The 288358-nt window shown below is 39.8% G+C and overlaps 8 protein-coding genes across 16 annotated transcripts; 3 read left to right on the top strand and 5 right to left on the bottom strand.

Moving 5' to 3' along the window:
- Positions 1-1789: 1789 nt before the first annotated feature.
- Positions 1790-46381, bottom strand: LOC101466350 (retinal-specific phospholipid-transporting ATPase ABCA4). Of its 2 annotated transcripts, XM_004555287.3 has the most exons (50): positions 46257-46381; positions 44881-44993; positions 44561-44654; positions 44233-44374; positions 43995-44134; positions 43218-43345; positions 42847-43044; positions 38365-38454; positions 35740-35977; positions 34703-34842; positions 33964-34080; positions 31949-32146; positions 30289-30494; positions 28225-28401; positions 27199-27421; positions 26263-26484; positions 25546-25750; positions 25358-25450; positions 24698-24895; positions 24046-24223; positions 23578-23709; positions 23305-23444; positions 23085-23222; positions 22535-22716; positions 22232-22337; positions 19460-19665; positions 18870-18924; positions 18550-18609; positions 15610-15770; positions 15220-15344; positions 15016-15114; positions 13839-14120; positions 13575-13607; positions 13334-13439; positions 13169-13243; positions 12713-12882; positions 11041-11218; positions 10803-10918; positions 10454-10601; positions 7782-7905; positions 6866-6995; positions 6606-6726; positions 5848-5910; positions 5462-5568; positions 4654-4795; positions 4232-4366; positions 3840-3943; positions 3548-3640; positions 3158-3407; positions 1790-2700 (listed from the first exon to the last, which is right to left on the bottom strand). In XM_004555287.3, the coding sequence occupies exons 2-50, from the start codon at positions 44944-44946 to the stop codon at positions 2584-2586; spliced, it is 6951 nt and encodes a 2316-aa protein (XP_004555344.3). In that variant the 5' UTR covers positions 44947-44993; positions 46257-46381; the 3' UTR covers positions 1790-2583. The 2 variants fall into 2 exon arrangements, with proteins under 2 accessions (XP_004555344.3, XP_004555345.3); XM_004555288.3 differs by lacking the exon at positions 18550-18609.
- A 658-nt stretch (positions 46382-47039) lies between these two features.
- LOC101465668 (rho GTPase-activating protein 29) lies at positions 47040-79797 on the bottom strand. 3 transcript variants are annotated; one of them, XM_004555284.3, is made up of 22 exons: positions 79610-79797; positions 78599-78990; positions 64105-64248; positions 59997-60096; positions 59609-59681; positions 59297-59357; positions 58550-58699; positions 57886-57950; positions 57667-57777; positions 57394-57474; positions 56887-57054; positions 56615-56752; positions 54735-54922; positions 53231-53397; positions 52593-52727; positions 52120-52218; positions 51353-51516; positions 51037-51225; positions 50712-50849; positions 50217-50452; positions 49363-49663; positions 47040-49008 (listed from the first exon to the last, which is right to left on the bottom strand). In XM_004555284.3, exons 2-22 carry the CDS (start codon positions 78897-78899, stop codon positions 47749-47751), a joined length of 4269 nt encoding a protein of 1422 aa, XP_004555341.3. In that variant the 5' UTR covers positions 78900-78990; positions 79610-79797; the 3' UTR covers positions 47040-47748. The 3 variants fall into 3 exon arrangements, with proteins under 3 accessions (XP_004555341.3, XP_004555342.3, XP_004555343.3); XM_004555285.4 differs by lacking the exons at positions 64105-64248; positions 78599-78990; positions 79610-79797 and adding an exon at positions 61009-61316; XM_004555286.5 differs by lacking the exons at positions 64105-64248; positions 78599-78990; positions 79610-79797 and adding an exon at positions 60560-60899.
- Positions 79798-80585: 788 nt separating this feature from the next.
- LOC101465379 (activin receptor type-2B) lies at positions 80586-93210 on the bottom strand. Its single transcript, XM_004555283.5, has 11 exons — positions 92707-93210; positions 89117-89324; positions 87167-87282; positions 86623-86774; positions 86302-86445; positions 85994-86137; positions 85154-85302; positions 84832-84946; positions 84539-84677; positions 84169-84299; positions 80586-83880 (listed from the first exon to the last, which is right to left on the bottom strand). The coding sequence occupies exons 1-11, from the start codon at positions 92756-92758 to the stop codon at positions 83686-83688; spliced, it is 1545 nt and encodes a 514-aa protein (XP_004555340.1). The 5' UTR covers positions 92759-93210; the 3' UTR covers positions 80586-83685.
- A 2310-nt stretch (positions 93211-95520) lies between these two features.
- LOC101465094 (gamma-crystallin N-A) lies at positions 95521-98100 on the bottom strand. Its single transcript, XM_004555282.3, has 4 exons — positions 97998-98100; positions 97551-97799; positions 96945-97090; positions 95521-95836 (listed from the first exon to the last, which is right to left on the bottom strand). The coding sequence occupies exons 1-4, from the start codon at positions 98016-98018 to the stop codon at positions 95701-95703; spliced, it is 552 nt and encodes a 183-aa protein (XP_004555339.1). The 5' UTR covers positions 98019-98100; the 3' UTR covers positions 95521-95700.
- A 1052-nt stretch (positions 98101-99152) lies between these two features.
- On the top strand, positions 99153-100609 carry ly97.3 (lymphocyte antigen 97, tandem duplicate 3). The gene is made up of 4 exons (XM_012920201.4): positions 99153-99278; positions 99662-99731; positions 99973-100095; positions 100313-100609. Exons 1-4 carry the CDS (start codon positions 99174-99176, stop codon positions 100417-100419), a joined length of 405 nt encoding a protein of 134 aa, XP_012775655.2. The 5' UTR covers positions 99153-99173; the 3' UTR covers positions 100420-100609.
- Positions 100610-101484: 875 nt separating this feature from the next.
- Positions 101485-110224, bottom strand: rheb (Ras homolog, mTORC1 binding). Its single transcript, XM_004555281.3, has 8 exons — positions 109925-110224; positions 109083-109154; positions 105971-106038; positions 105772-105854; positions 105611-105667; positions 105462-105509; positions 104975-105056; positions 101485-102287 (listed from the first exon to the last, which is right to left on the bottom strand). The coding sequence occupies exons 1-8, from the start codon at positions 109974-109976 to the stop codon at positions 102195-102197; spliced, it is 555 nt and encodes a 184-aa protein (XP_004555338.1). The 5' UTR covers positions 109977-110224; the 3' UTR covers positions 101485-102194.
- Positions 110225-119897: 9673 nt separating this feature from the next.
- LOC101464236 (uncharacterized) lies at positions 119898-121594 on the top strand. Its single transcript, XM_004555280.4, has one exon. It carries the CDS (start codon positions 120191-120193, stop codon positions 121088-121090), a length of 900 nt encoding a protein of 299 aa, XP_004555337.2. The 5' UTR covers positions 119898-120190; the 3' UTR covers positions 121091-121594.
- A 4751-nt stretch (positions 121595-126345) lies between these two features.
- Positions 126346-284772, top strand: LOC101487566 (protein tyrosine phosphatase receptor type M). Of its 6 annotated transcripts, none has more exons than XM_076876440.1 (34): positions 126346-126768; positions 163669-163791; positions 175036-175310; positions 178750-178828; positions 180613-180728; positions 182142-182316; positions 188221-188514; positions 205975-206283; positions 208554-208663; positions 214554-214755; positions 217304-217406; positions 227174-227447; positions 230306-230342; positions 231099-231173; positions 232612-232747; positions 233990-234019; positions 242734-243041; positions 245401-245481; positions 246127-246153; positions 249249-249442; positions 253534-253621; positions 254496-254572; positions 259792-259828; positions 268935-269032; positions 271312-271428; positions 272194-272348; positions 273621-273756; positions 275763-275906; positions 276243-276416; positions 277282-277413; positions 280146-280271; positions 281587-281750; positions 281939-282074; positions 283831-284772. In XM_076876440.1, exons 1-34 carry the CDS (start codon positions 126696-126698, stop codon positions 283882-283884), a joined length of 4659 nt encoding a protein of 1552 aa, XP_076732555.1. In that variant the 5' UTR covers positions 126346-126695; the 3' UTR covers positions 283885-284772. The 6 variants fall into 6 exon arrangements, with proteins under 6 accessions (XP_076732555.1, XP_076732556.1, XP_012775682.1 ...); XM_076876441.1 differs by having other exon boundaries at positions 275757-275906; positions 280158-280271; XM_012920228.4 differs by having other exon boundaries at positions 275757-275906.
- Positions 284773-288358: the final 3586 nt, after the last annotated feature.

The raw sequence follows: 288358 nt of genomic DNA, 5'->3' as shown, positions 1-288358 counted from the left end.
CGGTGGCATACACGGTATGTGATTATGGATATGGTTGTGGAAATATGCAAGACATAAATTTAACTATTCTACCACTACTATTCCAATGTAAGTAATAGATATCTATAAGTATAGACATAAAGAAGTAAAATGTAACATGTACATAAGTATTCACAGCCTTTGCTCAGTACTTCCTTGAAGCACCTTTGGTACCAATTACTGCCTCAAGTCTTTTTGAGTGTGATGCTACGAGCTTGGCATTCCTATTTTTGGGCATTTTCTCCCATTCTTCTTTACAGAACCTCATGAACTCCATCAAGTTTGATGGGTGGCTTTGGTACACAGCCATTATCAGATCTGTCCAGAGAGTCGTGCTGAAGTTACTCCTTTGTTATCTTGGCTGGGTGTTTAGAGTCATTGTCCTGTTTGAAGATGAACCTTTGTCCCAGTTCAAGGTCCTGAGCACTCTGCACTTTCATCAAGAATATATCTGTATGTTGCTACATTCATCTTTGCCTTGAGCCTAACTAAGGGCTTTCAACCCCAATCGCTCAGCCTTAGTTCTGGGAAGAGTCCTGGTGGTTCCAAAATGTGGTTCCGTGTAAAGATGATGGAGGCCACTGTATCCTTCTGCAGATCTGTACGTCAAAATAATCTTGTCTCTGATGTACAGACAATTGTCTGTAGACAGTATTGAACTTCATGGCCTGGTTTGTGCTTTGACATGCACTGTGAACTATCTTATGTCGACAGATATGTGCTTTTCTAAATTTTGTCAAGTCACCTGACTTTCCCACAGGTGTACTCCAATCAGGTTGTAGGAACATCTGACAGATGATCATTTGTCATTTTATGTCTTTTATTTGTAATATCCGTCCATACATCCAGTCAGGGTTGCAGGGGGGGCTGGAGCAGATCTCAGCTACCATAGGGTGAAAGGCAGAGTACACCATGGACAGGTTGCCAGTCTGCTGCAGGGCTAACACAGAGACATTTGCACTCGAATCCACACCTATGGACAATTTAGAATCACCAATTAACCTAACCCCACTAGGTGCATGTCTTTAGACTGCAAACACAGGGAGAATCTGCAAACTGCACACACAAAGGCCCCGGCCAGATGGTGGATTTTAACCCAGGATTTTCTTACTGTGAGACAGTACTAACCATCGTACTGTATTTGCAAGAATTTCAAGCAAACTTTTTTTTCCCCACTTTGTCATTATGGGCTATTGTATGTAGAATTTTGAAGTGAAAAATGAATTGAATCCATTTTGGAATAAGGCTATAACATCATAAAATGTGGAACAAGTAAAGTGCTGTGAATACTTTCTGGACGCACTGTTGATGCATGACTTGTTTGCTCTCCCACAGCGTGCTACTCATGCTCATCAGCCTCATCCAGATGAGCATATGGGCAGAGAGTGAGCATCAGATCCCCACCAGAGAATTCATTAGCAGCCTTGAAATTGCACAGTGCCATCATCCTTCTGTTTCTTTGAGGTAGCCAATGGAATTCAGACTTATGGGCAGCCTGAGGCAATGACACCACCACTCACTGAAGGAGAACAGTAATTGGACTATGTGTCAGAAAAATCCAGGTTGTGACAAGCCACTCAGCACAGTGTCGCCTTGGCCCCCGATGCAAAGCCGTCTCGTAGCCACTGACTCAACTGATCTGCGTAGTTGCTTCCTTAGCTTTAGAATGGAGGTCAGTGGAGTCACTGTAGGTCAGCAATGTGAAAAGCCTTTCAGTTCCTCTTTTTGAGCATCCCACCATAACACCAAGGAGCTTTGAAAGAAGCACGGGAAGGCTGAAATATTTAATAGGAAATACAGCACTTCACATTTACATTACACCACACTTCATATATAGCTCATGAAACTCCTTTATTTGTGACTGATGGAAGTGCGAATCAGCTAGAAGGGACTGCACAGAGCATGTGGAAAGCATGTTAAACAGATGTCAGTTGCAAAATAGATTCCCTCTTCAGCCTTGCTATGCTTCTTTATACGTTTTTTTTTTCCAAGAGGAAAACATTGTGCTATTTGACAAAGCACGTAGATGTAAAAGACAGCAGAAAATAGTAATAAAATTACAACAAAAAAATACTGACAAGAACAGAATCAATCGTAAACATGTTTTGCATTTAGACAGTTCAACAATACATAGCATGAGTCTTCATTTAAATATTATATATAAAAGTGACAGGTGTTCATTATAATAGACAATAAAAATAATGCTTAACAGGGTATTTGTTAGTGTATTCATTAAACATACAATATGTACACTTTTATACAAGTCAGTCAGTCTAAGCAGAAAAAACTCAATTTTTTCCAGAAGAATCTTTTGTTTAGCTTGAAGTTTAAAGTAATTCGGAAAGTGTCAGGTCAAAGCAATGTGTCAGACATTATTGATTTTTAAAAGTTATATAAGATGACTCTCCACTTGCAGACAAGAGCTTGTCAAGTTTGACTGTAGCTCGAGAAGCAAACTCTTCCACAGGTCAGTTTGGCAGGGAGCTGGTCACATTCACCTCTACTCTAAAAAAAAAAACAGCTTACTGCCCTGCGGAGTAACACCTCTATATTTGCATGACTTTTTCATGTTTTCCTCTTAACCGGTGAGACCTTGATGTCTTTTCTTCCACCTGCCGTTCGTCTGTGTAGCGTTAACTCCTCGTCCTCTCCAGCCTGTTGCTTAGCAAAGTTGACAAACACCTGAAAAACCGAAAGTGCGCCAACATTTTAATGCAAGTGATAAATTATAATGCATAGGATTGAATCATAATTTATTTATATCCAGCTCTACATAAGTGATATTTAAATGTCAGGCTTACAACAGCAGTTATTAGCAGATTATGAATATATTTATCAACAACTATAATCTCTCCTATGGAGGGGAAGATGTGTGTACACAGATGGTGTTTAAATAAACCATGCTATTATATGAAATATGTTTTCATAAGAGTTCTAGCTGTTCATGGTAAAACTCCATTACATGCATAATATGTTTAGTTATTTATGTACTCTTTATAAATGACAAAAATTGCAACCTAAAGATTGAATATTTTCATCTATGACAAAAACTGACAGTTATTGCCTCCTTGTCATGGGACAAATACCCTTCCGTTTTATTAACACAGTGTCATTTCTCATTGTTGTATGTCATCCAAACCTGATCCAGTGTTGTCTGGGAAACAGAGTAGTCTTCGATGCTGAGCCTGTCTTTATTGGCCACCACCAGCTGAAATATCCTCGCTAGGGAGGATGAGGCGATCTCGTACTGCAGCGTGTTGTAGTGCTTCTCCCGCTGAACGCAGCCAGGGAAACTGGTCTCCATAAAGCTCTCGACAGGCTCCAGCTCTGGGGACAAGCCTGCTTTAGCTGGCTTGATTTTCATCGTGACCACGTAGCCATCACCAAATCTAAATGAAGGAAACAGCATCAAAACATTCAACATGTTTCCTTATGTGCTCTTATCATTAGTTGATATTAGCTAGAAAATGCCACTGTGACTAAATGACCACTTATATATTTAAATAGTAACAGTCAAAATATGTCTTACTTGTATTTGAGATGCTGAATGGTACCCAGACACTTGAAGGTTCCATTGACCATGATGGCCAGTCGAGTGCACAGAGCCTCACACTCCTCCATGCTGGTAAAAAAACAACAAAAATCCATCTTTATTTTTACTGCTGCTGTTTCATGTTTGAGCAATGCATCATCATTTCATGGACCTCTGTGGCGAAATCAAGTGAATGCAAATGTAGCCATGATTTCATCAACAGTTAACCGTTTGGTCAGCTGGTGCAGCAAATGTGTCCAGAGGATTTTAATTTCATTATTAGGCGAACCTGTGTGACGTTAGCACCACGGCCCTGCCATCCCGAATCACACTCATGATGGCATTCCACAGGAAGCGTCGAGAGTGGGGATCCATCCCTGTCGTGGGTTCGTCCTAAATGCACAGAGCCAGAAACAGCCAACTTGAATGTCTGAGCACATAATTCCATGCAAACAGAGACCAAAACCTTTTCTTTATCAGCATATGGCAAAGATCTCAGATTTATGCCAATTTGAACTGATCTGCACAGTTGCTTGCCAGTGTATAAAACATTCGAGGCCAGGCTTGACTGAACCCATATGGCTTCCCATCTGGATTCATAGAGCATTTCATTGATAAATCCCTGCATAAAAATTTAAAATGCTCATGAGCTCATGAGCTTTTCGTCACTGGCTAACTCACCAGCAGCACCAGGGCCGGGCAACCAATCATTGCAATAGCTGTGGAGAGTTTGCGTTTGTTGCCTCCACTGTAAGTCCCCGCACAGCGGCCTGCATATTCTGACAGACCCAGCTTCTGAATGCCCCACTCTGCAACCTAGATGGAGAAAAAGATTCATCTTTAGTGGCTACTTGAATCCAAAACAGTGATCTTTTATAATGGACAACCCACCCGTTAAGATAGCATTTCATAAAATATCATAAAATGCATGAGCAAAATTAGTACAGAAAAGAAGAATGGGCAAATATTTAAAAAAAGAGAACAAAACCATTATGAACAAAGCAGATTTCTACTGCTTTGCTGAACTAAAGTGTCACTGGACTAGCCGAGTGAAAAACATCCTTAGCCTGTTCGATATGTAAAGCAGCTGGAGTCCAACTCACTCTGGGGATCTCTGACTCGGGCACCCCTCTGAGACGAGCGTAAAGGTAGAGATGTTCCCTGCCAGTAAGAAGCTCATCGATGGCATCAAACTGAGGGCAGTAGCCCATGTTCTGGTGCACATCCAGAATCTCTGTCAAGATGCTACAAAACAGGACAAACAATGCAATTCAGTGCAGTGGGCTGACGGAGCACCTAACATGGTAGGAATAACAAAACATCAATCAATTCCAGAAGGGACAGATTATTTAAGAAAGCTATCTGAAGAAGCTCAGAAGCTGATTCCTCTCAATAGAAAGGGACTAAAACATTGCTTACCTAATCTTCTTGTCAAGTGTATTTAATTTAATGCCCATATTTGTCAGACAATAATTACTATCATTTGACACATCGGTGCTTCACATTCTTTGAATCCCTAGATTTTTGTTCAAAGACATTTTCCACTTAACTGAGCAGGTATTCTGAGGGGAAAACTGTGAATTTTCAAATAACTGGCATGAAACTCCTTGACAAAATGAGAATTTAGACTTTGAAATCTAATTGTTATTCAAGCCCTCCTAGGCTGCGTTTTTTCCCCTGTGTGTTAACACATTACCTGTGTTAACACACAGGTAATGTCAGGTTGACCTTCCCGTATTCAAACTGTCTTATTCAGTGAACTGTTTCTGGTTTTCACTCATCTGGAACTGTGTGCAGGATAAACTAAGAGCAAAGTTTTCTATTTTTTGAATAAATTCCATCCGATGCAGGCCTGAACAGATTTTGTGTTCTGTTATCCAGGGACCATTTTTTTGAATAAACTTTATGTACCTGTAACCAGCCACAGAAGCCTCTCCAGAGGTGACATCAGTGTCACCAGTTAGCATTTTGAAGGTTGTCGTCTTCCCAGCTCCATTTACTCCCAAGAGACCAAAGCACTAACAGGAAAAAACGCAAACAGGCTTATGAATGCACTTAAATAAACTCCCATTTATATAGAATGAAACTCATATTCCATCACATTCGATCAAGCTTGATTAGACTAACTAGAAGAGATAAATATAGAACTGCAAATTGCGAGGCGTGTTACCATGCCGCTGTAATGCTCTAATGCCAAATCAGTTTGTCAGTTTATTTGAAGAGATGCAGAAAGAGAAAACTGACAGCAAATAGAAAAGAGTAGTAGGTCTCAATATAAATGTCCTCAGTGACTTTACCTCTCCTGCAGGGACTCCCACACAAATCCGGTCCACAGCTGCCCTCTTCCTGCCCACATACGTCTGTGCAGAGAAGGCAGGGAGACATTTAAGTTGTGTAGTGCTGCTCGAACAATAAGAATTTATGTTTAAAAAAGGTGGTGGATTTTTTGGGAAAATAGTTAAATTCATGTTTAGCACTGCATTAAGTTTGCTATCCAGTATTTATAAAGAAAAGTTCTATGATTCTGGTATCGGGAAAGCACTCTCGCGTTACTTGAGACACAAACAAAAATAAAACAACTCCCACCTTCTTTCCTGCTCCGTCTCCATAGAGGGATTTACTTATGTTATTTATGGGCTGTTTTGCATTATAATCTGAATTTCACAACTTTTATTTCTTTTTCAGATACTTGCATGATGAGACCTGTAGCTGGTAGAAACATTGCTAATGAAATTAAAGGGAGCTGTAATTCCAATGTGTGGCGACCTTTTCTGTATTCAGTACTTATCCCACTGGAGTTTTTCTGAATGTTCCCACGAATACTAACCTTTAGTGCCTTCCCCTCTGTTTTTAATTTTTCATTTAACTGGATGCTGATGTGAATACAAATGAAAGGATGTCTGGAAATAAATTTAATTCTGAAGCTGAAAATGAAATTAACAAAACTGGCCTGGAAGAAACCTTGAAACTTCTATTTCATACAGTCTTATAATCCAAAATGCGCAATGAAATATCACAATAAATATGAAATTAGTCGTTTGATTAAAATGTATACCTTAGAGAGGTCCCTGATCTGCAGAATGTCAGCCTTGTTCCCTCCATCGTAAATCCTCTGCCTCTCTGCTGCAACATCATCATCCTCATCTTGTGCAGGACTCTGCTTGTAGTCTGACAACCTGGGAGATTTGGAAAAAAATCATCAGCACTGAAGCTTCTAGTGCAAAAGAGCTCCTCTGCTCTAAATTCTAACCCTATGGTTAAGTTACTGTTGTTTATTTAAATTTTAAGCTAGTGTGCTTTTAGCTGTGTTCTTACCAGTGGTCCAGGAAGAATCTGTACTGGATCAGAAGATTAAGAATAAAATAAACAAAGCCTTCCACTGCCATGAAAGAAATATTTTTTCCCACAAAGTCCCATCGGAAAGGGTCCAATGTGTAATCTTCACCTGGAAACAGACGAGGTCCAAACTCAAACTTTACTACAATTTTCAGTGAGTGAAAGGGTAATTTATGCATAGACAGTACAGATGGTACAACACTACGCTTAATCTAGCCTAGAAGATCTACATGTCATGGTCCTGGATCGGTGACCCAGCGTTTTGTTGTTGTTATTGTTATTATTATTATTATTATTATTATTATCTCATGTTTGGGGGTATTCTGATTATGTATTTGGGGTTGGATGTTTCAGTTCTTTGGTTACGGTTTATGCTCCCAGTCAGTTTCGTGTTCTTTGTTCCGTCAGTGTATACTTCCTGTTTTACTTTGTAGATCCATGTGTGACTTCACTGTGTTCAGCTTGTGTCTTCCTATCATTATGTGAATTAGGATCAGCTGTGCTTCCCTCCTATGGTCATGTCATCTGTGTAACTCTGTGTCTCTCTGCCTGGTTCATCACTCCGTGTTCTTATGGTTTCAGGTTAGTTCTTTGGTTTTCCCCAGTTTAGCTTTTGTTAACTCCCCATTCTGCTCTTCCTGTTTTTGCCACTTTGTCACTCGTGTAAATAGTTCACTCGCATCACATTCTATGCCTGCATCTTGGGTCCTCCTTCTCAACACCACACGTCTGCTACCCCAGCCATGACACTACAGTGTGGTATTAAGAGTACAAACTACTAGAAACTATGAGAACCCAAATTAGCAATTTTGTAAAAGTTTGCTTGAATATTTTCACAAATCACACAGTATGAAATTTTATCAGCTAAAATGATGGATAGGTACACAGTACATACCAAAGCGGGCATACACATCAGTAACAGCCTGGTTCATGGCCATGTCTATCAGCCCCCGTCCCAGGCAGAAGTGAGGGAACACCAGCAGGACTTTCTTCAGCCCCTCATTGAACACGAGCAAAGACTGGCCACACAAAAAAAGTTACCTCAAACATCTAAATATAAAAATATATCACATAATTGCAACATCTTTTCTAAAAAATTTTGAAATGCATCAGATGTTCTAAGAATGAACAGCTCATATACATGACCAGGAAATGCAAATATTCTACTTTGGTTTTGAGGGAAAGTTGAGGACCTAAAATATATTCATCCACTTATCCAGGTCATGGGGGCAGAACTGTCCAGGCCTCCCTCTCCTCAGTCATCTCCTCCAGCTTTTCAAGCCAAGAGACATCTCTCTAGCATGTCCTGTGTCTATTCTAGGTTCTCCTCCCAAAACACCTCATATAAGTGATAATCAGCTGACATTTCACCCTCTTTTCACCTGAGTTCACACAACATACAGCCAGAGATTGATGATTACAAAATCGATCATCTATCCTGGTTTCAAGTGCACTTCCGAACAGTGGAATCTACAGATGGGGTACAAAGAAGGCCCAATAAGGTCCACAAGCTAAGGTCTGGCTGCCACTCTTCCAGGCCGAGGTTCTGGTATCCATAGTCCAGGTGAGGTTCATTTGTTTCTTTTTTCTGTCTTTCTAGGGGTTGTCTGAATTGCTAGGTCTGCGCCTGGACCAATTTAACTTGGGAGACATAACCAGGGGCTCCCAAATCAAATTGGTATAAACATAGTTTCTCCTTGTTAAACTTTAAAAAGTTGCTGAAATTTTCTTCAAAGTAGACCCACCACCCAGTCATGCTTGACACTGGAGCAGATGTCTTTTCTTATGTTAATTGCACATTTGATATAAGAACAGCCTTCCTCAGCTGTTTCCTATTTTTCTCCCAAAGAACAAGACTCTAGAAATTAAGAAAGCGATACTTCTTTTCAGCTGAAATAAAACCTCTTTCTTTCCAGTGATCATTTTTATGTCTTGCTTCGCCTACACAGATAAGTCTAAAATATAGCAATTAATTTTTTAATGGGTTTTAAATGTATTCATGTATAAAGCAAACAGTTTTTTCACCATAGAAATGCACAAATTCTCTGAAATCCTTGGAAATATCAGGCAACAAAAATATAGCCCATTTGACCTTCAGCTTCTCTCATGACTCATATGTCATGAGAGAAGCTGTGTACAGATGTGCATTGGACAGAACCATCTGGAGGGAAGGACAATCTCCATTTTCTTTTTCTTTTTTTTTGAGCAGGCAGTCACCTGTCACGATGAGAGCACATCTGCACATATGTGCCCTTTCCCTCCAACTTCAGTTTCCTTCTGCTTCTCTTTTTCCTTTATTTTCCACTTGCCAGCATAGGTGTTGGCAGTTGTTGTGGTCGACTTACATGTTCACACCAAACTGTCAATCAGGAGTCTAAAAGCCCTGCAGTTATTAGTTATCCCCTGCCCTGCAGACCAGCAGCTTAACTTCCCTCATGCTTCCCCAGCTGTGCCAAACAATTGATCAGCTTTTGTGTAAGCACCTACTATATAGCTGTTTTATAAAAGAGAAATTCCACTTAACTGCTTCAGTGTAAGGTTTCTAGTGCTCTGCATGCCAGCTGACTGTCACATTGTCCTGACTTAGTATAGATCTGCACCTAATGTGATGAGTAACACCTGTGCTTTCCTGCTATGCTAAAAAGCCATATACTCTCCAACAGCACTCCCCTGACTCTAATCCTAATTCTGATCATTCTGTCCCTGTTGGTAAACATCAGCTGCCATGTGTTCAAATCCTTTGGGGGCAGGAATGTATTCAAAAAATATGGTTAAAAACATATTTTACTCATTCAGCCATCAGGGAGCAAGAATAAAATGACCATAATATTCACTCAGTCATATTACAATACATATAATAATATTATATAGTAGATATTATGACACCATAATATTGCTGTATTATAATATTTTAGAATATAAACAGTCACTGTTACAAAATACTGTTTGGTGACAGTTTTATCACTGTATTGTTTTATGAAAAAGCTTTTGTGTGAGTTTAATAAGGAACATTTGTGTTCTCATGTCTTTCTGCACTCATGTGTTGGTCTGTTCTTGCTCTTCTATTTATCTCCTTTCCCACTGAAGAATTCTGATCCAATCTTACTTCCAATTTTCAAACTCAAATCACCTCAGTCTTTGATCCCCAATCAAACCATCACCTGCCGTTTCATCCAACTCATCCTCCAGTGTCTAGACTTTACAGGTCTTGTCCTATCTTCTTCATTCAGAATCCTGTTTTGCTACTTCATCAAACCACCATCTATTAACTTTTCATGAATTATTCAGTTTATTTCACAAAAATTATATTCTTTGCTTTCAAATGTTCTCTCACTATTGTAAAAACATTTGTAATGTTTTATAAATGTATGCGATTCAGCTGTGGCTGCTTCATTCCAAAAGTAATAGCACTGAAAATGTTGCCCTGTAGTTACTGGTGAAGCTGAACTGGAATGTGAGTATAACTGTGCAAATGCAAAACATAATGTAAGATGTAATGATTAATTCAAATAAGCATTAAGTGCAGTGAAATGTTAGAAGGCTACATGGTTTTTAATCAGTACATACCCGATTGTTTTCAAACAGCTCCAGGATGAAAGTGATGGCACTGCTGTTGATGCCTATGAACAGGTTGATGCAGGACAGAGACACATATGCTGTACTCGGGATGTTGAATATATAGGACAAGGGATACATCATGGGTGTCACTGACCACCTAAAGGCAAGAGATTAAAAGACAAAAACCAACATATTTTTAAAAATTCTCAATTTAAAATATTTTTTTCTTTGTTTGTACTTTTAATTTTAACTTTTCTATTAACTTTTTGTCAATTATTTAGTTATTCGGTTATTGTCTTGTTATACCATAGCAACAGAACAACAAAACCGAACCAAATTAAAGTAAACAACAGCTTACCCATAGAGCAAAAGGAGTGCTATTAGTGCTGGCAGGTTGGATGGTGATGTGTAACACTTTTTGTCAAAAGTCATGAAAATGCCAACTACCATTGCAGAGCTGAGAGTGTAGTTCATCTAGATAAACATGAAGAGTGATTAAGAAGACAGAAATCCAATATTATGAAAAATAGCTCTGATATAGGATATATTAACATACAGTTATTACATTTCACTTAAGCCAGTCTAGCTTCACTTACCATGTCCCAAAAGAAGTTGGACACCCAGTAAACTACAGGGCTGACCCCACTGACGAACTGCAGGTGCTTGGCTTTGGTCACGCGCTCCTGTATGAGGTAGAGGACGAAGCTAGCAGGGATGAAGGACATGGCGAAAATAACACAGATTGCCACCACGGCGTCGACTGAAGTGGTCAGCCTGATGGAGGAAGCAGATGAAGTCAGTTCTATATATTCTGGGGTTTGTTATTAAGAGACTAAAAACAATGCTGAATCCATGCTAAGTCACAAATGGTTTGAGGCTTTAGGTTTTCTCTGAATTATTAATGAGATAATTAAAAATAAAAGCATTTTTTGGCCATAAATATATCTCTATAGTACTGTGCCAAAGTCTTGAGCCACACCACATTTCTCCTTTTTTCTGGAGAAGTGGAGGATGATTTTTGAATCTTTGGGATTCAACTTATTGGTGCAACAATATGTTTTCATGTCTGTCAAACTCTGTTTTCTTTGGCATTTTTACAGATTGAACTAAAGAAATGGGAACAAATGATGTGTTTTTGTGACAGGCTGCTGGTAACAAAGTGCTAAAAGATACAACTTAAAATTGGTTCTTTGCCAGTTTGTCTGTTATGTGTAAACACAACAATATTCTTTCATCCCTTGAATAAGGTGCATTTTTTATGATCGAATGTTTCATAAGTCAGTGTTAAGTGGTTAAAAAATATATTCCTCTAAAATAGTCAGTTACAAAGTCTGAACTGAAAATGACTGAAAACGAAAATCTTTCAAAGGCCGTCAGAAAGCTTCAGAACGCATTGCTCAAGATCACTTTTAAAAGAACTTCTGGCTCATTGGAAACAAAAAATAAAGAAATGAAAGGTGGCTTGAAACCTTTCACCAGTACTTGAACTTATTAGATATGTTAAGCCTACAGAAAAGACAACCCATGTATATTAAGCTAAATCCAAATAATGTGATAATTCACAGCTTAACATTAGAAACACACATAGTAACTTGCGCCTTTAGCTTCTGATTGTTCAGTTTCTTTTCATAATAAGAGAAAAATGATAGAACAAAATAAAATTCTGGTCTGTACATATGCATTTTTGCAGTGTCCATCACAACACCTGAGCGCTGGACTTCAAAGACTATACGGAAAAAGGTGGATTCAAAATCACTTGTGATTTTTGAAGTCCTATTCTGAAAATATGGACTTGAGCATGTTGGCTTTCACCATGCTGAAACAAGACGTGATGAGTAAGAAGTGAATTTGACGGAGCCTGCCCCTAATCACATCCTGATTTAACGTCCAATTTAAACTAATGTGACTAAATTAAATGGCATCATAATTTATAAAATGAAAATGAAATTTGATAAATAAGAAACTGAGACATTAAAGCCACCAGGAAAATGTTTATAGTCACTAGGAAGTAGTAAATCAAGTGAAAAGCGGGGTCATTAAATATGGTATGTATAATAATATGCTGTATGTGCTAGTCATATATAGGCAATCAGTCTTCTTTTTGCATTTCACTTTGTGGATCATTGGAAAAGATTATAGGTTTAAGGCACTTCCCCACAGATTTCTACCTATGTCCATCTTTTATACCCTCTATGGTTGATTTACAGACTACACAAACACATACATTTAAACACAGCTAAAAAAGAAAAAACTACAGTTATTACTCACACAGTGACTTCAGAAAGCTGCTCTTTAGTGAGGTTTAGTGGGTGGTTGATGGCAGTGATCCCAAACTCTACAGGGTTGGCATTTGTGGGTAGGAAGGCTCGCAGAATAGCATTATTAGCCACATTGATGAAGGCCACCATGGCATGCCAGCCTTTGTTATTATACCACACCTGGCAGAGAAGAACAGAACTAATTGAGCACATCTCGCAACTGTGTGATCAGCCTGTTACACAACATAGAGGATCTCCAAATGTAGTCTTCAGAATAAATTTACAAGTGGAAAACATTTAAGCTAACTTACAGGAATCAATCAATGACATGACAGACAATCAGAAAGTGAAAGGTTTGTAAAACACAAGCAAAGTATTAGACTGTCAAACTGCTTGCGTTTACAGTCATTTGTGCCACTTTGCTATTTGTGGAAAAACCCACTCTTCTATCGAGCTGCACACCTACCTTTATATTGAATTCACTTTCCATATATCGTAAGAAAGTGCCAATGTCCCTCAGGGCAAGTCTGCTATAGTAACCCTGCAGACAGCAGTTCATTATTATTAATTTTTATTGACTTATTTCAAACTTGCACACTCGATCTGTAAATCATAACACAAGAATAATCACCCCAGTGATGTTGAGCATCCGTCCCAGCTGATGAAAAACGTTCCAGATGTCTTTAGGGTCCACATCCAGGATGGGGAGTTGCCCTCCAACTGACAAACCTCCATATCTGAGGACAGAAGATATCCACTCACATCACAGTTCCTAACATCAGCATGTCTTTAACACATTGCTGTGTCGTTGTAACAAACGACAAAACAAAAATGGGGAAAGAAAATATTAAATAAAGAAATAAAATTGTTACCTTTGTTCATTCACCCAGTACTTGCTCTTCAAACTGTGAAAAGAAATGTAGTTTTCATTAAGGAGAATGATCATTAATATTTGCTATTTGCCTTTCTTTTTTTTTAGCTCTTTGTTTTTCTTTTGCCTTAGACCTTTTCTCCTTTTAATTTCCTTTAGGACATATTTTCCAGCTCTGTGAGGGTTTTTAACACACTTGTATTTCTTCTTTAAATCCACCTGGTTTTACCTTTTGAGTACAGTTTACAACTACATTCAAACTCACCTAGTTCTAATAAGACTGGGGTAGGTTTTGACCAAGTAGTCAGAGATGTTCCTGTCAGTCAGATCCAGCATTGTGTCTTCCGTTGGCTCCAGTCGCTGGCGAGGGGGCAGACCTCCTGCACCATCTGGACAGATGGGCATCATGGTCAGTTTGTTACTTGTGCTGCACTGGCAGGAAGGTGATGGGTTTCTCTGGTTCCATGCAGGACTTTGTAAGATGTTGCTAACCGCTGGGGAGACATCAGGATACTCCCACTCTGGGGTCCTGTTACTGCAGGGAACTCTGGAGGGAGAGGAGTGAAGAAATTAAACTGCAAAGGTAAAATCACTCATGCGGTAAAGCTACTATCTATGCACTGTATATACTTAGTTGTAGTTTTAACCATCCACTGTATATAATTCAGCCACTGGATTATTCTTTTTTAATGAAGCTTTTTTTGCTTTTTGCAGTTCTCCAATAAATAATTTAAATGAAGTTAAAGCAAGAGTTCAATAAGGTTTTTTTGCTGCCCTAAATTCTTCATTATTTCATTTTTGTCAAAAGTCTAAATTTTAATTTTGCAGCTCTTGTCCACTTTACTTATGCTCTCCAAAACTTTCCTGCTTTTTGAATTCATTGTAATATCTCACTGTGCCTTTCATCCCTCCTCCTCCCTACACCCAGCTCATTCGGACTGTCCTTGGAGTCTCATCCGAAGTCTCCATCAGCCATCTGCTCACTCTATTTCAACGCCAGCAGCATCTAGAGATTGAGTGGTCTAGTCACTACCTCCCACCTTTATTCGGGACTCCCCTGTATAATGCTACTTGTTATTGTACTGAAAAAAAAAGTTCTGTTCTCACTGCTTTTGCTTTTTTTTTTCCTTCCAAACTTCTTGGAGCTGACTGTTATGACTTTGAGTCTTTTGGATTAATAACTCAAAACGGAAGTATGAAGCTTAAAATTAAAGTATTTGACAACAAATTTGAATATTATTTTTTTTAAATGAGTTTAATGTTATTCCAGATCCAGATTCTGCAGATTTGCTTCTATTAAAAAAAATACATATGGATACAGTTTAAAGATGTGTTTGTTTGACTATACCGTTTCCTGGCATTGTATGAGCCCTAAGAAAATAGACATCAGTGCTCTAAGATGTAGCAGAAGGAGTGTTGTTATCTCTAGTCATAATGCTCACCCTAGGGGTTCTCCTTCCATGCATCGCGTGCCCAGGCCTGGTGGCTTTAGCAAGCGCTCTATAAAGTGTTTCATTTTGGGGTCATATGGCCTCTCATTGCTAATACAGTGATGAAAAAATACAAAGAAGAAAATTAAATTGGAGAAAAAAGCAAATATCTATCATCCAACATGTTACTGAAAGATTTATCTAAAGCCTTCACACCTGAAGAAGGTGAACTGCTGTCCGTACATCCAGGGGCTCAGAGTGAGACTGGGATATTCTCCAAAAGGAGGGACAATCATGGTGAAGATCAGTGCTATCAAGACAAAACTGGCAGGAAGGACGATCTGGAATCAGACAGTCACAAGCATAATAACAACAGTTTAGAAAATGTTTTGCAAAATAAGCAGGCACTTTTGCAGATACATCCAAACAAATTTGGCTCAAAAAATGTTCTCAGTAAACACACTGTATCTGTTAAAACCGTCAAATTCATTCAAATAGGTCTCTCAAGAAACTCACACCAGTCTATTTAGTTTATATGCTCCACACAATGCAACCACAAAGCCATTTCACTCATCACGTCATTCCCATGTTTATGAGATCCTGTACCTGTGCCAAAAAGTCTTTCTGGCTTCGTGTGGCATGGTGGAACCTCTTTACCAGCAGAGCATGGAACTGTTTCAGGACCAGAAATCCACCTTTCACCTGCCTGGAGCCCTTTCCTGCACTGCTGTCCGATGACTGGTTGGTGGGGTTCACTCCATTATGTTCTGTGTTCAACAAGAAAACAGTAAGCAGCACTAAAACCATATCTACAGAAAACAAAGCATTTTAGATGAACTGCATAATCTGCATGTGGGAACAGGCTGTGAATGAGTGTTACTACTAAAATCCACTGAGCAAGGCATCTAAAGTATTCTGAGGATTATGAATATATTTTCTGAATACCACAAATGCATGAATGCGAGTAAATATATGAATCTGATGCAGCACTATAAATAGAAAAGAGCATATAAGCAGCAAAAACAGACACTAAATTCTAACTAAGGCAGCCTGTACCTGGGCCACTCAAGCTGAGTGAGGCTTAACACAAAAGGATTTAAATGGTCACAGAAAACATGTTCTGTGCTCGAATAGTACTTTTTTGCATACTTGTCACACTTAGATGTTTCAAATCATGAAACTAATTTTAATATCAGACGAAGAATAAATAATAAATGATCAATTATTAATTTCTTGTTGAATCAAGAATACACTTGACAAAGTGAAGTTGGTTGAAAGATTTTAAAAAACAACACAACTGGGACTCCAGTGAACCACAGTGAGCACCATTATGTGCAAATTGAGTGAACTGTGGTGCACTTTCCCAGGAGTGGCCAGCCTACCAAAGAAATTGCAAGAACTTCGGGCCTCACTTGTTTCAGAGTTCATGATTTAACAATAAGAACGAGACTGGGCAAAAATGGCATCTACTGAAAAGCTGCAGCGTGAAAACCGCTGCTGACCAAAAAAGAACAAAAAGGCTGATCTAATACCAAAAAATATCTTGATGGTCTCCAAGCGTTTTGTCTGTGGACACACCAGACAAAAGCTGAACTTTTTTGAGGGTTTTCATGGCGGCTTTGCTACTTCAGGACCTGGATGACCTGACATAATTGATGAAACCACGAATTATGCTCTCTACAAGAAAATGTTCAAGTAGACTGTATGGCCATCAGTTTGTCCCCTGAGGTTGAAGCACATGTTAGTTGTGCAGCAGGACAACGATCCAAAAGAGCACCAGCAAATCCATCATTGAATGGTTCAGGTAATAAAAATAAAGGTATTCTATGTAAATTTGATTGAGATTCTTTGCATAATCTTAAAGTTGATGCTCAAAACCATCCCAATGAGATGAATTCAAACAGTTCTGCAACAACGTCCAGGCCAAAATGCCTCCAAAGTGATGTGAAAGACTCATTGCCAGTTATTGCAAACACTTGAATGCAGGGGTGACACAAATGGTTATTAGGTCAGGGGGCAATTATTTTTTCACATAGGGCTAGGTAGGTTTGGATAGTTTATATCCCTTAATACATAAAATCATCATTTAAAAACTGCATTTCATATTTAATTGGGTTGTCTTTATATTAAAAATTGTTCGGTGGTCTGAAATATTTAACTGTGACAAATATGCAGTAAAATAAGAAATCAGAACGCAGGACAAAAAGAATTCACAGCAGTGTATAACAGTTGTCATCATTTTCTAATTTGATTTACCTCAGGGTTATCATGTCAGGTGGACTAAAACCCTTTATCATCAACATTTTTCATTTCATTTTCAGGTGAATTCATCTCATAATGTTTCTAATCTGCTTTGAATTTATTATGTTTCTCATTATAATCAGTTACTTGTATCCCCCGTCCATAGCAACTAGGATACTAGTTCAACATTCTGTCTACTATTTCGCTGTTTTAGACTAATTTTCTTGTAAATCAATAACTAACAGATTATTCTGTACTCTCAGGAAACAATTCCAACTTTTGTACAAGCTTTTATCTTTCCATGTCCAAATATTGTTGTTTAAAAAAAACTGTTAGCCATACTTTCATTAGTAATTTTAGCATGTTTCATCTCTTCCTCAACTAAGACTTGTAGTTGTTAAGCCGCAGTCTATGAATTAGCCATACTATTTATTAATAGTTTAGTTAGCCATACTTTTGAAACCGAAGGGATCGCTATGTGGTTCTAAATCTCTCTGAGCTATTATAAACAGTAAGATGGAGATGGATGTAAGCTAAATTAGCAGCATGTTCACTCGTCGCACAACTTCCTTGTTCGGACCCCCTGTGACTTCACTAACCAATCAGAAGCCAGGAATTCCTATCCTCAGGTAAATTCAACACATAAATATTATTGCTTTGAAAGTGCATACATAAAGAATCAAATATGTAAACATGTAAATATCAAATATAAATGGAAGTGGGTATATAATTATCTCTGAAAACCTCATCTAACCCATGTAGAATTTATTTCTACACTTTACAATTTTTCTACACCTGTCAAAGAGGTCATGTAAATAGTTAGACTTCTACTCCAACATATATGTGCACTTGGAAAAAAGAAAAACTGCTGTTCTCATGAAAATATCATAAACTGAAATCTTTCTGGGTCTATGAATTCAATTCATAGATAATATGTATGAAATTTTCAGTGTTGACTAAAGTACCCAGTCACTTTTACATTTTAATCGTGTATGCATTCCCTTTGGCTGTTATTTTTACTGCTTACCCATTACCTAACTTTTTGAGGTCACTTCTTTAATTAATGGTTATAGTACCCCTAGCTACTGGAAAGGTACTCTCTGGGGTACTTGCTTCCCTGGTTGGGATAAATGCCTTTCAGAGTGTTATAAATAACTGTCCTTATGTGAAAAGTCCCACATAAAAAGTTAGGAATAAAATATTTAATCGATGAAAGAAAAAAAAGATCTGATTGGCCCAGGTTCAGTGACAAAAAACAGCATTTATATTGCCAGAGTTCAGTCTAATGGCTCTTAACGCTCTGACCTTCATCTCCCTCTATGCCAACATTGCAGCCATTTTTTCTCCCTTGTAACATCCACTGTTCTAGAAGTAGGACACATAAGTGAAACAAAAAACACACACATATGCACACAAACTAGAGGGTTAAAAAAAGACAAATGAAGCACCACACCACACTTGAAATCTAAACAAGTACTTTGGCTGCTTTTATAGTCACAGTTGTATAATCTACTTCGAGGATACGCAACACTAACAGCCTAATAAAAACAGCTGTGAGACTGGGCAAAGGGTCAGAAATTCAATTCCAGCAAAAGGCCATGGAGAATATCAGTGGTGGTATTTACCAGGAGTGGTGGCATTATTCGCAGCTTCTCCGTCTGCAGTGACCTTTATGAATATCTGCAGAGAGAGAAAAAGAACTTCCTTAACTTTCAAAACTTTTCATTCATGTAGTATAAGTTCATCCTTTATGTTCTGAATATATTGTACCCTTTTTTCTTTTTTAATTTTTAACTGACAAATCCCTAGAACTGTGTGCAGGTAGAAAGCAACAGCAGAAAAGAGAAAAGAAGAAAAGATGCAGGATCCAAGTCTAATAAAGACATTAGCTGAAATCTTATAGCACTTGGTCTTTAAAAAAAAACTTTACAGATGTATTAATATAGTTAAAATGCTGCAGAGGCATGTCATGTTTAAAAGTACACAATTTTTCTAATCCATCCAATGAAAACAAATGTTGACCTTTTCAGAGCTTTTAAAAGTACTAATAAGGGCAAAAAACAAACTTCTCTTACAATGTCTGGCTCTTTATTTCATTTATCAGAATTTTCAAACGGGGTTTATCAAAATTCAAACTTTCCAAAATTTAATATAAATACATATTCTGAAGACTCTTAAGCTATCCACAGTATCAACAAACAACAGACATCCGTACCTCCTCTAGTGATGTATCAGAGATGCCAAAGCTGCTTAGACCCATATCAGCAAGTGTCTCCTCCAGCTCCCTAAACAGGCTAGCATAGGCCCGATGTTTAAACCCTTTACTGGGGAGCAAATAGGTCAACTCCTGTCCAATCATCTCAATCAGCCTGGCCTCAGGGACATGGTGGTGGATAAGACTTGTGATGCTGTCTATATCCCCTGGAAAGAGGACAGAAATTCACATATAAATGAGCTACTTAGGAACAAAGTGTTCCCAAAATAGCAGAAACCAACACAAGGACAAAGGAACAAAAACTGCTTGAGATGCAAAAAAAACAAAAAAAACAAAAAACAAAAAATTTTATTCAAGCACAAAAACGCATAAGCAAATTTACACTTCACCAGCTTCACGGGGTTGCATCTTAAGTACGTGTCCTCAGGCAGAACAGTAATAGCAAGCTCATGGGTCAATATGACCATTAAATTGGGAATGTGAAAAAAAATTGTCTGTTTATGTTCTGTTTTACAACTTTGATAAGTGGGCCAGTGATGCAAATTTCAACAAGTCCATACTGAAATGTATAAACAACTCAGCAGGTTGCACACACACGTGCTCCTCTGCTACACTTGTGAGGGCGCTCACTTACAAAAGAAAAAACGTATTATTATTATGACATTATATTATTATTATTATCGTTATTATTGTTATCATTATTATCATTACTACTACATTTTTATTAGGCAGGGCTCTATTGTAAAAGGCTGATGCTATGCACCAGGAGTTTCACTGTACGATACATTTATTATTTACACCTATTCAACTGCTTATTAACAGAAATGCCAGTAGTGCATTTAAGCATATATAATTAGCATACAGGCATGGTTGAGACGACCTTCTAGAATGCAAACCAAGCATCAAAAGGGGGAAGAAATGTGATTTAATTGACTTTGATTGTGGCATCATTGTTGGTGCTAGACAAGCTGCTCTGAGACAGAATCTTAGACACAGCTGCTCTACTGGGATTTTCCCGCACAACCATCTCTAGGATTTACAGAGGATGATCAGAAAAAGAGAAAATATCCAGTGAACAACAGTTCTCTGTGTGAAAATGCCTTTTTTGTTTTCAGACATCAGCCGGGAAATGGTCAGACTGCTTTAAGCTGAAGGAAGACAACAGTCAATCAAATAAACACTTGTTACAACCAAGGTAGAAGACAATCTCTGCAGGATGCAGAACAGCTTGAACCTGCTGAGCTACAGCTACAGAAGATATTTTCTTGACACACTTCGGAACCCTTTTAGTACTAAGTTACATAATTAGTTACTGCCTATTTAACCATATCATGAAGAGAGCAAAGTAAAATTCCTTGTCTGTGCGCACAAACTTGTGCAACTAAAAATTATTGTGGCACCATAGCCTACTCGAGCATTGTTGCTGACCATGTCACAAAGCTCAGATCATCTCCAACTGCACTCACATGACCGCCGCAGCCATCAGAGCTCAAACCAGTAGAGCACCTTTGGGATTTGGTGGAATGAGACATTCACATTATAGATGTGCAACCAGTAAATCTACTGCAACTGTGTGGTGCTATTACCTCAATATGGACCAACCCAATCCATCCCAGTACTAGCCAGGTATGCCTAATAAAGTGAGTGAGTGTATGTAAGTCATCTGAATACTGATGACTCCATCGCTGCCAGGATTATAATTATAATCACAGACAGTTCAAACATTTATTATCTCAATTGCCTTTGGCTTTGTTTCTTATATATAACAACACCACAAGCCTAGAGTCAAAAAATTATTCTTCATTCTCTCAGTAAACATAAAGCAATAATTTTGAATAAAATACCTCTGACATACATAAAGGCTGGTTTATTCAAATAATTAATGCATACCAATCAAGTAAACTTCATTTTACCAGATTCTATTAACTCTAACATTTGACATTGTTCTCATGTAACAAAATATATGGAAATTTACATATAATTACATTTTTGAAGGCAGTATTTTGGGCATTTTTTTTTTTTTTGATAGTAATAGTAATAATACCCTTGTCCACATTCATTAAGCATCACTTATATGACTCCACTCATAGATACAGATATTGAGTTAATAACACACATATGATAATATCAGCACCAGTTACTTTATGGCTAACAGTTCAACATTGTGTTGATAGTTGGACCGTGTGGATCTGGTCTTTATCAGTTTAGCTGATTGCCTTTAAACTCTATTTACCAGTTGCCCAGTTGCTGCTAATGATAACATAAGTCAGAGCTAGCATGATAGATGAAAAGTGTAAAAGAGTCGCATATATTCTAGTGTTAAATGGGCCAAGTGGGTAAAAGAGGGTAAAACCATAGCTGAACCAAGCAGAGTCCTGAGAGTCTTGAGAAACTGGGGCTTTGCTTTAAGCCCAATGCACCAATTTTAAAATGTGCTACCTCTAATGTTGCTCTTAGCCAATATTATTGTTACAGTGACTTCTCTGATATCCAGTGTGGTAGCCGCACCCTTATCCTCGTCCTTACCCTAAAACAAAACTTAACTTGAACTTGAAAACCGAGTTCTACTTTCCAAAACACACCTTGAAGAAGAAAGAGCGAGCCAAAATCCTTTCGTTTTCCAAAACTGTCTTCCAAAATCTACATTTTGTGTAAACTTTGTCTTCAGTGGAACAGAAAAACAAGAGAACATAGACAGACGCAAAAACAAACCAACTCCTGAGGCATTGCTCATGAGGAGGAAGATTAAAGGGATATACGATATCCACTTACCATCCAAAACTCTGTCTAGGTGCTGAAACTGATTCTGAGACTCATCTTTATATCTGGTGCAGATGGAACAGGAACACGAACAGTCTGAGGCACAGTCGCAGTTATTCTGACAAAAATAGAAAATAACACCTTGAACAATGCAAAAGAAGAAAAAGAGGATTTTCTGACTAAAAAGTGAGCAGACAAAAATCACGTATTCTCTTGCATATGTCTGTGGTAGAAACAGATTTGTTTTCTGTGCAGAAACCTGCTGAGATGAGAAGCATTACAGATGGTTGATTAAGCACAAAAGTTCATCCTCACCTCCTTCTTCCTGAGGTCCTTTATCCTCCGTACAAGCGTCAAATAGAAACCAACTCCAAAACAGTTTTTGAGGAATAGGGGGGACCCGCAGCAGTGCAGCTGCCCTTTGGAGATGATGGCGATGCGGTCGCTCAACAGGTCGGCCTCATCCATGTGATGAGTGGACAGGATCACAGTGCGGCCTGCACAAGGAGCGAGCTTTTATCAAAATCTTGGCTTGTTGTACATGAACAAAGTAGTGTGTGATACCAAAGCTTTTCAGTGCTTTTACAGCGGATGCAGAATTTATTGGTTTTATGACTAAAATTCTGTCTTTTGTTGTAGCCACCCAGTTGAATTTTCCCCTTTTGATCAGTTCTCTACAAAATCCAAGTGCCTCAGGGGAGCTGTACAGCTTCAAAAGACTTTCTTTCATTCTTCAGTAAATTCTGGAACAGTGAAAAGTCAACTTGAGGATAAAAAACACCTTTTAAGAGTTACAAAATGAAGTTACTGAGAGAGTTAAAGTGTGGACCAGACCATTAAATGTGACTTTACAGACAGCTTTTACCAGTTCTGTATTTCAGTAAGAGGTCCCAAATGGATCGTCTGGAGTAGGGGTCCACTCCTGAGGTGGGCTCGTCTAAGATGACGACCTTTGACCCTCCGACAAACGCCATAGCCACCGACAATTTCCTCTGCATGCCGCCTTTAATGTGAATAGAACAGATGTTTAAAAGAGATTTTTTTCTCCTTCTTTCTCTCACACACAAAGAGAAACAAGCAATGACCTGAGAGGTTCTGAGCCTCATCATCTCTCTTGTGAGGCAGCCCAAGGTCCACAAGCATGTCCTCGACCTCCCTTTCTGCCTCCGCCTGGGTCCGACCTTTCAGCAGTGAATAGAACAAGATGTGCTCTTCTACTGTAAGACTGGTACAAAACACAGCAGCAGTAAGTGAGACGTTTCTGTAAGAAGGCTGATTGTGAATGATTGAATAACTTAAAAGTTACTAATATTGTTGTTGGTTGTTTAGTTGATTAAATTACCTAAAATAGAACTTACTGGTTAAAGAGGATGTTGTGTTGAGGACACATCCCCATTGACGTGCGTATAATGTCTATGTCAGTTCTAATGTCTCTCCCATTAATATAGGCTGTGCCAGATGTGGGAGGATAGAGCCCGGTCAGGATGGACCTGCAAAAACCAGAAACAGAGCATCATAAACAGGTGTTACCAACCTTTAAGTAGCTATCAAAATTCAGTTTGAATCTAAACCAAACAGAAAGTTCTGAGTAGATCATTTTTAAAGACTTTTTAAAGACGATTGTCAAGTTTTAATGAAATACCCTTGCAGGGAGCTTCCAAAATGCATAGAGGCTTCTGTGAAAGCCATTCAAATCTGAAATGTTGCTGAATCATTGCCGCTCAGACACACTACATGAATTCCCTTTACATCTTTTCAGTGTGTGTTTTTTTAAAAATCAGTGTACTTTCTATAAGAAACACTCATACAACAACATTTCAGTTTACATTGTCGTGGTTTTTCCAGCCCCATTGTGCCCCAGGAAGGATGTGATCTGCCCATCATAGAAATTAATGTTGAGGCAGTTGACAGCTGGACGAGAGCATCCATCAAAGACTTTCACCAGATCCTGAATTTGCACCCCCATGACAAGGCCTACTGGGTCAGGCTCAAAGAACGGCTGGTCTGCATGCAAAAAGAGATTGAAAATATTATCAAAACATGACAGAAATAACACAGTATCTCTCAACGTTTATTTTAATTTGATGGAATTCTTTCTGAAAGAAAGTTTCTGAGAGCACTTAGAGGAAAGAGAGTTTTTAGTCTGATTTCTCAGTATTTTACCTACCTAATACTATTTTCCCTTCCTTTCACTAACCTGACTGAGGCCTTGTCCCAGCAGTTTCCCTAATAACAATATAATTACAGCTTCTAATCAGCACAAATTTGTCATTTTCCGTTTTCCCCTGTGTTTTTCCAGTCTGCTGCAGGATTTGCATGTTTCCACCAGGTGCCCCCAGAGAGTTCCTCACATGCAGTGTGGCATCTCTCTCCAACTGTGTCATTATCTAGTATGCCTTCTCCTTGTTTAGTCTGTGAAGTGTAGTCAAAGTTACTGTTTCAGCATTCTGAGCTTTTCTTCTGTATTTGTGTCATCACCTTCATTTCCCGAGTCCTGGCCGTCCTCCTGGTTTGGCGCTTCTTCTTGCTGTTTCAGCAGTTCCCTCTGTCTCTCCCGCTGCTCCCTCTTACTTTGGTGTTTGCAGATTTTCCTGCTGGCTGAGCCGTTACAGGTGTTTGTCTCTGGTCTGCTCTCGATATCCTTCTCTTGGTTTTCTGGTTCAGGTTTCTCAGGAACTATAAGGAATAGACAGTACATCAGCTTACTAGCATGCTTTTTGATCAAAGTTTTACCAGGCCTATAATTAAAAATCATCACCATGAAAGCGTGAGTTTCATATTGATTTTTACTCTCCAGTTAAAAAGAAAGAAGAAAGAAAGCACCTAATCTTTTCTTTGTTCAAATAATACACTGCTTTGTTGACCCATCATATGGTTATAAGGACAGTTACTCAAAGTGCAGACACCCTATTATCTGTCTTTTACTAAGCTTTAGATTTTACTTCCAGCTCTGACACTGATGGGATGGGCTGGATGAGCCTTAACTTCACCTTATATTGACATTCAATGGAACAACAACACTATTCCTCTGGTAATAATTTGCCCTTCTAGCCGCAATTTTAAACATAAAGAATAAAGGTAGAAATTCATTTCTTTGACTCCTGTTTTAGTCATAGTGCTGCTCTGTTGTTGACTAACCTCTGTCTGCCGTTTCTGTGTGTGAGGGTTTAGGTCTTTGCCAGTAGGAGGGCTGGAACGGGAAGTAGAATGGCCGACCAATGCCATACTGTCCTAATGGGCAGACACAAATAGTTTGATTTTATTAGTAATAAGCTCATACTATCAATTAATTGCTAAAATACTGTAGAATATAAAGTAAGCCCAACCTGGGAAAACATTATCCAGATACCAGGCCAGGATACCATAGAGGACAGCATCAAAAATCATCATGAGGATGGAGGTGAGAAAGGAGTAAGTGTCTTTCTCCAAGGGGCTGGTCTTAATGTTGTTCCACTGCAGGCCCAAACCCTGCTCCTCATACCGTGACAGGTACTCTGTCCCGAAGCCAAAGGCCACAGGTGACAACAAGCTCTGAAAAACATGAGGGGTAAAAAAAAAACAGGATGATCACTCGTTTCATTTGTTGCTAAATATCTGTGTGTAGGCATGAAAGTCAGCTGGGTTAAATTTGCTAATGTTTACCATGAGATTTACTTAAATACAGCGCTTAACTAATTTATTAGACTCGTCATAAAACATGACAGCACAAATATTTTTGAAATCTGTTAAAAACTTGTTTAAAACTTAAAATTTTATTGTTATTTATGATGCAAAACGACTGAATTCATAGAAATTAATCAAGCATTCAACCGCTAAAACAATTCTTTCTGTTCAGAAATGGAAGTAAATAAGAGTAATTTGACATATTTATAAAAAATACACCATATACTGTTGGATTACCCAGTATATGCAGGGGGAACTATAGTATAAACTATACATTAGTAGTTTAATGAATGTGTTAAGCACTGTAAATCATATTTACTATGCTTGAAAAGCATAACTTCAGGTCTGATTTTGTACTTTAAACAAAAAAATAAACATACTGCAGCCAGTTTCATGCTCTTGGTGATGCGGTCTTGCCAGGCAAAGCACAGGATGTGAGGTAGGTAGAGGGTGAAATAAATGATGCCACTGCAGGCTGCTGCCAGGTTGGCCTTGTTGAAGAACACGCTCATCAGAAAACACTGCATGATGGTGGCCAGAGTGAAAGTCATCAGAAAGAAGAAGACAAGGATCGGGTCGCTGTAATGCAACACTTTGCCACCCTGAGATTAAAAAGGAGATATATATAGAGCATGACTATCTCTGCAGCGAGTTTTACTTTCACATTTAAACATGCACATTTAGGGTTTAAAAAAAGGTAGAGAGAGGAAAAACACATAAAATATATATGTGTGTGTGTGTGTGTGTGTGTGTGTGTGTGTGTGTGTGTGTGTGTGTGTGTGTGTGTGTGTGTGTGTGTGTGTGTGTGTGTGTGTTAATATGATCCACAAGAGGGCAGCATTAAACCCTGTGAAACATGAACCCTCCGAAACAACCTTTTGGTGTGGCAACCTTTACTATTCAAAAGAGACATATTTAGCAATTTTTCCATCTGTGTGGAGCCACAAAGTATTTTTGGGCCCTATAATTAAGGTCACAGTAATTAAACCTCTCAAGCATAAATTAGTTTATACGAGGATTTGGTATTTAACTGGTTTTTGCATTTTTATTACATTAATAACATGTTAACTGAGTTCAAGAACTAAATAACAAATCTACTATCAAATAAGTTTACTTCAAAACAAAGTAATGTGCCATGCAGGCCACTTTGTGCTGAGGAATCAAATTAAAACTGCTTTGATAGCAAATATAACATATAGGCCCAAGGGTCAAGCTGCAGGTTTGAATAAACATGCTCTTAAGAGCTGACAAAACACCCTCAGTCTTACTTTCAGCTTTTTTTCACCTTTTCTCACCAGCTCTTTGTGTTTTCTTACCATGACAATAGAGGTCAGCAGTACTGTGCTCGCAGTCATCATGAGGAAACTGTCGATGAACCACGTGTACCAAATGACTCCATTGCTGACCCCCATGGCTTTGAGGGTCTCTTTAAGACGGAGCTCCTTTTCCAGCACGATGCTCTTCACTGTCATGGACACAGAGTAGATCCAGGCCAGCACCATGAATATTGGGAAGCAGCGGTTCAGTGTGATCATGAAGCTAGAGTGGAAGTAGGAGAGAGGAAGGAATTAGGATTACACTGATTCTGTGATCTCTCAGCACAGAATGCATTAATCTCAATTTTAGTCAGACAAAAGAGCAGCACGTATTTCCAAAAAAAGGCTGTATTCTAGAGAGGAAATTCAGTGTAGTGTAGTACGCCTACTAGAAATTTTCACACATTTGGTTCCTCCATTGATAATAACTAGAATAGCACTAATACAGACTGCAATAAACAGCAATACCCAACTCTACGTTCAAACAAGAGCCACCAAGATGAATGGCATGAAAGCAACAGCAGATTTTTTAAATTTACCTTTTTACTGTCCTTGGCTTAGCTTTCAACAAACCAGCACTCAAGTTGGCTGATTAGTCTGAAAATGTTTAATTCATAATGTGAGTTTTCATTCTCATTCTACTGTATGTCTGAGTCGGCTTGACTGGGCTTTGAAACCTACTGAAATTCAGTTACAAAACCTGTCCACACAGAAAGAAATTAAGCAGTTAATCACCGAGTTGGACAGTTATTCAACGCATCTATTAATAAATTAAAGCTTCATCTTAACTATACACCAATTTAGGTTAAATTGAATCAGTTGCATGGACAGTATATGCAGGAGCATCATTTTTATTCTGCAATTAATTGTATATTATTCTATTAATAATAGGTTTTGCAGCCCTCTAAAGCACTGTTACACTTTCTGATGTGCAGCAAGTGCTTTATCTATTTCTTTTTAAAGCTTTCTTAATGAAAAGACATATTGTGAAATATGCTGCAGGACTGCAGTGACTGGTAAACTCACAGGTCATCTACGTAGCATGGATATGGCATCTGCTGGACGTAGACCCCGAGTGGCCAGTCGTTGCCTGTGTGAATTTTAATGATGCCGTGTTCAATCATATCCTGCAGGTAAGCAAAACCTCCCCAGATGTATCTCTGGTCCTCCATGGGGTCTGCTCTAGGACCAGGATCCCAGTACCTGAGAGAGAGAACACAGAAGAATGAAAGATGTCCAGATCTACGCGATTATGGTGTTTGTCATCACATCAGAATAATATATAAGTTGTTGTAGTTGTATTAAATAATCCCGGCCACAATCTCCACTGATTTTCTTTCCACCATAAATTATCCTAAAGCCAAAGTCTTTAACGCTGTGCACACTGATTTTACTTAAGCGGATAAGTCTGACTCAAAGCTCTTTTACAATCTGATTATTCAATTGTATAGCGGCAGGAGTCCCACTGCTTCCATTACAGCCTGCTGGTGTGCTGCAAACAGCTAAATCTGCTTGTTCACCCCGGGGGATATTGACATACTGTCTGCTTATGAAAAAGAGATCAAAGAGAAAGGGGAAATGCATGTAAGAGCTACACATGGTTGGATGAAAGGGCAGGTATGGAACAGCCAAAAACCTTTGGAAGACAGCGAGAGAAGCTTTTCCTCTGGGGAATGTCACAAATCCATATAAATTGCCTCATTAAAGTGGCAGTAACAAGATTTTAAAAAAATCTAGGACCAAGCTGACAGGGATATTTAGTGCTTTAAATGATATTGGTTTTGATTTTAAAATGATATTGATGGATCTAATCAATTTTATTTCTACTTTTAATTAAGTACAATTAAAGCCCATGAATGGCTTTTGTTATTTGCCAAAGATGTTTATTATAATTGCGAGCTCTTTGTTTGGTCCCAAGATAAATTAATTTAAACAGTAAAGAGGAAGTTTTTCAGATATTTTTGGCATCGAAAAAATAAATAATTACTCCAATGAAACAAAAGCATCAAAAACATGGGTTAGACTGCAAGGACGCTTTACTTTTTCACATGTTATGCTCAAAACTGTATTTTCTTTAAACTACTGCACAGCAGGAAAAACTGTCACACAAATCTAAATATTCAGACACTTTATTCAGCTTGTTGCTAAAGCACCTTCGGCTTTGAAGCAGGGTTTCCTTGCTATGACACAGTGATTCCTTGGCTCACGACTTTCTGTCATTCTTTGAAAATCCTCTTAGTTTTTGAGGGACATTTTCAGGTCTCTCCAACAACCTACTCAGGGACATTCACAGAGCTGTCCCCAAACCACTCCGGTATTGGATTTATGTGTCTTTAGTGTAATTATTCTATTTGGAGGTGAACCTTCAACCCACCTTGAGGTCTTGAGCCCAGTGGAGTTTGTTTTCATTTAAAGCACAGAGATGGAAGATGTCTCTGTGCTTTGCTCCATTAGCTCAATTCCCTCAACCCTAACCATTCTCCCTGTGTTGGCTCTAAAAAGAAAATCCCACCCCTGCATCATGCTCACCATAGTGCACTGTTTGGGGTGCTTTCTCCAGACACGGTGCTTAGAATTGATGTCAGACAGTCTAATCTTGGTTTAATCAGACCAAATCACCTAATTTCTACTTTCTGACAGTCCTTTAGAAGAACTTTTGTAAACTACACGCAGGTTTTCACTTTGTAAGAGTTGCTCACCCAGTTGCTTAGTTTGATCATATAGTCACCCTCTTGAATCCAAACCTTTTCAGTTTAAGAATTATAGAGGTCACTCAATGTGCTCTTGGGAATATTAAATGCAGCAAAGCCTGGGCTACATTTCAAGGTCTGTCGACTGAATGTTTCTTTTTCTTCCATCCTTGTAATCAGTTTAAAGAATTTTCATAATTGTGGAGGGGGACTGAGTGCAAATTGATCACAAAAGAACATCTAATTTGAACACTTTTAGCTTGTCAGTGCAATATAAAAAAATGTGAAAAGCTTCAGGGATTTGGATACTTTCTGAGTGCAGTGGTTAAGGTACAACAAAAGCTGTCATTTAGCTTTATTTTAGGGGGTTACAAATGTTGAGTAGTCATTCATTACTGACCTGTCTTTGATCTTGTTGGTACGCTCCACCGCATCAATATCCATGCGGATCTTGTACTTGACATGCGGCGGAACACTTGTGGTCCAGGGATACAGGTCCATGAAGACCACGCCAGCCCAGAACTTGTTCTCCTCCAGCAGGTGCAAAGCCTCATGGATCATCTGGGACTCGTCTGTGTAGGCCACAAACTTATCCAGACTAACGCACTGCAGACAGAGAAACATGGAGGAGGATGTGGATTTGTGTTCATAAGAAGCAGTGAAACAGGGCGATGATTTAGCATTTAGCAAGTATAAATATTTATGTTTTCATGTATGTGTAGTTACTGATGCCTTTTAAGCAGTGGTGTTGTTCAATGTGCTGACAGAAGAAAAAATATATAACCCTTTCTTCTATAACATCTAAATCGATGTAACAGTATGCAAGTGCATGTACGATTCTAATTAGATTATGCATTAGATTAGATGCTGAACACTATAACTACCATGAAATACTGGAAGCAACTCGTGTTTCCTTATTTTCTAAGCATCTATTTTCTGAGCTGAATCCTAAATCATTGTTGTTGTTTTTATGGGTTTTTCAGTGGAGTAATCTGGCCACATGGGAAAATGTGAGCCAATATATTCATGGTGCAGTGGCAAACATAGGCATGTTCATATATGCAAGCAGGAAAGCAAAATCCATTTAATGTACACACACTAATCGCAACTCTCATTTTCTCACACACACTTGCTATATTTATTTACCACGTGTGTAATTACCATGTGAAACTCCCACTATGTACACCATAGATACAGCTCTCTAACCCCACTCTCACACTCCCATGTAGACCGTGTCTAATGTCCTCATTCACATTACTGTACAATACCCCCAGAGCACTCAAAGACAGACAAGAGATCACTTCCCATTCATCTTTATGTGAACACACAGTCACTACACAATGATGTTCTCTCAGAGATGGGCTGAGAAGAAGGAGCCTCACTGATACACATGTTCCAATAGGATGCCAGTGTGAGAAACATACCCCTGACAGAGTAAGAGGACCTCATGCTAACTACAGCAGTTATCCTATGGCCCAGTGATTACTGACAGCTATATCTAATTTGCTAAATCCCCCTGGATTGTTTGTGGAGCTCTGAAGGGTCTTGGCACTAAACTAGGAGACAAAGCGTAGATTGAGGTGCCTGCAATGATAGGGCTCTTTCCAAAATCCAAACCCTACCCCCTTTTAATCAGACACAAGAAGAGAGAGAAGGCGTGAAGGATGGATAGAGTGATTTGCCCTCTTTTATGTAGCAAGCACAGGAGTTTGTTTGAATGAAGTGCTGTACACTAAAAAAGCACTGGGTTTTGAGGGGGGTGACTCATTCCCATCTACTCTCTACTTTATCACTGAATGTACAATGGAAACAAGGGAAGGGGGTGACAGCAAACATGTTCTTGCCACCTTTCAGGCTGCTGTATGGAAGAGCTGTGCTAAGTGGTTGTGCCCTGTGTCAAAAAGCCTGGCACAGTCTCCAGGAAGAAGACCTGGGAGACAGACGCTCTTGTCTGTAGAATTTAGACAAAGCCTACCAAAAAGGCCAAATGCCTTGTCATAGGAATGTGCAAAATTGAGGAAAAAAGTAGGGAGACACAGAAATAGAGACAGGTTACTAACCTCTCCATACTGGTTGAACATGTGTATGAGCTGGTCGGTGATGTTAAAAATGTTCCTCCAGTCAAAGTTTGGCATGCCCGCCTCTCTCTCTCGCTCTGGTCCATTATAGAGGAAGTTGAGAATGTCTTTTGTGGTAAATTCAGTTCCCACCAGACTGTTGTCCATGAAATGCATCACCGTTGGGTTCCTCAGTGTATCCTTCAGTGAGAGAGATTAGAGTTACTGTGCATAATAGAAATACAGTACAATACATGCTCATGTAGAAGAAAATGTTTGATTCAGGTGGCTACATAGTAGAGTAAGGAGTAAAATTTAACATTTTCAAGGTTGTGCTGACCAACCTTATGTTAGAGGCCATAAATATGAATCTCTAAATATCAGGAGTAATTAACTGGGAACAAATTATCTATGCTAGGTAGACATGGACATAATGTGGGTGGACATAATATTCAACTAGCTAGTGCTTTTAAATGTATCTGGGGGGGCGGTTAAATAATACTAGTTATAGAAAGACTTTAAATTTGCTTTACTAGGTTTGAGGTTGCTGACTGACAGCACACACATAACCACAAACCACTCAGTCACAGAACTGAATCAGATGGTTGAGTGGATTATTCAGTACCTGACAGGTGGAAACTAACACAGGCAGCTGTAGCTGGTAGTCATCTATGAAATATCACCTGTTAATTCAAGTCACTGAACTCATCCATGTTTGGGGTCCCTTCAGGAGCATTTTTAATGCAAATGTCTGTCTTGCAGTGGGGTTAGGTTAATTGGTGATTCTAAATTGCCCATAGGTGTGAATGTAAGTGTGAATGGTTGTCTGTCTCTCTATGTTAGCCCTGCGACAGACTGATGACCTGTCCAGGGTGTACCCTGCCTCTCGCCCTATGGTAGCTGGTATAGGCTCAAGCCCCCATCATGCAGCTGTGGAAGATTTTTTGGCCGCACATCTATGTTGTGAATCTGCTGTTCAACTAAATCCCAAAGGTGCTCGACTAGATTAAGTTCTCGTGTCTCCGGATGGCATTTGAGTACAGTGAAGCAACTGTCTTGTTCAAAAAAACAGTTTGAGATGATTTGAGCTTTGTGACATAGTCAGCAACAATACTCAGGTAGGCTGTGGTGTTTAATTGATGGTCATTTAGTAATAAGGAGCCCAACATGTGTCAAGAAAATATCTCTCACACAATTACATCACCACCAGGAATCTGAAATGTTACGAGGAAAGATGTTGTTTATGCCAATTCTGACCCTACCATCTGAATCTCACAGCATTCATCAGAACAATCAGATCAGGCAACATTTTCCCAATCTTCAATTATAATGTTGGTGAGCCTCAAATTGTTGCCTCAGTTTCCTGTTCTCAGCTGACAGGAGTGGCACCCAGTGTGGTCTTCTGCTGCTGTAACCCATCTGCTTCATGGATTGTGCAATTATAGATGCTGTTTTGCAAAATGTATTATTTGAGTTACTGTTGGTTTCCTATTTGATTGAAGTAGTCAACACAGCATTTTCACCCAGAAATGCTGTAAACACTAGAGATGGTTATGTGTGAAGATCCTGGTGAATCAGCAGTTTCTAAAACACTCCACAGTTAAATACTACTCTTCTTCAATCTGATGCTCAGTTTCTACTTCAGCAGGTTGTCATGACCATGTCGGCATGCCTAAATGCATCAAGTTGCTGCGATGTGTTTGGCTGATTAAATATTTCCAATTACAAACAGCTGAGCAGGAGTACTAATAAAGATGCCAGTATCAGCAGTGTATATATATATATATGGATGCAGCTTCCTAAAAAGCCTGCTAGCATTAGCTGCTTTTTTTTTTGTTTTTTTTACTTTATTTTATTATCCAAGTAATGAAATGAAGGGCTCAAAATAGGATTTCACAAACTAATGGGTGGATTCACAGTGGCTGTGTCCATCTCTTTATATAATGTCAGTGGTAGTAAGGAGAGTTGATGTGCAAATGTGCATTAAATTACTGTGCAGGAATGTGCAGTAATCATACCCTGATCATGTTCATCTGAACGCTGTTTTGGAAGAAAGCCCAGAGTTGAGGTCCCACCTCTTCCCAGGCCTTGGCCATATTTTGGAGCCTCTCTAGCTCCTCAAAGGTTGTGTTGGCCTGGACAAACACAAATACACACATCCTATGAAAGTTGAAAAATATTTCCAGAGTAGTACAACAAAAGCATATTTAACACACAGCGGTCGCGTTCTGTGCTAAATACACTGTCAATAATGAGTTTGGTGGAAGTGTCAGTTGTTAAAGGATAGTGTCAGTTAAAAAAAAAAAAAAAGGAGAGATCAAAAAAGTCCACTAACACTTTATCTAAGGTTTAAGCTGCAACATACAGCGGATAACAATGGAATGTTACATTATGTAATTTGGCTACATTCAAAACGCCGCTCAAAACTCTCGAAACCCCACTCTGTTTTGTGTCAGGAGGATTAAAAGAGACATAACAGATCTGTTTTTCCTTCCACTGCCGCGCCCCCACACTTACACTGAATTCTCTCCCTCCTCTTCCCATCCCTCACATTGCATCACATTACCCCTCACCCCCATCACCGCCACCATCCCTTTGCTTTCCTCTGCTTCTTTAGTCAGCTCATTCCAAAGGTGGGTGGTTGGTTTGTATGCATCTACACTGATACTGAGTGTTGAAAGAATCGCAGAAGTGGGGCAAAAGTGAGTTGGAAAAGGGAGAGAGGTGATGGGTCAGGCTGGAGGTGGTCTCACTCACACTCTTTAATATCTTGCGGGCTGCGGGGGAGTCGGGGGTGTAAAGGATCTTTCCCATCAGCAGGGGCTTGACTGAATTCCACACAATTTTCGTGACAGGGTTGGACTCCAGGGTCTGCATCAGGGCATTGCAGAAGGGAGCTAGGGGTAGGGAAAGATGAAGAGAATGAGAAACAAATGGTATTCATATATAATAATTTTTCCTTATGGCCTCCATAAGTCTCAAGCATTCAGACGTAATAAATGATCAACTAAAGAATCTTAATATTAAAAAAAAATAGCCAATCAGAGCATATCAGCCAACCTTCTGGAACAAATTTTGCCTTTTGAGGCAAACTCTGTCCAAATGATAACTGAGTGATCTAAACATCTTTCTTTATGCTTGTGAAATTAGTTCTGTCCCACCTTCTCATGCTAATGAAAGCAAACGACATGTAACAAATACACAATAAGCATAGGTAAAGACTGCATTTGCATAAATAGAAATAAATACGTGAAGTAAGAAGGTGTGTTTTTCTAATATTTAACTATATCTGACTGGTATTTTTTTCTTAAGTCACACTTTAATTACAGCACATTTATTTCTTGCTTCATGTTGAATGAAACTATATGATGAAAAGCACTGAACGAGTGAAACTGAATGGCCGTTGTAGTATTTTCTTTCCAGGTCAACCAGTCACTTCCAATCTAAACTTTTCATTCCAAATGAAAGAGAGGTGTTTGCAGGTTGTGTAAGCGTGAAAATGTATAACTCTGTGACATTTGGACAATCTGAATGTCACAGCAGGCATCAGAGCTGTGACATTTTCATAAGTATGTGTTGTGATGCAAACTTGTGATATTTTTTACTCGTTGTTTTAGATTTCAAAAAAGTCATACTATAACTACTTGTGGTGTCTGCAAAACACTATCATATATAGCGCTATCATATACAGCAGGTACAGGTATATTTCTGTTTCTGTGATTTTTATCTGTAACAAGTACAGTCTTAATACTATATTTGAGTAGAGTATTTTTTAAAAATCCCTCTTTACTTACTGGTAGTATCATCATAGGCATAGTTGTGGTTTTTGGTGCCATTGACCCCCAGAAACACCTTATAATTGTTGTCTTCATACCAGTTGAAAGACAGGACCCTAGAGCCCCCACCCTCAGGATATCCACAGAAGAGACTTGACACGCTGGACATCAACTGGGTGAAAGAGGAAGGACCCCCAGTTTGGAACAGGGAGGACACTGCCTTCATGAGCTCCTGAGAGCTCTCCTGCTGCATCATCTGCGCAAGACAGAGAGGCCCAGTTAAACTTTTAAACAATCCGATAGTCTGCAGCCATGAGGCTGTATCTATACAGCAGTGCTTCAATATTAGCATGCTAACATGGTCACAGTGAACACACTCTGCAATTAGCACTAATCACAAAATGCAAAATACAAAAAAGGTGAGCCCAAATCAAACAGAAATTGGATTTTACTGGTGGAAAGGTCAACAAAGCAGAGCACATCCTAAAAAGTGAGTTCCCTGTACACACAGAGAAAATGAGATACTGGTAACACTTTACATGAAGTAAAATATGTGTAAACTATAAAATCAAATTCAAATTCAAATTTTATTTGTCACGTACACAGTCATACACAGTACGATATGTAGTGAACATGATTAATAGCTTATATTTACAAGTTGGTTACTCGGATAACACAAGTCGGGAAATAGGATTTACTATCGTCAGAATAAACTAGGATTTAAAGCACCTTTAACCTATAAACTAGAGTTCAATCACCTCTGTCTAATATACAGTACACACCCCTAACACCAAATGGTTTATATGCTGTATCTCAAACCCTGACTGGCTGTTAGTTTTTAAGTTTTATATATTTTTTTGTCTGGCGTGTCTGTTGATCATTGCTGAGAAGTACGACCAAACATTTTCTGGCCTACAGCAGGATGAGTAACTATTAGGTATTGCTGGAAAGTGTAAACAATCCATTTTGAGTTATTTGACCTTCATCAGATAATTATACACAGATCAGGGATATTTATGTTTGTCATACTCATTCATGCCCTGTGAATTTTTAAGTATAAACGGTCACAAGAAAACAATAGCTTAAAGATAAGCAAAGAAGTTGGACAGAGCTGAGCTGCAAGGTGGATTAAATATCCTCCTATTGAGAGAACAAAAATAGCTTCAACCAGGAGAGCAATTCTCCCTGCTACATGTAATTTCCTCTGTGAAGATAATGAAGGAGGCCATCAATAATTGTATTGCATGTTGCTCCTACATGTTGGTAGGACTGAGTTCCTCCAGGAGCGTTTTGGTTCAAATCATATTTGGATTTATTAGCACGGGTCATCACTGATTTGGCTCCAGAGGTGAGTGATGAAAATGGCTCTTTGATCGTTTATGACTCCTACTCAAAGCTACCTTTTACATGTGGACACGCGCGGACATAAGCATGCTACAACACACCCCTCATGTCTGTCGCGCTCACTCCCTCTTCCTCTGTTTCCTTATGTATTATTTCTCGCACAGAAACATCCACACACACACTGAACTGAAAGGAAGAAGAGGTGGGTAATGAGAGCTTTTGGCTCGCCTTTCTGTCACCACGGTGATACGAAGGTCCCACCTACAGGATGTGTCACCTCAAAAGAATGTCCCTCTTTTCCTCCCTCCCTCTACCTCCCACCCTCCTCTCTCTTTCTCTCTCACCCCTGGCTAAGGTGATGATGGGATACGCTCTCCCTTGGGACAAACCGTGAACGTGCCTAAACACACATCTCAGTCACAGTGATTTGTGTGTATGTGTTGCCTGATAAACACATTATTCTACTCTATTGTGTTACAATGCTGTTTTATACTGTTTGTGCTTTTTGTTATATATAAACCAATGCATCCCATTTCATTATGTTCTACCGTATTTGTTCTAGTCGACTCTCTTAGTTTTATTCTATTTTAGTCTAATATTTTAGATGTGTAATAACGTATCAGTGTTTCTGTGTGGCTGTGACTTGTTGACAACATGTCAGCATACTATGTCTCCTTCTTCTGACTTTAATTGAATAGTGATAGTTCTTGAAAGCTGATTTTATTATTTTTTATCATCCATTTTCTTTTTACTTTTTCAGTTATTTGTTCATTGTTTGATCTGTTGTACCAAGTGTGAAATAAATAAATAAATGAAATGAAATGAAAATTATCTTCTCATTCATACATTTTTTTCTTTCATTTGCACAAGTGTGTGTATATGTGTTTACATTTCCATTCCACGTGTGTTCTTCTTGTAGAAAAAAAATGTAATCTACAGTATCTACTGTATTCTCTTCAACCCTGTTCTATTCCATTGTAGTTAGTGTTTCAGATCCATTCATTTATAATGCATGTGCATGCATATACATTACATGTATGCAGATACACAACAGGCATATTTTTAGCTCACAAAGCACTTGCAAAAATGTATTTTTTAACACATACTGTACATGTAACCCTCACAGTATTGAGCACATCATTCAGCTTCTTCTGGGAGCGATTCTTGAACGGGGAGCAACGGAAGAGGCGAGTTTCCTGCATGACTAAAAATACTAGTGCCTTTGATACTGAGGGCTTGAGAAGAAGAAGAGACTCAAGGAGCAGAAGAGAAGGGATGGATGACATTTGGACTACTTACATCTTGGATCTTCGCTGATGTTGCCTTAAAAGCCTGGCCCCAGAAATGCAGGTCAATGCCCACGGAGCTTCTGTCCAAAACCTGAGGCATCTAGGGGGGAACAAAACAGGAGATCTATTAAAGTAAAATGAGATTATTACAGATAAAGGGGGATTTAAACACAACTGGTCCTTTGTTCTTTTATGTTATAACCATTACTGCTCTTTTTAAATCATATAATATCTCAGCTTGTGACTTGTAAATTCATATCTGGTCACAAGTGATTTCCAGGAAACTTCCAGGAATTTGAAGCAATACACTACTGGGCAAAACCACATCAAACGCACAGAAAATGCCATATTTTTTTTAACCTGTGCTAAACTTGAGATCCACCAATTGTTTGATGTGGAACTACGTATTATAACTCCCCTACGCATCCTTCAGTGGCATTATCTTCTTGAGAAACCATTAACAGTAGGTGTTAGGAAATGACTGGTCAGGGCAGGAGTGCTGAGGGTAAGGAAACCAGGAGTGCCAAGACAAACACACACACACATGAGATATCCTTCTTCTCGCATTCTTCGTGCCTGAATTTCAATGAACGAAGGAAGGAGGGAGGCAGTATGGTGAGGGGGATAGAGAGAAAGCAAGGGAGTGGGAAGGGAGGGCACTGAAAAGTTGATGCAAGAAGGGAGTCAAGAGTGTAATGATGGGAGGACAGCTGCTATGAGACCAAGGTCAATGTGGTAATGGGCATGATGTGCGATGGAGTTAACGAGTTAAATTAAGAGATCAGATTTCCCACACATAAACTGTCTATCCATCCATTCTCTTATGCTTATCCTTGTCAGGGTCGTGGGGGGGCTGGAGACTATTCCAGTTACCATAGGGCAAAAGGGGGAATTTAAGGTTCTAGGTCAGATTTTTCATCTCTAAGATATTTGACAACATACATCTCTCAAGTCTAAATATAGGGTAGTCTCTAATTGACCCTAATTTGCAAGCTATTTATAGCAACTTCTTCACTATTCCAAGGATTTTCTTTTAAAAAAATGGTAATTAAAGCCATAGCAACACTGTGAAGATGCACTATTTGTCAGGTTTTTAGCAACCATATAAACCAGGTTTGCTAGAAGCTATGTTGACTCAAAATATATGTATGAGAAGTGGCATCCTGTCTTACAGAATACCACAGAGTCTGCAGGCAGGCTCTAAGCCCATTAAAGAAACAGGCCAAGAAGGATAATGCCATGTAAACTCCCTCAGCCAATCACCTGACTCACCCAGGCTGAACAACACAGACATATGATAAAGAGAGAGTACAACATTTACAGCTGGACATGCAGTGAAATGGAGTTTTGGACATTGATATCATATAAATACGATGCAATTTATAAGATGGAAGAGTATGGACAGAATGACTAATTTGATTGTCAATTACAGTGTCAGTTACATATATTCCAATAGCCAGGTTTCCTGTCTCAACAAACAAATCTTTTGTTACACGTTAGGAAAAAGATTTTTCCTATTGCGTAAGCTAACACTAGTTATACACTGTTAGCTGTTTAATAATGTAAAAAAAAGTTCAGGTGCATTTTGTATATGCGAAACTTATCATTTCAGATGAGCGTGAGAGTCCCTGCTGTTGTTTTGTGGATCTTATACTCTTTGTTTCACTATTTGTGTGTGCGTGCAGAACAAGGAGACAAGGGACAAAAATGAAGATAACATTTCTTGAGTTGAGGATAACTTGCTCAAATAATCACAGGTGAATACAAGTGTTATTAAAAAAGAAAGGGTCTGTTTTAGTCCCAATATGCTTTTAAGATAATCGAACATTTCTAAAGAGAGCCAGTGCCTAAAATAAAACCAGCAAACACTTCTACAGACTCCCCTGCTAGAGCCAGCTACTGGGCCTCACGTGCAGCACTGATATCTATGCAAACCTCGACATACATGTACAGTTTCTACAGAGAAGATTTACTGGTATTGTAGCACTTTTGAAGCTTTTGGAGGACAGTACCAATTCAGCTCAGTTCAATTCAATTCTGGTTTATTTAGATAGCACCACATTTGAACAACAGTCCCCTCAAGGCCATTTATAGAATAAGGTAACAACTGTACAGTATTCTGGAGAAAGCGCCAACAACCAGCCCCCTGTGAGCAAGTGCTTTGCAGCAGTGGAAAGAAAAAAAATACTGCCTTCTAACGAGAAGAAAGCTCTGGCAGAACCAGAGTCAAGGAAGTGCAGCCATATGCCACAACCCGCTGGCGGGGGAGAAAGAGAAGAGACGGGCAAAACACACACTAAGGGAGAGAGTAGACAAAAATGTAATGACATGCTGCAGTGGTATACAAACACATGGTGAGTAAGAAGAAATGAGTGGGGAAGTAGTCAGTGTATCACATGAAGTCTTGCAGTTGTCTGAGCTTACAGCAGCATAGATAAGGAATGGTTCAGAGACACCTATTCCAGCCCTAACTGTAAGCTTTATCAAAAGGGATCCTAACCCTAATCTTAAAACTAGAAAGTGTGTCTGTCTCCTAAATCCAAAGTGGGAGATGGTACCATGCGAGACAGGGCTGATAGCTCTCCCTCTACTTTTGGAAACTCTAAGAGCCACAAGTAAGCCTGCAGTCTGAGAGTGAAGTGCTCTGTTGCAATCAAATGGTACAATGAGGTCCTTCATATATGATGAGCCCTGATTATTCAGAGCTTTGTATGTGAGGAGAAGGATTTCAGATTAAATTGTGGATTCATTATGAAACCAGTAAAGAGACGCTAATATGAGAGAAATGTGATCTCTGTATGAAGTATGATCTGTTAGTACTCTTTGGATAAACTTGAGTATTTGCTGGGAACATTTAGAACAAATTCATAAAAATAAATGACAATAGTCCAAATTACAATAATCCAGCCTAGACCTAATAAATGCATGAACTATTTTTTTTTATCACTCTAAGATGGGATGTTTCTAATTTAAGAGATATTGCAAGCAGTCCTGCTTTCTTTCACATGTGTTTAATGTCCACACTATCCAACATATCCTGGTCAAAACTGCCTCCAAGAGCTCTCACACTTTTGCTGGAGGCCAGTGTAATGCCATCAAGGGTATATGTCTGGTTAGACACCAGGTAAGATCCATTATTTTTATATAATAACTTTGTTTTGTCTTAAAAAGATTCCCAGTGTTTAGCTAATTGATTTGTGTCACCTGGCTTCACTGAGAAATGAAGCTGGGTATCATCTGTAAACCAATGAAAATGAACACAGTGGTACTTGATATTGTTATTGCCTAAGGAAACCATGTACTGTATAATGTAAAAAGTATTGGTGCCAGCACAGAACCCTGTGGCACTCCATGACTAAATGCCAGATGTGAAGACTTTCCATCTTCCACTACATCAATTTTACTGATCCCGCAGCTAATATTAAAAAGTCCATATAATAGGTTTGTAGATGAGTGACTGTCTGGTCTGCACCGACTAAATCCAGGTTTGAGCTGTATTTATTGGCCAAAATTTAATGAATTCTCTCTGAAAACGTCTTGCAGTGAATATGCCTGAAACAGTCGGAAAATACACAGCAGTGTGTGTCTCTAAAACTGTGTAGGACAATTTTGCCTGAGTTTGTGTTATGGTCTTGGGTCAGTGACCCAGGGTTTTGGAATTTGTATTACTATTATTATGATTACTATTGTTCTTGGGTTTATTTATGGCTATGACTTCTAGTGTTATGGTTTCTGTTTTGTACTTCCAGCACTCAAGTTCTTCTCTGTTCTGCAAATTCTAGTTCTTAGGTTTACCTCCTCTTGTTGCTGCATTTCTATGTGTTTTGTTTACACTTCCCTGTTGTGTCATTATGGGTAATTGTGTCAGCTGTTTTCCAATGTGTGTTCACTTTCCCAATTACCCTCCAGTGTACTTAGGTCTCGTGTTTCTTACTGTTAGCTGTCTGGTTGTCTGCTTATGTTCTCTCCCAAAATCACAGCCAAAGTAAAGGTCATAGTTTGACATCTCAGTTTGAGTCAAGTCACTGTTCAGTTTCGTTCCTGTAATCAATCAGCAGCTAAATAAACGGTCCGCTATTGGTTCGCATCTCAGCTCAGTTTCCCTCTGTGTCTGCGTTTGGATCCACACCTCTCTCTCTCTCGCCGCACGATTTGCCTCCAGAAATTGTGACAGTTTGGACCCACATTTATCGCTTCAGGTTTAAACTGTGAAGCTACCAGACTTTGATAGATTAAAGTGCTTACAAATATTAAATAATATATAATATAAATATGTACACGACTTAATGCATTAATACATCCTGACATTCCAAAGCAGAGTAAATATGCAAAATCAATACAGTAACACAAGAGATGCTCATCGATATCCACCAGTCTTTCAATAGAGAGCAGTGCGTGGATGTGGGAACCAACATCTGCAGTTAGACATACTAGATCATCACCTAGTGATATGAATGATGCACCACTGTATAAGTTAAAACAAGCTACTAACCAGCTTAAAGATCTTGAAGAAGTCCAGATTAGCATACAGGACATCCTCTATCCTCTGGAGCCTTTGCTGGCTCAGGGCACACATAGCATTGCGGACCCCATGCAGTCCCATGCGAGTGGGGAAGAACAGGAAACGCTCCAAGAGGGCCTGACCACATGCTATGTCTTTCAGCTGCAGGTCTGGGACTCCAAATGCAAACTGCAAAACAGCATCAAAATATTTGTATTCATATTCAGTAAGTTACTATAATGTATATAATGTCTTTTTAGACAAGTGCAATTGCCACAATCCAGGTAAAGCATGGTTTTAATTTTGATTCTCTGCAAAAATTCATCATTAACCTCTGCAAAAATCTTTCTAAAAAGATGTACCTGTTCAAGTCGTATTTGTGCATTGACAAGTTGATAAACTATAGACTCCGAGAGCCCGGCATCTCTTAACAGGAAGGCTGTGAGAACTTCATCATCCTTCAAAATATCCTCCACCTTCAGCCCGCGACCTAAACGGAAAATCATGAACAGAGATAGCGAAAGGTCAAAATCAGCAAAAAATAACTTTGACCCACTGCGCTGAGGAAATGATTCACAGCAGAAAAGATTGACACAGATTTTCAGAGAAAACGCAGTGAGGAAGGGTGTTTATGCACATTTCCTTGCCAAAAACTAAAGCTAATTTCTTAGGAAGAAATACTGAGAACACATTTCGGGTATGCCTTTGGGCCTAGTCATAAAAAACGGCATGTGACTCAGCACCATAATGTGCAAATTACCCAGGATTAAAAGGCCAAAGTGAAAAATAGTGAAGGGAAGTTTATAAACCACCATGGAGGAATTCTTTTTGTGTAGATGTCATGTACGTACTTTTTAAAGCAAGTGGCAAAATCTACAATAAAAGATATTTTTAAAGCCTGCATCCATGCAGCACTGAAAATGTATAACGTAATTTACAGAAATTGGACAAAATAAATAAATATTTTTATAGCTACTGTTTTCTGTTTATGTTAGGTTAAGAATTAATGTCTCTTAAAAGGAAAATTATTAGCACCTTTGGGTTCACATCTGTCCAGAAACCTTGTTCTCAATAGTCATTTTTTTGTCAGCTTATTAATAAAAACGTCTACTGGCCACTTTCCTCTTTTTTGACTTCACCTGAGACTGCAGACGGATTGTTGCGTAAAGTTTCCATGAAGTTTGAGAATGATGACATTTCATGCCAAAGCCTGCCAAGCTGTTGGACCTCCGTGTCATTGAGCAGAAGCTTTTGGATGTTGGTGTAGAATCGCGCCAATCTGGAATAACCCCCCCAAAAAACACACAAAAAAACAACATTTTTTTATAAGGTTAAAAGTGGTTTTTACCAAGTTTAAAAGAGCTGAGTTATGCTTACACCGAGTTATTATAATTGGAAACAACGCCTGGGGATTCTCCTCGGGTTGGATATCTAAAGCAGGGATTGTTGACGTTGCAGAAGATGCCCTGAATCCAAGGGAGAATCCCTGTAGAGGGCAGCGCCTTGTTGGGGAAATGACCTAAAGAAACACAGACTACGTTAGAGGCAATGTGAGAGGTTGTGATTTGATGTTAACAGAACTGTGAAAGGGTAAAGGGATACTATTTTTACAAGGAAAGAAAGGAATTTCAGCAAATACAATTTTGTCTTTTTCTTTTCTTTTCTAATTTGAAAACTTGATGCATAATTGGCGAATTCTTCTTACACTCATGTTGTTGGTACAGTGGATTGGCTTTCCTCAGCCACACCAAACCAATGAATAGCAACACTGGCCAGAAGATCTCCACCAGGAAGCGGATCTGGATAGACAGATGTGATGCAGTCATACACCGTGAAGTATGAGAACAACAGAAACACAACCAAAACAATTGCCATAGGGTTTGAACATTAATATATATACATATATTATACATATATATATGTATGTATATTAATGTTCAAACCCTATGGTAATTGTTTTGGTTGTGTTTCTGTCGTTCTCATACTATTTATTTATATATATACAATATATATAAAAAGTGTTACCTTCTGTCTCTTTCGAAGAGTCCAGTTTTTCCACAGTAACAGGCTGACTTGAGAGCCAGTCTTCATTGCTCTGCAGCTCAACCCCTGGAAGGGGTCATCAGACTTTAATAAACCTGTAGATAACATAACTCCATTAGTGATGACATTTACTACAGCTATTTCGAAGACACGAGACAAACTAGATCAAATTATTGGAGTTCAGAAAGACCCATATGTGGATCTAGCCCTAAGAGCACGTCTTGTCTTGGGCTGGATTTTGTCTTGTGCTCATTTCATATCAGACTTATATTTGAACTGGTTTATGAGAGGTTTTACTACAACTGCAGATAATTAATTCACAAAACACACAGAACCCTGACAGGCTCCGCAAAACCACTGAACCTCTATTAATTAATGCAAAAGGACAAATTTTACCTGCAGTGGCAATGGGTGATGTTATTAACTACCATATGTGTTAACAGACACGGTTACAGGATGTATTTACATGACTTTGTGCGTGTATACAAATAAAGCTTTATACTTGCAATTTGAACCTACTCTCATGCAGATGTATTCCAAAGGCAAATTAATTTTCAGGGAGATGTTAAGGGGAAAATGCCAGTGACATATACAGGATATGTGCAGATGGTGCTTCAGAAAATCTCGGACATGAAGAGTAATTTGCTCAGTGCAACGTGTCCAACAGATTACCTCAGAGCGCATGAACACCTGTCTGGAAAACAGGGGATGCTGTAAGACTGAAACAGGAGAGTAAAAGCTATCATTATGTATGTGACATCTCTGGATGTAATTTTGGGGGGTTTTGTGCTTTCTGCTCTCATCTTTGGGAAAAAAAGCTGAAAAAAAGAAGAAAAAAAACCCTGGCATAAATCACTTTAAAAGGCACTGGTCTGTCATGTCCCACCAGAACAGCTTTAATGTACCTAGGCACCTTTCTATGTCTCTATTGGTCAGAGTGAACACCATTGCAATTATTGCATTGATAGTCCCTCATTTGCTGTGGTGATGGTGGAGAAAACACCCTAACACACCGCTCCAATATCTCCCACAGGTGTACGAACTGGCTAAGCTTCCCTCAAGTATAACCAGTGGCCATGACACCCTTCACTGAGTCTGAAGTCTTATTTTGTTTGTTGTTAAATTTGTCATTTACCTTTATGCAAGTTAGAAAAATAGTCATTTTGGAATATGGGGGCAGTTCTGATACAGTTTGGGTCCACTCATCCCTTTAAAGAAAGGTCACAGCAAATCAATACCAAGATGTTCTGAGTGAATCTAAAAGCCAAACAGTAATTAGCAGCCATATCTCTTTGTTACACGATCTTCCAAACAACTTAGTCAACAACAAGCTTAAACAAGTAAATATAGATCCTTACCTGTTATGGAATGATAGAAAAGTAGAACGACATCTAGAGAAACAGGTTCACCGACAAGCTGAAGTATTGGGAAAAAATTAAGCAAGGTAAGAGATCCGTGTGCCTTCTAGCTGCCCACTCCCTCTCCTCTGCCTGCAGGTCAGCAGCACTCCTAATCTGATTGCTCTAATCTCCCAGCTCAACATGGGCAAGCAGAAAAAACACAACCGTCATCCATTTTGAGGCAGAATTAAGGGGATACCTACGGAAGAGGAAAGGAGGAATCCAGGTGGAGAGATGTTTCATCCTATACTGGAGATGTGTTTCATCACGGCGGCAACCAGTGTGCTTTTAGAAAGATAAAGGAGCAAGATTTACCTGCACAGTCACTGCACATCACTCTGGAAGAAAGCCTTTCAGCTAAGCACCTCCATAATAAATCAGTTTGGACCGAGTGACACAGGAGCTGATCAGACTCAGAGACAAGGGGGTTTGTTTCAGTTCTGAAATGACTCATTGTTTTGAGCAGCTCGACAAGGTGGAGTAGGTGACATGGGAAATTAGGTGAAGGGAATCTGAAATCTTGACGGTATCACATTAAAGCTACTGTGTAGAGATAAAAAAGAAGAAAAAAGTGAGTACCCTTATAAGTAAGAGGGAAAACTGAAACAGACACACACCAAATTAATATAGCATAAAGCAATAAATTTAAAACAACCTTTCAAATATAACCTTGATTCTCCAGGGCGCTGAACAGAAATCTACAAACAAAACAACAACAACAAAACTCAATCTCAAACAGAGTCATTTCAAATGTTTAATTTGCAGCAGGAACTGTTGCGTGTCATTCGTCTTCCGTATAGTCACAAAAATGTGAATAAACACAACCTTTGTGACAGACATGGAATATGCATCAATGAATATAAAAATGTACAAAGATACAAATGATTTACATGCTGAGAAAAGATGTACCAATCACAGGCTATGAACACATTAAAAGATGTAAATGTTGACTTCTTTATCAGTAAGAACCCTCATGCTTGAAGTACTTACATCTATACCTAGTGGAATAAGAGTTAAACTAATTTTTGAAAATGAAAGGAACCCCAGAATCTGAACCTGGATTATTAAGTGCAGTGTGTAAAATATATTTCTGTATAAATCAAATATTCAAGAAGAAATGTGATAGGCTTAAAGTTCGTTTCAGACAGAAATTGATTTGTTGCCAGTTTTCTTTGTCATACATTTAATCTATTTATTTATTTAAAAATGTGGCAATAAACGATTGTGTTGGCATCGACATTTTGAGCGCTTAAACCAGCTGCTGTTGACTTAGACATATGAAAGAATATATTAGCACTTTTATAACACTTTTATGGTTTATTTTCACAGGTCGACATTTCCTTCCATGCTCAGCTTGATGATAAAAATCTTTTCCCCAGCATTCACTGTGATAAAGTAATATTTACAGATATCATATGAGTTTTTTTGTTTGTTTCTCCTTTTTTTGGTGTCAGACAAAATGAGCCTCTCTGTGTTCGAGCTCCTGCAGCCGCCGGGGTCGCAGTCTTTGGTAAACAGGTTTATTCTCACTAGGGCTAAGGTCGTCAGGGCTGCTAGGGGGAGGAGACTGAGGGGGTGACATGGGAGCAGAGGTTGAGACCCCAGAGTCTATGGCACTGTCAGTGGAGTCCTGAGTCTGGAGTGGCGTCTGTGTGGGGCTTTTAAGGACAGGGGACGGACACGCTGCTTCAACAGGGCTGTTGGGGAAAGACGATGAGGTGGTGGTGGTGGTAGTAGCAGGTGATGTGGTAATGATGGTGATGTTGGTGGTGGGTGACAAAGTAATGGTAGTGGAGATGATGGTGGGGGTGGATGATAAGCTGGTGGTGGTGGCGGTAGTTAAAGTAGTATTCCAGTTTGGGAGTGTTGTAGCACGGCCGTTGTTGGAAACAGGGGGCTTGTAGAAAGTTCCAGAAGGAGGGTGCAGAGTCCTCGGTGCCCTGAGTGTTAGTGGAAGGTTTGGTGAGCTGCTAGACTCGCGGAGTGAACTCTGAGTGTCATTTTCCCTTTTGGAGGTCCAAACAGACTTGAGTGACGATGTGTAAAGGTTACTGGAGAATACGGTGCTAACGCTACTCGTCGTTGGAACCACAGACGCAGTTGTTGGGGTTGCAACATTGCTAACAGGTATCGTTGCCTTTACAGGCTGCACTCCAGAACTGGCAGATGGTAGGTTGGCCATTATCATAGCAGTCCTGGGTGTAACATCATAGTGCTTGTACTTCTTGTCCCACGTCCTCCTCTGAGTGTCAATAAAAGGAGTAATGTAGTAGGTACTAACCCTGGATGAGCCACTTTGCCGAGCCCTCTCTGGCTCTGGCATCTCCTGTATAGTTTCAGCAATGGTCTCCCGCTTAACAGAGCCTGAATCAACAACATCGCTGGTGTTTCGATTATTCCTCTCGCCGATTTGAGCTGGTGCGGGCAGGCGTTCCAGTGGCATGCTGACTGGTCGAGACGCTTGTCTGGCGCGCTGGTGGCGCAGCTGTACCTTTGGTGCCATGGTGGTGACAGAGGAGACGATGGTGCTGGGACGACCAAACACTAAGGTTGATCTCTGAACATCTCCTCCACTAGAAGCCTGGACCCCGTTGACTCTGTCCAATGTCGAGACCCCTATTTTGTGTTTTCCTGGTCGGACCTCCTGCACCTCACCCATGATGTGAGATGATGGGATGACAGATGAGTATCTTTTGTAGATTTTGGTGCTCTGAAACGATATAAACAGATTACAATAAACTAAACTGTATCTACATGTAACAAAAACACCTGAAACCTAGAGGAGGGAGAATTTTTTGTTTACTGTTTTGTATAGATGAGTTGTTTTTTTTTTTTTTAAATTGTGCCATAGAGTAATTTCTATTAAAAAAAATAAAAAAAATACTGAATCTTTTTGATTACATTAATATACTGTATTAAAGTTGATTTTATTAACACTGAACTGTTGGGAAAGATCATTTTAAAGGCACATATGGCCTCTTTTCACTTGACTGGTTACACCCTAATCACAGCATAAACAAAATGACTCAAATTTGGTTTTATGATTGCCTTAATCCCTCCTCACCTCTTTGATGTCAGTCAGGGAGGTTGAGTGTCTGCTAAGCTGTCGAATCTTCTCCTGCGGGGTAAGTCTGGGGGAGGCCTGGCCAGCGCTGCTTGTGTCAGAACTAGGTAGGAAAGATGCATCAAAGACTGTCTGAAAGTGTTTCACCAGCTGCTCCACCATCAGTGCCTGGTAGGGGTAATCCACCAGGGAGGACAGAGACACCTCTGCATCTGTATGCTGTGGCTTCACCAGTGTGGGGCCAAAGATGATGCCAAGGTTGCTCGCAGTCATCTTGTTCTCTTCGGCCTGTTCTGAGACTCTGTGGGAGTCAAAGAGTGATAACAGTTTTCATTTGAAAAAGACATCTTTCTAGGTATGGTTCAAGTATTGCTGTATCTGTTTAATGAAACACAACAAAATGAAACATAAAGCGACATTCTGTAGAGCAGCATCGGTCCCTTTATTGATCTGGATAACAAGATGTGATAATAGTTTTCAGCGAATCACCTTTGACACTGAGAATCTGAAACAACTACCAAAACCTCAACAATCATCTACATGCCAATTGCATGTTTCTGTCATGCCGTGGTCTAAAAGTCCTGCAAATCAAGTAAGAACATCAACTAAGTTAAATTAAAGTATATATATATTCTATTTAGAGTTTTATTAATGGTGGTGTAAATTTAAAGTTGCGTGTAATGAGATCGACAGAGAACTAATTTTGTGTTAGTAAGCCTGCTACTTCTGCTATGCTACAGAGAAGTCTCTGCTTCCCTTTCTGTTATGAGGAACTACACATATTATTCTAATTATGAGGAACAGACTGAATTTACACTCTGAAATAACTCGGGGTTTTGGTTTTCAGCCTTTACCTGTGTAGATGTGCGATCAGGTAGCGCAGAGTCCTGTAGTTGGCTGGGGGCAGCTGGCGGAAGAGATCTCTGATCTTAAAAATGACTCTGTTCAGCTGCATACTCGGCCCAGTCTTCTCTCTTGGCTGGTTGTTTTGAGCTTTATTATCAGCCTCTTCCACTATCACCCTCTGGCACTCTTTTGCCAAACCGATGACATCATTGTAGAATCGATAATGGATCAGTGGCTCTGGTAACTGAGTAAAACAACCAAAGTGTTTTGAGTTTCTTGTAGTGGAAAATATCAATATGCTATTAAAGTCATTTTACATGTACCCAAAAAACTAAATCCAAATGAAAGAAGCACAATAAAGTAAGGGTAAAATCTAAATGATCGACTTAACATTAACTTAACAATACTTCAGATCATAACAGCCTTTAAACATAAACAACCTTTAACTTAAGTGGCATGCTAATTCTCAATAACCTCCCAACAAGTAAGAATTTCAGGCCCACCTGTCTAAGATAGAGCTTGAGAACATTGCTGATGTCGTGAGGGGAGAGATCAGACAGCTCAACCAAGTCCTTCCCATTTTCAAACGCCTGACAGAGCTTCTCAACGCGTGATTTGGCACCATTCACACGATAAATGCCCTGTGAGATGTACACAGACCAATGCATTTTTTAATGTAACTCATAATCACAGAAAATACTTGATACATAAGTCAATGGTATTGTATTTAAGGTCACACATGAACTTTTATAGCTTTAAAACTGCAACACAATAAGAGATGAGGTAGTAAAAGTAACCATCCCTGCATCACAGGGAAAAAAGACTTACCTTGATGTTGAGGGCTCGACTCTCAATCTCAGAAGTGCACTTCTTGATTATAAAGGGGATACCATCTGGACTGTTTTTTGCTGCTTGGGCAAAATCAATACCAAACAGTTGTAGCCTGCCTTGTAGCTTTTTATGACCACACTGGATGGCGAGTGTCTCCAAACACTTCTTATGGCAGGCCAAGGAGCACTGTAAAAGACAAATGAAGCGACAGTATAATTAACTTGTGTCTTCCCTGCAGAATTGCAAAATACACTGATCCTTTATAAACACCTAATACACAAGACAATTATCACGATGAGCATATTTACTGTACCTCTTCACATTCAGCTCCATGGAAAACGACCAGACTATCACATTCTCTGCATTTAGACGGGGCTCGAAGTTTTCTTAGCTTATGGGTTTGAGCAGCTTTGGACATCTGAGCATTTCGGAAAGGACCAGGAGAACTGGAGGTCTCTGTCACCATCTCTGCCAGACCTAAAAAACAGAACCGCTGATGAGGAAAGGAACTAACTCGACAAGTGACATCATTCAGAGTTATTATTAGAAGGGAAGCTGGCATTTACTTCAAAGCAAAAAAAAACAAAAACCTAAATTGTAAGAGAATTACACTATCTTCTAGTTAGCATAATTATTTTAAAATCTGCTATTATGGTGGCTTTTTATAGTTAAATGGGCTTTCTAACCATGCACACTGAAAAATAGGTCAAATAGCTCATTGGCTGTTTAATTTCACAGTAAGAACACAATGACTGGATGAGGTCAACACAGATACAGGAAGTGTTAGCTGAAACTATCAGCCAAAACTAACACGACCTCTATCTGTGCAGTGCCACTGAGTATAAAAACATTTGATCTAAGCAAAAACCACCACAGATTTGGACTAGCAGAACACCGCCATGTGTAATACATGATAAAGAATTGTGCAATGGTCGCTAACTATTTCTCCATCCCTTTCTAGACTTCCTTGTCACAAAAAGGTATACAATGATTACCTTTCTATCCTCCTGAGCAGAAGGGTACACAGAGAGCATACAGTGACAGGAACAAAACACACCCACAATTACAAACATATCTCACCATTGTCTGAGGGGGATGGTGCCTCTCTGTCATCCAGATCGTCAGCAGAAGACATGGTCCCAGTGGAAGGAGTTCTGGGCAAACGGCGCTTAAAGTCGCCTGAACAAATGTGTACCAAAATGCTCAGTTACTATATGAAAATGTAGTTTTACCACACAAGAGCAAAATCAGGGACACTAGATAAAAACATAAGCTATACCATGCACGAGTAGATTTACTGCTGAATATTTCACAAGATAAAGTGAACAGATCACAGTAAAAGCCATATCTGTTCATCTTCTCAGATCACTTAGACTGTGTCCAATATGATAAAAGTTTTATTTTACTGTCTCGTATATTCATATTTTTTTAACCAGATCCTCAAATACTCATTTCCCTGCCTAATGTGATCATTTTCAGTTACTACTGGTCAAACACTCACAAGACCTTTATAATGAATTTATGAGACGTTTTAAAATTTAAAGTCCTCTTACCTGGACTGGCAGTGGGGGAGTCCATGGACCTTGACTCACTGCTGCCTCCAGCACTTTCTGAGTCACTGCACATCCCACCCTGGCTCCCCTGACTACTTGAGCCCCATGCTCTCAGTGGGGTCTGGTTTCTTAGAGCTGCAAAAGCACACACAGACCCACAGTCACACACAAACAGAATAACAACAGAAAATAAAGCTACATGGCAACCGCTCGTGAAGCGACATTTGTAGTGTCAGTTTTAGTTATTTTCAGAAACAAGCAGTTTACACAGATATTCCAGACTTATGGTGATTAAGCAACACACAACCCAAACTGTTTTGACTCTAGTCAAGAGAACATTTCCATGACTCAGAACACAGGGTAAGTCCCTGAGAGGTTCATATAAAGACATTCAACCTCCAGCAACAGTGCCAATCATTCTTAGCTTGTTTCTAAAATTGTGCAGTTTCTAAAATAGTACATAGCTATGTTGGATAAAGGTTTATTTTAAGACTCCTCTTTATAGCACTAATGTGACACCAAGGGGGAATTTCTGTGAATTTTCTTGTACAGACACAGACAACAACCATTCTTTTTGACCATTATACTTTCAAAGTGCATCAGCAAGTTAAATAAACTTAACATGTGTTTGAATGTACCTTGTATGTCTGTGCTGCTGCTGGACCTGTGCTCACTGATCTTTGCAGGCCGATGTATGGTACTGTCCGTTTCCTCTCCGCTCAACACGTCACAAGAGGTGGTGGATGCCTGTGACAGGTTGCCGTGGGAGGAATGATAGCTGCCCACTGACCTTTTGCTGCCAAATCTGAGAAATAAAGTTGGTATTTAAGGCTTTCAATTAGAACTTTGATTATGACTAATTGTTTTGTTTTGTTTTTAAACCCTATTGCCCTATTCAGCATTATTACATTTCAGTGTGTATCTGTCGCATTTGGACAGGACTGCTGACTCAACCCTTACTTCACCTGGCGCATAGGTTTTTTGCTTTTCTGGCTCAGAAGAGAATTCCTTTGATATGTTTTTAATGCATTTAAATACAAGATTCAAGCACACTTTTATCATGCGTATACAGTCTCAGCAATATTTAGTTAGTCCAACAACTGAAAAGAATTAAGAGATCTGGCAGGGCTTTTGTAATTGCACAGCTATAAATACATGTTGATAAAAGTCATACAATTTTTGTGTGTGTGTGCGTTATGTGTAATTATCAAGGCTTTTTTTCAGAAGTAACTTGTGCTCTGGTAAAAACTGAAAGACAACATTAAGGAACAGAAACTGAAATTAGGCCCAGGAGCAGACGGCTACGACACATAATGTCACGTTAAAAATGCCTTTAGAGAAATGGAAGCACAAACGTAGCTAAGTACTAAGTTCACATTCCAGACAGACAGCTATTTTAGTCTGTAGCAACATCTGTAATTTACTAATAATAAGTAATGTACCAGCATCATTAATTGTTCTATTAACTTAGTGTGCATTATTTTCTTTGTAATAATGAGCATTTATCTTATTCAGACAAACTATATAGAGTGTTGGGACTCCTCCAAACCAGAGCCATACTCTCACGCTCGCAATCTTCCCTCCTGCATTCAGCCCGAGCCACAGATATTTCCTGAGGAAGGGCAAGAAATTCAACGCGCATTCTGTCTCTCCTAGTTTCTTTCTCTCGCTCCAACTCTGACTCACTGTTAACCTTTGCTGAAAGAAGAACTGAGAAACTTCCAAAGGGGTGTGAGCGACAGCAAAAGGTACTTTCAAAATCAGCCGTCCAAAAATGAAGCTTCAGCTACAATGACCAAAAAATGCAACACAACTAATACTTGTGAGTCTACTTACAGACAGTCTGTGTCAACTCAATTAAATCCAATGATCACATATTATGGCAACATGTACAACATTCTGCTGAATTATGGCAAATTTTAAACTGCAATAAAGTATCACAAAAAAGTATAACAAGCAGGTCCTTCTTAAAAGTACTTGTACAAAGCTAGGAAGTTTTGATTTTAAAAACATTAGTTTCATGTTATGCATAATCATTTCAAAGCCATTTTTATTATAAGCTTCCCTCTTAGCGGACCAATAAATCATTAAAAAGTTTTAAAAAATTCTAGGATATGAGTTTGCATTCATAGTCCTTCATACCTTGTATTTTCAGAGGAGATGGAGTCGGAGTGAAGATGCTCTTTAGGGAGATTTTTGGACAGGTTACGCACAAACTCTGCATAGCATTCGCCTGGCTCATACAACTTGGCATTCTCACACAGGGCCTGGTAGTGTGCAGGAAGTGACACGGTCTGTGTCTGCTGCATTTGAAACCAGTTCACTGTCACCTGAAACCAAAAAAAACAAAAAGAAATTTAAACTGGATGAGTCAGCAAATGACACATAAAGAAAGAGAGCCAAAACAACTGTAAACAGTTTTAAAAAAAAGCTATCCAAATCTACATGGCACTATGTGAAAAAGTAATTTTGCCTTGTTAAATCATAAATGAATTGTGATTAACCAGAATTTTTGCAAAGCTGAGTTTTTAAAAGCCACACACAGAGCTGATTACTGCCAGACTGCGAAATCCATAAATCACTTATTTAGAACCTGTGTGACAAAAAGAGATCACGCCACAATCTAAAGAAACTTAAATAAGAGATGGTAAACCAAGTCACTGGCATCTATCAGTCTATATCAAATACACAGCCATTTCTAATCATTTGAGACTCAGGTGAACCATAATCCATTATCCACAAACAGAGAAAACTTGGAACTGTGGTGAACTTTCCCAGTGAGTGGCTGGTCAACCATATTACTCGAAGAGTAATCAACAACCCATCCATGAGAGTTTCGATTCTGACCAAAAAGAACATAGAGGCTCGTCTCACATTTGTCCAAAAGCATCTTGATGGTAATCAAGACTTTTGGGAAAATATTAAGTTGAAACAACAACATAAACCAATAGTCAAACATAGTGCTAGTATGGTGGTCTGGGGCTACTTTGCTGCTTCAGGACCTGGACATATTTCCATAACTGATAGAACCTTGAACTGTCTACCAGAAAATCCTGAAGGAGAACGTCCAGCCATCAGTTTGTGTGCTCCAAAACACTCCATCAGGTCCACCTCTGAATGGCTCAAAAAAGCCAAAGTGAAGGATTTGGAGTGGCCTAGCCGAAGACTTAAATTTGATTGAGATGCTTCGGCATGATATTAAACAAGCCATTCATACTCCAAAACCTTCCAATATGTTTGAATTAAAAAAATTCTGCAACAATGAGTGAGCCAAAATTCCTCCAAGACGATGTGAAAGATTCATTGCCAGTTGTCGCAAATGCTATTAGGTTTAGGGAGCAATTAGTTCTTCAAATAGGGCCAAGTAAGTTTGGATAGCAATTTTCTATTAATAAATTTTTTTTTAAAAACTGCATTTTTTATTTAATGAGATGATCTTTGGGTCTAATACTAAAATCTGTTTGATGATCTGAAACATTTAACTGTGACAATTATGCAAACAGACAAATCAGGAAGGGGTCAAATACTTTTTCATGGCACTGTAATGATTACGATCATACTTGGACTCATAGTCCAAATAAGAAAACAGCCAAACACTGACTAAACATATATAGAGCAAGCTTTTACTATTTGAGACCTTTCTGAAATTTGAATTGATTACCCAGTACTGTGGTCACAGTCCATATTTCAACCCTCCTCTAAAATGTATATAAAATAATCTTTTAATTCATAATTCTTTTTAACCCCAAACTAAAGAAGGGCAGTATATAATACAGATATCAGTTATATAGTATTCAAGCTACTTCTATTTTCAGTTATTATGGAGAAACATTGTGAAATGAAATCACACAGAAAGAAACAGAACTCCAGCTTTTGTGAAGGTTTGTCAGTTAAACTGAAAGTGATAACATATTTAAGTTTTACAGTTTCATTTTGTGGTCTACATATAAGATATACGCTTTTTTTAAAACAGTGATTGTACAGTCTGAATTACTCTTTCAGAAATATAAACTGCTTCTCACAGCTTTTAGTGTGAGGTCACACTGGAAGATCATTTCTCGGATCTGAGTCAGGATAGTGCTCTTCGCATTAGCCAGATCCATTTTCCTGCTCCCTGCGTCAGCTATGCAGTTCTCGTACTGGCCCTGGGCCTCCTCCGCCTACCCAAAACAATGGACAGAGAATAGCATAAGGACAGAGAAGAAATGCGCACAGAAAAATTACTGTCCATACCAAATAATGCCACAAAATATTGACACCAGTTACTTTTTCTGTTTTCATTTCTCCCGCCCACCTTTTGTAAAGCCTCCTCTTCTAGCTTTCTCTTCTTCTCCAGCTGTTTGTTCCCAGCATTAGACTGATCCTCCTGAGAGCGACTTGCTGCTGACTGGGCTTTTTGGTATTCCTCCCTCCTCTGGGTCTTCAGTACCCGTGCCTTTCGCAAGGTTGCATCTGCCTCTTGCTGCCAAAGCCACACAGATCAGCCACAAAGACCATGTGATTAAAATGTGGCATATGTGTTCAAAAGTTATCATAAATTTAATCAGATACGTTTGGCGGACGATCAGCTTTGCATTTGAAAAGGCACACCGAAGTTCGTTTGTTGCCATTGTCTAGAAAATTTGACATTTTTCTATAATAGAAACACCACCTCAGTCACTGATGACTAATCTCCTGGCAGGTTGATAACATTGCAACATGTTCTGTGGAAAGCTCACCAGTCTGTAACACTACAGTGGAGCTCTTCTACTTAGCTACGAGTAATTATCAAACAACATCTACACAGTGATTCTGTAAATACCATTTTCTTCTGCTCCCTCTGCCACTGCTCCTTGATTTCTTTCCTCAGCTTATCCAGTTCATTTTTGCGAGCCACAAGAGGCTGAGAAGAAATGAAAGTCAACAATTACACTTCAGTATTACTTGTTAATAAAAACGAGGCAAAGAACACACAATTTATAAACTAATGTACTTTTACAGATTATTTTATGCAATGAAATAACCCAACAGATGTTCTTTGTTAGGGACAAGATAAAGTGGTGAAGGGCCATAATTTACTTCTCGTTACTCTTACCTGCATGAATTTATTGGTCTGAAGAGTCATGGAGGTTTGAATAAGCAGCTGGTTGTACTCCATGTCTTTCTTGAATGCAGAAACGTAGAGGTCACTGAATGGCATGTAGTCCTTCAACAAACAAAAAATATGTATACATGAGTCTTTGGGGTTACTGTATAAGACCTAACAACCAGCCAATATAATCAATATTGCTTTAAAGCGTGGCTACTGAGTTACCTTTTGACTGGCCAGTGTTTTTGCAGACTCAGCCATTTTGACGTAGCTTTTAGCATTCTCAATATCTGAAAAATTGAGAATTAGTTAAGACTGCTTAATAAGAAATGACTCAACAAAAACATATTTACATACAGTTCATAAATAGATAATACTTTATTAAACCTTAAGGAAATTCTGTATGAAGTATTAAAGCCTCTAGAACCCTAGTCAATTTGTAGCCCTCTACTGCCTTACTTTTTGTTAATGTAATTGTCTAATATATAATAAAGAATGGCCTATTGACAATAAGGCGTGGTAGAAATTATTTTTTGAATTACTTAAATGTACAAATAATTTTGAGCAAAACATTAAAATGATTTTAATCATTGAGAAGTCTAAATGGAAAGAGTTTTTCTTCTGAAATCTAGCTTTCCCCTGAGTGTGAGGAAGACAAATAATATTGTAAATATAACAGCAGAAACAGTTTTCCAAAAACTCCTCTAGCTTTGTCCATGGGTCAGTTATATACTTTACTGTTAACTCTATTTATCTGCCTTTTGCAGTGCAGATGGTGTGGACTTATACTGGCAGCATTTTCTTTCTGGAAAAAAAAATCTAATCTAATGTCCTAAGCCCTGTGCAGTAATCCATTGTTTCCAACCTAATAAACTGTCAGTAGTCTCACCCATGGCTAGCCGTTTTTCCATCCAGGCCAGAAGATCTTTGATGTACTTGGAGCAGGTCTTGGCATAGAGTAGGGCGGACTCAACTCCACTGTCATTCTTCAGCAAGGTCAAGTCAACTTCCTCCTCTCGTGGCTGTGGCACTTCTGAGCCTGTAAAGTCAACAGAAGAGAAATCCACATGTTTAGTAGTATGACTAAAATATCTCAATGCTGGATTGATGGAACTCACTTTTACTATCCAGCAGACGTGTGTGTGTGTGGGAGGTAAATGAAGGGGGAAGAAAAACAACGAGGTCAGCGGCATTGTCAGTGTAGGTCGATATGAAAGGACTAGGCATCTTTTAAAATAGTCTAAGAGCAGCGTTTTCTTTTTACAACCTTTTCTAGCTACTCGGAATCTGATTCAACACAAATCCCATGTGTTTCCCATCCCACACAGAACTACTCTTTAACAGGCAAGGAATGTCAGATATGTGGACGGAGAGGGAAAAATGAGGATGTAGTATGAAAAGGGCAGCAGAAATAACAGGGGTGGAAGCAGAGGTTTTAAGGCGGGTCTACCTCAGGCACTCAAGAGTCCAAACACTAAATCACTCTGCTAACACACAAACTGACACTTCAGGCTGCTCTGACAGCAACAATTAAATGCTTGGTAAGGAAGCCATTAATAGCTCTTACATATCAGGGTGATGTTTTATTTTATATTCATTGCGCAGAGATAAATGATGAAACGTGAACAACACTTACCCACAAGCTCCCTTTTCTCTGAAACATATCCCTCGGGATCCACAGAGAGGTTGTCAGAAGACTGTGAAAAAGACATTTCAGATTATAAGGAGGGAACAGCAGACATACAATCAAAGTCAGACATCAGAGGCAGCTGGGATTTCAACAACCCAATTAAATACAGAAAGCAAGTCTTTGAGGCTTTTTTACTTGGGGGCGGGGTAAAATTGCTGCTTTAAGTGCACCCCTTTGAAAACTGTCACCGTCAAAACAAAGCTTTAGAAAAGATATATGGAAACTGTGCAAGCTGGGAAAAGGAAGATAGTGTCTCACCCTGCTTCTGTTTTTCTGGGCGATCCCCAACCCTGGGCTGCTGTCCACATCTCCCATAAGGAAGTCAGAAACTCTAAAGGTATATATAATTGTGTACATATATACATATATGTCAGAATCCAGTTTAAAAGAGAAGCATGTAAACGCCTGTGGTCAAAAATGCAATCTATTCAATAACAAAGCAACTCTGACAGATAGTATTTACACCAAAAACACAGAACAAAGCCCAAACCTGCTATTCAAAACACATGACAGAGACAATTATAGCTTCACAAGACCAATAAGTTGCTGTCTTGAGCTCTAAAGTCAGCCCAACTTTCCTGACAACAACACAAAAAGTAATAAAATCCAGTATTGGTTAAAAAAAGTAAACAAGCATTGTACTCACACATTGCCGAATGTGAATGCCAAAGTGTCAATGGATGTGTGTATCTCGGCAAATATAACTTTTTTATTCTCTGGGTTCACGGTTGTGGAGAAGTTAACAGCTGTGGAGAGTGACATACAGGAACTCTGGTCAAACAAAATGGAATTACAAACCAGCTTTTGTATACACAATCAATCAACAATAGCACTGATACAACTGAATCTGTATGTGGCTAGATGACAAGTTCATAGCCTCCAAAGCAAAAAACAAATGCCAAACAGATCAAATGAGTGACCTGTGAAAAAATTCTAAAATTAGTATTAAAAAAGCAACAATGGCAAGCACATTTGTTCTTGTTTTACCCGTGTAAGCCTCTAAGATCATAGTTAGGCTTTTGCAGGAAGTGTTTACGCCTCTATAAGTTTAAGTGGCTTCAAGTAAGTGCTGACATACTTGAGGATGTATAAAAAGTCAGTAACACAAGGTCAAGAGGTTTAATAGAAATGTTACAAGAACAGCTTAAAAACCGTGTTAAGAGTAGAAGCAGCCAAACGCAATGACGTGCAGCCTGCATATCTCCCTACCCAATCAAAATGTCTTCCTGGAGCAGGTTCAAAAGTCTTCAGAGGTTGATATTCAAAGAATTTACAAAAACAATTAAAGAAATTCTTCCTCCATTTAAAGGTGTTAATATCCCTGGGGCCATCTTCCAACGCTGATCATTCACAAAAAATAATCAAACTACACACATGCACACAATCTCATTCCTTCCTTTGTGATCTGGTAACAGCAAAATGTCCTTTGACTCTAGAAATCCATCCAAGACTGAAAAATCTTCGATAAAATGTACACAGAACTTTCTTTCTCATAAAACACTTAACTCAGCAAGAACACGCTTGCAGAAAATAATCAGGACAGCTAAAGGCACAGTCAGTGAAATCTGACTGAGCTGAGTACTTCCTGTCTGCCCCACAACAGGAAACACTCACACAGCTTGAGTTCTATGACATGTAGCGATATATTCAACACTTACCTTTTCTCCTTGCCGCCTCAGTTGTCTAGCAACTGGGACCAAAAATCTCTAAACAGATCTCGTTTCGAGAACACTTTCTATATTTTGTGCTTTCATTTTCTCATCGTGAGTAATCTCCATCCATGCCAGTTGTAAAAGCATAAACTATTAAGTCCCAGCTTATAAAGAAGCACAGAAAAGTCACGGCATCCTGGCTTGAAGAGGCAACCCCACTTTCCAGGGAGACACTCGAGGACACCAAAAAGAGAGGAGGTGTGGTGCGAACCTCCCTGCCGTGCACCTCACTGGCCCTGAATGCTAGCGTACAACTCAGCGCGGAGTTCTTCCTCAGGACATCCTGTGGGTCCTTTAACAATGATTCCAGAGCTCAGCCCCCCTTGTCATGACTGAAATATGGAAACTGCATCATTCAAGTGCAGGACCCATTGTTTTCTCATGGTTTAGCTGTAAGTAGGAACATTAGCTCAGGAAAAAGTATGCTAAAGCTGGTGTATCATTCTGACTTTAGATGTCTCAATGTTTCTATTGGAAGCACATCACCAACGTTACTTGGCTCTATTACTAGGTAAAACTAAAACAACAACTGTGTTTAAATCCCCCAAAAAACCCAGAATCCATTATCAGTAAATAACACACTTTCCTAAAATCAATTTAATCATTCTACAATAAGGAGCACAGGGACATAAGATCGCCTTTGTCACGAACACACAAGACTGACTCCTTTAGACAAACACACTCTTTCAGCTGTAAGCATATTTATAGACAAAGGGGAGCAGAAAGCGAGGAAAGAATTTCAATAAGCTGAGGAAGTCAACACTTTTATTGCAATGCCCTGCAGTTTTCAGTAGTGGGAGGGGAAAAGGAACACATAGACGAAATGTGACCAGGAAAGAACGCTTGACTTGGTTTGTTCTGAGCCAATGAAAGTCTGTGAAAAAGATTTTTATCTTTGTGACGACACACAAAGACACAGGCTAAAAGTTGAACTGGAGCACAACATGTTTCTGACATTGTCAAGTTTTCGACACAGCGTCAAATTAAGAAAAACAATAGTAAGAGCATGAGCAGATCATATCACACATGAAACAGGTTAGACAACCATGTGTTTGAAGAAGAAAGGAGGAATTTTTTTTTGGCAGCTGTCCCAGTGCTCCAGGTGCCATGACCAAGCTTCAAAGAGGAACATGGGCGAAGAGATGACACGGTCTGAAGACAGTGAGGCACACAAGGCCTGTTATCATCCAGACCTTTGACTCTTCATCTGATGTCTAACTGATTCATCCCTCTTTCAACCTCTCCTTTTCGATCCTCTGGCTAGCAGCCTGTGTCAGTATTGTGTTACCTACTGGCCATTAGGGACAGTTCATCCAGGGAGAGTGTTGACATAAGGCACCCCCTTGTGGACAGGCAAACTCCAAACTCAACTACATATGAACGCACTGGCTTTAATGCAACACTCTATAGCAGAGCTTTACACATAAGGATCAACACCACACTGCCATGTACAGAATGACACAAGCCTGACATCAGACAGAAGTGTTGATTTTATTTTCATTTTCAATCTTACACTACATGCCCTGGTTTCCACGTGTCAGCATGCTGGTTTTGCCAGGGTTTTCAGAGAGAAGTGGAGCAATGTAGTTCCCCATGGGCCTCCATCTCTTGTTAAGCAGCCAAAGCAGGTGGGTCAACAATAAATAATTAAATAAATAAGTGGACCATTGCAATTTAAAAAATAACTCTGTCACAGCACGTAGCTTTTAAACCACATTAATCTCAGCAGTGGCATTAACTGGAGAACTGTTAGTCCAACCACAACTAAGCAATGCCTTTTCTAAAGAAAGAAACTGTTGTCTCCAAGTACCAAATGACTCAATGAACTTGGTTAAGGTCTTGATTCATGCGTACTCTTGTCCAGTTTTAGTTTTACTGAATACTTAAAAATAGTTAAGGTTTTTAAAATTCAAAAATTCATCCATTCTCTTCCGCTTGTCTTCATCAGGGTTGTGGGAAAAGTGGATCCAATCCCAGCTACCATAGGGAGAGCCAGGACGTGAAAAATATTTTGAGAAATATTTTTCTAATTAGGGATCCACCCAACTTAGCTCATATCAGGGTATGGATATGAATTTCACACTAGTGCTTACTTTCTCTTCACTTCAGTTCTACTTCATCTTTCTTTTAGAAAATTTCTGATATTTAAAATATAGCTATAGCTTTTAGAATATATAACTGACAGCACATATTCTAAAATTTAAAATTACATCAACGAAGTCATTTAATGTTTTAATCAATCTGATATGTATAATTTACTCTCTAACTGAGATAAAAGAAAAAAAATAGATTTTTTGCAGCTATTCAGAATCTTTGTGCTGCATAAATATGTCTAAACTAAGCTGGTGTAATTCTTTGTCCTTATGACTCATGCCATCAGTAAAGATCAGTCTTCACAGTGCCTATAATTTCTTTGGCTAATCTGTCTATTTTGTTTCCCTTTTGTATTCTCATCATTGTCAAAGCAACACTCAGGCTACAAACAGGCATTCTTGAGTGTTTTTAAGGATTAGGTCACAACACAAATATTGAGATAAGCCAGGTGACCTGTCAGACATCCAGACACCTTACAACACAGGTAAAAACAAAGAACAAATGCGACTGTAAAGATCGACAATCAGTTCTGTTGAAGGCTTCCACATTAGCTGAAATATGTATATATCTATCTTGAGTTCAAATCAAGAGAAGAACTACACTTGCAGTGGATCTCAATTCCAGCAGATTAACCTCTCAGTTGAGCTTCCCTTTGTTTGTGTTCATTTGTGAGACAGGAAATGGATCTGTTGCTTAAGGAATAACAACTTCTTACAGTGTGAGCTTTTAGCAACATTTCTCCAAGCCGACCCTAACCAAACAGAGATCAGTGTAATATTCCAGCACCGTATTTGCCACACCGATCTGAGAGACTGACGTAGACCCATATGCTGACATCAGTGTTACAATCGTGAGATTCCACGCATCTATATTTGACCATCATCTGGGTGCCAGTGTGCAAGTTCAACTGTGTGTCTCATCCATGCATACTAGCGAGAAACTACTCACCTTTGACCTTAGCAATAACTGTGCCAGCTGCTCCCAGAATGTCAGAAGAGTTGAGCGTCTGGTGTTTGCCAATGACAATTTTGAGGATGCGAACTAATTCCGCCAAACGTTGCTGCACCACCTCCTGAAGACCTTCCAAATTCTCTGAGGGAAAAAAAAGGAGAACACATGAAAGTATTGAGAACATAACAAGACGAATCACACATTTTCATCTATTAGTCAAAATGAGCACCATTACACTGCATTTTAAAGTTAGTTATGTCACGTTAATTCTTGGCATTCCTTTGTCAGTGTCACAAACAATACTTCACAAATATTTTTAAAATATTTTTGGAAACTATGAAGAGTCCGTCATGTTCTGAAAAACTGCATAAAAACCCAAAAGCTACATCTTAGACTCTACAGGCCTCAGTTAGCATATTAAATTCATCACAGCACAATTAGAAAAAGACTGAACAAGTATGACCTGTTTGGAAGAGTTGACAGGCGGAAAGGTTCCTTCATTATTACATGAAGGAACCTTTTAAAAAAACAAAAAACAAGCGCGTCCATGCTCACAGGTGTACACACGGGTGATCACACCCACAAACTACACCCTTTTTGGCTCCTACCTCAAAGCACACTGTGTTCTGTTGATCTTATGTGCTGCACAATAATGTTTAACATTTAGTATTTACTGTCATATTCCCATATATCATTGTGATGTTGTTTATTCTATTACTCTTGTTCTCTACTGCTTGCTTTCTTTTTTCTTTCTCAGCAGGTGATCCAGGTGATTGATATATGCATTTTTTTTTCTCTGCCCGTTCTGTTGGTTTTTGTCTTTTGCCCTTCTCCCCCGTCCCTCTTCTCAGCTGTTTCTCTTTCCCTCTTTCTTTCTCCCCTTCTTTCCCCCAGTCAAGTCTGTCCCGTATTCAGTAAGTGAAAATAAAATAAACAATAAAAGGTGAATCAAATAGACCATTACGGCAAGGCTGGGATGGTCAGTTTGGTAAAGTAAATCCGTTGGGCATCTTTCTTTGCCTTTAGACAACAATTCTGATGGCAAAGAGCCAAACGGGACAGGCCAAAAAAAAAAAAAAAGAGTTGACAGGCGGAAGCCTCTTCACTCTAAAAAGAATATGGCAGCACCGCTCACGAATGCAAAGTTGCATCTGAACAAAACCACAAGCTTTCTGGAACGATTTCCTTTGGACAGATGAGACCATACCGCAATGTTCAGCAGAAACCAACCACAGCATATCAACACAAACGCCCCATACTAACTGTCAAGCATGGTAGTGGAGGGGCTTGTTTTGCAAGCACTGATCTGACCATGAACTCCTCTATGTACAAAGTAGTGTTGCTATGATGCCATTTTCAATACTATAGGGAAAATTTTAATGAAAAAATAAAAAGAAGCTTTTAAAGAAGCTTTTAAAAGAAAAATAAAGATTACAATACTGGTGTAATTTTTTTTTCCTGATCAATAGATTTAGTAAGATAGAAATCAAGGAGAAGGAATGAAAGCAGAAGCAAGGATTAAATGGAGGAATCCGAAGAAGGAAGAATGTTTTCCAGAGTCCAGGGAAGAAGTTGATACAGGCTCTGTGTGGTAGGGAGGAGTTACCAGATGACTGGGAAAGGACCGCTGAAATGGTGAGGGAAACGACCACAAAGGTATCTTGTGTATCCTCTGGATTTCTTAAGGAAAGACAGAAAACTGGGTGGTGGAATGTGGAAGGGAAGGAAAATATTCAAAGGAATGCAAAGAAATAGTGTGAAAGTCAAGTTTATGGCAAAAGCAGACAGGAGTACTGGGAGCCTAGGTGTGGCAAAGCAAAAGGCTTATAGCGAATTATATGTAAAGCTGGACACGGAAGGAGAAAATGACTTTTATCAATTAGTGAGGCAGAGAGACTGAAACGCAGAGCTGGATTAATAGATAGAATAGATAGATGATTAATAGAGAGATGGAAATTTACTGACAAGTGAAGAATGTGTTCAGAAGATTTGAAGAAGTCAAGGATGATGAAAATGAAAGAAAGAGGGACAGTTAGTCAATCAGGAGGCGCAGAGGATTAGCAAGGAGGAAGTAAAGGTAGCTATGAAGACGATGAAAAGTGGAAAACTGGTTGGCCCAGATAACATGCCTGTGGAGTTATGCAGATGAGTAGGAGAGAAGTGATTATTGAGCAGCAGTATACTGTAGCTTCATGCTGAGAAACAGCAATACAAATGTGATGTTTGCTTTGAGAGTGTTGTGGGGAGAAATATAGATAAGATCAGAAGGGAAGCATGTCAGAGAAGCATGTAGGACACATATTAGGACAGCAAGACAGCAGTGAGGTGTTCGGTAGCAGTGACAGATGGATTCAAAGTGAGGGTGTGATGATATCATAGATTCGCTTTGACGTCCTTCTTGTTTGCAAAGGCGATGCTGAAAAATGAGGTCAGTTTGGAGTCTCCATGGTATCTGTGGACTACAATGGGTGCTATACACTGGGAGACACAGGATGAAAGTCTGTAGAACCAGGACAGAATAGATAGTGTGTAAATGAGAGGGAGGCAGGTGGAAAGGCAAAGATGCAAGAACTAGAGGCAGTGAAGGTAGATGAGTTTAAATACGTGCAGTCAACCATCCACAAGAGAGATAAAGAAGAGAGTGACGCAAGCCTGAAGAGTATACAAGAAGGTGAGAGCTGGTATGATGTATGGTTTGGACACTATGGTACTGACAAAAAGATATGACGCTGAGCTGGAGGTGGCAGAGTTAAATAAATGCTGGGATTTTAGTTAGGAGTAAAAAGGAGGGGCAAGATTAAAAATGTGTATATCAGTGTGACAGGTCAGGTTGAGCTTTTTTAAGACAAACTAAGTGGAATAAGGTTGAGATGGGTTGGAAATGTGCAATAGAAGGTTAGTGGATATACTGGACAAAGGATGGAACTGCCAGAGAGGAAGTGCTACTTAGTGCCACCACTAATGCCATTGTTTTGTTAATTCGCCACAGCTGCTACCTGCTATCTTACTTATAACCTACAACTAATGTGGCAATCTGATAACTGCTAATAGCTAAATGTCTAATGTTAAGGTGTGCACTGGTCAGATTACCATTTAAGATAACTGCTTAATACTTGGATGCTGTCAAAACAGGAACTTTGAGATGCTTTGCCCAGTATTCATGTGCTCAGCTGCAAGTTACGGGAAAGGGCTTTATTTCTGTCTGCTCATGCTGGGTAAAGCTGTGTGTCAGCTGGAGGAGGCAAAGATGGGACTGTTTTTTATCTATACTGTTGTAAATGAATATCTAATCTGATAACAATTTTTAATATCTGAGTATAACTTTTTTATATGATACCTATGGTACAAATAAAACTATGCATAAACAATTTGTTCTGCAAATATGGGTTGTGTTGTTGTTCATCTGATGTTGTATTTATTGAGGGTGATAAGGACTAGATTTTTTTTATTATGTCCTGACGTATAAAACCTTAGAAGGTGTGCTTTCTTTTTCACATAACTGTACGTTGTGTAACTTTTTTTTTTAATCAGTGTCTATAGCTGTGTCTCTACCAGTTTAAAGGTGGAAAACAGAAGCTTGTGGTTGTGACAGCAATGATCTCGGTTGCATGAAACTGCTGTGATGCAAGCTGTTTTCTGCTTCCTCCAGGCAGAGTGACAACACGTACAACGGAAGAGGTGTATGTTGTAAACAGGTTAATCTGTCTCAGTCACAACTTTAATATTCATATACATGGAGAGATGATGAATCCTGAAATGATGACGTGTTTTTTGTGTGTTTTTGTAGTCAGAAGTGAGCCAAAAATCCATCTATAGTTTCTGTCATTATTTCAGTCCTGATGGACAGGTAAATCTAATATTTATTATTAGTTATTAGTTATTAGGAATGGTTAGTGCAACAGTACTGGGAAGGACTTTGTGCTCCATACAATCTGTAAAATGAATACAAGTCATAGGGCTCTTTCTGTGGACAAGGATGTAGAAATGAAATTTCTACACAGTGTTAGCAACATAGAATGTTTTGTTTAAGGGGGATTCTGCAAGATATTTTGAATGCCAGTAAAGTTACCCAAGATGACGACATGAAAAAAAATGTGCAAAATGCAATCTGATTACTCCTGTACTTTCTTTTCTTTATGTTATCACACTGCATCAGTGTATCACTGCTATGAAAGGTATCTCTTTCCTGTAAAACCACGCAAAGCCGAAGAACAGTTTTGCGTATCTAACCAAGAATTTTTCTACCCGCAGATTGTCTTCTTTCTAATTCCATAGCTGCTCTGATTTTTTTCATTTCTACATCATTCCAAGTGGTCGTAGACAGGGATTTAACAGACAGCTGAGCACTTTGGGAAAAATAGAAGTCAGCATGAAAAACAATAAATCATGTGACACAAAGAACCTATGCACACAACACAGCAACTACAGGAGAGGAGTCCTGCTCTGATCCAACCTAATCACCAGAAGCCCTGTAAGCTTCACCACACAATAGGTGAATTCATGTTTAACTCACTGTTTTGGAAGAAGCAGGGGCACCGACTGAGAAAAGAAACTCATCTGTTCTTCATCAAAGCTACACTAGCAGTCAGGAGGGTGAGGCGAGACAAAATTTATTGGAAATTTAAAAGGAATTAGAGAGGGAGTGAAAAAGAAAGTCTGGGAGTGGTTTTGTTGCACTTCCTACTCTTTTTTAAACACACACACACACCAATCCAACTGGCTGGTGTAAAAAATGTAAAAAGGACCATTTGAAATTTTGACATCTCACCATCTGTGACATTTAACTAATGACTGGAAAAACAGACATTGAATTTAATTAAAAGAAATTCAAAGAGACTAAGGAAGAAGAATGGCAAGGTTAGGTTAGTAACAACAAGACCTGTTTTTTTTATCATTCACAAAATATAAATGGCTTAACAACATGGTCCATCTTGCCCCTGCCCAAAGGTTCCACCCAAGGATTAACAAAAAGGTGTCCATTACAGCAGGTGGTTCACTTGGTCATTTCCCCCAAGGTGCAAGGCCCTGACCTTGCAACACAGACTTTGAAGTCCACCTATTGAAGATAGGTCTTCATTAAGCACCCTTTACTTCCTTTTAACCACCCCCAAACCCCCAACCCCCTTCAGGGATTGAGTGGCTAGCTCACTGGCTTTTGAAGATTTTCTTATCAAAGGCATGTGTGAGTCATATATTAGCATATAAGAGCCAGTCCTAATGAGATGCACACCTGAGAATTGTTTTACTTAGCATGACACTAGTGGAACATGACTGAAGGTTCTGTTACAGTATCACAGCAGTAGTGTAGATGAGAATCACCCATTTCCTTTTCCTCTGAAAAGAAAAGAATTTAATTAGACTAATCTATTCTTCAGACCACTATAGGGGGCAAAAATTGTGAGGAAATAACAATCCGGTTGTTCAGTGATGACGCGACGAATCCTACTTCCGGGTCTAAAGTAGTCTGCGTTTAATATGGCTTTTGTGTTGTTAACATGTTTAATGTTATGTATTTTCTTCTATTTGATCTCAAAAAGCTCCTAAAACAGTCAGCGACCACTGTTGACCTCCCTCGGCTTTTATTACCGCTAATCATTTATTTAAGCTCAGTTTTTAAAACCTTACGATGTAACTACAGCCCAGCCCATGCAGCAGTATATGAATGACTAACCTCGTATTGTGGATGGATTATCTCAGTTGTTCTCCTGGCTGAAGTTTGGTCCTTTTACAGCATCCTGCCATGCGATTACATTTGTTCCTGACCACCGAGAACACTCACATTAACTTTTATCGAGTGGAAAAAAAGTTAGCTTGTTTATATTATGCTAACATAGCTGTGTCGCTAGCGGTCACGTAGCACATCATTATATACCAGCTAGCCCAACTTCAGTAACCCTACAAACGTCACTGCTGTTTAGTTTTCTGTCTTCATTTATGCTGGAAGTGATAGCAGAGCTGTACGTTTTAATTTGTTTCCAAAACCCCGCAGTCAGGACATGCTATATTGTATTTAGATAGAAGCTAGCGAGCTAACTCCCTGCTAACTTCTAACTCCGTTAAATGTCATAAATTCCGTTTTCATGGATGCCTGGATGTTAAACTCAATTGTTACACCTGGTAGAGCAGAACGCTGATCATTTTATTAAAGATGAAAGACTTTAGACAGTTTTTCAACTCTCAGTAATCCCATAGTGATCGTTTGATATATGGACCTGCAGCGGAGTTTAGACCCAGACACGGCTAGTGACGTCAGACTGAACAGCCGTGATGTTGTGGCAGCAAGGACAAATGTCCTGAGCCAATCTACAAGATGATACTTGAAGCCAAAAAAGGCATTTTTTCATCCTTTGTTTACTGCTGCACTGCCTGCTGTCAGACATGTGGCACTGTGCAGAGCTAAAACACTACACTGGAATGGCACAAATGTATAAATAGCAGCCAGCAATCTCAATTAATGATAAACATATTGCCAGCGAGCATGAACAAATAAAGACAGCATCTACACTGATGAGAGAAGAGTTTCATGAATCCACTGAAACAACATTTTGCACCACACCTGCGAAACCTGCTGGATTGTTTTGCTGGAATATAAATAGGCAAGCAAAAACAGTTTCCACATTTCAGTCAAGGGTTTGTGAAAAAAAATCTGCATATAAAAATATCAGACATTATACTATTCCATCTGTGCAAAAATACTTAAACTATTTTCTGACCAAGCTACACATACTTTTCCTTTTTTCTGCCAGTATAGTCTGGGCCCAGAGAGGTTACTTAAATTGCAGCTAATTTCCACCCAAAAAATGCAAATAAAAATATAACCAAAAAGACTTTTCAACGTTAGGAACATGAATAAAGCTGCCAAAGCAAGGTCAGTGTTTACCATTGTTGCTTCTTTTTTTATTTTTTTAAATTGTATAAGAGTATCTTTGCTTACTGCAGCATGAGACAAGTCAGAAAGCTGATTAGCAAAAAAAAAAAAGCAGTGGATGAGTGGCTTTGTCACAACAATGGCATCAAAAAGCTTACTGGAAATTCGCTGGTGATTGTGGGGGCCACTCCATTGTTCTGGTAGAGATGACAGGGTTGAGGCATACAGCCAGGCCACATTGTTTAAAGGAAGACCCCCTACCTACCTCAGTGATTCTCAAACCTCCCCTGTCTTTCTTTACAGTGGTGGGATGAGCTGGTGTTGTCCCAACCACACTTAAGGCTTAGTCTACTTCATTTACTTCCTACAAGATCAAGATCTCATTCTCTTTTAGGAAAATATATTTAAACAGAGGAAAATGCAGATACATATGCATAATTAAGACTGCAACCATGAAATAGCTGGTACTGTTGCTTTTAAAATGTCATAAACTGCTAATAAATTAATTAAGCTCTATAACATCATGGCATATTGGGTAGACATGCTTCTAGAATTAGTTCTAAATGTATTGGCCACTTGGATGGTTAAATAATATTCAAACGAACTTGAAACAAATAAAAAGCCAAACCAATAGCTGTTATTGTTTCTTAGTAAAGATAAAGATTTTCCTCAGTGTCCATTATGCTGTGAAAACAAGACCATACTATTGGACTTAATCTGAAAGTCCTTTAACATCTGCAGCCTTTTTTCATCTAATAGATTCTAAATAACATGGTTGAAAAATGCAATGGGTGTAGAGTGAAAAGTGGTAAAGGAATTAATCTAAAACTAGTGACCAGGAAAAGAAGGGCAATAAAAAGTTCTCAAACCACTCATTCAGAATAATCCGCTTCTCTGCTGTCAAATCTCTATGCAGTGTGTTGCAAACACCCACATATATAATGCCATTATATTCCTAAATACTCAAAACATGTGCTCCGGAGTACAATGTCTAAGCAGGTCTGTGGTGACTTAACTTTAACGTCATACAGCAGCTCAAACGTTGGGCCTTTAAATTAATGTTGCCTCGCAGATTATTGTGTGTGTGTGTGTGCGTGTGTGTGTCTGTGCATGCGTGCATGTGTGTGTGTTTGGGAGGTGGGTACCCATTGTGTCTAATAAAGCTCATTGTGAGTGTAGTGGTTGCAGAGACCAATCTAATCCAAATCTTCAGGTGGCCTGACAGAGGTTACAGCCTCTGCTCCCCCCACTGATAACAACAAGCTTTCAACTGGCCTGTCTGGACACGCGATCTGCTCGACATGAAACAAGCCTCAGGATCTCTGGTGGCACAGCGCTGCTTTGGGAAACAGCTGCAGGGCTTTACCAAGACCTTTCGTTCTTTTCTTCAAGAAGGAAAGGTGACACGTTCACACCGCACTGCAGCGGATGATTTTCAGATTTAGTTTCAGATGTATATCTGTGTGCCACATACCAGGTTGATGACACACTGTTCTGATTGGTGAATCAGCCATCAACCCAAATACTCCCCCTCCAACGGCCACTTGTTTGTTTCCGTGTTTCCCACAGATAGAAATAAATAAGCCAAGCAGAGATTATACACAAATGTCTTCAACAGCAAACTGTTAAGCCAGAAAACATCACTGTATCATACTCTGCTGGTATTACTGAGCTGCCTGCAACTTGATATGGAATAGGTGGAATTGTTTTGTCAGGATCCCGTCTCTAAACACTAATTTCCCCTTCTGCCTAAACAAACACAGCATTGCTGGGTGCTGCTCTTTCTTTCCCATGCCTTGTTTGGAGACAAAGTGAGCCCCAGACTTAACAAAGACAGTAAACAGTGGGCAGCCCATAAACATCTACCTGCTCTCGGACTAATAGTGAACTACACTGAGTAAGGTCTGGGCATCACTTCATTACATGTATTCTTGAATTTCTCTGATTAGAGACTTGAATTATTCTTATTATTCTTATTATTATCATTATTATTATTATTGTTAATTTTTGTTATTTGCACCCTTATTCATGTTTATAAAACTCTAAGGAAAATGCCATGCATAATTTCTAAGAGCATAAAGTGACATTTTCGAACTGTCCAAAATCCATGATGATGATTTTTAGAGAAGTGCAGCAAATGCTTGAATTTGAAATATTTATTTATTCATTTATTTATTGTCTGAAGAATGATTCAAGCCAGTTAATGAACTAATAGTGTCATCTTCAAGGCTATTGTTATGATCACAAGAACGATGAATGCCTGGCACTGTTACAGAGGTTTGTGGCACAGGTATGTGATGACCTCACCTAGAGAACTTGGTAGTACAGAAGTGAGAATTAATCTCCACCTACTTGGCTAAATAACACTGTTTGATAAATGTTTGTAGAAACTGTTGTCTTGGGCAAGAGAAATGACTGATGCTTTTAGACATGTAAAACGAATAGACTAAGAACTTGTGGGGACAGGCACAAAGTTTTTGTTGTCTTCCTAAAGTCAGAGCTGGGGAAAAACAACATACAGTAGATGGTTTTGTTCCTCTACAAAAAACAAAACAAAAAAAACCCTTTATAGTTTGGCCTTGGCTCATTCACTGCTGCAAGCCTGTCTCCTGTCCCACAGCTGTAAATTTCAAGAGTCTGACCCAATCAGCAGCAGTAACATCCCCTGCTAGCAGGAGCTCCAGTGCCTAATCTAGCACTCTCCATGACCACTGTCCTACACAAACATCCACAGCCCATAACCATAAATCCCACCCCAGGAAACACACCCCAACCACAAGCTTGCACAAAAACATCCTTCAGCATCACAGGGGAAAGTTACTGCCCAACAATTCTAGCCTTTCTTTCTACTAAGAGCAGCAGGCCATTAAACCATTATGTGGTAGATTTCAGCTTTTCTCTCAATTGAAGGCACCACCTGCAAGTGGCCACTTCAGTTGGCACAGGAGCACTTACGTGTGTGTGTGTGTGTGTGTATGAGTGAGGGAAAAAGGATATTTGTGGAAGCTATTGCTGTTTTTTTCCCCCACAGTGGCTTTATAATCACTAAATAAATAAAAAAATAAAGGTATAGACGTAAAACAAATGACCCTGCTCAGTGATAAAGACAGAACATTTCTGAGAGCCACTGACAAAGTTTTAACCTTTTTTTAACCTCAAGAAAAAACATTATGAGCAGAAAAACATTCAAGAAAAAAAAACTCCTTCTAACTGCTTCTAACGGTCTGCATCAAGTTAAACAAGTCATGCACAACAGTGAACATTTGCTCCTTTAGACAACAACACAGTTACAGGCTGGTACAGTGAGGCACAGAACAATGCAGCTTAACTGGAGTACAGCCAGATCTTATCAGAGTGTCATGATGACACCAACAGTTTTAATAGCTGAACATGGGCTTATGAGTCTAGCTGACTCACAGGCCTATGTTCTGTTCAGTTCTTCCTCATTTAAAGACATTTAAATCCTCTTAAAAAGAACTAGATTGTGTGAAGAACATCATCTTTAGTTTATCTTTGGACAAACTCACTGTACAATGAAAACCATACAATGACTAAATAAGCTCTTAAGCTCATGGTTAGGCTCATGATTTAAGATGTCTAATCTACCATGATGTGCAACTGGATAGGTACTGGTGTGAAATTCTTCTGCACCTGAGGCTAAAACAATAATATAAGAAATACAGACTCTCTTGAGCAAAGAAAACTGTAAGGAAAGAATATTTTGTATCCTGTTCCGATGCATATCTGCTGTTGTCATAAGAGACATTTAAAATTAAAACCTCATCCCGTTAAGCCCCAATATCCCGAACTTACAATGGATACTTCTAAACACACATTCCTAAAATTGTTTTGGCTTGACGAAGGACAAAGTAGTGAGCTCCGTCACCAATTTCAACATTTTGAGGGAAAAAAAGAAAGAAAGAAAAATCAAGAAACAAAAAACAAAAACAGATATTTTAGTGTGAAATTCTAAAAGCAAAAGAAAAGATATGAAATGCTATCAAGCTTGTTGCCCAACATGTGACATTCATTCAGCGAAATACTTCTTTACTCCCTTTAAAGCAGGTTATTATTCTTCCTTTTTTATTATAACTGTAATTTCACGACAAGCTTTGCTATGTACTTTATGAATAGTTACCGTGGCCTCAAATTTAAAGTGTATTTATTTTGCAAGGTTTTTATCATTAATGTGCTTCGCACCTTCCAGTAGTCTATTGAAGGCACTATAGCTACAAGTGAACATTTGTTCAGAAGGAATGCAGAGTATGCAGGAGAGCGGGGGGATGGGAGGGGGACAGCAGCTAGACTGCGTGCAGAGGACTCCTTTTTCATGCTGATTAAAACTATTAACCAAACTGTCTTTTGCAGCTGAATACAGACAAAAATGGAAACGTAACAATGAAGAACCTTCCCCGACACTTTCATTGCATTTTAATGTTGGCCCTGCAGTACTGTGCACTACATTCATACTATTAAATGCTCTAATACTGGCATAAAGGCCATTCATCCTCACCAGATGTGCAGAAATATTCTATCAAAAGGAAATTGACTCAACACTGACAACAATCACATGAAGGGATTATATGTGATTTCACTATATAATTTCTCAACTTTCCTTTTAGCAAAGATTTGGGCTAAACAATATACTGAAATTACATGTTAACATTTCACTACTTACAATTTCAGGCAAATCAACTCTAATGTTAGAGTTCAACAATTACATCAGGATCATAACACCATTATGAGTATTGTGTAGAGGGATAACACAATAAGGTTCATTGATTATAGGCTGTGAGATTGGATAGAGGTAATTTAGGGATAAAAGAAGCATGGGGACAGGGGTCACCGACTCAATCAAAGGTCACTCACCCTCACATGCTTTTCTTAGAGCATATTCTTTGACAGCTTGATTACTGCTAGCTAACCATTCTTGTGAGCATTGTAACTGAAAGCCCACTTATAATACAAAGAGTAAATGTTCACGACAATCTATTTATGGAGAAACATTAGATGTTAAGTTCATGGTGTGTATGTGGGTGGTCTAGCTAACTCAAACTTATGGCCATGGATAGTCTCTGTGGGTTTCCACCAACCAAACATGCTGTGTGCTAATGTGTTGCCTCTTGGAAGTATGGTGTGAGCTCTTAGTGGAAAATTAAGTGTATTCCAAACTAACATTTGCTCTATAAGTGGAAATATGGGACTCTGATGCCTATATGGGATGCCTATTTGCAACAGGAATAAAAGCTTGCAAGATCTCAACAGGTTGCACACCTTTCAGAGAGAGAAAACACACACACACACGCACACACACACACAGAGTGCTCAACAAAACAGAATAACAGAAGAGACGACACACGTTTCGCTAACCTCCTCCACACCTCTCTCAAAACCTTCTTCCTGTCGCTGAGGCTGTATGTCTGTTCATGTAAAGGACACATAGAGCATGCTGCCAATCACACAACAGTAAAACTGTTTCAAACTGAGGCAGAAATTACAGTATACATTCCCCTTTAATAACCCTAATGATTTGAATATTTTAGGATGTAAATTCATGGTTCAGTCATACACACACACACACATATATATATATATATATATATATATATATATATATATATATATATATATATATATATTAAAAAACGATTTCATGAAAATGAAATAGAAACTGCTGTTAATATGTTAACTCCAATCAAATTTAAGACTTAAAGATTTAGATGATAAGATTAGCAATTCATCACCAAGTCAACAAGGGATGCTACAATGTAGTAGACAAACATAGATGATGACCAAGAACCTTTGTGAATGCCTGATGTCTATGCATGTGTTGTGACCCATTGTTTTATAGTCCCCAAACTTTCAACAATATGTATGATTAAACTGATTTAAATGAAAAGCTGAGCCATCTTCCTACACTATAAAGGGCTACTGTAAACCATTCATTCATCCATCTATTTCATTCATTTCATTTAAGAAATGGTCTTAAGACTTTGATTGTAAGATTTATTAAGCTTTAAAGATAGTTTTTAGTTCAAAGTACTATACCTGTTGGATTCATGTTTGCTAGAATTAAAATGAAAGGGCATTGTTTGGTTTTGTCTTTCTTTAAGTCCCCAATCATAGCCTCTACTTAAACTAGAACTATTGACTAAAATGCTTGATTTCTCCTACCATCTTTCGTTACTTTTTGTTGCTTAACTGCTAATTAAAAATGGCTCGTTGTTTACATTTGCATGAGCAGGAAACCACACTGCAGCAACAGCATCTTGCACGCGCTGGTCTGCCATTCTGCTTATGTCAGTGTCTCGGCAATAATAAACACTAATTCAAATGACATTATGGGGTCATACGGTATGATTTCATCCCACCTGATGAATAAGCACTGCTGTTCTTGGGGAGGTAAATACCCCAAATGTTTTTGTGACGGCTCAGAGTAACACTCAGCACGACAAGAACCAAGTCTCTCTCTCTCACACAGAGGTTTCACCCCCTCCCCCAAGACAGAGGAATGGCTAAACAACTCACTCCTTCTTACCAGAGCTACAGTAGTACTCCAGCATATGTGTGTCTTTTAGGAGTACAGTAGGAGATAAGGTTAACATAATCTTACACTTATAATCTGCAATTTAACATTAGTAGTCATCAATTATTAAACTGACAACTTTAAACTTTTAAGTGCTGATTATAAAAAAGCTCTAACAGCCCTTTCACAGCAAGCTACTATCAGTATTTATAATGTGTGAAATAATGAGCATTTGTGTGGGCAGAGTGTTTGTATATGTCTCCAAACAAGTGCCGAGCAATCAAAGCCAAGTGAGAAAAACAGAAAGAATGTAAACCCTGTTTCTGCTCTAATCTCTGCTCGTCCTGTATTCTTCTGTATAAAGTATGTAGTCATGGTGTAGCTGACGTGAGGCTGTTATCACACTAACATGCCACAGGTGGTTTTGGCTGTTATGGTGGCAAACTTTGGGAGGTAATATCACAAATGAAATGCACAGTCTTCCTGGGCACTTTGTTCAGAGTGTTTTACAGTTTCGTGTGCCACTAAATGTTGTGGTTAGTGAAGGTGTGATATAGTAATAGTGATTCCAAAACAAGATATTCACTACAGTCTGCTATAAAAAGGTTTAGGTGTGTGGAATTTGCTATAACTGGCCAAACAAAGAAAACATGATGCCACATAAATTGGTGTTTAGTGGAATTTGCTGGCAGAGAACTTTTAACTATTGGGTTTTAGTTTCTCAGTTCAAAGAGCAAGGATTTTATTTCTAGACCATCGGTCAGCACTGCTGCTTGATTTCAGATACTTAGGTAACTGGAAAAACTAACTTTCCTGCTCTTATTTTTCTTTTCATGCTCTCTCAACTATCACTTGAATGTGACTTAGGATATCAAAGAAATCATAACTGATGGATTAGTACCTGTCAGCAAAGCAGGTACGGTGCTAACAATAGTACGTTATCATAAAATAACCTCAAGAATGTCCTTGAATCTGATGTTAATGGTGCATGCACTACCGCCCAGGGTGCATTTTCTTTCATCATCTGTCATTTTATGGTTCCCTGACCTCCAAAGCCCCCACACAATCCCCCACATTCCAGCTCTACCTGAACTTACCTTTATACTGGAAAGCTTCTTTGAGGTTGTGTAGCACATCAGCAAACAACCGCACATCATTCACCAGCTGCATTACATACTCGACATCCACTCCGGGTGCCCCTATCAGGCGGGAGGTAAGGCCCATGTTGCTCAGAGGGTTTGGGTTCTTTGAACTGCGCCCCATATTCAAGGTCTTACTGGATCCAGCTGATAGAGGCTCTGTAGATGTCTCGGAAAGGTTCTGTGGCAGTCTCTGGGTGTGCTTTGTTCCACCGCCTCCACCACCACTACTGCTGCTGCCGCTGCCCTTCCGTAGCATCCCAGCATTCAGTGCAGCTGCGACCCTTTACTGGGGGTACAGTAGGCCAGCTAACCCCTGAACTCAGCACGCTGCCCTGGTCCGTGGACAGCTGAAAGACAGAGAATGACGCGTGGACTTGATGTCTATCTGTAGATCGGGCTATTATTGTTATTATTTCAATTTACTATATTACAAAAAACTATACAGTGACCACGGAACTCAACCTATATCATTATTATTATGATTATTATATGAGGGGAAATATATATTTAAAAAAAAAACTATTGAGTTTCAGCACGTATAACGTTCATAAAAGTAATGGGGGTTTTTCTCACACTCTTTCATTTCTTTAAATTACTTTTGCTTTTCCACTTTTAGCTAACACTTTTACTTAATTACGTTTTTTGTAAAGTTTTGTAAAGCAACGTTTAGCTCTTAGCTAGTTAAGGTAACGTTAAGTTCTAAAAAAAAACAACAACAGCGTTATCCTTTAGTAACACACATTTTCACACACAAAAAAATATCCCCAAAAAAACAATCCAGTTAAAAGAAGGTTAACACAATGTAAGCTTGCAAGAGACGTTTGAACTCTAGCAACTACTAAAATGGTGCTGGTTCTTTGCATACAGTTTACAGTAAAAAGTGATGCTACTTCCCCGGTAAAAACAGTCGACCTCGGGTCATAAACTGCATTCCTGGCACAGCCAAAATACGCTATCTAATCTCACCTGTTTGGCTCTTTGCTGACATAATGGGAACAATATCCAAATAAAACGTTGCTTATTGAAGACGGAGAAGGCAGCAAAGTATTTCCGTGAGACACGAACAAACTCCAACAAAGGCAAAAAGTTGTCAGCTTTGCCTAACTGTACATCGAGAAGTAGCTGACTATCGGCAACTCTCCAGTCAATCGTAATTTACCAGTCGGCTCGTCACATGACAATCATGACGCGTTTTGATTGGCTAGATTCCTCCGAAGGATAGCTCTGTGATGCCTTCATGTGCTAGCGGACGTTTTATTTTGATACCAAATACAGAAGCGCAAACGGAGGTGGCTTAATTATGTGAGGTATTGTAATGTATCTTTATCGGATACAGGGTACATTTGAGGACACAATAGCCAATCTTTGCCATTCTACTTTGCCTAAAATATGTAATAGCTATCAGGCATATGATCTCATTATAGGAATGAGCTGAAGCCAGATTATACGGATGACTGAATGCGGTAGTGACTTTCTGGCTTTTCCTAGAATCAGATACATGGCAACATTTGGTGACGTTTAACGCTTTGTATTTACTGTTGTATTATAAAATATTGCAAGAGTTACAAATCATGTGAGCGTCCATTTATTAATTTCTTCCACAATTGCCGCAAAAATAACTAAAACGTACGCCAATGATTTAACGGAAAGCGATACCAGCATTCACTGTGAACTCAAGCCAGACTGTACTCTTGAGCTTGAAATGTTGCAAATGAACCAGTTCAAACTAGTAGCACCATTGCTGCCATCTAGTGGATTTATGCAGCCACAAAAAACCCTGAACGGTCTTACAGTCTTTAGGCATAGTGCACGTATTTTTTTCCCCCTTCTACCATTAAATATTCACAGCACTTTTATTTGATTTTAATCTTTTTGTTGTCTCAAGTGACAGACAGTATTGAAAGCAGTGAGAGACATGCAAAGAACTCCATTTACCCAGTAATGGTTAATCAAGATTTGTCTTTATTTTCATATACAAAAGGATGACTATTCTCATCTAGTTTATATTTCTAAGCATTTTGTTTCACAGATAAAATTACCATTCGTACTGTTTTAGTGAAATCATCAACCAACATACACCCCACACACACAGTTCACATAAACAGGGAAAGTCACACAATTCAGTCAAACATCCATCCACACGACAAGAAATGAACAATGTTGACTGTGAACTTTAAAAAACAAAAAAAGATTTCTTTCACGGGATTCACACATGAAAAGGAAGAAAACCTTTACATTTGTCAAATATATATATGTATATATAGATATATACACACGCAATAATTGATACATTTTTTCTTTTCTTTTTGTTGAAGATGAGGCTGACTCCATGTTAGTGTTACTAATGAGGTACTGCATGAGGTAACTGGTTTTTCTGTTCAGAAGAGCTGGGTGTAAGACAGCATTTGGAGGTAACAACAGACCGCAGCAGATATCCCCTACGCGACTGCCGTTTTATTTCTGGCACAATTCGTGAAAGCACCTGGGCCATGCTCAGTTCACATTAAAAATGCAACCGTCAGCATTTCCCCCCCCCAACTTATCAGGAGACTTTAGCGCATCCACGCCGTCAGGACATGGTCCAGGTGTGATGAGATGTAGTTTATTGATCTGCAGAAGAAACCTGCTAAGTCACAGCTGAGTTTAAATGTCTTAAACTATGATAGACTTAGACTATTGCTGTATAATAAATATTGCTGGACCCTCGGACCATGCACATGCCACCGCTCACATGACTCCCAATGGTGCTGCATCATCAGTCGATCAATGTAGGTACAAACACGATGATCTCCAAACACTTTAAAAATGTTAAGTAATTGTTCCATTTCGACTGATATTTTTTTTCTAGTGTCCTTTACCAAAACTGCACATCGGCAAGCATTACAGATCACTGTTAAAAATCACCATCTTTCCACAGCACTAATCAACGTACAACAGATGAGCCTGTGTGTTGTCCAATGTGGCTAAACTAGCACTAAACAAGTCTGAACATCACACCAGCAGGTTAATATTGAGGCAATACTGTTCAAAACAGGAAGCCAAATCACAAAAGGAATCTGTATGTTTTTTTCTGTTTGTTCTTGATAATATACACACTGAGCTCTATAATGCAAAGTGCAACCCACACAGCTTCTGATCCAGAGGGACCGATACCATTATTCACTGAAATTCACTGAAATCAGTAACCGCCACTCTCTACCAAAAGAAAAACAATTATTATGCAGGGCTAGTTATAAAAATTATTTAAATATATAGAGGTGGAACTGAGAAATCTCTTCCATTTCTGCAAAATGAGAACATTAATGCCCTGATTTTGTGTTATTTAAAAAAAAAAAAAAAGAGAGCGCAGAAAAAAAACCCCACCCCAAAAATCACTGAGCAGTGTTCGCCATCTGTGTGTACACCCATATTTACATAAATCTGCCCATCTTCTTTTAGATTTGTAGAGAATTAACACCATGAAAACTGGTCAGACTCCTAAAAAAAACAAAAAAAATCAAATCAAATCTCAATCTCAACAGACAAGAGGCCCAACCAGCAATAAAATATCTCAACTACCAAAAACACAATAAAATACATAACACAATTTGATATACATGTAGAAAAAGCCTGAGGTACTTTTCAGAATATCTGAGGTCAGTCTGTAGGAGTAAGCACCTGACGGCTTACCCAGTCAAAATAAAAAACGCACAAAAACAGAATATTAGCCTCACATTATATCGTGGATAGTAATCACATGTTAGCGTTATATTAACAAAGAATGCATGTACATCTACAAATCCTTGAGTATCCTGGAATAGTCACAGCAGCATAACGGACATTCAATGTATGGTATTCATGTTATGGTACAACTATGGCATTGCATTTGAGACAAAAGGCAACCATTTGAGCTCTCCTTGCATGACATACAGTGACTGAGGTATCTGGGAACTGGTGTCCGACTGAGTCTATTGAACACGCACTCATGGAAATTAAAAAACAGACATGTTGCTTACTCAAGTATGGCCCATGACTCTCACTTTAAAAACTTTCTATCCATCTCACATCATATCAATTTCAGATTCACTCACACACTCACTCACACAGTTCAAATTAAGAATGTGTAACATTGCAACTTCAGACAGCATCCAGCAATGCCCCTGGCACTGGCAAAGGAGTAACTCTGAATTCAAACAAATAAAAAAACTAAAATAAAAATCCAGGAATATGTCCATGATAGCTAGCTCGATAGCTCGGCTCTTAACTTAGAGAAAATGTTCCAAAGAAGCCTACTGAATACCTGAGAGGTAGTTCCCCGAGGACAAGACACTTGCCCCAAATCCAAGTCCAAAATGTCCAATACAGCTCCCATTTAGCTCCCTCCCTTACAATAAAACAGCTGTGCTCCGGTTTTTGTTTTTTGAAACTTTTTTTTTCCGTTTTTCATTTTGAGGAAATCACAGGTTTAAAATAAGGGAGCGCACTCAGAGTTTCAAAATCGAGAAGCTTCAACCCCTGAGGAAGATGTATTTGTTGTCTAACAGTCTCAAAACGGTTCCTCCGAGGTGTGCAGCACGTCGTCTGAGGTTTGGAGCAAAAAGGTTCATTTCATTTGGCCGCAGACGATCAGGACCACGACGCGAAATACGACGATGACAACCCATGAGGTAATTTAAAAAAAAAGAAAAAAAAAAGAAAAAAACAATATAGACTAACACAAAAGAAACACATGAGGTAATGACAACATTTAAGATTTGACACATGGGTGTTATCAGATGTGCCCATCGCATAGCTTATTACTACTTCAACTACAGCAGATGGATGTGTTAGTAGGATCCGACTTGAAACACACACACGCACACACACTTTAAAAAACAGGAAAAAAAAATACCAGTATTGGGATAAAATAGCAGCTGCATTTAAGTTGCTAGATGTATTTTTTTGTTGTTGTTTTTCTTTTGTTTTTTTATATATATGTTTTTTTAAATATTCACGAAAATCTGCTGAGTTTGGGTTTGAAAAATAAAAAGTCAGGAGCTCAGGTGAAAGATGGTGTCACCCGTTCAGGTGCTGGACTCTTTGGGAGGTAGGTCCTCGTTGATGAGAGACGTGACTAAAGAGATGGGGCTGTCTGAGGTAGTGCTGCCTATTGTCCTGGAGATCTGGCCGATGCGCTCCTCGACACAACCTGCAGACAGTCGAGCCTCTGCGTCGTGGTCCCAGCATTCCTCGATGGTCTCACACATGTGGCTCAGCCCCTGTACGCACAAAAGACAAAATATATAAGGATTTTCTTTTTGGCAGTTGCATTTGCTTATTTTTACTAAACTTGTCCATCTTCTGTTCATAATTTTAATATAAAACCCAAATCAGAGAAATCTCTAACTCTATTAATGACCCCAAATTTAAGCCATTCATTTTAAAGTTACAAAGCCACAACAAATTCAAAGAACTTTAACCTCAAATCATTGAGCTCTTCACTAAAAGGATGCACCACTTCCTGGTATTGCTGCTGAAACTGCAGTAGCTATTATGCTGTTACTCACAGGATGCTTGAGCCAGGAGTCCTTGATGACTGGACGCATCTTCTTGTGCACCACCACATCCTGCAGATCCTCCAGGGAGGGATGCTGGCCTATTTCATCCTCAAATGGCAGCATGTACTCGCCAACTGTTCCTACAAAGGGACAGCAAAGCAACAGAGTGGAAAGTGTTACGCAGAAGAAGAAAATACTGCAGTACTTTGACTTCTGAAAATTCAAAACTATTTAAAGAGTAACTTTATCCACATTGCAGCTTTGCCCTTCATTTGCTTTGCAGACAAAACAAAAACGAATCTTTACTGGCCCGGGGTCAAGCAATGTGACCTTTTCACCTATGAATGTGAAGCCACATTCCTTCACCACGTTGACTCACCATCTGTGTCGGAGCAACGGGACACCAGCTCCCACAGCACCAAGCCCATAGCGTACATGTCTATCCTCAGGAAGGAGTCTCGCTGAAAGTTGATGGCTCCCTCCAGCACCTCTGGGGCCATGTAACGCCTCGTACCCACCTAGACGGATAATGAATTTGGGGGTTTTATCCACTTAAGAATAAGCAGAAGGAAACTCCTGCAAACAATTGCATCACAGAGCCAATGCAGACAACCCCCCCCCCCCCCCCCCCCCCCCAAAAAAAAAAAAAACAGTAGTGAAGTTATTACATACCTGTCCATGAGTATCCCCAGGAGGTTTTCCTGGCTCGAATCTTACAGCAAGCCCAAAGTCACCAATGACTGCAGCTAAGTCATCTCGTAGTAACACATTCTTGCTCTTGAAGTCCCTGGGGAATTAATTTCACATTACAATGTCTTAATTAGAGGGAGGTTTAGTCACAGAAGTCAGACAAAGACTGTCATAGTAAAGATATTAAATGAGGTACAACCAGGAGAGGGCAGCAGTAAATTAAGATTTCTGTTCAAATCAAAAGCAACAGTTTAATCTTTAGTGAACTAACGAGAGTTGAGGAAATCCAGGCTGAGTTTCCTACCTGTGTGCAATTGTAGGTTTAGGCCCCTCTCCCTTGTAACTGGGAATGTCCTCGTGAAGGTAAGCCAAACCGCGGGACATGGTCTCTGCTATGTGACACAACTCTGTCCAGGTCACAGTGTTGCCCTTCAGGTGATCTGTCAAGGATCCCTGCTCACACACAAAAGGATTATGAAACAAGGATTAGCAACTGCGCATGAATTCAGGCGTAGGCATAACCGAAAAGCTGTTGCTGAATCCACCAAGGAGCAGGAATTGCTTTCATTTCCATTTGACAACAAATACTGTAGTCTGGGAGAATATAACAGAAACCCAATTTCATACTTCAAAACATCAAAAATAGCAATTTAAACGTTTACCATAAAAAAAAAAAAAAACAATGACACATGCACTGATGCCTCCAACTAACCACGTTTGTATCAATACCAAGAATAAAAAGGTGCTGCAACAATCAGTCCCACTTGTGTTTAGAATTATTGTGTCCTCATATATCAGCATCACTGCAAATGCACAACATCTTGCAATATCTGATATCAAATACAAACGTTTTAAGCTACACGCTTAGAAAAAACAAACCGCCTTAAGTTTAAGCAGCACTGCCTGATCTGTTGCTTTTGGATTTACTGGAACAGCAGATCAGACATATGTGGTGAAATCTTCTTTTTAATAAAGGCTGCGATTCTCTTTTCTTGTTTTGAGGTAAACAGAGAGGCTCGCTCAATATTGGAAAACCTCCAGCGGTACTAGTCGACATAAAAGCCGTATACCTCACCATAAACTTGCTTTGGGGTTGATGTATCGGTCTGTGTGCATTCTGTATGTAGACAGAATATGTTCTCACCCTTTCATGAAACTCTGTGATAAGCCACAGCTCTGTCTCCATGTTGGCTCCGTGCTTCTCTGCAGCGATGTAACGCAAGATATTTTCATGTCTCATCCCCGGAGTCAAGAATATGTCGCGCTCATTTTGCCATGACTGCTTATCCTGTAAACACAAACCAGAGTTATTTTTAGAGCTTGAAGATGCAAAGAAGCATTCTGGAGGTCAAAAACAAAAAGGCGCACATGGAATCTAGAACAAGAAAAAAGGCGTCTCTTCATACACTGAAGCATATGACGTATATTTTTAAGCCAGAATTAATGACATACCTGAACTGGGAAGATCTTAACAGCAACATATTCATTCATTAACTGGGCCTTCCAAACGCAACCAAAGCGCCCCCTAGCTTTGATTTCTAGAAGCTGCAATGGTTTCAGACCCACCAAGGGAGATGGAGGAGCTGGCCCTGGATCCTGAACAGAAAAAATAAAAATAAATAAAAACATCTTATTCTACTGCTGAATCCACCTCAAAACATTAACAATTTCAGTGCTACAAAACACAAAAGTGACAAGCACTCCATCCTTGTCAGGACTACGTTACTGATGGCCTTACAAGTCTCACACTAAGATGAGCATAGCCCGTCTCACCTCGCTCAGGTCTACATGGCCGTAGGGAGGTTTGCGGTGGCGGTACATCCACAAGGCCAGAACGAGGGCCAGGGACAGCACACAGAGAGGCAGCAGGGAGTACACCAGCACATTGAGCAGGGAAGGTACTCGGGGTGGAGGCTGGATTTTCACTGTCAAGGAGGTACAGAATAATTACGGCATGTCAGCTGTATGACACATAAGATATGTTAAGCATCACGTTTGTCCCTCACAGGCTGTGAGAGCTGATTTTAAATTGGCAGGGTAAGAGACTGCCTGACATCAATTCTAAGATGAGAAATTAGTTAACATAGAGATTAATTTTTGTTTTATCCCACTCGATTAAAAAGCCAGAACCAGAAGAATCACACATATACATTCCCAATAATCAAAATCGGTCAGATCCAATAGCCCCTTCTTAAATATGGCGTCATTTATTAATATTAATGAGATTTGTAGTCTCATTGAAATGCAGATTCACTCCTACTAATCACAGTGGGAAAGAAGAGATCTTTACTATCTATACGATGCATTTGCCACTTACCTCGGTTGCCACTGCCAATCAAGTCGGGAAGGTGGGTGAATCGTTCATTGCAGTAGTTGCCCTCGCAGCAGCAGAAGAAGACCTGAGGGTTTTCCTCCATGGAGACGCACTCTTGCCTAAAAACAACAGATGGCGCATCAACGTTACTGTTCTAGACCCAACGGACAAAAACATTTTCTGATATTATTATTGGCTGTTAAAGTTTAGTAGTGTCAGTCTATGGTTTTCATGTATTTGCTGTATATTAACTCTAAGACAACGCAATCTAATAATTGGATCGGATATTGCCACAGATTACCTAATGCACATCTTTGCGTGGTTACTTGTACTGGTATCAACAAATATAAGGCAGGAAAGACTACATTTATAGAGTTTTTGTGTTTAGGGTGGGAAAAAAAATAATTTTTACAGCCAATTTTTCATCTTTTCACTCCTCTTAAGACAGCAGATGTTCCCAATTCCGAGGAATCACAGGATTTCTCACACTTTATGCATCTGCATATTCCTCCCATTAACCATTGACACTAAATGTTCATGTACTCAAAATTCCCCACCTGCTCCATTGCTCTTCAATTACTACAATCATTTAATGGTGCTTTTCACACAGATTAAATTGACCAGCAAATGTATTTTTTTTTCCCAGGTTCTATTGTAATTACCCTCAGCAGCTCACGGGTAAATGAAGATTTCAGCATCTTGTACCTAAACCTACAATTTCTACATATGCCACTCTAGCTTTTAGTCACATGTTGGTAATGCTCAAATTTCACACTAACACTCAGTGAAATAGTCACTTAATTGCCATTTGGCAACTCACAACATCTGCACATTAATCTAGCAAATTATGCCAAAGTATTAGAAAGGATAATAAAAGCCACATAAAATACACATTTTAAAGCACACACACACAGTTGTGTCATGTAGGATCAATTATCGCAGCTCTCGTTTCTCCAGCTCCCCTTTCCATGCCACAAGAGGACCCCCGCTTGTTGGAAAGGCTGTGGATAGCATGTTAATAACTGGAAAGTTTGATTGCGGCACTCAATTCAATGCAGACTTCTGATAAAGACTAGTTTTAAATTCTCCTCCTCACGTACAAAATCCTGAGTGGCCTCGTGTCACAGTATGTATCTGCCATCATCAGGCTGAACTGTGTGCTGCACTGCTCACAGAGGCTATCTGGCTTTTGCACAAATATGTGTAGGCTGCAGAGAACCTTCCCCGACACAAACACCCATACTTGGAAATGATTTGCTAAAAATTACCTGGCATCTGCTTCTTAATATCTATATTTGCCACTGCTCTCACATTTATATCATTCTACAGTGAATGTGTTTTAGGTTTTGCCAACTAATCAAACAAAACAAGCAGTCTGAAGATGAATATCTGTGAGCTTGAATTGGATAAGTGGCTAATATAAATATCTGAATATATCTTATGCTTCATGCACAAGAAAATTGTCTCGGTATACCTGTATGGTTGATTGCCTGACAGCACCTTAAGCAATATGAAACTGGACCACAGTTAATCTCCTTTTCTTGTTATACGTGGTTGCTTTTATGGCATGCAACTGATATTTTCCCATGGTTTCTCTCTGTTATTCACCTTTTAAAACATCACAAGGCTAAATGAAAAAGATCCTTTAAACATTCAAAGAGCATGAGATGGTTGCCTGCTCTGCGAAATCACGAGACCAAAGGGTGAGGTGAAAAAAAGAGATTACTCTTCCATTTATTAAACTAAAGGCAGGCAAAAACATTTTTTAAATTTGTCTTTAACAGTGCAGAGTGAGAGAGGGGCACAAAAAGATGCACTGAACTATATGCAGGTACTGAGGGAACCTTTTCTGTTGTCCTCAATGTCAGTCAGTCGTCAGTCTGGTTGCGAGCCAGGTACATGAAATATAAATGCAAATTCGCAGCAGCGAATGACCTCGCACGGTTATCCGACCTGTCATAGCAGTTGAAGTCATCCAGCCAGCAGCCTTTCTTCACCAGTTTGATAGTCCCTGAGGAGTTGAGCCAGGAGGCATAACAGTGCAGACGCTTGTCCTTTTCCCCCTCGCAACGCTCGAAGCCGCTCTGGTTGGTCCTCTCCGAACGCCAGTTATCGTTGTAGTACACACACTCCCGGGTCTCCGCTTCGCCAAGACTGTACCCTGAGAATGACAGAAAAGTCTCAGTCAGCTCACATCGTAATGAATCGAAACTCAATGGCGGAAGCACAGACATATGGCGCAGGCTCCGCTCCGTGCCACGACGAAACATCGCCGAGCAGAGCCTCCATCGTCACTCTGGCACGTATCCAAGCTTGGGAGCTCTCTGTAGTAAAAAGGGAGTTCCTGTGGGCTAAGAAACTTGTGCTGAATAGAAGTTCGGCATAATCACATTAACTAAGATCTTTTCAGAGAGTAAAAAGTTAAAAAAGAAGAAGGGGAAAATTACAGAATTCAATTAGCTATAAAACAATGATATGCCCTGCTGTGGTAAAGAATCGCAGCATGAATACGTCGGCATTCTTTTTCTATAGATAAAGACTACAGACGCATCTGGAAAGACCGATAAGACATTCTTTGAGAGCTTTGACAGGAAACACTAAAGAAAATAAACTACAGTAATTTTTTTTTTTTTTTTTACAATAGCTGTCAGTCTTCCAGTGGTGAATGATTTAATGAAAAGGCATTATTCTCATTTCTCTTCTTGGATTTCATGTTAGACGTGTGCAGTCAGTTTGTTCCATGATTATTTGGATGGTGACTTACTTTCAGTAATTATGTCTCTTTACCACACCACCATGGATTTGAAAGGAAGCAATCTAGGTGTGACTCAAGTGTGAACTCTAAGATTTTCAGGGGGTTTAATAAAATATTGAACTAACCTTTTATGAATTAAGTTTTGTTTTTGTTTCTAAACACATGGTCTTGATTTTCAAGTAGCTGAACAAACAATTATAACATGCATGGATTCGTTTTTACCAGTACTTGCACAAAACTTCTTTGTACTCATTGAAGTCTGGAATCCATGGACAACACCAAATACTGAGCAGGTTTCCTTCCTTAGATGCTTCATTTGGACTTGACTACAGCCACCTTCAGTTGTAGCTTGTTTGTGGGTATTTTGGCCTTCAGTTTTTATCTTTATTGAAAAGCACACCCAGTTGGGCTGAGATCATGTGAATGAAATCAACATGAATCTTAAGGAGCTTGCTTCTGCAACACATTTCAGCTCACTGTTATTCTGCATTGTGAAACACTACACAATGACTTCCACAGCACAAAGTCACTTGACTGAATTTCAGTGTAAAATGTATTTCTATAGTATATCTATGAACAAACACCAACTCGATTTCACTGGCAGCATGATACGCCCACTATCTCAACCATATTTGACAGATGCCTCCTTCCTCTCCATCCTCTTCTCTTACCATCATTCCAGTAAACGTTTGGCTTTATCCAGAGTTTTGTTCCAAAACTTTCCAGGCTTTTGTTTAAAGCTGGGAAATTTGTCATGGAATTCTCAATGACCTTTCTGTTCTTGAGTCCTACACCCAGCTCAATGTCTGGATGTTGGGAAAAAAAAAAAAAAAATCTTCAAAAACAAAAGAAGTCAAACACTTTAACTGTCACTCATAGTCTTGCATGACTTTTTCCTGTTGCCTAGCGCATCCTTTCTTTCTCGACCCAATTCTCACTCCCACCCACAATTCTTCAAGTTACACCCTGTTGTATTTATTTATTTATTGTCAGCCAAATAATGGGCTCCTTTATTTGCATTAACACCTCTTCGGTTTGTGAATTGAGAGTTCCTCTGAACAGCTATACTATAACTATGGATATCAAAAGTCTTATCAGTTAATTATTGAGTTACTTCTGAGGCTGTGAAAATGTAAAAAATAAATAAATAAATCAAATAAAAATTGTAAATGCAATCACTCTTTTTAAACCCCTTGATTTAAAGCTGAAATTCTAACTCCAGCTGTATCAGATTGCTTCGTTTCAAACTGTGGTGCTGCAAAGAGGCAAATTTTATAAAATATGTATCCCGTGTCCTAATAATTGTTTACCTAACTGGGTTTGTGGCAAACACAAAAGCAGACAACATGGAGTACATGTTAGTCACAATTTAGCTTGGACATCCAGGCCTAATCTTTGTTCAGCGGGGGGGAGGGTTTAAAAAAAAAAAAAAAAAAAAAAAAAAAAAAAAAAAGGTGCCTGTCTCTTTAAATCCCTGCCTATAGGAGCCTGCCCATCCCCCAATATTACCCCCACTAACCCATTACACACACACACACACACACACACACACTCAGAGGCACGCATGCATACATATTGCTGTTCAGCAGCACACAACTGACTTCATTATAAGAAACAGGCAATGCACACAGTGGCCAGAGATCGCAGTCATTATATATAAAAAAAAAAAAGGTTGGAAGTAAGCAAGGTAGCAAAGGATAAAACACACAGCAGCGATGCTCAACGCTTCATTGAACCGAGATGGCATTTCTGATATCTGCGGTCACATGATCCGCGAGGACTTTTACTACAATATCGTTCCCCAACCCCCTCCCTCTGTCACTTACTGAGCTTTTACACCACAACAACATGAATTCCGCAGAAGCAGCTTACTGTACACTGCCAGTCCTAATCTATTAACCATAAAGACATTAGCCACAGTGCTGCTGACACACAAGAGAAAGCTGTGCCTCAATTAAATTTTTATTACAGTTAGAGGAAAAAAAAAACCTAAAGTGGAAATTATTGTTTCAAAGCCCTCTGTTCAGTCACAGACGCGATACCTAGCTTAGGAAGAGGGGTTGCATGCGTTTTGGGACATTAAAAATTATCCATATGGGCTTAAAAACGCTGGCAAAAAAAACGACAAACAAAAGAAAAAAACAACCCTCTTGCTCAATTTCACGTGGTACCAAGTCAAACCCTGTGGAGACTTCAGCAGTGGGAGACAATAACCTCGATTCACGACAAAGACCTGACTTGTGACAACAGCTGCCGTCTCTCCAAATCAAACGCCAACGATTCATACAAATCCTTACAGAGGGAAGAGTGTTTGGAGAAGGTTCTTGTTGAGCCCGTAACCACAAACAAGAGTGCAGACCTGAGAGGTAGCCTATAAGGTTTCAGGATGTTGATGCAGCTGCTGCCTTCTATTCCTGCCACAGCGAAGGAGCAACAGTTTTAAATTTGGATACATGTACAATAAAAAAAATAATAATAAGATATATTCTCCTGTGAAAATACTACGTGTGATTCGAGCGTTTAAATGAGGGAAAATCCCGAGTGTGACATATTTGTCTTTAAGGGGGCTAAACGGAGAAAAGGCGATTATGGTTGTAGAGGGGAAATAAAAATCCCAGCTGAACGAGCTGCCAACAAAGTTTAAACAACTCGCAACCGCGGACTCGTTCGCGGGTCGAAATTTCAAACGCGAACAAATTACTCACACTCCCACGAAAAAAATGAAAATAATCGCGGCGAACTGTTCGACTAAACTGTTGCAAATTCGGGACCAACAACGGCGGCTTACCTGCGCATAAAGTTCCCAGAAGAAGTGAACAAGTCAGCCATGAAAAAGACATGTTCCGCTTTAAATACAGGGCAGAGATTTCCCCCGCTTTCCGTCGCGAACATTAAAACTCAGGTGGCCCAAAACATCAGTCCAGGATCAAAACGACCACAGGCCTCCGGTCCCTCCAGCAGCCTAAACCACCACGGCCACAGCGCGTGTCAATAGCCGCGACGCTGCAACAATGTTGCAAGAAAAGATAGGGGCGATTAATTGACTGCCAGGTTGTTATTCCATTAATAGGTGCTTCATTTCGCGTCGGAAGTGGATCCAAAACCCGAATAGGAAGCCGATAAAACACCCGAGATGGAAGCTCGTTGTTTTTTAAGGTTATTCACTTGAATAGTAGCACCGCTGCGTCGGGAGGTCGGTCGGGGTTTACATGCATGTTACTGATCTGTGTCCAAAATGGCTTCTAAATGGGGAATGGGCTGCAAACAGGGAAACCCGGATGTATAAACACAAAGAGGGGAATTCAGGCAGCCAGCGAGTGACCTTAACGCGACACCGCAGATACACGCCTGAAATGACTTTATTCTTGCTTCCTGTCGATAACTATCACATTTTTTTTTTTTTTTTTTTGTTTTTTACACATATCACGTCAGAAATACAAATGCCGGAGAGAGGTGTGTTTTCCACGTCGGTGTGTGTCCCGAATCGAAGCCGATACAAGACTTGCACTTTCTGCGGTCGGGGTTTGGTTTAAACCCACCACTTCCTTGGTTCTTAACAGACAGCCTCGCATTTAAACCATAATCATAATTATTCCGAGGCTAATTGATTAATGCAACCGAAGGTATAGGTGAGAATGCAATGTGTGTGGACTTTTTCAAAGAATTTTTTTAAATTGAGGATTAATAGCTAATGCTTATGAATGTGAAAGGAAGCTTGTACAAATGCAGAATTATCTCTTTTTGCTGTATGCATAATACACCACGTCGTCCTCTGTGTCAGTGTGACAAATAGCTTTTGCAGCCCCACAAGTACTTAAATAAATTCTGTCTGTATGATCTTTTATGCATAAGTTGCGGTGCTAAAAATAGCTGACCTAATTTGGAATAGCACGTTACCATAAATGCTGTTTAAAATGCGTTCGTTCTAATTACCATCACACAGTATTAAATATAAGATATATAATATGTAGAGCTACCAAGACAGAGCTAACCGTGCTACATAATGTACTGGCAACCTTTATTTTTGTTCTTTTTTTAAAGTGTGTGACAATAATCTCCCAGAGTGTTCAAATCTGATATTCTACTAATAGCTCATGTTAAAATGTTATTGTTTAACACCATCAATTTGTGATCTTACATGTTTTTGTGTCAAAGGATTAGTAAGTTCATTAACTTTCACAGTCAACAGACAGTTGAGAAGTATTTCCCTCATAAGGATTAAAGTTCATTGCTTATCCAGCTTCTCTTTTATGAACTCCCTACTTAAAAGGAAACGTGTGCCTCCATTAGAGCAAGTAGTCAAGGTGTATTAATAGTAAGGTGCATAGATTCCTTCCAAGCATTTAAGGCTCACTTTTTAAAAATTGAGGTCTTTTGTGCAAAATAAATAGTCCCGTCATCACAGAAAATCAACAGTGACATTGTTAAAATGCCATTAAGCCTTCCACAGCGGCCCCTCTACTCTTTCTCCTACTTTGACATTCTGACTAATGGCATGTTGGTGACACTCAGCCAATTTATGCAGCAAATGGCTTAGGAATAGGGTTAGCCATAGGTAATCGCCCTTAAACTAGTCCAATTCAGTGTAACTTAAGACAAAGCATTTCCTCATTAAGCTATCCTGTATTGACCCTGTAACTCAATAGAGGCCAAGAGCGAAACCTTGTAAAGATAAATGTTCTGTTGTCATGACAGTTGGAAGAGAAAGCACATGAGTGCTCATTAAAGGTCCAGCGGCCACAGCCCTGGTGTGACATTTGTAGAAGAATGAGAACATGTGGGAAATGATGCAGTGGCACATTAAAAGCATGAAACTATGAGCTCATAGTGTTACAAAAGACTGTTAATTACATATCCGTTTAAGTATACCAGCCTTTCACCTATTGTGTTGCATTGTAGATGGCATAAAATACATTGGATATGTGATGTGCATTGTCAGATTAAATTACAAGGTTTAAAAAAAAAGAGGTTTATACTGGAAATTGTGTTTCCTGTTCTGTTTTTTTTTTTTTTATTATTGTAGCATACACATCATACAAAGCATGTAGCAGATTAATTTCAGGTGTTAATTATGCCATGATCCTTAGATCACCCTGAGCGGAGTGTCAATACTCCGCAGTAAAATAGATAGATGACACTAGGTGGTAGCAGAGCTCCCAAGTGCAGGCACAGCTGCTTTGCCACCCTGTGCAGAATCTCTCTTTCTCTTTTGATTTATACACTGTATATGTAGGAAGGACACACAGTTTCTCCTGTTCAGTGCTGACTCTGCAGACCATTCACCTGTGTAGGTGCCAAAAGACTGGACATTTTCATTAGAGCGTTTTCTATAGTTGATTATCAGGCAGTAAGTTCTTTTTTTCAAACTATTACAACAATTTAATTGCCCCCCTGGATAAATAAAATTCACATACATCTATTAATCTGCGTGGGAGTGGTATTCAGGATATCCATTAGTTTACGGGAAAGCACAGCACTTAAAGCAATTACCTGAATCATAGCCTGTAGCCATGTCTACAATGAAATGCGATGGTTAAGTTGGGAGCTGCACAAAAAGTGTGCATTAATAGAAGAAAACAATAAATGGAAGTAAGATTGAAGATGCTGTAGGATCACTACTTTATTTGAACCTTTAAATAATTCAGTACAAAAATAAAACAACAAGCAGTGCCAAACATTTTCTTCATCTTTATTATCGCCCCACAGAGCCACGTGTGAGATGACTTGACAGTGTAGTCGATCTATTCCCTGCAGTCACACTGACAGCGATAGTGAGATGGTTTTAAAAGTAGTTTGCAACCCTGCGAATAGACTGGATGTTGGGGTTCTCAGCCTGCCACTCCATGTGGGTGCAGTAGTTTCCTCTTTCCACGACGTACATGCGACCACGGTAGTTAGGCTCCTCGTACAACACCCACCTGTTCAGTAGCAGTGAATAAATAAGAGCTAATGGATCAAACATGTAATAAATTAGTGCAAAGAAAATCAGCTTACTAAACAGTTTCGGGCAGTATTCTAATTTGGTTGATGTTTAAAGATTAAAAACATAAAAACACATTTTCTAATTTGCTTTTGCTGAGATCAGTCGGTGTAGATAGTTTTGCTTGGATTTGCTGAGGCTTCAAGAAGTCTGGTTTTGAGATAGACTCTTTCTAATGTAATACTTGTTGTGTAATGGTGCCTCCAATAAAACACCAACACTGAAGAGACAACTGGCAGCGTATAAGTAGTGGGAGAAACAGACACCCTAATTGGTCTCTATCAAAGGCCCTTTCGCTGACTTTGAACCTCAGAACATTGTTGTTAAAGCCCCAGAATGCCCCACCTCTGAGACTTCAGAATTTTGTTCATGCCACTAACAATATTGACCAATTACATGTGAAGATCCAGTCAAACATTGCTCTTTTTCTGATCCACAGTAAATTCATTTTCTCTCATTTTCTCTCTTTTTAAAGACTGGCATTCAAGATAACTATGTTCACATTTTCTTAAACTTATTTCCCACCTTTACTTTAATATTTATTTTATTTTTCTGTATTTAGTCAGTGTTTTTTAATAAGTAGTCCCTATTAAAATGATGAAAACATCTGTTTTGCTGTTACACTGTTAAAGACTGTAAATTTTTTATGTGTGAGGTTTAATACGGAGCAACACATTGGTCATTGGTCTGGCACCTAGAAAAGTTTGCCCTGCACGTAAGCCAGACTGGACTTTCTCTGAATGCTAGCCTTTGTTTTTCTTTTAACCCAACCTGTCTGCTTTCTACGCCTACAGAAAATTAATACAGATCATATGTATTTGTGCTTACATCTGTTTATGGAACTATCTGCCTTGTTAAGTACAACAAAAGACAAGTGGGAAAATATATTGTGTGAAATGACCTTGTAACAGGTCAGTCGAAAGTGGCCAGTTTCACAAAGGTTTAGTTCATTACTTAAGGATAATGAAGGAAATGTTTTAGGGCATGTCTTATGCGCTCTTCTCTCAGTTAAATCAAAAACTATAAATGGCCTCAAAGATACGTACGCCCCATCTCCATAAACTTTGATAGAGTTGATGCAGTTCTTGGTCAGGCCTCGTGCTTGGAGAAATGGGCAGTCGTCACACAGCTCCACGCACTGGCCAGAGAAGTTGTCCCCCTCGAACAGCTCCATCCTGTAGTGCTCTCCATGCTGGGAGGATAATGACATGCGTGATCGCTGAGTCAACAGTGTTTGACTTCAGCTCTCTGCAAACGACCAAGGCTTTCTCCTTTATGTGACAGAGGCTGTATTGTGGGCACAAAACACTTGCACCTATAGAAATCTAAAGGTTAGAAAATGTGGAGGATGAAATATAAGTGCAGTTCTTTAAGCTGATTACATAAGTATCAGATGTAAAAACTTGAAAGTTTCTTTGATGATGTCTGTTATGCAAAAGTAGATCCAACATTATTACTTTGAACAAACAGAGGCGCACAAATGAGGCCACACATGTGCCCATCTGCCTGTGTTTTTAACCAACCAAATATTTGTCTGTCCCTGGGGTCTCTATCTTTTGCGCGCACACACACACACACACACACACACACACACACACACACACACACACACACACACACACACACACACACACACACACACACACTCTTACCATCCTGATTGGTTTGCAAGATCCCATGTGATCATTGTGGGCATTCCAGCGCTGGAATTCAGGGTACTCTCCATGCTCCAGAATATACTGTTGGCCCTTGAAGTCTGGATGGTCGAAGCAGACGAAGGCCCCGCTCTCCACACGGACAGAGTTCACTCTGTTCATGAACCCTCGGTCCTGGAAGTTGTCACAGTCGCTGCAGATCTCCAGCTTTCTCCCAGTGAAACATTTCCCCTCATAGAAGACAATCTATATTCATAACAACAGTGAGGATTTGAGTATTTCCTCCTAATAAACAGTAAAAATGTTGCATATCAGTTTAGCTAACTGATATGCAAAAAAATCATCTAAGTTTGGACCGGTCATCAAGATGAATGTGATTGTGATTAACTTTTGTTGTGAAACACTGGCCTAAATCTGTGGCTGCATTCTTGTTGTGGTACTCACCTTTCCTGAGTACTGAGACATTTTCCACTGTTGGCTGTTCCAAATTACTCACACAGTATAGGAGTGGACAAATTTGGACTCCCAGATATATATGGACAGCACAGAGTGTGGCGGTATCGCGAGAGAGAAGCAACAAAAGCACAACAATGGGGGGTTTAGATATTTTGCCACATGGGCAGTTTCCCTTACATGTGCCAGTGCTGATATTGGAGTTTGGCTCGGGAGGACGAAACAATAGCGGGAGAGAGATTTTGCTTTGATTGGGCTTTGAGAGTGATGTTATACTGAGGCGGAGGGGGTTGCAGGGTAATATTTGGGCTGTGTCCAGATGAGGGAGGAGATGGGGAGGAAAACAAACACAGAGAGGGAAAGTTAAAGCAGAGGTGAAAGGTTGGCTCAGTGGAAACAATAAATCTGTCATCTTGTTTTGAAGTGCTGATAGAACCTATTTTAAAATGAATATTAATGGCAGGAGTGTGTGCAAAGCAGCTCACGCGTTTTAACCGAACGAATGTTTCCAAGAGTTAGACCAGGCAGTCTATGCATGCTATGCAAGTTATTGCATGGTTGTAAAGCACGTTTGTCACCAGCTTTTCAACTATGAATAGATGTAATTTGATGTGGACATACTGTAGGTAGAAGTGAATGTGCGTAATACTTTGCACTATGTAAGATATCTTAGTTTCATGAGCAGCAGCTCTGAAGGACTTAAAGGCATTTCCTTTCATTGTTTAACAGCAAGTGGCTGTTCCACCCTTTTACTTTCCTTTCATTAGATTTATATCAAGAGCCGATTCATGTCAGGGCCTTGGTAATGTTTTGATTCAAATCAAATTTGGTCAGTACAGGTTAAAGAGCACTTAAACAGAGGTATTACAGGTCACACATGATCCACCTTAAGCAAACACAATGTACGTCTGACTCTTTCTGATTCTTTCTCTCTCTTATTCCCCTGAGGTACAAATGTATCTTATAGAAATAGATATATGAGGTTGAACTGAATGCATACATTGCTATTAGCAATTCTCATGAATTATAGACTGTACAGTGGATAAAAGGTGGACAGCTCGTGCTTAATGAGGGCATCTGAGCATTGGGAAACTATGACCCCTGAACACAGTGTACTCGGATGAGTGCGATGCTAAGTATATAGACTTAAAAGAGCCACAGCACCTAATGGGATGTTACCATGACAGTGCAAAGTATGAAAGGGTTTATATAAAGAGGGAAAGCCGATGTCCTCTCAGTCACTGGGAGAAACCAAGACAGACATACAGCAAGGTATGTATGTGTATATATAAAAGACTTTTTTCAGACAAATGCAGTTTGTCTTTTAGATCTTGTCAGCAGTTTTTTGGGAACATTTTTAATAACATGCATATAACATAGGTAATGATGTAGTTTTGGGATCATATATGATCTGTCAAATTTAAATACTGCATTGGGATATATGGACACATTTATATACAAACTATATAATTAAACTATATATACTCACTCAAGAGTGTGTCACTTTCTAGAGTCTTATATGACCATTAAACAATACTCAGTACAGGGAAAAGTTTAAAATACATGGTAAATGTCATGAATTAAAAGTGCTGGAATTTGATGTTTTGAAAGCACTTTGTGTCCGTGTTATCAAGCCTGTGCTTTATCTTGCATAGGCTGCAATGCTGAACAGAACAATGAAGCTGTTGGTCTTGGCTCTTGCTGTCGCCCTGCTATTTACAGCCGGTGAGTCTGTCACTGATTCTCCACTGTATAAACATAACCTCTGCTGCTGTGCAACAGTGAGCACCATTTTCTTCATTATAAAGTCTTCACTGCAGTGAGCTACAACCTACACAAACCACTCTTTAACATCTAAATTAAAACTTCTAAATCCTTGGTAAATGCTATTTTGTCCCAAAATACATTTCGGCCACATTATGACAGAATTTATTCTGTAATCTTCTTTCTATTTCTTGGTTTTCAGGTGAAGCCCTGGACTGCCACCGCTGTGTCCCAAAAAGGGCTGGAGGTAGCTGTGAACTCACTGTAGAAACATGCAAACCAGAAAAGAATGGGTGCGCTTCCGCCAACTTCCTCAAAGCACCATGTAAGTTCCTCATCTTATATTTATTCCAGTAGGGAAAGGGGCAAAGAGTACAAGAAGCAAATTATGTTATATAAAAAAAGCATGACTTTGATCAACTTTCTAAGGTCACATAGAGCAGAGACACTATTCCTTGTATAATAATGGAGACTGTCGAGTGTATGTGAATTGTGTAAATGTTTAAAAAATGAAACATAACCTTTTCATCTGGCTTTCGTAGATGGCCATTACCAGAAATGCATGGATCTGGACAGCTGCGAAATGTTGAAGATGAACGCCTACATTAATATGAAGTGCTGCAGCGAAGACATGTGCAACACCTTATAAAATTCAACATCAAAGAAAATTACAATTTACTGCAGTCCAGTGTGAGTAAGGCACTTAACCCCCAGTGAATCCTGCAGACTGCAGCTGCTTCGGGGAGAACCCAGGTGTGAACACATTAAAGCAGCTATTTTTAGAAAAATATACTCTGAAGTTCCCTGGACTGAAAAATAAAATACTTTGAAAAAGCGCCTATGCTTGTCCTTATTCTTGCGTTGACACTAAGTTTCTTTTTTTTCTTAAAGAGCCAATTACTAATCCCCAAATAGGCAAATGTTAGAAAATCTCATCATGTTATACTTGCAACAGACTATTATCTGGGTTATTTCTTGTAATAAAAGCTCTTCCAAGTAGTTCAAGGTTTTACTTTAAATACCTCAATTTACTTAAAAACTCTTGTGCTACTATTAAAGGAACAATAGCTCACTGATTATCATTAAATTGGACTTATTATGCTCATATCCAGCTATATATTTGTATTTCTGGACTAAATTAAATGAAACTTCCATGAATACCAGTTCATAGAAATTCTTCTTCTTTTGTAAGAAAGTATTGTAGCCTCCCAGTTCATGTTCTAGCCATAATAAGTTGTTATAGCTCCCTCCCCCATCTCTTTAAGTCAGCCTGCGTTTGATTGGGTACATCTCACAAACAAAAGTTTGAACAGCAGATGGCTGCAACTCCTGTTCTCAGTCAGTGCTGGATACCTTAGATGTGCCTCTAAAGTGTAGTAACTGCTCCCTGGGGGAAAAAAAGAAAAAGTAAGCATGGAATCAGCATTTAGTTATTATACTGCAATGAGGTGGAACAAACCTTTATTACTTTGCACTAAATCATTACATCATTATTCTCCTTGTGCTTGCATCCTGCACCCTTTTCAATTTATTCCATCTTTTACGAAGAAGCACAAAGCATTCAACAAATCAAAACGGCTAAGTACTTCTCTCCTTTTAGCCCAAACATATCAATTATCATTAAAAGGGTGCAAACAAAGAGAAACACCCTGCCTTCCTAGTGGCAAAACTCATTAGCTAACAGCCTCTGCAATAATTCAAAAACACAGCCTGCTTAGATAACCACTTTTCGCTTTAATGATTACAATCAAAAACATTTGTACAACATTTTCAACATTAGAAAATGAATGCAGATTTTTTTTTCTTTTTTTCCTTTTGGCTGACAGTATCTGCTATGAAAACAAACCGAGGGACAGAGAAGTGGGTACGGTGTGTAGATGAAGTAGAAAAAGAGATGCATATGGATGGGACCAAACAGCAGGTGATGTATCAGAAAAAATGACTGTGTTTATCTAACCATTTTCCAGGCATATGCATGGCTGATAGATATGACAATCCTCTTATCTCATTTTATTTAAACAGGGAAGGGGCTAAATGGAAGCTGCATATCGGGAAGCAAAGATTCATTGAGCCACTGCTAACTTAGTTACAGTTGTCATCATTTCCGATATAGGATTTTTCCTGATACATCTGTGATATTCTGTGTTTTGCATCAGTGCCGAGCCCAGAGACGGAGGGGCGGGTTGTGGAAAATGCAAGACAAGGAGCCACCACTTGTCCTTTTCTTTTATCAAACACATGAAGAAAAACAAGGATGACAAAAGGGAATACTGATAAATAACAGTGGAATCAGAGCCATAAATAGACAATATTGGATATTTAGGACCCTGGGGGTGGAGTCAGTTGAGGTGGAGGAGAACTGGCAGCTAGCCTTCAAGTAACGGGATATCCCAGTGCAGTGTCCTGTGTGTTGATTGGGCGGCTCTACATCATGGAGCAGGATGTTTTTCCTGGCTGCACGCCACCATCCATCTTTTCTGCCTCCAGGATCATCCTTCGGAAAACCTCCACGGCCGTCTAAGAGAGCGCCAAACACACACACACACACACACACACACAAAGAATGCTGTCACATGCCTCAGTACACCACGTTTGAATTTGCTCCTCATCCACTGGAGCCTCACAGACTTTAGTCACAACAGAGATCTCATTGTGTTGAAGTTGAGCACTATTGCCTCTAACTTAATTTGAAGCTGGTTAACTGACATCCTGAATATGAACTTTGCTACTCTATGTTGAGAAATATATCCAGCAGCAAACAGAAGGAGGGTTTGTTTTGTATTTCACATGTGGCTAGTTTACTGTTGTCTACTATTAGGGTATGATGGCAAAGCCGGTGGCAAAAACGGTTAGCATCAAAAGAATACCGAATAAACACATTTTTGTCTAGGGAGGATAAACTATTGTTAAAAATACATTAGTGACATTTAGTCTACTTGGAGGGAGGAAACACAGTGCTGACATATTGGTCTACACTGCAATGCAGGGGCCGTGAAAAGTGCCAAATGATAGGTCTCGAAAAGGCAGACTGTGTGGGCGCTTCAAGCACACCTGCTATTTTGGGCTGGCTTAAGTGGAATATAAATCAGAGGTTGATTGTTGACTACTAAATTCACTCTTAGCCAGTCAAATCACTGGGCTCATTGCTGTGAAACAGCTAATGCACAAAGAGCTAAGGGACTCCTGTTGAGGTTTCATATTGGTGTAAAGCAGCACAATCTCACTACTGAAGAATACTACCTGATAACCACATTTTAAAGCACGATTGGGAAAGACAGTAAAGCCCAAAATCCCTCTGATATCAACATATGATCATGCTTATGATGGGTAAAAAGCCTTTAAAGCCACAAAACAAAGTGCTGTAGGGGAGTGTGTGTGCAAAGGGATAAATGTGGCTTGCAGCATAAAAGTGTTTTGAGGGCTCAGTAAGAGCAGAGAAGTGCTATATGAGTACTAGTCCATTTAGCATTTACCATATGGTACTTTTTGAAAAAGAAAGAAGGCAGTGACAGACAGGACTGATGAGCCACTGTGATCCTACATCTCCCACATTAACAGTGCCAGTGCAATACATATCATAAGAGACCCAGTCTGATGTGTGTGCTATTGATTGGACTTTACTCTGAAGCAGGCTATCTGTATGTAATTCAATAAATAGAAAAATAGTGGAAGGTCATGCAGTGGCATTGCAGCTGCAAGACTATAATAAAACAAAGGAGAAGCTTTTCATACTGTATAAAGCAACTATAGGCGACAAGTTATTATCTCCTGGACTGATGTAAATCAGTGCAGACTGCTTTATTTATCTGGTTTCCTGATTTAAAAAAAAAAGACATTTTATGCAGATTTAAATCCAGCTGTATAATATGCCTTTAATCACATTTCAATTCCAATGTCACTTCATACGTTCGATATTTGCTCTTGACAGTAAAGCGACTGCATATCAGAACCAGATCTTCATGGGGTCTCTGCTTTAATGAAGTGGAAGACAAACATAAACATGTCACTATGCATTGTCTCGTTTAAATGAACCTGTCACCTGATTGTGTTTTCAGTTACCAAAAGCCAGCTACCAAGTATAGCTTATGTATGAGGCCTTTTAGCCTGTGGCTTAGTAAAGACTGATTATTAAAGATTAATAAGTACAACTACCATTGAAAAAAATGCTGCAGGTCACAGTTTTGAAGTAAAAAGCAAAGTCAAATGTTAGTTTGAGACTCCAAGTGACACCTTTTATGGTCTTCGATGATGTGTAATACCGTGAGGTAATGGCGTTAAAGGCAAGTTTTCACAAGTTTCACACATCATCATAATGAAGATTACAACTTTACGATCGTTGTCAAGCCAGTCATACCAAACTGCGCTGGATGCTTGACAGAAGAACCATTAAAAAGTGTCGAATAAATGCCAGCCATAACTCAGCTGCTCCACAATTTCTAATTGAAACCAGCTTTATTGTTCTTTTGCAAATCTGTCTTGGTGTTACAAAAACATACCAGGAAGTCCATGATGAGGCTGTCTTCACGTTAGATTACATTTTTTCAGGAGCTCTCACAGGTCTCAAGTCATACTAGGTCACCTCTGATTTTATTAAAGTAACCTAGAGCTTCTATGAGTGGGCAACTCGATGACCTGATTGAAACACAATCCAGCACCAGAAACTTTGTCTCCACTGAGAGAAAATGCAAAGTGTGAAAATGAAGAATCCTGTGGATGTGTACCATCACTGTGCAATGAAAGCAATTCAGTAATTTTCCATCCGCATATCCTTCCATTATATCTACAGGCTTTTGCTCTACAGGGTTAGGCAAGCAGGAGCTGATCTCACTTGACACTGGGTGAGAGGCGTCATATGCAGCGGACAGGTTGCCAAATGATGTCAGGGCTGACATACTAAGACAGGTACATTCATGACTGTGGGCAATTTAAAAGTCATTCAAACTCGAATGTCTTTGTACTGTGGCAGGAAACCTACACAGTCACAGGGAGCATGTGTAAACTTCACACCTTGTTGTCTGTGAAGGTTCTCAGTCATCCAGGTCATCGTAGTCAAAGGAGCTTGCAAAGAAAAGCGTCTGGACTTCTTTAAGTTACTTGAAGACGTTTCACCTCTCATCCGAGAAGCTTCTTCAGTTCTAAAGTCAAATGGTGGAGAGTCCCATTTTTTTCTCCCCCACACTGATAGTTAAATAAGCCTTTCCTACCTGGTTCTCTTTAGCTGAGGACTCCATGAAGGCAGCGTTCCAGGATTCAGCTAATGCTTTGCCCTCTTCACAACTGATTACTCTAAAGAGCGCAAAATCACAGGGATGACAGCAGAGTCAGACCAAAACACAAATACTGTCTTTCAGAATAAAGCCACAGTCTCTGCTTTAAATTTGCCACAGTATTAAATTCCTTAGAAATCTGCTTGTGTATGTTAATCCACTGACTCTGGGTTGTGTACAGTGAAAGCACAATGCTAAACACAGCTTCCTGGCTTAGTGCAAATGGCTTCTGTCTTCATTTGGGACATGTGTGAACTAAATATTAAATACTCAGTATTTCAGTGTGTTTTACAAGAAATTTTCATTTCTGCTAGCAAATAATAAGAAACCAAATATAAATTTCCACACAAACCAAAAAAACGTGACCCATGTGCATACCTATTGTCTCGAGGGATGTACAATTTAGGTGTGTGCTAGCGCTTACCGCTCCATATGTAGGTCATTCTTGTTTCCGACGAGCATAATTGGAACTCTGCATTGAAGGAAAAAGTAAATGCCATGTTGTCATTTATGCATGATTTATGTCATATGACTTGAAATGGCTTTAAGAGCAAAATGAAAAGTTGAACTTACTGAACTTTTCCCACCATGTCCAACAGTTTTTCATGGATAACTTGTACAACTTCAAAGCTGGAAGAAACGGGAAAGTTTATTTGCTTTTCTTCAGTGCACCTCATTATGCAGGACACAGGAGATATTTAGGTTGGTTTTGAGAAGTGGAGGGAATTCTATACCTTTTATTTGATGTAACTGAATAAACCAGTATGTAGCCATTGATATCTATGGAGTAAGTCTGTGGGAAGATTGAGTATTCATCCTGGAAAAGGGATTTGAAGTGAGGGAATTAGCATGTACTGTTACGACACACATTAAAAAAAAAAGAAAAATCAACAAAACCACTGGCAGGTTCATAAACAGCGCATTGAGACATACCTGCCCTGCTGTGTCTACAAGCTGGAGATGGTACTCTTGTCCATTTATTGTGATCATCTTAGTAAATGCTGCAAATACAAGACAACAATGTTTTGTAGATACGACAATACATTTCTTTTCTCTTATACGTATGACAAATATAGCACAGTTGTGCAACTATGCAGTACTATCCAGCTGAGTGTATCTTTATTACTCTCTGCAGGACATACAAGACACAATCCAGTTATAGATTCATCCCAATGAGCACATTCAGGACAGGAATGTCAATAGCCTGGAGATGGGTCATATTATCTACAGCGGGCATGCAATGTCTGCAGCATCTCACTGATAATGCTGGCACTTCATTTTACATTAACCATCCAGGGATTATTTATAGATACAGACAACAGATTTAAGAAGCGTAGGGTGGGACAGCATGTGAGCGAACATGTCAGGGAGAAGAGAAATAGCCTACAGATACAACCTACAATTCAGACTCAAATCTCTGGGGTGGCCGGGATCAGGTTTGTTTTGGAGGTTATGAATAACTGCAAGTTCTCCTGCGCTCCAAAATAGTGCTTTTAAATTGTCTTTAAGAAAAGTTCCCTTTCTTAACTAGAGAAGTCCCGCTGCATGCGAGTCGGAGAGAAACGTTTATCTCAACCAAACGGCACGCCGGCTGATATCTCAAAAGAAAGCTCTCTCTTTCTGGTTGAAAGTGTGGAAAGTGGTGGAATCAGCTGTTGCGGTGTTTAAATGCATTTGCTTAGAAGGAACATCACACCCTGCTGGGTAACAGCAAAGTCTTGCAAATCATTATCTTTCAATCAGAAGTCACTTAGACCATAGAGCTGTCATAATATAGAATTTAGATTTTGAGAACAGATCATACAAGTTTTAAAAATAATTTAAACATAATGTACATTTAGACACATTTAGAAAACGTTTTCTCTCATATTGCACTTTAAGTTCAAAATGTAAAATATAAAGCATAAGCTTTGTAATGTTACCACATTTTTATCACATTGAATTACTGTATTACAGCTGCAGTTAGGGCTGTGCAATATGACCAAAATCTCATATCCCGATATTAAGACATCTATCACCCGATATCGATATAAATCACAAAAATTTAACCTTTTCTGTAAATTCTGTGAATCTCGGGCAGCTCGACTTGTGTGAAGTGTTTCCAGTGGGGCGTCGTGTACCTGGAGTCGAGTATTTTAACTGATGTATGAAACTATACATTTTTAGACATAGGTTGTAACGGCCGCCGTTTTCTTTGTGAGTATTTATTACACGGCGTGCTGCAGGGAAAAGCCTGTTCTAACGTTTGAGTCTAAGGTTTATCTTTTAGCACCTGACGGCTCTTTTTTGCTTCTCATCCGTAAACACTCTGCATCTTTCACGTGATTCAGTTTATTTTGAAAAGTCTCAACAGGATCTTGAGCTTTACTGTGAAAGGTTTATGTGGAACAAGCAGACACGCGGTGGTTTTACCGTCGTTGTTGCTAACGACAACGCATAAAAACAAACGCTTGTCTGTCTGTAGTGTGGTTATATTAAATGTAAGAGAAAAAGAGAACTTTAAGAAATTAATATAGCCACTACAGTGACCATCAAAATAATGAAAAAATATTGCCGTAAACAGTTTATTTTGCGACACCACGAAACAAACGATAGTGTAGAATCAAACGATAGACGTTTTTATATGTCATCGATATATATCGTTATATCGAACAGCCCTAGCTGCAGTGATTCATTAGTAAATTCAATCAAAATTCTGTAAACAACAAACTTGCTTTTTTTCATAACAGGGTCTCTAAACCTTGTTAAAAACCCACAAAGATAAGGTGGAATATACACAGTGCGTACAAATGCATTCCACTTACTGTCATGTGTAGTACTACTACGACTCAAACAGCAGCGATTATAAAGCTACCTTGTGTTTTACGTACAACAGTTGCTGTGTGATATCTGCGTCCATATAAGTGCAGTTTAAAGATCTAATAGAGCCCAACTGATATCGGTCCTGCAGCTATATCGGTGGGAGTCTATGAAATTGGCAAATAGCTAATAAAGGCAAACATGAACTATAATGGCTACAATAATAGCAAATACTTTCCCTTATTAGCTATTTTCTGATATATAGGTATCAAAAGACAATAAATGAACATTTAAAGACTAAAGAAGAAACAGGAGAAACACCCTTCAAGATATGAGTGTTGATGTTGCACATTTTGTCCACTAGAGGGCCCTCTGTGACTTGACTTTTGCCAGCAGGTGTTTGGATACCACAAACAAAGCAAACACTGATCTGAGCAGTCTGACAGAGCAGAAACGGGAAATTCCAGACTAACTGTGACAATAAGACAAGTTTATTTTAATAAGCACTGTCATGTTTTTTTTTAAATAAGGACTCATAAATAATAATACAATTAATAAATGTAAATCTGTTTGTGCTTCACATCTGAAAGAAAAAAATATATATGATGATAGATCTGATTTTTTAAATCACCAAATGTTGAAAATCCTATATTGGTCAAGCTCTAATATTTAATGTTGCATCTGACCAAAAACAGTGGATGTACTCCTGATGTAGTATAATTATAAACCAGTTATGAAAGAAAAACAACTGTCACTCCATGAAATCCTTTGGTGGTTAACTTCTTCTGTCACGAGGTGCTCTGAACAACCTTAAAGCTGGAAAGCGTAAGCTAACACATCCTCATTCCAGCTTTTCAGGTGTGAGAATTGGCTGTAAGCAAATCCGAGTGTGGGGCTGACAGTAAATGACAAATAATGAGGAACACGATGTTCTGACCTTACAGAAGATGCACCAGTAAGGATTTATTCATTGCTGTACGAAGAGCATCTAATGACAAACTGACACATTTGTAGTGCTGGGATGATAAATAAGGATAAACTTGATAGTCAGCTTTGCTGGTACACACTGAGCAGCAATGCTGAGGATAGGATATCACAGAAACAGCTATTTTGGGGCCAATACATGTAGGCTTCACTTACTGATTCACAAGAGAGACAGGGACCTGAGTTGTGTGCCACCTCATGTAAAGAGTTTCCTGGGGGAAACACGGTTTTTGTATGAATTTCAAAAAAAATCCCCACTTACTGTTTTCTATTGTTGGGTCATAGGAATCAACAAACTGGCCTTCCACAAACTGGATGGTTAAAGAGGACTTTCCTGTAAACACAGAGAGGATAGTTAACCTCAGATGGAGGAAGTCAGTGTAGCAATTAAGGGATAACATCTATAGAAGTCATCATTATGATTGTTTTTGTCGAGATCAGTCTCTATGAGTGAATGTAGCCATACAATGATACAAAAAAATACAAATATAAAGCTTAATAACCGTGAACAAGCCTAAATGCGCCACATGAAGCACGTTGTACTATACTGATGAACATGTTTAGAAATCGTCGAGGTTACTACAAAGCAGGGAAACATAAACACATCACGCGTCTCTGTGGGGATATTACAGGGTTGCAGTTGGTGCTGCCTGGGCCTCCAGTCGTGCTATCTGTGTGTGCCATCTTGCCATCCTCAACATCCTTTGCTTTTACACATCACTAAATAAACCGCAAACTAAATGCGTCAAAGCCGTCGATGGTTTTTGCGTGGCATGGCACTGCCTAACATGGCACCGGGGTTAAGGGCTAACGGAAACCTATCAATAAGATCGATTAAAATCTCTCTCTTGCACACGTTATGGGAGGCCTCTTGCGCTGCTACACTCACACCGCAGAGCCACGTCTCACCTGGTGGCGCTCATTCGCCCGCCCTGAGACGCCGCGTGTCAGATGTTACTCCCTATAATTTAAGTCTATTATAGGAGGCGTAAAGCGCTCTCACGCTGGACTTGTACTGGCCTGAAAGGCCGCTAAAAATCTTGGGTCTGCGTCCCACTCGAAGCCGCCTTTCCCCGCTGTACTCAGCTTCCGTTCCATACTCACCTACGGATCTGTACCCGAGGATGGCGATTTTTCGTGATTTCGGCTGCGGCATGTCTCCTTATGGTTATCGCATCTAGTCCTCGGGGTTTACCGCAACCTCCTCCCGGAATGGCATCCAAATTCAAGGGGCGCAGAGAATGGTCATGCAGCTTGCAGATGACAGTGGGAATCCCTCTGCTTTGCTGTGTTTATGTGGATTTTGTTTTTGCGTGAAAGCTTGAAAAAAATGTAATTTCAGGTCATATGAGAAAAGCATGGAGTATCTATACATCTACAATAACTGCGTCACTCCCCTTTGCGAAGTAATGAATTAGTAATTGATCCTGCGCGTTGATTGGCTACACGTAGAACACAGGCGGGGGATGAAGGCGCACGGAAAGCTCCCGTTGGATAAGGCAGCTGTCCGTTAATCAGCGGCACCCGGTTTGGACATTTTCATTGGCTGTGTCAGGCTTCGTGACGTGCTGGGTGGTCGGGCGGGGTGTCATTCATATCTTTAGGGTCAGGAAGGACCGGAACAGGGATGATGGTCCTTACTCATGTAGATGCGCAGAAGGCCGTGTGAAATGAGGCTATAAGGCATCACATGACAATGAAACAGCCTCGACTGCAATCCCACAGATTAGTAGGTTAACATAGATTAATGCTTGGAAATACTGGGGGAGAACATCAATGAAAGGAAAATTATATATGAATAAATGTTTTAATACCATTGAGTAAATTCAGGGCCAGTATTTCCAGATACCAGTGATACCGATACTTTTAATCTATGAAGGCAGCATATGTAGGGGAGAGCCGAGTGTCATGATTTAGGAGATAAATCCTCACCAGTTTGCAAATTCTGAACACATTTTAATGTTCACGAAATCACTGGGATTTTTACTTTCACAATTATTAGTTAACGAAACAAAAACAATAAAGCACAGCTTTGAAACTGGATTTTTGGAGACCTAGATGTACCTGTCTCTAAAGGACTTTGAGTCAACTTTTGTTGTTTAAATGTGCAATAGATTATAAATAAAATAGACAGTCAGCACAAAAAGGTATACTTATGTTTGAGGTATATTTTTCATTTAAAAAACGAACAAAACAACAAAATGAAAAACTGTTCAGTGGGCTACATGCTGAGCTGAGAAGCTGGAAACAAATTCCCCATTCCACTGGCTAATCTAAATAAATATTATACTGCTAATACTGGAATCGATAGTATCAGTACTGGATCTATCACAATCTAACCTCAGAATGTTGTAAATACTGTTAATTTAAGGGTTCTGTGGCATGAACCTTAGACTAGCTGGTGGTCTGCTAAATTTGTTAAGTGCTTTTTAAGCTTGGATAATTCAATGGACAGTGTTGAAAAGTGCAACAAACAAACAAACAAACAAAAAGATTCATACTCAGGTATGTGGACTCGATTGAAAATGACTGAAAAAGCAGCCAACGTCCAAAGAAAAACTTGAAAGACCTTCAGAAAGCCTGGAGACTTATTGCTCAATACCACTTTAAAACACATTACAAGAATATAATATGGAAACAAGACAAAGAATTGAGGGGCCACTAAAGACTTAGACTCATTACTGCAAGTAAAGATTTATTACTACTGTAATAGCGCCTGATGATTTAAAAAGCTGGGCTGCTTTTAAATAAATCCTGCTTCAGTTATCTCAGCATTGGCCACTAGATGTCCACAGAGCATCATTTATAGCTACCTAGGACTCACTGGAGTACTGCAGCCCTATGTGCACAAATAACTGTTTTATATTCCCACTGAAACATCAACTTCCAATTACTGTTTGTTTCCATCTCGTTTTTGCATCACATTTAAAATCACAAACTGCCCTGTTGCTCCACACTATCGAGTCATAAGAAGTCCCTGAACAGTGAGGCACAAGGTGCATAAATCACGCTGCACACATCCGTGATTGTTTGGGCTGATTGCATATTCTATTACAAACGCTAAAATACCCATCTCTTAATATAACTAAAACCTTAAACTAAACCGCAGGCATGCAACAATACCATAGGAACTCAAGCCGCAATTAGTGGGTTAAGTCCATCTGCAGACTGGAATTCAAGGCAGGCGTGGAGAAGGTGGTGGGATAATGAGAGTCCTCTTTGCTTTTAAAGCCGTAATGTTACTCATGTCTGCCAATCATCCCTCGGCACAAACACAAGCAATTCACCCGGTAAAGTTGGATTTTGTGGACAGAGCGCCTAAACATCAGTTTAGAAAGTTCTGGTGGCAGAACTCTTGAAATAATTATATACACTCCCAAAAATAGCAGCACGCAGGCCCAAGCTTATTGCCCTGTGACCGAGGAAATCCCCAGTTTCCCTGTCACGTCCTGGACCATTACTACTTAATCACAGAAATGTCCAACTCCCCGTCAGTAAGACCCAACTGTTTTGCCTCCACACACACACTTCTCAGCAGTAGAGACAAGAAATCACTGGTGTCAGCAATAGGCGATTTGTTCTGCATGACATTGGGTGTCAGAAAATATGGACACACAAATGCCCACTCATACACACGAACACTGTCACTTTCTCTGCCTCTCCCACTCAAACACGCGCACACACACATGCTCAGGAAATTATGATGACCAAAAATAGGTCATACTGTTAATACAGCCATGGTCTATCCAGGGATTTCAGTGTGCTGACATAGACCAACAATAAATACCCCCTGCAAGAACAACAGGTGTCTGACATGATTGTTTCACTTTAATAAAAGGCTTACACGAAGCTCAGACAAATAATACATTGAGCTGTTTTAGAAATGTTGCCCTTTTTATTGCTCCGTCCCATCGAAGTTTCTTTTTTTTCTTCACACCAGCAAATTGTATCACACAGGTCGTGCTCACATCAGCAGGAAGATGTGATCAACGTGCATCTGCTGCATGTGACAGGTAATGTCACAAGACCAGTATTCAAGTCCAGTCTTGGGTGTGGTTTAAAAAAAATGCTTTTTAACTTCTAGTCTCTAATTTCTTTATCTATATGGGAGGTAGTGGGCATGCAGCTGGAGCTCGCGTTTATGAATCCTGGGTTCGTGGCTTCAGCGCCAGCCTCTTTCAACTCGCTGTGAAAAGCACCCCTGGCTCTGTTAGTATGCCAGCCTGAGCACTAGTCAGCCACATCCTCCAGCTGGGTCTGTGCCACCACTGGGCACCTGGACCCTCTCGCAAACCTCATGAAACGGAATGCATATTTAAGTAAGAGGAATGTATTTGTACGGCATATCTCTGCAATAGTCCATAGCTGTGCGATGCCTAAAGGACACCTGGTGCACCTTCATATTGTTCATCTTATTGACATTTTTATCCACCTATTGGATCCAGCTCGGCTTTTTTAGCAGACAGATTCCCACTTCAGGCTGTGCCTCAGCTGTTGGACTGAGTCCAGAGTCACACAGGCCTGAAAGACAGCCATCGTTATCCAACTCTCACAAGGTGTCATTGTAGGGGTCCAATGATTACCATATCAGCACCACATGAAACATTTATGGCTTGCTGGCAGTGATGGTCTGGCAAGCATCCTAATTTCTAGAACAGAGCCTGTCAGATCCTATTGTTTCAAGTTCTGGTGGCGTGAACAGAAAAATCATCAGCCCTGAAACTTCTGTCACTTGCAGTCAAAACAAAAATTCCAATATGAGTTTCTCTATAACACCTGACACACAACCACACACAATAGATGGTTTATTCTAGCTGGCAGTGACATTTCCCCTATTTTATTGTCCTTCTGCTGAACGGCTAAATTGCTCTTTTAACTCAAACATGCGCTACACTTGCTGTCACCGTGACTTCAGGATCAGCCCGATGATCACTGCCAACTGAACTTTTTGTCATTTCTTTTGCACATGATGAAAACTGAGATAAAATAAAAATAGCTAGAATCATCCTAAAGTTGCTATGATCAGCATCTTTTAAAAAAATGCAATAGTTGAAATATATATATGCAAAGAGTTGCTCCAGCAGATGGTTCAGACTCATTCGTTTTAGATGTAGCAGGCAGCTTTTCAGCAAAAAGCACTGATAAAACAAATAAACTGCACCAAATCACTGCCAATATCAGCCGACAGTTGGTTTAAACCCAATTAAAAATCTGAAATGTGTTAGCTACATCCTGCATTTCCCTCCCAGACTGTATCAGATGTGTTCCAAAACAGATATTATAGTAACACTAACTGATTCAGACTTTGCCTTGGCAGTACCTGAGCAAACTCAGCCCATTAACTTCAATTCTTTTCTTTAATTTAATTTTATTGTTAAACAACAATTTCCAAGGACATAGCTCTGACATTTGTTCTTGTTGTAAATGTCTCTTTGCATTTTAATGCCTTGTTAATGTGGATGTTAGATTATTCAGCGTGACCTCTTATGTTATTTTATGAATAATATTGGGTTGGAACATCCAAAAGCAGGATGTAAGAAACTGAGTTAAGAGCAAATTTGAAGGAGATTTATAGTAATAAATGAACAGCATGTGATGTGGCAGGCAGGAAGTTTTGACTCGCCATCTGGTGTTGTAGAGTGATGGGGGCTGGAGGAGCTCAGCCAGAGGTAGAGGCTGAGGCTGGGGTGCTGGAGCAAGGCAAGTGGCTGATGGCCACTGGGTAGCTGGAGACGATTGGCGAGTGGGACAGATAGGATTAATCCACAGTCAGTTGGTTTGGTGAGCTGGAGCGAGGTGAGCTGGTGCACAGCTGAACAGGAAAACCTCAAACAGAGAGCTGAGCAATCTGGCGGAGAGTGGAGTGAAGGGAAGGAAATAAGATGAAGGGGAAATCGGGAAGCAGTACCAGGATCAGAGCAGCAAGCCTGGCCATAATGTTTAAGTTTTACTAGAAATCCTATTAGGACCTTACCCAAAACTTAAAATCCAGTTCGACTATAAATTGTTGATCATCATTTCCCACATTTCTCTTGAGCATGAAGTTTGTGACCAGGTCAAAACCTGTACTTCAAAAAAGCCTTAAAAGTTTATCTCTCTGTGATTTGTGCAGAACTGCATTGACTGTACAGCTGTTCTCGTTTAGCATCCAGTAGCCTATAGCAATGAGCAGGTGAGACCCAGATAGGATGCTCGGCGGTACTTCATCACCCCACTTGTTGTTGTCAAGGCTACAATTGGTTTGTACACCCCATCTGCTGTATCAGCAAAGTCACGACTGATTTGGTCACTCAGGAGCCCAGTTAGCTTTGCTCACTCTGCTTCCCCGTTGATTCCAGCCATCATTACAAATGGTATCTTTACGCAGTGGAGTTAACCCGGATAGTGCTTTCCCATGGGTGCCTTTATTATCTATTCATCATGTTGTCCCAGTTTATCTCAAGATGAATCTGGCTGCTTCACTACATATCTAACTACGGATGCCTGGCATGTGGCCTGAGGTGAGAGATTAGCAGATTACAAGATACACACTAGAGGTGTTTCACTTAGAGTTGATAAGGAAGTGAAAAATATTCTAAAAAGACGCAGAGTGTTTGTGAATTTGTGTTTTAACGCCAGTATTTTTTCAGTATGCTTGAATATGATAACAACACTTTTATTTCCATGCTGACATTTTGCACAACAAGCCAGGGGCAACGTCAGCGTGTCCAATCTGGTAAATAAATGAACATTTGTAACATTTAAATGAAATGTTCTTGGCCTCGTACACAGCCTCCGAGCAGACTTGTTGGACACTCCCTCAAATTTCCTCCCTACTAATTTGCATTGCTTAGTAGATCCTTTGTGTCACCTGGAGGTTCAGGCAGAGCGGTGTTGCAGCCAATTTCCAGATGGCAATTCAAATGTGTGACATATCCTCAATTTTTTAGAAAAATACACAGCCACATCCACAGACTCCATTAGCTGAGGGAGGAAAACATGCACGTGCACAAATGGGAAAGTGGTGGAAAGTGTCCAGTGGTGTGAATATTCACATCTGCACCTGCTGAATAATAGACGATTATCAGCTCAGGTGGCACACCGTGCAGCCCTGCTCGGGTGCTTTCTCCCATTTCGTGGTGCTAATTTTGAAGGTAATAGTCAAAGGGCTTGCGAAATGCATATTTCTTGTCTCTCAGATCTGATCTTGTCTTGTATTCTGTCTTAAGAGCGAGCATATACTTCAGGAGGAGTGCTAGCTTCGAGGAGTAATGTGTCTGCAATATGGGCTCTAAAGAGCCTCGGGTCTTGGTGTGTTCTTACATTTTAACAGGGGAGAAACACCTACAGCAGGTTCTGTGGCAGTGAAACCATATATCATCTGTCATCGCCAGAAGCTTCCACAATAATGAACAAGTAATAATAGTATATATCTTGAACTAGAGTCTCTAAAGGTAGCTCATCCAGAGTCATTATTGTGCCACATAACCAGATGAGCTTTCTCAAATGAGATCATTTTTGTCGCCTTGAGGACTGGAGGGTGTAACTGTTCGCTGAGTGAATAACTCATCCTCATTTGGCGCTAATGGGACTCTGTATTAAGGTGTTGTGTGAATGCAGGAGGAATGGTAAATCCCATTTTCTTGTAATCTAAATCTCAAGCTGTTTCCACACATCTGTTCCTCTGGTGTAGAAAGGACAATTCATTTCGAAGAAAACATGCACGGGATGGAGAAAAGGAACATCTAATGAAGATTCATGCCACACATGATTATGACAGAGTGTTAGGCTACAGTGTGTTAGAGAGAGGTATGTCACGATGACATCTCTGTCAGAGACACAACCATTATTCCCTCTGTCCATCCATCCATCAACCTACCTATCTCGCTTCAGTCCCATCTCCTTCCTCCATCTGTCCATCCGTGTTGGCTTTATTCAGGTATTGAGATGACACAGTTAACCCATAATGAGGGATATGCATATGAAGCCAAGGTTTTTCTGCATATTTGACAGCATGTGTTCTGAGCCCGGTGTTGCCACTCCGGGGATGCGTTTGCACATGGGGGGGAGGGGGGGGGGGGCAATGGTCTGACAGTTACAGCTGAGGTATCATTTTTCATGTAAATAGAGGATGGCAGGATATAGCGATCCTGCTGTGTGTGAAATTAGCCGTGGCACACATATACACAAGATCAGCACTGCAGATTGCCTTAAAAAAACAAAAACGGGGCTATATAAAGACTTTGTTTTTTGTTGCAAGCACACACACACACAAGAAATCTACCAGTCAGCCAGTTTCTACAAAAGTTTCTGTGATGTGGGGGTATTAGAATTTACCAAAACGAAAAAAAGGAAGAAAAATTGCCAAGATGAGACATGCTGCACAAGCAGCTGCCTGAATGGCCAATGCACCTCAACAGCTCTGTTGTCCAATTCAGCAAACAGATGGTTCAACCTGTCATTCATAAGTGCTGATGTAGCCATGCTCAGAGCAGAGCCACCGAGTCCCCAGAGCAGGATATCACTGCTAACTGTCATCCTGGTACTTTGATTACTGGACTGGGAGGAGAATGATGACTAAGGCCGCTGTAAGTCCTGGTCAGACTCTTTAAGGCTGTCAAGGAAAGCGAGTTCATATTTCCCCCATAACATTTATACAACATCTTTATGGTTCACGTTATATATTGTTTAAAATAGATTATACAACATGACAAGATGTCATTTGCTGTATAGCATTCATAAAGAGCAGACAACATTTAGTAAATGTTTAAGGAAATATACTTTCAAGACTTAATTAAACTCACTGGGATGTATCCTGTGAAACATCAAGAACAGCATGCTGGTATAGTAACTATAATGATAATAAAACTATACATGTTAAACTACAGACATGCTTGCAAATTTTTATGGTTTCCAAATCATTTTCATTAAAATTTACTTTATATGTAAATGCATGACAGACAAATATAGCGTTAAAACACCAGCACCACCCTGTGTGCAAACCATCCAGCTAAAGACTTTCAGTTGGAATATGCATGTCTGTCTGACTGTGTGATTTCAACCCATGGGCTGCAATATAAACAAGCTTTTATTAAAAATAAAGCCAAAGCGCTGAAAATAAATAAAACCAGTGCACTCCTATTGCTAACAACGTGCCTAAAGCAGCGGTTCTCCAACTGTTTCTGGCAAGCTTCGCTCATTTTTTATCAGTCGTTTACAAGAAAAACGCTTTCATGCTAAATTTATGTCATGTAGCAATCAGCAAAGCTACATAATTTGTCTTCCCGTTGGTGTGTTTTACTACATAGCCCTGTTAATCCATGAGATGCCCACAACTGAAGTCGCTTACTTACTCATGTATGTATTTATTTACTTTCTGTAAAACACTATTTAGATTTGGAACTTGCACTTAAGGTAGACCTATTAGACTTTTTCCTTATTTCTGTTCTATTTTCTATTTTGGATGTGTATGATGCTTAAGAGAGCACACTCATCTCAGGCACAGCAGCCTCTCCTATCCTCTGTTCAGGCCTTCTGTTTGCGAGGTGCAACTAACTGAAATAACATTAGCTCAAAGGAAGAAGAGCTAAAATGACTTGTTTTAGATTGTGAGTAAACTGAGGGACTGTAGCCAGTACTGGAGTGTCCATGTAGGAGCTTCAAAGGAATATATGATGATGGACCAATCGGCACACTAGTTAATCTGGTCCAAAACTTGGCTACACATCACGCTTTGTGCAGCTGTGACACTGCAGCCTCTGGATGGCAGGTTGGATGGATGCAACCGCCAGAGGAACCAACAGTATAGCTAGAACTAAAGTGTTGCCCTATTCATTTAGTTTTCTCAAGGATAAAAAGCTTGACTAGCCTTGAGTATTAAAATCCCATCTGATTGGCCAAATGTAACATTTGTGTTTGTGCTGCGAACCCTCAACATGTAGTTAAAAGAGCTCTTATTTAAGCATAGAAAGCATTAAAAATGAGAAAATGCATTCTTTGGTGATATCCAAGGTTACCAGATTTTAGGACCTGCCTGCTAAGAAATCCTGACAAAGTATTAAAAATTAGCATTTCATTTAATATTTTGGTAATGTCTGTAATAACTCCACATTAGTTAATGCAAGTTTTTGTTTAATCCCTTGAATTAAAGCTGAGAGTCTATCATCATTTTCAAACTTTAACATTAATCCTTGGTTGCATTGTGTGAAATGTGTCACTACCCTGGAAAATAAATGGACCTAAGTGTATAACGCCTGTCTGTAAGTATAGGTTTGTGCTTAATGGATCATTTACAGTGTATACAATCACCTGAATAAATGAAGCAGCTATTCTGGCATCAAGGTCGAAGTCAAGATAAAAACTGAGATATTATGATATTTGAACTTTAGTTTGACATTTTTAAAGTTTGAGTGGAACAAATAGGTTTAAGAGAGGGCTGCTAGGAAGCAACTAAGACAAACCCTTTAGGGAAAATACACTGGGAACTTTTTACCATGGTGTGTAAGTTGCTGTGGGGTAAGACAAATTCAAAAATTGAAATGTGCTACAGTATATTTTTTCGCATAAAATGATAGACTCCTCCTCAGGGGCCACATGAATGAGATTTTGAATAGCAGCAGAGATTTCTAGGAACATGCTGGAATGTTCCATGTCCCTTTGCACTTGAGATTAAACCAGCACATAACAGAGTTGTTGCTTCATTGAAAGATGACTCAGTGTTTTTGCAGCTGCCAGTTTGAGAAGTTTAAGAAGAAACAGGGGAACATTTACAAAGGTGCGGAGGCCAACACAAGAGAAAAAAAAAATGTTTGGGGACATTGCGATCGATGGTATGCCAAATATCTCACTTATTTTAAATAAAAAATTCTTGCAGAAGATAACAGCTGTAGCTTACAGTATATTAACAAAATAAACATGGTTATGTAACATTTTACAGCGTGTGTAAGCACTGGTATATTTCTGGTGTTAGGTTATGACATCATGGCACTCAGCTCATCTGATTGATCACACACAGAGTCCTATCTCTAGTCCTGCTCTCCTGAAGTGGGTGGGGAGCAGTGTGCTATCTGTGGACTGGAAGAAGTGACAGGACCAGCTGGGGACTGAAATCCAGTCAGAGAGGCAGTTGGTATGGGAAGCTCAGACCATAAGAGTGCTCTGCTACAGCGGCGTGTAACTCAGCTTCGTGAGGAAAAACCTAGACAGGATTCAGTGTAGTTTCTAATATGCATCAGGAATTCTACAAGACCAAGACAGTGTAATAGTGCAAATGATGATGTTCTGCCAGGCTCATTCAAGAACTCCAGAGTTCAATCAGAGGCCAGTATTCTTAGTAAGTGATTTTGCTAATCGCATGCTAACATCTTCTGATAAGTTATAGTCAACAGAGCAATGGGTGGGAAGCAGTCCCGCACTTTGTCCAGCAAGGAGTTGAATGACATGAGTGTGAGCCAACGGAGACAGAGTGCAATTAGAGACGACCAGTCCAGCATGACCTTGGCTGCTGGGAGGATCCGAAGACACACTAGACTGCATTTTGGTTACAGCACCCTAAGTCTAGCCATGCGAGGACTAAATGAAACACCAACTGAACTATGGCAACTCCAAGACCTTCAGAAGCTAAACTTGTCAATGAACTGCCTGCGCTCTTTGCCCTCTTCCCTGGGTGCTCTTGACAATCTGGTGGTTCTAAACTTGTGGGGGAACAACCTGTCCCGCCTTCCACCTGAGATTGGCCTTCTAAAAAAACTGCGTGTGCTCTTCGCCTGTCGCAACCGCCTGAGTGAGGTACCAGAGGAGCTGGGCTCCTGTACCTGTCTGGAGGTGCTCAGTTTGGCCAATAATCAGATCACAGGCCTGCCAAGCAGCTTGGCAGCCATGCGCAATCTCACGAAACTCAATCTCAGCCACAACCACATCGCTCACATTCCCACCTGCGTCTATAGCATGAAGGGTCTGGTCTTCCTCCATCTCGCCTACAACCGCCTGGAGACCATTGCGGACCAGATTCAGGACCTGGTTAATTTAAAAATCCTCATTGTGGAAGGAAATAGCATACACACATTGCCCAAGACTCTGTGCTTCCTGGAGTCTTTAGAACTCCTAAATGTTGACTTCAATGATCTGCAAAGCGTACCAGTGGAAATGTACTTGTTAAGTAAGCTGAGGCGGCTTGCGTGCCACCCGCTCGATAAAGGACTCCATATTGTGCATAACCCCCTTCTCAAACCTATCCAGGAGGTGCTACAAGGAGGACTCAGTGCTCTCTATAACTACCTCAAGCCCACTTGAGAGGGTACTACTGTGCATGTGTGTCTAAAAGAGTGTGCTGTAAGGGGAAGCTGCCACAAATCTGACCCTTGGCATATTGTAGTCACGCTCTGAGTTTGTTGTTACCTCAGACTGTCTGTCAGTGATATCATGATTCAAAGCAACTGCTCAGTAATAGTTTTATAAGTAATCTTTTAATCACTGACAGATTTTCTATTTTTCATGTAATGTTAGGTTATAAATAAACCAACTGTTGTGTCACATCTAAATATTTGTTAAGTAACGGGGTCAGGATGAGTAGTTCAGCTCAAGCAAAAATTCACAGGTCTGCATTTGGGTGCTGATTACTGTTCAGCTGACCTTGTTGGGCTCGCAGCAGTGAAAGACATAGGGCTAAGTTCAGCTCTCTAAGCACAGCTCTCTTTGTTGCATTCAGGTCACAGGGATCAGGTGTGTAAAGTCAGTGGAAAGAACAGCGGAGGGAGCTTAAGATCTGCAAAAGAATAAAACAAAATGCAACAGGGACTTTGTCTCTCATTAAGTGTTGTTCCACTCCATCGGGTCAGAGCAGGGCTGCTAGGGAGCACCAGCTCCTCTGAGGATTCTGGATGCTGTAACACCAACAATTTTAAAAACAGCGACAGAGAAGGGCATACAGTGCATGAAATGTACTCCAAAAACAGAATAAATGTGCACCAAAGTGGGACATATTATTCATTTAATTTCAAATAATTAGAATAAAACATGTAGTGTAATTAAAGTTGAAAGCTATTGGGTAGACTTTTGAGGTTGAACTAATTTGTGTGCATACAAATTACACATTATATTTAAAACAGTAATCACATTAACCATTTGCAAGGTGAAAATGTTAAAGCAAAATGTCCAATACTGTCAGTAGATGTCTTGTGTAAAATTATGTCTGATGCCTCCGGACACTGGACGTTCAGACACATTAAGAACTTTAACAACTCGGTTTTATGAAGTTTCTTTTAGATAGTAATGTGTAATTTGTTTAGTTTTTATATAAAAGTAACAGTATGTCTGGACTGTACATGTATAGTTAAATGCTGAAGTTTGGCTCAACCATTTAATTGTGTAAAAGAATAAATAAATTTGACTTAATGTAACCATTTTACAAAAACCTTTAAAGATTACTTCAATATTGGAATGATAACACAAGCATCAGCAGTTCATTATCAATGCAATATTGGTCAAATCACTGATTCTGATTCTGATCACTGCAAACCCAAAGCATCATCTGTGAACATGTACACTCTCTTCTCACTCCTGTGTTGTCATAATTGTGTAGATGAGGATTTATTTTGAAAGGTTAATTATTTATTCTGATGAAGCCTTCTGTTTTTCAAAATAAGACTTGCTTTTTCACCCATGATGGGGAAAGCTGAGGTTTAGTATGCCTTCAGCTCTCCAACAGCCAGCAGCAAATGTCTTGTCATGAAATGACCTCGTTCTTAGTGCCGCAACAGAACACCGTTACGATGCGATGAGTTTGATTAAGTGTATTTATGCAAATGCATAGACCAGCTTTTAAAAGGTCACATTTAACCAAAGTGAAGATTAAAAGTGGAGTAGACAAGAGAGAAAAGCGACCTCTGTTGGTATATACCTGTTACTACACCAGTCAAAGAGTTTGCTGGAATAGCAAAGAGATTCACTCTTTCTCTCTCTCTCTCTCTCTCTCTCTCTCGCTGAGCAATGCACACACACACACACACACACACACACACACATGCATTCATGATAGATGAACCCCTCTTGAATAAGTCTTTGTCCTAGATAGTGATCATGGGACATGCTGTCAAATGAAGTACCTATAAAGATATGGCTTTAATGTGAGTCAGATGACCTGAATTCAGGTTTTGTGTGTTACTGTTACTATTCCGGTGACAATACATTATACTGTCGCATTGTCTGCTTGTGTCACTTATTCAACATCAAGTGAACATACATAGAAACATTTCTCCTCAGTAAGTAATAGATAAAAGTCTTATTTTACATCAGTAAAGTCTGGGCTCCACTGATGTAATGCAAGTAACCTCGCGTGTATTGTTAAATAAAGCACAAAACTACACTAGAAAGCAGCACGAGAACAAATTAATGTGATCCTTTCCTGTTTCGCAATCAACCTCAGTGCAGTCAGCGGTGCAAACTAGTGGTCAGATGTACACCAGGGATTACCCATAACTATAGTTACCAGGCTTTGAAAGGATTTGCTGATCCTGTTTAATTGCTATGTGCTCCAATAACTTTGCTTTTTAATGAGACACTCTGCACGACACAACAACTGAACACAGACTGACACCGGCGGTCTTCATTCAAATGTGTTTTGCATTCATAAGCCAAAGCTCAGAAAACAGTTTAGCATCACTAGCAGCCAGGGACTTCCCACAGTGAAGGACAGCTAATCAATCTCGTATTGAGCTTTTGACAATCACGGCACGGGATAATCGCGGGGGAATTAAATGACAAAACCACTGTTGTCTGGCAGCCACATGAGGAGAGACTTAGTAAGTCTTTCTTTAGTGTGCAGTTTAAGTTCTAAGATTTATTCAGTCATACTGAGTGCCCTCACATGGGGTGAGGTGATTGGCATTTATTGACAACGCATTAGACTGCCACTTATGTCAATTACAAAGTGTCATTTAGCTCATCATTCTTATATTCAGCTGGTGTAAACTGTCCCTGCAGGAAGAGATGTGAAGGAGAATAGATTAGAGGAAGGACAACAGGTGGCTATCCATGACAAAATGCCAATATCACCTACTTGGTAACTCAGCATGTTGTTCAGAAATCAGCAGCACTGAGTTACTGTCATATGACAGCAGTCTATGAGGCCTAAACATAGAATCAAAGGGAACCTGGTCTGGCATCAATTTCGGAGGCATTTCCATCCTTCAATCAGTGCAATATCACAGCTTTTTGTGTCTTGATTTGAGAGTGTGATGAAAGAAAGATTGCGAAAGGTTACGGGAAAAAACAGGCATGCAACCAGGTACAGGATTTTTAGTGATGAACTCGAATGTGTTTCACTGCTCAAAAAGTGTGATGCTGACTATGAACCGATTTAGTGTAAGAAAACTGATCTGACTAAGAAATGTGTACGTGTCTAGTCAGAGGTAACGCTGGAACAGAGTACCAGTGAATGTCGATAACAGGTTGGTCATAGTTAGTCAAGTGTAATTCAAATTTCTTTATAAGCACTTAAACAAACAGGAGATATCAAAACAGAGATAAACCGATGTAGACGAGATCACAGGTAGGAAATAAAATAAAAGGTGAACGATAAAATATCAAATAAAAAATTCAAGTGTGAAGTGTGACTTTAAAAAACCTGATTATAATAAAAAAGTGAAAAGCATAAAAAGCTTTATTAAAAAGGATCAAATCGAGCTAAAACAACTTCTCAGCTCTTTAAATAATGCAGTTAAAGGTACTGAGATAAAGGCAAAAAATGGATAAATGATTGAAATAGATAAAAGTAATGGAAGCATTATTTAACAGACACATTTGGGACCTGGCTGGTGGTGTTACTCAGTTTTAGTTTGTTACAGCTGTAGGGATAGCTCAGACAAAAGAAGCCACTGAAGTGGGATGGGATATATTTGTTGAACACGACATAAGACTGTGTCTGTGGTGAACCACTGCAACACACCCCTCGAAGACACACAAACCCACTCAGACTCACGCTCACGCCGTGCATGTGTAAGCACAAACAATGATGTTATCCATTCTCTCCTCTATCCAATCACAGGACTTCACATTCTCACATATTCCCATGACGGCTCTGCTGGTAATCATGCATTCCTGGCGGCATAACTGTTACAGCCAAAACAATACCAAAACACCACAAAGAGACATGTGGCATTTCTATGAAATGCTTCAGCCATTGTTTGTGTGCTTACCTAGAAAAACAACAACTGGAACCATATATCCTTGACAGCAGGGGGTCATTTTGAAACTAAATGTAGATCCATGTCAATCTGGCTGCATTTTAATTAGCCGTGAAAACTGCTGGTACAAGTGAAATGGCCATGTGTGTTTATGCATGCAAAAACAATAAGGGGATGACATTGGTTGACTTTGTCATTAGCTGATCTTCATCCCACTGTTTGATATAGCAGGGGAAATATCCCAGGGTTGTTTGTACTTGCTGTCTCGGATAAATCTAATTTTAAACAAATATTTGCATATATTAAAACAGAGCATCACTACTGATTCATCGAAGCTGGAAAAATGTGGGCGACGGAGCAGCCGTGGTTTTCCTGGTCAAATAATGGAGCGCTTTTTGAATGTCAGCTTTGCTCTAACAGGATCGATGCATTTGGTCAAAAAGGACACACAAGGTGAACTGTGATGAGAGTCTAGATGGGAGAAGTTATAATAAATGAATGCATTAAGGTGTCAAGTTCAACATGCCTTCTGTGAGGATTGGTTTGTTGTAGTCCCAACTAAGTTTGCACATGTTCTGCAACCGGCATGTCTGCAGTATGATAGGAAGCATTGAGCATATATAATATGTATGGGGATGGACTAAATATTCCATATTTATGCAGGTAAAAACATCTCACTACACTTATGAAAAGTTTAATCACATCATGACGTTCATCAGCAAATGACATTTGCCTAGTTGTTCTGGAAATAGAGACGTTCAAATGTCAAAGAACTTTAAAAAAAAAAAAAGGAGTGCTGGGTGGAAGTGAATTATTTTATGATTCACTTCCACTTATTTTACTCGTTTTTCAGCTTAAAGACACTGCTTCACCAACCTTACTGCGTGTCTAATTTTATGAACATTCTCCATAAAAATGGCTTTAAATCACACGAATGCAACAGTCTTTCTTACAGATCACAGATAGAAGGGCATTCTGTTATAAAATCCTAGCCACAAGAGGCCTAATTAGAAGTTATAATTGTAGGGTAACTTCATTGTATCTGATAACCGACTGATTTAATATATTCTATACATATTTCTGTGGGAAAACGGTGTGACATATGTGACATATGACTTTGTTTCCAATATTCTGCTTATAAAATGTTCAAGGTTAGTTTTTGACAAAGGTCTTATCGTGTCAGTATTTAGCTGTGTTATTAAATATAACATATTTATCCATCAGTCCGTCTATTATCTTGAATAAGTAATTAAAAAACAATTAGAAAATCAGGCTAGTATTAACATGGCTAACTACCCCAAAGTATCACACTAAACTAACTTCAGTCTTCGCAGCTGTTCCAAATAAACCAATAAGAGGCACAGTCGGAGGTGAGAGGAGGGGACATCCTCGTCTGTCCTCTCACTCACACGTGCCCTCTACTGGCCAGACAGCGCGCACACAGCCGCTGCTCTCCTGGAGCTGCCGGACCACTCAATCCAGGCGTAATTCAGGAATCAGGACTCACTCACACATTCCTCCTTCAAGTGTGGAGCAAGCCGGCAAGGAGCAGCCGTGTCGGCGACAGCCTCCACTCACTCCGCTAAGAGCACGCGAAGGGACTTTAGATTCCCCACTCCTTAAAGTATAGGTGTAGGATTCAAGTTCCAGTAAAGAAAGAAGAGTTGCCAGTTAACCCCTCGGCTGGGGGTTAACGCGACGACGGCGGTGTCGACATGGATAAAGTTATCAATTGCTTGTTTGCTGCATTAACCCTGCTGTTGTCCGCTCGAGGGGAAGTTTTTAAAGGTAAGGACGATTACCTGGAAATGTTTTTCAGGTGCCGAACACATGCTTGGTCTTTAATTGTGCCACAGCCGGGGCACGAAGTAGAACTGATATGCGGGTAAAATGAGTTCAAGCACTATTTTGTGTCATAGTTTAGTTGCAGTTTGAAGCCTGTTGTGTGTCTTTACGATTTTAAATCGAGGATAAGCTTGAGCTTGGAAGTAATGCTATATGAGAGTGGCATTATATCAGACAAGTGAGCTTGGCACACAAATACTCCGTTTTTGTACAATAAACAGAACGTCACCGTTTATAGCGGAAACACTTCTATAGAAGCAGTAGTTGTTCTCACCATCCCCGGTGCTTGTGTGCGCAATGAGCCGGTGCGCCACGGAGCCACTCCGCTGCATTCGGTGGGAGAATTTACTAAACCACAAGTTAAAGGAGTTCAGTGTTTGTGTTTAACTCGAGCTTGAGAAGTTGTTGTCTAACGTGATTAACCTCAAAGGGATTCGCGCACTACAAGTGTCACCTTGCGCTGTTGGTACGGCAAAGCGTTAAGCTAAACGAGACCTTCTGTGGTCGTTTGACCGTCAGTTTAATGTGAACTTCAATTAAAATGCCAAAGTGTCCATCTAGACGTAAGTCACACTCAGTACAATGTGCGGTTTCGTGTCCAAAAGACTTACTGTGGGTAACAGTTTGTGCGTAAAGCACCCTTTCTTGCCAAGCTCATTTAGCGGTTTGCAGCCTATACGCGCAATTAAACTTCTGTGCATAGCGTCAAAGTCCATACACCTCTACTGCAGGTCATATAGAGAGTTTTGTCACGTTTTCTGTGCGTTCCTTTGCTTTCCTACACGCTAAAGGAAATGATCTGCACTTAACAGCACTGTGCGCGCCACACGTCTCCTTTCTAAACGACATGCGCTGCAGAAACGAACAGTTTAAGTTATTAAGAACTCTTTCATTTGCACGCGGTCTGTTTTTAAGTGCAAAGTGTTTGTTTGTTTAAAATTATTTTTTATTTGGAGTTCATCTTGAATTCTGACGGATTTGCTATTTTACTGTCTGACCGGTTTGTGATTCCAGCTTCCACATAGGTACAAAAACTGCACACCACCTCAAATTAATCCCATTCATTCAGTTCTTAAGCTAATGTCAACTGCAATAAGTCTATTCAAAGCTTTGTGTAAGGGAAAAAAAGAGTTCAGGCATTAGTACCAGATAGATATGTGATTTATTGGAATTACTGAAATGATGTGGCAGTCTTTCACCTTCAATATAATGACCATAGGTTGCCCAAGGGGACTTAACATGCAGAGACTAAATTAGCCTCAACAGGGGTCATTTTTGCTGTCTGCACAATGGCATTATCTATGCGGGAAAAGGCCCATTAGCCCATATTCATGCCAATCAATGAATGGACAATGAATGTCCAGTGTGCGAGTGTTCCATGCTGGCACTGCAATTAGAGCCGCATTTGAAAAATCTCATAAATAAATGGAACAGTCTGATTTGTATCTTTGAATGTCTTTGATTGTGTATACTGTTCTGACTCTGAATCGGTGAGTGTGCTGAAGTTGTGTGATGTGTGGTTTCAGTTATATTTGGATGCTGGACTTCAGCAGATTCAACACACAACACATTTTTCAGAGAGCCTGTAGGGGGCAGCATGGTACATATATAATATGATACCCAGATGATGACGTTAAGCTGCTCAAGAGTGGAGGACAACAAGTCAGATGGATCAGGATTCAGATATACAACTGTTTGTGTAAGCACTTTGATGGAAGAAAACGACTTTGCAGTCAAATAACTACTGATTTATTTTATTTGGTCAATTTTGTGTATGTGTGTATTTGTGTGCAGCTTTTTTTTCCTCTAAACTGGAGATGTTGATCTACTCAGAGAATTGCAGAAGTCTTATTAGGTATTTTATGATAAACAAATAGCTTTTATCAAGCAAGACCAGCACAGTGGGTCAATTTTAGTGACTGGGAACTTGCTTACCCTGAAGCTCAAAGTATTCCCAGTCCATTTTTCTGTCAGGTTTATCAGTCTTGCCCGCTGGCAACCTCACAAATGGCAGATTTATTGGAGTGGGCTGCACTGCAGGTCTCCCAGTGGTGCTGAAACCATCGATAAATGTGCTCCTAATTGCATGAGTGTGTGTAAATATGTAAACCAGGAAGAAATCAATTGGATGTATTTTACTCTCTGTGGCTTGGTGACGGATTAGCCACACACGGATGGAGATGTAGAGGCTAAATATGAGCCTGAAGATGAGGCGGGAGGCATTTGTTATGGGGAGTATGTGATAACAGCTCGTGTGATAATTAGATCACTGAGGTAACCAGAGCACCGGTCGACTTCAGTGCACAGTATCAGCACCTCGTGACTGTGCAGCCTCAATTCGATCACAGAGAGCGGCCCTTTGGAAGTCTTTTAATTTAAGCATTTCAAAACAAAATCCATAATCAGAATTCCGCTGTATCATTTTCACCTTCTTCCTTCCTTGTGCACCTGCACATCTGTTCTCAGCAGCAGAGGTAGAGATGAACTGCTCTTTTCTTCTACTCCCTCCTTGTTGCATTCACAATGCCCACCGGATGCTCTAGGTTCAGAGAGAAAGCAAAAAAAACAACACTATAAATCACTTGTTGGGTATGGCTAGTGCTTTTGTTTTCTACATTATGAGGACAGCTTTTTTTTTTTTTTTGCTTTTTTTCCAGAAGGCCTGGCCTTTGCTATCTATACTCTGTCTCTGGACCAAGCACATTAAATTCCAGAGAGCTGTGCGCTTTGTTATGTTTACCACCTTTTCCAGCAGCCATAAAACCTGCCTTGTTTTGTGATAGGGGTGAGCCGTGTGTTGAGAATAATGTCTATGCCTGGAGAGTAAAGCTGTAGTTTGTCACCGCAGAGTGACTACTGCTGATAGCGTCCTGGTTGACCGATCCTGATTGCCATCCAAGCTGTGACTAAGGAGTAAAACAACACATTGGCTGCTTGAGAAGATAAACAGCACTTCATTTGAAGTCTGGCAATAATTTAGATAGTTTTTCACTCATGAAGTGTTTCTTCTCCCCCCCCCCCCCTCTCTCTCCCTCTCTTCCAGCTGACTCAGATTTAATAGAGACTTTTCCGAAAGGTGTCCTGAAGGATGGCAGTTTCTTTTGTGTGAGCCAGTGGAGAATGAAATTAAATATGCATGTGATTTTTTTTTTTTTTTTTTTTTTTTTTTTTTTTTTTAATTTATTTATTTTTATTTGATGGCTTCAACCAGTGTTGGAGGAGGCGAGAGAGAAGGGGGAGAAGAAGAAAAGAAAAAAAGCTGCGTGGTGATTGATGATAGTACAAAGCAGAAAGTGAGGTGTCTACATTCTTCTGTAACTTTGCTTTTCAGACACTTTTATTATGATGATAATGAAGGCGGTAGAAACACATGGATTTACTGAAGCTGTTCAAACAATGTGGGTACATGTGTGACTTCCCAGAAAAGGGTCTGCTGAGTTTGTCAGCAGAGCTGTCTTATGACTGATCATGGCTGGTAGACATTGGGGAGGATGTGTCACTTTAAAAACGAAACTTTAAGAATTGCACATATTAGAGCTGCCATATAGACACTATTTTTAGACCATCATTTAAAGTGACTGGATTGACAGTAATGCTCAATTTTTTTTTTTCCTGCTAGATAGAACATACTTTTTTGTTTTCTGTATAGAATTTAAGTACCTTATTTACATAGTATCCTGCTGCGCTGCTAGTCATTCAAAATTCAATAGTTCTATTCTTAAAAAGAAATGTAACCCCCCCAAAACTTCTACTGATGTCTTTTTTTCTCCACAGATTACTGGGCTATAGACATCAGCATATCTCACCAGAATGCAGTAATCAAGCCCAACTACTGTGCAAAAGAAAAACAAAACAAAAAAAGCCCACACTTGCACAAAACCCATCTAATGCATTAGCAAGAAAGGCGAAGGTCTAATGTCAGGGACTCCAAAGAATTTCTAGACTTTAGAGCCAAACCTGGAGTGAGCAGTACACAGGAGGTTATGCAATACTTGCCACTCTCATTAGACCTATTATCAGAATAACAAAATACTGAAGTGAAGAAAGGGCACAGAGTTTGACACATTATTCAGCTTTGCTTATTCAGCCTCTGTTCTTTGGAACTTGCCAGAAGGCATGCTAGAAAATCAGTGTCTGAAGGAGGAGACGTCAGTGCACTGAAAAAGTAAACAGCATTTCATTACAAAGTACTTCCCGACTTGTGTTTAACATCACACATTGATAATGCATAGCAGTGCACGGAGAGCCAAGGGTGAACCTAACTGGGGGTGCAAGTGCAGTGACTGCTGTGGAAACTGAATTGCAGATACTTCCTCATGCATGAGGAAATCTGTGTTGTTGATTATGGTGGTGTTATTTACATGCATACTGCCTCTTTGACACTTTGTTGTCTAGACTCTGTGTGTCACAGTTCTTTATGTTTCTAGTATGCAGCACTGCACACTTTATAATCTGGTTTCTTGGCCTTCATTAAGCCTGAGGAGACGGTAGCACCAGTATGTTGTTACGTACGAAAACCAAAAGGAGTTGGCTCCCTTCTGATCTGTGCGAACTCTTAACACTTACAAACTGCTGCTATGATTTGTTCCCCTTTAAATGGCATCTCTTTAGGGTACCCAGGCTTCTTTCTGAACTTGGTAGACTAACCTTCAGAGCACACTAAAGGTGCACGTCATTGTGCTTTTGGGTTTTTGTTTTGGTCTCCCTGAGAGAGTTCAGAGCTCTTATAAGGACTCGTGTAACTGAAGAGTGCAACTGCTATTCATAAGCTGGACTCTGTATTCTGTTACTTGTTGACTCAGACTTGCTTTGTTTTTTTTATCTTGTATATTTGTGTTATAGGATTTTATAATTGTCGTTTGGTGTACTTTCTTGGTAAGGTCTCTCTCGAAAATGCGATTTTAACCTCAAAACACTTCCTGGTTAAGTAAAAAGAAAATAATCTTGAAACTAAAATGAGTTTGGGTACAGGTTGGGAGTGTTAAGTAGGGTTAGAAAGGTGACATTTTAACTTTACTGGCAACATACTTCAGGCCATTAGACATAAAACCTGTGATTTTTGAACTTTGTGACTCTCAGCTGAAGTTTAGGCATAAGTAAATACAGCTATGATAAATTTCACATGCACACCAATTTAGGCACCCTAAGACATGCAGAAGAGAGTATTAGGAATAGGGAGCAAAGAACAACACTCCAATTTGGACATCCTCATCTCATTTGGTGCACTTGGTGCATTAGTCATAACAGCACAAGTTAACATGCACTTAAAAAAAAAAAAAAAAAAAAAAGTGATGTCATACTAAATCCTCCAAATGCAGAGTAGAGGGCTTATTTGAAGTTGCCTGTAGCAAAGATTCAACGAATCCTTAAAATCCTCCTGAAAAAATCTGTTTCTTGTATACAGGGAGTACAGAATTATTAGGAAAGTTGTATTTTTGAGGAATAATTTTATTACTGAACAACAACCATGTTCTCAATGAACCCAAAAAACTCATTAATATCAAAGCTGAATGTTTTTGGAAGTAGTTTTTAGTTTGTTTTTAGTTTTAGCTATTTTAGGGGGATATCTGTGTGTGCAGGTGACTATTACTGTGCATAATTATTAGACAACTTAACAAAAAACAAATATATACCCATTTCAATTATTTATTTTTACCAGTGAAACCAATATAACATCTCCACATTCACAAATATACATTTCTGACATTCAAAAACAAAACAAAAACAAATCAGCGACCAATATAGCCACCTTTCTTTGCAAGGACACTCAAAAGCCTGCCATCCATGGATTCTGTCAGTGTTTTGATCTGTTCACCATCAACATTGCGTGCAGCAGCAACCACAGCCTCCCAGACACTGTTCAGAGAGGTGTACTGTTTTCCCTCCTTGTAAATCTCACATTTGATGATGGACCACAGGTTCTCAATGGGGTTCAGATCAGGTGAACAAGGTGGCCGTGTCATTAGTTTTTCTTCTTTTATACCCTTTCTTGCCAGCCACGCTGTGGAGTACTTGGACGCGTGTGATGGAGCATTGTCCTGCATGAAAATCATGTTTTTCTTGAAGGATGCAGACTTCTTCCTGTACCACTGCTTGAAGGTGTCTTCCAGAAACTGGCAGTAGGACTGGGAGTTGAGCTTGACTCCATCCTCAACCCGAAAAGGCCCCATAAGCTCATCTTTGATGATACCAGCCCAAACCAGTACTCCACCTCCACCTTGCTGGCGTCTGAGTCGGACTGGAGCTCTCTGCCCTTTACCAATCCAGCCACGGGCCCATCCATCTGGCCCATCAAGACTCACTCTCATTTCATCAGTCCATAAAACCTTAGAAAAATCAGTCTTGAGATATTTCTTGGCCCAGTCTTGACGTTTCAGCTTGTGTGTCTTGTTCAGTGGTGGTCGTCTTTCAGCCTTTCTTACCTTGGCCATGTCTCTGAGTATTGCACACCTTGTGCTTTTGGGCACTCCAGTGATGTTGCAGCTCTGAAATATGGCCAAACTGGTGGCAAGTGGCATCTTGGCAGCTGCACGCTTGACTTTTCTCAGTTCATGGGGAGTTATTTTGCGCCTTGGTTTTTCCACACGCTTCTTGCGACCCTGTTGACTATTTTGAATGAAACGCTTGCTTGTTCAGAATCAGAATCAGAATCAGAATACTTTATTGATCCCTGGGGGAAATTATTTTTTGTTACAGTGCTCCATTTTAAACCAACATTAAGACAAGACAGACAATACGCTAACTAAGAATAGTACAATATATACATATATATATTGTTCGATGATCACGCATCAGAAGCTTTGCAATTTTGAGACTGCTGCATCCCTCTGCAAGATATCTCACTATTTTTGACTTTTCTGAGCCTGTCAAGTCCTTCTTTTGACCCACCATGCCAAAGGAAAGGACGTTGCCTAATAATTATGCACACCTGATATAGGGTGTTGATGTCATTAGACCACACCCCTTCTCATTACAGAGATGCACATCACCTAATATGCTTAATTGGTAGTAGGCTTTCGAGCCTATACAGCTTGGAGTAAGACAACATGCATGAAGAGGATGATGTGGACAAAATACTCATTTGCCTAATAATTCTGCACTCCCTGTATTGTCAATATTCTGTTTGGTACCAGATATAATGGATCTGTTTGATACCTTTTCTGCCCTAATGGAGAGCTTGTAAAGACTGAACATAATTCCTGACAGGCATCTCTGCTTTTTCTGGCATCATATTTAAATTGGCATAAAATGCTTTCCAAGCAAAGACCCCCGAATGTCAGCAGACACTTGGTGGTGGGTTTTTTTTGTTTGTCTGTTTGTTTTGTTTTGCCTTTTTCTGAATTGCAGTTAAATTCACGTCTAGCATGTTGTGGGTGGGTTTTGGCTTCAGGTTGGTTTTCAGTGAGGTGGCTGGATGACTAAGTGTCTCGTCAAAAAATACCACTGTTAACCATAAAAAGCTTTCTTGGAGCTTTCGCTGTATGTTTAGGATCTGCATTGTCTGAACACTGAATGACTGTGCAACAAAAAGACTATGATAGATATGATCATATTCATTTTGAAAGAAGGGTAAAGCTCCAATTAAAGCTGGATGCATACTGGGGGGGGGGGGGAAAAGAGTTTGAGGTTAAACCATTGGAGTATGCAGCCAGCACAACAACAAACACTGCACTGTAAGTATGGGAATGAGCCCTTTGAGTCAAAAGAAATGGTTTAAAATCTTGGATCGCAAAGTCTACCAATATGGTTCATCATATCCCTGGAGTACCACTCCACACTCAATGATTAGCTGTTGATTTGCAAGTGATTTTATTTACATTCTTGAGAGGCACTAATAGTTTGAAGTTCATTCTCGAGGCGACTGATGTGGCAATGTTATCTGGGAGCTCTGCAGCGGAATGATAATGCCTTGAGATGTAACTGTGTGAAGGATGCCGGACAAACAGAGATGCTCTAATTATACACAGCTCCTTCTTCAAATGAAGAGGATAAAAGCTAATGAATCGCACACAGGCCAACACAGGGGCTGCCTAATGAAGAGAGAGTGAGAGGCAGAGGGGCGAGTATTTGTGAGAGAGTGTGTGTTTGTGTGTTAGGGATGCTCGAACAATTCTGTGATCTCATCACCATGTCTTTAAAGAAAAGAAAATCCTTGCAGGAAAAACAACAACTTACTATGCAGCGGATCATGTTTACAAAAGTCTGCATTCGTTGTAGGTGGCTCGGAGAATCCAGGCACTCTGGAAATCTTCACTAATTAATGCTCTAAGGGTCTCAATTGTTATTAATGGTGACGGGATGGAGGAGGGGAATGAGGGAGGAGTAGGAGAAGCATTTTAAATCAGGACATTACAGTGTGGCTGCTCAATTGATCATTAGGCCTTTTTTCTCTGCACGAGCACACAGGGCGTCAGCTCACTTTTACTCATTATCTTCAAAACAGAAAGTTGGCTCCTTGTGTTGTGAGATTCCAGTCTGTCTGTGACAAATGACTGGCAGTCAGGTGCAAGCGGTTCTACGCTCAAATTGAATTGACCTCAACCCGGGCTCATCCTTCACCTATCTTCAAAATCCGCTGTTCAATCAGCATTGTCGCCTATAACCCGGGGGTTATTATGTGAATCGAAATTGATTCTGATAGCGCTCGCTTTGATATTTGGCTCAGGTGAGCGTGCGGCCTTGACCCAAAGCCTGAAGCTTAATTTCACGTTTGCCAGATAAAGCGCCCGCCGCTCCTGCTTTGCTGCTGCAGTCACGTCGTGGAGAATGTGCAAAGTTTCTTCTGTAATTTCATGAATAACTCAAGTTGCCTCCTTCATGGGAAAGTGCTCTTGCTAACTTGGAGGAGACTCCGTTTCATGCCAAAAAGCTGTCTGTGTAGGCTGCTGCTGCTCGCACTCGTGGTGGTAGTGTAGGTGATGGCAGTGGGAGGAGGACGGGATGCTGCTACTGCTGTTTCACCTTGTCTCCTTTTATTTATTAGGATTCTGTCAAGGCTCAGGCAGTAGGCAGGTGTATATCCCTCCTCCTCCTCCATTCCCCGTCTGGGCCTTATGAGTATAACCAGGGGCAAAATTCTCCATTACTGTCAGTCTGAATCTGTTGCTATCACATTAGCGCACGTCATGCAGTCATTAATGCATTAGGCCTTGTTTGAGTGCCAGTTATTTGCATTGGCTTTTACAATGTCTATTTGCCCTTGTGCTAAAAGCTGCCTTGGCTCAGCCTATTGACCATTTAACTGTTCAATAATGAAGCGATCCCTGAGGATAAATTTGGCCTTGTTGGTAGGCTACGGTTGAATAAGGGTATTAGCTTGTGGAGGAAAAAATAAGAAAAAAACCACACTGCATATATTTTTATGGGGTTCTGAAGGGAGACCTGTAGCGAAATTAAACTTCTATTTACCTACTTGCAGAGACACCCCTCTAGCATATCATCGCACCACTAACAGTCAAGTACACTATTATCCACCCTTATCCTCCACTTCTTCCTCCCAAAGCAGAATGTACCTGATTATACTCCTATCGGTCACACTCTGGCGCCTATTTGGAGGCTGTTATCTGTTTGCGGTGGAGACTCCTCAGGGAAGCGTACAGCCGATAAGAGACTGTTGTTCTGTAAACAACCCTCTGACCTCCTCAGGCTGGGCTTGGCTCCTTTTCAAATGGGTCTCTTTTGTATTGGCCTGAAGCTCAAGTCTTCGCTTGACCGATTCCCCAGGGGAAAGTTTAATGGCATTACTGTACGCTCTACACCACGCAGGGTGGTCACACTGGAGCTGTCAGGGCCAGAGGGGGGGGGGGTGGGGAGGGGGGGGGGGGGGGATTGTCTGTGGCTTCAAAAGAGCAAAGTGAGAGTGAGAATAAACAGCTGGAAAAGATGTACTGCTGTCTCTTGCTCAAACATCAGGAAATGAGGATGATTGTGTGAATGACCCCTGTATGCCCCTGAGCTTTGTGGAACTGGAATTATCAGATATCCTCGTTGTGTTTTTCATTTTTTTCCTCTACTGTCAGCTGCAATTTTTGTTTTTAAGCAAGGGGCAAACCTCCAATGTAAAAATCTGATGTGAGTGAAGTGTATTAATTGCTGTTCTCGGGACGGCTTGGTTAAGGGCAGCGTGACTGATGACAGCTACATTTCTTGCACTTTCCTTGTTTAATATGCCGACATGCCTTAACAAATAATTCACTGGAAATCAGTAGCCCATGGCTGCACTGCAGCAAACTGTTGTACTAAGTCATTTTGGTGTTAAATACTGCTTCATCGACACGACTATTGAGACACACAGCTGCAGGGCCCGTGTTAAAGACGGAGCAAACACAAAACAATAACTGGAAAAGATGATGCTTGGCTCGAAGCTTGACTCCCACCCTGTAATCAGAGTTTGCCACGCTAAAGAAATTACAGGGCACCGGAGTCATTAGAAGTGTGGGGGAAGCTTCGCATTGCAAACGGAAACAAAGTTGAAAACACATGTTTTTGGAATAATGCACATCTGAATAAACAAACCGGTGAAAATCTGACAAGTTGATTGTAATGATAGTATGCTGCCGGCCGGGAGGATAAATTCAGTGAGTGCGACGTCTCGGAGACTTACTGGTATTGGAGCAAAAGAAGGAGTAATAATTAATGCGGAAAGCCTCAAGCTTGAGTTGGTTTTTCAGCAACGTTATCATCAATCCGACTGCCTCGGTGTCATGAATAGCACTAGACTTAGAAAATAATTAGGGGGACATGTTTATTATAATGTTAAGAAACCATCATATTAAAGTGAAATGATTTTAATTGTTCAGTTTAGGATTTTACTGTAGATTGTCTGTTTCTGTACATTACAGCTTCAAGCGATACAACCAAAAGAAACACAGTGTGAATATTTGTCTGTTGGGTGAATGTATTATGCCCACTGAGGAAACTAACATTTACCAAAAATTTTATCTTTTCCCTTCTCTACTAAGACTTTGAGCAAATCCCAAGGCTATGTGAGGATTTCTCTCTTGCTATTTCCAGATCTCTGAAAGGAACAATATTCACAATGGGGAAATGGTTTTGAACATCGCTTGTAGAGAAATTTTACAAAGAAAGATTTTGGATGGGGAAGGGGTAGCAAAAATATCTTTTCCTGTTCTATTACCCTTTAGGTTTGTTTGAACTATATCGTTACTTTCTTGTGTGTAGGCATATTAAAAAATTTGTATATATTTGTTTTGTTTTTTTATAGGTTGGCTACATCCTAGCTAGCTAGCTACAGATGGGTAGCCATATTTGAGCTATAATAGCTACATAACAACAAATGAAAAGATGGGAAAATAAACCATTGCATATTAAACTTTGATATCTGTAATTTATAATGCGGGTAGGTCTATTTTTAGTTTTGACTGTTTTTCCTACAAGTTCTTGGTAAGTTGCTACCTATTTGTTAGCATGTACCAATTTAGTTATTGGGGGTAATAGCTTCAAATTATCATTGCATTTCAAGAAAATTTGTAATGATTACATTTCTGACCATATAGAAACATGATTCTGAGCATTTTTGTTTAACCCCTTCGCGCATAGTGGTCACTTCAGTGGACAGCTATTCAAACTTGCACATAAACACAACACACAGTATGAATTCATGTTGTCCTCCTAAGTGGACATGTTTAAAAAAACAAAAACAAAAAAAAACACTATTTGAGAAGTACATGTTTGGAAAAAAAAAAAAAAATACAAGTTCAAAGACCTTTTTTTTTTTTTTTTTTCATGCCTAAAGATGAATAAAAATACTTAAAAAATCCTGATTGTGAATCTGCTGAAACAAGGTGACAGCAGTGATGGCATTGTCGTACAGTGATTATGACACAGCATTATATCTAGTGACACAACACTCTAAGTAAAAGAATAAAAATTTAAACGAATATCCTCACATGTGGCTCTCATTTTTTCTTAGAAAGAAAATTAGGTAAAAAAAAAAAATCTGCTAATTTATTTTTTTTCATTCATCAGGTCCCAATCAGCCCAAATATCAAAGAGAAATTAAAAATGCATGCCGTGGAAGAGTTCGGGTCTTAGGAGGTTAATACAAATGCCATTAGTGATTCTGCTTGTTGGTCCAATTGTTTAGCATGCTGAGTATGAAGTGTGAAACTGAGAAGAGAAAACCCGTGAGTGTACTAGATGTACAAAACTGTGCTGCCACGACTTTATCTCCAATGTTTTGCAGTTCTCAAATTTTTGGTTTGCAATGAACTAGACAAACTGGTGTCTGTTCTTAAAAGAAACCAGTTTATGATTTCTATCCCAAGTTTGTGGTTTACTTGTAAATTGAGTTTTCCCTGCAATTTGCCTTAGCCTGTTGACTAAAGTCCAGCAACAGGCTTTGGTGTCTTACCGTAACTAGGCAAATGTAGTCCCCATGTTTGCATGAGGAAAAATTAAAATCAGTTTTCATGAACTTGTATTCTGCTACAGTTAATTAGCAGAGCTCACTATGTTTCTTACTGTTTTGTGAGCCATGATCAGCTTGTGAAACTCCCAAAAGCAGATCAGCAGATCTTGCATTCAATCCAAGCTGCTCATGTCCTTGACTAGTGGTCAAGGAACTGTCAGCTTTATGACTTGGTTAAATAATTTATTGTCTGTGGTAGAATGACAATGACAACGGTAGAATGTCCAAATAATTTTCTTGTAGTATATCTACTTTATCCAACTTCATACTGACATGGACCGGATGCCACTGCATACGCAATAGTGCCCTTAGAGAAAAGAGTGGACCAAATGAACGTGAGCAGAATTAAATGTCGATGTCAGTGAATTTTTTATGTGACACCTATGCCTCCATTGGACAGGCCAGTGCGTCTCATTTCTGGAGCAGCTCCACAGCCTTATTTAGTCACTGGGAAGTTGCAGTGGCATCAAACGGTGGCCTGGTAAGGTAGAAGTGCAAAGTCTGGGTTGTGAGGATGAATAATTCACTCCCATGAGCTCAGACTTCTTGCTGTGAGACTAATATTCAACAGCACCTGTGTATCTGAAAATCTTCCACCTTCAACCCACCAGGTTCCTTTCCCTGGGGGGAAACTTCAACCTGGCGTTACCCCAGCTGTGCTTTCTCCAAACTGCCAAACTAACAATGTGTAGCCTGGAAAGCTACAGAAGAAATACAGAGAAGTGTACAGTTACTGTTGTGTGAATGGACTCTGAGAAATACTGAGAACCATAATGAGTTTTGGGTGTACAAATGTCAATCCTTTTCTTTTTTTCTTTTTTGTATTAACAGAAAAATAATGAATGAAAGAAAAAAAATGATGATATCTACCAAGTCTCTGGTTAGATGGCCCCTGATTGAACTGAACATCTTAACAAAGTCACATCACCACACGATCCATTTTAAAGCTTTCTGGAGCTGGTCACATGTTCCCTGTTAGCACTCTGAGTTGTCATCAAGATTAATGCCACACGATCACAATCTTTGAAACAGCTGAATCTAACGGTGAGAGTCTTTTTCCCAAAATCAATCACGAATTTGAAACCTGAGAAAAATGTTGCTTTTTATTGTTACATTCTTGCATTTAGGAATTCTTGCAAGAACTGCAGCTACTGGCACCATTTTAATTGTCAGCTGCCCTTAAATGCACACAATAGGCTGCTGTTGATGAACTTAAACATTTTATTTTTCCCTTATTGGCTTCTATGTCTAGCAACGGTGTTCTGAAGCTGTCTTGACTTTGGTTTGAGATCAGCCCTCAAAATTTTTCTGTCTGCTTATCATTTCTACATTTCATCATTCAGCCTTCATTTCTGTAACCGTCTGAACAAAAGGCATTCAGAGGTTGACAGATCTTCCACATCCAAGCATGCGTGCATGTAGGCGTTTGTGCGTATAACACTTACACTGTGTTTACAGCGTGTGAGTCTGTGGCTGCTCACGACGTCACACGGTCTAGTGCATGGCAGGGTTGGTATTTTGTGCCTTTGTGCCGTACGTGTGTGTGCTGTGTTTTTCCTCCTTGTCCCCTGTGTGTCAGGTAGTATACCCATCTCAGGCTTATTATCAGGGTGTTACAGAAGGCGGCAGACAGCAACGCCAGTGCCTTAATGAAACCTAGGCCTTGGCTAATTGGTGGCACTGTGGCGTGAGGGAATGAGAGAGAGGCAGTAACCAGACTGGAGGGATGAGAGGAGAGGACAGTCTGGCCCTCACACTACTGAATTAAGCCTGTCATGTTCATTTGTTGAACACACAGGAGGAGAGGACACCGACACTCTCCTGATCAAAATCCTGCAAATGCAAACCTCCTTCCTGACCAGAGATGGCTCTGGTAACCTGGTAACTACATTTTCAACTGGGCAGAGTTATTCTTTTTCAATCTTCTCCTTTTCATTATACCTTGTCAAGTCTTTCATTATGGCTGTTATTTCAGAAGGGTCAAGTTTGGCAGGAATGACCCATAGTCCCTTTTTGTTTGTGGTGCTTTATCATGAATATGATCAACCTAAACTGACTCTGTAAGTATAAATTACTGAGTCATGAAGACTTTATTACTCTTCAGTGTTGTTTTTTGTTTGTTTGTTTTTGGGGGTTTTTTTTCTACATTAAGTAAATTTAAAAAACCTGAACATTTTCAGCTCTTTCCATTGTTTATAAGACTTCATTTTAGCAAATGCAATCGCTGTTTTGTTGACCACTTTACCTGCATGCAACCAAAGCCTGATCTGATTAATGGTATTTGAATACAAGAGGAAATACAGACAGAAACCAGAAATCTTTCAGAGCCCAAGAACTTTTATCTTGCCTACATATTCTGCATAATGATAGATCTGTTTAGAGATTAAGTGAAACCTAATGTGGCATGCTCGCAGCACTGAAGAAAAATGCGCAGTAACATGTCTTTGCAGAAACAGTGCAGTGATTATTTTACAGACTGCTTTCAAATGAACTAAATTTTTACACGTCTCAAAAGAAATGCAAATATCTGCACAAATGGACAGAAGAGGCAAGTAAATGTATGTGTGGTGTATAATTACTTTATTTCTTCCCAAAATCTGGATTAAGCCACCCTTTAACCATGTGCTGGATAATAGTGCCAGGGGTTGTCTGTAGTGCTTCCTGTCTTGCTCTGGTCTGACTGTCTGACCTGGCTTCCTTGCGGAGAGCCAGTTTGGCTCCCCAATGTCCACAAGAGCTTGAGGGCTCCTAGCAGAGTGTCAGAGCTGACCTTTCTCTGTTGGTAGGAGGAGTATTGTACAGCCGGTTTCTATCTGTCATGCCTCCAGCAGTGTTTATATCTCAGGAAAGACCACAGGGGCCTGCTCTAATGTTATGTTGGTGCGAAAGGAAACGAGGTACAGTGTGCGTTGTATTACTCAGTTGGTCTCATACCGATACTGATGGGTGGTACTTGCTTCATTTATTTCTTGCACAAATCATTATTTGTCATCGAAACTCAGAATTATATAAGCCATCTAAAAGTTCATTAAGAAGAATGGCTTACTTTAACATATCGCCAGCAGTCCATTAAGTTAAAGAACTAGGTACAGAAGCAATTTCATTCCAGCTTACGAAAGATTAATCCTAAAACTAATAGGTGTTTAAATTCCAGTTTATCCTTTATCTTCCCTGGTCCACATCTGAGGCTAGGCTTATTTTTCCTAAAAGATTGTGATTAAAGCTCTGGAAGGGCTGACCGTGTTGTTTTAGACTCTATATGTAATGACCTGATCAAACATCCCCCTGCGCTCATGGGCTGACAAGCATCACAACAAATCAGGTTTCCTTCCACTTCACTTCTCTCCTTCTGACTCAAGTGACAAACTTAGCCCAAGTCTATGATCTGGCTGTCTTCAACCACGGGGGGGGAGATCAAAGAAGGCAAAAAACATTAGCATAAAAGATTATGTATGAGTTGTAATTAGTGACTGCCTCTGTAGTGACAACAGAAAAATATGTGGTTTTGGCTGGAAGATGAAACGAAGGTGGGGGTGAGGCTTATAATAACCAGGTCTGAGCTTTAGCGCCACAATTTTAATTGAAGAAATCCCCAAAGATTGTCCAGCTTTTCCAGGAGCACCTGACTCAGAAAAGATAGATTAGGATTGGTCTTATTAATTTTTCTTAAATGCATTCACGCGCATTTCATTTTCTCCAAGATAATTAAAGTGTGTTACTTTGACGGCTGGCCTCCTAATTTCATATGCCCAAGTGTACCACTGCAACCCGGGCAATGCATATCTTTTAAGAGCACTTCCCACCACTCCATCCTGTGAAATTAGGTTATTTCCTCCAGATTCAATTCAAAATCATGTATAGTTGTCATATCACATCAAGGTAGTACATTGTGTTTCAGAGTGAGTGATGCAAGATTATTCCTTTAGGCTAAAATTGATTTTTCTTTTTTTTATCCTCTCCGTTCTCCACTCTGGTACAGTGGGTTGCCATATTTATTGCATGTGGAAAATCTTTCTGAGGATGTGTCAATTGGCAACACTGTAAGAGAAATCTTTTTAATGTGTCTCTGCTACAGCATGTCATTAGAGGCAATTTCCCTGCCACAAAGAGGGTCAGCAGAGGGGGTCACATTGTTTTTGTGTGCTCATTGGACCATTATCTAGAATTGGGGAAGAAGACAATTTTTGAAATCTCACTTTAATCGTTATAAGTAGCTTGGTGAGGTGGAAGTTCATCTTACACACTTGTAAAGAGGTACTATATTCAGAAATTAAATAGGACGCCCTCTGATGTGTGCACCTTATCTCATACTAATACTAGCACGCACACACACATGTGCACTATGGAGCACTTACAGAGGCTTATCCTCTTGTGGGAGGAGCTGACATTTACTCTGTAAAATTCACCTTTGGTTTTTGCCTGGATTTATGATATCACTCTTATCTAGATTCCATCACAATTTTTCATTACTGTTGCACGGTACCAATGTGTGACTTTCTCTCACGGCTCTTCAAGATTTGCCCTCGGAGTAACGAATGAGTTGACTGAATAGTTCAGTCAAAGTCTGCAGTATGAAATATGTTCTGTTTGCATTAGGTCTGCAATGAGGCCCCACACGATGGTGTTTGACTGGATGCCAGGCAATCCATTGGCTGCAGTGGTGAAACATTTAAAACCCTTCGCTTAATTAATGTTTCACCCGAGTTGCTCCAATTCTGTCAATCCCTAATTCCAGGAGGGATATTATCCTTTGCCAGCTAATAAGTTTTTAAACATCTTTTCAATTTACTTGGGAATATGTAGTGATTTGCTTAACATCTTTAATATATCTACACTATTAATCTCACAGGAGAAAGTCGGCAGCAGCAGCTGTCTTGCAGGCTCGATTTTTTTACCAGGAATCTTTTTTTCTTAGCTGTAATGTCCATTTTCATTCATCTTCCGGCATCACACAAACTTAAGGGCACTATCCTTGGATATAAGCAGTCTCTCAAACACACAATATACCGAGCACAGTCTTAGATTCATAGTTTGACAGCATATTTGTTGCAAGAGAGAAATAATCACCTGAACTGTCCTTAGATTGTGTGGTTCTTTTAAAATGAATGTCTTGTAAAACATTTCTCCCAGTTTGGGTCCAGAGATGGGCTGAATTCCAGCCCAGTGGGCAGGAATGATGTTAATGCTCACTAATGTTTGGCAGCACACAGTCTCACACTCGGTATCAGTAGTAATGAGGAGAACACTTGAAAAACAGCAAATTCCTCCAAACGCACCCTCTATTAGACAAATCATTTTGTTCTTGCTTGGTGTGCTTGTGCTGAACAAGTGATTTTTGGTGCCAACAAAACAATGACAAACTTACCAGAGATGTCTTAAATGATACCAGGCACAACAGTAATCCCACATTTTGTACTACTTCCATAATACTGAAGGGTGGAGCTGCATAGTTTGCTTTTTTTCTGCTTTAAGAAAAAAAAACACGAGCCAGTGTGACCTGATTTTTGGTAACAAAATCTTAACATTTTTCAGGTAGCAGAAGTTTCACAAGCACAAGTGATCTGAAACCTGAAATGAAATCTTCAGAAACAAAAAAACAAATACTTGGGGTGAAACTTCCAGCAACATAGCAGAGGAAACCACCCATGTTCCTTGCATGCTTTTCCTCACGCTTGCTGTTTCTGTGGCCCGAGGACATTACGTGCGCCTCTCGAGGCAAGGCATCTCCGGTACGGAGACAGATCTGCGGAGACAGGGAACACTTGCAAAGACTGATACCCCGGCCAGGCGCCTGCTGCCATTTAACAGTCTCGCATTGCTTTGATCTGACATTTGCGTTTTGCCATCTCTCGTCCAAGTCATCACCCCAGCTCTGCTGCTGTCGTTTTAAACTTTGTATAAGGAAAGACATGCAAAGTCTACAGATGATAGCAGATAAAAGAGTACTATTCCAAAGCACGAATGAAGCCTCTAGCCTCACAGTATATATATGTCTTTGAATTGTCCTTCTTGTGCAGTAGGCCAGACTTTGGATTCTGCAAAAAATGTGATGCAGCCTTGCTCCCAAAGGAAAACACTGAGCCTGATGAGTTCCCGGCGGCCAGGCCAGGTGCTGCTTTTGGAGTCGTGGGGCCAGCGCAGATCTGTGGTGTCATGGGACGGAGGATTGACATGATAACATACCCGTACCGGCTCGCTGCGCCACCAGGCAGCACGGCCACACAGCTTAATCCTCTCTCCACGAGGGCAGAGCTGAAACACTCATCCTCTCCTCGCTCAATTCTGTCAAAACAAGGGGGTTTTGTCAGCCATGAGGGGCGTTGCATTCCTCTCCGTCCCTGCCAACGGAAGCACTATTACTGCCTGCCAATGCCCCTGGAAAAAAAAGAAGAAAATATATCCAATATGCATATTATTCTAATACTAGCCGTCAGTGCCTGGAATTGCTCTGCATGATAGCATAATGAATGCAGTGCCTTGTAGGTTTCTACATAAAGCTGTTTTGCCACTTGGATGAATAATTCATACTAGCCCAGAGGCAATGAATCAGCCAGGCAAGAACTAAGAAAATTAGCTACCAATTAGTGTTTATTTATGGGAATAGTGTGTTTTACACTTAATCCTAATGCCAAAGAATGTATGTGCAAAGTACAACTTTTGGTGACCGCTTTGACCTTGATGACACAAATGAGCAGAAGAAAAGTGGGTTTGAAAGTTTGATGAATCAGATGACCCCCATGTCTCTGTTGCCTCCCCCTCCCCCCCGTTAGGTTAGGTTATTGGACTCTCTGACTCCTGTCTCAGCCAGCCTCCAGACATACAGTATCAGTCGCCCTCTCAAAGCAGATTGATTTAATCTCTCGACACATGATGTGTAAGGGACTTTGTTGACGGAAGGGATGCGATGTGAGGTTTTGATGCTGCCACCAGCGAGCTAAACCTCTGTCTCCTTGGAGCGTGCAGCCCCCCCGACTTCCGCCATCTTCTCCGCCAAGCCACCCCCCACCCCCACCCCACCCCCGGCTGTTCTTAGCCCAGCGCACTGGCAGCCTGCCCAGATACATTGGTAGTCGTTAGTTGTCACTGGAATGATGTGACACGTCGCTCTGATTCGCAGGGACTGTTGTTGAAAGTGATCGTTCCTGCCAAGGAGAAGCCCTCACCACGGATAAATGGACACTGAACAGCATGTGAACAGAGAGATAAAAATGGCAGAGAGAAAATAAACTAGTCATCCTTGGAGTTTAGCTCTACTTCTTTGGGGGCTGGTGGGCTTTGCAGAGGGGTTTTTCAGAGAAAGACAGATGGAGAGTTTGTGCTATCTTCTATTCTTATTACCGCTTTTCTACGTATCTCTCATGTTTAAAAATATTTGAATGCTTCACTCTTGAAATTTGTGAAATTTGCTCAAAACAGTTTCTCAAGGTCAGCCAGTAGAGAAGATATCTCCAGCCAATTCAATGAAAGACAGACACGAGTGTAGGATGGGTTTTATAGGAATCAGAAAAGCTGTCAACAGGATGATAAAGGGGAGGAAAAAAAAAAACCTTGCCAGAGATTCATGAGGATAACTCTACAGCGTCTGCGCTCTCCTTTTCTTTCTTTTGTGAAGCTTTGATTGTGAGGAAATATGCTGCTGCGGACGTCTCGTAGAAAGTGCTTTTCACAAGCTCCAAATGTGGAGTTGCAGAACCGAAATGAGTCAGACATTGTGTTGGCCAGAAGATAAGGGAGGCCAGGTGACAGACTGCTTCCTCTGAGCTGCAGGATAAGCTCTCTTCATGTTTTTGAATGTAGTTTTTTAAAATAGAGGGCTAGGAAGAATTGAATACAATTTAAGGACTCCTTGAGCACAGATTGGACAGAATGAGGCTGGAAAAATGATTGTTTTACTGTATCACACTGACACTTGGGTCTTTTGTTCTGTACCCTGCTGAAGACTATTGAGTCCCTTGCATTATTTCTTTGTGCTGTTTTTGTTTGTTTGTTTTAGGCATAAAAAGTATATTCTACCTAATGACTTAATTTAACTCTATATTATCTTCCTAACCTGGTCAAGTGGAAATGTCGTTGTGTTTGTCTGCAAATGGGTAATTTAGGATATTAATATAACAGTCAATTTGGAAAGATACAGCCAACAAAACTTTACAAGCAAACACGTTTTTGTTTCTTTTTCTTGGATTTTGCTTGGATATTTATATATTTTAAGCGTTCCCCAGCTGCATAGATATGTGCCCTTTTGAATAAAAAAAAAAAAAAGCAGACAAAAACAAAAAGTGCTCCAAGAGCACAAACCTCCATCAAGGCAGTTCACTCCCTGGACAGTGTTTACTTTTAAAGCAAGAGTATTTTATTTTCTGTATATTCACTTTGTCTTCTTTGGTCTTTTAAAACATACTTGAGAAGTTTGTGATGCAGTGAAATTAAATGCAAAGTGCAGCTTTTTGTTACTGGCCCTATTGAACCCCATTTGAATAAACTTGACATAATTCTGAGTAAAATTAATTTTCTTTTTACTTTTGTGGTACATTTGTAGCATTTTTTTTTTCATTCATTTAAGTTTTCTAATAAATATCAAGTGAAAGGTTTTTGATCACATGCTTGCTTTGTTTTCCAAAAACAAAGTTATATTCATGTAATTAAATAGTTATTACTGTAATAAACATTAAAAAAGTCATAATAAAATAACGTGATTATTTGGAGTCCCCTGTGTATAATTCCCTACAGGCCCATATGTTGTCAACACAGAGGTACTAAGAAACGTAGTTTTAAATAGCTCTATATAGCATTATTGTCATCTTCAGTGATACTGGACCTTTGGGCAACTTTGGCAGCAGATCATTGTGTTTTGTGAATTTTGGAATTGGGAGTAGATGGGGTAGACTCTTGTAGTTTAGCGAGGCATTTTTAAGCCGTTCGAACCATGGAACAAAGATGTTACTCACTTGAGATGATCTTCTTTACATTACTGACTACATACATAGTGCTATAAACTCTTCAGTTTGTGGACAGGCACTGCGGGTTTATGGAAACACCGTGCTGATGACAAGACCCAGTTGCAGAGTATCAAAGGCTTGAGTAAACAGCTTAGCTCAAATAAGACCATAAAAGCTCTGTGGCCCACAGCCAGGTCACTTCATGCATGCGAGTGTTAACCGCTGTGTTGCGGCACCAGCATAACCACAACAAACTGCTTTGGACTCGTAGAACACGGTGATTAAAATACTGCTTAATTTTGACTTGTTGTAAAACATTCTTCCCGTTTTAGCCGTTTGCTGTCAGATCTGGTCTCTCAGTCGAGCAATGGAAAACTTGTTGACTTATTTCTGTGTCCCTCTGTCATCTTTCATGAATTGCTGTGCTATCATGTCTTCTCCTGAAATTTCAGGGAAGACGGCTCTTGTCACAAGCCATTGTGGTTTGTTCCATCAGACTGATGTCTGAAGCGCCTATGTTGTGTTCTCAGTCAGTAATTAGCCACAGCCCTACAACCTCGATAACACAATTATATCTGTGGCTGCTACTTTGCTCCACACCCACTGCAATAATGAATGAACTACAGGTTAATGAAAAGTGTGTGTGAAATGGAAGATGCCTCTTGAAAAGTTTCACACATCTAATTCATTAAGCGCTAAAGCCCGAGGCACAATCCGCAAAATTGCTCCAGTAGTAAATTTACCGCTTACTTTGCAACTTCTCACCTTAATCATTAGAAAATTAAGCTTGTGAATGTCAAAACGAGGCACAGCTTGTAAATTTTATGCAGAGGATGGATAATACATTTATGCACGCACATTTTCGGAAATGCTGCCGAATGTTCATCTTTTCCTTTCAAGGAGCAAATGTTTCTCTGAATATGTTATCATCATATTCAGATTTGTCATTTCGAAGTTTAGGAAGTTTGCAAACTCACTCAATCTGTCGGGTAAGTTAGCGTTTTGTGCATTCTTTGTTTTTTGTTTTTTTATTTGTATGCATGTGGTTTATCCCAAGTGGCAGAGTTAGAAGATTCCAGTCTTCGTTCCTTGCAGGATCCATGTTTGGAGTAAGAACAGCTTTAATTGCTGGAGAGGCAAATTCAGAGGCTTTCAAGCCTGCACAGATTTTCTTTTCCTCTTTTTCTTTTTTACTGTAGTGTCGGGTCAGCACTACAGATGGTCATGTGTAAAATTGGTTGTCGGTTTCCTGCCTAAACATCTGGGTGTTGGAGTAATATCCAGTGCAACGTTTGCTGACCATATTTTGTATAATCACAAGTGTACTTTCTCAGATTCCTCCTGCCATATGGAAGCGGGGTACACAAGGTTAAATTAAAAGCTTCCTGGTTAGTTTAAATATTCACAGATGTTAAATAACTCCGTGGTTTTCTTCCAATCTCCATCTGAGGCAACAAAATCATTATTAAAGGATCATTTCTTAAGTTTTATACACAGACAAACAGATGTAAAACCTATTCTCTTATCTTTAAATTTCATGAATATACAGTTATAGCTATAAAAAGTCAGCATCACCATCATCTCCAAGTTCTGTACCTTTTTAGGGATGCATATCAGCCACATTGTTACTGGCCCTATCAGGCTTTAAAACAGCAATCCGGATGACTTACAAATTACATCAAGTTACATACAACAACAACAACTCCTCTAAAACCCACTGATTTTCACCCATATGTCCTATGGGTGAAAATCAGTGGGTTTTAGAGTCCTTCGAATGTACTGTTCTGTTCTTTTGTCAACTTCCCGAGCATGGTTCAGCACACTTTAGAAAAAAATATGACTGATCAAAAATTATATTTACCACAGGTGAGATTCGGGTAACATGTCCTGATCATAAATTTCTACTGCAACATTGATGTTTGTGTCATGCTTTCAGTATTCGTTTTAAATACGTTCCAGCCTTCATGTGTACATATAATAGGATTTTTATTTTTTTTTCACTTCTAGGGTGAATGTCTTTCATGGTGCTTAAATATGTTGGTATGTTTCTGGCTACCAACCCTGTTTGATACCCAGCTATGGAAACCTTGCTTAAGAACCTTCTGGATTGGCTACAGATTTGCAGAGTTACTTATTTAGTTATTTGAGAAAATCAGATGCTTTGCTACAGATGCAGCTTTTTAGTGTCGTATAGGCTATAGGGAACTCCACTGGAGGTATGAACACCATTTTTCAAAAATATATTTCTTCATGAAACTGCTCACAGAAAAGGTCATTGTTTCCAGAAAGCACCATTGCTGCTGGGTTTCAAATGTGATTTTTATTTATTTATTTTTGTGTATTTCAATCACCTCAAGCAACACCTCTCTACAGGCATTCTCATCAGAACTATGGAAGATGCACCAAAAACGGTCTAGTCCAAGCATGCCAGCCAGATAGAAAATTTTGCATATTTGATTTTTAAGAACTATCCTGTAAGACCTGCTCCCTCATCAACCCTGAAGCCAGCAGCTTTTTGTTGAGATGGAGCACCTCCCCCACCTTCAAATGATCCATCCTCTGTTCATTCTCACTCTCCCACACTAATCTTACATTGCCTGGATGTTGTTTTGTGTGTATTGCTTTTTAATTTAGTAGCTTGCCATCGCCAGTGTGTGAATGTGAGTGTGAATGGGTGAATGACTGAATGTAGTGTGAAGCGCTTTGGGGTCCTTAGGGACTAGAAAAGCGCTATACAAATGCAGACCATTTACCATTTCATTTGTACAGTGAAATTCTATCAGATGGATATTCTCTTTCTATTTTGAATTGGCAGCAATTGTAAACGTGACTGAACCTGGTGTTGGAATTGTTGTGATAAGGTACATGATGTGACTAATGTCACATAAAATGAAACTTCTCTGGTTGTTCTTGTATTCGGCATAGATGAGTCATGAAGACGTTTCATTAGTTTTTGATTTTAGTGTTAAATGTTTAATCTCCTGTCTTTTTATTTTTATTTTTAATGCTCTGTCTCTCTTCGTTTGTTGATCTTCTCATGCTTAAACTCCTGACAGCTACAAGCCCTGCAGCATTTGGATATTGTCCCTCTTGATTTCCGTGGCATTTCTGAAACCATGTCAAAATAGCCTAAACATGGCAGTGAGTGCTGCAGTGTTGGGGTGTGAAAGAAGCTTTGGCAGCTCTCCTTGTTTTTATGATTGATTTAGCTCCTCTAGCCAAACTGATATAGGTCGAAAGGCCTGTGGGATGGTCAAGCAGAGCAGACGGCTCAAAGTGATGTCTGACTGGATGAGACGTTTTCCTCAAATGTAAGAGTACCGAGAGTATCATGACCTTTCTGGCCATAAATAATGTAGGTTTTTTGTTTTTTTGGGAAAGACCTGAGGAATCAGACTGACAGATTGACAGATGCCACTGTTTTTATGAAGGATCAGCCTCGAGGTACTGCCAAGAAAAGTCCGTTCCTACGACTTCTTAGTCAAACAGTTTTAGCATATTTATTTGACAATGGTTAAAGTTTGATTTACCTACTTAAAAATGCCTTTAATGTTCAAGTGTCAATGCCAGCTGATGTATTATGAAGTCATTTGCTTCTAGTCCAAGTTTAGAGTTGCTACAGGTTTCTAATTACTGAATTCATTCTGTAAAAAAAATAAAACATGTTAAACTTCAGTTTTTCAAAGTTCACTTAAACAACTGAAAATAAAGTGCTCTGCTGCTGGTAAGAGGTATAAATAACTAACTGAAAATAAGACGCTGTGCAGTGTGCACTCACATTTACCTGATGTATTTTACTTTATTAAACAGAAGCAGGTGCAACAGATTCATGAACTCCCCCCCCCCAAAAAAAAGCCGGGTATGTACGTCTTCATAACTTCACTAGATAACAGGACAGCAATCCTTTTATTTTTTTTGCTTGTCTCCAAGCTAGTGCGAGAAAGGAAAAGGCTCATGATCAGACATGATCAATTATTTGGCAAGGTAAACAAGGTGTTTCTGCTTTTGCTCGCAATCGATCAGTGCAGGTAACTATCTGCATCTACAGCATTGTTGTCATTATTTTTACCCATAATAAATCAGTGTTTTTGAGTGGCTGGTGGTTAAAACCTCTGTTTTCAGCCAGTATTAATACAGTATAACAAAACGATTAGCCTTGACATGTTCAGCAGCTTGGTAGTGTGATTTATTTTTTTTTATTTTATTTTATTTTTAACCTATAAGCCCATCATGTGTGTCACTGTCCACTTGCCAGTGGTGGTAATGTTAGATGAAAGCTATTACTCACAAAACTATCACTAAAATTCAATGTTGAAAAAATAATAATTAGGAATGCTGAACGTGGATAGAAGCCAATATTTGCTTTGTTAACATGTTAAGTCGTCGTACACGTGTAGTGTCATCATTTTTTGGTTCATTTATCTCAAAAATAGATTATAAGCTGACATCAAGCTTTTTATTCATAAAGAATTTTTCATTGGTGTTTGGGAAAACAAAAACAGAGGAATAAATAACAACAGATACTTTATAAACACTCTTAAACAACTGCCATTGGTGCTGGGATGATGTATGAGTTATTGTTAACACTGTTATTGGCCCAGAATTTCACCACAAGTGCATCCCAAGTTAAAATTTATGTTGATGCATAATAAATAATGTTGCATTATAATTTCTTACTTGCTGTTCTGTCTGGGTTTTTAGTGTTAATGGATGTATAATTTAAAGCAAAAAACAACACAGCTCTCTAATACTGATTTGTACCGCAGTTGCCATGGCAGTGTTAGAAGATTTAAAGTTTCATAGCATATGGGTCAGACTTTAAGCTGACACTGAACTCCTGCAATGAATGTCAAGTCATTCAGAGTATGTTGTGCATTACGAGATCCTTATTAATCATGGGCATGCACAAGCTAGTTTGTCTGCTAATGTAAATAAGGTCATTCTTATGTATGATACTTTTTGTTTGATTAAAATAGCTGTGTAAATGAAATGAAACTTCTGTTTTTTGTTTTTTGCTAGTGTATGTACTGCTGTTGCTTGGTAACTTTACCCCTCAGTCTACTGTATTCTGCTGTCCTAGGTCCAAAAAAAATGTACAAAAAAATCCCCCCAAAAACCTCAACATTTTATGAATATCTCACCCAACTTGCTACACATGTGTACTAGTTTTTTCTCCCCCCCCCCCCCTTTTTTTTTTTTTTTGACTTTCTTTCACAGGTCTGTCTGCTTATTTCCAAATGGCTCAGTGATTTAGCTCTTAAATACACGTCATCAAACTATTTTTTTATTTTTTATAGTATGTACAGTATGTTCCCTTTAGACTTTTTCTTTCTATCAATTCTGGCCTGTTAAGTGCTCCTCAGGAAGCACTTTCAGTGATTATGGCAATCAAAGCATCACACAGTTAAGACACTTGACACTTTAAAAAAGAAATCGTAACTCATTTGTACTTAGCCCAGTATTCCTGTTGTGATGTGGACTAATTTGACCCCTTTTTCTTAAATATGGGTTTTTTGTTTAAATCGAATTAATTGTAGTGGTTTTGACGGCAGATGTAAGTGGACGTGGTTAAAGACTAGCATGGTTCTGTGGGCCTTGGCTTGAAGCAGAATTACTGAATATAACTGTGGTTTCTGCTTTGTTCTCCAAATTTATTTATTTTTCTTTTTTAAATTTTAAATTCAATTTGATAAATTATATTTTATTTAAGTTATGCTACCATTATTTTGTGGAACCTGCACTTTATAGGAACATTTTTCTCACTGTTAATGAAAAATACTGCCAAGCAACATGACGAGCGGTGCTGTGTCTGAGACGTTTCTGTACTCTTAACATCTAATGCTCGCAGTCATTCATGGTGTGGTCGCTAAATTGTAATATTCTCCTGAATGGTACAAGACAGAGGGCGGTCAAGATTGGAAGACCAAACCCTCCCAAAGGAACACTCTGCAGGAGCTCAAGATTCATCTAAAACATTAAAGGCTGCTCTACGCTCTGTGATGTGCGAGGTTTTGATAGGACACTTAAATCAGAAAATAGGTCATGAGCAGTCATACAATAATTGGATTTAAAAATTAATAATATTAATGAGACTGGGGGAATTCCTTTGTTTCCTTGACTTATTCATACCACTTGACTGTCTGAACTGATAACAAACCAGCTGAAAATACTTTATTCTGTTGCTCACTGCATAGAGGCTTTGTTATCTTGTTAACAGTAGTTGGATGAGAAGACCAACATAATGGAAAATGATGCTACTCCCAGTAGACAGTTATCTTGGCGTAAAACGGCTCTGTCCAAGGAAACAAAATGCACCTGCCACTTCTAAAGTTACTAATCAATACAGTGCGTCCATAGTAGGTTGTTCTCTCTATTCCCAGTTTTCATGTTAAGCTAAGCTATTTGGTTTCTTGTTGCAGCTTCATATGCAGGAGATGTATGTAGTATTGATCTTTTCCTCTTACACTCAGCTCCTTTCCACCGTTATTGTTTACACAATGACTATTTCTTTAAGTGGATTGGTCATGGTATATTACCAGCCTCATGCGATCGTACATAAATATGATTTATACAAGTTATGAACAGCAAATTACATAAATTTTGTAATATTTTGGCAGATAACCTGAGCTGAATTTAAAGTGAAACAGTCCATGATGAAATTATGGGACCTGGCATGAATGAAATCAAACACATTTAACGAGGCTTCGCTGCATTTGGCTACAACTTTCGGCTTCTGTGATTATCTTTGACTTGGTGCCTTTTTTGAAACAATCTTACTGCCAATATCATTGTGATCATGGGCAGCATTTTCACACAGTGGAAACCAGCTGTACTGTCATTTACAGAAATGGCTTTAGGCTCCCAGGGTAAATTCAGGTGCATCATATAGGTTTTTCATATAGGAGAGAAATGTCATGGTAACTGCTGTTGGTGATCTCTATTAGTCTAATTATCTGCATTGTTTTAAATGTCATGTCTGTAAGAACTCAGACTGTAGTTAAACAGAGTAAGACGTGTTTCCTCCCACTTGTTTTGAGATCCACACTAACTAGAATGTAAGCCCTCCTGTTGCCAAGCACAACAAGAACAAGGTGGATGCTTTGAAAGCTGGCCTGATATTGGCTCCCCCCTTGACCCAAGAGGATTAAGCTGGACCGTGAGTCTTTCCTTTCAGGTGCCTGGTTTATGGGGCTTCAGTAGAGAGACAAAGGGTCCGAATGTGTTTGAAGTCTGTGAGTGAAAACCCTAAGATGGCACTTTGAAAAAGCTCCCTCTGGGATTTAAATCTCCTCAGCCACACCTGTCAAGGCGGAGCTCAGATCCTCGCCGTAACCTTTCACCTGGGCAGGCATCAGCTTTCCACCTGTGCGCCGCCTGCGTACATGCTAATCAGGGGTTCGGAGCATGACGTGGTTGTGCGGCGAGGGATTAAACGCGCTGCGTATGGCGTGATTGACGATATGTCACGACGCAGAGCAAAGCAATGATATTTCATCAAGCTGATAAGTCTGCCTGAATGCACAAGCGTTGCCTCGTGGCCTAGATTTTCCCTCCTTCTCAAGAGGGATTGATTCAACCTTTCTTTTATTCTTCTACATTTTCTAATTAGCTTTAGTGATTTCCTAATTCTTTGACATTCAACCTTGAATTATTCCCTCCTCTACACATAAAAACAAGCATTTGTTCCAGTTCTGGAAAACTAACAAAGCATGTTAATGTTCTTGTTTATTCCATGATCAAACATAATCATTCTCTCCTCTGGAGGAAATTTCCCTTTGGGCTAATTTCTGGCATTGTTACTTGCATGTTTGACAAATTAGACTCAGGGAAACTCTGTGAGAACAGGGGAAAGCTACTGATACTGACATTAGCATTTCATCCTCTTTGTTGCACTATTCAGGCAGAATTCAAAGGTTTGTTGACTTAGTAGGTTTTGGGAGGATTGAAGGGGTTCGGTGTAAAGGGTCATCCACTGTGGGATATTGCAGCGAGCCAAGGGGTTTTTAACACTGAACACAGACTAGGATTTTATTCCTTTTCTCCTCCGAAGGGCCTCTTTTTTTTTGCTGTAAACCAAGGAGAATTTACCTCCTATACTATCCCCATTGATTGAAGCTCAGACCAGTGGTCCATCACACCTGGATCAAATGTGAAACCAAGCTGGAGGAAGTTTTAATTTCCAGTCTTACAGTACTGAGCCAAAACCGTGTGGTGAATCAATGCAGAGGGTTAATTCCACTTTAAACCTTCTTCACAAGTCTGCAGCAGCGGATACACATCGACAATGGGCAAAGCATTCAGACAGAGCAGCATGTTTCTTTGTTTCCTTTTTTTAAATCCACGATATCTGCGAAATAAAGTCTTAGCATTTTTCACAGCTTCTCATCACCCACGATGCTGCTTCTCCTCTGTGGTTTGAACCAGCGCAACAAATATAAACAGTGATTTTAATAAAGCGCCTTTTATGCTCTGTCACCGTATCATTTCAGGGAGCATGTTGAACACCAGAAAATAGGGAGCCAAACAAGCCTATTTCCCCCTCTCATTCAGTGCATCAACAGGCATTAAGCAGGATAGGAAAAAGCCTATTTCTCACTCTCTCTCAGGAGGGCTGAGGCACTGAGACAGACTGTAGTTCTCTCTGTTTTGGAAGCAAAAATGAGGATGCTGGGAACAATTGGAAGAGAAGCCATTGTTAACTTGTTGTCGGAGTTGGAATGAAGCCACACTCGGTGTAAAATAAATGCCACGCGCAGCAGGTACTTGTCTTCTTCCAGAATTGATTGAATCTGATACTAAATATTTGTGGGCTTTTCTGCTATCTCTTAACTTAAGTTAACCTTAGCCTCCCTTAAAACTTCTGGTATCTGTGATTCAGATTTCAATTTAGGGAAGAAAAAAGGCATAATGTTTGGTGTTATCACCACAGGGTACTTCCATGCAGACAGACCTGAAGTCCTCATTTTTATTACTTAGGGGAAAATGACAATAAGGATCTGCCATGTCTCTGAGTTAGAATCCATATTCATCTTAATTGGTGCCTGGCAGGTTTTACAGAATGGAGATGGATTTGAAGTCATTTACTGGAAGTTCTTGACAGGCGCAGTGGAAGGGAACGTCAAGCCCTGTGCTGGCATGCAGCTTGAAAATCATCTGTCAAAATTTAGCATATCTAAGGAGAAGGCTTCCTGTCATCTTCAATGTACATCTATCTGCACACAAGGGTGGATTTGATCAGGAACTATGTTGTACCCCTGATGTAAAGCACATTCATCAAGTTGATATTTGGTTGACAAGGAGGGAAAAAAATATGCAGAGAAGCCAAAGAAGTTTTTATAACGAGAGCCTTTTGAACTTAACATAGTGCCAAAGATTTATTTTTAAATAATGAATTTCTGAATGGTATTTTCAAAGTAAAATGTTCATAGCTTGTCTTAATCAGGACAACGAAAAACAGAAAGTTTTGTTCGTTTGCAGTAGATGTGGGTTGTCGGTTTTGTTTTGCAAAACATCGCTGACAAGCACATTGGCTTCTTTGGGCAGATTATCAGTGGAAAATCTACACTCCAACTTCTTTATTTCCCCCCCAAATCAATGTGGTGAACAGCGAGACGTGATTGATAATGATATTGAGATTGATTGTCTAAATCCCTTCCCACAGTTCAAAGTCCCCAAACAGATAGTGTGTATATATACATGCAATTCAGCGCAGAGATAGAACTTGGCAGGAGCTGCCAATAGATAAGTGAAATAGGGCCAGAGTGAAAAGGCCTATCAGTCTCTAAGGGGTTTAGCAGCAGGATTCTGAAGCTCTAAACTGGCCGCGTTGGAGGAAGATAGTCGACATTGGTTTTAAATTACCCAAGATTGCCTTCTGGTTTCAGTCTGCGGGGATGCCAGCAGACAAGATGTTTGTTAAAACAAGTGCAGACATTCAGGCAGATTGGGGCGAAGGGCAGACCTGTGATTTCCTGGCATGACAGAACAGGTTGGAAAGCTGGTAATTGCAGAATTGGCAGAGGGGCTAAGAAGGTCTTGCGGCAATGATATCTGCCACTGGGACTGGACCGGTGGTGTTGCTGGAAAAGGGGTCGCTATCCTCTCTGGGAGGATATTGTGTTTGATGAATTAGATCATAATGGCACAATTGGCAATGTGCTTGCTTTGCAACATGGTATATACAAGTCAAGATTGCAGAGCAGAAATTTGTTAATATACAGTCCTGCTAAAAACTTAACAAACAGAAGTAAAATCCACAAAACTAACTTTAAAGGAACAATTCTCAGTTTTCTTACAGAGTTCTATCAGTCGCCTTAGGACAGGAGTGTCGAACTCCAGGCCTCGAGGGCCGGTGTCCTGCAAGTTTTAGATCTCACCCTGGATCAGCACACCTGAAACAAATGATTAGCTCATTACCAGGCCTCTGGAGAACTTCAAGACATGTTGAGAAGGTAATTTAGCCATTTAAATCAGGTGCGGTGGATCAAGGACTCATCTAAAACCTGCAGGACACCGGCCCTCGAGGCCTGGAGTTCGACACCTGTGCCTTAGGACAAGGACACTCTTGGCTTACCAAGCAACAATCTGACATTCAGAAGCCTAGAAAATCACCACTTCTCACTTTTAGTTTTTATACAATTAAACAAAGCTTGGATGCATAATAATTGTTGAAGGTAATAGATTATTAAGAATATTTACGAAGTCTGAGACTGGGATCATCTGTCACAATCATATTAGCCTCCCAGAATTTGATGCCAAGTAATAAAGACAGTCCAATCAGAATAAACAGACTAAAGAGTTTTGATCTTGCACACAAACACATGTAGCATAACACAAGAATGCCGTGTACAATCTCACTGTGGAGCTGTATTCAAAAAATGTATATATTTTTGCAAGTATTTAATGCTTTACCACAGATGTACTGTCTCAGTATTGCATTATCACCCTCGCAGACCCTCCCACACTCCTTCGCCTGCAATCACAGCAATGTGCGCATAGTGCTTCAGTACAGTACTAAACTTCCATACACACACAGAGCTTTTAATGCTGAAAGTTTACTTTTGTTACAGGTGCACTAACAAAAGGCCTTTTAAGTCTGACTTGAAAATCTTTAGGAGAAATTGGCTCTAGCATTGAGGGGTTGAGGTATTGATTCTGGCCTCTGGCTCAGTCCAGGAAAAGATGGATAGATTTCTTTGAAATGCACTCTGCGTGAGAATATAAAGACTATTGTGTGTTCTCACTCAGGAATAAATTGTTTCATGACATATCTAGGGCCACCTTTTTTAGCTTCAAGCTGCCTGCTTCTCTTGAAAGGGGAATGTTGACAGGGTGGAGCACATTCATCTGTACTCCCAGACTACGCACACCTCATAGACGCTTTTATTGAAAGTTAAATCTCCTTCAGAGAGTTGGCAGCCTCTCGTTGGGATATCTGTTTCAGCAGCTGTCGAGGCTGATTATATGGGGGTTGTGCCACACACTGGCAGCGATATAAACCTCCTACAGAGAGAAGAACTATTATGATGCTATTGACTGATGCATTCATCTGCATGAATGTGTTACAATATGTTGACTCAGAAGCACTTGCTTGTATTGATGACATTCAACATGTGCTCTGTGATTTTTATTTTTTTATTATTTATTTATGGCATCAACAGTGGTCAAGCCACATATTCAAGGAAGCCATGTAAAGACGAGATGCTTTAATGTTCACATCAGCAAAGAACAGTCTCACAGCATGTCAATAACAACTTGTAGGCATTATAGGAGACTTCCCAATACTGAATATGATACCAATTGGCTTGTGCAGCAATTAAAACAATTAACATTGATTCATTGCTTGTTCCACACCCTGTTACCCTATCCTAATGACACCTTGAAATTGTCAATGAGAAAGCAGTGTAGGTTATTTCCACTCGCTCTTTTCAAATATCAAATCCAGATACCGTTAATCAGGAAACATGGCTGCAGGGAGACTGTATCACCCCTTTACATTATTATTTACCATTATATTTGTAATTTATTCTTAAACTATAGTCATTTTAATTGTTATTGTATAAACTTCTTATGTCACATGCTGCTAAAAATGACAGATTACCATCCTTGTGTGAAGTGGTGTTATAGATATAAGTTGTATTTATGCTCATGGTTTATTTCATCCACCTGCAAATGTATGGCACTGGATGTTTAGGGTTTTTAATGGCTTTGTTATTCAAATTAAATGGGCAACATGAGAATCATTAATGGAGCTGTTAATGATGTCTTTTGAAGAAGATGAAGTTTCAGACAGCCCCCTCCCAGTTCTGCTGATTTATTATTAAACACAGTGGCATTTACAAAAAAATAAAATAAACCCATTAGAATTAAATTAGAAATGGGTTTCTACTTTATCTTCTTTTAAATGGCCTTTTTCTTCTTCAGTGTTCGAAATCCTCGCTCCTCTCCCACTGACTCGGAATATATTTTTCTCCTCGTCAGCGCCATCGATTTGAATATCAAACACCAATAAAAGCCACCTCTTTGATTTGTTTGAGCTCCATCATGCTGTGAGAAGAAGGTGGGTGGCACAAAGTGAAGGATCTTGGAACTATCGAGTCAAAATATTGATGGAACGGAGCCAGTCCCTGTGACGCTGAAGCCAAAGAATCATGTTAATCATGTTATGTTCTCCAAGTTACATCTTGGCAACGCAGGCATTTTTATTTATTTAGAGTGCAAGTTGAGTGAGCAATGGAGTACATTCTCTTTTCCAGCACCGCCTGCGTACGCCTAGAGTTTTGCAGTGTCGCTGGTCGTGGACGACCACAGCTTTTTATCAGTTACTGAACAGCTTTAAGTGAGCCGATGCATGCTTTGCTTAAGAGCGTACCGATAATGATTTTTAGTATTGCTCACCAAGATTCTCAGCTAGTCATTGAAGTTTTCAGCCCACCTGTTACTGATGCTTCACAGTAAAACCCTCTAAGGTCTAAATTATCATTCATGAGCAGTAACTTTTTCTTTTTGGATGAAATTTAAATAGCTTATGATTTATCAGTTTTCTTTTTGAGGCAAGACTTGGGATCAATATTCAAAAGCCACTAATCACATAATGTGTTGGCAAAGGGTTACAGGTCAGAACAATTATAAGTACAGGTTTTACAGGCTTTACACACTGTAGAGAAAATACAGGAGTGTAAAATCACAAATTAAGCTGTTTTTTGTTTGTTTGTTTTTTTTATTCTTATTATTTCAGAACATTCTGACAGCAAAATAAGCAATCGCAGCAGAATGAAGCTAATCCAATCATGCACGGTAACAGTACATGAACGTCAACATGTTCAACCATACTTACTTTTGGTCCGTCCTGTCATCAGGGCAAGCAAAGGTATTGTGAGTAACATTAGTGGCTCTGCTTCACAAACATCCCTGTGTGAACAGTCTTCTATTTTGTCACTGTGTTCCATCTTTTGAGAGACGTACCTGCTGTTTGCTTATTGAATGCATGACTAATGTTTGAAGAGCAAATTCTAAAGCTTAAGATGAAATTCATTTGCATCAGAATATTGTTTTTAAAGCTAAATTGGTCTGTGACTTCACATTCAACAACAAACTTGTCAGAGTAAACTATGGTCATATCATTCACTTCATTCTTAGCAAACAGCCGCCCACTTGGCTACATATCTAGTTTAAACAGACCAAAATAGTAATATCTCCTGGACTTGTTGCCTTCCTGTAAAATTCAAATAACCTTAGCTTAATTCTGGTTTGATGTTTTAACTCATGAACAGTATTTAGTTAGTTTTCTTTATCATATCTGACTGTCTTGACTGTTACGTCTTAGCTGCTCTCAAACTTTGTAAAATGCTAATGTCTCTCCAAAGTCCTTGTAAGCAAGTCTTGCTATCCTTGTAACATCCACAATTCATAGAACCGTAGTTATATCTGTAACTCTTGTTCAGTGGTCACGTTGACATAAAACCTTGGGTATAGATTCATACGTGAAATCGAATTAAAACCATAAAAATTGGGTTTAAAAAGCTTGTATCTCATAATTTACCCAGGCAAACGCAATGTTTCTCAACACTAGCCCATTTGTGTCAGGCATTTGCAAATCATGCTTGCAGCAGGTCCAACACAGTTGGCTTGAGGTTTCCTGGTTCAGCTCTTGTAAAGCAGATGATTAGGTCTGCTAGATTTCTTTCTCCAGTCTCACCACAGCGGTACATCCTAGTGAACCGGTACCTTAAATAAGGCCTGTGTCTCTCATTAACAAGGGAATGAATTTCTGGGCAAGCTCTCAAAATGCCTCAACAATTTTTATTTTTTTTATTACCTGTGATACTTTGGCAGTCTCTTCCTTTTCTATGTCCGCCCCCTCATAAAAACAGACAAAGCAACAAATATATCATCAGCTGTTGCCCTGTGGAGCTAGGTATTAATTATCCTGTGTTCTCCTCATTTGGCCACTCATTTGCACATGTACTGTAAATGTCACCAGAGAAATAAATGGGAAAACAAAAGCCCCAGCTCGTAGCCTTTATGCAGCAGAATGTCAGAGGGAGCTTGTAAGAGATGAGATATTGGTTTTGGCCTAGCATAGATTCTGGCTCAAAGGACATTCCCAGAGGCAATAAAATTTGTATGTAATCCGTGTTTAGAAACTTATTAACAGTGTGCCAGCAAACATTCTCAGATTTGCCATTTGGATTCATTTCTGGCAAGGAGCGGTATATAATGTGCTGTACATCTGTTATCAACAGAGACCTAATGTAATCATCTGAAGCGGCGCTGTGTAATTTCTTTGCTGTCTCTGAAAATGACGAAACGTGGTTTTAAAATAGTCTTTCCAGTTCACGTTTTTGACTCTTTCCAGCCAAATATTGTTTAGGCTTTTTTTTTTTTTTTTTTTTCCTCTTTTTTTTTTTTTTTTTTTTTGTAGATTCATGAGTGGGTTGAAAAGCACTTTTGGAGGGAGGCAGCTCAACTCTCACTTCTTTGTGTGGCCTTTAAGGTGCAAGGAATAAAGGGGTATTTGTATTCATCAATCACACGCCAAGCCCGGGTGAAGCCTGGCCCTAATGGTTGCTTGCTGTCATTTTGCAAGCAGCTTGTAAAAAGGATTAGAGTGGCTTTGTGGAGTAAGAGCGCATGAACAGCAAAGTTCTGCGGTCGGCAAGGAAAATAAATCAATTTATCCCTGATGGTGGTGTAGTTTGGAAACATAATGCCTAACGATGATGGAGTTTGGACACTTCATACTTGTCATTGTGAAATTGGACTGCCGTGTTGCTAATGATGGTAATGTATGTTGTGCCTCGCCTACAACAGCAATCCTTCACTCTGTCTCACTTAAATGCATCTCATTGTCTGGCATATTACATTATGAATACCGCTGACAAAAAATAGGCGACTTTAATTTATACATTCATTCATTTGAGCAGGAAGTTAATGGAAAACTTGAATAACCATATAAATTTCTTTCTTTTGTCACAGGCGATTGTACTTTTGAGAAGCCACTGGCAGTATGTGGATACAGCCAAGGCCGAGATGATGACCTCGACTGGGAGCAGGTCAATACCAGAGAGAAGTCTCCATCAGATCCATGGATGCCCTCAGGTAAGGACCTGGCTCCTAGCTCAGTGAAGGAAAGAAATTATTCTGTCATCATACTGAGAATACTTCGTTGTGATAGGTTGCCCATTTGACCCAGTTTTATTTCAGTAGCAGTCTTCGTGACCTGGGCAGTGGGGCAGAGTCTCCAGGGGGAGTTTGGGGGCTTACACGGGATTTATACTTGTTTATTAAAAAGGTACATCAGAACTGCAAATCCTACTGAAACCTTAAGGTATAACCTATGTAACCTAAAGCATAACTTGTAAATGTAGCTACACGTCGTGTCAAAGCATCCCTCAACTTTTGCATGGCCTGTTCAGTCCTTTTGCCAAGTACCCGTGGCAATTTTATGCAATGTGGTGTTGGGGTGGAGAGCGCCCACTGTCTTATGAGGGGTGCTCGTCTGCAACAGTGTTTCGATGGATGATTTCGTCTCAAAGCGACAAACATCATGAATGCCAGAATCCAAGGTTTCCAAACAAAGCCCTGCATTATAACAAAACGATCACATCGCCTGTTAGCGGTTTTAATGTAGTGGCTGGTTGGTGTATGTGAGCAGGTACTACTCTTTAATTTTGTAAGCATTTGAAGAGAAAACAATAGTTCAGCATTCCTCACTCGTATTCCCACATCATGCCCTTAAGTTTTATTGATGTAGGATGTTGATGCGTCTTGTTTCCACAACAGTATCTGATACACAGAATCTTTGGGACAGGCACATGAACTAAAACAAAAGCAACATTTGATATCAGCGCACTCTGATCCATGTTAATTGAAGAATTCTATCTGTCGGCAACATATTGAAGTTCATTAAAATGCTTTCCCTGCGTTTTGTGTCTGCACACAATTTGTCTCTTTAATGTTCCATTGATCGCTTTTCATTTGATTTGAAATGCAGACATATCACTGCCACTGAGCAGAAGGCACCTAAAGAGTTAGACTAATGGAATGATGCTTTCTTTCTTTCTTTCTTTTTTCATCTTCTAACAAAGGTAGCATTGCAAACTAATGGATATTGTTTTCCTCCTCCTATCTGACACCTGATCTCACAAAGGCTGCATCACAGATAGATTGCACTGGGCCCCCCAGTGACAGAAGGGGAATTAATTAGCAGGTCCTCACTAATTTTAAGCAGCCAGTGCCCAGACCTGTTTGTGTGTATATCAGGATGCTGTGTGCTGAACTGCCCCAGAGAAATTACTTTCCAAAGAAGGGAAGTCTCTCCTTTTTTCCATCGAAATTGATTAATGTCGTGACACGTGGAGGCTGGGCAAAGGTTACAGTGAAAGCCTTGACCTACAAATTAACACCTCGCACATGATCTAAATTTAACATACCTGATTAAAATCCCATGTCTGGTTAAGCGGTGTCCCTGATTGTGCCTCCTAGTCTGAGTACACTTCAGACAGGCTTGTTTTCTATCTATGCATCTTGAACTGGGCCTAATTAACAGGTTGCAGCTCTTTCTCCATTTCACAGTGTGAGCACTCAACCTGCTGCGCAAAATTGTAATCTCTCCTCTTTGACCACATTGGAAGGGATGGGAAATGTAGTGTGCTTGACAGATGAAATTGTTTTACGGCTACTAGAGTGGGGGTTGATGGGTAAAAATGCATTTAGGTGAAAGCCACACTGGTGGAAAAGCTATCTCACCTCTGATTGCTGCCTTACTCTCAACTTGCACTTATGAATCTTCACAAAACGACCATATCATGCTCAGAGAGAAGATTGTTATCCTACCTGGTGTGCCAAGATGGAAATGGAATTGAAGTAGCAGAGAACCGAAGGCGTTACTACCTCGGTACCTTTTTAAAATTTGTTGGTAACCACAAATGGTCCAATCAGAGGTGTTGCCACTACCGATGCATGATTTAAATGATGCTTAACTGCTTCTGGTTTACTTTAGTTTTCCAAGAAAATTGATTTCTTTTGAGGTTTAAACTCCAGTGACACTGTCCTCTGTCATTTTTAATATTATTGTTTCATTGCCCACATTAGACTTGAAATTAATATTTAATTTTTCATTCACTGGATTATCAGGTTGTCATTTTTTTATTTTATAGTGTACTGCAGTTTGTTTTTTGGGGGGGTCAAACATTGGACTTGTTCATCAGCCAGTATCAAAAGTTAAAATATTAGTGATATCCAGTGGTAATCTAAGAGGGAAAGAAATGGAAACAAAAGGAAAATATATTAGTGCTGTCAGCGTTAATCTCATTACAATGACGTTAACGCCATAACCGCATTAATGCGGCAAATCTGTTAGCGAGTTAGCACGGATCTCCCCGCGTGTCGGCAAGCTAACCGCGCTAGCGTGTTGACGGAGATTTGTCGTGTTAATGTGGTTATGACGTTAATGTCATTTTAACGAGATTAACGCTGACAGCACAAACAATATTTTGTCATAGCTGCTGTGCACAGATTGTTAATCCAAAAATTCAAGCTACATTTTGTACCTGAAGCATAAAACAATGCCCTTTAGCATTATATGGTTTTGTTGTCCTGTATGAACTACCACATTTGTAGCTGTAACTGTGAATGTCACTAAAATAGCTTGATATTAAAATGAGTTGTTTTTTGATTTTTTTTTTTTTTTTTTTTTTAACAGAGGTTAATAACACTCAGAACTAAAAGCTGCACACTCTTCAATTATGTGCCTGCAAAAATTTGTACTAAAGAATCAATAGGAGACATTGTGATGAAGGTGCTGAGGCACTGTGGTTTAGTGTTTAGACCTTACTCAAGAGAAGCACGCAGCAGAGTTTGATGTCAGCCTGCTGTGGACTCTCCTTCCTCTTACTGCAATCAAAGACCAAACTGGCCCATTTCCATGCCTGCATGTAAATAAGTACCACAACTGAAAAGTGAAATGAAATGCAACAAGAAAAAAAAACCCTCTCTGGTTACTTAAGAGGAGACAAGCATTGCTTTAAACTCTTGGTTGTTTATGATGGTCTGCGCCTTACCTAATTGCTATGTCTGGATGGAGAGACGCCTTGTTTATCCCACCATGCAGCTCTGATTGCATGCCTTGGCTCCTTTTAGTATGGTTCAGCCCAGTTTTGAGGCTCTGTATGTCTGCTTGGGCAATCCTCAGTGTGTTCCTCTCCCAAGGCCAGTGGCTGAACCCCCGTCACAACTGCCACAGTCTGCCCTGCTATTACAATAAGCCTCATCTGTCCTGAGCAATTAAAAATAAATACATAAATAAAATAATCTCACAGAGTTCTCATTCAGCTTTGGAGAATTGGATACACTTCGGTCATATTTGGGCTTGAATTGGCTTGAACAGAATCTTTAAAGACAATAGTTGCACTTGAATAAAAGACACTTGTGATTTTTTTTTTTTTTTTTTTTTTTTTTTTTTTTCCCCCCCCCCCCCCCTCTCTGGGAGGAATGACTGAAGCTGTGGAAGTTTCTGGTAGGATGTCCAGATTCTATTAAGCTGTTTTTTTGTTGTTTTTTTTTTTGTTTTTTTTTTTTTGTTTTTGGTTTTTTTTTGTGGGGGGGTGGGGTTTGTAAATCTTAGCTAGTTCGAGACTTTGTCTTCTCCGCTGGTGTCCTGGATGCTGCCAGTACTAGGCTGCTGCTCTGTTTCTCCCCTGAGACTCGTTCTGGGGAATAATAGCAAGAGGAAGAGAAAGAAGGGCCTCTAACTGAGATTAATTAGGGTTTTTGTATTCTACTAGGAACAATTGCACATGGAGCTCCAGCTAAATGACTTATTGTGTTATTCTTAACATCTGCTCTAAATATGTTGCGGAGAAAAAAAAAAAAAAAATTTGTCTCACTGTTGCACAGGGTCTTTATTTTGATAGCACATCCTTGGTTGATAATGACACCTGGACAATGGCGAAGGATTGGCAGAATGAGGTGCTTCACAGGGTGACAATTTCAAGCAATACAGCTTACTCTTAAACACGGAAGAGTTTGCCTATTGCATATAGATAAAGGCAGATGTTTTTAAATGGCAAAGTCTTCACCTTCCTGATCACATTGCAATAAGGAGGTAATGAACTGACCCTCCGTCTTACCTGGAAAACAAGTGTTGGTTGTTGTGCCGAATGTGCTGTCCAAATGAAAGAGGGGGGAAAAAAGGCTAAGCACTTAAATTATGAGCAGTGAGAACACCCGCTGACTGAAGGGCATCAGAAATTTAATCAGAATTTAAATCACATCAGCAAAAGATGGGATTTGCTGTTGTGAAGGGAGGGGCATCATATTGTGAACATAAGCCAGTTGCTTTTGAGCCTTTCGCAACTATGTGTGAAAATCACACCTTGCACACCACCAATGGCAAGGTTAGGTTAAGCTTAAGGAGAAGCGCCATTATGATTAGGGAACAGAGCAGAAAGTCTGATCAATTTGTGAATTAATTCCCAGGCATGAGAGACTAGCATTTTCAATTTAGCATGTTTGTGGGGTGAAGAAGTGTCTTGTGGTCTCAGCAAATTACCGATTTGGATGAACAAGGTTAAGAAATCATGATGGAGGACATATTTACATGTATCTTTTCTGTATCCTAAGTGATCATAACGTGAACAATTAAGGCTAATTATAGGCGAGTCATGTGTAAAGTTTCTGTTGTGGAATGGGTTTGTAACAGGCAAATGGGGCCCATTACATGACCCATTTCCTGGAATGGATTGGCAATCGAGCGTACTGCATTTTAAGACGATATATTAAGCCATTAAGAATTATTTTTGATTGGCATGCAGCAACAAAAGATGCTGCCAGGGAACATAATAAGGGTCAGTTGTTCCACCTGACTAAAGTGACGGGGCTGAAACGTGTTCCGCATGATGGATGATTCTGGGTGAATCGGTTTGACTCCGTCAAAGAGACCTGCCAGGTCTTCATATGGAGAGCCCAAACTTATTCTGTTATTTTATCAGGCTCCTTTCATGTTTCAAAGGACACAGGGAAAGTTCTGGAAAATTGAGTGGAGGCCACGGCTGTTCACATTAACAGCCTAACCCTCACAGCGAGAGCATTTTTGATTGGTAGCAGACAGTGAGAATAGCCCTGTCTTCATTGACATTTCCAAAGCGGCCGCCGTTCTTTTCTGCGGTGGTGACCTCTGTGAATTTTATTAGCAAATGAGACCTGGAGGGTTTGGGTTTAAAGAGCGCCCCTTCATTCTGATTTCCCCCACATAATGATTTTCACAGGGTTCAGGACCTGAATGGAAGAGAAATAATGAGCACTACTCATTATTGCAAATTATATCGCCTGCTCAAACCGTTACTCAACTCATAATTAATCTCAATACCATCAACCTATAGACTTTGATGATTAGAATTAGACAGTAGCGTATTTGTGAGAACTAATTTATATCGGACGGCATAAAAAAAAGACTTTCCTTTCTTTTTAAGAAAAAAAATCCCTTCTTAAAGTAAAACAGCCATTCCAGCAGTTGTCTTGGGTTCTGTCTACACTTTGCGTTGTTCTGTGTCTTGGATAGTTTGTTGTTCCCACAAAAATTAAGGAAATTCATCTTTTGGGGCTTTCCATAAGAGCAAATACTCTGTAATAATTCTGTAGTCTAGTCTATGCATACATTACTATTAAATTGAACTATTCAAACATTTTCTTTATTTATTATTAGGCCCTTCTCCTAGCAGAAGGAACTTTTATGGATGGACGTGAGCTGTGGCCAACTCCTAACTGCTCTGCCAGCTGAGGGTGCTGTCAGGGCAAAGGATTAAACTAATGGAAGCCTTCCCTGGAGTATGTCCATGGTTCTCTCTGTATGGCTCATAATGCCATTAAACCACTAAGTCTGTTATTTGGGATTACTTAATGTCCAGCTGAACTTGAGCATTTGTGAGTTTACACTCGCTGGAAAAGCCTGTACTCCAGTAGAAATCATGTATTAGATTGCATAGAACTTCACTGACCAGCTACCCAATGTTTTCCGCTTTTTGTTTCACTCTCAGAGAAAATAACCCATGAACTAAGTGATTTAAAGGAGCCAATTAAAAAGTTCTTAATGTCCTTAATCAAAACAGACAACTGACTAATGAGAGAAATCTATGGAAACTGGTCAAAGAGATCGATCGAGCCCCAACCGATTCTGAACGATTTTCGTGACACCTTCTAATTAATGGCCTCTACAAACAAATTGTCTCATAATCAATGTTAGAATATGTATGAGATGCATTGTGTGATGTATGTTTTTAAATGCAGCAGCCTCTATTCAGTCAGTGTCCTTGTTAATAAATGTTCAAAATATTCCAGAATAATGAAAGTCACACATTTCAATTTCAGCAGTGTGTCCTTCATTTCCAAGGAACAGCAACATGAATATATGTGGCATCTGCAGCAGGAACACTTCATCTCCTTCTCATTCATTTTTCACACCAGTCTCCATGTTCTCCACGTACAGCCATCATTGTAATGGAAGGTGAAGGTGGCCTACATTGGAATAATAATAAATCTGTTCCTCTGAATACCTTAGACAATAGGCGAGCCCTGGCCTTTACAGAGTTACAGAGATGGGCTTAGTGTGCCGAGAGCCCTCTCCTTTTTTTAATTGGTCCTGAACACACCATTGTTAAGGTACTAGAGATGGAGAAAGAAAGGGAGAGAGAGCGAAAACACCCTTGTGCATCACTAGCACATTAGCACAGCACTAGCGCTGTGTCATTATAATTTGCTCTTACTGGCTTACTGGCTAATTATCTTGTCATGGTGCAGCAGGTCCTGCAGAGTATGTGGTCATTAAGCTCAAATGACAATCAGTGTTCTCCTGTCATCTTCTTCAACTCTGAGACGTTGACAATGGCAGTACAAAGAAGTGGCACGCTGTCACTCGAAATGCAGTATCTTTACATTGCCTGGCGGTCAGTAATGAGGAAAGGGACACGTTTTCTCCTTGTGTTTGGGTTCACTGGCTCAAATCTACACAATTTGTGGGTCTCAAATTTGGTAACAGACATTGCACAGCCTCATGGCTACAGTTCTGTATCCCGGATAATGGTGAGGAAGACAGTCTGATCAATGCATCATATGCATTTATATTACTATCACTTTGATATTTACGGCTACTGTATTAAGCATAATTAAACAAGAAGTGAGTTCTTACACGTGGCGCCCATTAATATTAATATTTCATGAACTAGTAAAGAAATGCTGCTTGAGGGATCAGATATTTTCTTCTTTAATTACTAACAAAGAGAAGAGCAGTGCATAAATCCTCCAGTGCAACACTGTCACAACGTGGCTGTTTGAAATGAATAGGAAAGTCTGTTTTAATCATAGAGAAAAGCACTGGTGCCAGGATCTTTTGTCTTTGGAACATGAGCTACAACTGAACAATTCATCAACTGATTATTAGTGCTGGTTCGCATGACACCGGTTGCTGATGCCTCAAAGAAAAAATGTTGTGGGCACCTGAGCAGGCTGGTTGTTATTAAAGAGACCTTGCAGCCCTTTTGTAGAGGCACCTGATTGTTGTTTGAGAGGCTGGGGGAAAAAAGTGTCTCAAAGTCGACTTATCTCCTGCCCTCCTTCTTGTACTTTAGACAACTTTTTGCTTAGCCCCAGAAATAATCACCCTCAACACTTGAATCACAGATAAACTAAAAGTTTATGACATCAGACACTGGTGTTGGATGAGAACGCCCGGCTCACAGTGTCTGCTCAAATTCATCCCAAAGATCTTCTATCAGGTTGAAACCAGGACTCTTCCACACCAAACTCGCTCATCCCTGTCTTTCTGGACCTTTGTGCACTGGTGTGCAATCAATGTTTTAACAGAATGGGGCCTTCCCCAAACTGTTCCCAAACCCAGAGTCATCTATCAAATTTCTCATCAGTCGCCAACCCCTGGGCCATGGATTGGTACCGGTCCATGAGTCGTTTGCTACCGCGCTGCGAGAGTTGAAGCTCGGGTGTGAAATTTATGGTTTTCAGGGTTTTTAGCGGTTTTTATCTTTTTTTTTTTTTTTTTTTTTTTTTTTAAATCGTAAACTCTGCTTCCCCGGGTGTTTTCCCAGTGTTATGAATAAATCTTTTTTTTTTTTTTTTTTTAATTTGTTGTCGGCGACACCTTAAAGGCCTGTCTGTGAAAACATTGTCGGCCGTAAACTGGTCCTTGGTGCAAAAAAGGTTGGGGACTGCTCTTATAGATGGAGAAGCGTGATTCGTCACGCCACTGCTCTAGAGTCCTGCGCCGGCTTGCTCTAGACTACTGGATCCAACCCTTTGTTATAATACCGCTAATGAGTAGCGAGGAAATTTCATGACTGGAGTTGTTGAACAAGTGGCATCCTATCACAGTACAACACTGGAATTCGCTCCTGATGGCGACCAATCGACCAATCCAGAAAACATATGCCCGCCTATGTGCTTGATTTTACACACCTGTGGCCATGAAAGTGACTGGAACTCCTAAATTCAGTGATTTGGATGGATGGGTAAATATTTTTGGCAATAATGTGTATCTGCAAGTACACTCACACTTTCTAAATTATTTACTGTAGCTCAAGTTTCATAGTGCTAAAACTCTTTAGCCTACCTGACAGAAATACTAACAGCCAAAAACTGAACCTTACCAGTACCAAAACACTTGTTATTTTTCAAATGCAGTACATTTTCTGGGTCAAACAGAATCAGCATTTTCTGTATTCATTGTTAAATGGGAACACTAGCACGTGCACGTGTTCATCATAGCACTGTATTGTTTCACTGGTTTATTTTTACAGTTCATTTATTTGTGGTAGATGAATTAATGATATAGACCCCTCCCCCACCCACCCACCAACATGCGGCAAACATGTTAAGATCATTTAAAACAACAACTGCCTGCACCTGACGACACACAAAGCTGATCAGTCTGACTTGGTGTCATCACAACTCGCTGCTCCTCCTCCTCCTCTTCTGCTCCCTCTCCTCTTGTTTCATTGTGTAAACATGACAGAACCCCCACTCATTATCTGAAGCTGGAGACAGATGGAATTGGTGAGCGTTACAAGTGCAGCACAACAAGACGAGAGGGCAAGCTCGAGTCATCGATGGAACAAATAGGGTTTTGTGAGAGGCTGTTAGGCTGACACACTCGGGGGGGCCATCCCTGCTGATTTAGTTTGACATTATTCACCCTTTTTTAACATCATATCTGAGCAGATCCCCACATGTTAAATTTAATGACGAAGAATCGCATTCACCACAGCTCTGCCTTGCATACAGCAAGCGTTTTGCTTACAGGTTGTTTGTCTCTCCTCGAATCAAAATGTGCCTTCGAGTCATTAGCACACTACCCAAAAATGGATTTTAACATAAACTGATGCTTTCTTTTGGCTGTGTCTCAAATGCTGTTACGATTTGTGCCATCTCATTGCCAAGCCAAGCTAAATAAGATGATGACAAATAGAATGTGTTCTGCATCTCCTTGAAAGTTTGCCAATATAATAATTCTCACTTGTGTTTTATTGGCAAGAGGGTAGAGAATTAGATTAACCTTTGATATTGAACCAAAGTGATAAAATCTAAATGGGGCTTTCTTGGCAAATAGATTTCAGTTTATTGATTTCTCATCATTTCCCGTCTCTCTGTCATTGAGGAAAAACATTCCTGTCAAACATCCAGTATTTTTTCGGGATTGGTCTTTCTATGTCTTTGTATTTTGATGAATGGTAATTATAAGAGTGTTTCTATCAATCTAAAGATGAGAGCATTTTCTCATCAAAGGTCACACGCTAAAATTGTCGCTGCTAATAGGAAAGCACTCAAAGCAGCCATTTATCTGTTCTCTACGTCCCTTTATAAGATTGTTCCTTTCATTTCATTTATTAACTGCAGTGACTGCTGCAGCTCATGATCCGATTGCTAGTTTTAGTTTTATTGTCTTGGAAAGCTTTGTTTTGTTTATAACTACGCACACCAACAGCTCCAAGTTGTGTTGTCACACAATTAACAGGGACTTAATTAGTCGATCAAATCTGCTGCAACATCGTCCCAAGCCTTACGAAGCACCTCTTACATGTAGCGTGGCTGTCAAATGAAAACTTCAGAGGAAATTATTATTATGCCATTTGTTACGCAAAGCGCACACCAAGAAATCAGACACTGGTCTGATGCTGTCTTCATTCTTAGACTTTGTGAACATTATATGCAGTAGAAATCTGACTTAATGCGTAACAATATGCAGTAGAAATCTGACTTAATGCGTAACAGGATTAATAATTAAGGGCTACATAAAATGTTTTTCTAGTACATCCATTAGTTGTTGCTTTGTTTGACTTTGGACCAAAGAAACAGACCAGATTTTTTTGGCTAATGATGATATATCACAAGTATTATTAAAAAAAGACTTTTCCAATTACTTTTGGAATTTATCATTACATTTCAGTTGAAAGACATTACAAGCCGCTCAATCAAGTGTACCTAAATACACTGTATTCAAGAAAACTGCTGCTCCCTAGATTTTATTTTTTCCAGACCATTCTCTGTAAAACCCTAGTGATGGTTGTTTTTTGTGTGTTGTGAAATATTCTGTTCAGCTTGTCAATAACCATGCCACATCCAAAGCCCTGGGATGCTAAACGCCTTATTCATTTTCTAGTGATCACTTTTAGTTGTTTACCATTAGCTAATGGTTTTAAATGCTACCTTTACTTTTACCCAATAATTTCTAGCTTCTAATTCTACATGGCTATTTCAACTGTTTACCTAAACAATTCTATTTGTTTATCCATACTTTTGATTAATGTCAAATGCTTCTGCATAGTTTTGGAAAACACATTAGCTTAACTCTTAACTCTGTTAGTGAGCTAGTTTAACCTTTCTTTACTTTTTAACTTATACACTACTTTAAATAAGTTATTATGCTTGCTCTCTATATTCTGCAGCTTATTCATGACCTTTAATTAGTTACATCTTCTATGCTAATAATATATAACAATCATTATATATTATTAGCATCATTGTAGGGTGTTTACCTTACACTATAAAGCACCTCGAGGCGACTATTGTGACTTGTAGCTATGTGACTAAAATTGGATTGCTCAAAAATTCTCACAGTAACGTCTCCCTAATCTTAGATTAAATAAATAATTTATATTAAGTTATTTAAGTTAGTACTGCAGCATTTACAGAGATCGACTTTGTACCCCTTTTTACATGACTATAGGCTAGGATTGTGTAACAAAAAAAAACAAAAAAAAATTAATTGACCGAGTTTCTACTGGTATTTTGTATAAAAACCTTCTTAACCCATGATTACACTACTTGCTCATGTTGCAGGGTCAACCTTTATGATGGTGAACACATCAGGACGCTTCGCAGGACAGAAGGCCCTGCTGCTGACACCCCAGCTGAAGGAGAACGACACACACTGTGTCATCTTCCACTACTATATAGGAGGCAGAGACAACAGCCATCCCGGCCACTTAAATGTCTATATTAAAGAAAACAATAGTCCGATGGGGATGCCTGTTTGGAACGTGTCGGGTCCAGCCTCTCGCTCCTGGGGACAGGTGGAGTTGGCTATCAGCACCTACTGGCCCAACTTCTACCAGGTGAGGACATGCGGTTGAAAGCAAGTCATCTTTTGCATAATGTCTCGTTGCAAAACTAGGTTTCTCATTGTAAGGAGCCTTTGTAGTTAAGCCAAAGTAATTAATGCCCTTTTTCTGGGTGGAGCAGGACAAACCATTATTTGAGATGGTCTAAACAATTGCACAAAAGCTCATTCAAAACACCTAAGATTATTGATTTCAGCGGCTAGCTCGGTATCCATGGTAATCTGTTCTCTCTCTGTTCCATCTGAGCCTGCTCTCTTTTTCCAATTCTGAAAACTCATTTTCACCTACCAATGCACATGACTGCTGGCCGGGGCAAGGTGATTTCACACTTGCCTGGCTATTAGTCTTCACCAGGCTTGTTCCACGAGTCCACCACATGTTAATTGATGCAGAGAGACCCCTTAACCTCCCAATGGGAGATGGTCTCTTGGTGAATTATTTTATTATGGCCTGGCAGAGCTAGTCCACAGTGGAGCAGAGGGAGTCCTCCTGCTTGCTCATTGTAGCCACACTGATAACTTAGTTAACAAGGGACACCGCTGGGCTTCTCACTGCTGCATGCAGTATAGAAGGTTTAATGAGAGGCACACGGAGAAACGAAAGAAGAGGGGAAAGGCAACAGTTGAGCAGAACAGAATGTGCTGCTATTACCAGTAATAGTCACTGTTCACTGTTGGCAAGATTTTGACTTTTGTGACATAATAAAGCAAAGCCTGCCTGGTTAAATGTTTTCAGTTTGGCTCAAGACATGTAAAGACTAAAAGAGTCTGCCTCAGAAGCACAGCTTGTTGTGTTTGCATTTACTCTGCTTGCAGACCTTTTTAAGTACCAAGTTAGAGCTTCAGAAAGTTCAGACACTTTGACATTAACTGCTGCTTCTTTCTGACAAACGAATTGCAATTTCAGTGACAGCTGAACCCTTTGACATGCGTGGTTACGTTTCAATAAATTTCTGCATCTAAGGTGAGTGGTTAGACCCGAGATTACTCATTTTGTTTACCAGTGTGTCGAGGGAAATTTCCAGCATCTGTTGCCTTTAAACCCAGCTTTGTTTGTAATTGTTCCAAGACTGACAACATGGTCAAATGTGAGGATGCTAATGAACTCAGCAACAGTCAAGAAAGGAGACCAGTGCTTCAAGTTGTCACTAATTAACAACATGGTGCTAATTATAGGTATCTTTAATTGCATGGTAACCTACGCAATTGTCAAAGGGAAGCCACCTGATACTTGGAAATTATTTTTTAATTACCAGTAAGGCTTGAGCATTTCAGCTTTTGATAATTACTCCTGTCAGGCTATCCCTAAATCTTTAATTGACATTGTCATTTATTTCCAGAACTGCTGATCATTGTGCAAAACAATATAATTTTCACTAATCTGGAAGCTATGACTGTCATGTGTGTGCTATTTAAATACTTTGTGCATAAGATAAAAACCTATGGTTTACCCTAAAAAAAAAAAAGGAGTGAAAAACAGAAATGTGGTTATCTATCTTGATTTTTAATACAGCAGAGTCCACGGCAGAGCTAATCAATTCTGCTGTAATGCTGTACTTAGCCAAGCCCCTTAGGGATAACCCATGTGGCGATGTAGGCATTGAACGCTGGGTTCACTGTCTGTACGTGTGACAAATGAGAATGGTGAACTTTCCTGTGATATCAACAGCTTCGTCCCATGCGAACATTTTCACTCTGTGGGTCAGGCCCAATTATGCACTGCACTATTATTGATGTTGGAATCAATTATATCACAGCTATTAGGCAGCCTGACTGATGTCTGTTGCACAAACAAAGGATTTCAATTAGAGTGTGGGGGCCAGTTCATTTGTCTGGTGGCGATATATAGAGTGGTTGGCCTTTTAATTTCCTTTAAATTAGTCTGTAATGAGGCCATAATTGGCACCCAAGACACTCACTTTCATATTTCATGAGACAAAAAAAGAAATTTATAATTAGACAGCCTTATCTGAAGGCATCCTGCCTCCCAGATGACAATGGTAACTATCTCCGCCTTCACATTCCTAGGCTACAAAGAGAATCTCAGAGATAAATGTGTGTGGCAGTAGCAGGACATAAGTTTCTGGGTGACGCCACACATTGAACACGACCAGTAATGTATGAGTTTCACCGGAAGATTCAAGCTTGTATTTAGGGAATCGTGGCACGCCAAACATGTGTAGCTGTAGCACATGTGGTGTAATGGGTCTCTGCACCACACCCTGAGTTTGGGAAGGGACTGGCATTCTGTTTCCCTTTTTATCACGCTGCAGACCATCGAGTGCATAACTCTGACATTCTGCAAGGACGCACCCTCCGACAGGGCTTTGGACCATTTGTTTTGCAGGAGCTCTTGACCCTTAAAATAGGGTTACTCTAGTCCCACACAGCACAGTTGCACTTGTTTTTCAAGTTTGTCTTGTCAGAGATGGAAACTTGTCAACTAAATAACACTCACCACACAGCAAATGTTACAGGCAACTGTCCCTCCTCGTGTAAGAGATGACACTTTAATTTTGCACTGAAGTGATGATTTGCTCACATTTCTTTTTTTATGTAATCCAATTCTTGTGGCAACTTCTGTAAATTTAACATCCAAGGAAACTTAAGACTACCAGCTGCCTACTTCAAATCTTAGCTTGGAGTCACTGCCTTGCACAAACTGTCAAATACAAATGGGTTAGAGTAGTTTGTACTAAGAATTTACATGCAGCAACTTCCTGGTAAGGGAAATGCTATAGTGTGTCACCAAGCTATTGTGTTAGCTGTGCAGGTTAAAGAGTAAAACAAATAGTGGAATATCTTACTAATAATGATGAAAACATCTAATATTTGTATCCTACTTGGAGTTAATATTAATTTGATTTTAGCTAACTCCATTATAAATTTAGCATACAATTACACTAATGACTTTACAGTGTAATCAGTGAAATCAAGATGGGTTTTAACTGTTTTCTCTGTTAAAGACAACCTTTTTCCACTAGAAGAGGGAAACTTTTAGGGTGGCGCCCACCTTTGCAGAGTCCCTTTTCGTGATCTAAACCTGAAGATCGGTAATGTGGAAATTGTCACGGTGACAGCACTACCTTGGCGGCTAATATCAAATGATCAGATACATGTAAGCGTTGGGTGAACTTTAGCTAAATTGAGTTTTAAGCATCGCTCTGATGTTCGGACTCTCAGCCCTCACACTCTGTTTCGTCAAGGCTCAAACTTAATTTAACACTTGCATGTCATAACACCTATCAGCTGTGACATACTGAGGAAATAATGTCGGTGGCCTGCAGCTGTGTCACCAGCTGCAGGCCGGTTATGGAGCAGGGGGCATTAGCAAGAGCTGGACTTCTTTATGCGCACAGACAGCCTTACTCAGGTGTCATTTGAAGATGTGGTCATTTGTCATTGGTGTTATAACTCTCCTTTCTCTTCCTCAGATTGTGTTTGAAGCCGTAACCTCAGGGCAGCGAGGCTTGCTGGCCATCAAAGACGTTGTGGTCCAGGGCCACCAGTGCAGTAAGTCCTTTTTTCCGTCACCATAAAAGAATATCATCAAACAGTGATTGTCCTTTCCATGACACCCTCCCAAATACCTGTGTCACTGTTCTATTCAGGGCCTGCCAGTCAAACAAAAGGCCTTCAAAGAATATTCTACAGTCAATCCAAGTGCGAGTCTCCCTCCTCCTAGCTCCTTTAAGATTTATGAGCACATAGTTGACAAGCAGAAGTGTCACTAGTGCTGTTAAATCTATCCTTTGAGAGATGGTAGAAATAGTCAAAAAAGGGGGATGAGAAACAAATCCTATCATACATTATGCTGCTTCTTGTTTGGATTCCACAATTTTTTTTCCCCCCTCCCTTAAGGATATTCAGTAAAGTATCTCGTCAACATCTGTTCAGAATTCTGCTATCCCTCGCTGAATATAAGCAGAAGCACTTCAGAGTGCACTACAGATGTAATGAACGAGTAATCACTCGCATATTTAGAATCTTTCGGCTTCTGCTTTTTGGATAGGCTGCTGCTGTGGGAGCAGAAGCAAGAAGCCTCCTCAGTATTCTTCAGGTCTATTCTTCTCTGTGCTGAGAGTCGCATTAGTCCATATGGCGCTCCCCATTCTAAAATCTAAATCAATACCACAAGGGTTTTCATCAATTGATTTATGCTTTACTCTACTGCTCATAGCTGAAGTATCAAGCTCTGATTGTCAGGCACTAATGACATGCTAACCATTTGAAAGCAGCTGAATTCCTACAAATGTCATGTCAATAAAATGGATTTATATAGAAATAGGTGTTGCATATAAATGTATTTGAGTAAATCAATGAGGTCTCATGACGAGGCCTGTGTTTAAATGCGAGTCGATCAATGATCCACTTAGTGGCACTTGGGTATTCTTGAATGATAAGCAAAATGATCAGAGCAACTCATCAGTGGAGCACAGCCAATTCATTTTCTATTTATATGACCATGTGGAATATCTAAGGTGTGATTATGCCACTGGGCGGTCTGCCTCTCCTTCCGTCATTAAAGACATTTGCAATGACAATATATTATTTATTTATATTTATTTATATATATATATATATATATATATATATATAGATAGATAAGATAGATAGATAGATAGATAGATAAGATAGATAGATATGACAAAGTTATAAAGGAGGTATAGTTCAAAGACAAGGTTGTAAAATATTAAATAGAAGTGAAAGTCTTGATGATGAAAGTGATAGAATTAGCTTTTGCCAAGTCTTTAGAGATTTGGTTATGTTTCGAATCAAGGTCGCTCCACTGAAATGCCCCATTTTTCTATGCAGAATAGCGATACTAATCAAAAATGTTCTACATAAGTTACTTTCTGTGGACTATCCCAGTCAGTGAGCGTACTGATAATGAGCACAGTTGGAGACGAGAGAATAATGCTTTTTGATAAAAAAGAAAAACCCGCCTCAATCACTGGAAGAATTCAGTAAAAGAGAGTAGAAATTAGACTTTTGGTAGGTGAGAGATTGAACTCATTTTTTTGAGATTGTGTCTCATTTTTGGTGAATCTTTCTCACAAAATGATGGTAGCCTTGGGCTTTAAGGGTGTTGCGTACTGTGTGCGGTGGTGGTGGTGGGGGTTTGCTTTTCAAGGATGCTTTTCTCAGTGTAAAATCTGATAGTAGCATAGTTAAGATGTGGCTATAGAGTGGCTACTCTCGACTCCAGTTGTCAGAATCAGATCTTTTCATATCACCACAAAATATATTTTGCATATTGCATATTGTACAAACGTTTGCCTTTTTTTCCCCCACAGTGAATACTCCTCATTTCCTGACTATAAAGGGTGTGGAGGTCAATGCCGGACAGACTGCGTCCTTTCACTGCACTGTCAACGGACGCAAGCGGGACAACTTCCGCCTCTGGCTTCAGGTACGTAAGAGATGTTGTTATCTTGTTTTTTTTTTTTACACTTCTGAAATGCATATTTGTTACTTAGTGGGCTCTTCTGGTTTAAGCTTTTTTTTTTTTTTCTTTAATAGATGACAGTTTTCAAACAATCAAGCTAAATACTGAAATAAAAATTTTGTGACCCAGCTAGAGTAACTTCCAGCTCAACGTCTTAGCAGGTGAAATCAGGACAGTAACCAGTGACAATTAGCCTTTTCAACATCATGTTAAAGCAAATATCCACTGACATCTATTTTTATTTTTATTTTTTTATTTTTTTAAGATTGGAAAAATCACTGAGCTCATTTACAGTCAAAACTATTTAAAAAGTATAAATGGATACAAATCATAAGGAAAAAAAAGCATAGGGATCATACAGAGCACTGAGTGTATGTATGTTTGTAAAAGAAGATACGGTAGGATTTACCACTGTTGCACATTATTCATTCTGGGTGGCACAGTAGTACAACGATTATAGAAAGAAGTTTCTGGACTTGCACCTTGGAATAAGATGTAGGGAATACGGATGGAGGAAAGGATCAGTGGTTTAAAGTCTGGTTGTTTTTGATCTTTTATCACTGAACCGTCATTACTTTCAAAGCCCATACAAAGATACTGATACTTGGTTGCCACCCGTTCTTTCAGGAAACTCTTGCAGCCATTAAAATTCATTCTGTGCTCCATTTGACAATTTCAAGCTGAGACATTCACACATTGCTCTGTTTTGCCCTTGTTTGAGATTTCACCTGCTCACCAGATTCCCAGAGACCTTTGCATCTGGGAGGTTGGGGGATTAGGGTTGTTTCAGATCACTGCAGTATTGTCTTAACCTATATACACGTGGGCTCTGTGGATACTGTGTACTATATCTGGCACAACTGTTCTGCACAGCAGTCTCGAATTGACCTTGTTCTGAACAGCGAAGGTAGTGCATCTGGCAGACATAACCCTGCTGGCTCTGCTGCTAAGCACACTGTCACACATGTGATCAGTGGGAGCATGACGCTGGGTAAAGGTCCTCTGCCAGGTACTCCATCATTTTAACAAACACGTCCTCATTAGCACAGGAGCTGGAAAACAAACATTAAGTGAAGTCCCCCGATGACAGTAATGAAGAAATATTTCTAATGAACAAATGTCCCCCATCTGCCTGCTGTGAGGGGTGACAGCTGGGGAGAGCCCACTGTGTTTGTGTGTGCGCGTGCATTCCAGTGTGATAAATGTATCCCCACTATCAACCACCAATGGGAACGATAGGACACAAACAAACACGCACAAGAACAGGGGACAAGTACACTCAGAGTTTTTTTTAAAAAACACAAGGTCAGGCCACTTTGCTTATTAAACCTTTCCATTTTGGAGGTTCACTTGTGCGTTTGTCTCTGTTCCAAACAGGGCATGGGTGGACGGGAGGCCCCAATGAAAGCCACTAAACCTTGGAACAACCGCCGCTTCATAGGCACTTTCGATGTGGAGAACACAACCAAGGGCGACTCGGGCCGCTACCGCTGCATTGTCCACTCAGACAAAGGGGTTGGAGTGTCCAATTATGGTGAACTAACCATAAAACGTGAGTATTTGTCCCAAAGCAGAGTAAAAATGCAAAACCGACCTATTTCAGTGAAAACAAGGCAGAAAGCGGGAATGTTTTCCATCCGCATGACCTTCATGCATTCAGCAAAGTTAACGGGAGATAAACAGGAACTGCTGCGTGTTTGTAGATGAAAATGTCCTCTAAGGCAGTACTAAAAATACTAGCTTTTTATGTTGATTTGTTATCCAGAGGACTTTAATACTTCCTCTGCAAAGGTTGTCCTTGACTGAGCACAATTCCCCCTAAAAGATCACAAAGGCAAGAGGCACCAAGGTTTACAGTAACCTCACTGATATTTCACTCCTGCAGTCATTTGATATGAATTTATGGAGTCGTCCGAAACTAAATCCAGCAAGGCCTCTCTTTCCTACAGCCCTATAGCCCAGTAATGGCCTTCTATATTTCTTCACCTCAATTTTCTTGCTGTGCTCTCAATTGAATTTATGGTCCTGATTTTTTTCTCCTTCCCCTTTTCTTTTTTTTTTTTTTGTCTTCAAGCTTTATGTGATTGATAGGTTTAATCCTGGCTGTCCAGATCGAGGTCTGTCAATCATGCGAGAATGGCTGGGCCCAGACACAGCAGAGCGTAGAGGGAGATAAAGTCTCTCTGCCTGAGTGTATCAGTGGGTTTCAGTGGTGTACTCAAAGAAAATTTACTGACACATTGGAGGCACTCAAAACCACACTTGTGCATAAATTCAGCAACACAATCACTTGCACATCCTCACGCTTGCACAAACCTACACGAGAGCAATATTTTTGCTGATAACTGCTTCCAGTGTGTTACCGTGTAGATATTTTCTTCTTACTCAAGACAAACCTCTTAAATTTAAAGTGCTTTCATCATAAATATTTAAAATATCGTAATTTTCTATATTTAGGGGTGAATCAAGTCTTGTAAGTCATTCCACTTTAAATTCAACAGAGATGTCACACTTCAACGACTTTAGCATAAGCCAGCTCGTTAAAAGAGGAAAAGAGGCGTTTTCACACTTATGAGTGTCCCACATAAAATGCTGATATCTCGCCTTATCGTACCAGTCATAAAACAAGTGCTTAACCCTCCTAGCAATGAGTCTGAGTTGTAAATCCTCTTTAAATGTGTATTCACCGCGCCCGTGACTCGTTTTTGGAGGAGTGACCATGGAGCGATTCTGTGGATTATGAGCCTGGTACAGTCGCACGCCGGCTCTCCCCCCCCACCCCTCATTACCATACACTGCCTTTTCCTTCAACATGAGGAGAGTGAATGCTTGATTATCCCTGATAATCACTTCTGCCTTTCGTGCCAGTGTTCCATCAGATTTATGTGCCTATGTGGAAGTGCACTGCATGTATTTGCGGATTGGCCCAGAGCTGCACCCTTCCGGTGTCCCCCCTTGTGATGAGCTCTCCTGTAGTGCAGCCGGTGGTTTTGAAAGAAGGATAATTACTTCTTGTCCAAGTGCTGGCTCTTTTCTTGCCCTGGTTAGAATCACCTGGAGCCTGCAAAGCATTTGCTGAGCTCTAACACAGTATACTTGGCAATGTTACTAACTGAACAATGCGGAGGTGCAACTGTGTCGGCACTAATGAGAATAGCCACCGAAAATCGAAGGCCAGCCAGTCAAGCTCCTCATTTTCCTCTGGCCACCTCTTCTCATATTAGGAGCAGATCAATTCTTTACTCACAGCAGCCCACTTAGGAAAGCGCACATCATAATGAGGACCTCTTGCATCTTAACAAGAGAGGATCAGGGGATGTAACAGACAACTGAAAGAAGGATTTATAAACGATGAGGTCTAACCTAAGAACAGAGAAGAGTGGCAGCCCTTATTATCGTGCTCTGTGTGGTGGATGGCAAATGGGTAGGAACGTGAGTGTGTGAGTGTGTGCATGTCTTTAGTTGGTGTGTATGCTGTGAATTATTAGAAATAACATGTAAAAAAACTTTTGAAAAGTCGACTGATGTAAGTCAAAAATGAAAAAGATTGCTTTGTCAAATACATACATTGCATTAAAAAAAATGGATGTTGGTACTGTGAATCTCTCACTGGTTTGCATGTCCTGCTTTAGCATCCTTTTTCTAGTCTAATGAGGATCATCTTTACAACATAAACATCATGTTGCATCGAATAAGACTCAAATCTAGCAGCTGAGGCTATGAACTCATGAGAAAAGGGTTTACTGAGGTAACGGATGAGTGAGCCAAAGGGCTGTTTGCCTATAGACTTCTATACGACCAGGGTCGTCACCCCTATTGGAGGATGGGTTTAAAGTGCTGCTGTTCTGCTTTTAGTTTTACCGAACAAACATTTGTCAGTGAAACTTTACAAATGAAGATTAATCACTGAATAAAAATTGGAATATAATTGACACTTTCAACAGTTTCAAGTCCTTGTATAGTGGTTCCTTTTGGTGGTTTTTTTTGCATAATGTGCAGTTGTGTGATTGTGTTCTGGCAGGAAGGCAGGCAGGTGCTGTGGTAGAAGAGGGCGCAGCTGTTGCCAGGCCGTTTGCCTGTCTGGTCAACATCGCGACAACAGCTGCTCGCTGACCCCGCGTATGGTCGCCACTGTCATCTGTGGACTGTCACACATTTCCAGCTAGCACCGGGCTCAGCTCGAAGACCTTTCCAGGGCCCCGCTGCTTCAAAGCTGCCCTGCTAAGGCTTAAACATTGGGAAATGAGTTGTTAATATCCTGAAGTGTTCCAGCACTTGAGTGCATTTCACACCAGTAATCTGTTATTTTCAGTGCATCTGCTATGGCTGTTGAACAGGGGATTACTGCACCTACAGGAATTATTTCATCACCATAAGCTGCTGTTGTCTTTGTGAAGCAGTAACTTTTCAAACTTAAATGAAATGCTTATTGCTGTAATACATCATGCTGTTTAGTCTTTTGCAGAAATGGTCTCAAGTGACATCTGCAACAATAGAACTGAACCATGCAGCGCAGTGCATATGAAAGCGTGCTCTCTGCAAAGAACAAAAAATTGCTTGGATGACTAAATAGGTCTTGCTGGATGGAGTAACAGGGCTTAAGTCATTTTTATTAACCATTTGGTTACATTTTGTGCTGTGTGGCTTCTGTGAATCATCATGACTAGGTCAGCAGCTAGGAAGTTTGCCATATTTTGTGGCCCTTATTAAGGCGTTATTGAAGAATGAGTGTGTTGATAAATGTGTCAAAATCTGATAATGGTTACATGATGTGCTTTTGTGGATGCAGGATATAGTATTAAGTTTCTAAGTTGTGATTTCGGGAAATTTCTTTTAAATTTGTTGTTTTATCAAAAAGTGCTGTTCTCTGAAACCAATAATGTCACATTTGATCTTTTCAAATATATAAAAAAGCATATTTTTCTCAATTTCATCATACTGATAGTACAGAATGAGCATGTGCTGTTTTCTGTTGCTTAAATTAATCTGAACATATTGCCACTTAGTTAAATCCCTTTTAAGGGCAAAACAACAGACCATAAAAGACCATCAAAACAAGCCAATGGTTTAACTCAGATTTTGGGTCACCTTATTTCCCTGTCTGGCTCCAACGTGCCGACTGTTGCACAATGTGTAAGTGTTGAAGAAGACCTGGTGGATTATCTGGTTCGCTTTAGGTGATGTTTGACAGCAACACTAGAAGCTTGGATTAGTGGGAGTTTAGTGGGACCTGCAGCTGAGGTCACTGTGGGGTAACCATCTGCTGAGGAACAGCCTCCAGTTCTCTGTTGGACACCTCATTTGCCTGTGGACTTGTGCCTCTCCATGACAACTCCATGAGAAGCAGCCGGGTGACTAATGGTATTATTCTGTTACGTGTACCCTCATTAGAGCTGCTCACTGGGGTCGCTAGGACATGCAACTATTGTAGTATGTGACAGGGTAGATTCCTGAGCAATTCCGCAGCCGCTGGTCATGGCTCTTCTTTGACAGTTTTAGATTTTTGGTTGTACCCAGAGACCTTTTTCTCAGGGTGTTGTCTGTGTATTGCTGTTTGAATCTTCAAATGGTAATTTGAACAAAATTTTACATTAATTCAATAAAAGGAACGAATCCAATATGCATTTTATTGAAATGGAAATTTTTGCAGCCTCTGTAAATCACTGTGACCTTTTTAAATGAGATTTATTTATTTATTTATTTTTGGTCAAAAACTGGCTTAAAGGTGTAAACACAGAAGTATAAAACTACTTCAGAAGTTTCCATTGGCAACCGCTCAAATGTTAGTGCAGCAACTCCTTACCTGGTTATATGATGAAGCAGTCCTGATGTCGGAAAAAACCTGACATTTCGAGAAGCACCATTAAACAAGAAATGGCACGAGGTTTAAGTTGGATTAGGAAAATACAGATGACATAACAAAGAAAAGGTCGTCTTCAAGGTTGTCATTGAACGCTACATTTGTCTGAAAGAGAAACTTTATTTTTAATATTATATTTTCCTGTCAATTCAAACATTGAAGGTTAAAGTGCTTCTTCTCCTTCCCTTCAATTTCTCATTATTTTGTTGTTTTTTTTTCTTTTGCAGGGGAGGGGAGGGGTGGACTTGTGCAAATATCTTTCCACTTAATACAACATTACACCAATATCTGATTTTACATTTTAGTTTACTTAAATAATGACAGCTACCATTACTTATAAGCTGTTTTTGTGGTGGTAATGAATTAATGCATTGTTTTAGGTTAACCTCACAGTGTTTATCTAAAACACCTGTACTGTAACTCTGGTTTATGTGCTTGGCTGCATTTATTCATGTTCGACCGTGGCACTGTAATAGGAAGCGACAATAGGAAACAAGTAGTTTGTAAAAACATTCTTCACTCCTACATTTTACATGATAAAATGTAAGTGGTATTATTGCAAAGTGTTTAAGAACCACAACAACTCAGCAATGAAGTGTCAGACTGCTTAAAGTTGCAAAACAGGGTCACATAGTGCATAAAAGTCACAAACACACTGCTGTCTCAATAACTGCAGAGTTTGAGATGTTTCTCAGCAAAAATTAATTCCAGCAAAAGAAATTGTGCACCAGGATCTTAATGGTATTGGTTTATGGAAAGCAAGCAGCTTGTGCTGGTGACTCATTGCTTCTGTCCATATAGTGTATGTGGTTATTCTGAATGATCTAGAAATACTTGGCATTATCAATTAATTTGTCATAGTAGCTTATTATAATATAGTATGAATAGATTACACGGTTAATACTGAGCGTGTTTGTTTTTTAGGCCTAACAGTCAACTCTTTACCTTTTAAATAAATTGTAAAAATCCGACAGCAGTCTTTAATAAAACGCTCCCAGAATCGCCTACCATAGCTGTCATAACCAAAGGCTTTTCCATAGAAGTCCTCTGATTGAAATCAATACATTGTTTAATGGGAGCACCATTTACCAAGGTCTGGGAAACTTTATTTACTCCTCTGTGAGGGGCTGCTGTCACTTTTAAAATGTATGTGATTACATGGCACAGTGTACTACTGATGAGAGATTCCATTCATCAAGGCAAGGCAAGGCAAGTTTATTTGTATAGCACAATTCAACAACAAGGTGATTCAAAGTGCTTTACAGAGACATTAGAAACAAGAACAAACAAGCTGGAACTATTGATTGTTACAGGGCTCTTGTTGAGTACGTTGATTATTTGAAAACATGAAGATATTCTTCATGTGCTTCTAGAGAATTTTGATGTGGTTGATTTGGTTTAACAGAAGGTATTGATTTTGGGCCTCTTGTTCACTTGCAAGTGTTCATCTGCAGACTTTTTTTTTTTTTTTTGTGCTTTTTTACACAAACCAAAAGTACATAATTGCTTTTTTTAATGTGAAAACTTTCCACAATTACAGTTTGATTACTTATCGTCACAAAAAAACAAAGACAAAACAACTTTTTGTTTTCCTAGAGCCCCCAGTGCCTATTGCACCACCCCAGCTGACTGCTGTTGGTGCCACCTATCTTTGGATCCAGCTCAACGCCAATTCCATCAACGGAGACGGTCCAATAATTGACAGGGAGGTGGAATACCGCACTGTGTCTGGGACCATGTATGACCTGCAGCCTGTAGACAAGACCACACACAAGATTGGCCACCTGGATCCAGACACAGAGTATGAGATCAGTGTTCTGCTGACCAGACCTCTGGAGGGAGGCACCGGAGCTCCTGGGCCCCCTCTTAAGGCCAGGACCAAATGTGCTGGTAAGGCCAAAAATTTTAATTGCTTGCACAACACCACTAGAATTTATTTTTTATTTTTTTTTAAACTTGCATGTTGTTTTGCTGCGTCAAATGAATAGGCTCATGTCTTGAGTAATACAAATACATAGTCGAATAAATGCTGACCATTATTGTTTGGATGCAGTTTGCCTCCAGGCGACATGTACCATTACCTTGTGATCAAAGTTGCTCGCCCGAGGTTGTTGAATGCTCAGTCTTTGCATAAGGTTGCCACAACTTCTTTCAGCCAGTCACTAAATTACAGTTTGACCAATTATTTTCCTAGTCAATGTCCTATTTTTCCTAATTGTCCTTCTAATTTTACTCTAGTGTGACTGAGCAAGTAAGCACTAAATTCATATACCCAGTCTTTTTCTTTGTGTTCATGGGGTAACTGTAAATTTGCTCCAGTATTTGGATACCAAAGACTTCTTCCTATGCATATCAGTATCTGTATAATTGTAGTTGCATGCACTATATTTCCATTCCAGGAACTCTTGTAAATCCTTGGTCACTTTATCCATCACACTAGTGATGTACTGATTTAATGGTCAAACATTGGTAAAAGCCAATATTGTTGGAAAATAAGATAAAGCAACAAGTAAGGTCACATTTACCTGCCAATGTTTCTCTTGTTGAGTCAGTTCTCATTTACATGATATAGACTGATTTCATATATTTTAATCTGTCATTTATATTTTGACTATTTTTGTTGCACGAAAGACAACAGAGCTAAAACAAAACAAAAACCCGAACGCAGTATGAGCACTGGCTGTTGTTCAGATTGTTATTCTGGCTCAGGAGCAATTTCTCTCATCTTAAATTGTTCCGCCCTCGACAAATGGAAGCGGTTAGATGATTTTCCTCCCAAGTAAATAAATTACTTTAAAAAATTACTTTGTTTTTAATTTTTTTGCCAGATGTTGAACATTTGCCTTTTTTTTTCTGCATCTTGGAAAGAAGCAGCAAAGAGAACACCAGAGTCTAAATGTCAGAGGTTTAAATATAAACACCCATCTCTAGCTAGTTCTAATGACAGACTGTCACATAGATAATCATATTAAGGTGAATTTTCTTTGTGGGGACTCGACAGCCTGTTAATTTTTCAGTTTGTGAATAAGCTACAACCCTTTGCTAATAATTGTTATGGATCCAAAAATAATGGTAACATCTGTGGCAGCTCAGATTGCTGAAAACTAAGGGTGGACTACCTTGTCAAATACCAATGATGATACATTTTATCCAGGATGTTGATCCGCTATACCACCATGCTGTTCTGCTTCTGTTTACAAAATAAGCTAGACGACCCAAGATGTATTTTGTTACGCATCTTGTTTTTCTATGCATCTAATTGTGTATTCAGGCGGCGCCGTTATCATTTGATATCACAATCTGTTCTCTTCCTTTAAGACTGTCCACATTGTAAGATGTCAGACAACACCCACTAACAGTTTGAATTTAAACTTTCACTTTCGTTGGAAGAGCATTGCAACATTCCAACCCAATGGGCTTTATTAAGTTTTTATTCCCTGTTGAATTATATGGATCAACATAGTGGAAGGTCGGTGGTCAAAGCAGATCAAGCAGTTCCTTCAGTTACTGCCTCAACTTTGTTGTGTTTGTACAGTCCTGAACGTACATTTACAAACAAACCGTTCAAAAGAGCCCCCCCCCCCGTTTAACGAATCATTCCCTGCATACAACAAATAGCCATCAGGGTTCCATTGTTTGCGAAGCTGCATTGTGTTTTCTCTAAAGCCTCATTGCATTTGAAGTAAATAACTGAATCTGGTAATTGCTCGACATATATCATTGCTGCTTTACTTGGTAATTATTTTTCTGTTTAGAGGAAGCCCCTGTGTGTTGTCATTGTTCCCAGCCATAGATTTTTGGAAAGGCTTTTTTTTTTTTCTTTTGCATTTGCACCTGGAACAATGGCGCAATCTTAAGTTTTTCATGGAAAAGAAAGACTGAACGCCTGTGTCTCAGCGGAACAATAACCATGACATAAGTGATTATTTGTGATGGCCCTCAGATATATAAAGCGGAGGACAGGCCTACCACATGATTAACTTCATAACTACTTGTTTATTCTGCTTAATTCTCATTCCAAACAGACTTAAAGCTTTTTAATTTATCACCAACACAGATTGATAATATTTTTGAAGCACAGTGGCTCCTTAAATTTGGATTATTATATCGCTGCTGTACTGTGGGAATTTAAACTCAAACATTTAGATAAACACTTTGATGTTACTGTACAAATTGCCCTTCTCACAACATTAACTAGCTAAATTCCCTCTGTGTGCTAGGATGCCAACATGAGGAACAAAACAAACCGAGCCTCAGCAGTTTCCTCGGCTAATGCCGTTTGGTGTCCGGAAAAATGCTGATGAAAATTAAATTCTTCTCCCCTTTCTGCCCAGGGTGTAACCCCCCGTCTCCCTGCTGTGAAGGTCACGAGCTTGTTCATTTTTAGTCTGGTTGATAGGGATGAATGAGCCTACCTGAGTTAGGTCCAGATTCTGCAGGGGTCCTGCTCCTTTGGCCACCTGCCGTCACTGTTGCGAGATTGATGGCTGTGGCTCCTGAAGTGTGTTTGAGGAAGCAGCTCTTGATCTTGCCCAGCTCTCTGCTGGTCTGTCCCACTGACAGGCTGGGCCTCAGCAGTGCTCCTAATTGAACGGTTAAGAATCACTGGGCCATGTGATACATCAATGTTGATACAGACAGGCCCAGAGACTCGCTCCCCTTCTCCCTGTACTGCTGTCTGGGGGCGCTAATGAAAATCTGTGGCCACTTTAGAGTACTGCCACTCACATCATTATTCATAGCCATGCTTTGGTCACTTCGCAAAATGAGCAATGTTTCTGATGACAAAGGATGCTGTAATTCAATCTTCTGTAAAACCGAGAATGTATAATGCAAGGACGCCACCAATTCAATTCAGAGGCAGGAGGAAGAAAGGGCCTTGAAAGGTTTTCTTTCCCATGAAGAACCTTCATTACTTTCCTGGTGAACAACAAAAGAGCGTCTCATCCAAGGCTCTGTGATTGCTTTAGGGAGGTTATTTGTTGGTTTCAAGTGTTTGCAGAGTGATTCAAACTGCATTTTGCTTTTGCATATCCTCGTGTCTATGGACTGTTGACGCTGAAATTCACAAGTTAACATTTGTCATTTGCTCCTTTTCCTTCTGGCAAACATTTCTGAGCTGAAAGTGAAAAGCATTTGGTAACCATGCTGCCCTTCCATGTGAAATTTGTGAAGTTGTTTACCACTTGAGAGTCCTCCACACTCTGTAAGTGCTACTTGAAGGAAAGCAATGTATTATCAGGTGGTGCCCTAGGATCACAGCATGTTGCCCTGCATTTTGGCAACATTATTGAGAGACCATCTCACACAGAGAGACCATTTCCAGCCCACACTAGGAAGGCAGATAACCAAACCTTAAACAACTACTCATCTGCAGTCTGAGCGGTATTTGAGGTCTTGGTGGAAATTTATTTTCCCCATATTTGTTTGTTTTGTGTTGAGGTATTCACAGACTTGTATTGAATCAGGTCAAGTTCCAGCAACACTACACATTTGAAACTATTTCTACATGTGTTATCCTAAACTAACAAATGTACTCTACTAATCAGTTTGCTTAAGTTGCTGAATAAGGCTCGTGCTCTTTTTGATTAGGCCGACTTCTTGGCAAATTCTTAATTTTTTAAATGTGTGCTTTTTTTTTTTTAAATTTTCAGATATTTTGGTCATTTTTTAATGTATTTTTTTTAATACAGAATTGTGCAAAAGTCTTATTTCTTTGTGTTTTACTAGGAAAAGGAGAGATAAGTGCTATGACTTACTGAAATGGCAAATATGTCTCAAGATGACCCCACAAATAAATGCTACTATAATGTTGAGGTCTGGATTCTGTTTCAGTGTGTGCTTTTTAGGGAAACTCTCGGTGACTACGTTCTGAGATGACTAATTGAAGAAAAAAAATTAGACTAATCCACTAGTCTTAAACTAAAAACACAAAATTTGAGGACCATTTAATGGAAAATGTCAAAAACTAGTGACAAAAGCATCATAAATGAATCATGCTGCTTAAATCAACACCGTGCATTATGAACACGTTTTACTCCAAGCAATGAAGATGAAGAACATGAAAAATCTCATTCTAACAGTGTTATCAAAAAGATGAGGCCTAGATGAGCAGAGTTATGTTTCTCTACAACAGGCAGATGGCTGCATAATGTTTAGAACACAATAATTTACCGGCATTGGGCATCAATTAAAATGTAAAATAGATTAACCAACTAGTAAGTCTGTTACTGACTAGTGACAACAGCGATGATTAGTCTGCTAATGTACTAGTCACTCACATCCCCAGTGCTTTTCTATGCAGGTGTGCTTTTGTGCTTTTACTGCATTGGCAGTGTGTTTTGATTCATTGTCATGCTGAAAATGAAGCCACTGTTAATTTAATGCTTTGTAAGTATGGTGGATCTAAATCTGATGGTACTTTTCTCCATTAGTAATCTTCCATTCATTTTAATTTCCATTTTTATTGGCTGTAATGCAGTCCCCAAACCGTGCCAGAGTGTCTACCGTGTTTTACAATGTATACACTCACTGCTGTATCTCTGTCCTGAGTTTCTCCATACATATTCATGACGATTTGAACCAATATTTTTATCATGCCATAGGATCTGTAGCCACCAATTCGCAGTCAAGTCCTTATGTGATGTGGCATATCTCAGCCCTTGGTGAACATCAGATTAAGCGAAAGGTCCTGTGTCAGGATTTCACTGAAATGATTTTCCCCAGTTTCTTTAGGGACCTAACTTTCTGATATTGTTCATCTACTTTAGATACTTCTGCTTTTGTCAAATTGTTTAAGGACACACTGTACATCATGCCAAGATATGCCTTCAGCTAATAGTCCTTTGGGAATCACTTTGTTTGTGGCAAACTGCTATTTTATGCCTTCCAAACTCTGTTATCGTTGTCATTTTTCATAGAATTAACTAAAGAAATTATGTAAAATGAAAGCTTTTGGCAGGCTGGTAGTAACAAAGTGCCAAAAGATAAAATTTAAAATTGGGTTGTTGTCTGTTATGTGTAGACACAACAGCAGTTCATCCATTGAACTAGGTCTATTTTATATGCTTTAATCATTCATAGGCCAGTGTTAAGTGGCTTAACAATCAGTCCTGTGGTACTGGACTGATTGTTAAGCCACTGGACTGGACTGTAAAAGAGTGGGGGGAAAAAGTCTATAAAACAAGAGCCCCAATATACAAGAAGGTGTGGATCATTGGAAAGAACGACAAAGAAATTGCACGTGGGTCAGGACTTTTGCACAGTACTGTATATATATATTTTTTTCCTTTGAAGCACTTTGCAGCTTTGTTAGAAAAGTGCTCTATAAATTAAGTTTATTAGTCAAGTAATTGTTTTACAGCCACTTGAAGCTGATTGAGCCAGTGTAAGGCCTGCATGTGGCATGTTCTTTCCACTAAGTACTTATTATGCAGTGGAGATAATTTCATACTAGTTGCCATGGTAGAAAAGCGATCTGTCCTATGTGTATCATCTCCACCCTATGCCCTCCGCTGGCTCTCGGGCGCTTTAAAAATGGCAGTACATGATGTCCATGCTGGGTCCAAACACCTGCTCAGACTCCGGCTTCTGCCAACTCCACATCTCCATCTATAAGTTGTCTCCATCTGCGCTCTGATGCCACGTGGGAGTAGTCTCATCTGTTTGTTTTTACTTTGCCATTCTGTTGCACCGAGTGCTATTAAACACAAGGGAATCTGCGTTAATCAGGGATCATCCTTCGCTTAAACACTCATTTATAATAGTGGAGAGCAGGGAGGAGCTGCGCAATTATGTTCACCCTCGCCGAGGTTGGTTATTTGCATTTTGCCTCGTGGTTAATTTGTAAAAGACCAGATCTGTTTTGACGCTAATAAGAATGATGGCAGTCTGGAAACAGTATAATCACTTTATTTTTTTCAAGTGTAGTAATTTATCTCAGTGATGTGATACTGGTACAGAAATCTATGTGGATTCAAATTATGTTCACAATTCCTTGATTAATACCATTTTTACCATATTTATTTTAACAAAACTTTATTTTATTGGGTTGTGTGTTTTGAACACAATGATATAAGTATTTGTTTTTTGGAAATATAAATACAAGTAAACAGAATATATATAGACAATAAACTATAACACCCACAATACAACATCAGTTTAATAGTGTCACACAGTGGACAAAGAGGTGTTTTAAACATGAGGACAAAAAGAAGAATGGGATCGCTGTGCCAGCAAAACAGTTAAATAAATTCCAAATATTTAAAGCATCTGATGTGTAAGACATCCACCAGAGGTCTTCTAAATTTGTACATCAGTACTCAGTAAGTTTGAAGCCAACCTGCAAACATGAGCATTAGAATCTATACGAAGTATTCAAGCAATGATCTTTCAGCACTTTCTCTACATACTGCATTACTAGCTGCTGAAGATTCACCAAACCCTCTGCAAAGTCTTTGCTTACTTGCTACCTCCCATTTGGTCACAACTCGTATCACGTTTTAAAACAACAACTGGGTTCTGTTTAAAAACTACAGACAGCAGCAGAGGAGGCTGTGTTCTTCATATACTGCAGCACCGCTGATTACAGTACATTGACAAAGCTGGTTTAAGTCTTTATAGGGGACTCACCACAACACTTATTTAGAGCTAAAGCGTCATTGGAGGGTATTAAAAGAAATTTGGGACTTTTAAGTTTTTCGTTTTTGTTACAAATCAGGGTCATTGAAGTTACCATATCTGTTACCATAAAGTTAGATGCCATGTCACTTTTTGTGTTGCAACCTTCGCCGATTCTCCAACCTCATGGAGAGGGGAGGGGGGCCAGTTAGGATGTCTCACTAAATATGGTTTCTTACCCAGTAATGGATTAACATACTTGAGGCATACTTTTGGACCATAGATGTTAAGAGAACTGTTGTGACAAAGACAATGGTACGATGGGATGCATGCAAATCCACATCAGAACAAGAGCAGGTGCTGGATTGAAAGCATGTAAATGGGAAAGAAAAAAAGAAGAAATCTAGTGCTTACACACTGTGGGGCTTCAGGTATAAGCTCTTGGTGTCACACACAAAAGTTCATTATGGCTGAATTTGTATTCTGCTAATAAAAAGACAGTGTTAGGGCAATGTACAGTGAACAAATTATTCCAAATAGGATGACTTAAATAATGAAAGAACTTTTTGATCCTTTTTGAAGAATACTACTGCTATATTGACCTTGAAAAGTCTGTGAATCACACAAACTCTGAAAAATAAATGGATGTTACGCAGTTGGTTTCTGTAGGTTCCGCTCACAAAAAAGTACAACTTTCCTGTCACCGTCATCCCTTTAAAACCTTACAAAGTAATGAATAATGGTATGACTGATTTAGGTTAATGTTATTCCCTTTTCTACCATTGTTCAACTGTCAAAAAAAAGGCTTTGAAAAGTGCAATCTACACTGTATAAAACGGCCCCTTTTTTTATCCAATGTATACTTAATATGTCAAGAAACCATTTATTTTGATAGACAAGAAGATTTGATGACCTGACCTGGGGATAGTTGGACTCAGGACCAGTTATATAAAGTAATTGCAAGCATTTACTACTTCTTAGAAGATGTATTGGTTTTGTAGAAATCTGTCTGGCTCTAAGAAATTCTGAGGTTAAAATTCAGCAGTGCTACAAAATAAGATTCACTAATATTCCAATGTGAAGCACTGGGTGGTCAAAGCTTTGGTGGCAATAAGTGGTCCACTAAATGTAGGGTTGGTAGCTTAATACCCATCCCTTCCATGTGCCAAAGGGTAGACACTGAACAAACTGAAGGACCTTTTGTGGCAGCGTTCATGACATTAGTCTTCGGTATGTATGTGAAGGAATGTGTGTGTGGGGGAAAAACAGTGCATTTCTCTATGGGCACATTGAAGATTTATATAAATTGTGACAATTTACTGTTGACCTTAGCTTAAAGAAGTGTTACAGCCTTGGATCTTCACTTAAACTGCATATTCAAAAAATAAGAGTCAGAGCAGAAAGGCTTCTGAATAGCTTTTATAAAAGCTTAAGGACCCACAGAATAGGTGACATGACTTGGTTTCTCTCTCTCTGCCGTGAAAAAGTATTTTCCCAATCCCTAATTTCTTCTACTTTTTTTTTGCATATTTGTCACATTTAAATATCTCAGATAATCAAACTTATTAACCCCAGTAACTATAAAATTCATTGTTTTTAAAAAACAATTGCCCCCTTAACTACTCAAATGCTGTCTCCTCAACCCGCCCACTGTTCAGTTAATATTTTACAGTAACGTATTTATTTATTCAAGCTATGAAAAACAGGACACACTGGATTCGGTGCAAGCATTTTATTCATTGTGATGTACCAACATTTTGAGCCATTCATTGCCGCTGTGTAACCCAAGTGTGCTTGAACTTTAGAAAATTGCCTAAATTACTCTTTCAGGATCTTCTTGTAAGGAGTAGAATTCATGGTTCCATAAAGTAACGGCAGGTCGTCCAGGTCCCGAAGCCGCAAAGCAACCCCAGACCATCACACTACCACCACCATCTTCGAGTGTTGATATGTTCTTTTATGAAGTGCCATGTTGGTTTCATGCCAGGTGTAATGCGATGCAAACCCTCCAAAAGTTCAGCTTGTCTCGTTAGTCTACAGAATATTTTCTGAAAAGTCTTCATGATCATCAAGACATTTTTTTTTATTGTTTGGTTTTTTTTTTTTGGTTTTTTTGTTTTTTTTACAAATGTGGGGTGACCCTTTGTGTTTCTTTTGGTCAGCAGTGATTTCCCCCAGGACCCCTCTGTTTTTGTTAAGGCTTTTTATTGTTGAATTGTGAACACTGACCTTAACTAATACAAGTGAGGCCGGCAGTTCTTTCGATGTTTTTTGGGGGTTCTTTTGTGACCTCGTGGATGGATTGTTGATTACTCTTCAAATAATTTTGGTAGGCTGGCCACTCACTGGGAAGGTTCACCACAGTTCCAAGTTTTCTTGATTTTCTTTTTTATTCTTTTTCTTTTCCTAGATAATAGCTCTCACTGTGGTTCACTGGAGTCCCAGGGCCTTTGTAATGGCTGTGTAACTCTTTCCAGACTCATAGTTAATGATAGATAGTTAGTCCAGACCGATAGATTCATTTCTCTTCTGTTCTTGAGTTTCTTTAGATCGTGACATGATCTGTTGCTTTTTGAGATTTTAGTCTACTTGACTTTGTCACTCAGGTTCTATTTAACTATTGATTCAACAGATCTGGCCATAACCAGGCCTCGGTGTGGCTAATGAAATTGAACTCAGCTTTCCAAAACTGTGATTAATCACACTTATCTATGATTTACCATGGGGGCAATTACCCTTTCACACAGGTCCAAGATAGTTTGGAAATAAAATAAATAAAACCATCATTGAAAAACTGCATTTTGTATTGACAAAGGTTATCTCTGAATAACATAGAATTTTGATAAATATACAGAAAACTAAGAAATCAGGATTATATTTTTTTCACAGCACCATCTATTTAAACGCCTTACGTTAAGATAAAGGTTAATATAAATTCAACTGAATGAACAAACCCTTCTCAGAAAAATGTTTGTAGTTTTCCAAATTAGAGGATATTATTGCTGTAGAGCTAAGCATGTTTTTTGTCATTTGCAGTCACACTTAACTGAATCGGTATACTATATTCTGCCTCGCCAATTCTTGTCTAACCAAACATTTTGTCAACAAAGGGAGAGTGATGATCTGTCAGATGTAACTGCTATTTTTCCCGTCAGAAGCTTTATGCATGTCTACAGGGCAATTTTCCTCGGTGAGATCTATCCCTTCATGATGGTTGCTTTTTAGCTAAGGTTGAGATTAAGCAGATTTGTCTCTCGCAGCCCGAAAGGAAAGGAATTGTTTGCCAGGCGTGTGTCTAATTAACACTATTGTTGCCTTGAGCCATGAATAGAAAGTCACTTCACCTTACTATCTCAGATAACACTGGTCCAGTTTGTCACCCACAATAGCGGCCAGTCATGTGACCTATAGGGTTTATATATTGCCTATTGCAAGGCGAATGAAAAGCCTTAGTTTGAGGCCCATTGAATTTGTGTCCTTTTGTCAGTCAGAGAAAACAGGGTAGATTGAGTTTGGGGTGTGCAGGAAGGTTATAGGAGGACCACAATAAAAGTCTTTTTATCACAGGCAGTTGGAAGTAGAATGGTGAATTGTGCTCTATGATATTGGTGCTGCAAAAGGTAAATTGTGTTCCTCTCAAGGACACATCTTCAAACAACTGCTGTGGGAAAGGAACGAGTGTGCGAAAGATTTGCATTTATAGCCAGTTCATTATTATTATTCTTATTGTTACCATTTCCCTCACCTTCATCACTCCATCCATCTATTCTCGACAGGGAAGAATTGAAAGTCCTGAGAACAGATGTGTATAAATGATACTGTGGTGATATCCACATAAACCCGGTCTCTTTCTAGTCCAGAGCTGCTTCTTCAGCTCCTCGTAAACAATTATCTTCGAGGTTGTTAGTAACCTCTACTCTTGAGCCTCAGGAGGATGATAAATAGCGGTAGTTTAGTCAGGCTCGGCAGGAAGATTTTACGTTTTTGTTTTTTTTTCTCTGCGGTTTTTAAATTTGAACTGAAATGCTTCTCAAGGTCTTTAAATGTTTCTATTCTCCCTGATTAATTATTCATGATCTATCTGCTGTAATTTTTGTCACAGATTTTCTCCATCCTTTTGCTGAATTATAGATGTCCCATTCCCCTTCCTAGGCATCCAACAAGCACTCACTCAGTCTGGTTGTATAACTCTAACTCAAGAACATTTCTGCGTCTACTCCTCAACTAAAGGACATGAATGTCAGAAGGGTTGCGATTTATTCCCTCTATTCCCCCACCTAGATAGCTAGATCTTGGATCTCATATCTCCTAAGTGGGTTGCTCAGAAAACACAGCAACCATTTCACAAAGTCAAGAGCTTCACTTTGATTTACACTGTGGGTAACACCCTGAGTTGAATACGACACGTGGGTTTTTAGCGACAAATGACAGTGGCACAAGGGCCATCTGGGTAGTACTGAAGTTGAAGAATCACCTTGGTAACCTCCCACTGCTCCTGTAGAGATTGCGTCCCCATTGGTAAATGAGGGCTTGTGTTCTTCCCATTTGTAAGCCCTATCCGCAGCCATTTTCCGAGGAACCTGAACACAAAAGACAAAGTCTGCTCTGACAGGAGAGATGGGTGTGTGGGCATGTATGTGTTAAGACGGATGAGGGAAGAGGGGGTCATTCTGCCTGTCACCCTGACCCCAATCACTGCACAGCATATTGGTGGAAACAAAATGAAAGATTGATTTAACCAGTTCCTCCTCAGCTGCCTCTGCTCGTTCCATCAACTGGCTGCCCATTTGTTTTCATCCGGTTTGTAGACTTGCACTTTATTTCACCTCATGACGCACACTTGCCAGGTTTGTTCTTTTAATTTACAGTCAATGTATAATAACTGCAGGCTTCATTTGAGCTTTTTGGGGGGTTTTAAACTACTGCACTGACCAAATGTTACAACACATGATGGTAGTAAATAACCTGTATTGATTCCATGGAAATACACTTTTTTTTTTTTTTTTTTCTTCCATTCATAAGATTTCTCTTGTCTGTTGATTTTGTGTATATAAAAATTGGCCTTTTTTGTTGTTATCATTGTTTGATTATTATTATTATTATTATTATTATTATTATTATTATTATTATTATTATTATATAAAAGCATTTTCACAGACTTAGTCGTTGACTGCTTATTGGCTAAAGGTTTGCAAGTATGGTATACTTATGTTTTAAGCATAATTCTATAGTGTGAACTGGTATTATATTAAAATAGTGTTTATGAATTAAACTACATTAACAATAGTTGCATTGGCTTTTAATGTACTATGTTGTTTTTCCCCCCTGATATAAACCAGAACTGAGACTTGTATATCAATGCATGAACCTAAATGCGGCTTCAGAGGATTTTTATATCTGGAACAATTAAATGATATTCATCCCCACCCTCTGGCTTCCAGTCAGGTCGTGTAGAATATTGTATCTATTAAGTGTAGTAATAAACAGCTTTCCATTGTGTCAGACGACATATCTTCAGCATGTCAGCATAATCCAAAAACTGAATATTTAGTTTGACATTTCCACACAAAATCAGTATTTCTTAGTTTTCTCTTTTCAAGCCGTTGCGCTTATTGGCATTTTGAGGCCAGCATACAGTAGCGTGGTTGTTTACAAAAACAGGAAAGGACTAGATATGCCTTGACAGTCATGAATCTTGTCGTACATCATCTGTGTTGGTAGAGAATGTCTTACTTTCACCGTCCCCTTCTCTTTAGTTCTGTGAAAAGGAAAGCATTCGCCCATTCATCTCCACCCCTACAGCTTCAGGGGGTTCATCAGACAAGGTGGCAGCCTGGCCTGGTCCGGCGCCCGGGCTCATTCGGTGGTTTCAATTTGATCCAGAGCACTGTAGGCCCCTCCGCCCCTCACACTCGCCCATCATGGCAGTCTCATTTATCACTGGGCCTATAAAGAAGGACTTGATAGAGTGAGGAGTGACCACCACCATTCAATAAATCCTTGTGATTATCCACGCCTCCAAGGTGTCTGAGCTGTGTGTGTGTGTGTGTGTGTGTGTGTGTGTGTGTGTGTGTGTCCTGAGCATGTAAGCATTTGTCTCTGACTAATGCTTGTATTGGATCACAAGATGTCCATGTACAGTGCCTTTTAAAGTGCCATTAGTTATAATATGTGTACACACGTCAGTTCTGAGGCCTAATTTTACTTGTTGCATTTGATGGCAACAAAGACCTTGACATTTCCACCCCTTCTCTGTCTTAGCTTTCTTTCTCCAGTCCCCTCACCCACCTATCTACCCACACACTGACTCCCTCCATCTCTTCCCACACGCATGCACATACACAGAGTCAAACAGTCGTTCTGTTCCTCCAGAGGATTGCATAGAGAAGCACTCTAGGAGGGTGATGGAGCTTTGATTGCCGGTTATCAAAAGCTATCATTTCTGCTTGCTTCTGTCGGATATGAAAATGATTTCCTAAGTGTAAAACCCATGTCATTACCTCAATGGTCATAGTGCTATCAGTGAGATGTAATAGAAAGAGGCAAACAAATGTGCTTGTTTCCCAGCCCACCCAGCTCAAACACAACAGAAAGAATAACAAATCAAAATAGAGAGAGATAAGTGACGGCAATACCAGGCCTGACTGCCTAGAACGGAACACGGGATTTAATCTTACCGTCATCAAGTTGTTTTGGTACCGTCTCCAACAGCTGTACTTTCTTGTGACAAGCTCCGGTTGACATGCTCCGCGAAGGAATCAGACCATCTACGGGCCATCCTGTGAAAGTCAAAGCACTCCCCTCTTCCTCAGCCTGATGAGACGGTGAACAGGCAAGTGAGCCACATTGACTTGCTGGGGGTTTCTAATCACTGGGGAAACAGGCTTTTCTCCCCCCCCCCCCCCCCTTCTGGGTCTGTTTGCTGAGCAGGTAGATGGAAGTCTAAGCCAGCATCAGGCTTTTCTTCTCTTAATCGATGTGGATCTGATAAAGATCCCGGCTTTCCGAATGGCTCGTATGCTGCGAAGCCTGAGGAAAATCTGATAAGTAAATCGCTCTTCTGTACATATAGCCAGAAAGATGCTGAGAAACCAGACGTGTGCTGCTGTGCACGCATATGGAAACTCTTTTACACTCATAAGATGGTAAGCACACAAGAGTACACACATGGTCCCCTTTATTCAGCCACACACGCCCGCACACACACATTCATCTAGTAGTAAAGTGGCTGTGCTCCAGATATGCCCAATTTGTTTCCTTTCATCCAGGACTAATGTCTTGCTCTTCCCAGGGGCTAAGTGCACCATTTGAAGCCCCCTCTAGGACAGCCAGTTGCAACATGCGGTTATTTGTTGTTGTTGTTGTTGTTGTTGTTGTTGTTGTTGTTGTTTTTATAATTTTTTTTTTAATTTAATGTTTGGCAAAATCATGTTATCGCATGAGCTGCAGTAGCATGTACGCAGGGCCCAATCAAATTAGCAAGACGCAATAATGTGCTGATAATTTCTAAAAACATTATTTAAATGTCAGACTGTAATGACAAAAAAATCACTAATAGTTCTATGTAAATGTCAAGTTCAAATTATTCAATTACATCGGTGAGTGTGGGGCAGGTGATAATTTGTCCACCGCTTGGAATACCAATCTGGCTCTCACTGGAGCTCATTCTGAGTGCCCTGGCATAAGATAGACCTCAGTAATTTCCTGCTCCAAGGGATGCTTTCATAGCCATTATTATAACTGTATTCCACTAGAAATATCTGCCATACTGGAGAGATATTGGAGTCATATTTTTAGTACTTTCACCCCAATGTCGCCCTGAGACTGTGATAGCTTGAGAGCATTGTGGGGAGGAAAAAAATGGTATGGATTTTCAGAGCTAGCCCTATTATTCCTTGTTGTTGTTTCTGTTTGTGCTCTTGATACTGAGCCTCTTACTGTTCAGTCAATAAAACTAAACTTGCAGCCACAGTAAACTGGGGTAATAGGCTCATCTCATCAGTTGTCATTCACGGGCCTGTGGGCCCATTTGAGAATGGCTGCATGGTCTTCATCTATTCATGAAGGGACTTATAAAGGATATCAGCCATTCAGCCTGACCTGTTCATTTCAGATTAAGTGAGGGAGGAGGATGCACAGCGTTTTTTTTCCTTTTCCTCTTTCTTCAAAGTCATCCATGACCGGGCTCTAAAACGGATAAGGCACCTTGTTGTTCATGCAAGCAATGAAGTAATTCTGAATCATGGGTTACAAGTTCTGCCACAGATCCTCTCGTTTTACTGCCTCCCTCAGACAGCTGGCATTTGCACTACAGGGAGCCAGTGGGGCAACAAACAATTAGCCTTTTCTCTACAAAACACCAGGCAGAGGCTATAGAATAATTATAAAAGCTGCTTCCAAACGGCCGATGTTCTTTTGTGTATCTTTCCTGCGACTTGTACACCCAAAAATAAAAAGAATACGTCTAATAATCCTACCCCCAGTAAAACAAATAGACACAAATAAATTAATGTCCCTTCTTCGTGGGGCTACGGCTGTTTCTCAGCACAGTTATATTTTCCACAAGTGCTTCCCATCCTGGCAGCTCTCCATTGGCCCGAATTAGGGTGCAGTGGACATTATCTATGATGTTCCACAAAGATGGGAGTGTGACATTCTCCTTGAACGCTCCAGAAATGAGACTAACTCTCAGTCGCTTGTGCGCGTCTGTTTGAGATTCACACTTTGGTGCATTTGTAACTCTGAGAGCATCTGGTTTAATTTGATTTCTGTGCCTGGCCACCCTGCAATTCTCTGTGCTTTTAGTGTAACCGTTGCCTACAGAGTGCGGCCAACAGATAGTTCCGCAAATAAAGGGGTTTAAACTTCTATTTTCTGGATGGCTCTCCCAACACTGCAATCGAGTGAAGAAGCCTATTTCTCATTGCCAGTTGCTCCCAGTTTTTCCTTAGAATCTTTTTTTTTTTTTTTTGTTTTTTTTTTTTTTTTTTTGTCTGTCTGTTTGTTTGTTTTTGGAGGGTGTGATTACATTTTCTTAAGTATCACACCACTTTTTATATTATTACTGCATTTTAGTGGCAGAGTAAGACATTCGCTGCAGAGTAAAATTCAGGCTAAGAAATGATAAAACACAAGTAAACCAACACCAGATAGCTCTATATTCTCTCAACTGCTTGTTAAGTCACGATTAAAGCTGTTGGATACGTGTGCTGAATGAGGAATTTTAGTGGAATGTTTACTTTTATTTGAACTATAGTAGCAAATCCGTCTTGAATATATCATAGATGCCATTTTTTCCCTTTTGGAAGGAGATTATGCCTTTTTGTGAGGCATCACATTTGTAGCCTTTTGTATTTCATGTACTATATACTGCACATTGACATCCCTTTCCCAATCTGCCTTCAACTGCTCTTCCTCTGTCTCCTTCAGGCTCTTCTAATGCTATTTCATCCTGTCTGTAAAAGTGCAGGAGAAATCACATCCGTTGTTTCTCCTCGTGAAATCGGCAGGCGTTCGATCTTTCATTCATCAAGGAGCCCTTTTTCCACTTGTACAGGCCCGAGTTTTCACATGTCATGACCTAATTTTTTTGAAACCGTTCATTTCTACCTTGTAGATTTTCTATAGCACTACTCAAACTCCTGCAAGATCATTTGAAAGGATTCTCGATAAACCTTGAACATTTTATCGCAGTAGTAATACGCTGGATAGCGGAAGATAACAAAAAGAAACGTCTGTGATCATAATGCCAACAGTGTTTGTTGGTTTCTTGCTTGTTTGTTCTGTCTTTCATACAATCTGTAAAAATGAACACCGTGCTCTAGCCTGAGTCCAGTCTCCCTTCACACATCTCTAGAATGTTAAACATGGCTGCCGTGGCCGCCTCTGAATTGCTGGACTGTGTCTCCTGGGGAACGGGGAAATTGAGCTCTGGCTCTTCCTAATAGGTGGTAAAGTGTTAAGTTCCAGAGAAATGGACTGCGAATTTAACCTGGAATGGAAATTGATCCCATTACCTTGTGCTTGGGCTGCTTTCCTCCCGTAGGAAAGGAGGGAGAGAGGGAGTGCAAGAGGGGAAAATAGGTGGGGAAAGGAGAAAGAGAGAGAAGGAAGGAGAGAGAAAATGGATAAAGTGGAAGAGAAAAGGCAAGGAGACAGTGTATGTGATTAGAGGTGATAGGATAGCGGTGGGGGTTGTGTCCTGCCTGGATTGACAGGTTGGCTGACTCTGTATCAGTGTGGTGCTAATAGCTGACCGCCACTGGGCGAGATGGAAAATAGAGTAGAAAAGGCGGAGGACAAGGCAGAAGAAGCAGAGGAATGGCACGCTCTGAAGGGATGATACACCACCTGCTGAGGGTTTCCAGTGACAGACCTGTGGTGTCTTGGTGCCTTTAGTTGCTGTGAGCCCAAGTTAGCAACGGTAATGGGATTTGGCAATGCTCAGTATCAGTCTGTGCCTTTGAAATTTTAAAATATTTTCTGGAAATATGAACTACAAACAGAAAAAAGTAGTATTTTAATATGAATGAAAGTGTTATGAAAAATCGACTACTGGATTTTTTTTTTTTTTTTTTTTTTTGGCCCAAAGGAAAAGGAGCTTTCTCTAACCCACGTAAACCTCAGTAATTTTGATTTTATTGCATCTGGCCTGAAACACCTGGCATTTAATATGACCCAATTGATTATCTTTATGTAAGTTCACACTTCCTTCTCTTTCGATTTCGCCAGAGCCTATGCACGGCCCACGGAGGCTGGAAGTGGTGGACATCCAGTCCAAACAGGTTACAGTGCGCTGGGAACCTCTGGGCTATAACGTGACCCGCTGCCACAGCTATAACCTTACCGTCCAGTACCGGTACAGAGTAGCCGGCAAGGAGGAGACGCGTGAGGAAGTGTGTTATGACACTCAGAGTCGCGATCCTCAGCACACTATCCACAATCTCTCTCCATTCACCAACCTCAGCGTCAAGCTAGTGCTGCGCAACCCGGAGGGTGTCAAGGAGAGCACAGAGCTGGAGGTTCAGACCGATGAGGATGGTAAGTAACATCAATAGTCCATTTTTTTTTTTTTTTCTTAGCTCAACTAGAAAGCCTTACAGGGCAGGAAAAAATAGTTTTACTTTTAGATGATATTTGCATTCTAAAACTCACTGAAACCCAGACATTGCAGACATTTCTGTGTTTGTCAATGTCTATTCCAAAATGAAAGTTGTGGAAATTATGCCGACATCAGTTCAAGATACTTCAACATCATCTAGACATATTTAATTTACTTTTTAACTTCAGAGAGACAAATATTTTCTATTAATGCTTAATAATTTATAATAAAACGAAATGCAGTTTCAACATTTTCAACAGTGGAGGAAAAAAATAACCGTGCACCTCAATTCTGACTCATACTTGTGAGTTCAAGCTTCCCCATTTCTTATCCTACTGAGCTAAACACCAGTTCCATCACTGGATTTGTGATACTGACATTGGGGGTAGAGACGTGGCATTTGTTACAGTCCGATGTGTTAAATTCACTATGCAACAAATGAGACAAAATTTAGTTGCTCATAGGCCACAACAAAGAATGGAGACATGCCAGCGACTGAACAGGGATTACCAGGGGTTTATTATAATAATCATGATTTGTGTAAGTCCATGTCAGTGGTGTAAAGTGGTGCATGTAACAGTAACTCAAAAGAAGAGATGAAGCAAGGCCTCAGAAGGTGGGGTTTAAATAGCCCTGCAGAACACTGGCCAGTTTTTCTGTCATCAAATCACATCACAGAGAGACCACAAAGCACACAGGAAACCTCACACTGGGGTCACCTTGGGTCGTAACAGTGTGTATAAATGTAAATAGCTTAAAAGTCTTATTTTCTTAAGAAATAGGCTCTAAGATTAGTAGGCTGTGTATGTGGAGATGTTGTGTCGCCACCTGTTCACAGACATGTACTATATTAGATGTCATTGTTTCAAAAAAAACAACCCCCCCAAAGACTTGCATTTAATTTCTTCTTTCAATAATCTGATCTTTACTTCTCAAAATGATGGATCTGACTGAATTTACTACTGGATTCTACTGTAGAAAATTCAGTCAGTGTATATGTATGTATGTGGCACGCTAACACACTTTCTCTTAACATTTAATAAAAGAAAATGTGTCTTCAACAGCTGAACAACTTGCTTTTGTTATTACAGTTTTGATGTTTCAATCTTTAGGATGTGTAGGTTCTCATCCGATTCACAGCCACAAACAAAGTCTGGGATATTCCAAATATTTTTCAGGAGAGCACAGAAGTCAGACAGTAAGCCTCTGTGTCGGATAGTTGTTTCACCTCCTTGAAAGATGAAAGATCTTCTCTGTTGCCTCAGCAGACACAGGAAATGAACTCTACAGAAGTCTCAAGGAACCCCGGCCGCCAGATAACAGGCTCAGCTGTAGAAAAGAGTCATGTCTGGCTCAGATATCTCTGGTTGGAAACTTGAAAGTGGCAACTGTTTCTCAGTATCTGACTGATATGTGTTTCTGTATGTGTATCTGTGTGCTTAGGGTCCCATGGGAGAAAGTGTACAGGCAGGGTGTAGCTCTAGTTGTGTTCAAGATAAATCTTTAAACCAAAAAAAGAGGACATCTCCACATCAGTCTCTTTCGCTTAAAGAATGAAAGCAATTCACATGAGGGGTTAAAGGACTAGATCTCTTTGGCAGTATCTCAGTACAAGTAAACATTGCAGAAAGATTAAGATTCCTGCTGTTCCTGTGGGTTTACAACTTCATCTTTTCTATCCATTTCTATCTGTAAGAAAGTGTTCAGGTTTGCTGTAAAACATGTATAACAGTGTCTTGAGTAACACTGACTTCAAATAATCTTGCAAATTCCAGTTTAAAAAATTGCATTTGACGTTGGCTTTCTCACATTTTTAGCGTGCATCCTTGAAAAGCCTTTTTTGGTATGCACATTAGTTTAAGGTGCTTTGCTTAGTAAATCATAGTGGAAAGGGCTACAGCTGCTTTCATCAACTTTTATTGGCAATAATTTAACTTAAGAAAGGTGAAAAGTGTCAAATATGTGGCAAGAAAATCCTTCTGAGAAAACTTTTTAGAAACTTGTTTCAGTCCTTGAAGATTTCAACTCAGTTTTTGGAAAGCAGTCAATCAATTTCAGTATTTTAAAAAAATAAATTAAAAAACAGGTCAGTTAAAAGCTAATCCGTAGAATAAGGTAAAAAACAATTAAAAGAATAATTGGAAAACAAAACTAAAGTAAACTACTGCTTAATTCGGTAGTTATTACCACATGTACGCATTTCCCACAGTGCCTGGGGCGGTTCCTCTGGAGTCCATTCAGGGCAGTGCCTACGAGGAGAAGATCATCCTGAAGTGGAGAGAACCGGCGCAGACTTACGGGATCATCACTCAGTATGAGGTACTAACACAGTCACTAGCAACGTGCTTAAGAAACTATCCACGCTTTCGAACAGTAAACAGACTCCTTCGATTTAGCTCATGGCTTTTTGCCTTTTGCCTTGAACACATTTAATTATTATTATTATTATTATTACTATTGTTATTATTATTAGACCACACCTAATGTAGGTTTATGCCAAGGACGCCTTAAATGAACAATATTGCTATTTACCTGAATCATTTTTAAAATTGATTTAGGCAAATTATTTAATGTAAATGTATTTTAATGGAAAAACCTAACTGTTCTCCATGAATTTTCAAATTTACTGCTTCACACAAAAGTGGAAAAACCAGTAAAGCACATTATACATTTTTGATTAAGATGCCAAATTGTTGTTTTCAGTTGCATTTCAATTGTTTACTTGCTTACCTGAACAGACAATTTTGTTTCAGTGGTAGAACATTACGCTCGATTAATTTCTGAAGTCCAGTGTGCCGGCTCAAACACGGCTGTAAAAACACGGAGTCAGTTAGTGATGGTGTAATTTTTAGTTTTAGGATTCATAATATTTATTCTCTTGTTTTTATGACGGGTGGTCTAATAAATTTGTTAAGCACTGCAAAGTTTAATGTTTTCAAATCATGCGAATTAACTCCAGCCCTACTGATACAATGGGGAAGAAAATAATGTATTCATTGGATTAACATAATTATAAAGTGAGCAAACTGGGCTGACAGCAAAATTCAGCAGGTTGGTTATTGGTTTAGTTATAATATTAGTGTTCACTGATGTTCTCTTTGTTAAGCTTTCGCCCCGAGGATGGATTTTTATAACTTTGATTATCCCTTGTCCTTTGCCTGAGCAAAAGATATTAGTTTAAAATTTTTGTTGTCCAATTGGCTGCCTAGTTTTACGAATTAGTGCTAATGATGATTCGTGGCAGCCTCGAGTATAGAGTGGTTTGTGTTTTGCACCAGTCGGGTACTGGTAAATGTCAAATATCAGTAAGTCAGCGTTGTTATTGTGAGTGTCTTATTCTGATGATGTTAGCACTAATGTGCTTTGGTTCAGCCTCACAAAGCTGCTATTTACGCATTAAACTATTAGTCTTTTTATGCTCTTAATTAATACAGAATCATCACAATTGGCTCTTTCAGTACCTACTTAATGTGAACTTATGCCTCGGTAATCTACTTGATGTTTCAGGTCTGTGTTTTGAGGTCATTAAAGTGCAATCATCTTGACTATGCACTGCAGTAAAACAGGTTATAATTAGATCAACCATATTAGCTCTTAGTTATAGCCTACTTGTGGAGCAGGTTAAACCCAAAGCACTATGGAAGATTTACTTTGTTCAGAGTTTTCATAATAATCTTGCTTTAAACAGGCTTTTTTAAATGTAGCGCAGTCCAAATGTGGTCAACTGTACATCTAAACTGCAAGCTTCTATCATCTTCTGTTCTTTAACACATGAATGACCTCTAAAGAATTTTAGATTCATGAACAACCCACATGCATCACAAATCAGCTCTGAGTTGTTGTTGACATTAGACTCCACCGAGCTCCTGTATGCGCTGTCCAGGAGCTTCATAGTCTTGAATAATACAGTCTCCAGACACACTCACACTATATGTACGCATTGATCTTAACCAGCTTAAGGTGGAAGTAATCATCCAGCCTTTCCCACAGATTGATCTTTCTCTGTTGATTTTCCTTCCTGTCCTCGCTTGCACACACTTGGTATTTTGACTAGGTTATCGAGCATCGACAGAAACGTTCCTCACTCACGGAAAGCCGATTGAATAATCCAAATAGAGTTGCTGCATATGTTGCTCCATTTATTGCCATACAATAAGACGACTGAAATGTAAAATACATTTCCCCTCAACAGCACAGGGACATCTGAATCAAAGCGGAGAGATCTAAAGTGAGAAGCATAACAAGACCTTGTTTATTCAAGTGTGTTTAGTGGAGTGTTATGTCTCGCACACGGCTGCATGGCACTAAGAGATGTCAGCTGAGAGCAGGAAAACAATGTCCATAGAAATGGTGGGTTTCCAGTACACTTAATTGCCTTTAGAGCATCATGTTTTAGTTGTTTATCTTTTTAAAAATTTCATAATACAGGTAAAAGCATTTAGAGCCAATAGCACGGCTGCAACGCCACTTTGTCAGGTTCTCATTTATATTGAGGCGAATGCATTTCAGTTTATGAACCCACTCCATCAATTACATGCTGCAGCTATTATTTCTGTCTTTAAAGCCTTAACAGCATTGTAATGTGCCTAGTAAAAGGAAAGCAATAAGTCACTGACATCCTGCCATTTCCAGGTTTTAATATACATTAAAGCATTATAGATTTTCTAAACTCACCTTGAATCACTTTTATCAGCTTTTATTTTAGAAGAAAATGGAATTTAATGTAATTTTCGACATAGATCACCAAATCTTGGGGCTTTTAACTTGGTATTGGTCGTGAAATATTGTAGAGAGCAGCCACATGATGTAGTTTGAGCAAAGTACTTGGTGACAGTGGGGAGGAAAACCTCCCATTTAATAGTTAGAAAGCTGCAGTAGAGCCAGGCTCAGGGAGCATGACCATCTGACTCAACTAAATGTCAGATAGTCATGTTCCTCTCTCCTCTTATTCAACTGGTTAAAATAAGAGGAGAGATGAAGGGGGAAAAACGTTAAGCACTGAAAAACAGACTTTATGCACTGTTCAGGTTGGGGAGTAACCACAGATTAGAAACACGGTGCTGATGAGGCAGAAATGTGTGCAGAACGGAGAAATGGAGGAAGCAGAAAGGAAGAGGTACAAACTGTGGGGGAGAGAGAAGACACAAAGTTAATGACATGCAATAGTGGCAATATAAATGCAAGGAGAGTGACAGAGAGGAAAGGTGCTCGGTGTAAAGGGAAGTCCCACTGCAACTTAGGCCTATACCAGCATAACCAAGTGATGGTTCAGGGTCACTTGGGCTGGTCCTGACTATGAGCTTATCAAATTCATCGGTGTCGAAAGAAGAAAAAAAAAAAATTAAGCCCCAATTTAAAAACGAGGGAGTTTCTGCCTCCTAAACCTCAACTGAGAAGAGCTCCATAAATAAAGACTCTGCCTCCCATTTTACTACAGGAAACACTAGAAACCACAAATGCATCTGTACTCTGAGAGCCAAGTACTTTAATGGTATTTGTGGCATTTAAAATAAAAAAATTTTTAAGGATTCAGTATTTTAAAACTCGCATGGAGAAATGGAGAAAGGAAATCCAGTAAACAAAATGGCACGGGTCCACACTGGAAAATTGCAAAAGGAGAAACCAGCGATGATGAAGAGAAACACAGGACACATGAGATCGCCTGAAAATCCCACAGGCTAACCATACATTTGAGGGCTTTACTACAAAGCAGCATTCAGATCTTAGCCGGGCAGCTTTTCTAGGTCGACTTTAACCTGGATTTCACATTTTTTCAGAGGTGATTTTAATTCACTGAGGTACATCGCCATAGTAACAAACTCTAGACCTACGTTCAAGATTAGAGAGAACAGGATGTTAAAAAGAACAGTCTACAAAGAATATAGATACGTATAAATGAATTGATGTTTTGTTGGGTGATAAAAGAACAATTTCTGTTGATCTGTAAGGTTCTTTGGCAAATGTTTCACTCTGCTGTCTGCAGACCTGTCCGTGTTTGTGACTGGCCCTATGCAACCAATGTGACCACTAACATGGGAACACTCATAGCTACATTTGAAAACCCGGCGTTGACTTGACTGAGTTGATGTATGTGACCACTGATGTTTGGCTAAGTGAAGCCAGATAAGAAAAAGGATGGATATGTTGAGCTTGCTTCATAGTACTGTGCCCTCGGTGAAGAAGGATCATAACGTGCAGATGAAAATTAGATAAGAGGGTAGGAAGAGGACAAAAACGCAAAAAGCTACATGAGATAATCTTCAAAATCAGTCAGAAATTTTGGAATTAGAAATAATGACACAATAATGACACAGGTGGTGGTAGCAAAACAAGAAATGGAAGGAAAAAGAAACGAAAAAAGGATCATAACAAAGACTATGATAGCACTGTTCTGTTAAGATGTAAAGAGGCTTGATCGTTTAGGGCCCCATAAGTGAGGAGTAGGATTTAAATGTATTACATTCTCTGGCCTTCCCAAAGATCCAGTGTAGGGTTTAATATTCACATCACTTCATTTAAAAAGGGATGACAGACAAGTAAAACCTAGAAAGCCGCCGACTCGCTCCAGGTGTCTCCCCTCATCCCACATCCCAGTCTGGTTTTAGAAAAGTAACCCTGAATCTATTCTGCCTGTGTTCTCCAGAAGTTGCTTCTTATAAGTCAAGACCTTGCTTTGATTTGACATTATCAAAGAACTCAAAGTGAAATATATCTAACAAGGCTTGATATCAAAGAGACTTCAGCCCCATTCCTTTTTTGACCAGTGCTCCGTGAATGCTATTTTATTGACAGCTTTTCTGACAGACATGAGCCAACATTTACTGAAAGATATACAGCAGATTTTCTTTTAATTTAAATTCAGCGGCCAATCGTGGCAACACGAACTATTACAAAAATACACTGCATTGTACTAAAGTGTTTTTATAATGTATATTTGACTTATTGTCAATTAAAACTCAACTGATTTTTAAGTGTTTTTTCACAAACAAAATTAAACGAATAGAATTTATGTTCCATTGTTATTTTTGCTTTTTTTTTCAGAGGTGCTATAGGCATGTCTGTTTATGTCTTTATACGGTCATTTACCTCTGTCAGACACATCTAAACCAGTGTGGTCTGAAAACCGGGATATATATGGTCAAATGGGCCAGTTAATCTTCTTGGATAAGTTCTATTTGTTTTCCGTGAGTTATGTTATGGTTTTAAAAGCCTGCCCATATGCCCAGTGTTGACAAGTCATTCCAAATTCCTCTCCTGTAAAGTTATGATATAGGATTTGGCATCACAAGCTCATTTTGGAGACAAAGACTAAATGAGAAAGCCTAGAAGCATTTCAAAACTTGATGGACACAAATTATGCAGCACTCCAAACTCCCTTTGTGTTCCTAAAATTGGAATTATAATGGAGGTTTTCCTTTACGAGCAGAGGCATTTTCTTAAAGTGGAACTTTACAGTTATTCAAAATGGATATTAGCAAAAACACTCACCTTAATGCTTCCCTCCAGAGCTCCCTGCTTTCATTAATGGAGAAGGAATACATTAAGTATATTTTCTCTCTCCTTGAAACCACAAGCTTGCATCAGCTTTGCCTTAAAAATATGTACCTATGCTTTTACAGACAATACTAACCCATATAATGAGACAGCGTGTCTCCACAGACCTTTTGTACTTCCCTAATTTTGGAAATAAGCATAAAACCTTGTTGACAAGTCAGAAGCTCATGCACAAAGCAAGACCTTTCAAAAAATTGCTTGAAGCACTGGCTTTAGAATTAAATCCAAATTCCACAGAGCTTTTTTGCATTACATGTGCAAATCATTTCGTCTGTTTCACTGGTGGAAGGCAGCATCCATTTGTATTTGGTGAAATGATTGCATTATTTACTGTATGGGTATTCCTAAATAGGGTGGTAACTCAGGGTCACGCAAGTGAGGAAACGCAGCATGAGACTTTTAAAAAATGCTTCTTGGCATTTTAGACTTGCAGAAGGGAAAAAGACTGGAAAAGTATGATAACACACACACCGCGACTGGGATGCAAAACCGCAAAACGGTAAGGACGTGTACATGATTTAGCTTGGTGAGTCGCTTAAATGCCTAAAACGCAAAATGCGTTTGTGGTATGAATACCAATCTTATTCATGATAAACAGTGCTGAATGCGGAGTACCAGAGGCCACGGTGAGAATGTAAATTTTCTTCCTTCCTAGATTTCCTACAAAGCGGTGAGCTCCTTTGACCCTGAACTGGACCTCTCCAACCAGAGTGGGAAGGTTGTGAAGCTGGGTAACGAGACCACCCACATGTTCACAGGCCTTTACCCGGGATCTACGTATTCCTTCACCCTGCGCGCTAGCACAGCCAAGGGCTATGGCCCCCCTGTCATCACCCAGTTCACCACCAAGATTTCAGGTCAGTGGGGTCAACAGCAAGACCTGTTACAGTGTGGACGATGCCAAACGAGCAGTGTACTGCTTATTGCTTCTAGAGGTCTTATGTCAAAATGTGTGAAAGCAAAATGTTATTTCCTTTCACTCAAACAAACTTGGATTGTTGTGTACTTTGCATGTACTCTTATATTTTGTAGTTCTTTTTTTGTTCTAATTTTTGAAAACTGATGCTTTTTTAATGTTTCATTTTGCAAATTGCCCAATTTAATAATTTATTTTCAAAAGCAAGCAAAATGCTGACAATTGCAAAAGCAGCATCTGATATAATGTAAATGTATATAAGCCAAGCTGATATAAAAACAGTCCCTACAGACATTAATGGTTGACTGTTTAAAATTACCGTTGTATGATATTGAAATAAAATGTTGCAAACATATTAAAACAGTTAAAAATGTAACACAACCTCATATACAGTATAATTGCTGTTATGCATGAAGGTACCGCGTGTATGAGGTTGTGTCATTCAGTGTGTCACAGGGTCAACTTCGCGCTCGTTGGTTTATTGCCAGGCTCGTGAAAGAAATGGATGCCTTTTAGTCAGGAGATTGATGGGAAACTGAGGTGCTAATCTACAGTGGGGCAAAAAAGTATTTAGTCAGCCACCGATTGTGCAAGTTCCCCCACTTAAAATGATGACAGAGGTCAGTAATTTGCACCAGAGGTACACTTCAACTGTGAGAGACAGAATGTGAAAAAAAAATCCATGAATTCACATGGTAGGATTTGTAAAGAATTTATTCGTAAATTAGGGTGGAAAATAAGTATTTGGTCACCTCAAACAAGGAAAATCTCTGGCTCTCACAGACCTGTAACGTCTTCTGTAAGAAGCTTTTCTGTCCCCCACTCGTTACCTGTATGAATGGCACCTGTTTGAACTCATCATCTGTATAAAAGACACCTGTCCACAGCCTCAAACAGTCAGACTCCAAACTCCGCCATGGCCAAGACCAAAGAGCTTTCGAAGGACACCAGGAAAAGTATTGTAGACCTGCACCAGACTGGGAAGAGTGAATCTACAATAGGCAAGCAGCTTGGTGTGAAAAAATCAACTGTGGGAGCAATCATCAGAAAATGGAAGACATACAAGACCACTGATAATCTCCCTCCATCTGGGGCTCCACGCAAGATCTCATCCCGTGGGGTCAAAATGATCATGAGAACGGTGAGCAAAGATCCCAGAACCACACGGGGGGACCTGGTGAATGACCTGCAGAGAGCTGGGACCAAAGTAACAAAGGTCACCATCAGTAACACACTACAACGGCAGGGAATCAAATCCCGCAGTGCCAGACGTGTTCCGCTGCTGAAGCCAGTGCATGTCCAGGCCCGTCTGAAGTTTGCCAGAGAGCACATGGATGATACAGCAGAGGATTGGGAGAATGTCATGTGGTCAGATGAAACCAAAGTAGAACTTTTTGGTATAAACTCAACTCGTCGTGTTTGGAGGAAGAAGAATACTGAGTTGCATCCCAAGAACACCATACCTACTGTGAAGCATGGGGGTGGAAACATCATGCTATGGGGCTGTTTTTCTGCCAAGGGGACAGGACGACTGATCCGTGTTAAGGACAGAATGAATGGGGCCACGTATCGTGAGATTTTGAGCCAAAACCTCCTTCCATCAGTGAGAACTTTGAAGATGAAACGAGGCTGGGTCTTCCAACATGACAATGATCCAAAACACACCGCCCGGGCAACAAAGGAGTGGCTCCGTAAGAAGCATTTGAAAGTCCTGGAGTGGCCTAGCCAGTCTCCAGACCTCAACCCCATAGAAAATCTGTGGCGGGAGTTGAAAGTCCGTGTTGCTCGGCGACAGCCCCAAAACATCACTGCTCTCGAGAAGATCTGCATGGAGGAATGGGCCAAAATACCAGCTACTGTGTGTGCAAACCTGGTAAAGACCTATAGTAAACGTTTGACCTCTGTTATTGCCAACAAAGGTTATGTTACAAAGTATTGAGTTGTATTTTTGTTATTGACCAAATACTTATTTTCCACCCTGATTTACGAATAAATTCTTTACAAATCCTACCATGTGGATTCATGGATTTTTTTTTTTTTTTTTCACATTCTGTCTCTCACAGTTGAAGTGTACCTCTGGTGCAAATTACTGACCTCTGTCATCATTTTAAGTGGGGGAACTTGCACAATCGGTGGCTGACTAAATACTTTTTTGCCCCACTGTACTTCTAAGTCAGGACTATAAATTTTATTGTGTGGGTGCATAAGGTGAATGTGTTCACAATCTCTGGGGATGGATTATAGGACTTTATATTGTATATTCGTTGGTAAAAAATTGAACATTATACAAAATGGTTTTACATTGTGGTTTCAAAATGACTACATTATCTTGCATTTTATAGCCATGTAAAGCTAAATTTGTTACAGTTATACATTTATGTTGAATTTGTAGCAGGATTTATGCCTGATGAATGCATCTCCTATTATAATATTATATTGCATATTATATTATAAACTAAAACAAAACTTCTGCTTGGTTTCCTCTTTAGCTCCATCCATGCCAGCATATGACCAGGAGACCTCTCTGAACCAGACAGACAGCACAGTCACTGTGCTGCTTAAACCCGCACAGAGCAGAGGTGCCCCAGTCAGGTAGGCTCTCACAATAACACCCACAAGCACACAGTCAAAAAAAAGACAAAATGGCATATTAAAATATCATCAACAGCAAATAGCTATCAAAGAGCCTGTATTTATCAATGCCTCATCATGAAGGAAAGTTGCCAGGGAAATTCAGTACCTTACTTCATGTATCTGAGTTTGTTTGTTTGTGGATTTTGATCCTGTGAAAGAGAAGCACAGCCTTTGAAGATCAGAACAAAGCTGGGGTAGCCGAGCCTAGCTTCAGGATCTCTTCCCTTTGCACTTGTTTTATGTACCAGACTGCCCACCCGGAGTCATCACAGGCTTCCGGGGAAATGTAGGATTTTTGCCTGCTTGATGCAGCATTTATTAGTCGTTGTTAAAGAAACGGTACAGTTGTTTTGTTCAAATGCCAAAAAGTCATGATTAGGGTTTATGCAGGCCGCTGCAGGGTTCTGGCAGGAGTTCATCTCGCTTGTTCTTCTGTTATTTTCCAATTGTATTTGTTTGGTTGTATTAGTGTACCTCAGCTCTGGAAGCCGGGACAATCAATTAGCCTGGCTAAGTGCAAAATTAAAAAATAATCTCCCCACTGGCAGGAACAAGATATTAAATGTTAATTATTGAGCTTTGGATTCCAGGCAGGTGGATGTAGCTTTGCCTTAAACAGATGGGTGCAGTATTGGTCTTTCCATCTATCTGCTGAGCTCCTTCTTTAAATAGTTGGTACTGGCCAACTGTGTTGGGGGTGCACAGAATAATAAAACATCTGACTAGCAATGCCCAGGTAAGTTGCTTTGCCAGGCAGTACATCAAACACAACTGAACAGTGGGAAGCCAGAACAGGTTCTGTAAGAACAGGGATAGGTTTGGGGTTGCTCACTGGATGCACGCACTGTCATGCACCCTTTAGAAGTATGTGGTGAATTAACATTCCAAGTTTTCCAAAGGAAGAACCCATTTTTTTATTTTTATTTTTTTTAGCACGGATTTATATTCTTGGCCAGTAACATATTGTGATTCCAGCCACCAGGACTGAGAGGAGTGAGTGGGAATGAACACTCGGGCTTGCTGTAAAACTCAATTTTACACCATCAACTCATCTGATTCCTTTAAAGATTACAGCCAGGAGATCTTTAGTCAGGCTTGTCAGCTCATGTTTTGCCGTATGTGCAGCTGCCCAGATTAATGCCCCAGCGCCAAACAGAGGGGTCTGAGCAAGAATGACAGAGTGATCACTTTTTAATTTTCTCCCAGGTACACTTCAGAAGGCCTTATGCAGGCTGCCATTCTTTCAGCTGAGTAATTACAAACCCCTAATTATAATTAACAGTGTGTTGTGAATTGGAGCTTCCATTCATTAGCATGCTGGACTCCTCTTTTTGTTTCCTGTTGGAAGGCATGTGCACCTCAGGAAAAGATGAAATGGATTGGGCTTTGGAGATAGCGACTTTAGTTTGAGACCCGTTCTGTTCTGAGCCACAACTGTGCAGTAATGCTTTAAAACTCGCACATTCAGTGCTTGTTAATTATTAAATACAGAGAAAATAGCGTGTTTTGATAGAGACGCTTAGTTTTAAGGATTATATATGTTTAATGAGTCTCAAGACAATCCATTAAAAAAATTCATCAGTAGAGTTCAGTACATGGCACAAATACACCTCAAAACTAATTGAGGAATCCTTTGATCACAGCAAAGCCTCTTCATGTCTAAACTTTAGAGGTTTTCAGGTACACGCTTCTATTCCCGCTTTCTCACTTCTCTTTAATCTCACAGGACGTAAAGGCCAGTGCACTGCCTGTTCTGCCTTCATGTGTGCGTCCAGTGCTTCGATAAATAAGAAATGCAAAAGAAAAGAGGTGGTGTAGGTTAGCAAACAGGGGAGATTATGATGCCGGTCCAAGACAAGATACTGGCAGGCTTTTGAAGGTGTTTTCCACCCCCAGCTCAAGTGACACACGATTCCTTTGAAATTTTAAGGTGACTTTAAAGTAGCTTCCATTCAGAGGAGTTGAGTTAGGCGGTCTTTTGGGATCTCCTGTCTGGACAGTAATGATAAATGTACTCATATGAGTCTCCCAGACTGAAAAAATAACAACCTCTCTAATCTCTTTTGGGTTAGAAGGGTGAGACGGCTAAGATGCGATTTAAAGTTAAGGTTCGTCGAAAGCTGCAAATATGTCCAAGCACCTGGAGAAACTGGAAGAATGGCCTGAAGTCATAAACTTCTGAACTTGGCTGATCCAGTCAGTCTGAGAGATTCTGTTAATCAAGGAGTTAAATTTCACACTATAGTTACTTATTTTTGCGCTACTGCTCATGTTGCAGGAGTAGCCATCTTTTCTAGAGTAGTGGGTGGCTCATTTTGAAATTGAACACTTTATGAAATCAGTTTTAAAGCCCCTGTGAAATAAGGATTTGACAAGGGAGAACACTGATCCACAGCACTACAGAGCAAAGCAGCACGGGGCTTGATTTGATAACGCAATCTTGCATGCTGATTGAGTTTAGGAGGTAATAGAGCTCCCGACATTTGAGTTTCTAACAGCAGATGTTTTGCTGTAATACAGGAAGGGGGAGCGCTCTGGAAGATCACACGATAGGTTAAAAAGGAAGACATAACAGACAACAAATGTCCATTTCACTTCAGCATCCTGCAGTCATGCTGACGTCAAATCATATTTCAGATGGATCTGGGCAGACGTTGTCACTGCTGAGGGAGGCAGTCGATTTTTCATTTGTGTAATTGCTAATCGGTATAACATTTCCAACTTGGAATTTGCTTCTAATCTCTGGGGATGACACGCATAGCCGGGAACAATTTTTACCAGAGGGGACACTGTTTCTTTAAGAGGATTAGCGAACTGTCTATCAGTCATGTCGCGTTAAACTAATGTTTGCAATAGCCCCTCGTCAGGGCCAGAATACGCCTCCTCACACCGTAACATCAAAATAGATGTGTACATGTTGATGCAGACATAAGTGATTTGAGATGCTTTCCTTATCATTCATGCCACTAAATCAGTCCTCTCTTTCTGCCATAACCTTTGCCTTGAGCAAGCTTAAATGCATATGCATAAACAGAAAAATGTATAATATATACAAATTTCAGTTCCATATTAAAGTAGGCCGGGTTCCCATATAGTTTTTACCCTGTAGCATCAGATTTTCTTTACTTCACCACGGCCTGAAATCAGTTAAAGGATTTTCTACAGTACTAAAATAAGCACTAACTTTCTTTGATCACAGCAGAGCAAACGCTAATAGCTGTGCCTAAACATGACACAACTCAGCGCTTTTTACGATTTAATGGCAAATGTAATCTATGGCACTTTCTAATTTGTTTGCTTTATAGCTTTATGGACACCAGGGAAATATAAAAAGTAAGAAGACAGGGGTACAGAGGAAGGATGCTGGGTCAGGAGAAGTGTGTTACTTACAACCACTCTTAAATCAGACGTATACTGTAGAGCCAGCCGATTAGCATTAGAGTGAGAGAGACAGTGATTGAAATGCTCCCCATACCCCGTTCCCTCAACTACTCAAACTGCCCAGAGTTCTCCCTTTATCAGCCCACATGAAAAATAAATCAGAGTTTCAGGTCACAATCCAGTCGATTTCGCCATAATTGGTTGGCGTCACATGGCGACAGAGCTGAAATCTATCGGACAGCAAGGCTGGAGGAGGCCTAATTGGTGTCAGTTCAGGTTGCAGTGCTACACCAAGAATACAGGTCTGCCCTGCCGGCCATTCTGACAGACCACTTTTAACGGCTTATACCATTCATCTGGTACAGCTTTTCACTTCATCCTTCCTTCTCTCTGTCTTTCCATCTTCTGTCGGAGAGTAAATTTCAATGGCTTTGGCATTAAGCATCATTACGCTTGTGTTGAATACATTTGAGATGTCAGTCAATCCATCTGTGGCATTCTAAACTTTGAGGCAAAGATCAGCTGATTAGGTTGTGGTATCCAAAGGTCATGCCACTGTGAAATTACAGCATTTTTATGCTTTCCATGACTGGGGTTGTTGGTCTGTACACAGGCCACGCCAATTCTTAACTTTTTAAAGTACGTGGACTCAAAGAATTGGTTAGATTTTCATAGTAAATGTTTAAAGTTTGTTTATGACTTTGCAAAACAATTGTTATTCTCAAGAATTCAAGAATTTTTACTTACTATAAAATTTCACACAAATGTCCTGAAACTTGAACTAAACTACTGTGCAAAAGTCTTGAACTGCACCTAATTTCTTTATATTTTGCTTCCACAGAGCAGGACTTCCTTGTAGTTTTTTTCCTAATTCCTTTTTTTTTTTTAATGGTTTTGTCCAATCCCTCTCCGTGATTTCTAAAGGTCTTTTAAAGTTTTTCATTGAACATTGGCTGGTGTTTCACTCATTTTTAGTCCAGCCCTCATACCTGATCATTTTTGGATAAATACTTTTCGGGGGGGTTAAAACCATCTAGCAAGTACTAAAAAGGATCCTAACTCAACGAATGAATGACAGTTGTCTACATGTAACAGACAACTTGGAAAAGAAACCATATAAAATGTTATATTTAGGTACTTTATCACAGAGAGCCTGATGGGGGAAAACATGTAGCTTGTTGCAATTGATTTAATGGAATCTACAAAAACTGCAAATCATAACTTACATTGACAGACTTAAAATGTCATTTTTTGCACTAATAAGGTGATTGCCAAAGAGCTATCAGCTGGCAATTTTTTTTAATCCCAGCATGGTGTGCACTGTGTCCTTAAAAAGTTTGAGGAAACTGGAAAGTAGAAGACAAAACAAGTGACAGCCCTAAAACTTAATTTCCAGGAAAAAAAAAAATTCAAATCCTTAAAAGACCTGACACAGGACCCGAGACATGGTTCTGACCTTCAGTTGATTCGTCTACTGTTCACCGTTCGTCAGAAAGGGCCTCAGTAGCAGGGTGGCTGTCAAGAAGCCATTCTCATGGAACGGAAATGGGGACAAAATGTTTGAGGTATACCAGATTGCACAATAACTGGACTGACAATAAGTGGCAACATGTCTTACGGAGTAATGAATCCAAAATTGGCATTTTTGGGTTAAATTATTATCAATATGCATGGGGGAGGTCAGGGGAATGAGGTACAACACAGTGTCTACAGTCATCTGTAAAACATGGCAGAGATGCATTTCAGCCAATGGTTTGGGGGATCTTGTCAAAACTGATGGAATTATGAAAGCAGAAAAATACCATCAAATTTTCATCTACCGTGCAATACCATCTGGAAATCCACTGATTAGCAAAGCCTTGATATTTCAGCTGGCAATGATCCCAAACACAATTTCAATGCAATAAAAGCATACCTTGATAGAAAAACACAGAGCATGGATCTCAACAGTATTGAAGCAGTGTGGGATCATCTTGACAGAGAACGCAACAAAAGGCAGCCAACATCCAAAGAAACATTTCAACTGTCCTTCAAGAAGCCTGAAGGACTACTTGAAGAAATGACAGGAAAGCTTGCCTTTGAAAATCCAGGCCGTGTAGAAGAATAAAGATGGTCATACCAAAAATTGACTTTCAAGTTTGTTAGGATTAGACAAACTTTTGTCCTTTGCCTATACTGTAATTCCATTTATGCTTGCACCTGTACCAATAAGTCATTGCACCCATTTCTCATTTGTCTGGAAAAAAGTGGAAAAAAGAAGGCTGGCCCTAAATTTTGCACAGTACTGTAAGTTAATATGATAAAATTGCAGTACTGCAACATTGACTACTTGTAGCTTTCATACTCTTTCCTGTCACTTTGGGATTTTAGTTGATCAAGTACAAAGAGAAGCGGACGTATCCTTTAATATGTCAATTAAGCATTCAAAATGAGCATATATTAATATTATACCCCCCCTTTTTTTTTTCTTTTTTTTTTTTAAAGTACTTGGAGTACGTGGGCATTTTGCTTTAAGTGATTATACTTTAGTAAATGATTTGAAGGCCCCTTCTATCATCAATGTGAATGCAAGTTTCTTGCAATTCCCCCAATTGGTATATCAAGAGAGACATGAGCTACAAAGGATTTTTGTTCTTGCTACCAGAGCCATAGTTGTTCATCTGTTGTAGTTTTTTCGGTGCTCATTCATGTCATGCCAAATCAAGGAAATGACTAAATCACTCTGGTCTGTCAAAATGATTCATGATGTAAATTGTGAACTCAGCATGAGGTCACAAGGTGTCAGCTGCTCAAGGGCATATTTACATGCTTGCACTAATTACAGAAAAAAGGTTTTTAGAACAACGTGTATTTTTGCCACCATTAAACTCATGAGTCAGTTTTGCATTTAAGCCGTTGCAGTGAAAATGGTATAGTGTTCTACTTTAAATATTTTATAGCAGGAGAGCAGTTTAGCACTGACACTCTTTTAAGGAAAACCAGTAAAGGAGGTTTTATTGTCTCCATCAGTTACAGAGAAGAACAAAACTGTTTTATTAAATTGCAAATGTATTGTGCGCTAGATTTCGGTTTCTTGGTGCTGTAAATATTCTGTGGAGAAGAAGCACTGAATTAGATTTCCACATTACAAGAGTTTTTACCCTTGGAACCTCATAGCCTTTGGCACTTGGTATTTTGCCTGAGGAAAGGAAACCAGTTCTATTCATACTGTGCCTGTCATTAAGTCGTAGCACAGCTGCATCATCATATCATAAGGAGCCACCCAGGGAGAGCCAGCGCTAGTTTTTTGTTTCACTGTCTGCAGATTGATTTGGAATATAAAGTACTAATATGAGCGAGCTGAGAATCAGTGTACATGCTACAGCAAATATTTACTGTGAGTATAATGTGTTTTATTTCTCCAAAGGAAATATGCAGACGTGCAGTCCTTCATGGGTTATGTCTTTAAAAACAGATAGTTATCCATCTTACTTGATGAGTAATGTGACTGACAGCAGAGATAATTAGAGATTAAATTAATTATATTTAAAACTTCATCGTCCTATTATAGTTCAAATCAAATCGACAGTGTTCTGGCTGAGGCTTCCATGAAGTCTAATCATTTATTTCTCTGCTGTTCTGCAACTACTTAAGTGGCTCCCGTGTACCGTCTCCACCTGCCCTTTGACCTCTGCTCTCAATAGGGGACAGTAATTAAAGCCTGATTTCTCCTGCAGACTCTCAGCAGGATTAAATATTTCATCACCTCCCAACCCAGTGCTAAATAGGAGAGCTCCAAGGAATTGGGACACACCCACTAAGAGCAGAGGGGGATTTTCTAATGACACAGCAAGCATCTTATGATAAACTATAGGGTTAAAGAGCACATGCTGTACACACAAAGGGGATACTTAATCATCCAGTACCAACCGCGGGGAACAATTGATCATCTCCAGGGCTGTTTGTACTGCAACTGCACAGCTTAAGAGTACAACCACAACAGTGCAGCTATTTTTCTTTAAAAGATATTTCTTTCCACTTGTTGTAATAATCTAGGCTAAGGAACATGTTCAGGGTCACCAAAGCTTTACACCTCGGTAGGCACTAATATTTCTTATGGCACAATGCAACTGAATAGATAAATTGAATTCACTGTTAGATGGTTATGAAGGCTTCAGGATGATTGTATTTTTCATATAGCCTTTTTAGTTAGAAACTCTTTTAAAAAAAGGCAGATTAGTAATTTATCATTTTCTTATCTCAAATTCTAATCAATTAATATTTCATCTAGTATTGTAAGTTTATGCTTGGTTAGAAAGCTGTATCCAAAGACTGCAGTGCCTTGCATAACACTAACTGCTAATTAGATAGTAACACATACATTAAAACATAGCCCTATTATTTCAGATGCATTAAAAGGGTTCTGAAACGCACTGACACTATACAAATGCTAATGAAGTCCTGTTCAGCGACTCAAATAAAGCTGCATATCAAGTTCACTCTATCTACAGTGTTGCTACTTTCTCATGGTAACCTTGGATAACTGATCAGTGGTTTTACACAGTGGGATTCCTAGACTTCCAGTATAGAGGGGGCAATGAATGCCTTTCAAGCACTGCAAATGTTGACTTCAAAATAGTCTAATTAAATTCTAAATGAAGTCAGATGGCAGACAAAGCAGGTAAAATGAAGAAGGCAAGGAAGATTTGTGCTACCAGATATAAACACATCATATGGATATAGTTTACATGTCTTCAGGTATAAAATGGGCTCTTAGTTCTTGCACCAACATACTGTGCGTATACTCTGTCCTCGTTTACAGTGGTTTCTAGATTCTGTGTGAATTGTTAAGTGTTTACGTCCATTGTTTTCTGCATTGCAGTCTTCAGTCATAGCTTTCATCACCAGCCTTCAGTGGAATAACACATGTGTTAAATTGCCTGTATGATGGTCCTTGCAGGAGAGCATGTACAGTAAGGAAAAAACCCCACAAACTCTAGAAAACAGTGTGGGACTCGTGGTCCTGTTTAAACAATAGGCAAACGATTTATTTATGTATTTATAAACACGATGCAGTTGCGAATAAAAGCTCTTAAACCAGCTCCGCAAAACTAGAGCTCCACCATATTTCATTCATTTCTGAAATCCTTCATTCATAGAGCACACAAACTTTGCTCCATCGTCTGTGATAATGCGTTGTTGGTTCTTTAGCTCTTTTGCAAATGGATCACTAGTTCCCAATCATGGCTGGTTATTCTGCGTGGCAGCTGTAAACAGACTCTTTGTCACTCAGCGACTCAATGGATTTAACAGGAGGTCCACTTCAGATGCGCGATGCATACTAACATGAACGTCTATAAGACAGTCAGTCTCCCCCTCAGGCTAAGTGGCCGGCTCGGAGACAATGTCATCCCTGTCAGAGTCACAGAGGGCTGCAGGTTTGATCTAGCTAAACACAAGACTTGGATGGAGAGGAAATGGAAAGAGCCGTTAACCTTTTCATTTGCTGAATAATGAAAAGGCAAATAAATGTCCCGTGCCACCGCTCATTTCTGTTGGCCGGTATTTTTCAGTCTTTTATGTTGACTTCACTTTTAAGAAGGGATTTATATAAATAGAGTTCTTATTTAGTCGAGAAAAACAAGTAATTTATTGCTGTAGCCTTTACACAGCGGGCAGACAATCAATTAGTTGTAAATATGCTTTAATGCATTTGTAATTTATTAAATAACATTAATGGTATTGTTACTCAGTGTATAGCTGATTGCCCACATGTAAATGCATGTTGTGCTCACTAGTTTTACACTACATCACTAATTAATAATAATTGTAATGATAATCATAGTCATAATCATATTTATAGTAATATATCTATATATATATTCATAAATGGCATATTAAGGAGGACTAATGTTATATGAACTAAGTCCTCGCTAATACTGTAACTTACTGATACCTTAATGCTTAATAGTGTGACATTATAAAGTGCTATTAATGCATTTAAGTAAAAGGGAATGTATACATATCTGACAGACATTGCAAAACCAGTGTAATATTAGTTTTAATCCAACAGAAGTTCTATTTAAATAACTTGTTATATAATTAAAGTTAGAGAGGATAAGAACTTGGTTTGCATTACATAAATCTCTTATTTCTTGTCTAAATGAGTAATTTCTGGAGACTCAGTTCGCTCTGAGATTTGGAGCTTTGCAGCATGCATGTTCGTGGCTTTCATAAAGGGACAATTTTTACACTTTATAAAGCAAACTGGCAAAGCAGAAAACTGTCTGTATTGCCAGTTGAATTCTACAAGAGCCTGCTTGGCCCAGTGGAGTATGTTAATTTTGTTTGTCCTGCATTTTCAGTGCGTACCAGGTGGTGGTGGAGGAGGAACGTCCACGCAGAGCACGAGGGACGGCAGAAATTTTGCGCTGCTACCCAGTTCCCATTCACTTCCAGAACGCCACGCTTCTTAATTCACAGTACTACTTCACTGCTCAGTTCCCCGCTGCTGGCATCCATTCGCCCCAGCCCTTTACTGTGGGGGACAACAAGACCTACAATGGGTACTGGAATGCCCCTCTGCTGCCACAGAAGAGCTACAGTATATATTACCAGGCGGTCAGCACAGCCAATGGGGTGGGTGGCTGTCATTTCTTATTATTTTATACAGCATTTTCTGCACTATAGCTAAACCATGGCTCTAAATTGAACTTGACTGGCAGTTAAACGTAATCAAGTCCTGTAATGACGACAATAACGTGCCTGTGTTTGTGTATTTCCATCTTACCAACAGCAACTAGATTTTTACATCGTGGTGTTACTACTTTAAGGTTGGGATGAGAATTAATCAAATATTAGTTTTCAATAGTGTATACAGTAGTTACCTAAAAATTACTGTTTTTGTTAACCTAAAATTAGTCAATCATACACTTTATGAAAAAAGTGTCACAAGAGTTTCTCAGCCATACAAACCTGAAGAAACATGAAGGTCCGTTAGCACAATTTTTGTGCTGATGTTAATATTTGGACCTTTGCAGTTACTGAGTCTATGGAGCACTGGCAACTTTTACTTACTATCCTCCTCAGCGCTCTGTAATCCCTCTGTAATTTTACACGGTCTCCCTCTTTGTAGGGTTGTTAAGTTGTTGAGGTTCTTTCTTTAACACTTTTACTTTAAAATTTAAAGCTGGTTGTAAAATATCTTGGAGGGAAAAATATAATAAATGGACTTGCTGCAAAAGGGTCTGAATTAAATTTGAAATGACCCATTCCTTGAGAAATGTATATAAAGACAGACTGCGTGGCTAGATACTTGATTTTATACCACTGTGCCAATGGGACTGAAAGCACCTGAATTCAGAGATTAAGAGGGTGTAGCTCAATATTGGCCTATATTGTGTATCTACAGTAGGATCTATGGGCTATGATGTTGCCATATTTCCACAGTAGTTCAGAACAAGCAAACCAAACACTGGCTTAGAATGGGACTTTTGCATTTCTCTCATTTTTAGCTACCACCATAGGTTTTCCCGAATGCTTTGAAGTAAAGGTGGAAGGTGAAGTGAGAGGTATTCAGATGGATTTGCAAGTTGAAGCTATGCTGCTTGAGTACTGAATACTTTTACTACCTCCTCCGACCAAAGAATGACTGAAATGAAATAAAAATTCGAACTTGTGAAATTCTTTCTCCATTTGAAGCCTTTATGCGACACAGTGCCCTGCCTTGTCTCAGTGCACGCACAATACGCTTAAAGGACGCACAAACACAACTAAACGCTAAAGACAATATAACGATCACTGCCTAGGTGATTCAAAGGAATTAAGGTACTAAGCATAGTAACTGCTCACGTTGGCAAGCACATGCATGGCAACCTTGCCATTTCACACAGCTTCTGATAGGTGCTGCAGTACTCTTGTGAGTTTACTAACGACACTTTGTGTAGTCTTAATGGTCCGCAGCAGGGTCAGGCTTGGAATGCAGAGCTCTGTGTCGTGACATGCCTCCCTCCATTCCTGTGGCCCTCTTCTCCTGCCTTTTGCTATGGAGCTCTATGCCAAATACCAGACAACTCTTTGATCAACAGCATTTAAGAGCGGCAGTTGTCCCAGTGGCAGTTAAGTGTGAGAGACAGGGAACAACAATAGGGGCTACCAATCGTACAGGTCGCAGCCTCTGTCATCAAGTGGCATTTGGCAGGGCTCTCCCTCGATGGAGCCGCAGCAGACAGCTCAATGGCAACTTCAAGAGCCTTGCCGATTGTGGTCCTGAATGAGAATCACCATAAACAGTCTCCTTGAGAAACACCAGCGTGTCTTTAAGGAGGCAATACAAATAGCATGTGAGCCTGGGCTGAATCCAGTTAGAAAGTTTTGCTCTTGAGAGTAAAGCACTGGCAGTCTGAAACCTTCCAGGGTGAATCAGTGAGTCGGATGTATTGTCTGACGGCGCTCTTCTTTGAACAAACAAAATGAAAGCGTCTGTGTTGATACAGCATAGAGCTCTGTCTCCGTAATGGAGACATCTCTGACATCATTTTTACATTCAATGTTTTGATTCACAGTGGGCAAATGCACTCTCTTTTATTAAGCCTTCACTGTCAATAGATGGTCCTAGAAGCCTTTATTAATGTCTGATGATTTTGGTATGATTTGTTTGGGCCTTTTAAACAAAATTAGCACTTAGAGAAGGTGTGCGCCATCCATACCTAGAATTTTTTTCAGCCTTCTGTTCAAATAAAAATCAAATGTGACTTGCAATGTTGCCTTTAATGAAATAACCATCTGACGGCTTAAAAGCCACAGTAATGGGAATGCACATGCACACAGGATCACATCTTTCTTTCTTCTCCTTATTATGCCTCTCATGGCCTCCCTCCCACGTGGTTTCATTGCTCATTGGACAGTTTGGCTGGGACAACACAGGGACACAGCACTCATGTCTTTTGTGCTGTATTACTCATTGCCTCCCTGTTTGTCTCATGTCCCTTTTCTTGTAAACCAGAATATTGTTGACAACAAATTTCACTGCCAACAGCGAGAGCAGTGTTTTCAATTTCTTTTTCTTTTTTTTTTAATGTTGTTGAAGGCTGTTGTCAGAGCTGGAACTTCATTACATATTCAGAAAGTCTCCCTGACGTGTCATTTTTGGAGCTCTGCATGCTGGGTTGGTGTCGCTTGTCACAGGGCTCTGGTTTCTCCACAGTGGCTGACCACCTTGAGCCGCAAGCTGCCGACAGATCGCTGTTGGCTGACAAATCAGCAGCTCAGCACCACTAATCTGTGCTGTGGGCCCTCTCGCTTAACTGCGTTTTGTGTCACAGTCATTGAGCTCAACAGATGATAGGGGACAGCATGGAACTGTCCTTGCTGTTTTGTTGTAACTATGGGTTCTTACATAGGTGTTGTTGCTGCTGTAAGTCTGTCTTTGTGTGTGCGTCTCATAATAACCTATTTCCCCATCTCTTTTCCTCCTTTTTATTTATCTCTTGGTACAGGAAACCAAAATCGACTGTGTGCGAGTTGCCACTAAAGGTAGGACTAGATCGGTTTGTGTGAATAGAGATGTTTACGACATGTACTTCCTAACGTCTCTTGCATTTGAATTCTGGGAACTAACAGAATTAACGTGTTTTTTTTTTTTTTCTTTCTAAATGACAACAAAAGTGTGAGATGAGACAAAATTGTGTGATAAATGTAGTCAATTTATCGATTGAAGCGTGTTTTCCGTGACTTGGAGGCAGCCTGTGTGCCCACGGAGGTCTGTAGGTACTTAGCTATGCTGCCTCAACGTCCTGCTCCACACATTAGGGGTGATGAAGTCTAAGCACCATTGATCTGGGAGCAGAATTGATAAGGCCAGAGGGAGCCGTAGTCACACTCTGCTGTGGGCCGTGGGAGGTCCTGTCACACGCCCTGACAGTCTCTTATATTGTGTAGTTTGCATGCAGCCCTGCTATAGATTTCTTGGTGGAGTTCCAGATGTCTCCATCTACATGGCTCAATAGGCAAAAGCCAAAGAGTTCATGGGCTGTGGAATTTTATCACCTGTAGAAATATGCTTTAGTGCCCTACATTAGACTCATAAAGATATTACAGATATTAACCTTTGTGAAATTATTGCTTCTGCAGACTTGGTGGAACAAACTAAAAAAATCCCTGCTGTTACTGCTATTTAGTGTCTTTCTTGGAGGTGTTGCATGATGATGGGACTTGTGTTCAGTGTGGCCTGTTTCTCTTTCTTTGTCTCTTTTTACTGCATGCCCTCCTGGATCCACTGACTATACACAGCCGCCATACTCGTGACTCAGCTCACAACCCCGTACATCCGCATCGTCCCAGCGCCCGGTGACAACCAACTAACAGGTCCGTTATTCTCTCCACAGCTTGGTAGTAGCGCTCTGGATTTGAATTCAAGGGTGGGGGCACTCATGATTCCCTCAACAGGAGGGGGGGGGGCAACAAGTGGAATGTTGCATGTGTGCATTTTTTTGTTTATCGTCTTACAATTTGCATAAAGTCATTATGATTAAATCAAAGACTTGACGACGTTGCCTTCTACCTTCATCTCCTCAGAATTACTGGACATTAAAGGCCCGTTTGAGGTGCGATTGTCATTTGATGTGTCAATGTTGGGAGATTTTTGACAGGAGTTAATCCCCTTTCATGAATATTTCTCATTATTTCTGGGAGATTAAGGGAGAGTCGGTGCTGGTTGTTGCAGCTGTGACAACTGCAAACACACAAAAGGAAGCTCAAGTGAAACTATTTAAATTCTGCTCAGTTTTTTACTTGTTGGTGCACAAATCGCCCAAGTTCACTGACAGCACAGAGTTGCGGTAGGGTGACGCACAGCCGCCGCGGCTCTATCGAGGATTTGTCACTGACGGCGAGATTAGCCTCTAACGGTATATTGGTACAAAATCAGCTCCATCAATCCAGACATGATGATGTCACCCGTCTTGAAATCCTCCACAGCCCGGGCCTTAAAATTGTATATTTTTAAATAAAGGCACTTGGTGGCTGTTGATAACGACACACCAGAGGAAGAACAATATGTCACAGCCGGCCCGGGATGGATATTTAACTTTTTGATAGGAAGAGAAAATGGCAATTCTGGAGAGAGAAGGAAGCTCACTCTAAGATATTTGACATAACAATTTGTCATTCTAAATTTACCTCTGGTGACAAGGAATAATGGTGTTGTTGAGGTGGACAGTTGTGATTCTGGCAGCATTGCCTTCTGAGTGCTTCTTATCACTTCTCAAGGAACAGATGCTGTTAAAAACAAGCTGTTTTCTCCCACATCTTCCTCTCTCTTTGTGCCTCTCGTTGTTGGCTATCTCCTTTCAGGCTAATATTTAATGTTTTTGTTATTTCAGTCATTTTTATCTTCTTGGGCATTATCTTTCCCGCCCTGCGTCTTACATTTTTCTACAGCCCAGCAACCATTTGCCTCAAATGTGATTAACCAAGGGTAAAGATGGTATGCACTTATCTCTCTCAGTGCAGCTTGATCCACAGAGCGCTGATGTCCACTAAGGGCAGAGCTAGAGGTGGTCTTTAGGACAATAGGGAGTCACTTGCTGTTAGGATTAGCATTAGTCTTTGTTTGTACTAATATTTATGGTCCTTGGAATATTGGTGCACTGATTCCACACTGTCAAATCAGTGAGAAGATATACTGAATATATAGATTAGTACTTGGGTATTGGCTTAATGTGGCACAACATAAAATGGTCACGAGATGTGCTCGAATCTGTGCTCCATTTGTTTGACTCTTATCCATCACTGTGTTTTTCAGGAGCAGCCACTCATAAGCCTGATGCAGTGGAGCCCGAGAAGCAAACTGACCACACCGTAAAGATCGCAGGGGTCATCGCCGGTATCCTCCTCTTTGTCATCATCTTCTTAGGAGTGGTGCTGCTCATGAAGAAAAGGTAAGCTTTTTTTTTCGTCCCCCTCCCCCCTTTTAGTTTTTGAATGACTATTTCAGATTTGTGGAAGTGGCTGAACTTACTTGCAGAGCACCAACAAATAAGTAGTTTCAGTTTCATCAGTTTGTATATTTTTCCCTCAAACAGTAGCATTGTCAGTGTCGTAGTAAATAATTAATTTGATTATGTTGATACGCCCCATTAAGGCTGTTTACAGCCATGAGATACAGTGTGCCATGAAAAATTAATCCGTTTCCACGGCACCCTCAAACAAATGTGCAGCGCCTCAGTGACACTGGGATGGGTAAGAAATATGTTTTTGAGTGCCGTGGTACGGAGAGAGGCGTGAAGGAGATAAGAAAGAAAATGTGATGAAAGGCTCAAAATCAAAGAGGATGGCCGTATAACTGAAGGCTAAGTTTACATTAGCCCCGGACCCAATACTGGAGAGAGGTCTTCTGTACATATCCCAGCAATCAGGGGAGCTAAAGCTCAGCAAATATCAACCCCCTTTTGTCCACGGCGAGGCTTAAAATAATACAGTGCCAGTTTCTGCAGAGATTTCTTCATTCCCAAGTAAAACTTATTGTGCGTTGCATATAATTTGCCCTTTTGATATGAAATTGCATGTCTCGAATTCAAGTCTAAAGGTCAGCACATTAGATCAAGTAGATGTAGCTGAGTGGGAAGACATAGTTATGCACTGATATAATCACTGTGTTTCATGTTTATTTTTGACGGTAATATAAGATTCTTCATACAGCAGGGCCTTTCTGCGTAGCACAGCAATCAGTGGGTGGGTGTGAAAATCGGCACACAGTAATGGAATTGTTTTCAATTAGCCTTAATCAAACCGGAGATGGAGATGACTTCATTGGTTGAATTTTGTGTAATTTACCGTTATCAACAGGGAATCAGAGTTGTGTTTAGACATTCAAACGTCTCATTAAGTTTCAACCTTGGAGGTCAGATATGGTAATTTTTTTTATAGGTGTATCAAATTATGTGTTCATAAAAGGGGGTTTTGGTACTGTACTGAGACCCCTTACCAAAGCATGACATGACTCCAAGCGATCACCTTTGCCCTCACGATCACTAGTTTACCTCCACGTATGCCACCATATCTGATTTTGTTCATTTCTTCTCTTTTTTCAAACATTAATATATTTTTACTTTTTCTTTCCTTTTCATTCCATCCCCTCCCCTCCTCCACTGCTTAAATCCTACCACCACCCCACTCGGCAGAAGAACCTATCACTCCTACACTTACTACCTGTAAGTAACCACTTTGTGTAATGTTAGTGCCATGCTTCTCACCCACACACTGTTTCCCATGCATGCAAAGAGCCATGTCATCCTCCTCCTGCCCAGAGCTATTACAGAGGCCCAACTGTAATCTCTGCTGGAGGAACGGAGGACGCCACTCCAATGCATCTCCACACGATGAACAGATCACAATGTATGTCACATTGGCTCAACTTCTGATGAAAAGAAGAAAGACACGCCTACACCCCCACAAAATAAACCTGCCACAGAGATGTTATTGCAGACGTAGTTTCTGCCAGATTTATAAGGAGTTTGTTTATCAAATGATGATGAACTTAACTGCCTTAATGATTGTACTGCTGCCGAACTCATCTTGTGAAAGAGAAGAAAAAAAAAAAAATCAATCCAGCACCACTGCTTTTTTTTTTATTTTTTTTTTTTTATTGAGTGTGAATTTTTCATTTGCCTCAAATGATTTCGTCTCTGTTGACTTGTCAAAGCTAGATTTCTTTTTCTTTTTCTTTTCTTTTTTTTGAAGTGCTTATCGCAGTGCATCTACACTTCAGTTGTGCCCAGAACTTCAATGAGCTAGTCCAAATATTTCACTTTTTCTAAACTTTTATATACTCTTCAGATGCAATTGATAACTCTGAGCCTGATTAACCACACTTGTAGTTTAATTACCCACAAATTTTGAACATCGCTAACATGTTGACTTTATCGATTTGGCTCCATGTGCATGTGATAATTTGTAGTATTCTTTACCCCCCACACCATCCTGTCACACTTTCATCAAATCATCTCAAATTTCTCATGCTTTTTCTCCCCCCCCCCCCCTTTTTTTTTTTTTTTTCTTTTTTATCCAGCATGGTTTTTGGACCTTTTTTTATTTTGCGCAACCATCCCATTGATTCTATGGTGATGGTGGAGTTGTGTCTTTAGCTAACAAGATGCTTGCATCACTACAAAAAAAGCTGATGTGATCATAGAATATCTCTCTATTCTATTTCAATGTCTCCGACATCACAAAACAATAACTGAAGCGCGCCTTTATGCGCTCTTAATGTAACAGATGATTCCACATCACACTGCTGAATGGTAAAGAAGCTTATTCTGCAGCTCTGCTTTCCCTGCTGTAGCTCATAGGCTCCCTCTGTAGTCTTTGTGATGGATGCCGACTAATCTGTCTTGAGATGACTGTGATCAGAGAAGAGAATGGAGGCTGCCTCGCATCAAAGAAAATCTCAGAATACACCTGGAGATAATACAACCCTGAATACTCCGAGTGTCACTCATTTTAGATCACAGCTGTCTAGAATGGAAAGCCCCAATGACTTAGAAGAGTAGTGCCTTCAAAGCTGAGCGCACACATCGGCCAAAGCTAAGCAAGAAAATATTGGTTGCTGTGAAATCATCAAAATAGCAGTTTTGTATTCTTGGTATTTTATTGTTACTTACACGTGTTCTTCTCTTGGTTTGATGCACATTTTTAAAAGGAGGAGAATTTTATCAAAACAGCCGATTCCTTGCCAAAAAAAATGTCAATGCAGTTCTTCAAGAAGCGTACAACAGAAGCACGTACAATGATTCATTGAAATGCTTCAATTAATCATTTTACATCAGAAATTTTGGATTTATTAGCAAATTTTGGTGATAGTGGTGTCATAGTGATGCACTTTATTGTGTTTGCTCTGATTGGCAGGTTCCAGGTCACTTAAATTAACACATTCCACCAGTTTACTGGATGTGTTCAGAAGACAGCCCATGTTAAAAGCTTTTGGAAAATCCCTTCAAATAGGCATTTTTTTCCCTTAGTGTTGATTTCTGTGGCAGTGAGGTGATAGTGGAATGCCAAATGTTGTGACTCCCCTCTAAAAGTGTCAAGATAACAACATGATATGAGGCTAGTAAAGAAGGATTAATGGTCCCCTTGAGAAAATGTGCTGTATATGCTGCAATATAGGCATACATAACACTAGAGGAAAAAGTTTTTTAATATAGATACAGAGAGAAAGAAAGACAGGTATACTTTCCCCCCCCCCCCCCCCCCCCCCCCCCATATTTTAACTCTTTCGCAGGTTCATTGTAACAAGTACATCGCCTCTGCACAACTGCTACAATGAAACATCTACAACGCTGCGAAGGCCTCAGAACATTTTCTTACAGAATGCATATTTATTCTTCAGTTGCTAAAGAATATAATACACATTCAGAAAGTAATATTCACATGACAAAAAAATTAATGATTTGACTAACTTTTTAGTTTTTTGTTAACATATGTTATCGAAAGGTATAATAGGTCATCAGTTAAATGCATAAGGATTTTAAACACTAGGCCTTCTTTACTATGTGATGTGTGTGATGCAGCTGTGGGCAATGAGTAGCTGGTATTTAAAATGGAAAATATTTGAATCGATAGTACGGCTCCCAGTCTGCCCCCCTCCTGTGTATACCTTTCGTGTCATATGTCAGCGAAGCTAGAATGGAACAAAGCATTTCCCATGAGGGAAGTGCATATTCATGTCAGCTAATTGGGAAGAACTCTTAATTATTTATTTTTTTCCTGGAGTTATGTGAAAGCTGAAAGGTTGCATCTCACTGCTGAGGTGTTGTGTAGGGAGGCTTTATACGCCTCAAGCAGTCTAAGCCCAGCTAACAAACAAATATAACTCATATGCTCAATATTTCCAAGGTTTCTATTGTCAACTTAATAAAAGACTGCATTTTTAGACAACCTCCACTTGAGCAGTCTCTGAAATTCTGAAGTCTGCTATGAGCTTGCAACACCTCTACAATTGATGAAAACCATTAATGCTCTCATGCATTCATCAAAGTCTTTTAAAGGCATGAGAGCGTACTGCACTCGCCAAAATATGCACTTTAGGTATAGTGCCAGAGGTGGCTGGGAGGGCTAACACGCAGCACATCAATCACAGTGCTCATTAGCAATGCGGTTACATGTGTGATCAAATATATGACCGTTCTTTAAACAAGTGGTCATACCGGCCGCTGTGGCTGCTGCTGGTGGGGACAGTTGAGATCAATTGGCGTGGTGCAATGAGGGTGGTTGGGTGTTGTTACACTGAGCATGTAACATGTGAAACTTAACGTGTCTCTTTACACTTCTTCATCGAAGAAAAAAGCAAATGACTGTTTTTAAACAATTAAAAAAGAAAGATATAAGTTTTATCTTTGTTACTATACAAATATATTACAATATATCAGTTTAATGTGCCAAACCAATGATAATCTTTAACTAAATATAACATCAAATACTGTGTTGGCGCTTAAATTTCAAAATCCACCTCACAAGCTGCACAGCCTGCCCTTTAGTTTTGTTTGCATAAAGCATTTATATTATTTTTTTTAATGTTGCTGCAATTATTTTATGACAGATTTTATCGTTTAAAATTTGATTAAATATTGTATCCAACTGTAATTCCCCTCAGTTCTACAACACAGTCTGCACCAAACGGCACAGCTCCAACAACAAAAATACTGATAATATGTTAATCTATCAATGATAATAGATGCATAGTGACTGTTTATTGTTGGTAAATAATAAAGCAACCTGCACGCCACTTTCCCTGCCAAAATACCAATCTGTCTCGCAACATTGTATTTACGAACGAGAGAGTAAGCTCTAAATAGTTGGTAGTTTGTTAAACTGTAATAACTATATGGATTTCTTCATACAGCAAAATGGGAAAGACACATATGGAGACGTATAAATCATTGTCCCAATTCTTCATAAATCTCATTTTTCATAGTCATCGCCACTACACTCGATGTCAGAATAGGAGGCCTGCTAAATGTACAATGTATAACACAATGTGCTCAGGGCAAACACCTTCATTAAACCTTACAAGTCGAACATGTAGCAAGAATCACATTAATTGGTACAAGCCTTGCAGAGTTTTGCACCTACAAGCTCTGCATGTTGATGAGGAAGAGCACCTCGAGCAGGCCGAAAAGATGTCAAGCATGGAATGATGGAGTTTAAATGATAGATACATTATAAAACGCCGAGTCACAAAACATCTGTTCATCCAGCATAGTAAAAAATGGCCACTATAGGTTTTGGAAATGGTGTGAATGTAGTTTGCCTATTAAAAACTGGTGGTTTTTTTTTTTTGAAAATTCTAACAAATTTTTTGATAAACTGGTATATTTCAACCAGTGACAGGTGAGATGGATAAGTGGCTGGATAGATGGATAAGTGGCTGGATAGATGGATGGGCTATATACGCTTTTCAGCTACAACATTAAAACCACCTGCTCAGTAATGTTTGTATCCCCTTTGTTTCACCTTACCATACCTTAGCAAAATGTAGGCAAGAGCATTGGCTGTGACGTTTAGATGTTTGCTGCAGTTCAGTTAAGCATGAGTTCAGAAAATAGCACAGGCTAACAATAACAATTTTGCTATTGTTTTCTGGAGAGTGCCTTTAAAAATAAAACGAATCCACTATAGTCGGAGTGGCTTGCTTGTGACTGGGACATTTTAGCGCTAGCAGAGTGGCTTGAGCTAGTAAATAAAAATGGCACACTTTTAGACAGCTGTTTATTAGCTTTGTTTAGGGCGCACCACCCAGCATCTAGACGGGCATTATGCAAATGTGTTGCATGTTGACGTAGGTCCGTATTAGGGGGAAAAAGGCTGAAGTGCTAATAGTGTTTTTAAGCATTATGTGATGTTTCAAAGTCCCATCAGTCGGACTTACTTTTTCCAGCACATCTCTCAAATACTTAATCTTGAGAAGTTAACACCTTGAACTCTTTGCCATGTTCATTCATATTAAGGGTCTCCTGATGAAAAGGGCCATTCATATCAAGGAATAGAGTTATGTAATGTTTGGATGTGTACTTTTATATATGCAATGGTAATGAGCTATTTGGTTCAGGTCTTATGGCTAATCAGTTATATTTACAGTTGGTGAATATTTTTAATATACCCTCTTTTTTTTTTCTTTTTTTTTTTTTTTTTTTTTTTAACCAATGATGTCTGCTTAGCCTTGAATGAAACCATTGAGATTAAGAATCTCTTTTGTAAAAATAGCCTGTGCCCAGAAAAGCAGCAGTACCTACCATGTTTTTTTCTAGCTTTATTTGTCATTATGTTGTTTTGGTTTCTGAATGAGTAGGAGCAGAAGCACCGTGTGCTGCTTCTGTGTTTTTGTTGCTTCATTCTTTTTTTAGTTTCTATAGATAAAGGGCCCCTTAGAAAATTTAATGAAGAGGCCCCGTCATTGTTTACGTTTTTTCGGACTTGATAGAGTAATTGAAATGAATTGTACATTCAATGAACAGTATTAAGTCTGTTTTTGATCCTAATACCTTTACCGATAGATACGACAACCTAATGGAAGTTTGCTTTGTAGATGAAGAGAAGTTTGAAATGAGACTCGGTGCAAACAGCTACCGAAATGCCCCCACTGGGTTAATCAAAGATGCTTCTGTTGCCCCTCCCAGCTGGATGTCAGTCAACTAAAACGTGCGCACACACTCATCCACCACGAATGTGTGTGTGGATCTTTTAATGAAGCCTTCTTTGTCCCAGTGTCAAAAGGTTTAGGCTGATCTGATGCTGAAATGAGGCCGACCATGCTGAGCTTGAGGTTTTGAAGCTCTTGTTTTAGAAGTCGCAACAGCGTCACCTCCCACAGAACACACATTCTGGCAAACATTTGCAGACATAAAATTTGTGCCGCAGCCTTTTTGTTGTAGCTGAACTCACGGAGTTGGGAGCTGTGCTCATTTAGATCCTAGATATGCCAGGCTTGTCATGTACTGAACCAAAGACAATCTCTCTAATGAGAGTTGCCTGATATAGTTACCTGGAGTGTTTGCACTGTCTTTACTTCTACAAACACCTCTGCCATCTGTATGTCTCAGCCCCCTCCCATATGCACATTTATTTTGGATTTTATTGTTGGGCATGCCTGCAAGTAATCACTATCATTTTTTTGTTGACATTGTTCCATGTGCAGCTTTACTCCAACTCTCCAGGGATAAAATAAATGGTCACATTCATCAACACCCAAAAACACTCCAATATACACTTCCTTATACTATCTCTCTCATCATATCAGGCCCTGTAATCTAGTCATCTATCATTAATTTTTCCCTTCTTACAAATGAGGAAACAATAGCATGCCAATTAATCTTCATCAAACACCCACGGTGCCTTGCAAACATCCCAGTATTGCTGGTGCTTTTCTCATTTTGGCACTGGAGTCTGTGCAGCCTCGTTTATCTTCAGCGCTCTCTCTTCAACTGTTTCACAGGCCAGGAAAGAGGAAATCCAAGATTTAGCAGGCTCAGAAATAAGAACAGTGATACAGTATTAAAACCTGGATTATAGTTGTTCTTAATAGTCTTCTCCATGAGTGCACACAGTGCCGAATCTGTCTTAATATTGCCTGGGGTATATGCATCCCCCTGCCATCCTCACTCTTCCTTATTGCAATATGAAGCTATAATGGGGGGGAAAAAGAGACAACACTGGTATTTTGTTCCCAGCTCTAATTGCAGATTGAAGACAAAAAGTGGGTCCAGCAGACACAAATGTCACTAATTTGTCACTTTGCTTTCTGAAGAACGGATCCACTATTAGCCTCACGTCGCGGGCTTCAGAGCAAATGACTGTTTGAAGGCAGTGGGGGCCTGTTGCCATATGGCATGAGACAGCGACAAAATTGAATAAACAGAGGAGATTTGCGAAAACAAAGCAGCAGGAGTGCATCATTAGACAGCAGTTGTCCGTGAGAGAGACTGCAATCCAAATAGGCAGAGGGGTCACGCAGAGAGTAACAAAGTGCGAGGATCAGTGTGAGGGCTGCCATAGTTAATTCTTACACTACTTGCTCCCCTCCAGCTACAGAGCAGTGGCAGGCATCAGATATGGCTGTTGCTGCAGTATGTTCCCACTCTAGCTGTTTGCCATTCCTTTGTAGTTCATCTTTTGTGGAATTATAGGAAAGTTAACTCATCCGGGTGATCATGTGATTCGCTTATGTGAATATCCTTTTTAATCAAGGAAGTCAAAGGTCAAGGTCGGCTGCAGAGAGCAGTTGACTCTTTGTTTGGAACAGATTTTAAAAGTCCAACTTTTTTATATATCTATATATTTAAATTGTATAAAATCGTTTCATGCACATAGAAGGTGCAACTCACTGATTCCAGAAACACATTGTCATTTAATTCCTCTGTATTTATAATACCCAGAATGGAAATAAGAATGAGTTGAGGAATAAGTAAGCACAAGTGGTTCATCACACCGCATCATGTTTTAATTACTTTTCACAGCTCATCAAAATAAATAGTTTCACTTCTTAAAAAGGAAAAAAATTCTACAGCTGTGCTTGCAGCTACAGCCTGACTGATATATCAGTGGATAATAGCTACTCGTTAACTGTATACTTATTTATTAGCATCGGATAAACTAAATTTTAAAACCAGAGACATGAGAACGCCCTTCAAACATGTTGGAGGGATGTTGTATAGTCGTTCCACCAAGAGGGCGTTTTGCAGTTCTCATGTTAGCAACACCTGTTTGGAACAAGCACAACAACCAGCTGATCCAGCATAAACAAGTCATCTATGACTAGTAACTATAAAAACAGTTTTGTTTTAAACTGCATTGTCAGAATAAAAAGAAATTTTGGCCGAAACATCATGTTTTTAAATCACTAAATATCAGTGTTGGTCTTAAAAATCCTATATCGGTCGAGCTCTACTACCAGCCGTGAGATGTGAGCCATAGTGAAGCTGGTGACATAACTGCTAACATCAGTAATACAACATGCTCATAATCACAGTCATGCATGATGATGTTTAGCACCATATATTAAGTGTTTCAACATCACAGACTGGATATGAAGAGACAGCTTAGCATATGAAGCTAGGTTGACGCTGCTTTGAATTTGAGCCAAATTGGGGCTTAAAGAATAGCTTTCTTTTGGGTGCCATGTTTTCCAGTTGGAGCCAGAACCTTTCATACATGGGTGGAATGGGGGGTGTAACATATTAAAAAAAAATGATTGGAGCACATGGCTAACATTTGCACTACTATAATGGTATGTTAGTACATAAAGGCATCCAAATAAATGGTAAAACTGCATATGAAATTTAATAAACGGATACAGAATTGCACTAAAACACTAAGTATGTCATACGGCTGTCTGTTCAAGGATATTTTTTTTACTGCAGTCAAAACAGCAAAAGTCTTTAGTATTTGAGTGGAGGTTGGATTTGTTTGTTCTTTGGGTAAAACCAATGCATGTCCATGTACAGTATGTGGATTTGTGCACACAGGTTTTGTACACTGTGCATTAATGGTGTTTGATCAGGGACAGATTGCTCGTAGGCTCTAGCGCATCAACTCAAAGTAGGTCAATAAAAGCAGGTTGACTGTTTCAGTTCACTGTTCACATCTCTAATTCTTTCACCCCAAAATACTCCAGCTAATTTTAAATCATCAGGGCCTGATGTATTTGGGTTAGAGAGTCACACCTTTGCACATTCTCCAGGATTCATATTTCACTGCTTGGGGAGAAAACATCTGGTTCCTAATGAAACCTAATGTGACCACAGCTCAGGGCACATTAGCTCACCCATCTCATTATATGAATGAGTCATCTCTACTAGCTTCATATCAGATCAATGTAAGCTGTGTCATTTCTGTTTTTGCCTCATCAGTTTTATTTGTCTCCTCTTTGAAGGAAACTGGCCAAGAAGCGCAAGGAGACACTGAGCAGCACACGCCAGGAGATGACAGTGATGGTCAACTCGATGGACAAGAGCTACACAGAGCAGGGCACCAACTGTGACGAAGCACTGTCCTTCATGGACACACACAACCATACGCTGAACACCCGCAGCGAGTGTGCGCTCACGCTCAATGGCCGCAGCGAGTGTGCGCTCACGCTCAATGGCCGCAGCGAGTGCGCCCTCACTCTTAACGGCCGCAGCGAGTGCGCCCTCACTCTTAACGGCCGCAGCGAGTGCGCCCTCACTCTTAACGGCCGAGGTAAGACGGCCCCACATCGGCATACCTCCCTTTTTATGCGGTTACACTCACAGAGCAGGGTGGAAGCAATTTATTAGGTTTGGTCAGGTGGGAAAGAAATCAGACTTGGCTGCACAGGAAATATTCAACCTGGGAAAACCTGAAAATGTTTTCCTTGGTCTGCTTTCCAATGAACTGTTGATTTAGAAATATTTTCAAGAAAAAGACCTGAAGTCATGTCTCCGGTAAATATTGGAGTTTTGAGGTTGCAAAAGACATCCTTGCATTTGTCCTTAATAATGCTGGTATCAGAACTAAGTGGTGAGACAAGGCGGTGCAACGTTTTCTCAATAATATAAGAAAAAAAAGTGTATAAAATAAATTTTTAATGACCAATCTTAACATTAGGGATTATTTTTGCTTTAATACGCAATATTTGTAGTCAGCATAAATGACATTACTTTATGGCTCTTGTGAAACTGCCTGTTGTCCCTCTACAGGGAAACTGCTGTTTCAACTCAGCAGAAGAGAATTGGATATAAACATCTTTTGATATGATTTTGATCAAATTGTTTTTTTCCTCTCTAGTGGAAACTTCCTTCTTTAGAACCCCTCGAGGGTTTCATCCACCCTTTTCAAACATTTCCTTTTAAATTGCTTCAGTTTCTCTAATTAATTTTTGTTAAATTAATTAAAATTCCTCTGAAATCTGCAAACTTACCATTTCAGCTAACTGTCACTAATGCCCACGCTAGTTCAGTTGCAGAAATGGTCGTCCAAACGCATGTTAATAGCCTGAAGCGAGCCTTGTATTGAGATCAATATTCAAGACTTCTTGAAATCCCAACGCTGACCTTAAAGCTTATCAGCAGACATTAGAGCTCCAAAAAATCCGTCGCGAGGTCCCAAACTCATGCTGTTTCCAATTCATGACAGAAACACATAGCACGTACTAGATGGGCTCTGGTGTGATAACCTGTTCTCTCTGTCCCAGGTTAAAACTAATACTTTGTTGATGGACGGCTCTGCTAAGTCTGCACCCAGGGCTTGACCTAGTATAATCCCAGTCAAAACCATCAGATTAAAACTGCACAGCAGCTTCTGTCTCCACACCCCTGCAGGGGCTGAGCCCCAAAGATGCTTTGACCTTGATTAACTGTCTGTTAGTGTCGATGTTCAAATCTGGCCCCTCTGTCTGCCAGCGCAAATGATTTAAATGCATTATTTCTCACTTTGCCTGTCAGTTGAAAGCCCTCTCACACTCCGTGACCTTACGTTATTGTCGGTCGTGTCGTTTTGGCTCAAAACATCATCGCTGACAGATTATAGTCCTGAACATACTGCCTGCGTAAACCCCGTCGGCTTAGCATTTCTGTTGACGTTGCATGAGGAGAAAATGACAGTCTTAGGAGTAAATGTCACTTCCTCCATGGTTTGTGTGACTATTGTTCTACTCTGGCCCCTTTGCTCTATCTCAATGTCAAGCTACCTAATGATGATATCTTTAAAGCAACTGACTGATCTTTAACTGTTTTTTAAAAGTAGCTTTAAAAACTGAATTATTAATGCTTTTGGAGATTTGCAGGCATTCATGGACTTTAGAAGACTTGGAAAAAATGTGCAAGTTAAACGTGCTTTTTTTTAACTCTTTTTTTTTCATTTTTACTTTGCAAACTTTTCAAAATGAATTTTGCGTATATAAATGAGACAGAATAGATTTCATAATCTATGTTTACTAATATTGATCATAATTTAGACATGAGGATTTTTAAAGGAAAGCTTTATTATTTGAATGTAATGCAGGTTCCTTGCGGCCTCTGGCTTTGTGAAATTGACAAAATAAGAAGCAACTTGTAGCAACTTGTAACTTGGCGAATGCCGTAAAAACACAGCAGCATGCATAATGCATTAGGCTGTTTTAAAGAACCAGAAAAATGACGAGAAGGATTGCATGCAAAGTCTACAAAATCAACCAAATCAACCTGGACTCCACGAGGTTAAGTGCAGTTTATTTCTCATACTTGTGTGCTTTGCACGGCTCAGCCCAAAACACAAAGCCACATATTTTCTCACCTACTTCTTTTGGTGTCGCCAGTGGAGTTTCCATTTAATTTCGTCAAGGTCTCCTAGATTTCTGCTTCCATCACAATTTAGTAGATGTGAAAGGAATTTTATTTGTGTACTTAAAGTAGCTTTTCCCACAGGGTAAGTCAGAAACCTCAAAGTGATCCTTTATAGCACATGCAAATTTCAAAAGCAAGACTTGTAAAGTGCATTATTACACTGGAATTTTACTGCAGTGGGAGTTGCTTCCACGATTAATAACTCTAGATTAGACTATTAATGCCTTTTGTTCTGTTCTCTTCCCCCCCATCTGTAGCTGGATCATCACCGTCGTCCTTCACACTACCAAAAGCCAACACTCTCAGTACTTCTATCCCCACCAACTCATACTACCCAGGTAAACATATTCTATTTCCTCGTTATAATCCAGTATGTCAACACAGAACTGCTTACTGCACAGCCTAAGCGGTGCTTTTAACAAATGATGAAATGAAAAGGGGAAAAAATAGAAACGCCACAATAAATAAATAAGAGATGAAGTTTTATGGGCTCTTTTTTTATGTAAATTACAGCCTATTTCTGTAATGTGTGGTATGAATTTACCTAATAGAGTTGCTTTAAAAATTAGAAAACGATTTTACAAATGAGAAAGCAGCTAGATTAACTTTAGATGGCTTTACACTCTGCTACATTTCTGGTTATGTTTTATATCACTTTGCCAAGATGGATTTTAGCAGTTTAATTATGACTTCAGTTTATCCCAAATAATATCCATAATTGAGTGTCTTATGTAATCAGATCACAGCCCATTGATTAAATGGGGTAAAGGGCAGCTAGATTTATAATCAACTAAAGTTACTGTATAATTAGCTTGAATTTAAAATATGATCGGTTTCTTGTTATGCTGCTTGGCAAGAAACCAAAAAGCTGTCCATTAATTTCTGTTCATGTTATTTTTGTGCGTTATCTTTAATTATCTTTAATTTACTGCAACTCTTTTTTTCCTCCTCCAACTTCTGCGATTGTTTGGGGGTTTGAGCAGATCCCTTTGTGCCAACTGCTATCTTAGGTGAGACACAATTTTTCCTTTTGCCATTGCTGTTGAGTATTTATTCTTATCTCTATGCTAAAGAAAATGACCGTGCATTACATTTGTAAGAATGCTGTTTGAACACCTAACTGTGAGGCCAAAGAAAAGCACAATTTTTTATTTATTTTATGTATTATTTTTTTGTTTCATTCTTTTCTTTTGGATGGCTCTTTTACTAAAGATGGCTTCCTCACTTCCATACCTGCCTGCTGCTTCCCCGTCTCCTCCTCCTCCTCCTCCTCGTCTCCTATTCCTCCACCCTTCCCTAACTTCTTCCCCCCTCCTCTCCCTTCCTGTCCAACGAGGGGGCTCTCCTGGGCTGAGGCTGGTTTCACTCCATCCCATCCGCATTGCGTGTCGTGCGTGTGATGTCACATACGTGTTTGACCTCTCATATGCATGGACAGACATGTGGACTGGATGTGGGGGAGTGTCTAAGAGGGGCAACGGGGGCGGGGGGCAGTTTGCCCCGGCAACTGAGGCGACAGCATGCTGGAGCCGTAGCAGCTGCACTGAGACACAACAGGCAAAAACTGTGTGAGAGGGAGGCCCAAAAACGCTCTCACTTAGCCCCCACAACCCTCTCCACCTTTAGCCAGAACTTCCAAAAGCAGGATGCGTTGAGTCTGAACATTTAAAGTCTAGCATTAGCTGTGCTGCCCTCCCCTCCCCTCCCCTCTCTCCTCACTATGCATTAAACTCCCTTCCTCCCCTCCCCTCTGAAACGACAACCTTTTCTATTATTCTTTTTAATGTCGCTCCCTCTGCCTTTGGCTAACTGCTATTGACCTACTTGTTTTTGTTTTGTTTTGTTTTTTCCAGTGTTTATTCGTCTTGTTCAGTGATAAAATAGAATTATAAAAAAGCATTTTGTTCTCCTGTTAATTATTACTGGCCTTTGTTGAAGATGCACAACAGCCCAAAGTGCGGCATCTTACACGAGCAGATGCATTTTCTACCAGCGAAGCCCGCAAAGTAGCTACTAAGTGGGGCACTAGGAGTGTAATAATTTAATACTCAAGGACAAAAAGAAAGATGCAATAAGCAGCTCGACTCCAGCTTCACCACAAGCACCACTGCTGCATTTTTGTTGTTTTTTTTCCTTTTCACATTAGTGCAACTTAAAGCAGTGTCTTTCATCACCGCTCTTGTGACAGCTGCTTATGTTAGTTCCGCATTTAATGAAGCGTGAAACGATTAACATAAAATTACAGCAGCCAGAAAAGGTTACATGCTTTCGGTTTGTGACACATTCAGTCACGGCATTGTCTCATCATTCGAGGTTAATGATCAAAACTGATTAGATCACAGAGTATCGGTTGCATTTCTGATTTCATCGCGCACTAGTTTTAAAAAAAAAAAAGAGAATGAAAATGGCACAAATACAGGTGTTACCCCCCGAGCACAAATGGAAATAAAATTATAGCAATTAGAGAGAGGAATTCAAAATGTCAGAACGTTTAAAAAAATAATTAGCTTCATTAGCGTATGCAAGTCGGCGATCTGAAACAATTGCAGCTTCTTTTTTTCCCCCAAAGACTATCATTATTTTTTTTTCCCTTTTGAATCCATGACTTCCTTGTTTTGTTTTTATTTTTTCTATTTTTTTTATTTTGTTTTTTTGTTTTTTTTTGTCTTGCACTGTTGAAATTGCCCCATCCATCCACTCAACATCCCCCTTGACTAGGCTTTTATACCAAGGCAGTTTGAACTGAGAAGGCATGTGATCTTGCCCTGTAGAGTAGCTCAAACACTACTGTAACAGGTTCTCATGCTGGATTGTTGCTTATCCCCTCTCTCCTGTTTCTTCTCCTCTCTTTCTCTTTACATACGTAACCTCTTATGTATCTGCTATCTAAAAAGTGCCCATTAATGGTAAGTTTTCCCAAGTGGGCCCTGGGTTGGGGGAAGGAGACGGTGTTTACTCAGACAGCATGCCGACAGTGAGAGGCTGCTTCTGACACGGGCATTACGACATTTATTGCATGACAAGTGGACATGTTAGCATCTCACCCACCCTTCCGTACCGTGCCACCAAGCCACCATTAGCTTAGCATGGTCAAAGCAAACACAGTGCCCCATGGCAGCATCACCACATGCATTCTCCTCCCATCTCCGCTTCCCTCTTGGGTTCTGTGTGTTTTTTGTTTTTGTTTTTCTATTTATTTGAGGTTTGGTTTTTATTTTATCTTATTTTGTTCATTTTTCGGGGAAGTATGGGTGGCAGGGGTTGAATCCACGCTGTGTCTGTGTGATGCTTCTGAAGGTGCCTGCTGCAACATGCTCACTGTGGCCCACCGCACCCCCTCACATCCTCCTCCTCCATGTTTTTGGACACCCTCCATCATCCGCTGGCTCCCCACAGCATCTGTGCCTTATGTCTGCCACTGACTGGATTACAGTATGAAAGAGCTGGAAATGGAGTCTGACTCTCAATATGAGCTTCAGCCCAAACCAGCATGTTGTACTGCCAGTTAAAAAAAAAAAGAAAAAAAAAAGGAAAAGTTGTTGTTTTTACAACACATTGATGGGGATTTTTATGATTAATGTATAATGTTTCTCACAGTTGAGAGCCACTGCTGGTAACAATGTTAAAAGCTTGTAGCATAAGGGTTTCACTTAGAGGATCTTGTTTTTAAATGCCGATGGACTCCTGTACAGTGCAGTATTTTCCAGCCACACTGAGACAGATGGACCTAAACCTTCCCACCACATGACTCATTCTATTACTCAATGATGTTGTGTTGTTGTGACCATCCATAACAAACAGATTACTAGTCGAGTTGTTGGTCAATCTGGAGGGTGGTGACATAATGCTAACCAGTAAATGAGCTAATGTGCCATCTGTTAAGGAGAACAGTTGTAAGTCAGATATGAACACCTAACATTAAAGCTAGATAAATCAACTTTATATGTAAAACAACTTCAAAGGAAACCACTTTCATTTACTGCTTCGAGCATTATGTCACCCGTATGTATCTTACAGCGATAAATTGATGACCTGTGATGTGACTTTAGCTCCTATTTCCTCTTGCTGACCCGCTCCGGCCTCTCTGTCTCTTTGTGTCCCACAGATGAGAGTCAGAACATGGGCAGCGACACAAGCAGCTTGGTCCAGTCGCACACTCACTCCTTGAGGAAACGGGAGCCCGTCGACGTGCCGTATCAGACGGGTCAGCTGCACCCGGCGATCCGCGTGGCGGACCTCCTCCAGCACATCACTCAGATGAAGTGCGCAGAGGGCTACGGCTTTAAGGAGGAGTACGAGGTAGGAAGCAGCCCAGCTGTCACCTCCCACCATTAAGGTTGCAAACCCAAATAAAGCCTGGTGATAGACTTGTAACATCTCCACTGAGGTTCTTGAATGGAAATTTTTATCAGTCTAATACGAGGCCTCATCTGTGTTATGGTGCACAGCCCCATGTCTCTTTCGCTGTCTCTCTCTCTCCCCTCTTTTTTTCTGCCTGCCTCTCTCTCTGTTTTGCACCGCACAGCAGAACTGTTTTGTTTCTCCCCAGATGCACTTTTATGATAAATTGTTAATGTACCCTGTCTCAGTGTGTTTACGGTGTGATTCGTTTTGTTGTTCATCTGTTCCTTGTTGTTTGCAGCAATTGTGCATTTTGTGTGCATGAGTGTGGTGGGGGTTTTTTTTGTTTTTTTTTGGGGGGGGTTTGGTCAAAAGCTGAGTCCCAATTCTCCTTGGAGACTCAGCTGTAGACCAATGCGAAATGCACAAACTGCCTGTGTTAGACCGCGTCCCCTCCTTCACCTGAAACGGGTCGGATTATGCTGTTGCATAGTACTGGTAGCCTACTGCTTGTCGCGCAACAGCATCAGTAATCTGTCACTGCGCTTCTTACTGACACCAAACAAAAGATTTTCGCCCCATAAGGGCATCACTCTCATTTCCTCGCATTAGAGTCTGGCAGGGTTTGGCGGCACTCCAGCCCTCCTTGCTGTCCCTCAGCACCACACCAGTCATCCTCAACTCGCCCCGACGCCATGTTGTAACAGACTGGCTTCGAGCTAAATCCTTCAGTTTCAATATATTATCCGTATCAGTTCGGCCTCTTGTCACATTTCTCTCTTAACGACCCTCACATTTGTTAACGTTCTCAGCTTACTTCTTTCTCTTACTTTCTTATCTATACCTCCTGTGTTTCTTCCTTGCTTTCCTTCCTCTTCTCTTTATCTCCCACCTTCTCTCCATCAGCTACGTGTCAGATTTATTGGTAATTAACTCCCCACATCCCATTCATGATTGTGGAATGAAATAACGTCGTCTCCCATTGCTACCTTCAGCATCCGATCATTGAGGGGTTTGGAGTGCTTTGGGCTGCCTTCTGGGTCTAATCCGTTATGGATAAAGGGAGTTTGGGGTCCACGTGGCCAACATTGCATGGATTAATAGCAGTCGATCAACAGAGACGTAATATGGAACAACTGGCTGCTTACCCTGCTGTCACCTTATTGTCCACAGGCTGTTGCAAAAAGTCCTGTGGGGTGCTTAAAGTGTGCAAGGGAGCTCATTCTCACATGGCTAGAGCGATTCATTTGTATGTTTTGTTCCACTGCTGTCTTATAAATATATATATCTCTATCTCAATCTGTCTTAAGGTTAATGCCCTTTTATTTATTTTTTTAAAATAACCGTTTATTTTTCATGATGAGATTGGAGCTTAGTGCACCTCTAAACCTGTTGACTTACACTGTACTATATCTCTCTCTGACCCATGCTTCTTGTTATTCTGTACGTTAACTTTGGATCAGATAAATGAGGTAAGAAAAATACTTTTTTTGTGAGTTTATTTATTTATTTTAGACTTGTAGATTTATATCACAAACCTGACAGGATCAGTAATGGTTGCTGGCTATTTTTAAGACCCTGTGGGATTAAAATATCACCTTTTTTTTTTTTTTGGATTTAGTTTGAAAAGGGCATTTACCAACAGATGTTATGCAGCATTATCAAATTATCTGACAGTGTTCAGTTGGTGAAATATGTAGAGCAGTGACATTTTTCTGTTTACTTTTTTCTTTAGCGTCACTGTGAAATGCTTTTTCTTCCCGTAGTCAGACATTGTTAGCACCACAAATCCTCCGCAGCTTGATTCTGATGTTTATAAAGCTTTTCAAAAGCATACTTAATACCCTATCAGTTATTAAGAGCATAATTTTTATAGTAAAAGTGCAATAGTTTGAAAGATAAATGGAATACCAATGTATAATTAAAGTGGACTGATCAATGATATACCCAGTCCAACAAAGTACCAAATTTAATTCTAAGCTCGGGCTACCTTGTGGATTTATTGACTGGAAATTGAATGTTACCATTAGAAGGGACACGATAAACACTTTAAACTTTGCAAAAGCCATGTTGTATACTTTGCAAAAGCTTTATAAGGCCGTGTGTGTTACAGACCTAACAAAGCATTTTGCATGTCCAGCCTCCTGCACCTGGGTGCACATTTTCACCGTGCAAACAGGAAGCAGAAACAAGTTTCAGCGTCATTAATGCTGCCATGTCATCACTGTTTCACTTGTGTTCGGCCTGTTTCATGTCGACAGAAATGTGTTGTATCTAGCCTACTGTGAGAATCCTGAAATTCTTTAAGCTCCAACCACAAATGAACACTAGTCAGTCTGAATGAGCCTCCTCTCCTCACATAGTAAAAGATTAATTAATACAGAAGCAACTCACTAAACGTTCCTGCTTCTGTTCGACCATCCATGTTTTCTTTTGGGTTTTTTTTGTTTCTGATTTGTTTGTTTTTTTGTTTTTTACTTCACCATGGTGTGTACTTTGTGTCAAATGTTTTATCCCTATCCACAGAAATTACTCTGCTTTTCACATACGGTTAAGTAGTTCCAGACAAAGAAACAGCATAGCAGAATAACTGTGCAGGGACTGGAGTGCAGCAGGTAGCCTGTAATTAAAAACATACTAAGTTGGATTTCTGCCAGTGGGAATAATTGAGGAAGGTGAAAAACTACCTGCAGACAAGCTGCAGTAAAGTACAATTCATCACATACCTTTTGCTACTAAATACTTTTTACAGGTGGAGCCTTCAGTTGTTTTTCGATACACGTCGGGCGAATAGCCATTTATTCCCTCTATGTGCATTTAACCTTTAAATTGAAAGCCTTCGTGTAATCTCTACCTCTTGGGACATTCATTATTTTACCCCCATGAGAATTCATGATCATAATGGCTGGAGGAATATGACTGTAGCGGGGTCACTCAGATTAAGAGAGAGCTATTTTAAAGTTGCCAGGTAACGCCTTTGTGCTTGAGGATGATTTGTCCTTACAGGCTTGATATTAGACTTGTATCCTTCACACCGACAGCACGACATTGGCCTGTGCGTTTCCTCAAGAAATACTGCCACTGGAGGAGGCCTTTATAATCCATCTTGGGGACATGCTTCCATCTTCAGTGGAAGGATGGAACATATTTTTAGCATATTAAAGCTGTTTCTCAGTGAAATCACTAATCCTTAGGACTTCATACAGGAATATGTCCTTGTGTGGTCTCTGAAAGGCCTTTATATGCTAGACAAACTGCCTGCTGCCTGCCACAGCACTGAGATGAATCGAGCCATCAAGTCTTAGAGCAGTGATGATTGAAGACGATGCCTCCTACTCCTCACTAAAAGGAACTCTCAAACAGTCTCTTTAACCTCCGTTAAACGTTCCTGAATCTTTATTTGCAGATGGTCTGCCCCGTAATGTATTACCTGACTTTTCAAATGTGCATTAGCTTACTTTCAAAAAGACAGAAAACCATGATTTTCTGCAGGCTAGTCCGCTCTGAGCCGGCCCCGCCCGCCCTTGCTGAACAGCGGTGGACTGGCAGTGTAGATGTATTTTCATAATTTGGCTTAATTGTGCCTGGTGTGCCATCAGAATGGAAATCTCCCCAGTGAGAGATGATAAATATTTCATGAGGGTAATCTGAGCGGAGCAGTTTTGATGTGTAGACGATGAGCTGGCTTTATTTTTCCCCGCGACGAGCTGATTGAGTCCTTCAGATGAGGGAGACAGACAGCCGCCGCGGTTGCTCCGCCCAGCAGAGCGGCACAGGGGGAGAGGTTTGAGTGTGACACCCGCTGCATCTGCCCTAATGGCACTCGCTGTTTGACACAACTCCCCGGGATCCACCATCCTCCCTGTGTTTCCTGCCTAATAACACTGGGAATCTATCTCTTTCTGTGTCTGTTGCCAGCGCTCACTTCCTCCGGTTTTGTAGAGCTGAAAGAGAAAGAATGTATTCTTTAGCCTGGTTATCATTTGGAGTGTTCACACATGACACAATGTTTCATCCCCCCCTCTCTGTCCTGTTTTCTCTCCTTTCAGAGCTTTTTTGAAGGACAGTCTGCGCCATGGGATTCTGCCAAGAAGGATGAGAACCGCATGAAGAACCGATATGGGAATATTATTGCATGTGTGTACAAAGCACCTCCTCAACGCTCATGAATTTATGTTCTCATTCTTCTGCCTGATTTATTGGCCAGGCTTGTGACTGGATGACTATAAGCTGCTCAAACCGAGTTTTATTATCAGCCAACGAGAGCAGCCTTGACCTTTCCAATCTACTTTTATATTCATCTTCCTTTACCGTCTTTACTGTTATGAGATATAAGCCTATGCAGGATATGGCACACAAAGCTTATACCGTGTTTGGAAAAAGAAATGTTGATTTTGCAATTAATCGCTATAAGAGTTCAGTTTAACCCTCTTTAATAACTGATGCCATGGAAAAACTTTGAAGATCTACTTCTTCTGACTCACATCAGTTAAAGGGGCATTGCACAACTTTGGAACAAAAATGACGTCAGCTATCCACAGTTACGAAAATGTCATTTGAAATCAAAAGTTAAGGCTCTGTGGTTCTCTTGCCATCAATTGTTCCCCACATTTAAAAAGATTATTATGCTGCACGTGTATTATTTTGTTGCTACTAAATTTTACTAAAGTAGCAAGTTTTAAGGTCAGTGACTTAAGAAAAAATGGTTTAGACTATGATTTTGTGATTTTTACCTGATGATAGGGTGGTGGCGGTTTTAATGAAGACTGTCACGTAAACGCTGTCTATGAGACATGTTGCATTTTTACAGCACCAATTTCATTTTTGCCTCTGTATGATGCCAGTCTAACCATGCTTTTATTGCTCTATCACCCCCTCTCCTCCTCTTATAATTTCTCTCTATTCCTTTTTACTGTCTGTCTCTCTGTCCCTCTCCCCCTTTTCTTCTCCCGATGCCCTCGTTAATATGATTAATTCAACACTGGTTTCTTCCTCTCTGCCTCTCTTCCAGATGATCACTCCCGTGTCAGGCTGCAGGCCCTGGAGGGGGAACAGAGCTCCGATTACATTAATGCAAATTACGTTGATGTAAGTACACACACCAGCCAGCGCCACCAACGCAAAGGTCAGTCCGCTTCCTCTTGGGGGGGGGAGAGGGCGCGCTGGTGCCGCCGTCACAGGGGGCCTGAGGGACAGTGCAGCCCAGCCGCCTGTCCATCACAGCTACAAGCACACACACAAACACACTGCCTTTATTTGACTTTAGAGGGCTGCTGTATCACTCTGTTCATTGGATATATTAAGAGAAATGAAGATCAGAGGCTGACAGCACTGGGAGAGAGAAAAGGCAAACCCGCACAGAGGGGAAACTGAGGTTATAGTTTTGGACTTTGCTTTGAACAACATTATAGTTGAGAACCAAAAAAAAGAGAGAGGGAGTGAGGTTTCACAGATGATTACTTAGTAAAGTTATAGTGAATAAAGCTGAAATAATACACAGAATTTCAAATAGAAACAAAGCACATATACAGACAAAAAAAGTTAAAGTTGTTAGCAAAGCTTCGAAAACTGTTCTGTTGCTTTTGTAACACTGGAAACAATGTTCAAGATTAACAATCAAACGGGTTGCTGTATGTAACTCAATTTACTACAATAAATAATTCGTGTGAGTTTTTCTGACCCGCACAGCCCACAAACCAGGCGGATCTGATAGCTCATTATTTATTTGCTGTGGCAGCATGTGCCTGGCCTGGTTCCCACAGAAACATATTTTTTGCCTGGCCTTGCCTTTGTAGGTCCACTCACAACCATTTATCTGCTATGAGGTGGGTTTGATGCAGTGACTTGCATATCTGCCTGGGTCTGGTTGATGCTGGGTGTAGGCTTGGTCTCGACTTGTTGATAACACCCTCTGTAAACTAAACTGAGAGGTTCCAGCATAGCATTAGCTGCAACAGATCAGCTGATGACCCTCTCTATATGTGGTAGATCGTCTCTAGGCTGCACTAGTTACGTTGCTTTCACCTACAGTCACACAAGGGAAAATGGTGATTGAAAACCATGGTTTGACCAAAATTATTGCAATCATGTGCAGCTGTGTGCCTTGCGATGGAAATTAGTTACCTCAACTATTTGCAATCAGTCCCAGACAGCAAAAAAGAAAGAAGAAAAAAAAAAAAAAACCTTTACCAATCACCAAGTTTTCTTGTGCATGGAGTTTGCCACCCTGTTTTTTCCTCTAGTGCGAATGGGGCCTTAGCCTGCCTGCAACTGTTTCATATCTACAAGCTACTTTGCAACCTGCCTGCACCCTAGATCTGAGTTAATATTATGCCTGCACTCTTCTGAAAAGAGGGATTTTGATGCTGTTCTCTTTGCATCCGGCTGAAAGTGCAGTAGGTCCCAAATGAGAGCTATAATGTAAAATATAATTCAAATAACATTCGTCTTTTGAGTCTAGTGAGCCTTACTGAAATGTCGTTTCTGATATTAAAGTTTGATGATTTATATGTCTACCTATCCACGCTTGTCTACTTCATAAGACATTTGTAGCAAGACAGGAAAGTCCCTGTAGTGTTATATTTACTTATTCCAGAGAACAGTCGTTAACATAATTTTAGGACCTGGTGGTTAGGAAATTTAAAATTAGTTAAACTTTTGAAACGACTGCCGTGGTTGTTATTCTAGCGAGGAAAATCTTCACAGATTGTATTTGATCTCTCTGCTTGATATCTGCATAAGGCAGCTGCTGATTTCGTTACTCTTAGATGCTGAAAAACTCTCAAGGACGCCCTAAATTAAAGTAGACACAGCAGTATCTGCAGAGGTTCGGTTACACTTCTTACCTCAGGGAAGTCCTTGCAAAACAGCTTCTACATGCACTGGAATGACTTGGCATGCTGTTACAGTAAGTAAAAGTTATTAAAAAGTGGCGTCAGACATGGCTCAGGTTTTAAACAGTCCTAACTCACTTAGCTCACACAGTATAGAAGCTCCTGATCTGACCTGATTTGCTCTTAATAGCAGTGTTAGTAGCAGGATGTGACCAATCACTGCAGCTCACTGGTCTCCTTAGGCAGATGCTTCCACTCCATGTGTAATGGGCTGGTGATGTACCTGACTCCCTAAGTGGTTTTTCGCTCAGGAGAGAACCCTCCCTCGGTCTCCCATCTTCTCTTCCCCCACCCCTCTAATGTGGTAATTTGTAATCTCTTGTTACGCCTTCAAACATAAATTCATAATGCAAGGTGTGCCACAGCAAATGCAGGGGGCTTAAATTATTTACCTTTCCCACCATTCAGTTTATGGCCCATTATGCTGCAAAAAGTGGCGCTGCGGAGAAGACGCTCGCAATAGAGAGGGTCCCATTATAAGATAAGAATATACGCATATTAAAGAGAGCCCTGATTGAAACGGATTTCCATCGCTCTGCCAGCTTCATTGGAAAAGTACTTAGTAGAAATGCAGGCAGATGGGTAATGATGTTTTTGCTCTTCAGAAAGCTTTTTAACCCATCTAAAAGCTTGTCCTGCCTAATAAACTCTTATGTGTAGAACATTTCCCACAGTGTTTGTTATTGTACTCTATAACACTGCCGATTATTCCGAGCCATTCTGGTATGTTTCCTTTCTCTCCAGCTGATTGAGTATTTTCATAAACCTTTGGAAGGCAGAGGAAACGTAGTGTAATAGCCTGTTTGCTGTAGAGTCATGTGTGTACATATGGGTTTTTGCTGGGTCTCTTAACTGGATATTGGGGTGATGCAGTGGTTCGGTGAATTTGCAGGCTTGTGCAGAAATCACTCAGTTGTTCACAAAGCTCCTCTCTCCTAAAATGTGTTCATGTTCACTGACTGCTAATTTGCCTCGGCAGAAAACATCATCTGATTCACATTACGATTTTATCAGTGTAACCACAAAATGATATTTAGCAAAGCTGCAGACTCGTTACTGAAACAGTACCTACTCCCCGTCTGCAAGACTATCACCATCAGCATACAGTAGTTTGATTTTCCAAACTTTTCTGAATCCATAACGACTTGAGCCATAAAACGGGATGAGCTAGCTTTTACAGTATTTAAGCAAGTCAACAGGCTCTAACCCTCATCGAGTGGTCTTGTATCCTAAAGCTAACAGCACATGGGAGAAAAGAAGCAAACTTTAACCTTGTGTCTTAAACATCCAACCACCCATCCTTGCTGGCTTAATCCTGCGAGGGGCTTGGGGGCAAAAATAAGCAGAGGGGACGACTGCTTATGGTAATTTGGTTAAACAATTTTTTTTACTGCGAGGTGCTCACTCTGTATGTTTTGGCACACAGATCTGTACATCTGTGGCCACTTTAAACAGCTCAGAAGTGAAACTTCTTCCCACAGGTTTGGGACCAAGATTTCAACAGTTCAACGCAACATTTCCCTTTTCCTGTAACAGACTCAGCTTCAGGTAAAAGGATCCAGTAAAGAAGGAAGAAGGGAAATTTGGAGAAAAGGGAAAACACATAATCATGAAATAAAAGTCAAAAGATGTTTTATTTGGGGTGCTGGGTGTATTTATAACTTCTTTTTTTTTTCTAACTTGAAGGTATTCGTGTGAGTCTTCAAAAAAGATTTAAGAATATGATCATAAAAACCTAATAATTATAATAATAATTCAATTTTAAAGGCCTTAGGGATTGCTTGGCATAAGGGGCCTCAGGGCATTTTCTTTGCTTTTTTTCCCCTTTAGCAATATGACTTATTTGTAGAATTTGTAGGATAAGGATGTTACATATTCTAGATTGAGGGAGGGAGGGAGGGAGGGGGGTGCTAGGGGGAAAAATGTGAAAATATCACTTACTCTGTTTTCTCCTAAATGTATTTGGCAAAGCAAAAATTTCCAGGTAATAGGGATAGGTATTCCAGATTTGCAAAAGTAGGCTATCTAATGATATTCAAATTGAAAATACCAGTTCATGCCCACAGGCAAAAGCACTTCATGCTGCATATTTTAGACATTCCATTCGCCAGCTTTTCTTACTGGAAAGAATTAATGATCACTGTAATCAGCAATGCAGCAAAACACAGGCGGCACATTTAATTCCTGCTCCTAACTTATGCAGCCCTGGAAAATAAAAGTACTTTTTCCAGTTAATAAGAGCAATATTGACATTTCTACATCTTTACCTTCTCGTGTTAAAGATTTGCTCTTGCGTGACTGCTATAACATGCTTACAGAAAGCCACGAGCCCATTTATAGTAAGCGTTACTCACCTGACACTCACTGTCAGGGCCCTTCCTTTCTTTCCGTCTCTCCCTCGCTAATCCGACAGAGCATTGGGCCTCCACTTTACTTGACAGAGCATACATGAAAGCACAAACAAATCTCCTCCTCAGTCCAGAGATAAAGAAGTCATTAAAAATGGAGGACAGCTGAATAGCTGGAGGAGCCCTGTGGATGAGTGAGTGAGGAAAATATCCTTTGTGTCTTTTCTCCCTTCATTGGAGGAGCGTTAATCACAGTCCAAGTTAAATTGAATATGAGTGAGATAAGCAGAGCAGCAGGGGTGGATGGGAAGTGGTGGTGGTGGTGGGGGGGGGGGGGGGGGGGGGTAGACAATCAAGGGGAGGCTGGGGCGGGGAAGAGCCTTTAAGTCCTAATGTTTTGTTTCCTGCCTCATATCTCTGGAGAGAAGACAAGGAATTGGACAAATAAAACTTGAAGGGATTAGAGTAATCCGTGAGACTAGGGGCCTATTGTGAAGATCAGTGCTGTTAGTTGTATCTTGGGGATTATCAACACTTTGGCTGCTTACTCCAGAGGTGTGCCGTATATAGAGTGTATGATGGAGAGTGTTTTTTGCATCTTGTATCTAGCAGCATCCATCATGAGCTTTCAGTCGTGCATCTTGCAGTTGGATGTTGAAACAAAGAGCTGAAAGGGTGTGCAGTGGCAAACAGCTGGCAGAACTACAATGCAGAGTATTTCTTGAAAGCAAGCACGCAAATCTCTCAAATAATTCCTCTTGCGGCGGAGCGGCGTAGAAGCGAGAGTTCATCTTGGCTGCATAAACGCAGGGCATCTGAAACAAACAAAAACAATGCGTTAACTGGGATTTCTATACAGGTCAAATCTGTTCAGTGATGAATGTGATGGTTCGCATTGTAGGAACAGACTGAGTTTGCATGCAAAGGTCAAAAGAACCAACTAAATGTCAAGAGCAGTGTCTTTTTTTTTTTTCTTTTTTTTTTAGCCTCTCTGCGCTGGTCTTTCAGAAGTAGATGGAACATAAAGTGATTCTTATATTCTCTCCTTTTTTTTCTCTGTTTGCAGGGCTACCACAGGCCAAATCACTACATCGCCACTCAGGGTAAGAATAAAAAACTTTCTAAAAATTGCAAGACTAGATTGGTGTGTGTGGGCGGTGAGAATTTAACGGTGTCTGTTTGTTTGGGCAGATGGATGTGTGCAGGTGTTTACGAATATCTATCTGAACATCCCCGTCGTTGTTTACATACGCTCTTGCAAACTACTCTTTGATGCTCAGTCAGGTGTGTGCTCGGGGAGTCTGGTGCCTCTCGGTGTGCACACGCAAACGCACGTACCTACCCGCCTCTGAGCAAGCGTAGCGGCACGCTTTCTCGCTGTCTGTTTCCATCCCGTCGGTGGTGTGGGAGCCATTAATCAGGCAGTCTGGGAGTAGGCTGAATAAATAAATGGATTAGCTGACATGTACAGGCGCATTTTGTCACTGTGTTAATCTGGCCGGCAGATTCGCAGAGTGAGGAGCACTTACCGTGACCCCAGAGGTTAAGTCTGATTGATGGTTAATTGTTATGAATTTTGCATCGCGAGCCTCACTCCCACACAACAGGGCAGCATGCATGGGGATTTTACATACCACTTAAGAAAAAAAAAACAGTGGAAGAGAGGAAAAAAAAAAAGATAAAGGCAGGGGTTTTTTTATTATTATTTTTGCGAAGAGGCTTTAATGGATTCACAATCTGCTTTGGCGGAGCTGGGAGTTGCATAATTACCTGTTTATTAGTGCATTGCCTCTCTTCCTCAGTGTCTCAATTAAAACAACGCTCTGGTTGCTCTTACTTCAGAAAGAGAGAGCATACTAATCAGGCAGTGGTCGCTCTGTTTGCACATTTGTCTGTATGAATGGCACCTAGTTTGAACTGCCTCGCGCTGACCGCTGAGTCCAGCACTCGAAACTGAGCTGTCAAGTGTCGACTCTCTCCTGTGCGCCTCGAGTTCACCAAAACAAGGCAGTATAACTGGCAAATTCAACTCTGAAAGAGTTTCATCTGGATTATTATGACTTCTATAATTGTCCTATAGTCATTAAGAGCATTCCAATTTTCATTAAAAAAATATGCATGAGGAGATCAGCAGTCAAAGAAATGTTGCAAACAAGGCCCTCTCTAAGATGGAAAGCTCGAGAAGCCAAACGTGTTTCCATTCAAGTTAATTAGCCCCAGTTTTCTCATTGAGCTTGCATAATAAGTCCTCATTTTCCATCGACTGTATTGCAAGCACTGGGTACATCCATCCAGTACGAAAGCGTGGAGGTGTGTGTGTGTGTGAGAGAGAGAGTGTGGAAACATCTGTATTCTCTGGGAGACCAAGCCCTTTTATAATTCATCATCAGCTCCGGCAGACTGACAGGAAGGAAGCCTCAGTCTGCTGACACTGAAGCAAAGAGCAGCCAGAGATGATAGGAAAGCCAGACACAGACCTGTCTCTCTCAGCCAGACAAACGGCATACTGTAGCACCTGAAAAGAGCACCTGGGCATTGGCACACTTGCTGAAAATGAGGGAGTAGTCTTCCTCTCTCCCCCAGTAAAGTTTTTCAGTGAATGACACTTCCACTCAAGTCCACTGGGACCAGCAGTAGCTCAGGAAAATGAGACCCGCAATACTGCTGGATAAGCTAAAAAATCTTTGTCATAAATTGGTTGTGGAGGTGGTTTGCGGTGTGCTTAATATGGCAGACAGGTGGGATAACGTTGTCCCCGTTCTATAATGCTATAAACTACAATGACACTCATTAGTTTGGGGTTTATTGACGAGTCCCTTTGCTCTGTCAAGGTGACAATGGCAGGTAGAACAGCTGTCACTCCATAAAAGCCTCATCACCCAAGCTCTGCTCCTCATTATGTAGGTCAGTCTCTCATCCAGAGCTTCTTTTTTTCTGCAGCAATACAATAACTGTCTGTCAGTAATTCTCTAACTGCAGCTCACCTACTTAGCAGATTGAATGTGTGCATGCACCTCAGCCCTCCCATATTGACGCCTCGCCTCTGTCCATTATTATGTCCTGCAGATCGCTTTAAATACTGATCTGACATGAGCTTCCTTCTAGTGGAGACTGAATTACACTGACACCGGGGATGCAAACAGCTGCGATAACCCCCTGCATCCTCTTGGTGATGTGGAAAATATTCATGACATGGGAAAGGGTTCAATTTCATCAAGCTTTCCCCCTCCGGTCTTCTCCGCTTTCCCCTCCTTCACAAGCAGCAAATGTCACCAGGAGCCCAAAAGTTTTATTATTTACAGGTTAACATCTCAAAGCCCAGCAGGGGAGGTGTGGGGTTGGGAGATGGGAAGAGAGAGAGAGCAAATCAATGATAAGCGAGTGTACATTATGCCACAGCCTGCCACATGTAATATTAATGGGCAAGAGGGGAACATCACCTGCATGTTTGTCTGTGAGTGTCTGTGTGAACATGTTGATCAGAAATTTTTTGCCGTACCTGGCTTGGGGATTCTACAGCTGTCACACTCTTTGCTTCTGAGGAGGTGCAGGCCTAGTCCCAAAACACAGCATCAGCTGCAGCAGCGTTAGCTCTCTGACAGCTGGAAGTGAAGCTCCTACTTGTGTTCTGCCTCTGTGAAGTGCCTCTTCCAAACTTCACCAACTAGGCACCACACACTCTGTACTACAAACAGTGCGCTCTGCTTGTATTCTTCAAGTGAGCTCTCAGACTGATTTCTCTGAAAATATCCTGTGGCCTAGTCTTTGAGAATGTAAGCTTTCCCCTCGGTACAGCTAGCTATCAAGATTATTTGTTTGTGTCGAAAGTGATTTTTTTTTAAATAGTGTTTGTTTGTTTGTTTTCTTGAGACTTTATTTTTTTATCTTAAAGGTACCAGAAATTAATTTTGATTGCCTGAATCTGTATTTTAAAAAGATTGTTCAAATTTGACAGTACTGCCACACTTGCTCTCTTGAACAAAAGCCAAGAGGAGGTTAGCAATGGTTAAGTACAGTGCTGTGCAAGTCTTAAGTTACCACTGATCTCTTTATAGTTTCTTTGGAAGAAGCCAGGCTTTCTCTGTTTTGTTTTGTTTTTTTAGTTTTGTGAGAAATAGTTCTCCAAGCGTTTCTAAAGGTCTTTCAAAGGTTTTCTTTGGGCACTGAATACATTTTTTACTCATTTCAGTCCAGTCCTTGTACCCGACAATTTTCAGAGAAATGTTTTTGTTAAGCATCTTAGCACTGGCCTATGAATAATTTAAGCATAAAAAGGACCTAACTCAGGGGATGAACCACTTCTGTGTCTATGCATAACAAAAAAGTTGGCAAAGAACCAATTTTAAATTGTAACTTTAGGCAATTTTTTTACAATTTCCACGTTAAAATGTTCCCATTTCTTTAGTTGACAGCCATAAAATCGTGTTTTTATGGCAAGCCTAAAATACTATCTACTGATTGACCAGCATCTGAAAGTCATGTTCTTAAGAAAAAATCCATCAAAGATCTGGCACAGGATCTGAGAGATGCATCTGCCCCTTCAGTTGATTTATCTGCTGTTGTGAGTCCTCATCATAAATGGTCTTAGTCGAAGGGCAGTTTTGAAAAAGCCATTCTTCAAGAAGAGAAACTATGAGGAATGGCTTAGGTATCCCAAATTACACAATAGCAGCTCTGAAAATCAGTAGCAGCAGAGCTTGTGGAGTGATGGAGGAGGTCAGGTACAAAAAATGAGTGTTTACAGAACAACAATGTGTAAAACACGATGTGGGCTCTGTAATCATTTAGAGCTGTGTTTCAGCCAGTGGTGTTGATGGTCTTGTTAAATTTGGTGGACCTGTGAACACATAAAAGTAACGAGATCTTGATCCAACATGCAGGTTCATTCAGCATCCCAAACATGCACCTATAACTTGGCAGGAAAACATACCATTGAACACCATCAGTCTTTGACCTCCCTTGAACTCAGTGTTATTAACAAAAGGCAAACAAAAGGCCAGCATCCAAAGAAGAGCTTCAAGTGTCTTCCAGAAGCCTGGAGAACTATTGTTGAAGACTACAGAAAAAAGATGTTGAAGAATAAGATACCAAAATATTCACTTTAAAGTTTTTTAGAATTGCTTTATATACAGCATTTCCATGGATATATGCACGTTTCAATACATTGCAGCACATCTTTCCCATTTTCCTAGAAAAATATAAAGAAATGAGAGGGGGGTTCAAGACTTTTCCACAGTACTGAATAGCATATACACTGGAAACAAGAGGAAAATATCTGGTCTCATTCAAATATTCAAAGTTTAGCTGCCACCACTTTAAGAGAACACTAACCAACACACTGAAACTTCGTGTAAAAAGGACGACTTGTTGCCAATGAATTGATTCACCTCACAACTCAAAGCTGATGTTCTTCTCACAAGCCAACTGCATGTGCTATTTCTTATCTGGCACCCGTGTAATCCAGAAAACATGATTCCTATTTAATGTAAATAACTGTCACAAGCATCAACAGCAAACATGAACATTGTGGTTAAGGTAATGAGGGGGTTCTGGTTAAAATTTGCAATGCGCTCACAGTATCATGCTACAGAATAAAGAAAAGAAAAGCCTGAACCTGTCACCCTTAAAATAGAAAACAAACTGTACTGATGGAAGTGATTTCTTTCAGGACGACAGCGTCCTATCAGCATCAGATACAAAATGTAAGTGGATGTTTTTATGCAAATTAAAATACGACATTTTTGCTAGTAGAATTGGCTGTCACCAAATCTAAAGACCATTGAGTGACTTTGCAAAGTAATATTAAACAGTGCTTATGAAACAATTGTGTTCAGTGGCTTCAGTAGAGTTACAGATACTTGGAGAATCAGTCAGTCAAAAGTGCAGCAAAGACATTCAGGCTGCATGCTGTGGCCCAGCACCGCCTATGGCTACAGAAAAGAGGTGCTTTCTAGACATTTTTTAACTTACTGAAACAGGTTTTTGCGAACTCGATAATATAAAAGCTCCACTTTTACGGCTCATTGACTGCAGTGGCACATGTCAGCTTACAGCAGCAGAAATCTAGGATTTTAAAAGCATGCTATTTTTCAGTGGAGATTGGTTAAGAAACCAATGAGTCTAAAATAAATTCTTTCCTCAACATTTGAAGCTGTTCACCCGTTCTGTGTGAAAGTTGTCAAATCAACTGTGTTAGCGATTCCTTTGTTCTTGTATATCTACTTATCAAGAAGCACACTCACTTCCTCATGGGTGTCATCAAGTTACAGTCCAGGAAGCTATCTGTACCCATTCTCCATCTCTGCATTCACAACAAAGCATAAATTGGTTGGCTTAAGCTTGGCAGGAGCCTCCCATTGGATGGTTTATCATATAATGCCAAGTAGTATTGTGTTACTGAAGTCCTACACACCAGCTGTCCTGCTTCTCATTCTTCCTCTCCCAAACTTCTCAGCAATGTGCATCTTTCCTCAGGGACAAGTGTGGGAGGTAGCGGAGTGGGTGGCTCAATCAGGTTGGGTAGTTATCGTAGAGACGGAAACCGAAGTCCTACAGTTAAATCGAGATATACCACCACATGCAAAGCACAGGAAGTAGGGGAATACAGATGGAAGTTATGGAGTAGCCTTGTTCCAACTCTCTAGCTGTCTAGTTGATAGATCCTATTTGTATTTTTACTGTAAAAGCACAAACAGGATGGAAATGTGTTCGCAGAAATGATGGTTGGTTTTGAATCATTTTTTGTTTTTGTTTTTCATTTCTTTAAAAAGTCTTTAATTTAATTTATCTGCTTTTAGAAATAGATGTTTTTAAACTCTGTCAAACAGTATTGCACAATTAAATGTATGACAGTGAGGATGTGTTTAGGCACCCCACTAAGCAGATCAAACATGGCTTGATCAATCAAGTGAATAAAATGGTGATGACACTTTGTTGATGTCCTGAGGGAAATTAGGTTGTTGCAGAAGGCGTAAGTCAATAAGAAGCACAAACAGCACAATGATAGGATCCAGGAACTGCTGCAGCTCCTCATACTAAGGCAAAACAAATTAGTAACAATACAATAGAAATATTCAAATGTGTTTTTATACTAGATTCTATTTTAGCCCGTAATGATTTCATAATCGCTGTAGTTCTTCATTAAGGTTTCCCAAATTGTTGTTAATTTCTTTTAATTGTGTAGTTAGTGGTTTTATGATCATGGCACTCAAGCCAGATACGAAAGCCCGTATAGCTATGCAGTAGGGAGAACAACTCTCTTCATGCCCACCTTTGTTGTTGTTACTGCTTTTTATATAGATCTTTCCCTGGGTGTCCTAGTGATCTAGTGCTTACAGCTGCAGGAGGCATAAATCCAAAAAGTGAGATTTTTTTTTAAATAGGAAAACCTTTTCCTGCTACTATCCTCTCCCTTCAAGGCCATGCACATGTTCTTTATACACACTAAAAATAATGCTTTTGGCTGCATAGGGGATCTGAACCCTACTTTCCCAGGTGAAAGTCATCTGCATAACCCACAACACAAATTTCCCCAATGACTTTTTCGTTTTTTCTACTTTGTACTGCTCACCTTATCTGGTGTACAAGTCCTCTGCTTAACCAAAGTGTTGTGTCATGGACTAGACTCTTTAATTTACTACTAAAGTGAAAGGAGGTGTAATGTGCTTCCAGAGTAACCAACAATATCTACAATATGCTAAAACTTTTATGTGTTCCTTAAGATACCTTTAGGGTACATCACAGGTCAAAGTATCCTTGTTTCCTAACTGGATAACAGTTGTTCAAATTTGTATGAAATTAAGTGTATCCTTATGCTTCCATAGGAATTGAGAATGTAAGTAGCAGCCAGGTGCTGCTAATCAAATGCACTTCATGAATTCTCTCTAGAGCAACATGGCTAATGTTTATCAAGTTACGGCTGAAGAAGTTGTGGAAAAACTTCCTCTAAACAGATGAAACCAAAATGTGATGTTTGGTCATAATGCACCACACCATGTTTGGAGAAACTCAAATACAGCATATTGGCATAAATGCCCCATACCCATCATCAAGCACGGTGGTGGAGGGGTGATGATTTGGGTTTGTTTTGCAGCCACAGGGTCCTAGGCACCCGGAAGTCACTGAGTCAACCATGAACTGTTCTGTTTAGTAAAATATTCTATAGTCAAATGTGAGGCCATCTGTCTGAGAGTTTTGGGAACAGGACAATGATGCCAAGTATCACAGCAAATCTACAACAGAATCAAGGTGTTGCAATTGTCCAGCCAAAGTCCAAATGTTGTAAGAGAGCTGTGCATAAACAAATGACCTCAAACCTCAGTGAACTGAAGCAATGTTGTGAAAATTCCTCCATAATGATGTGAGAGACTTACAAAGCCATACAGATTTACTATTTTACTAATTGCTGATAAAGGTTGTTCTACAAGATGCTGAGTCGCGGTGCGTACTTTGTGCATTCCTGAGGAAAACTTTCTCTCTTTTTTTCCTTTTCTTTCTTTTTCATGACTTGAGTTTTTACAGGTTTCAGTGGCCTAATGTTTATTAAATTTACCTGCCACATAAATGACAACGAAGAAAACGCCAGCAGCTTGTGTATCTGCCATGTTTTGTCTTAGCTTGTGCCTGTGTGTGTCTGCATAATTTGTTATGTCTCCAGGTAATTCGGGCCAACTCGGGAGAATGCACAGTTGTAGAGATTTGCATTCACTAATTAATTTGTCAGAAGTAATTTTTTTCTACTTGGTGCTTGATTAAAACTAATATTAATAATTTTAATTAACCAGAATAATAATTAAATTCAGCCCACAATTATTGCTCAGTGAAGTTTTAAATATTGGAGGCATTGACTGGCTCTCTGCTCATTTATTTTGATGTTCACCAGACACATTTGGGTCCGGTTCGGTGGAAAGGTTGGTGTTGAACAGATGAGATGTAGTGGTAATTACTTTGAGCTTTGCCATACACACGCATGTGCGGACGCACGGAGAACAGCAGCCGTTGGGCTCATATTTAAATTTGTGATTCGTTTTCCTTTCTCGTTTTCATCCGTGTTTAAGCTGTGTGTTGTAGAGTAAGCACTATGTGATGAATCTGATGTAGAAGCACCATGAATAAATTATACCTGACACGTCTTTCAGCGCTAGATCCGTGAAGTGAAAATGCCCTGTAAACTCTCTTGTTCCAATATGTCAGTAATACCACCAAATTTATGTTTGGAAGTTAATCTGAAGAAGAAGCTGACATTACTGATGAGAAAACATTACCCACAGTATGCACATCAGCAGTAAAGTGCATTACCAAATTTAGTGATAGATGGTCCATTGTGGCAAACAAATTCTTCCACTAATAAATATGAAAATAAACTTGGAGACATGGAAACTTAGGTAATTGTTTTAAGGTACACAAATTTACAATCTGCCGCTTGCCTGTTAGAATGCATATTAGAGTTCAATGGTCCCCTGTTAGTCATTAGTAAACACTTACAAATGCTTTATTCTGCACTACCATATTCTACAACTACTGGACTATTATCTAAGCGTTTACCCTAGTGACCCTCTTGCATACTAATCATTGATAGTTACAAAGTTTTGTGCCTGTAAGGTGGTAATGCTACGAGTCCTTTCTCTGAAATGTCCGTTCTTATATAACAAAATGGCAAACTGCAAGTGTTAATATTATCCAAATAACCCTAAAATAACTCTGAATATATCTTGCAGTCTAAAGTGAGGCTCGCTCATAAATAATTCTGTAGCCTAAGACTTATTCTGCAGTAATTAGGAGGGGGAAACTCTTAGGTAATGGCCTCGTGGTTTAGGAATATGGCCATGCAAAATAAAAGTAGTAAGTGCACTTTATCGACTAATATGAGCCAACATACCACTAATAATAGCAATAATATGCAACTGATTATTGCTCATATATGAACCACTGAAGGTTATACATTAACGTGTTTTTGGATGAACCAGATTAACCAGATGTGTTTACAAGATGCCAAACTTGTAGTTTTTTAAAGGGTACTATTAATGTGTAACATGCGTTGAAGCCCACAGAGATTTGTTAGTAGTTAAGGGAAAGAGCTAGACTGCAATAAAACCTGACTGAAGCCTCAACACCCCAATACTTGTGTGAAGCTATTGTAAGATATTTAAGGTAGGTTTGGGGGGGAAAAAATATTTGTAAAATGTAATTTCCTCTCTATGTCTCTCCTAGGCCCCATGCAGGAGACGGTATTTGATTTCTGGAGGATGGTCTGGCAGGAGAACACTGCAGCTATCGTCATGGTGACCAACCTGGTGGAAGTGGGCAGGGTGAGTATTTATGACACGTTCACTTGAACTGCACATCTCAAATAAGATTACCTTGCCCCCAGTCGACTAACAGCCTGATTGTATTTCAAGGCAAACTGAGACACCTTTTGTTATTATCTTTGAACATCAGTCCCCAGATGTTTGTGTGCACGCACGCGCTGACTTAGTGAGGCATGGGACTCGTGTGCCGCCAGCTCTTTTTTTCATCTATCTGATCAGTGAGAAGTGAGAAGAAACTGATTGATGGCCTTCATTACCAGAGAGGCATCCAGGCGTCTGACTACTGTTTCATCTCAGTGGCTCTATAACAGGAGATTAGACTCCGCTGAAGCCGCCAGCTCCTTCCAAGCTCCTCCGAGCAGAAACATCTCTTAATGCTGTCCTCACTGGACAAAAGGGGACTGTTATTGAGTAGTGAGGACAGTTCATAATGTTCAAACTAATGGTAAAGCCTTGACTTTTCTTGTTCACTACAGCATGTGGCCTGCCTCGGGGGGGGGGAAAACCCAGAGCCCTGCTTCAGTCCTAATTTGTTCCACTTAACTCGCACTTTAGTTCCTCCTGGTTAGGTTATAATCAAGAGAAAATGAAGGTCTTATGGTGTAATGCTTTGACTGCCACGGGATTTTTCTCTAAGAATTTTAAATACACTGAAAGCCCTTTTAAAAAGAGGCGCACCTTGATTTTGCTGATGTGCATTTTTGGTGGGGCTTAAATGTAGCAGAGCTGATAATGATTCATAGCCCCATCTCTAGGTACCTCATTAGGCCTTTCCTCTAGAGTAGCGGAGTCCAGCCCACCCCACCCCGCACCTTCTCCACACCTGCTTAGTACTCGGCGGGCCCCAGCCCTCAAACCGTCTGTTATATGATCCTTGTCCAATGGCGGGCGGTAGGCACAGTTGGTCACAGTGACGGTAGCTCCACAGAGGGCCCTATAAAATCACTCCACCGTATCACAGTGGGCCATCTGCTCGGCACAGTCACTGATGAACTCTGGGAAATCCTGGCACACACACACACACAGAAGCACACGCAGCCTCTCTCCCGCTGGTTTCAGACAGGGGGGCGGTGCTCGGCACACTTTAATGTACGAGAGATTTGGTTTGGAAGTCAGCGTGCTGATGTGTGTGATGAGGTGATGCTCCATGTGCTTCTTTTCTATACACTCTATCCATATGAGTGAAGACGTGTAAGACCTGTGCACGCTCGTCACGTGCTCATAAGTGTGCCCGCACAAAAGAACATCTGTGTCTATGCTGGCATATTTTAGCCCAAAGGCTAATTCCCCCCCAAACTAGGCGCCTGATAGAGTGATCTAATAAGGTAATGGCTTTTGCCTAACTCAATCTGGCTGGAAGCGGACGGTGGATTTGTGATTGTCATCAGGGATTAGTCATCAGGGGTGTCAGAGAGGGACCTCCAAGTCCCCCTCTGTCTGTGTCATTCCACAAACCAAAATCTCATTTCATTCGTAATCAGCGCATAGACGCCAGGAATGAAAATTGAATCTACTTGTGGCTGATGTCGCATTTATACCTCATCAAAAATGATCATTCTCTGATATACCTCCGTGATCTCAATCTCTATTACCAGCCTTACTTCCCTCTGTATCAACAGTTTAATTGGGAAGGGGGGGGGGGGGGGTAATTTTGCGCTCTTATGATACCTAATACAAGTAATATTTCCAGTGGGGTGTTTTAGATTTCTGTTGGGAAATCTGTTTTAAACAGCTCAGGGTTTATTATTTCATATCAATATTGGATTGTCATTATATTTCCCTCATTTAATTGTTGTACACATTTTTTTTTTTTTATGTTTTATCCTATTTCACCACACTGGTAGTCAATTTTTTAAGGTGGAGAAATCACATACCCCCATTGCACCTACACTGTTCTGTTCCAGGTTTTTGCACAGTCCACCTTTAGACTCATTTTCACATTATCGACATGAGAATGAAAAAGCAATAACGTGCGAATGAACTCTCCCATCGATACATAAGATTCCCATTTACAGCAGATCCTTGACCGGGGGCCGAAACTAATATGAAGCAAATCTCATTTTGATTTGAAAGAAATGCTTCAAACGCTGAAATATCAGGTGGCAAATGGGGGCTAATGTTATGTGACAATTATCTTTATTGGAAAAAATGATGGCCTGGCAACTTGCAGAAATTCTAATATGAATGTGTGCAGTGAAGCATTGTGAATATAAATTCATTGCAGTTAGCATACAGCTTGTGAAGATGTTGTGTCAAACACTTGGTTTTGTCACTCTCAGGTGAAGTGCTGTAAGTACTGGCCTGATGATACGGAGATCTACAGAGACATCAAGGTGACACTGATAGAGACTGAGCTGCTGTCAGAGTATGTCATCAGGACCTTTGCTGTAGAGAAGGTACACTTTAACCTTTTAAACACTTTTTTCCAGTTATAAATACAGTCATAACTTTTCAGATGTAGCTTTCCTACCTGAATAGCTGGAGAAGTGTGTATGTATGTGTATATATATATATATATATATATATATATATATATATATATATATATATATATATATATATATATATATATATATATATATATATATATATATATATATATATATATATATATATATATATATATATAGCTTCTCTAGCACTTTATGACAATGTTTATTAAATAGATGGATGGATGTTTAACATATATTAATATGCAACCTAACCTAATATAACCTAATAGAATCATTTCTACCTTTCGATTTTTCTCTTTAACTATTGTTTATACCATATAAAAACTCCTAATTGTTACATTCTACTGTGACATTTTATAAAATCTTCAGGCAATATCCATTCAAAGAATAAACACAAATACTAATATAACATAGAGGAATATACTGTTCTTTATGGTACATGCAAAGTGCCCAGATAACTAATGCAGTGCATATTGTATAATATCAGCATGACAGATAGCTGCTACAGTAGGTGAAGACACATGGCTACACTGGCCTTAAACATCCTGTTCATCGCTAGATTAAACTTTGTACAAACCTTTCTTGGATCTTGATGAAGAGTGTGTTGATATTCAATTCAACCCGTATTTACTTTGGAAAGACTTCACACATCCATGTTCTTCTCACTACATTCTCTTTTGCTTTGTGTGCTTAAACTGTGTTCCTCAGAGAGGAGCTCATGAGATCCGGGAAATCCGACAGTTTCACTTCACTGGCTGGCCGGACCACGGTGTGCCATATCACGCCACCGGCCTTCTGGGGTTTATTAGAAGAGTCAAGTCCAAGACCCTGACCAATGCCGGACCCATGGTGGTTCACTGCAGGTTGGTGTGCACTCAGACGAAGAACTCTTCTTGATACTTGTGTTTTAGCTCTAACCCATGTGTACCTATTTTTGTGATTTGCGTATTTTTATACAATAGTCATTAGACTAATAGCGGCTCAATGCAGAAGTTACATATGTATAGCTAAGTACTGCCTTGTGGCTGGTATGTTACTTACGTTTTCATTCAGTCTTTTAATCCAAGAACTAGTCCCCAAAACTGGGTATTAGTAACTGGGACAGTATCCATGGAAAGATGTTGTGGTGTTAAGGTTTTTAAATATCATTTGCCATTTTTGGTGTTTATAGTACTGTGTACACAACAAGCAAATTTTGATTCACCTCTACTGTACTGTATATTGGGCTTAATGTACACTACAGTGTAGGTCACAATTATGGGATCGTAATAACTGCTAAAACATAAATCGTAATGTAACATTACATAAATGAGTGGTTTCCAACAATCCTTGTCAGGTGAGCTCACAAACCCCTTCTGTTTACCATTTATCATATTTACAAGCTTGGATAGCAAGTTAGCAAGCTAACAATTCCCATTATTTTTCCATCCTTCACAAACAGATATACATTTATCATTATGAAATTACCTTTTTATCCATTATGTTCAGCCAGTAATCATTTATTCATTTTGTTAGCAACTGTTAATCCATAATTTTAGCTTATGTTCAACTGGTGGCCCCATTTTTACAATAACCTTCATTGTTTTAATTCGTTTTAGCTAGCATTTTAAACTAGTTACATTTAGCTAATAGTGAAACAGTGTTTCAACTAGGTATATTTTAGAAGTTTCAGTGATTTGTTCACATTGTTAGCCAACAGTTTTTGCTGTTACTATTCCATACGTAGCTATTTAGTTTGTTTTTTATCTGTTTTTAGTAATTTAGGCATCCCTATTAGCTACATGCCACCTAAACCTAATGTTAGCTTTGCTGCTTCAACTTGTTCAGGCCACTTAATTCTTTAATTAAATTGTAATTTAATTTTTTTTAATTTAGTTGAGCTGGTCTCCCTGTGGTGCTTGGTAATCACTGCATTAAATAGCCAATTTGAAACATAAGTGACCTCTGGGCACTCTTAATGTTGGCAACAGATCAAGTAAAGCTGTTGATGTGAAACCCTAGTGTGCTCAACTTTTTATTGTTAGGGAAATCATTTAATCTTATTCCACCTCATAAAAGTTATATTTCTTTAAACTTAAAGCAAAAAAAAAACCAAACCTCACTTCTCATGAATAAAAATCCGTGTCTGTCCGCAGCGCTGGAGCCGGTCGGACAGGCTGCTTCATCGTCATTGACATCATGCTGGACATGGCGGAGAGAGAGGGCGTGGTGGACATTTACAACTGTGTGAGGGAGCTGCGTTCACGGAGGGTCAACATGGTTCAGACTGAGGTACTGTACGACTGGTTTAAACAGTTCTCCACAGAGACATCACTAAAATACAGAACTGCAGGACTGCAGCTTGACAGGTTTTGGTCCTCAAAAGTGGATTAACTAGAATCAATAAATAATTCTTAGATTGAGCCCCCTGCTTCTCTGGTCCTGAACAAATGCTGAGAATTCATACCAGCCAGAAGCAGTGTCATTAAAAGAATGTTTTATATTTGGAACAAATAAATCATCGCCTGTCATTTATTAGTCGTTAATTCTGCAGCTTAGGTGATCCACAAGAGGTTTTTAAGCATTTTCCCAGTGACTGATGAGGCTCATTATTTTTGTAAATGCTGTATAATACGGTAGTTTAATGTTTTCCTGTCATTCACTTTCAAGTGCCAGTTCAAGTGTAACATTTTTCTCAAACAAAGATATGTTCATTATGTAATTAAACAATCCAAATAATTAACATAATCTGATGTTAAGCAAGTGCTCTACTTGTTTTAGTTTGCTTTTAATATTATTTGAATTATATTCATATTCAAAGCTGGCATATTTATGTCTAGAACAGGAGTGTGGATTTTATTGTTACAATTCGCACTACTGTTACATTTTTAATGATAATTTCTCACAAAGGACGTTTACTGGAGTGCACACCCTAACTATTCCTCCAAGTGGTAAACACAAGTGCTTGGCAATATGCGTTGTAATAAAAGGGTTTAGAGTGTTGAGGATTTGGCTCATATTGATGGTTTCAAAACATCCCCGGCTCATCCTATAGTTTTACGCTGATGCGGACAACCGAAAGACTCTGTGCTTTCCTGAACACCGGCCATCTGGAGGTGTCCATAGTCTCGGTGAATGCATCATTTCACCGTAATTCCCTTTAAATCACAAGCGTCATTGGATTTAATGGGCAAATGTTTCATTGCTGACGTCCGGATTGGGATTTGAGCAACTGGAGACCAAAGGCTGCTCACCCTGAGTCACTCTCAAGTTCAGTGACCTTCAAATTCTGTGTATGTGTCTATTTTCCCTCACAGGTGTTCTGGCTGGTTGGCACAGCTCCTCAGCCCTACCTCATCCTACCATGCTTTAATTTAACCACGGAAATGAAATGCTTTGTTGTTGTTTACATATTATGAGCTCAGATAAGCTCTATCAATCTGCGGATTGATAGAGCTGGTCTTACTGACCCAGGCAGGGATAGTCAAACTCTGAGGTCAACATTTCACATTCTGCTTTAGACTTAACAAATGGCAACACATGTTCCCCTTTCAATCTGTAAATCTGACCCCTGTGCATGTGTGTGGATTTTGGTACAAAGTGACAAGGAAGTGTCAGCTGGAAATGTCACTTCAGAATAGATTTGCATCAAGCTGTGTCGCCATGTCCACTGCTTGAGTGACTGACTGAGGAGGAGGAAATGTGTTACGATTTTATGTTTTTCTGACCGCACGCTATTGAGCACAGTGGGTGTTGGGTTTTTTGTTTGTTTGCTTGTTTTTGGTTTTATATAAGAACTCAACCATTAACCTTCCTGTGACGATGATAGCAATACTCATGAGGAAATCCTAACCTTGATAAGTTCACTGAGGTTTCATAGGATCCTAAAAAAACATGGAAAAGGTCAAGTCATTCATGAAAATATTTTCTGCTAGACTTCTAAATATTTTAAGGTTTTGAAAATGTCATACAATTCTGGGTTTTATAAGAGAATTAAATAAGCTGTGTACCAAAAAAATGCAAAAATATGTATTGTAACCTTTGAACAAAGACAATGACAAATATTAGACACAGAAACTGCCGTGGGGGTAAAGCATAATCCCAGTAAGGTCATGGAAAGGTCACTGAATTTTTCTAGCAAAAACAGAGGAAAACCCTGGCTCACATATTTCTGCTTATAGCAGTGGTAGAAATAAAAAATAAAACTTTCTTTTTTGGGGGGGGGGAGCTTGTCTTCTGTCATAAGTCATAGATGCCTGATGGATGCGCAATGAGGATGCTGTTTTTTTCAGGAGCAGTATGTCTTCATCCATGATGCCATTTTGGAGGCATGTCTCTGTGGCGACACCACCATTCCTGCGAGTCAGCTCCGCTCCGTCTACTACGACATGAACCGCCTGGACCCGCAGACAAACTCCAGCCCCATTAAAGAGGAGTTCAGGGTGAGGAGCTATTTAACGTAATTAGACACATACAGTGTGTGCAAATTCATGATGACACATTATCTGAAGCACGAGGCTGCTTTAAACAAATTCTGTGCATAAACGTACTTTATATAAATAGGTGATGCATCTAATGTATAGTTATATGAAATGCGCCACCCCACTCTAAGTTTTATCCCAGTCACTTCAGGGGAGTCGGAGCTATCACTAATGTAACTGATCAAAGAATCGCATTGTTAATTACCATATCGGGAGAGATAATTAGCGCACTCAAAACCCAAGTGCCTACCTTCCTGCGTCAGTATGACACCATGTAATTCTGCTTCAATCTCAAAGACACTCAATATGGTGACTCCCACGCTGCGGGTGGAAGACTGCAGCATCGCCCTGCTGCCTAGAAACCACGAGAAGAACCGCTGCATGGACGTCCTGCCTCCGGACCGCTGCCTTCCCTTCTTGATCACCATTGACGGCGAGAGCTCCAATTACATCAATGCCGCTCTGATGGATGTAAGGGTCAAACATTTTACACTTTTAAGTCTGTCTGCTTGCATGCTGGTCCAGATCATCTTGCTGATTTCATCGCTGTAATTTTAAAGTGGTAAAGTAGCACTGAATCACAAATTGGTGAAACTGCAGCTGCCTGTATTTGTGTATTGGAACCTTAAAATGTTGCTGATTTGAAAGCAGGGATTTTGCATTTTTTTTTCGTAGAAGTAAGACCTACGACATGTTGGTATTTCAGCCTGCTATACAATGCTGATTTTTATGTGACTTTTAAATGTTGCTAATTTTTATAAAGAGTATAGTAAGTCAAAATTCAGATTTAAGTCTTGCAATCTTGACTTGAAATTTACTCATTGAGACTTTTAACTTGGACTGCAGCCACCTAGGACTTACTTGAGTTAAGAGCTTCTGCCACAGAATTAAGACTTCACAACATCTCTGAATCGCTGTCACTTCTAATTAAGCACTTATCTGTCAGTATCTAAGAAACATCAAAGGAAACAATTGAAAATGCTATGTCTAGCAATTCTTAAGGGGACCTAACAAAGAACACCTTGACAAGGTACATGCTCGCTGATGGACTTTTTGGCTCCTGCTGGGATTGAGCAGGTGACCTTTCAGGTACAGGATTGTCTCAGTCCCCACTGGGCTACATTGGGGAGCCAGAAACCACATTAAAAGTGCTCTGTCCTAAAATAATCTCCCTAGACATGGAATCTCCATTAGAAAACTGCTCTCAGCAGGAAGTCTGGTTGAGAGACGGAGGTCGTTTTAGAAATGGTTTTATTCTTGACAGTGTTGCACAAAAGCATGCACTTGGTCTATTCAGCATCAGCTCTTTCTTTTTCTTCTTCTTCCCTCCCTCCAGAGTTACAAGCAGCCTTCTGCATTCATAGTGACACAGCACCCATTGCCAAACACAGTAAAGGACTTCTGGAGATTGGTGCTGGACTACCACTGCACATCCATAGTAATGCTCAATGATGTCGACCCAGCACAGGTAAACCCGACCCAGTACATTTGCTTAAATAAATAGCAAGCACATGAAATCCTGAAGGAAGAATTTTAATGCAAGAATTTTACTCATAAACAAATGAGACATGAGTTCTTTCATGACAGTTTTTTTTTAATCTAAAAGTTGCAAAAAGGACATTGATGGGAACCAATTGAATGATTACATTTCACAAACCCAGGGAAACCCCGAGGGATGTATCTATGTTAGAGAAACTATATATTTGTATGAATACTGAATATGCTTGAAATAAGGTATATACTGCAGAGTGGAAGGAATAGGACTTGCTGTAAAAGTAGACGAAGAAAAGAAGGCCTGTGGAAGAGACTCCAGATTTCTCAGCCCGAGGCTCTGTCATAACACCCGGGGATCAAAGCCTGAAGCCAGGCTGCTCTCCCCATCCAAATCCCCTTTCCCTAGGTGACTGGCTGGATAGAAAAGGCCTTTCATTCAATATTCTCACTGTAGCCAGCCCGTCAGCAAGCCAAGAAAGCAGCGCAGGTGGGAAGGTAGGAAGGGGGTGGGTGGAGGTTGAGGAGTAGATGAAGGCGAGGGAGGTTTACCATCTTCTCCATCAACATCTTTGTTTTTGCATCTGTTGAATTTGTCAAGTTTTGATGGGCTCTAAAAGGAAGGCGGAAAGCGGTGCTTAAGCTGCCACACAGACAGCATATGTGCTTCTGCTTTTGTGTGTAAGAGACACAAAGTAAGCAACTATTTCCATGTCCGTCTGGATTCCCGTGTTGAGGTCTGTTATTTGCATTTCTCCAAGATGGTCCCTTTTTTCTCCCCCTTGATTGTTTATGACTGTGGCATGCATTTGTGACATGACATGTCTGTCAATGTGAGACGTGTCCATCTGTGTGTAAGCTTCCATTTGTCTGATTTAGAGCTCTGAGGCTGGCGACTGGCTCCACAGGTGCAAGTTCTTAACTGGGCTTTCTCTCATAAAGGAGCGGAAATGGAGGGGTTTTTACTGCTTTTGCGAGGCCATCCTAGAGGGTTTCTGCTCAGTGCACAAGAACAGTCAGTCTTAATATTGATAACTGCCACTTAAGACTTGTAATTAGAGTTAACTGCTGATTAGTGTTTATTTGAAACAATCTATTGATTGAATATTGATTAATCAGTCTTTTACTGCAAAACCCAAGGTAGCATTGCTTTGTCCATCTGACACTGCAAGAGCTTGTAATTTGTTATTTTACAATAAGAGATCAGAAAGTCCATGCCCATTCCAAATTTGACTCGTCTCTTGTTCAGGGTCGACTGCTTATGAAACCCTGCACAGCCTCTAGGACGATTGGTATCTTTATCAGCCCCTCAAAGTCCTGGTCTGACACCCACTTGCTTATTTGCATCTGCAATTTTACCACATATCCAAACATTTGTGTCCACAATCACTGCTGATAAGAGCTGGATTTCTGACTATGCCCCAGATGCCAAACAGCGGTTTTCAGAGAATGAAGCGAAGAGAATAAATGTCCTCGCCTAAAGATTGAGCATCAAGTCAGAGTTTACATATGAAGGGCTGTTTACCATAAATGCCTCCCTAGGGTCAGAGAAAGGCATGTGAGAAGGAAGATGATTTAAGGGCACTCTATGCCGTAGCAGTGCTAGCATGACACTGTTGGTCCATTCACATTGCATTGAAAAGGCCACAGCAACAAATCTTCACTCTACATCCACCCTACTTGCCAGATTTCCCAGCCTATCACTTTGTTCTCTTCCCCAAAAATAAAAGTTGAATGGTGACTATTTTGACCCACTGGTGGAGATCCAGACACGTTATAGACAAACAAGTGCAGCTATTTAGAACAAGACATCCGCAGAGTGATTTAAAAGCAGTGTCAGCGCTAAAAGTGGTACAAAACTACCCAAGGAGACAGCCTTGAGTGGAAATGGGTGTGGCCACAGACCTTTTTTAACTGTCTCTTGCAGCTTCAGCCTAAACATATAAAGTTTATTTGGCTGGAAATGATGTATGTTAAAAGGATGGAATAATTTTGCTGAAGATGAAATTTGTCAAGTTTGTTGGTGTGAAATGTTTAGCCGCTTGGGCTGTAGGAATATACCAGAAAAAGGACAGGAACAATAAATTTCTTTCATCAAAAATACAGGCAATGAATTATCTTTCCATCAATCAATCTTTTGATGATCTTGCCTTTGATGACATTTTTCATCTTAGACATGAATCAATTTTTTTAAACTGCTTTTAAGGAACAAAGAATGTGCATGTTTTCTAAAGAGGGGCAAAAGAATTACCCAAAGATTTTGAGAAATTTCAGTTGGATTTGTTGAACAAAGGGTTAGTTGATTAGGAGAAAGCTCCCAAACTTGGAGAACACCTGTGTTTAGTTTCTGCAATATCAAAAAAAAAATTTTTGTATTGAATGTTCTCAAATTTAAAAAAAAAAGTTCAATGTTCAATTTTAAAAAGAAAAGTACTTTGTATTGAATGAATTCACCTCTTTTGACTCTGCCTATTGTACTGTGTCACTTTGCCTTCAGACTTAATTTTTTATTTTTTTTTTGCAAGTGTATAAAAGGAGCTGACATCAGAGTCACAGTCTTTAGTCAGTATAGTTTGGATCTGAAACTAATAAGTCATCTTTCCTTTTCTTGTGTTTCCCTTTGTTGATTTGTCTGCGTGCTGGTGTACATGCATTTCTCTATATGTGTGTATGCGTGTGTGTGTATGTGCACATGCCTATTTGGTTTAGTTGTGCCCACAGTACTGGCCAGAAAACGGAGTCCACCGCCACGGACCCATCCAGGTGGAGTTTGTCTCCGCTGATCTGGAAGAGGACATCATCAGCAGAATATTCCGGATCTACAATGCGGCTCGGGTACGGTAACACAAAATGGACAAGCTACAAACAAAAAAAGCATTCTGTGTGATCAGCCTGATGTGTAGTTGTTGGGTTTTTTTTTGTTTGTTTTTTTCTGCTTTGCTGCCCATTTATTTGTAACTTTTGAAACTTGTTTGTCTTCCCTGCTGTGAAGCCAATTTATTCTGTGACTGCACACCTCACACATCCCACTCATACGTCGGCCTGTCCGTTCAAGCTGTGCAGAGGCAGAGTCATTGTGCTCTTTAACTATGCCACTGCACCAGTTGACTGGATGGAGGTGTGATTGCCACAAGTTAATTGTCTCTTAGACAGCTTGAGAAAATTGTCACATGTAGTTAAAAAAAAAGAAGAAGCAGAAAACAGGTTTTCCCGTCAATTAACACATTTTGGGTTGAACAAGAACACGGCGATGCTGAACAAAAACTACCAACACATACTTCTTATAAGTGGAATCTAATGTATCCGCAGCACAATGTGCAACTTCTTTTTAAAGGTGACAGTTTCATTTGCATCATTTTTGAAGTGGCCAAAAGAGGATAAATTATTTCATGCAATGAGTCAGAAAAATCATAAAAAGAAAGACATTTGCTTTTATTTTGTGTCTCTCGTATCATCCTGTGACACCCTAGATTTATTTTGAAGTGAGCCCCATATTTAAATTATTTCTAATAAAGAAATAACTCTTGTTTTTTTTAAATGATTTAAATAAATATCACAAATCTAGTTCACTTGCATTTTTCTGGAATCGTGAGCGAACCCTCAAAGAGAGATATCTCACAACATGGCGTGTACTGACCCTTTAACTTTGAGCTACCAGACATCACTGCACAGACAGGCACCTGACCCATGCCGGCATCACCTGCAGTCACCTGTGTAAGCTGTTTATCCCAACAGCCTGCTCTCTGTTGTCAATAATCGCTCCTCATATTAACGTGCTGTAACATCCTCTGGCCGGCAGAGGCACCTACAGCATGTTAAGTGCACTACAAGCTAATCACACATGATCGCGGACAAGTGTTATTGATCGATATGTCTGAGTGTGATTTAGAGTGTCTGTATCCTAGATTGCTTAACTATCTGTCTCCAGCAGCAACTGTGCTCATCTATCACCCTGTCTTATCTGCACGCTTATCTCTTCAGCGACTCCTCGCGCCCTTTAACCATCTCTATCCAGCCTCTGATGAAGCTTAGCTTCACCCTCCCTGCATCTTTACAGTCTGATTGCATCTTTATACAACAGCGATTAACTCCCTCCCCCCTACATATGTGTATTAACCTGGGATAACTGTTGTCCTTCCCCCCCCTCTAGCCTCAGGATGGCTACCGGATGGTGCAGCAGTTCCAGTTCCTGGGTTGGCCCATGTACAGAGACACGCCCATGTCCAAACGCTCCTTCCTCAAGCTCATTCGACAGGTGGATAAATGGCAGGAGGAGTACGACGGGGGAGAGGGACGCACTGTGGTCCACTGTCTGTAAGTTTCCAACTTCATTCCTTGCTGGTATTAAAAATGAAACATCTCCACCTACTGACTGAAAGCCTTCACTGCATCAAAACACACCTCAGCCCTTTGTGAGCCTTTAGTGTCAGCTTTAGCTTTCTTTTTGAACTCTTCTTGGATGACTTTGAAATTTTTAATTAACTTTTTTCTCACAACCATAGGAATGGAGGCGGCCGCAGTGGGACATTCTGTGCCATCAGCATTGTGTGTGAGATGCTTCAGCACCAGCGCTCTGTGGATGTTTTCCACGCTGTCAAGACACTGAGGAATAATAAGCCCAACATGGTGGACCTACTGGTGAGGGACACTGCAGGAGCTGAAAACTTGATATAAATGCAGTCTTCATAAATCAGAATATTGTTTTAAGTTTCTCACAGCACCAGTTGGGAATCTACAGCAATCTAGGTATAATGGCTGAAGAAGCAGAGAGAACAACATATTGTCTTTCTGCGCGTCCAAACCATCTCAGCCTTGGCTGTCTAACTTTCTCTCCAAAACACTCAACCTGTGCCGCCTCTGACGTACTCTTTTCTAAACTTGTCTGTTCTGGTCACTTCCAATAAAAATAGCAACATCTATAGCTCTGCCAGTTCATCCTCCTGTCTTCATGTCAGTACCACCATCTCCAAACCACACATCATAGCAGGTCTCACTACTACCTCGTAAACCTTCCCTTTCACTCTTGCTGCTACTCTTCTGTCAAAAATCACCCCTGATATTCATCTCCACCCACTCCACTCTGCCTGCACTCTCTTATTCACCTCTCTTGTTCGCTGTCCGTTGTTTTGTACGAATGACACCAGGGATTTAAACTCATTAATCTCACAAAAAAGTAATTAAAAAAGCTACTTTCAGTTACTGCCTTAACTACATGGTGTCAACACAGCAGTGTTACCTTCAAATATTTCATTTGGCTTTACGCCCTTCCTGATATTTCCCAGTTTGTGTGTCCTGGGGCCTTTCACTTGTGCATTACAACTGACAGTGGACCTTTATGTATGATATTTTGGAACTAAAGAGCAAAATTATTTTACTTAATTATGACTTCAATAACTAACTATTTTGAACTTTTCATCTGATGCCTCCTCTCTGTAATGCGTGCATCAATGAATTCAATTCAGTTTTATTTATATAGCGTCAAATAACAACAGTCACCTCAAGGCCCTTTATATTGTAAGGTAAAGACTCTACAATAATACAGATCCCTCAACAATAAGATGACTCCCTATGAGAAAGCCCTTGGCAGTGACAGTGGGAAGGAAAAACTCCCTTTTAACGTGAAAAAACCTCCAGCAGACCCGCTCTGTAATTTTAACTTCCTCATTTTGCAAAGCTAGCTAGTGGGCTGTCTTGGATCATTTGAATGGCTACTTCTGGGCCCGTGAGTCGTAAGTTTGACAACTCTCAACATAAACTGTGGCAAGATGTCAAAATTCACTTATATTAATACAGCTTTGAAGCCTTCGTCACAGAAAACATCAAAAATCAGGAATCAAAAATCAAGAGGACACACTAAAAACACTCAGCTCCGGACCATATTAAATCAACTCATATTTATTTAAACGTTTTCCGCCAGTGGAAGAGGAAGTGATGCGTTATGCTGCTGCTTGTTGCAACTTTTATGAAGAAGAAGTATCTGACAGTTTCCTCTGCCGCTGAAGATTGTGAAGATGGTGATCGCACGATTAGGGGTCCATATATCTGCATCTGTGACGCGTATTCTATAGTGACAAGCAGTAAAGCAATAAAGTCAATACCTTCTCATCCGCTTGAATATGTCAGTTATTTATTAGTTTCAGTCTGGTGCAGAACTGAGATTGTTTAATGTGCCGAAAGCCTCGACTTTAAAGTCCCATTGATGTTTTGTCAGAGTTATAGGATTTAAATGGTATGATTATCAAACAAACAACAGGCCCTTTGGGAATAGCAAAAATCCCCAGAGGGCTTGTAGTATTCATTTATGACTTAGGAGACACTAACTTTATGACTTAGGAGACTCAGGCCAACTCCTGCACATCTCTAATGCCTCTGTCTGTTTCTTCTTTCCTGCTAGGACCAATACAAATTTTGCTATGAAGTGGCACTGGAGTACTTGAACTCTGGGTAACTTGGAGCTACCGCACCCAGCAGGACTTCTTAATTCGGGACATTACAGACAACTGCAGCTCACATGTGTGCATTATGCTAAGAGTGTGTGTTATCGACCCGACAAGAGTGACGTGCACACATGACCTCCTTTGACCAGCTCTCTTCCCTCTTCTTCTTCTCGATCTAGATGGGAAAGTTAGCAGAGTTGTACAGTGTTAAATATCACAGAATGTTTCAGTCACTACAAGCTAAGGAAGCCAGCAGAGGTGCAATGAGTTTGTTTTTTTTAATCCTCTGCAGTGAGCAGCCTTCTCTCTGGATCCCTACTTTTCTCCGTCTCTGCCTGTAGTCCCGTGGTTGTTGCCTTGATCCGCATTGGACGACAAGCACTGAAAACACTCCAGTTTTCCGTGGAATGCGATACGCTGTACATAATGTAATGTGTCCATTTTAATCTCTCAGATTTTTGTTTCATGCAGTTCATTATTAAAAGTCATTAAATGCAGGAGCTCAAAGCCTAAATGTTACTAAATGTCCTGTAAATTTATGACTTTCGGATGACTATTGCTTCATACTGTATGTTGGGGACAGCTGGCTCACATTTGCTTACCTTATTTCCTGTGCAGGGATCCAAAGCTTTATTTGCACTTCCATTGAATTTCTTGTTGTGCATATTGTACATATTTCTGTAGATTATTTATTCGCGGTATGTACTTTTTTTGTGACTCGCAAGTAAGTGACAATCATATGTTCTATAGGTTTGGTTTATTGATTGTATTGTGTGCTTTTTTTTTTTTTTTTTCAGTCATCTTGTATGACGGAGCAATTCCATTGTAAAAAAGAAAAGAAAAGAAAAACAAAAAATGATTATATAAATGTATCTACAATATAAAAGGTGGATTATCTATTTTTGCCTCGTTTCTAAGGGGAGCTGGGGAGGATGGCATTAGGGGAGCATCTGTTGGAGAGATGAGGGCACTACAGGTGCTATCCAATGTTAGCTTTTTTATTTTATTTTTTATGATGATGATTTATCTTAACTTGTTTATATATCAGTTCAGTTTAAAGCACAGTCGCATGAATATTAAGATAGTTTGGTTGGTTTTGAGCAAATAGACGATGCCCATAAGGTTTCAGAGGAAAAAGAGATTACGGTAAAATGCTACAAAAATATAATATTAGCAATGATTTAATAGTTCAAAAGCTAATTATTTTTCTCATTTTTCAGTCATCCCTAAAATGCTTTTATTAACGCGTTGGAATAGAATGGTTATATTTTGGGAGTCTTTATATACGTAACATACTGTGTGTATACAAAATAAAGATTATTCAAAGCCCTCTTAATAACACACAAATCAGCTGTGACAAAGCTCACTCTGAGAAACTTGTCATTTCTTTATTTTAACCTCCTAGGACCTGGCGTCCACATATCTGGACATCACATTTTGGGATTTCTAGACCAAAATACCAAATTTTTCTCTACAAGGGCCTGATATCCACTTACGAGGACATTATACTGCCACTGTTCTATCAAAGTTTCAAACGAATGTCCGCATATGTGGCTCTCATTTTTCTCAGCAACAAAAATTAGGTAAAACAAAAAAATCTGGTAATTCTTTGTTTTTACATTCATCAGGTCCCAATCAGCCCAAATAGCAAAGGAAAATTCAAAATGCATCCCATGAAAGAGTTCGGGTCTTAGGAGGATAATATGAACTTCTGTCCTGTACATTCATGGTCATAACTTTCATGAACTTTTGTGCAGTTCGTCCCACATGAGATCTCCTGTGATGGGGGGAAAAAAACACATTTTAAAAATCTGTCAAAAACTTCTTTAAAAGATTTACTGTATTTACCTAATTAAATTCACATTTTTATACACAGAAAACATTCAAGCATAACATTCAGCCGCTAAAACAATTTTTATGTTCAGGAATGAAAGTAAAGATCTGTAATTTGGCATAATTGTTTTTTGTAAAACAATTGAAAGTTTATGGATAACTATTTCATGTTGGTATTAAAAATATTTCAATTTAAGAGCTTCGACATATTGGAGCATTAAGATTTTTTTTTTTAAATGATTTTGGTAATTACCGGTACTGTTAATTTAATGTAACTGTGACATAAAACTTACACCGGGTTGTAGTCTAATAACTTTAAGCACTCTATGTGAAATGATGCCAAATCAAGTTTTTGTAGTTTGCTCATGTTTATTAAAAACAGCAGAGACAAAAACTGAAACATTTTAGTTTCTAAACAAAATGAAACTATGTTATTGTAATCTTGTGTTATTTAGTCTGCATCTGTTGATACAGTAGAGTGCTGTGCAAAAGCTACCCCTTATTTCTTCACATTTTACTAAGAAAACTAGAAATACATGCAGCAGTTTATTCAAATATGTGCAAACACACATGGAAATAAGTTTGAAAGTGTCGTTCTCCAACAATATTTCGTATGACCACCTTAATTTTATCAACACAGCCTGAACACACTCAAAGGTTTTCTTGTAATTTGTTTCAGGACTAGTTCTCCAGGCTTCTTGAAGGACATTAAAAGCTCTCCTTTTAGTTTTGGCTCTGTTTTTTATTTATTTCTATTTTCTGTTCTGTGTTAAGATCCCACACTGCTTCAATAATGTTGAGGCCCGGGCTCTGGAGAGGCTAGTCCATGATTGATGTGTATTTCTATCCAGGTATGTTTTTACTGCACTGGCTGTCTGTTTGGGATCGAGACACTGCCAGTGCAGAAAAATCATCTGATTATCTTGAAAAAATCAAGCTAATGATTACACGATAAATCAAAATCTGACTATATTCTTCTCCAACAATTCCAACAATTTTGACATTTTTGCAATACTCCTGATTTTTATTTAATGTATTTAATGTAAGTACAAAACAATACAGACAGGGTTCTGTATGTGTCCCAAAACTGATTTGAGACAGTTATCTTAGACCATTTCCACCTTTGGTTTCATCTGCTACCCATAAAACTAGGTTTTGCATTCACACAACCTTTCATAATCCTGATTCAGCTGCCACATTGGATTACAATAGAATAGAGTAATCTATTTAATTTCATCATTGATTGGTTAATTGACATACTGAAATATTTTCTTCTTGTTCCAGCTCAGCTCTAGTGTGATGGTTATATTGTGTAGTGGTGTAGACGTTACATCATTTCCAGACTCAAAAACCTTAACCTTGAACAAATGGTAAATGGCCTGCATTTGTATAGCGCTTTTCTAGTCCCTAAGGACCCCAAAGCGCTTCACACTACATTCAGTCATTCACCCATTCACACACTGGCGATGGCAAGCTACATTGTAGCCACAGCCACCCTGGGGCGCACTGACAGAGGCGAGGCTGCCGGACACTGGCGCCACCGGGCCCTCTGACCACCACCAGTAGGCAAACATGGGGTTAGTATCTTGCCCAAGGATATTTGGCATGCAGCCAGGAGGCAGCCTGGGATCGAACCACCGACTTTCTGATTAGTGGCTGACCTGCTCTGCCACCTGAGCTACAGCCACCCCTGAGCTACAACAAATGGCTGAATCTTCTCATTTAGCCTGTGCACACGCTTCTTTTGAAAAAAGTTCTTTTTGAAACATTCTTTATATTGAAATAATTTGAGAAGTTGAATTTAAAAAGCAAACTTTCAAGCTGCTTGACACCAAATTTTCAGCCTTTATGCAACCTGACCAACTAGAAAAAACCTGAGTTTGTTTCCGTTTTAATCAAAGCCTGACCTAGAAAAAGCTTGTCAAGTATTTGCCGCAGTGAGAACATTCAAACGTATTACGATGGGTTTCAGAAAGTTAGTTCCTTTGCTTTTACATGTAAAAGTCGACTCGCCTAATGGAAGTTAGGCAAAATGTTTGCCTCACCATATGTTAGAATGATCTGTTGATAAATGGCATTGATTAAAATAAATACATTATTAACATAAATATCCAAAGATACTTGAGAGCGGTGTTTCCAAATCTTTGAGGATTTAGGGGCAAGTGTCATGGACATCCAACGTTACACATCTAAGATAATTTCAAGTAGAAATTCTTGGTCATTATTTATTCACTTACAATGAAGGTTAATTTCATCAGGACCAATCTAGTGCCATTAATGTCTTACAAATCTGGAGCCCTGGTGCACATTTGTGCCTTCTGATTCATTCTTTTGGGTCTTTCTCCCTCTAGTGGTGTCCTAGAGAAGTTTTCCAGAACTTTTAAAAGTCGTTCATTTCCTGGCCTATTTGAGTTCAGCTATATGAAAGCACTAAACACAGTTTTTCTAAACAAAAAAATCGCTAAATGTGGGCACAGATGCAGATCACTTTCTGTAAAATGGCCAAACGGAGCACTGGCCACTGGCACTCCAAGTGTGATGAAAAACTTTTAACATTAAGGGTGTGTTTGTTGATGTTGGGTTTGTTAGTTTTTTTTCATTTACCAAAACTAGATCCAAACATTTTGCTTCACAGTCTTGGTTTATTCTATT

Source organism: Maylandia zebra, linkage group LG18 (assembly GCF_041146795.1).
Source record: "Maylandia zebra isolate NMK-2024a linkage group LG18, Mzebra_GT3a, whole genome shotgun sequence".
In the NCBI taxonomy this organism is placed as follows: Eukaryota; Metazoa; Chordata; class Actinopteri; order Cichliformes; family Cichlidae; genus Maylandia; species Maylandia zebra.
The sequence above is the reverse complement of the archived record's forward strand: the minus strand, read 5'-3'. Positions and strand labels throughout refer to the sequence as shown.

Excerpts from the sequence above, each read along its gene's own strand:
- LOC101487566 (XM_012920228.4), top strand. The coding sequence starts at position 126,696 with ATGGATAAAGTTATCAATTGCTTGTTTGCTGCATTAACCCTGCTGTTG. Across the intron at positions 178,829-180,612 it reads GGTCCAGGGCCACCAGTGCA|TGAATACTCCTCATTTCCTG; the intron begins GTAAGTCCTTTT and ends TTTCCCCCACAG. Across the intron at positions 234,020-242,733 it reads CACTCCTACACTTACTACCT|GAAACTGGCCAAGAAGCGCA; the intron begins GTAAGTAACCAC and ends TCCTCTTTGAAG.
- LOC101465668 (XM_004555284.3), bottom strand. The coding sequence starts at position 78,899 with ATGCTACGGAAGGGCAGCGGCAGCAGCAGTAGTGGTGGTGGAGGCGGT. Across the intron at positions 53,398-54,734 it reads ATCTCCTCTGAAAATACAAG|ATTTGGCAGCAAAAGGTCAG; the intron begins GTATGAAGGACT and ends TTTATTTCTCAG. Across the intron at positions 50,850-51,036 it reads GTCGAGCCCTCAACATCAAG|GGCATTTATCGTGTGAATGG; the intron begins GTAAGTCTTTTT and ends TACATCTCACAG.
- ly97.3 (XM_012920201.4), top strand. The coding sequence starts at position 99,174 with ATGGGATGTTACCATGACAGTGCAAAGTATGAAAGGGTTTATATAAAG. Across the intron at positions 99,732-99,972 it reads CGCCCTGCTATTTACAGCCG|GTGAAGCCCTGGACTGCCAC; the intron begins GTGAGTCTGTCA and ends CTTGGTTTTCAG. Across the intron at positions 100,096-100,312 it reads CAACTTCCTCAAAGCACCAT|ATGGCCATTACCAGAAATGC; the intron begins GTAAGTTCCTCA and ends TGGCTTTCGTAG.
- LOC101465379 (XM_004555283.5), bottom strand. The coding sequence starts at position 92,758 with ATGTCTTTTTCATGGCTGACTTGTTCACTTCTTCTGGGAACTTTATGC. Across the intron at positions 86,446-86,622 it reads GCCATGTAGACCTGAGCGAG|GATCCAGGGCCAGCTCCTCC; the intron begins GTGAGACGGGCT and ends TTTTCTGTTCAG. Across the intron at positions 86,138-86,301 it reads TTAAGATCTTCCCAGTTCAG|GATAAGCAGTCATGGCAAAA; the intron begins GTATGTCATTAA and ends TTGTGTTTACAG.
- LOC101465094 (XM_004555282.3), bottom strand. The coding sequence starts at position 98,018 with ATGTCTCAGTACTCAGGAAAG. Across the intron at positions 97,800-97,997 it reads TGTCTCAGTACTCAGGAAAG|ATTGTCTTCTATGAGGGGAA; the intron begins GTGAGTACCACA and ends TTATGAATATAG. Across the intron at positions 97,091-97,550 it reads CTTGCAAACCAATCAGGATG|CATGGAGAGCACTACAGGAT; the intron begins GTAAGAGTGTGT and ends TTATCCTCCCAG.
- rheb (XM_004555281.3), bottom strand. The coding sequence starts at position 109,976 with ATGCCGCAGCCGAAATCACGAAAAATCGCCATCCTCGGGTACAGATCC. Across the intron at positions 105,855-105,970 it reads TTGTAGACACAGCAGGGCAG|GATGAATACTCAATCTTCCC; the intron begins GTATGTCTCAAT and ends TCCCTTTTCCAG. Across the intron at positions 105,668-105,771 it reads TCAGTTACATCAAATAAAAG|CTTTGAAGTTGTACAAGTTA; the intron begins GTATAGAATTCC and ends CGTTTCTTCCAG.
- LOC101466350 (XM_004555287.3), bottom strand. The coding sequence starts at position 44,946 with ATGAAGACTGGCTCTCAAGTCAGCCTGTTACTGTGGAAAAACTGGACT. Across the intron at positions 43,045-43,217 it reads CACAAATACGACTTGAACAG|TTTGCATTTGGAGTCCCAGA; the intron begins GTACATCTTTTT and ends GCTGTTTTGCAG. Across the intron at positions 3,944-4,231 it reads GCCCGGCCCTGGTGCTGCTG|GACGAACCCACGACAGGGAT; the intron begins GTGAGTTAGCCA and ends CTGTGCATTTAG.
- LOC101464236 (XM_004555280.4), top strand. The coding sequence starts at position 120,191 with ATGGGTGGGAAGCAGTCCCGCACTTTGTCCAGCAAGGAGTTGAATGAC.